Here is a 251733-nt window from a genome sequence, read left to right as displayed (position 1 = left end):
TCATATGGCTTCAGCATCTGTTAAGACATAACAACATCCTTTTGTCAGAACATGTGATTTTGGTATGCATCAGTTCATCAGTTTGACATATATGAATATTAGGACAAAAAGTGGTCTTTGCATTTCATAAACTAAGGTTGTGATTAGAGATTGCTTTTATTGTCATAGCTAATGTGTTGATAACTGTTGTGTTGATATGCATTGGTGTAGACTGGCCAGGCTTTGGATCTGTCTGTCGATATTGGACACATCTATTGAAGATGGCTGCTTTCTTGTGTGTTGTTGTGCACAGCTCATAGAAACAAACAGCATGTCATCACAGGTAGGGGGCACAGGTGTCCCAGTCGTCTAAGGCGCTGTGCAGAGTTGCGTCCCTTGGGCACACCAGAAACCTATGATTGTGGGTTCGAATCCCGGTTCACCCGATTGTTTCTAGGTTTGTAAGCTCCATACCCGTGCTCGTGGGTTTCTCCGAAGTGGTAAACGTCCAAGACCTGCATTACTTCGGGCTTTCCTCCCACATTAAGCTGACACGCCGTGATATAACTGGAATACTAGCTCCATACCCGTGCTCGTGGGTTTCTCCGAAGTGGTAAATGTCCGAGACCTGCATTACTTCGGGCTTTCCTCCCACATTAAGCTGACACGCCGTGATATAACTGGAATACTGTTAAAAGTGGCGTTTAACCCAACTCACTCATTCATCACAGGTAGAGTAGAGAGCCAGGAGATCTGCTTGGTAATTCTGATTGATAGGATACTCGATACATCGATGTGTGGTTAAACAGGGTGTCAGATACGAGATACGTTATATTGTAACATATTGTCATGTCACCGTAGGTATTGTGATGCATGGGGAGGTTACAATACTTATTGGGATACAGTTGTCATGATGTGGTACATCATCTTCCCGAGGCAAGGGAGGTAACTGACTATAAGAGTCCAGTTTCCACCCTTTGCCGAACTAGGCTGGATTTATGGAGTTATATTTTGGCTGGACTAACTAGTCTCTGCATAGTACAATCAAAATTGCGTCACGAAATCAACATCCGGTTTATAAACTGCCATGCTGAAATCGTCTGTGCACGATTTGCAAAGCATGTGTACCGTCAGCAGAATTTTTTCCAAATCTTTTCATGACTTTAATCTAGGTGCTCACATGATTTGATGCAATTCACAGCGTAAGACCTGTTTTATTACAATATAGATCTTGATTATCGATCAGATCATCTTCACTGGACTTTGCCATTTTGTTTGAAGCAAATGCATGTCATATGTGAGGTGGAATCTGATTGGTCCATAGGAAGGTCATAGAAGGGACAATACTCGCAATAGCCACTGGTGGTGCTGCGATTGAGCCCAGTAATTCTACTTTTACAGTCAGTTAACTCCCTTGCCTCGGGAAGATGATGGTACATGTGGTCGTACGGTTGTTATGGTATGGTACATATTGTGATACAATTTTCATGATTGATTCATATAGTGAAACAGTTGTCATGATGTAGTGCATGTTATATGATATGGTACATGTGATACAATTATCATGATACTGTGCATACACATTTGTCATGACATGGTACATGTACAATTGTCATGACATGGTACATGTACAATTGTTATGATACGGTACATGTACAATTGTCATGATACGGTACATGTACAATTGTCATGAAATAGTACATATTATACAATTGTCATGAAATAGTACATGTTATACAATTGTCATGAAACAGTACATATTATACAATTGTCATGAAATAGTACATATTATACAATTGTCATGAAATAGTACATATTATACAACTGTCATGAAATAGTACATATTATACAATTGTCATGAAATAGTACATATTATACAATTGTCATGAAATAGTACATATTATACAATTGTCATGAAATATTACATACATACAATTGTCATGAAATAGTACATATTATACAATTGTCATGAAATAGTACATACATACAATTGTCATGAAATAGTACATACATACAATTGTCAGGAAATAGTACATACATACAATTGTCATGATCTAGTACATGCTATACAATTGTCACAATACATGTGATACAATCTGAGACAGTCGTCCTGAACCAAGTCAACAGCCACACTACACTAGACATCATGACACAGCGGACTAGCATGACAAGTGAAGTGTTTCAGCAGCTGCTGCTGGTTGGGAGGACTCTTGTCCCCATCGTCAGTGTCTGTGATGCTTCAGTGATTATCCTCACGCTCACATGTAACTAAACTCATACAACACGGAACGGTAAGACAAACTGCTTCCAAAAACATGAATTGATAAATTGTTTCCATAGGTTTATAAGCACTGAAAACACCAATGACAGGAAATAAAATATACCGATTTGAAAAACGTTATTCTTTCATTATGTTTGACACAGAAACTGATTTCAGTGTAGATTAAGTGAAGTTCCCAAAGCCGAGATTCATAGTCTGTAGATGGCTTGTGAACTTTATTCTGATGATAAAGAATAAAAACGTGCAACTTTTTGGAAAACAACTGGTTTATTTCACGTAGTGATGTGCATTCTTACACTGTTATCAAGCAACTGATGCGTTATGAAACAGAACAGAAATTTTGCAGATGAAAGAGATTTACATCTAAGATTGGTTTAAATACATCGTCAGGTCCAGATCTCATTTCTTTTTGGCCCCAAATAAGGACATATGTATGTAGAATGAACAATGTAACTGTTATGTTTGGGTATGTGTTGATGGCAACTACTGATGTATGCACCTGGAAAAAAGTTAAGCACCACTTTTTTATTTTCATATATTCCCGACTTCCATGTATCTTTTCGAAATATCTGCTTATGATGTGGACCTCATTTTTACCTGCTGAAAGTTGGTATAAGCACACTGTATGTTTCTCTAGATTGTTTTGGGGACACAGGTGGCCTGTCGTCTAAGGTGCCTTAGTTTGCTGTCCAGAGTTGTGTCCCTTGGGAGTACCAGATATCTATGATCGTGGGTTTGAATCCCGGTTCGTCCTGATTATGTTTAAGGTTTGTCAGCACCATACCTGTACTTGTGGTTTCATCAAAGTGGTAAACGTCTGAGACCTGCATCATTTTAGGATTTCCTCCCACATTAAGTTGGCACGCCTTGATATTACTGGAATATGGTTAGGAGAATTGTTAAACGTAGCTCACTCACTCACATATGATATTGACCTTATTGTTATGAAGGTCCAGGATACCATTGTTACCTGATGAAAATTTGGCATGAGATGGTCATACAGACCGAGTCATATCAAACGCAAAGAAAGGATCGGAAGCAAATAAAATGGCTGTCAAATCGGAAATACTAAAGAAAATGTCATCAGATAATCAAATTTAATTTCTGTATTTCAATATGTCACAAAAACTAATATTATTCATAAGTATGTTTTTAAAAATTGTAATTTTATATAAGAAATTAATGACGAGTGGTAGTTCATTATCGTACAAAACACTGCAGTGTTTTCTTTTAACAATAAACAATGACCATGAGTCATTTTTACATCTGAAAGGAGATACCAACATTATGTACAGCCTCTTTGAAGATTTTAATAAAATGTACAAGTTTTAAAAATATTTAGGCGTATTTAAATGATGATGACTCCCTGAATACACTCCAACCTCAGCAATGTTGGACAAGTCCTTTTTATGAACAGGGGGGTTAGGTTTGGTATTTCCTGGATATTCTGACAATTTTCCCATTAAATATCTGTACCTTTCCTCCAAATACCAATTGTCACATTTCTTCTACTTCGGACACGATCATTCAGCCATCACGTTTATCTGTGTAGCCAAGGTACATCTATGGGGAACAACTCTCTAGACACTTCCTTCTCAAAATTAAAGTCAAATTTACATGATGGAATCTCCAGAAATGACGTAATAAATGACAGAGCGATGTTTTATTGTGAAATAAACCACGCTCATTCTTCATTGTTCTTTGTGATTTATCGCATAACTATCTTATATATGGAAATATATATGTGGTGCTTAAGTTTATTCTAGACCTATATATTCGATAGGTTTGGTTAAATGTTTATGTTAGGGCTGATCTGTGTTGATTTATTGTATTAAATTCAAATCACTAGTCTGTTCAGGATAACCAATAGTTTGATCCAGACTGAATGTTGTATTTGTGATAAACTGTGACCTTCCCAGGTCGACTTACCAGATTTCCAGACCCATGGCAAGAAGGTTGACAGTTTCAATAAATTTAATAAAGGATTCTGTAAGGATTGAGCACTGGTGGCCCAGGGGACTGAGGTCCCACAATTCAACCTCAACACAACACACGTGATCTGGTGGTGTGCAGAGTTGCATCCCTTGGTATTGTCAGGATCTGCTGGTCATGGTTCAAAACCAGATTTACCCTCTGAATGATCCTTAATTTTTAGCTCCATACCCATGCTCATGGATTACACCCAAATAATGACCTCAACGACCTGTTTAATTTACATTTCTCCCCCTTTTTAGGATCACACGGTGTGATATTACCAAAATACTGTTCAAAGTGCACAAAACCAATAAGTTTGCATTGACACTATGCAAAATAGGTTCAGATAGGTCTGTACGAAACACCATGATATTTGTCATTCAGTCAAATGTGTTGCTATTTCTCTGATACGTAATGTGCGTTGTCAGTATTCACTGGTTTGTATTCTCTGCATTCCTCCATCACCCGTGAATACTTTCGTCCGTTAGTTGTGACGTGTCAATCTTTAGTAAGCAAATGAAATGAGCCTGGACCTCATATGAGCTCTACTCCTTTCATGAATTTGAGGCAGAGTAGATTTAAATCTATGATGTGTGTTCCACAAATTATCACGTTAGAAACATTTGTGTTTGTGCGATGCAAGTTGATATCTAATTGATCAGAGCAATTGGTGGTTTCCCTCTGTGGAACTGCAAATCGTGTAGAGTTGTGTCCCTTGGGCACGCCACAAACCTCACCAGATTCGCCCTGATTATGTTTCTAGGTTTGTCAGCACCATACCCTGTCCTTTAGGTATGCCTCTGATACCTGTATCATTCTATTCGCTGTGCAGAGCTGTGCAGAGTTGCGTCCCTTGGGCACGCCAGAAACCTATGATTGTAGGTTCGAATCCCAGTTCACCCCAGTTGTTTCTAGGTTTGTCAGCACCATACCCGTGCTCGTGCGTTTCACCCAAATGACTGAGACCTGCATCACTCCAAGCTTTCCTCCCACATTAAACTGACATGCCGTGATATAACAGGAATACTGTTCAAAGCTGCGTTAAATCCACCTACCTCACTCACTCACTTAGAAATAGCGACTATACACAAAACAAACGTATGTATAAATGGGTGATAGAGAAACGTAGTGTATACAAGACAGTGAAGCACTAATGATGTACACTACCTGCACCAGTGTCCCCAGTCTGTGTACAAACAGTAGGAAAGCATTGTCTCTGCAAGTGTTATTTTTGGATAATTCTTAGAATTATCGGTGCAGTTATATGGAAACCAATACCTGATGATGCTGCAGTTGTCTCCATTAAAGCTATTTGATATCTATGCCTTGTCATGCAAATTTATGCTTCTTCAACTGTATAATAGAATTGTATATTGTACATATTTATTGGAGCTGTCTAGATAACAATGACCATCATCTTGTTTTTGTGTCTCATAGTGTTAAAAGAGACTTCATACATACAAATATATTTTACCCCTATGTATATTTAGGAAAATCTGATGTATAAACTGTATCCTTTTGGTGCTTCTTAGATGGTGAGTAATTATCAATACACTACTGAATCAAATGTAAATTTGCCTTTTTATGTGAAGAAAATGTCATGATTTTGAATATATAGTAAAGAGATATAATGAGAAATCGAAGTATAGAATTATCTCAATGTTAATAATGAGCACTGGCCTGCTTCTGTGGAGAGAGAAATATTTCCCGTCGTCTGCGGTTCGTTCTCCCTCCCAAAACTCTCTGTAATGTTGCTGCGTGTCCTTCGTTTATTCCGGGGAGGGGGGGCGGGACCAGTGAGGGGTGGCCTAGAGGTTAAAGTGTTGGGTCATCATGATAAAAGTCTGCGTTTGATTCCCATTAAGCATACATGTAGGAAGCATTTGTAGTTGGGTTTTTTTGTTTAAAGCCGAACTCAGCAATATTCCAGCTCTATGACGTCAGTCTGTAAGTAATCGAGTCTGGACCAGCCAATCCAGTGATTGACATCATGAGCATCGATCCACCCAATTGGGACACGATGACATGCATCAAACAAGTCAGCAAACCTGACCACCCAGTCCCGTAAGTCACCTCTTACGGCAAGCATAGTCGCCTTTTACAGCAAGCATGGGTTGCTGGGGAAGCAATTGCGAAGCTCCTCCCATGATATTACTTGTATGGGGGCACGGGTGGCCCAGTCGTCTAAGGCGCCGCGATTCGCTGTGCAGAGTTGCATCCCTTGGGCACGCCAGAAACCTATGATTGTGGGTTCGAATCCTGGTTCGCCCCGATTATGTTTCTAGGTTTGTCAGCACCATACCCGTGCTCGTGGGTTTCACCGAAGTGGTAAACGTCTGAGACCTGCATCACATCAGGCTTTCCTCCCACATTAAGCTGACACGCCGCGATATAACTGGAATACTGTTAAAAGCAGCGTTAAACCAAACTCACTCACTGTTACTTGTATATTCTTATCAGCGGAGTAAAACGCAACTATCTCCTTTCACCACTGAAAACATCTCATATTGTCCTATCCTATCCAAGAACCTATCCTGGCAATTGTTTGATGTGATATTCTGATTTTAAATAAGAAATATGATGAGTACTTTGATGGTGGTTTGAAGTGTTTGGCAGCAATATTACAGAGAATATACTGGGAGGGGGGTTTGTGTGTAACACTTGTGTTTCTATTGGTTGTTCATGTCCTATGGAGAGCTTGCATACTAAGCTCACCAAATTTATTTTAACCTGATCCATATTTTAATGACCAGAATTACTGTATAGATATGATATGCGAGTGTTTGTGTCACTGTTAAGTTTGTGTGTTGATGCTGATAAGAATGTCCAGCTGTGTTTAATCGTTTGATTGGTTTAGAGTGTGTCACCTTCCAATGCCATTTCTTAAAAAATTGTATTTTTGTATTTTTTTATAATTTATCCTATCTCACACTTTGCATTTCTCATTCTACTTTCACTGGCGATTTGAAAGAGAATGAGTGGCTGGGGAGGTCACATGCTCAGAGCATGTAGGTCAATCGACCCAAATTGAGGGGAGGTGACCATGGTGATGATAGGTGTGTTTGGGTGAATTGTTTTTTAGAAGCTGGAAACCTATGTTTAGGAATGTTTCCACTAAGGATCGAAAGAAGAATGGAAAATGCATAGTGTGAGATAGGATAAGTATTATTAATATACAATTTATAGTAAAATGTTCATTTTTAATTCTTTCTGTTTCTTTATTCCAATTACCAAGTATAAATTATCATTTGGTCTAGACGAAATAAGTTCCACATTATCAATGTTAAATGTCAATCATCCAAACCCAAGTCTAACTCAGCATTGATGTAAGTATAAATATGAATTTATGATGACATGTGTGTAAATATCTTGAATAAAGTCAAAATTATCAGCTTTTGTAACTGTACTTTAGGTAATCAATTGGTAAAAAACTTCTGTCTTCAATGCCGTGCATCACCACCACATGTCTTTTTGAATCCCCTGATCTTTGTCAGGGGCGGGAACTAAACTACCGTATTCGACGTAATAAGCGCCCCGCTCTAATAAGTGCCCACAGCGATATTTGCCAATATATTGGCTTGTGGAACAATCCCAATTAGCACCCTTCCGACTGATCAATGTACACAATTCGTGTACATTTATTCGTGTATAATACGCACTCGTGTGTTATATGCAACCTTAATTACGGGCAATTAAATTCTGTAAAATATATCTGTCGTGTATAATACACACATACTTTTCTTTTGTACCATTTCAGGCTGTCAGCAGAAACCATAAAATTTACGATCTTTCGACTCTTTCACCAAAATTTTATTCTAATAAGAGCTCCTTATTTCTAATTTTGAGAGCGCCCTGGGCGCTTATTTCGTCGAATATGGTAATATATTTTAGCTATAAACTAATGTATTCTTGTTTCGTCACATTTGTTAACTGTATTGAGAAGACAGAGTTAGTTTTATTGTGTTGGGTATATTTAGTAGAATGTAAAACCATTGTTTGGTTAACGTTCTGAGAAAATAACTATTCTAACAGTCCCCAGCTGCAAGCATGTTTCCAATCACATTCTCTCAGGTATATCACATGATTAAATTGTTTGTATTCTGTGTATTAGTGTTTGTGACATAGTTTGGAAACACGATATCGTATACAGGAATGTGTAATAGTGATCCAAATTTTTGTGTCGACCGATTTCATTTTGTAAAGTAATTTTTTTTATTTTGCATTTTTCAAACACATGTACTTGAAGTTGGACTCATGAAAAGTTATTCAATTTTCAATTAAATTGTGTTTATATTGTTTTTGAGGATTGTCTTCTGTTAATTTTGTTGGAGAATTGTATATTTTGGTCTAATCTGTCCAATGAAAGATTGAAATGACTTGCTCCTTCATTAGCGAAGTTTTTGTCCCTGATCGATTTTGAAGTTTGAAATAACTGGATTATTGTTTGCGTGCATTCTTTAGTTGATTAAATTGATGCAAGGATTGTATGTGCAATAACTGTATCTGTTTAATAGTCTTCAATAGATAGACATTGACATCCATATGCTTTCTGGAACTTCTCTGATAGAAATTTGTCACATCAATGACCATACAAACCCCAAATCTGTTAATACAGAAACAGATGGTATTTAATTGACATTTATCATTGTTTCAAGTCAGTTTATGGGTCAACTGTTAATATATGCTCTGATTTGAAAACAAGACAATTAGAAATAGAAATTAGAGTTTGTGGTCTCGTTAAGGTTTGCACCTGTATGGGATTGCAATATCCATGTCTGCTCTTTTAAAACTTTCCTCAAAAGAGCGAAAGTCTATTATATTTTTTGCAAATTGAATTCCTTGTGGAATCTCTTAGATACAGGCTCTGCTGGTCTGGTACCAGTGGGTTTACCAAAGTCGGAAATGTCTGTCATCTGTATCACGTCAGCTATCCTTTCGCTTGATTTGTTTGTTTGTTGTTGAATGCTGCACTCAGCAGTGTTCCAGCTATATGATGGCGGTCTGTAAATAATCCAGTGATTGACATCATGAGCATCGATCTACACAACTGGGATCGAGGACATGCATCTAGCAAGTCAGCGAGCCTGACCACCCGATCCCGTTAGTCGCCTCTTACGACAAGCATAGTCGCCTTTTAGGGCAAGCATGGGTTGCTGAAGACCTATTCTACCCCGGAATCTTCACGGGGTTCTTTTGCTTGAACTCAGAGGTAGTGATGGAGCCATGGAATCGGACGTTCTCTCTGTACATAAACTACTGTGGTTTATGGGAGAGGGTGTTTGATGGTTGAAAAGCAGAGTTTCATTTTCATATTAGAATTTCGAAAAGCTGGATCTTGATGCAATATAGTGAGGCTTGGGGAAAGACTTATTTTAAGAGAGCAGACATGTTAGATTTACTGCATTGATATCCATCATCATTTTATTGAACTGTGGTTGTATGATAAGTCATTTGTTTTACTCGTCTTATCGCCAGCCATTATACTAGTTACACTGATGAACTGTGTTCTGTTTTTCTTGTCAAGATATACATGGTTCAACTGCTGAAACGGACACATTTTCTTTGGTGAATAATAAATAAATATCAGTGCTGTCAGCCACTTTTGTTAAGTGGCTGTGCAATCTAATTAAAATCAGATCTTAGTTCTTGCTATCACTAAATATAGATCTGAGGACATCCCATTAAGGGTCACGTCAGAACGACCTTTCATCCAGCCAATCAGATTGTCTCAGATCATGAAAGTGACAGTCGGAATGTGTTTTCTAATCATGCATCCTCGAAAACGTTAACACTGGGTATTCCGAAGAACAGTTACAGCTCGTATGACTAATTCCGTCAAAATCATAGCCTATCTCTCACTTCCATGGGAGAAACATTTGAACGAAAGAGGTGTTGCATAGTACGTGGGAACCATATATTAGACATTCTGGAATGTTCGTTTGTTCAGTTTTCAAAATTGAAATCGAGTACTGTGTCAACATATTTTTCAAGCTTAGTCTGAAATGGAAACGAGTGACGTAAAGCTCAAGAAAGCTGCTTTCTAATTTGCTGATGTCGACTTCTTGTCAGGCATTTCAGTGGTCGGTCAAATTCTGTGAAAGGTCATACTGACATGACCCGTAATGGGATGTCCTCAGATCTTTGTTTAGCGATAGCGAGAACTAAGATCTGATTTTAATGAGATTAAGTGGCTGTGTCTGTTTACATGTTAAACTGTGGGGGGGGGCACGGGTGGCCCAGTCGTCTAAGGCGCCGCGATTCGCTGTGCAGAGTTGCATCCCTTAGGCACGCCAGAAACCTATGATTGTGGGTTTGAATTCCGGTTCGCCCCAATTATGTTTCTAGGTTTGTCAGCACCATACCCGTGCTCGTGGGTTTCACCGAATTGGTTAACGTCTGAGACCTGCATCACTTAGGGCTTTCCTCCTATATAAGGCTGACACACCGTGATATAACTGGAATACTGTTAAAAGCGGCGTTAAACTCAACTCACTCCAGGTGAGCTACAGTCCAGGGCACTACTTTTTTGCCTATTTATTTATCCATTGACAGAGGAACTTACCTGTTGTATGATAATATTCTACTCCACTTTTGATTCGGATATTTTGTATCTTTCCATCAAACCTGATTCTCAATATGTCAAGAGTAATGTCTTAATCAAAAGTTGAGTAGTATTGTCCACTTGAAAGCTTGTTTGTTTATTTGTTGTTAAACGCTCCATCAGCAATATTCCAGCTGTAAGATGTCATCGTACCCTGTGGTGTGGGATATTGCTCATAATATCAATCACTGGTCTTTCTGGTCGATTATTTATAGGCTGCCATCATTTAGCTGGAGTATTGTTTGTTTGTTGTTTAACACTGCACTCAGCCATATACCAGCTACATGACAGCAGTCTGCAAATAATCAAGTCTGGACCAGACAATCCAGTGATTGACATCATGAACATCGATCCATGCAATTGGGATACGATGACATGCATCAACCAAGGCAGCAAGTCTGACCACCTGATCCTGTTAGTCGCCAGTTGAAGGCAATACAACCCATGCAAAATAACTTTAAATTATAAGAGATTATATTGCAAGAGAGATTAGTTTCTGGTAATAGTTGTATAAAAATAATGAAAAAAATGGAAACACATTACAACTGGTTGTGTTATGGCGATAGGGGTAAGATGGGAAATTTCTAATTTGCTGTTTTTGGATCAACAGGCATGATTTGTCAAATAATTACTCTCACTCAAACGAGTCTCCTAATGAGGGAATCTGTGCTGCTCCTCTTGCCTACATGGTTGGTGGCTTCGACGTTGATGCACACGTTTCCCTGTCGGGTCTCATTAGTGTTTAATGGGCTCATCCCTGGCCATGTCATTCTAAGGATGTTGTGCTGCTCCTCTTACCTACATGGCCTTTGACATTACACGGGTCTCATAAGTGTTTAATGGGGGAAAGGTTTGGGCTCATCCCTGGCCATGTCATTCTATGGATGTTGTGCTGCTGGAGGTGATCATTGACAATTTGTGCAAGACGAGCATGGGCCTTGCAAGCGGGACAATAAAGGGTGTCGTTAGGTTGTCCCGATAGTCCCTTCCTTACACAATATTCACAATGTTCATTTCAACATCGCCAGACAACCTCCCCTGTGTAAGGGACCTGAGAAGATCAGGGGTGTGAAACAGTGAACAGGTCGGACGACTTCAGCCAGTTTTCCAGCATGCCAAGTCTGTAGATGCTCTGTGTTTTGCATTGGTGGTTCAAGGCTCCACAGAGATTGGGGGCACGGGTGGCCCAGTCGTGCAGGGTTGCGTCCCTTGGGCACGCCAGAAACCCTTGATTGTGAGTTCGAATCCCGGTTATGTTTCTAGGTTTGTCAGCAGTGGTAAACGTCGGAGATCTGCAACACTTTCCTCCCACATTAAGCTGACACGCCGTGATATGACTGGAATACTGTTAAAAGCGGCATTAAAACCAACTCTCTCACTCATTCCACAGAGATTAACTGACCTTCCTTGAAAGGGTCAAAACCCAATCCATTAAGTCGCCTCCAATGACAAGCACTGGTTGGTGGGTGTGTGCCAATTCAATTGTACGAGGGGTACTCGTTTGTTGGGTTTGCTTGCTTATCTGTTGCAATAGAAGTGAAACTGTCAATGTCAGATTATATTCTCAAGTTTTCACCAGTACAATGAACAAAAAACAAATGTTTGTTTTGGGTTGTTTATTTGGCTCTGAACATGTTTTGTCACATTTCCACTGGTTATATTGACTTCAAATATCAATAGTGCAATCACTTCTCTATTTATGTTGAAGCTGAGGCCAGACCAATAATAATTTTCTTTTTTAAAAGAGTCGGATTTCAATTTCTAAATAGAAAAGAATATAACAAAATGCCCTGATTTGACATTAGCTGGGAAGAATCATTAGCCACTTGCTTGCAAACTCCATGAACAGGCCACGCTACTATTAATGATTCTGCTACACTCACTGAATTGTGTGGTTGACTATTGTTCAACACTGCACAGCAGTTGACTTTGTTGCTTAACGCCACACCCCAGTGATTGACACCATGTGCATCGATCTACACAAATGGGATACAATGCCACGCATGAATCAAGTCCGCGAGCCTGACCACCCGGTCCCATTAGTTGCCTCTTGCAAGCATAGTCACCTGCTACGGCAAACATGGGTTGTTGAAGACCTATTCTACCCAGATCTTCACAGGTCCACAGCAGTCTGCAGATAATCGAGTCTGGATCAGACAATCCAGTGATTGACATAATGAGGATCGATCTACACAAATGGGATACAATGACACGCATGAATCAAGTCGGCGAGCCTGACCACCCGATCCCATTAGTTGCCTCTTGCAAGCATAGTCACTTGTTACGGCAAACATGGGTTGTTGAAGACCTATTCTACCCAGACCTTCACAGGTCCACAGCAGTCTGCAGATAATCAAGTCTGGACCAAACAATCCAGTGATTGACATCATGAGCATGGATCCATGCAATTGGGACACCATGACATGCATCAACCGGTCAGCAAGCCTGACCACCCGCTCCTAACTAATCTCCCCTAACGACAAGCACAGTCGCCTGTTACAGCAAACATGAACTAATGCAGACCTATTCTAACCTGGATCAGTCCAAAACTTCTTGTCAATGAGATAAAATCACGCAAGTCTCACGGACATCGGAAGTATTTCAGTACTGTGACCTATTACATACATGTAACTCTTTGATATAATTTTTTTCAAAATTTGAAAGATATCTTGGAGACATTGTTAGCAAGACAATCAATTAATGTCGATGAAGATGAACTGAAGGAAAACTGATCTGGCCATATCGTCTTCAATGAAGAATACATGTTTATCTGTTATAACACAACCACCACATGAACTGCATTTGTACCCAAAGTAGACACTCTCTCGGGGTAACAACGTCTTTACGATACTATTGCGACATTTCAGTATAGATCCTTAGACGTTTTCTTGCTATACCAAAACATTGTTATTAGAGTACACTAAAGAACTAAAGAAGTTGTTATCCCCAAATTGTGTCTACTTTGTCATCCATCGACTTCTAAGAAATGCCTATCAAACAATGCACTAAGTATCAGTGAGGCAGACTGACGCCGGCATGGACAACATTCAGTAGACGCATCTCAATTAACAACATCCCCAACTGTTAACATATGGTATAGAGTATAACAACTACCCTTGGTTAATTCGCACCTTTAACACTACCAGCTCAACAGCTGGACGTATTACATTACTGATATTGCATAGCTAGCACTGTCTGAAGTGATGCAGGGCTTAGACATCACCATGGGTATGATGCTGACAAACCTAGAAACATAATCAGGATTCAAAACTATGATAGATCTCTGGCACGACTACGGATGCAACTCTGCACAGCAAATTGTGGCGTCTAAGTCGATGAAAAATATAACTGGAAAGACTTGCTTTCAAGAATATAAATTAAGCTGAAAATTTATCTTGGCTCCTCAAGAAGAAATTTCCACATAAATTGAAAAGAAAAGAGAAAAAAAAAGCTGTTCCAAGCCTAAAATAAAATTTCCATCCATGCACATCGTGATTTTACTTCACACAACTCAAACATTGATCACAGATAGAAAAGGGGTCACAACACACTGATTATCTGATTAATGTATGGATGTCTACCACCTTACGAAACCTCTGTAACAAATATAGTTTATCATGGATTCAAATGTTCAAACTGATTTATGCTGCCATTGCATTGAAGAAGTGGAAGAAGTCATAAACAACTGATCATCAACATCAACTATGGACAGAAGAATTGATGTTTCAAGTTTGTCATTGCACGGAGAAAGGGACGGTAACAACCACTAGTCCCAAGCCCAGTGAAATCTGGAGGACTTGGCCTTGTCTATCACTGATGAGGCTAGACTCGCCCTCTCGTCTTGTCGGTCATACATCCACACATGCACCTGCAACAGAAGAAAACATGTAACTATTTCCCTTGAGGCAGTTGAGTAGGCTGGTGTTGCATGCTGCAGGAGCTTCATCCATCGATCTGTAACCTGAGCCATGCCATACACACCAGAAGCCAGGTCACAGTGTAACGCCAATTCAGATACACAAAATGGTAGGACATCTGCACACAATCTAGCTCATGTCTCAATTCAGATACACACAATGGTATGACATCTGCACACAATCTAGCTCATGTCTCGCCAACTCAGGTACACACAATGGTATGACATCTGCACACAATCTAGCTCATGTCTCGCCAATTCAGATACACACAATGGTATGACATCTGCACACAATCTAGCTCATGTCTCAACAACTCAGATACACACAATGGTATGACATCTGCACACAATCTAGCTCATGTCTCGCCAATTCAGATACACACAATGGTATGACATCTGCACACAATCTAGCTCATGTCTCAACAACTCAGATATACACAATGGTATGACATCTGCACACAATCTAGCTCATGTCTCGCCAATTCAGATACACACAATGGTATGACATCTGCACACAATCTAGCTCATGTCTCGCCAACTCGGGTACACACAATGGTATGACATCTGCACACAATCTAGCTCATGTCTCAACAACTCAGATATACACAATGGTATGACATCTGCACACAATCTAGCTCATGTCTCGCCAATTCAGATACACACAATGGTATGACATCTGCACACAATCTAGCTCATGTCTCAACAACTCAGATATACACAATGGTATGACATCTGCACACAATCTAGCTCATGTCTCGCCAATTCAGATACACACAATGGTATGACATCTGCACACAATCTAGCTCATGTCCCGCCAATTCAGATACACACAATGGTAGGACATCTGCACACAATCTAGCTCATGTCTCGCCAACTCGGGTACATACAATGGTGTGACATCTGCACACAATCTAGCTCATGTCCCGCCAATTCAGATACACACAATGGTAGGACATCTGCACACAATCTAGCTCATGTCTCGCCAATTCAGATACACACAATGGTAGGACATCTGCACACAATCTAGCTCATGTCTCGCCAATTCAGATACACACAATGGTAGGACATTTGCACACAATCTAGCTCATGTCTCGCCAATTCAGATACACACAATGGTAGGACATCTGCACACAATCTAACTCATGTCCCGCCAATTCAGATACACACAATGGTAGGACATCTGCACACAATCTAGCTCATGTCTTGCCAACTCGGGTACACACAATGGTATGATATCTACAAACAATCTAGCTCATGTCTCGCCAATTCAGATACACCCAAATGGTAAAATGCCACCTACACACAATCTAGCTCATGTCTCGCCACTCTGGGCTTCAGTCGGCTGTGAGGACGTCTCATCCACCTCCTTTGTGTAATATCCATCATCAGTCTCCAACACTTTGAATGTCTTGCTTTCCATCACAGGATCTTTAGCTTTGGACTTCCTTTTCTTCTGATCAGCTGTCTTGCCTGGAAACAATCCGTCAATATACAGAGTCCTGACCATGACAACTGTTGTTTTTAGGTTTCTAGACTGCACTGACTAATGATGGGAGATAATAAATTCTGAGTTTTATCACACACCTGCACTATTGTGAAAAAATAACAAATAAATAAGGTGAGGTGAAATGGGGTTTAACGTCGCGAAATGGGTTTTAATGTCGCGTCCAAGATTATTTCACTTATATAGCGACGTGCATGCACGTGTGTGCGTGCGTGCGTGCGTGCGTGCGTTTTAGCCCCTTAATGCCGAGCGCCAGACATGGTAACAACAAGTACTATCTTTTAACGTCTTTTGGTATGACGTGGCCGGGGATCGAACTCCAGACCTTCTGCTCTCCTGGCGGATGCTCTACCACTAGACCACGGAGGCAGTCGCAAATAAATAAGGATCAATTAATAATCAAATAATAGTAATATTAATAATGCACAATAATACTGCACAATATTTCAAAGGGTCCAGAATGCCGAAAGCGCTATATTATTATTACCACAATCAATGGATCAGCGTGCACTCGATTTCATTCTCAGCTTCCTGGGGAGTGTACAACCCAAGCTCCCTTTAAGCACTAGAAGGTTAACAGTCACATTACCATCTCATCCTACTGGGTACCCATTCACTGCTTGGTGAACAGAAAAATATTTCGAAGGTGACACATGCTACACTTACTATAATATTAATTGATCAACAGGACAGTGTGTAGCTAACATGAGCAACGACCTATGCAATCAGGGTACAATGTTTAGTCCAGACAATCCTCATTTGGTTTGCTCAGGTGAGGTGAGGTGAAATGGGGTTTAATGTCGCGTCCAAGATTATTGCACTTATATAGCGATGTGCATGTACGTGTGTGTGCTTGTACTAGTCCGGACTGATGCCGATTTAGAGTGCTAGCTCACTGAGATGCCATGCCGCAGTTTAACATGAATACCCTACTCAGACACAGCATACTGACTCCGAGCCGACCAGTCCTTGTTTTAGCCCCTAAATGTCGAGTGCCAGACAGGGTGACAACAAGTACCATCTTTTAACGTCTTTTGGTATGACGCGGCCGGGGATCAAACCCCCGGACCTTCCGCTCTACTACTAGACCACGGAGACGGTCTGGTTTGCTCAGGACAGGGTCCACTGTGTCATCTTTATCACTGGATTGTCAGGTCCAGACTCGATTATTTACAGACCGCCATCATATTGCTGAGTGCGGGTTTAAACAACAAACAAGTGTAAACAATCGAACTCTGGACCAGACCAGACAATCCAGTGATAGATGTGAGCAACTATTATCCTTCAAGCCTGATACCGATCCATTTCGTTGCCGCTTACGACCAGCATAGATTTCTGGGGGCTAATTAAAACATGGAATAACAATGCTTAAAAAAGAATGGGAACCGACGTGAGTATATAATGCCACAGAATTCCTACAGAGGGCTTAAAGACATTAAGTATAGGGTGCTAGAGTACAAATCTAACCCAGGATAGTCTCTTACAGCTAGGATGAGGAAATAACGCACACGCTGCCCAAGACTTCCTATAGAGCCAAGAGACAAAACTGAAGCAAAAACAAAGAGAAAGCCACGCCCTCTGACGGACGGACGTACACTGTCAGCAGCTCACCTTTCATCACATCAAACTTTCTGACGAGATCCGATCTGTCCAGCAGATTCTCCAGATCTTTATTAGAAATGACATTCTTCTCACTACCCTGCACAATGGCTTCGTGATCTCGCGACCTCAACAACTCCAGAAGCTCTGGAGCACTGATCGGCTTCAGGCTTGTGCTGAACTCGTTCATACCCGTCTTGAACTTCCCTGTATAAAAAGACCAGATACTAGAGCATTGTCAGCATGGACATAATAAACAAGACACAGTATGTGTTGATGATTAGTGTTGGGTATTGGTCTGTCGTTCACAGTAGTCCTCAATATTCCTGCTATAATCTGGCATGCTATAAACAAGCAACTATATACCAAGCTATCAATGTATTGCAACTGTTTGCCCTCCGACTGTACTATATCTATAGGAATTATTCATAGCCAATGGTATTGTCGGTAGTAGGGGGGACAATACACTGATGCATCGCAATTTTTTTACATCTCAATACAAGTATCCTTCACAGTCGCAGACTAAGTAAAGAGAATCGATTCTTACCTTAAATGTATTCTTTATTAAAATGTTACACTAAACACTTATTACTAGTGAAAATGAATAGTTAAACCGTAAATATTTTCATCTATTGCGCCATACTTGAAACTGCCAACAGTAAATAGTCAGTGTGCCAGGTATTTGGCCATCCTCTCTATGAAAAAGATGGCTTACGCACCACAGATAAGAGTGAGTGAGTATGATTTTACGCCGCTTTTAGCAATATTCCAGCAATATCACAGCGGGGGAAACCAGAAATGGGCTTCACATATTGTACCCATGTCGGGAATCAAACAAGGGTCTTCGGCATGACGAGCGAACGCTTTAACCACTAGGCTACCGACCGCCCACTACAGATAAGAGCACATGCGAGTATTGTGATTTGTTTCTGATCGTGAGCAAGGTATTGTGATATGTATCTGATCGCACAGTTGGTGTATCGTCCCAGCCCTAATTGTCAGTTGTATGTATAACAATCAATAGTTTCAATAGTCTCAAGTAGTTTTTTTATTAATATAACACCAGGAAACTGTTTTTACAGTCACATTTCAAATGTGCCTGTGTGGTTGGTTAGCAAGGATTATGACAAACTCAGATACTCTACAGTAAACTTGTCGTGGCATCACGATTAAATAAAGTAATATGAAAGAATCGGGTGGTCCTTGCTTGTTCTTAGTCGTATGTGTTCATGTGCAGATGTGGTTGCCATTATTTCTCCGTCAGTCTATCATACACCTGACTGACCACTCGTCGAACATGCTGAACTACTCCCGGACATTGGGCAAGTGACATCTTCTCAAGGCGAGGGACTGAACTGACTGTAAAAGTCCAGTTTCCACCCTTACCAAACTAGGCAGGAATTTCCAATGCTCAACTTGTGTCCATTCTAGGTCCCTCCTATTCATCAATCAGATTCCACCTTTCATATCACTTGCATTTGCTTCAAACACCTTGGCGGCACCCAGTCACGACGAACTGATCGATGATCAAGCTTTATACTGTGCTTACCTCGTTAAATGTATCAAATCACATGAGCACTTTGATTAAAAACATGAAAAGATTTGGAAAATATCTATCTACCAGTTGACGGTACACATCCTTTGCAAATCCTGTAGTCGACTGACATCTGGACGTTGAAATCCATCTTGTTTTCGAACTGGGCGTTGATTTCGTTACACAACTGTGATTGGACTATGCATAGACTTGTTAGTCCAGCCAAAATATAACTCCATAATACCAGACTAGTTTGGCAAGGGTGGAAATTGGACTTTTGTAGTCAGTTAGGTCCCTAGCCTTGGGAAGATGGGCAAGTGCAAACAGACTTAGAGTCGCTAAATACTTAATGATTCCCTCTTAATTTGTCAGTTGAGTTCCTACCTTTGTGAATGATGAGGTCCTACCTTTGTGTATGATGAGTTCCTACATTTGTGTATGATGAGGTCCTACCTATGTGTATTATGAGGTCCTACCTTTGTGTATGAGGTCCTACCTATGTGAATGATGAAGTCCTACCTATGTGTATGATGAGGTCCTACCTTTGTGTATGATGAGGTCCTACCTATGTGTATGATGAAGTCCTACCTATGTGTATGATGAGGTCCTACCTATGTGTATGATGAAGTCCTACCTATGTGTATGATGAGGTCCTACCTATGTGTATGATGAAGTCCTACCTATGTGTATGATGAGGTCCTACCTATGTGTATGATGAGGTCCTACCTTTGTGTATGAGGTCCTACCTATGTGAATGATGAGGTCCTACCTATGTGTATGATGAGGTCCTACCTTTGTGTATGAGGTCCTACCTATGTGAATGATGAAGTCCTACCTATGTGAATGATGAGGTCCTACCTATGTGTATGATGAGGTCCTACCTTTGTGTATGAGGTCCTACCTATGTGAATGATGAAGTCCTACCTATGTGAATGATGAGGTCCTACCTATGTGTATGATGAGGTCCTACCTATGTGTATGATGAAGTCCTACCTATGTGTATGATGAAGTCCTACCTATGTGAATGATGAAGTCCTACCTATGTGAATGATGAGGTCCTACCTATGTGTATGATGAGGTCCTACCTATGTGAATGATGAAGTCCTACCTATGTGAATGATGAGGTCCTACCTATGTGTATGATGAGGTCCTACCTATGTGTATGATGAGGTCCTACCTTTGTGTATGAGGTCCTACCTATGTGAATGATGAAGTCCTACCTATGTGAATGATGAGGTCCTACCTATGTGTATGATGAGGTCCTACCTATGTGTATGATGAGGTCCTACCTATGTGTATGATGAAGTCCTACCTATGTCTATGATGAGGTCCTACCTATGTGTATGATGAGGTCCTACCTTTGTGTATGATGAGGTCCTACCTATGTGTATGATGAGGTCCTACCTATGTGTATGATGAAGTCCTACCTATGTCTATGATGAGGTCCTACCTATGTGTATGATGAGGTCCTACCTTTGTGTATGATGAGGTCCTACCTTTGTGTATGATGAGGTCCTACCTATGTGTATGATGAGGTCCTACCTATGTCTATGATGAGGTCCTACCTATGTGTATGATGAGGTCCTACCTATGTGTATGATGAGGTCCTACCTTTGTGTATGATGAGGTCCTACATTTGAGAATGATGAGGTCCTACCTTTGTGTATGATGAGGTCTTACATTTATGTATGATGAGGTCCTACATTTGAGAATGATGATGTCCTACCTTTGTGTATGATGAGGTCCTACATTTATGTATGATGAGGTCCTACCTTTGTGTATGATGAGGTCCTACCTTTGTGTATGATGAGTTTTTCAAGCTTCCTCTTGGCCGCTGCTCGTTCTACAATCCTCTGGTCGATGGTGTTGGCAGTCACGAACCTGTACACCAGCACCGGCCGGGTCTGACCAATGCGATGGCATCTGTCCTGGGCTTGCAGGTCACACTGGGGGTTCTGAGGAACAGCACAGAGTGGACAATCAGGAATCTGTGATAGTGGAACTACTAATACATGGAAATGAGATACCCTTTCTTTCCAGAGAACAGCTAGTTTTGAACGGAAAGGAAAGCACTTCTTTGTTGTAAGATTAGGAGTAAAGCAGGATAAGTAAAAAATATCATTTCGGGTGATGCTTCATCGCAAATTTCACATTTTCATTTAAGTTTGTAATAGCGTTGTCCATTGATACGCTGTAGTTTTTTTTACGAACAGAAAAAGAGGTTGATGAAAGCATAACCTTTACATAAGCCGACCCCTTTCTACAGAATCTTTTTTCTGGTCCTCAAAATTCAGCTTATCTACGGTCATATATGGTAGTTACTTTTGACTACACACTTCAGATAATATGAGTGGAGTGTCTCAATTGGACTAATGCAAAAACAAAAAGAGACTTCATTCCAGTCAATAAACAAAACATGCTCAGATTCATAGCAGATGGTGCAAGGCTAAATAATAACTATCTCTCAACTGATGTCTTTAAAAAACAAGAGTCATCAGGAGATGACATATCCCCCCGAACAATCTGGGACAGTGGGCAGCTATCACCCCGTAAATGATAAAGTGTGGACCAGGCAACCCACTGATTCACAGCTTAAACAACGATCAGGGTTGACATACAGTCACACTGTCAGACCACCCAATGCCAGATCTTACAACAAGAGTGACATACTGGGAGCCTATTTTTAGTCAAAGAACTGTTCATTCAACAATACATTTCTCTTTGTCTGTCTCTCTCTCTCTGTCTCTTATTTTATGTCTCCTCTACAAGCATCAACCCAAGTATTTCTACATTTTGCTTTTCCCTTGCATCATGCCTTGTCATAATAAATTATGAAAACCCAACAAGGAAACTGTCCTGCCCTCAAAGCAGAATAGCTCTCTCTTGCTCTCTCTCTCCTGCTGTATGCATACATATTGAATTTGAAATTGTGAAATTTTGTAAATACCAGGGAGAGGGCATTCTAAGTTGGAAGAACTTGTCCCTCAATCCCGTTCACTCCTTGTGAATAAATATGTTTAAATCAAACCTATTCTGACTGAGGTGCAAAGTAAAAAGTCGATATCAGAACTTACCCAGTCACTGTCGTAGATGATGACTGTGTCGGCTGCTGTCAGGTTGATGCCAAGGCCGCCGGCCCTCGTGCTCACCAGGAACAAGAAGACATTGGGGTCCTCGATGAAGGTCTTGATCTGAAATCAGACGTCATGAAATAAATAAATCTTGCATTCCAATTTGGTTAATAATGCACCACTCAGCAATATTCCAGCTGTATCCCAATTGCGTGGATCGATGCTCATGACGTCAATCACTGCATTGTCTGGTCCAGACTTGATTATTTACAGACTGCGGTCATGAAGCTGGAATATGGCTGAGCACGGCGTTAAACAACAAACTAACAATACTCAGCTTTATGATGGCAGCCTATAAATAATTGACCAGAAAGACCAGTGACTGATATTATAAACAATATCCCACACCACAGAGTCTGATGACATGCAATCAACCAAGTCACCGAATCGGATCACCGGACCTATGAAGTTGCCTTGTACACAGGCCAGTGTAACAGGCCCCTGGATTAATGTTTACAGGTGGACAAGTTCATTTGCTGAACTCAAAGATGTCAACCCTAATTGATGCTTTGGAGTAATCAGTGGGAAAAAGAAGAATAATTTCATGTGAAAAAGAGTAATAATAACAGCAACGTAATAGAGGTTTCCGCTTTGGCTCTTTCGTTAGACCTAGACGTCCAAAACTCCACACAGTAATGAAATTTGGTAGCCAGTAATTTTGATAAGACAAACAGTTAGAAAAACATTTTCATGACATCATGAACCTTTATAGACATTCTTCTATACATTAGCAAATTTAAAGAAAAGACAAGGAACCAATCTGAAACATGCTGGCAGATCATTTTTGCAGACAGGTTTGATTTCTAATCCTGGTTGCAGAAGCTTAGACTCTAGGCCAGCCATGTGCATGGAGGCAACCATTACCTGTTCTCCTCGATCTTCTACAGATCGCGACCCATCTAGTCGGCAGTACTCATAGTTCCGTATCTCACAGTAGCTCTCCAGGATGTTCAACATCCTCGTCATCTGACTGAATATCAACACCTGTAGCAACACAATAAAATCTTTTGTGTAAATGATTCAAAGCGATGTGTCTACTAAAGGTTGCTAGGGACCCATTTTAACACGGAATCCCAACAGTGCTCGCCTTGTTCTATCAGCAAAGGTTGCTGGGGACCCATTTTAACACGGAATCCCAACAGTGCTCGCCTTGTACAATCAGCAAAGGTTGCTGGGGACCCATTTTAACACGGAATCCCAACAGTGCTCGTCTTGTACAATCACCAAAGGTTGCTGGGGACCCATTTTAACGTGGAATCCCAACAGTACTCGTCTTGTACAATCACCAAAGGTTGCTGGGGACCCATTTTAACACAGAATCCCAACAGTGCTCGCCTTGTACAATCACCAATGGTTGCTGGGGACCCATTTTAACACGGAATCCCAACAGTGCTCGTCTTGTACAATCAGCAAAGGTTGCTGGGGACCCATTTTAACACAGAATCCCAACAGTACTCGTCTTGTACAATCACCAAAGGTTGCAGGGGGACTATTCTTACCCTGTGCCCCCACGGGGCCCACCTCATAACACCAGGGGGCATGTTCTAACCCAGTCACATCCTACCTTGGGGGCCCACCTCATAGCACCAGGGGCATGTTCTAACCCAGTCACATCTTACCTTGGGGGCCCACCCCGTAGCATGTTCTAACCCAGTCACATCCTACCTTGGGGGCCCACCTCGTAGCACCAGGGGCATGTTCTAACCCAATAACATCCTACCTTGGGGGCCCACCCCGTAGCACCAGGGGGCATGTTCTAACCCAGTAACATCCTACCTTGGGGGCCCACCTCGTAGCACCAGGGGCATGTTCTAACCCAGTCACATCCTACCTTGGGGACCCACCCCGTAGCACCAGGGGGCATGTTCTAACCCAGTCACATCCTACCTTGGGGGCCCACCTCATAGCACCAGGGGGCATGTTCTAACCCAGTCACATCTTACCTTGGGGGCCCACCCCGTAGCACCAGGGGGCATGTTCTAACCCAGTCACATCCTACCTTGGGGGCCCACCTCGTAGCACCAGGGGGCATGTTCTAACAGGGGGCATGTTCTAACCCAGTAACATCCTACCTTGGGGGCCCACCGCGTAGCACCAGGGGGCATGTTCTAACCCAGTAACATCCTACCTTGGGGGCCCACCCCGTAGCACCAGGGGGCATGTTCTAACCCAGTCACATCCTACCTTATGTCCTCTCCTCTTCAACTCCGGCAGCAGCCTGTCGAGCATCAGCATCTTCCCCGAGTTTTTGACCAAGGTTTCGTCTGCTATCAGGTGACCGGAGGCTGCATCTATAGGATGCTCCAGGAGATAGGGGTGGCTGCAGCACTTGCGGAGCTGCATCATCGAGTTCTGCATCTTGATGTTGATCTCCGCCTTCTTCTCCTTGACTTTCTTCTTGTTTGCAGCGCTGGAACACACAATATCAATCTCATTCAAATCCGATCTTAGTTCTAACTACTGCTGCAATAAGATCTGAGGACATCCCATTACAGGTCACGTCAAAATGATCTCTCATACGACTAATCAGAACTTCACTTACAAGATCGTGAAACTTATGTGTTTTCAAAACAAGCAACATCCAAAGGTTGACACTGGGTAGCGAACACTAAGATCTGATTTTTATCAGATTTGGAAAATATATTAGGTATGCGCGCATTTTACACTATCCAATACCTACATAATACCTTGGACAAAGTGTAGAGGCAAGTATTATACAAGTTAAAAAAAATACAGAATATTCTGTGAATGTCGTATGTTTCATATTGATCAGGGTATTAGGAACCAATGTGTGAAATCTTTGTATTTTCCAGGCAACAAAAAATTACATGAATTCTGACATTTTTTACAGATGGGTATTGGAGGTGCATTACAATATTTGACGATGCACAAGGCTGTATTGTGATACTTATCATGATAGATTGTATAATTCTAAACATTTTAAATTCAGAAGCAATTTAAAACAACTGTGAAGTTCCTAAATGGAACAAAACAAGATGCTAATACAACATAAGGTTTACTAATTAAAACAATATGCAGGTTCCGGATTCACGCTCTGAGTATTTGGCAAGTGCATAACATTAAACACATGATAAAAATCGCAATTTGAAATCACCCGAAATGCCAAACATAAGAAAATGATATTGTGATACACATCGTGGAAAGAGTGAACCTCAATTGACCAATATACCAGTAATACCCCACATTCCCAGACAAATGTTTCATGCAGTCATATACATGAATGTTATAATCTCTGTATTGTCCACACTTGCTAATCTAACAGTGTCTAAAATATTTAAAATATTTTCCTGAATCTAACGGGGTCACAATCATTCTTTGAGCCAATGAGTATGGTTTTACAGCACTTTTAGCAATATTCCAGCAATATCACGGCTGGGGGACACCAGAAATTGGCTTCACACATTGTACCCATGCGGGAATCAAACACATGTCTTCGGGGTGACGAGTGATCACTTTCACCACTAGGCTTCCACACCGCCCCTCATTCTCTGTGACATTATGTGCTTTGTATGGATTTGTATTTTGACCCAAATGGTATTGGTTTTTTTGTTTGTTGTTTAATGCCGCACTCAGCAATATTCCAGCAGTCTGTAAATAGTCAAGTCTGGACCACACAATCCAGTGATTCACATCATGAGCATCGATCCACACAATTGGGATCGATGACATGAAGCAACCAAGTCAGCGAGCCTGACCACCCGATCCCGTTAGTCGCCTTTTACAGCAAGCATAGTCACCTTTTACAGCAAGCATGGGTTACTGAAGACCAATTCCTCCCCGGATCTTCACAGGTCCAAATGGACACTGAACAATGATGAACACATACCTCCTCTCCTCCTGGGCATCAATCACAGTATGTACCCAGGATTCCAGATCCTCCTCGTACGCAGCCTTCTTGTTCTTCTTGGGACCCTCGTCCTTTGGGTCCTCCACCATCATGTTATAGTTGATCTTATTCTTCGTCGACCGTCTCTTTGGCCGACCTTTAGCATCTGTCTCCACTGGTGCTGCATCTTCCTGTTGGGAATTTGAAAAAGTTTGTCACTTCCTCCAAACCTATAGCATAACGTTCCCTAAATGATCAAATAGCATTTTCCCAAAGTGCAAGACACCCGTGAAGAACCAGGGTATAATAGGTCTTCAGCAACCCATGCTTGCCGTAAAAGGTGACTATACTTGCCGTAAAAGGCGACTAACGGGATCGGGTGGTCAGACTCGCTGACTTGGTTGATGGTTGATTGCGTGGTTCGATGCTCATGATATTAATCACTCGATTGTCTGGTCCAGACTCGATTATTTACAGAACGCTGTCATATAGCCGGAATATTGCTGTGTGCGGCGTTAAACAACAAACCTACCAACCAACCAATGTGCAAGTCCTTGTGCAAACAGCCGTGGCTGCAAAACATTTGGTACTAATCATGAATGGGTTTTACTCAGGTTTTGTAATGTCTGTTTTATAGTGCTACCCCACTAAGATACTATGTCGCAGTTTAACATGAATACCCTACACAGACACAGTATACTGACTGTGCCAACAAGTCCTTGTTTTATCCTCATAAAGCACTAGGCAGGGTAACAACAAGTGCTATCTTATAACATCTTTTCGTATGATGCGGAAGGGGGTTGAACCACCGACCTTCCTCCCTCTGGGTAAACGCTCTATTCACTCGACCGGAGGCGGTCTACAAGTTAAGTATGCAAGTCTACTCATGAAGTATTTTCAGATAAACCTGCATAATTTAGAAGAAAGCATGAATTGTAGTTTTCTGTCAGTTACAATGTAACCACCCAATCCTCAGGTTACTCTGCTCTGATGACAAGCCATAGCTGCCAACCTTCCCAATTTACAATTGTGAGACATCAATGCATGCTTTTGACTTTAATTCAACAAAATAAGTGACTGAGTGAGTGAGTGAGTATGGGTTTACGCCGCTTTCAGCAATATTCCAGCAATATCACGGCAGGGGACACCAGAAATGGGCTTCACACATTGTACCCATGTCGCGAATCAAACCCGGGTCTTCGGCGTGACGAGCGAACGCTTTAACCACTAGACTACCCGACCACCACTCAACAAAATACACATACATTCTTATGTAGTGTTTACCCATATTGAGGATTACATCTGAAGGTATGCCCACCGCCGAACCGTCTGATACAGATACATTAAGGAATAATGCAGGATAACTAATTTTTTTTAGTATTATCAAAATATTTTTTACATTTGGATACTTATCCTGCATTACTACGTCTAAGGGCCCACTCGTGGCAGACCTGTCTCCCCATTGTAGCTTCAGAAACTAAATTTATTACGCATGGAGACAGTAATGTGGTGAGACGTGACGTCACTCTGGACCATCATGTCACAGCTGTGTGAGTGGTCCTCAGACAGCAATAGACAACCTTTTGGAAACAATCTTTTCTCTTCAGTTTACCATCGTAAGGCGCTGTCTCTCTCAAAAGGTAAGCAGTAGATACATAAAGGAGTTAAGCAGGATAAGTTAAAATTTGGGACAGTAGGCGATGCGATGCGATGCAAGGAATCTTTTCTGAACTGGAAAGTGAGAGTGAGAATGGTTTTACGCCGCTTTTAACAATATTCCAGCAATATCACGGCGGGGGACACCAGAAATGGGCTTCACACATCATACTCATGTCGTGAATGGAACCCGGGTCTTTGGCGTGAAACCCTACAGGGTTACTGTGCAAAATCACATTAAACACCTACATATTTCATCTGTATCTTGTCCATGATGGTCTTGTCCACAATGCTGGAGTAGTAGTCCTTCTGCAAGTTTGTGAGCGGTGCTATCACCATCACTTCCCTCTTCGGAGGAATAAGCAGCTCAACGTCGGACTTGAGACGACGCAACATGAATGGAGTCAGAATCTGACAATAAAAAAAGGTCACTAATGACAAGGACTTTTTTCTGTTCCAGTATATTGGGTGTAAGATATATAACAAGTTGTGTTTTTATTTGTATCTTTTGACCTAAAATCTGCACAGAAATTCATTCACAAATGATGTTTACCCTCGCAATACAATTTTGTTGCCAATACACGGCCCTACTAATGACACACAAAATATATATATATATATACTGTGATCGCTCGCTATAACGCTACCAATGGGGTCCAAATAATTGGTGGGCGTTATAGACGATGAGCCGTTTAACCGAGGCCGAGGCGCGCGCTCGGAAAATCTCAAATCATCAATATGTGTTTATCTCACGTGTCTGAAATACGTATTCCATTTCAATTTATCATTTTTAATCGATAAATTAAAAAAATATTCACTATTTCCCGCGATGTTATTGAAAATAAATTTCTCGGACACACATTTCGACAACGGGTCCACATCAAAGAGCAAAATAGAGACGTTTTAAACAAATCTTTAAATATATTATACAAAGTGATAAATAAAATCAACAAAAATATATCTAAAAGTAATCAAACTTACATCTAAGTTATTATTTCCATCGTTTCGTGCGATCGCGTGTAATGTAAGTCAAATGACATCTCGGCTTTCGTCGCCTTGAATTCTCGGCTCGGACACAATGTTTAATGCAAAAATAGATGCATGAAAAATCTTTGTCACAGCTCGTAAGCTAGCACGATACATTCGCGAAGTTCCATATTTTTAATATATATCATGATTTCCTGCTTAAAACGTTCAGATTAACACGATTTAACAAAAAATCTTTCGCCAACTTCACAGCTATAATTTGATTGGCTGCCTGAGGTCACGTGCTCAAAATTGGCCAATCACGAAACTTGTAGTAGATTTCGGCAAGAAAGCGTCATTAGAAACAAATTTTAATCCAATGAAATCGCTTGTTATAACTACGGAAAAAAACAGGCGATGTTACGAAAGCGCGATTACGAAATGAATGACCGCCGTGTTGTGACAGCAACTACAGGTGTGTGACAGTGTCGCCTCAAATTGGATTGCCCACTAATTAAGAATATAAACTTCGCTTGTGGTTCTCTTTTATTGCATGCATGCGCTTCTAAGATCAAAGGTCGATAGTGTGAAAAGTTAACTAGTTGAACAATCGTATTTCCGGGACTTGCCGCGGATGTTTTCAAACAGATTATTAGAACTCCATTCAGCATTGATTATGCAATGAGAAGCGTTATGTGCAAATGAACAACGAACAACAATACAATTATGTCTGTGTAAAACTATCAGTAATAAAAGTGTACATAAATTTTAGGTTACCGCGCGTAGTAACCGAAGTAGCGCTTTATCGAAGAGCGCAATAGCGAGTGATCACTGTATACTAGAAAGGTGTTTGAAAGGTATTACACTGCCATTTTATGCCTTTTCACACAATAGACGTGTGTATGAATACACACAGCCTACATATTGATCTACGAAAAATGGCTGCTGTGATAACCAATCAGAACTGCAATTGCTCAATGTTCTTGACCAAAAAACATAAAGGTGAGGTGATTAAAATGTTTATCAAATCTTACTGTACTGAATGCCACCTATTATACGACCCCCCTGTAGAAATCATCATAACTGATGTTATACCCTGTCTAAATTGAATATACCCTGTCTATACTGTGATCTAGACTGAAGCCTGTATAATATGACGATTCGTCTTATGAAAATCTCTAGCACATGGCGCCATTTTGTTGACAAGGTGCACACTCAGACAGCGGCCGATAAATTTCATTTAGGCAATGGGTTTGGTTTTTAGTGAGACAATGGGTGGTTGACAGTTGAGTGAAGCTTTTTGCTTTAGCTCACCTGATGCAGCATGGAGATGATGTTGCCTTTTTGTTCTTCGGCTACGATTCTCTCGTCAGCAGCATCTCCTTCAATACCCGCAACATCAAACCAGGCTTCAAAACTGTCAACGAGAAACATTATTTCTAAACGGACCATTCTATCAACTTTATCTAAGTTTTAAGTTGAACTAAAAAACAAAATGAATTCACTGGGTCAAAACAACTTCAAACAATTAGGTCCTTGTATTATTCTTTAACACCGCACTCAGCAATATTACAGCCATGTGGTGACAGCCTATAAATTAGTCAAATCTGAACCAGATAATCCAGTGATCGATAAGCAACCATCCACGCTGAAATCTAATCCACACCCAGAGTGAGTGAGTTAGTGGTTTTACACGGCTTTATGCACAATTCCAGCAACACATTCAAGACATTGGTATTCCTACAAATGAACACTGAATTACAGTCAACTCAGTAAAGTGATTTCCTCACCTTCCTAAATCGTCGAATATTTCCGGTAACAGAAAGTTGAGCAGAGACCAGAGTTCTGCCAGGTTGTTCTGCAATGGTGTTCCAGTGAGCAGCAGTCGATGTGTTGTTTTGTACAAACGCAGTTCCCTGAAACAGTGCAAAACAACACATTTAGTGAATGAAAAAGTCGGGTTTAACCCCGCTTTTAACAGTATTCCAGTTCTATTGCGGCGTGTCAGCTTACCCATGAGCAAGGTATGGTGCTCACAAACCTAGAAACATAATTGGGGCGAACTGGGATTCAAACCTACAATCATAGGTTTCTGGCATGCCCAAGGGACGCAACTCTGCCCAAGGGATGCAACTCTGCACAGCGGATCACCAGCCTTAGACAACTGACCCACCCATACCCCCACACCACAACAAACTGAGAAAAGTATAGGCATATTATAGGCACTCAGCAATATTTCATCTATATGATATCAGCCACCGATCTTCCTCTCCCCGGGAAAATGCTCTTCCAATGAAACACATGCCAACACCCAGAAGGTAAGATTTGAAAACATGCAAACAAAACGTCTCATGCCTGCGGAGGAAACCATGCCTCAGGAACTGCCTATGTTTGAATCTTATCTAACACCGCATTCTGCAATATTCCAGCAATATGATGGAGGCCTGGAAGATTTTTTGTTTGATGTCACTGCGCTCACAGCAATATTCCAGCTATATGACGGCGGTCTGTAAATAATCGAATCTGGACCAGACAAACCAGTGATTGATTTCATGAGCATCGATCCACGCAATTGGGATATGACATGCATCAACCAAGTCAACGAGCCTGACCATCCAAGTCGCCTCTTACGACATGCATGGGCTCCTGAAAACCTATTCTAACCCAGATCTTCACAGGTTCGGCCTGGTAGGTCCAGACAACCCAGTGATTAACACTGTGAGCAACAATCGACAGTCGAAATAAGATGACACAGTATCAACTTAGTCACCTCTTACAACCAACATAGGTTCTCACAATATCCACAACACAACCTATTTCCAAAACATAGCTTCGTACCTAATAAGTCGACAATGTGAGTTCTTTAAGCGATGACCTTCATCCACAATGAGGTACTTCCAGTCAAAGTGCTGCATGAAAGTCCTATCATTCATGGCTATCTCATAGGAAGTGATAATAACAGGCTGGACTTCCACATTCGTCTTGATCTTATGCTTCACCCTCATCTTATTCCGTAGAGTTCGCCTTTCATCTTTGGTGCCATGATACAATATGACCGGTACCTGAAAGACAAAGTGGATTTTTGGACAGTCCAGAAAACAAATCTCAAAGTTTGAGCGAGCGAGTAAGTTTTACGCCACTTTTAGCAATATTCCAGCAATATCACTGCGGGGAACACCAGAAATGGGCTCTACCAGTAATAGGCTCCACACATTGTACCCATGTGGGGAATCGAACATGGGTCTTCAGTGTGACGAGTGAAAGCTTTAACCACTAGGCTACCCCACCGCCCCCTCAAAGTTTCAACTGCGGTGACGAGTGTAGTCTGTGTCAAAATGTTAACTAATAGCCTGAAATGGCCCCTCCTTACTTAGGAGCTGTCAGTGGCTAAACTTACCAGGACACTGTTCCACAAGGCAATCGTAGTGCTACGACAGTCATAAACTTAGGTTAAAGTTACGAAAACCTTAGTGTTACGATCTATCTGTAACAGACCCCTGACCACAGAAGTGATACTGAACTCCAGCTTTGAGAATAGTTGTAGACGGGGAGTGAGTAGTCTTTTTACAATGAATTTCAAACCTAAAATAATTTGCTCATTAATTCACCTCAACAAGACAAGTCAGTCAGTCATTATGTGACTTAACCATGCCATCTTGGCACAACTAACAGTTGATAAGTTCACAGGCCACAGTTTGGTCCTTCATGGTGCCAACCAATCAAAATTTACTACCAAGCAGCCATTGTGAGCATGTGATATAAAGACCATTTCTACACCCTAATCCCTTTCAAGACAAATGTTGTGCTGTCTACCCAATTGTTGCTTGTTTGTTGCTGAACGCCAAACTCAGCAATATTCCAGTGGTCTGTAACTACTTGACCAGACAATCCAGTGATTAAAATTTTGAGCAATTATCCATGCCATCGGGTACGATGACATGCAATGAACCAAGTCACCGAGCATGAGCACCTGATCCAATTGGTCGCCTCTTTCGACCCGCATAGGTTGCCGAGGACATATATCTTTACCCAGAATCCCTACAAGTTTGCCATCTACTTGTAAGTATTTTGTAAATAATTATAGTAAATAAGTATTTTGTTGGCCCGTGTCCCGTAACTTTCTCCTACAGGTCTTACCTTTGGTGTGAATCTCTTGAACTCGCTATACCAATTGGGTACAGTGGATAGAGGGCCGACAACAAGGAAGGGGCCGGACACGCCCATGGCAACCAGGTGAGCTAAGAGAGCAATGCACTGCACCGTCTTGCCCAGCCCCATCTCGTCAGCCAGGATACCGTTGACACCGTTCTCAAATAAAACCTGCAAGGATCATATTAGGAAATCTTTAGGGATGGGTTTTGGAGGTTTAAAGTGTTTCACCATATTTTGCAATTGCACAAGGGCGTATTGTAATACGTATCACAATATATTGTATGATTCTATTTTTTTTAATTCAGAAGCAATCTGATACATTGAGGTATGAACTGAAGTTCCCAAATGGAACAATCAGGATGCTGGTACAACATAATGTTTACTCAGTCAATAAATATACAGCCATCTTGGGGCCCTGGATGCTTGCTCCTGGGCAGCGAAGACATTTGGCAAGTATATAACATTAAGAACTTACTAAAAATCCCAATTTGAAATCACCCGATATATCGAACATAAAAAAATTATACTGCTACATATCGTGGAAATAATACACGTCAATTTACCGATATACCAGTAATACCAGTAATACCTCCCATATATATATACATAATAAACAAGAGGACTAAGTCATCACTATCACCCTAGTGAACATGTCAACTAATTATAAATATACTTTGTTGCCATGATAAATAATAAAATAAAAAATTCAAAAGTACAAAACTATCAAAAGGCACCAGTTCACTGTGGGACCTATTTGTGTGACAAGTTTGATAAGAAATATTGTACAGATTTCCAAATTTGCTCCGGAAACAAGCAATACCACCATTCCAGCCTTAGCAAAACTCGTTGCCATGGAAACTCGAAAATAAAATAAAATGAAAAACTTGAAATCGTAAACTATCAAAATGCACCAGTTCACCACTAGACCTATCTATATCTCAAGTTTGGTGAAGAAATTGTATGGGTTTTTTCAGATCCACCTTTTCCAGCCTTGTCTAACTTGCTGGCATGGAAACCCAAAAAATATATTTTCCGAAAATCCAAATCTATCAAAAGTCACCTGTTCACCACTAGTCCCATCTATGTGACAATTTTGGTGAAGAAATATTGTATGGTTTTCCAGATAATCTCTGGAAACAAGCACTACCGCCATTTCCATTTTAAGTCAAACTTGTTGCCATGGAAACTTGAAAAACAAAATTCTCAAAAATACCAAACTATCAAAAGTCCCCAGTTCACCACTAGACCTTTCAATGTGCAGAAATATTGTAAGGTTTTCAAGTTATGCTCTGGAAATAAGCAGTACCGCCAGCGCCAGCCTAAGTCAAACTTGTTGCCATGGAAACTCTAAAAATATTTTTTTCTCTAAAATCCCAAACCATCAAAAGGCAACAGTTCACCACTAGACCTATCTATGTGCCGAGTGAAGAAATATTGTACGGTTTCAAGATCTGCTTTGAAAACGACATCTTGCACAGACCATGGACTGAGAGTGTCCATTTTATTACCCCTCATAAAATGCTAAAAATCAAGTACTTTTCAAGCCCTGTCTGCCACCTGTCTGCACAAGAAAGAGAGAGTGATTATTGGTTTACACTGAGGCAGCAAGTATGCAGCTATTGATGCTGTGTTGGTCACCTTGAGCCAGTTGTATCCATTCATCTGATACTGCCGAAGTACTCCGCCACTGAACATCAACGGCTGACCAGCCAGGGCTTCTTGTCCGCCTATCATTCTCCGCGGAATCGGCAGCTGCACAAAATAACACACACAAAATACATTTCTATTGAATATTGGTTACTTTGTTTTCTGTTGCTATAAGCACAGGGAGTATTGAGACCTGACAAGAGCATATATTCGGCCCCAAATCTGCAGTAAATGTCAATAGAAATCCCAACATTGGAATCAAAATTTCCCAAGTCATGCTGTTACATTTACAACTAAATAAAAGGGACAAAACCATAGCCACAAGAAATCTCTGCTAAACCCAGAGTCCATTGAACGATTCCGAATATATCATAAGCATGTGGTTATGAATCATATCTTATTTACAAGTTTATAACTAATGTTATGGCTTTGAAAAATGACTTGTATTTCACTGATAAAGGGACCTATATGGAGAAAGAGGCTTTAATGCTTAGGCTAAAATCTTTTAAAAAAAAATCTTGGTTCTCAGGCACCGCCCGCTTCATCACAAAGTCCGCTGCAAGTTTCGTTTTTATTTCCATTTTTAAAACAAAAATATAAATCCTTAAGTATTCCAAATCCCAGAGTAGTCAAATACTGTATTTCACTATTTTACTCATCAAGGAATACATTTATGTAGGAAGGCACTTTCCCTGGTTGATTGTACAAAACTTTTATTTGGTTACAAAACTGCTTATTAGGTTACATACTGGTTTGAACACACCCCCCTTCCCCCCCAAAAAAGACACCGCCCGACTGCACTATATTTTCAAAAAACATTGCCTAAGAACCAATTCTTAATTCTTTAATATCATTGTATTTAATGTTGAAATACCTTTGAATTCAAGAAAAGAACCTATTAAAAAATACCCTAATTTTAAACAAAATAATGATATTTCCCAAGTTGCCTGCCAAGGGCACTTAGATTGGAATCTGTGATGCAATAGTCCTGCTATGTTCTTTGATGAACATGACACAAATTATACATGATCATACAGAAAAGTGTTCCAAATTCCCTGCAATTGGGAGGTTAAAATCATTATGGTTAAAATAATGTCTCAAGCCTCAAGGGTACGTACACGTGATCAAACATTTTATTTGAAATATCCTATCATAATAAAATACGACTCAGCCCTTGAGTCACTCATTAAATGAATTGCTGAATCTCTGCCCCTACTCCCATATGCGTATTGTCTCTAGACATTAGACAAATCTTCTTACACCCTCCTCTCTGTCGTTGAAGGAATGAGAATGTTGTTTTATTTAAAAAGTGCACTGAAAGTCTGACTAGGAACTATAATGCATAGATTGTAATGGCATGTACAGTAAACTACGTTTATAACAAACACACTTATAACGAACTTACAAACAAAAAAATTTAGTCCCGGACATTTGTTGTATACTACACAAAAGAAGTTAAGGATCACCTGATTCTTTCATATTACAATAGTTAATCTCTCATGCCATGACAGATTAACTTTACCAATATGAAAGAATCGGGTGATCCTTAACTTCTTGTGAGTAGTATATATATGCTGGATACATGCTTATAACGAACTACAGTTATTACAAACTAAAATTAGTGGTCACTTTGAGTTCGTTATAACCGTAGTTTACTGTATCTCAAAAATGACCTTGATGTAACAAGATCCATGAAAAGTTCTTATTCCTAATTCTCTACACCTTCAGAGTGAGTGAGTGAGTTGGGTTTAACGCCGCTTTTAACAGTGTTCCAGTCATAACACGGCGTGTCAGCTTAATGTGGGAGGAAAGCCCGAAGTGATGCGGGTCTCGGACGTTTACTACTTCGGTGAAACCCACGAGCACGGGTATGGTGCTGACAAACCTAGAAACATAATCGGGGCGAACCGGGATTCTAACCCACAATCATAGGTTTCTGGCGTGCCCAAGGGACGCAACTCTGCACAGCGAATCGCGGCGCCTTAGACGACTGGGCCACACCTTCGGATGAATGGCCATTTGTCTTCAGACACAAGACAAATATTCCTACCTCCTCTTCATTGTCTTCACCCACTTCCTCCGTTGTTGCACTTCCCAGTTCCGCCTTCTCTGTGGTATCCCCTGTTGTTGCAATCGCGGTCCGATCACTCGTCTCTGTTGTTTTCTGTCCTGCTTTAACTGAGGGTTCTTCTTGAGTGTTATCACTTGTGGTGGAGTTTTCCTTGTCCTCACTTGGTGTTGCAGTAGTTTGCTCCGTCTTCGTGTTTCTCTTCGATTTTTTCCCAGGGGTCTAAGAAAGATACAAAACAAGTTATCACCTTTGTCGTATCACTGAAAGTCAGTCATCAAGTTTACATTAAATTTTACAAAATATTTGTTAATATTGTTTTTTTCCTGATCATTCTGATTGATTGAATAAAAACAGAGAAATTGCTATGACAACTGATTATTTATCTAAGTACATAATCCTACTTTTGTTGTGCTGACAGGTTCTGGAGCCATCAGGTCTGATTTTCTTTTTCTCGACCTCCTGGTAGATGTCTCTGAAACTGGAAATGGAAGTGATTTCACTATAAGCTGGTTTGTTGTTTTACCCCGCACTCAGCAATATTCCAGCTATATGACAGTAGTCTGTAAATAATTGATTATGGACCAGACGATCCAGTGATTGATATCATGAACATCGATCCATGCAATTGGGATCGATGACATGCATCGACCAAGTCACCCCTGACCAACCGATCCTGATAGTCGCCTTTTACGACAAGCATAGTCGTCTTTTAAGGCAAGCATGGGTTGTTGAAGACCTATTCTACCCCGGATCTTCACGGGTCTCACTGGAAGTGCAGCAATTCATTTGGTATATGTGTGCCAACATCACTATAGTTGGTCAGGGTACGATGACATGCAGTCATCCAGATCACCAACCCTGACCTTGCTTCTTACAACAGCATAGTTAGCCTCGACTCCCATGATGGGACAGTGGCTGAGTAACCAAAAGTCAAACTCACCATCACTGGACTGACTGCTGGATTCTACAGCCTCCTGTTCCTGTAATGTAAGCGTAAAGAGGAGACTTAGATCAACAAAACATTCACTGGAATAAACAAATAGATATACTATATTCCTCATGTTTTCTTAGCCCTGCATATGGTTTCAAAATACGCAAAAATATTACACTAGTGTAAACATACAGGCATGCATTTCCGTTAAGTAATAATACAAAGGTTAACTTCATTTTCAAACGAAATCAGGACAGCGATTTCATTTAACCATTTATTTCGCCCCGCATGTTAAATTTCTGTAGTGTATATGACAAATTCTGCAGCAGAAAACTGGAACATTCTGCGCGAGTTCTTCACGAAAAGTGATTTTCTCAGTCTGTGCCAATATATTTGAGTCTAGTAGTCTGAATTTCTATTTTGGTATTATATTCAATAGATATTGGGCAAGGTATATGAACTAGTACAAACACATCTTACTGGACCAGAAGTAATTTTAGTAGACAGGGGCTTTGGACTAGTGGATAAAGTCGCAGACTGTTTTTTGAGACCGCAGAATACAGCAGGGACTGACCATGGCAGACAGCGTGGTTTCTACTGTGTCGGACTTCACAGCGTTCACCAGAACATTGATGTAAGTAGTACAGAGCAACTTGTTCATGATCAGAGCTCAGTTCACATAACAGAGCATGGTATGTAAAGAAAGCACAGGGCCCAATTGAAGGAACTTGCACCCGGTGCATGTTGACATGAATATCTAGTTGCTCCGGACATAGCCAGGTTGTACCCTGGTCCCATATATTTCTTCAAAACTTCAGAGAAACCATAGGAGTGAACAGGTCTGACAAGGTACCAGGAACACAAGCTAAACTTGTTTGTTTATTTGTTGTTTAACGGTCATCGTAATCATGTGTTCGTTTGTGTTTGTATTTGAATACAACAACGGGTACTGTGTATCATACCACTGAACTTAATAAATTATTTGGTCAATGTACGAAGATGTTGATGTTTGTAAATCACACGAAGAAAGTTCTTCTGCTTCCTGGGAGTGTGGTTATGTGCAGTATGTGGGTACCCCCATTCTACAAATAACAACAATTATTGTTTGTTTGTTGTTTAACGCTGCACTCAGCAATATTCCAGCTATATGACAGCGGTTTGTAAATAATCGAGTCTGGACCAGACAATCCAGTGATTGATGTCATGAGCAACCATACGATGACATGCATCAACCAAGTTAGCCAGCCTGGCCACCTGATCCGTTAGTCGCCTCTTACAACAAGCAAAGTTGCCTTTTACAGGAAGCAAGAGTTGCTGAAGACCTATTCTACCCCAGATTTTCACGGGTCCGCAAACTAAGCACCAACCTTTGTCTGTTGTTCTTTAAGTTTGTCCTCCTTTTTCTTCAGCCTCTTCAACTGTCTTTCCTTTTTCTTCTTCTCTTCCTCTGTCTGTCTGTCCATACGATCTATCAGGTACTGTGTGTACATGTTGCTTTTGCTCAACAAGAACTTCAGACGTTGGTAGCGCTGGTTACGATCTTCATCCGTCATTTGTTTCCAAAGCTGATGACCAAACATAACACACAATCACAAATTACAGAAAGAGACATTGTACATTAGGATTTGGTTGGTTGGTTTGTTGTTTTACGCCACACTCAGCAATATTCCAGCTATATGACGGCGGTCTGTAAATAATCGAGTCTGGACCAGGCAATCCAGTGATTGATATCATGAGCATCATTTCACGCAATTGGGATACGATGACATGCATCAACCAAGTCAGCGAGTGTTTGAAATAATTTTAAAACCCAACAAGACAGTCGCGCAGGTGACCCATAAACGTTGCCTGCCCACATTCAGACATCATAAATATTGAAAAATCACGAATAATGAGACAAAATGTATCGTGACTCAGTTGAAATAATGCAAACAATTACTTGAGAATATACAAGGAGTTATAAGACGTAAGTTGTCTTAAAAATAAAATACAGACAGAAGAGTTACCAGCTATATATAGATTCCGTCATGCTCCTAAGGTGTGGACTGTTGCTCACAATATCAATTTATTTATTTATTTATTTATATGTAATCGAATCTGGACCGGAAAAAACAGTGATTGATATTGTGAACAACGATCCATACCTTCGGGGCATGACGGAATCTGACCACATGATCCATTTGGTGTGTTACAACCAGCAGGACCAAAACTAACCTGGAATCCCAATGGGAGACATAATCACATCTGCCCTACCTTTTCCTGATCCTCTGCCAGTTTCTTCTCTTTCTCTATCGCCTGACTCTGGAGCTCTTGTTCCTCCTTGACCATCTCCTCCGTCACAACGCCTTCCCTGATTTCAGGCTTTAGCGACAGTGCCTCCGTCACATCTTCCGGCTTTATCGACAGCTCTTCGGTTTTCTAGAAACAGATTTGAACGGAGGGGTATTAGTCAGTCAAAGAAGACTACAAGGCAGGAATTTTATCTGGCATTCTAAACTGAGTGCTCTTGGAAGACAATATGGGGAAAAACATCCCTTTGTTCAAAATTTGGACCTTCTTATTGTAATATTTCATTCGACACAATAGGCCAAACTTGACATTAAGCTTCTTGTTTATTGGTTGTCTGATCATCAAAATGCAAATCACCTCTGGAAAAACCATAACATTACGATATCAACATAACTTGACATAAGTGTAAATAATGGAGTTTGGACCAGACAATCCAGTGATTGACAGCATGAGCGTAGATCCACACAATTGGGATACGATGACATGCATCAAACAAGTCAGCGAGGAAGACCACCCGATCCCGTTAGTCGTCTCTTACGACAAGCACAGTCACCATTTACATTAAGTATGGGATACTCATGACCTATTCTACCCCGGATCTTCACGGATCACTCGTGTTGCGAAATGTTTGGGATCTTATTATAGACCATTGGTCATAATCATTTTGTCACAAAATATTCCATGATATTCAGTAACATGCACTTGGGCTGAGCTTGCGAAGACTGCTTCAAAATAAACATCAGATTAGGACTGGCTATCTATATAGATTACAGAGATCGATGATCGCTTACTAAATATTGATGAAGGTCGGAGGAGTAACTTTAAACAAATAAGCCCCCCACCAAAAAAATCAACATATTTCATGCCACTGGTCATTATACATTGATTATTTTGTAAAGATTTGAGATATAACAGAAACAGTTGCTTGAGTCTTCGACAATTGACATTATTGACAATACCAAGTCTGTTTCAGTAAATCTAAAGTTTATTTCATCACAATATTTTATATAAGTTATTATCAATGACAACAATTTCATATCTAAAATAGTTAATAGTTATCGATCTCTTTAGCCAGCCCACATCGGACTACATTATATAGATACAGTGGAGGAAATCGTTGCTTTGTATTGGTAAACAGTAGGGCTGGGACGAGTCCAAATCTACTACCCGGGTATCAGACCCCCCATTACCCGACCCTACCCGGGTATCCGACCTCGTTATTACCCGACCCTACCCGGGTATCCGACCCCTTATTACCTGACCCTACCCGGGTACCCGCTGCAGGTCACAAGAGTTGGGAACAAGATGTCTGAATGGGAATTGTTTCACTGCAGTCAAGGCAGTAACTATTAATACATGTATTAAACGATCTGATCATGCGTACACGGAAGTTGACTGAAGTGTTATCTTTACTCAAACATATGCAAGTCAAAAGGAATGGATGGATCGTCAGAAAGAAGTGTAACCAGGGTTAGAAAAAACCGTTTTACTCCACTAGTCCTTATAATGATAACATATAGCAAAACCTTTAAAAATGGCAAATTTCTACTAGTCCTTAGGATACCTTTACTATTGGGCAGTTTGGTAAGGACTACAGGACTAGTGCCAATTTATAACGCTGGTAAACACTAAGTTATAGTGAGTTTTTGTCATTAAACAATAATTTACATGACTAACCACGGGTCCATGTAGTCCTGTCGGTACCCGGGTCCTACCCACCCACCCACCCAACCTGAGTACCCAAGTTACCCGTCCCAGCCCTAGTAAACAGTAAATGTCTTATAGCAAAAGGACATCGACACCATTGCACAGCTAACCAGGGATCAGTTCAATCTCAATAAAATCAGATCTTAGTTTTCGCTACCACTAACCGTGAACTTTGACTGACCAATGAAATGACTGACAAGAAATCGACATTAGAACACAACTTTCTCGAGCTTTACAACACTAGTTTCAAACTGGCGACTACGCTTCGAAACATATTTTGACGTATTGTCGATTAAAAATTTCAAAACTGACCCAAACAACATATTGGAATGGCTTATAGATGGCCTAGATTGTATGGATGTAATCAAAAAACTCATATCTGTTGTTCGAAATACCCTCTGTTAAATATTTTGAGGTTGCATGATGAGAAAACACATTCCAACTGTCACTTTCATGATCTGGTAAGCGAAGCTCTGATTGGATGGATGAAAGGTCGTCCAGACGTGACCCGTAATGGGATGTCCTCAGATATTTGTTTAGCGGTAGCGAGAACTAAGATCTGATTTTAATGAGATTGGCATCAGTTCAACCCAGAATCCCTCAGGGCACAGAACCCTTTCACGTACCACAGCTGAGTCTTCTCCACTGTCGGCCATCTCTGTCCTGGGCTCCATCTTTACAAGAATCTTCGTCACATCCTCTGGCAAACAAACACAGAAGACATGTTTTGTTTGTTTGTTTGTTTGTAATTTAACGCCGCACTCAGCAATATTCCAGCTATATGACGGCGGTCTGTAAATAATCAAGTCTGGACCAGACAATCCAGTGATTGCTATCATGAGCATTGATCCACGCATTTGGGATCGATGACATGTATCAACAAAGTCAGCAAGCCTGACCACCCGATCCCGGTAGTCGCCTTATACGAAAAGCATAGTCGCCTTTTACAGCAAGCATGGGTTGCTGAAGACCTATTCTACCCCGGATCTTCAGAAGACATGTAACCACGATCATAGCTTCATGTGGCTAACCTCAGGGTTGGATCTTGGCTGTGTTTCTGTATCATTGCCGAATTATTGTAATAATTTACACATCAAAACTGGATATTGTGGGCCCTTTGGCGCACTACATAAGCGTGATGGCAAATCTATTTTACACAATCACATGTGTGACATACCCCAGTGTTTCCCCTTTACCGGTAATTACCAGTTTTTTACCGGTAAAATTTGGCTAGGACCGGTGATTCATGTGACTGCCAGTCCCTGTGGACCAGCAAATAGAGTACCTTATAAATAGTTGTTGTTGAACAAAATAATCGGCGATATTCATATAAGCATATTTTTCAAATGAATGTATGTTACCTTCAGGGTTTCCACTTGTATATTTTCAGTGCAAGGAAATAACATTTTGCTTTGGTTCGAGGTTACATATAGATTTGTAGCGACTTAGTCTTGAAATATGAGGGGAAAATAGTGACTGAACTTTGTGTGAATGACGTGTAGAGCTAACTAAATTACTTCAGAGATGTCATGTTGAATGAATTAAAACTAGGTAATTTTTATATGTTTTTGTTTAATTGTTGAAAGTTGGGACTGACACAAATTAGGAGGGGACTGGTAATTTTTAGTGTTGCCAGTCCAACAGGACAGGCATTTTCAAAAGCCAGTGGGAACACTGCATACCCTCTACGTTAGGCAGTGGGTCTTCAGTCTCCATGGGATCCCGGCTTTCATTAGCCTCTTCCACTGGTACATCTGCCGAGTCTTTGGGTTTAGCTGGAGAGTCGCTGCGCCCGGCAGCCTGAAGAACCTCAACAGCTGACCTAAGTGAGAAAGGATAAATGACCATATGAATTCAGAACTAAAAGTAGAAGTACCGTATTCGACATAATAAGCGCCCACAGCGTTATCTGCTGATATATTGGCTAGTGAACAAGCCCAATTTGCATCCCTTCCGATTGATCATTGTACACAAGACTTATTTGTTCGGTATAATACGCACACGTGTGTTATATGCACCCTTATTTATGGGCAATTAAATTCTGGAAAAATATATCTGTCGTACATAAACATTTCAGGCTGTCAGCATAAACAACGCAATTTATCTTTCAACTTTGTTTTTTTGCACCAAAATAATATACTAATAAGAACCCCCCTCTTTCTAATTTTGAGAGCGCCCCGGGCGCTTATTACGTCGAATACGGTAGTAGTAGGTCTTCTGCAACTCATGCTTGCCATAAAAGGCGACTATGCTTGTCGCAAGAGGCGACCAACAGGATCAGGCGGTCAGGCTGGCTGACTTGGTTGATGCATGTCATCCTATCCCAATTTGCGTCGACTGATGCTCATGAAGTCATTTTATCATATGGACCACTAGGGATGTCAACATACAGGTGTCACATGGTATGATTCATATCTTGATACAGAAATCACGATATGATATGTATCTGAATACTGCATGTACCAAATTTTTTGTGGAAAACATAGTCATTAGACTGAGAATAGAGTCCATAGACACACTCATCATGGTGAAGAAGGACAAGTGACAACTGACTAATACCCATCAACATGACACTTTTCTGTGTGAGAAATTTACAAGAAACAAAGTTTATGTACAGTATTATCACAGGCAGCAAGGAAAGGTTAGTCAGTCTTGTTATCCAAAAGACAACCAATTGGCAAGAAAGTTATCAATGGTTATGAGGAATTACAAAAATAGTTTCTACTTTCTTACTGATGTTGATGCGAGATCAATGAGTACAATTGATGTGGTGTTAAATGTGAAATGTCAAATTAAGTGTATCGGCATCTGACAAGCATGTGGGTAATCTGACCCTACTTGGCTTAAAGACCCGTGAAGATGCGGGTTAGCATGAGTAGAATAGGTCTTCTGCAACCCATGCTTGCCATAAAAGGAGACTGTTTTTTGAAAGAGGCAACTAACAGGGTCGGGTGGTCAGTCTTGCTGACATGGTTGATGTAACGTCATCATATCCCATTTGGGTGGATTGATGTTCTTGATCATGTTGATGTCAATCACTGGATTGTCAGGTCCAGACTTGATTATTTACAGATCGCTGTCATAAAGTTGGAATATATTGCTGAGTGCGGTGTTAGACAACAAGCAATTAAACAAACTTGCCTTAAATGCAGTCATTATGTAGGCATTATATAACATTATACAGTTTTATCTTTCATTTATTAGACACAATAAAGGTGTCCAAATAAAACAACATTTAGAATTTGTTTATTTTTGTTGAAGTTGATTGCAACAACTAATTAAAACCGTACTCAATAGATACAGCATCGTTGAATCTATTATACACTATACCTTCAGTTTGAGTATGTATTTGTTATCAATGCTCCGACCGAAATGAAAGTCACTCTAAAGGAAATACTTGTATTTCAAACCTATCTTTCCCATCACAGACGCCACAGGTGTATTGCAGACGAACAAGATATTTCATAACACCATACTTACATGTTTCAAAAGAAAAATCTCCACCGCGTCTTGGAACTCACAATTTGGAACGATTGTTGTTGTTTTTATACCGCTAACACAATCATGCAACACGCATTTAGTGCACTATCAGCAGAAACAGTTAGGATGTACAGCACTGTAAGACAATCATTCCCGCCAAATAGATGGCGCTGTTGGAGGTGAAGGTGGTCGTATGTCAAAAGTTCAAACGTATGTTCCGTTTAAGCGATTTGTTTCAGTGCTTTGTTCCCTGTCATTTGAGGGTGAGCGGTGAACCCTTATAATGTTATTTATTTATATTTCTTTACGCCGCATAAGTAATTTTGCAGCTTTTCGCTGTTTTATCTAAATAGGTTTCTAAATATGGATTCAGACGCATGGCAAGTCAACAGGGAACGTCTGGTGTGCGTCTAAATTGGGATTTATTACAGTCGAAGTGAACTTTGCCTGGGTTTTAATTTAAGACATTTGCATGATTCATTAATATTTGCTTGTGTTAAAAAGTGTCAACTATAACTGGACTCCAATGCTAGCGTTACAAAACTGTTAATTTTGACTGGGCAAACGTCTACATAAGGGGCTAAAAGCGCATAGGGCTGCGTCGAGACCTGCAATTGCATTTGCGCTAAACATCATCTCTAAAACCTCACTTGATACCGGTTTGTAATTAATTGAATCGTCACCAGTGTTTTAATTGGGGCTAAAGACAGCTTAACACATCGGTCCATCTCCATCCCATGGGATATCTCGGTATGCAAGGCAATGAATCAATATTTGACCTGTACATTCAATACAACTCTCACTATGAACACACGAAACACAAATACATGGTCAAATGCAACAAATGTTAAATTTGGGATAACACATTCTTAGTAAAGTACAAATACTATGAATCTGAATATACTAGAATCTGTACTTTACTAAGAAAGTGTTATCCCAAATATTTCACTTATTAACACTCTCACAAGGTTCGCTGACTTGGTTGATGCATGTCATTGTATCCCAATTGTGTGGATCGCTACTCATGATATCAACCACTAGATTGTCTGGTCCAGACTCGATTATTTACAGACCGCCGTCATATAGCTGGAATATTGCTGAGTGCGGCGTTAAACTACAAACCAACCAACCATCTCAAAGGTTCAAATTGCACTCCACAATATGGTGGCAGTTGTGATCCTTATGTAAATGTTGCTTGATATCAAATGTATAGCTAATGCCTGGTCATGTCCATGGTAAGTAATGAATAAGTTGCAAGTGAATCCGTGGCGTTTGATTGGCTAATCAAGCAATACATGCCAAAAATATTGAAATCAGTTCAGAAAAAACACTTTCTTAAAATCGGCTATCATGTTGTATGACCGGTGAAAACATACACTAAAATCATACAATAATCTCTGCTCAGTTGTAGCCACAGGTATTCAGAACAATCCGAGAAATGTGCAAATCAGATCACCTCATATTTAGAATTAACCCTTGTGGTTAAAGCGTTCACTCCTCACATCGAAGACCCAGGTTCTATTCCCTACATGGGTACAATGTGTGAAGCCGATTTCGGGTGTCCCCTGTCATGATATTGCCGGAATATTGCTAAAAGCGGCATAAACCCATATTCACTTAGTAAGAATGACACATGACAAAGAGTGTGTTACCATCACCAGAGGCTAGCATAATGCAATTTTTATATTTTATATAATTAATACATTTACAATGCAGAGGCATACTCATCTAATAATAATCTATGCATGCTATACATATGAAAATTCCCATATGCCCAAAGATATACAGTGAACACACCATTTGATAACAATACAGTCACCCATTTTGTTGACATTTAACATTTTCCGAATCACAACAGCCAACAGTCATTGCGCCTATGTGAGCGTTCCCATCGCCCACTAAGGTAGACCAGAGAAGACCCGGATGAGAATATGCTTAAGCTTGCGTGGAACCAGTTTAGACTTTAATTCTGTCATCTCATCACAATGACACGAGGCACGTTAACACAGTTCGGCTTCAAACATTACATTTATGTGGATTTAAATCCGTTGAATAACAGAAAAGTTGAGCCGTTTTTTTTCTTGTTTATAACAGTTCGGAGATAGAATGATCACATCGCCCAAACGCAACCACGTGTAAATAGTCCCACATGAATGAAATCTTTCCCAACGCGCGAAACGATGACATTCCGGCGACTTCCTGTGTCGTTGTTTGTAAAGAAAAGCTGATACGAATATCTAAACGAATAGCTTTTTTCATAATACATTTTGTTATATTTTTTTTCAAACGCCGGATATTTGTTTATCATTGAGTAATGGTGAAGCAGGCATAGCTGTTATTTGACGGTCTCGACAATACAGTTTTTCACATCACGTGTGCTTTTGAGTGGCCATGCATCTTCACATTTATAAGAGTCTATCCATACTTATAATGAACTCAAAAACATAACCTTTTTACAGATTTCCATAATTATTCTTTAGACGGAATCGGTTAGTTATTTTTTTTGTAGGGATTAGGGTTTAGAATCAGAGTAACAATATAGTTATTGGTCAGTAAATAAAAAAATATATACCCCCTTTTCTCTACTCATATAACAGAGGTATACATTTTTATTTACTGACCAATAACGAGTTCCCGTGCCACAACCTATTCTGGCCGTAAGATGCGACTTGACGGATCGGGTTATCGTGCAGGCTCGGTGACTTGATCGTTTGTTTGTTTGTTTAACGCGGTCTGTAAATAATCGAGTCTGGACCAGAAAATCCAATGGCTGACATCATGAGCATCGATTGGGATAAGATAACATGCATCAACCAAGTCAGCGAGCCTGACCACCCGATCCCGTTAGTCGCCTCTTCCCAGCAAGCATGGATTGCTGAATGTTTGTTTGTTTGTTGTTTAACGCCGCGCTCAGCAATATTCCAGCTACGTTGTATTTGACGGCGGTATGTAAATAATCGAGTCTCGACCAGACAATCCAGTGATTGACATCATGAATATCGATCCACGCAATTGGGATCGATGACATGCATCAACCAAGTCAGCGAGCCTGACAACTCGATCGCGTTAGTCGCCTCTTACGACAAACATGGTCGCCTTTCTACGGCAAGCATTGGTTGCTGAAGACCTATTCTATCCCGGATCTTCACAGGTCTTTTCTAACCATCTTCACGGGTACGGTGACTTGGTTGATTGCGGACTGCGTGGATCGTTCCGCATAATGTCAATCACTGGATGCCTTGGTATAGATTTGATTGTTAACATTGACAGGCCGGATCCATTTAATTTGAATATTGCTGTGCTGCTTTAAAGGACAAACAAACACACGTGTTAATATTTACATTGTTACTTGAGTGTAGGGAATACATGTAATAGTGATAGCATGCGCCCTGGGGACATTTTGGTGTAATCTAGACAGGATCGTTGACGTATAATATTTAGTGTTTGTCTGTTTGTTTGTTGTTTAACGCCGCACTCAGCAATATTCCTGCTATATTTACGGTCTGTAAATATGACATATATTGACCTCACAGGATATCGACGTCACCTGCTAACACATCTTTAAAAAATAAAATGTTTTAGTCAAGGTATATTAAATCGTTTCGACCCGACACTCTTCTCTATTAAACACACTTCTTCTATTTAATTAAGCAAGGATCATAAAAAAAGATTTTTACGTGTGTGTGTGTGTGTGTGTGTGTGTGTGTGTGTGTGAGAGAGAGAGAGGGGGGGGGGGGGGGGGAGGGTTGATACTGATTTTACGAAATTCGTCAGAATTTTGCATTTCACTTGCTTTCATTCGGGAAATAAATTCCGCGAAAATCAGTGTGACACACACTCGTAATAACCAGAGTGAGTGAGTATGGTTTTACGCCGCTTTTAGCAATATTTCAACAATATCACGGCGGGGGGGCACCAGAAATTGGCTTCACACATTGTACGAAGCCCATTTCTGGTGTTCCCCGTCGTGATATTGCTGGAATATAATAATAACCAGAGTGGCGATTCCAGGTTAGAGTAGGTCCCCAGCAGCCAATGCTTTTCGTAAGAGGCGACCAAATGTATTGGGCTGTTAGGCTCTGTGACTTGGTGGATGCAAGTCATCGTATCCCAATTATGTAGATTGAAGCCCATGATGGTATCACTGGATTGTCTGGTCCCGACTTGATTATTTGCAGACAGACATATAACGTAGTCGGAAAATTGTTGAGCGCGGCGTTAAACAACAGTCAAACAAAAAAATCATGCACTAATCTGTATTTATTAACTCGCATATTTTGTACCACCTGGACAAAAAGGTTTTATTCAAAACACTTCACATTAAGAGAATAACCAATGTCCTGAACGAATAAATGGTGTAATTCCCCCGAGCCTTTAGCCAGGAACATACAACATTCAATAACGAGGGACAAGCGACGTGCATGCGTGCGTGTGACTGCTTGTACTAGTCTGGACTGAGGCCGATTTATAGTGCTAGATACCATGGCGCAGGTTAACATGAATATCCCACTCAGACGCAGTAGCTGACTCCGAGTCCCAGTCCTTGTTTAAGCCCCATAATGCCGAGCGCCAGACAACAGGGTAACAACAAGTACCATTTTTTAACGTGTTTTGGTATGACCCCTGACCTTCCGTCCTCCGGGCGGACGCTCTATCATTCGACCACGGAGGCGGCCCGAGGGACAAGTAATCCACAATTCCGAGTATCGAGGGGGTTATTCTATATACTATTCATAAAATGTAAAGAGAGAACATAAAAAAACAATATGAAATGTCAGCGCTTTAGAGACACTTCACTGAAGACAGCCTGTTGTTCATATTATGCGATGTAGCCAATAGGTGTAAAGCTTAACGTCATGAACAGTGGGTGACGTCATATCGTATTTTTGGTTTGAACATATTTATTTTCTCAAAAGTGTGAAAATGGAGTGGTAAACAAGCGAAGCGCTTATGTTAATACCGCTCCATTACACATCGGACATATTACAATGAATACATAAATGAAGGTTAGATGTAACAAATAAATTGTACATGCCAAGCTAGATGTGTATATATTGTAATGGAACGGCCAAAGACTGGTCGATAAATACTTGTGGACAAATTACTAAAATAAATGGATGCTGCCACCAGTCACAAAATATGACAAAATAAATACCAGAGCTTGGAGACAAGGTTTAGCGAAAATATATCACAACGATCTACAAAGTTACGAATGTCGAAACTAGTGAAATGCAGAAGGATCACACAACGAGTAAGTAAAGTTCAATAAAGGGTTTATTAATTATTCAATGAACTGAAAAATCTTGTACATGGTCTCGAGATCGCGATACCGGCTTTGAATTGTACTGGAAACATCAGTCGCTCGGCATTGTCTGTCACATCGTGGCTCTAGAATCCGGTACTTGTCTGTATCCCTCTCACGATTGATATATATGAACTGTTAAAACAATTAAACTGTACAATAAACTTTGAAACTTGAAAATGTACGAACTTGGCTGCAACCGAAACTGGATCCATGTAATGTAAACAATACATTCCGGAAGTCATGTGACCCAGAATGAATGACAATGAGGCCACACCTCCGAGAGCACTCTGAGTCACCACTGCGCCGGTGTGTGACGTCATCCGGACGTCAACAAGACTTCATCCGGATGTCCACAAAGGTAAAAAATCACTAATCCACGATCAAATACTTAGAGAGCAGACCAAGTATAAATATAAGTCATTTATATTAAAAACTTAGAATGCGAAAAATATAATTTAGCTGTGACATAACCCTGGAACCCTACCTTGCTTGTCAAAGTCAAAATTGCCGCCCCGAAGTTCACCTTGACAGGTCTATTTATAGGTGACGTAAGGTCACATTTTACGCAAACGTGACTCGAGTTGGAATTTACTGTTATACTTGATTCTGTAACTTGGAAAAACACTGCTTAAAGGTATGTCAACCTTATAACATACAACATGAAGCTGGTATCATAGTTCAAATTAGTGTGAAGGCTGGGAGTTGTTCCACTGTCATAAAAGGCTTTAAATGTGATCTTTGCAGTACCTGTTAACCTTGCTAGAACAGGAATTTTTGTTACAATATAATAAATCTATTTGCAGTTTATTTTAAACAATCATTTGACTGAAAATCTGCCAGTTTTAATATAAAGTGTTGAATAGAACCTAATATCAGCATTTGCTCTTCCTTACTCAAATCCGAATTTCCGCATAACACTGTTTGTAAAGAATAACCATGTTGGTAAAAACACATTTAATTCCGAAGAGCATAGTAATTTGTACACACAAAAAAGAAGTGTAGAGCATCTTCGGTATGATATCCACAGTAACAAGTTTTTGTATCAAAGATATATCTATTATACTGATCAGCGTTAAGATCGCTGCAGCCAAGCCTGAGGCGACTGTGAATGATTTGGCATAATCTGCTTCCATAATTTAAATCCCAGTGTATACCATTATCTCCCTTTACGTGAAGCAAAATATCTTATTTTTCGCAACATTTAAACACTGTGACGCATTGTGGCTTCAACTGACCAATCAGCATTGAGAATCGTGAAATGCACATGTACAAATATCGGAAAGTTATTCCATAAAATAAAAATGGGTAATATATATAGAATATTATATGAGTGTTTATGTCATACTATTTTTACGACACGGGTGTCTAAATTCCGGTATTTCCCGAGGGGGTGCGAGGGGTGTCGTAAACATAGTATGGCATAAACGAATATAATGTTCTATTTATTACCGAAGAAGATGTCTTCATACAGAAACGAATTTTAGTGTTTACTTATAAGGACAGCAAGTCGCAACAGCAGTGGAACCACAATTTGTCACAATCTTCAGCTGTTACGTCGTTTCTATAGTGTGCCGTCATTCGGAAACAATACACTGTTGCCTCGTTACCTGATATTACCCTTGGGCATATATGTTTATTTTATGAACCCCGATATGTTTGTCTTCGTATGTTAAAATATGTGCTATTTCAGTGGAGGGCTTTATTACCATTTCCATTGTGTGGGTTATCGTTATCATGTGTTCGTTTGTGTTTGAATACAGCAACGGGTAATGTGTATCATACCACAGAACTTAATTAATTATTTGGTCAGTGTACGAAGATGTTGATGTTTGGAAATCACACGAAGAAAGTTCTTCTGCTTCCTAGGAGAGCAGTTATGTGCAGTATGTTGGTACCCCAAGTATACAAATAACAACAAGTATTGTTTGTTTGTTGTTTAACGCCGCACTCAGCAATATTCCAGCTATATGACAGTCTGTAAATAATCGAGTCTAGACCAGACAATCCAGTGTTTGACATGAAGAGCAACGATCCACACAATTGGGAAACGATGACGTGCTTCAACAAAGTCAGCGAACCTGACCACTCGATCCCGTTAGTCGCCTCTTACGACAAGCATAGTCGCCTTTTACAGCAAGCATAGGTTGCTGAAGACCTACTCCAACCCGGATCTTCAGGTGTCAACAAGAAGATATATATATATATAGTGTATTCATTGAATAATGAGGATTTATTTTTACTAGACTAAAATATAAAATATGATCACCCTGGTACCACCTTTTTCGCTAATGTATGTCAGGATCACAAATATATATATATAAACAGAGTAGAAAAGAAAACAAATCTCATCTTTGAAAATAAAACAAATTCCCGTCACTCATTTCAAAACACCGCACTGCTACAACTGGGCAGGAAGTCCAGCCACTCTGGACCCGACAATCCAGTGACTGACATCATGAACTTGGGATATGATTGGGATACGATGACATGCATCAAGCAATATCCATCTATATATATACTCCAGCGATATATATACATACTCACCATCAAAGGGACCGCGAATACAATACATGTTGGGTAATATATGAAGACTTACTCCTTTTCAATAGATATTACAATGGTTCGATGTACAAACGAACATACTGGAATGTTGAGTGAACCGATACCCATGAACGCATCACATAGATCCATGACTCGAGATGCACCATTTAAACATGTAAAGTCTGGAAATCACGTGCAGCATATCGTGATAAGAATAAAGACACTCTGTGGTAACACTTGGCCGATTGTTAGTTTTGTCATTAATTGGTACACATTTGAAACCTCAACGTACATACTTCTCTATAAGTTTCGTCTTAAACAGACAAAGAAACAAACAAACAAACAAACAAATATATAGAGAGAGTGGCGGAATTCTTGTCACCTTATAGTAGTGCGGCGTTATATATAGTGTTTGACGGGACTTCCTGCTCCACCACCAGTGGCAGCGTTAAATAGGGATGATTGTCACAGCCAACCTAAATTGTCAAAGCTAATCTCGTGTCACCTGCAACACACCTCTCTTCTGACGAGCTTTCAGTGTGAGTAATTAGAAACGATGTGTGACTGCGAGCAGAATGACTACCCAGGGTACCACAGCACGCCTCTGCACCCCACCCCCCGCGCTACAAATGTTCCCCTGTCATTAAGACCCAACGTTGCCGGCTCTAACTACAGACGAGGGTGGCGGTCTCATTGTCCCATATATAAAGAGACAGATGAACGCCGGGCCAATTTAGGGTATTTGAGGAAGAAAGGTCAGGAGAGCAAAATTCACATAAAGAAAATATGCGTACCTGCAGCAATGTGAGTTAATTTACATACATGTATATGTTTTCTATGCATGGTCGACAAAAATAATTAAAAAACGACGAAATATATTTCCTTTCATTTTCTACTTATCATATATATTCCATTACGATGTTATGATCATTGTCGGTTTTGCCGTACTTGATCAATAAATGTTCAACAAACTATTAAATAATCTCTAATTTGGTTTATTTCGTTGTGTTATACTAAAAGAAAATCGTTGTTGTTGAAAAGGTTATTACTAACATCTGTATACAATTAGACGTGAAACACTTTAACACAATAATGCGCATCCCCTATTAGAGTGGATATAGTAACGTATAGCAAAATTCTATGCTTAAAGATACAAATTTCAAAATAAAAAAACCAACTTATTTTCATGTTTATTAAAAAGAACGCTTTTTCACGATACATTAAACAGATGTTGCTCTCAAGACAGGTATTCGGGAGAAATTGTATTGAGCGTAGATGCTGTATCATTTACTTTTCGAAAATGAGGAAGAGCTTGCGCTGTGGTTCAAGTTTTACACTTAAAGATTTTAATATTTGAGACCATGTAATTAACGCCGCTTTAAACACTATTTATGTTGCATGACAGCGTGTCAGATTGATGTGGGGGAAAAGTCCAAAGTGGTGCAGGTCTCACTTTGGTGACACCCACGAGGACAGGTATGGTGCTGACAAACCTAGATTTATACTGAAGGCACACCGTGTGTCGAACCCACGTTCATGGGTTTCTGGCACCCCTAAGGGACGCAACTCTGCACAGCAACTTGTGGCGCCTTAGGCGCCTGGGCAATCCGTGCAGGGTGTAAGGATGTTAATCTATTCATATAAACATTCAGGAATACATTTACCTTTACTCCCAATAAAACCCAGCTATCTGATTGGCCAGTCGCCGTCATGTAAAAACCCATACAAACAGGCCGGCATGTGCGGACTCCATGACATAAAATGACGCCATCTGCTTGCCACGTTATTTTGACCAGGTGGAACCTACTGGGAGACCTGATATTCTAACACAAACTGAGAAAAAAATTTCTGAAAATATTGAACTCGTGAACTCGACCGATTGACAGACTCTCAACATTGTAACTAGTCGGAAAACGAGACGTTATCGCTGTTGATTTAGCATAACCGCGCTAGCGGCATTGGTATAAAAACAAAAATGTACTGTTTGAATTGCTGATTAAACCATGCAGTTTGTACACTAATTTTAGACGGGAACGGTAAACAACACATTCATATGCACATATCAACACTGAAAAGGTACTCAACGCAGAGACACGCAAACCAACATGTTAATGTTCAGTTGATTTACACAAACTTGTTGACAACATCGCGTGTACCGCAGCGTGTGAATGAAAACAGTTGAAGAGCCCATAAAATATCAGTGTATCATCACCACTCGACCTGTGCCGGCTCGAGAACATGTTTGATTGTGTTTATAAGTTTATATTGACAACATATTCCACGACAAGGTGATACATATTTCACGACATTGGACGGTCTTCCGTTAGGAAAGTACTTGCAGATTTGCGGCCAGTCAGAGCACAAATGCACATATCAAATATTATCTTAAACAATATTTTTGCTATCAATAAACAAAATAAAACAATATGTTCAGATATAACTTTATGTTCGGAAACAAGAACTCATTTTTGTTGTATTTGACAGGGTAAACTACAATAGCCTTCACTTAATGAAATTCCACCTATCATTAGCGACAGTTATTGTTGACAGTCGCCTGCCTAGCCGGAACCCCCTCGCGGTTACCGCCTTGTCATTGACCCAGGGGTGACAAACGCGAGATGTCATTGGACGGTGTAATTGTGCGTCTCTTTGTTTGAAGTAATAGTACTTGCCGACAAAGTATTAATGCAAAGTAGCCTATTCATTCAATATTGGAACGTTTACTGAAATTGGTTCATTCGTGTTTAAAGTAATTAATTACACAAGAAACGTTTAATACAATAACATTTCGTTAAAAGAATATTTTATTCTACACGAATATTAAAGTTATAAATATATTGATACAAAATTATTTCTTTTAAAGTCTTTTTCAAAATATAACCTGAATATTGCTGAGTGGGGCGTTAAACAACAAACATCACAAAATAACCTATCTGGCTTTCTAATTTTAATCAACTATGCTTACTAAAGAAATTCGATTTTTAAAAAAGCAAACATTCCAAACTCATGGCGGAGGACTGCGTGTGAAGAGCAGCTTAAACCTACAAAGTGCTTAGTGAGAGAGAAAAAACATACGCGGTGTATTTTAATCAATATATTTCAGGCACATGTTCGACTGTTCTCTGAGAACGACACAAACAAAGATGACGTCATCTTTACTTGTGATGTCATACACCGCTCACAAAAACACGCTCTTATCACCGATGCTCGTAATATCCATGAGCAGACAAGAGTCGTTAAATATCTGCCAGAACTGAAATAGATCGTGTGTTCTGTACCATGCTAGTTCAGACGTATGAATGTTATTTATATGTAACATTAAAATAAACTAAACACTAAGTATATAAATAAAATACAAAGAAATGGTTGTGCAAATCGAGCTCTGCGATTTATTTGACGTCAATACATACAGGATTTTTATAAAAGGATTGTTTGACGTCGATTAACGTGTGCAATAAAAAGAAAACATATAAATATATATAAATAGTTTAGAAAACAACTCATGATATTTTTAACACAATAAAAAATATATATAAATGTTAACGCATTCATGCTAGATCGTTGTTTTAGTTCAAAATTGACATTTGTTATATATCTACACTATCATTAACTTAAACTAAATTCAGTTTGTTACATTATGTTTGTTGAAAGCCTCCAAGATGTATAGGTGGAACGTATTGTCGGTAGTAATATAGATTGCCGGATTAGATTATGACAATTTATGCTAATGCAAACGAGGGGGACAGGTCGTAACAACTCGTCAAATATCAGTTTAGTCTTAACAGAAGTGAATTATTAATATCACTGGGTAAACGAAACTTGCTTGGTTTAGGCTTCCGTTAAGGATGTAACGCACGAATGATTTCACTTTTCTCAACAAAGGAAAAACGAATTAACAATAAACAACCCGACCCCCCTCCAATTTCAACTTAGACCAGCCCCGCACTATGAACTGCAAGCTTGTACGACATGCGGCCTAATTTTCCGTGGAGTCCCTAGTATCTGATACTTGTATGTGTGATCTCGCTTACTCGGTGGAAAATACACTGTAGTCTTTGTCGGAATGGCTAGCCCGGCCTAGCTTGCCACCGCAAGTGTAGGGTGGCACTAGAAAGCTGAAATATCGTAGAAATAGCAGTGAAAACCGCAAATCAAATAATCGTCAAATAAACTAGCAATAAGGTGAGAATCATATCATGTCCCCCAATCACTGCAGAAAGAAATACATTCACTGAACAAAGAAATGTCAAACGCTTGTCCATAATTTCAAAATCCTGACAGTAGATCCTTACATTAATGACAACAAATGTTCAGGAATGATGTCAGATACCAATGAAGCAACAGTGATATTTTTGAGAATGTCCGAATGATCATCTATATCTTCTAGTCTCACAGTAACATTGTTTGCTATGGCTGATGACGTCACGAACTCTGCCTGCCACATGCGCTCAACCTGAAAACCTGTCTCAATCTACTCCATTTTCCTCGGAAAAGAAGAAGCGGATCTCTAATCAGGTTTTTTGGCTTATTTTCTCAGATTTTCTTCTTATATGCCAGTGTGAATGTCACTATAGTCTCCAGAAGCCTCTAGGGGCAGTGAGTGTTCAGTTCCCGGTGTTTTGATGCGTTGTTCAATCATATAAATAGCGTTATCCTCCGCGATTTACTTTGTTCCTCAACCTATGGATTTGCAAGATTCGCTTCGACAGCTTTTGGACGCAAAAAACGGTATCATATTTAACTCGCACTTTGGAAATATTGTCATAGAAGGGTTCCTTAGTTTCCAAGCTTTCATTTGGTGTGTATATTATGGTATTTGAAGGCTATTTCCATCGTATTTTTGAAGAAAACTTCCATCGGCGCTTGTCATCTTTCTTGTGTGAATGTTCGTAGTTATTGACCATTATATTTTCTTCTCGACAACAGCCATTTTATCTCACTCGACATATTCATTTCGCGTTGAGTTAGCTGACAGTGACTTTTACTCGCATTTTCTCTCTTATTTCGTACGTTTGCCGGTTGTAAACAATCATACCACGTGGTAATGTTTTCATTCTGTTGTTTGGTGTTGTGTATTTTGAAATTTCTCAAACGTTTTTAAAACATTTAGTGGGTTTTTTCGCTATCCTCACTGGGGGGTGTCCGAGCTGGATGGGTTATAATGGTGGTTTGTGTAAGTCACAATTTCGCCGGTATGGATATATTTGCATGTTTTCGGTCATATTTTTTTCGTGTATTTTGTGCATACCATTTCATCTCCTGTCATTTCTTACACTTTGCTGCATTGTCAACGCAGGATTTGATAAGGTCTAAAAGCAACATTTGTTAATTTGTGTTAGAGTGTTTTTATCATATAAAAGTATGTGTAAGAGTATGTAGCCCACATCGGTTGGTTAAATGGGAGTGAATTAGAAGAGGGGGTGATTGATTTGATTGTGAAGTATTATATTATTCAATGTAACATGACTTGGATGATGGTGTTCAACTGATTCAAATAAAGTACACCATCTATTAAGAAAATGATTTAACCAAATCAAGGCATAAATATATATCTCTCTCTCTCTATATATATATAAAGAATGAAATGTTGTTTTCTTTTATTGCTGATAATTATTTGTCACCCTGGGTTATGTTGCTGTGTAATCAGCCAAATGGCTCTTAGGATACTTATTATAAATAACAGTGTGTGTACATATGTATATTTATATATATGATAGACAATAAAATATGTTTTAGTAATGAAATGGATGTAAGCATTACTTCATACACTGTAAAAGTATGTTTTCTCTTAATTATTTATCTGCTTCTTGTCATACCATCACTGACTGTTAATCTTTTATTAGGCAAATGGCAGATAGTACATGAATAAATATAAAAAAATATATAAACTAGAGTATAAGGTCTTTCAGGATCATTTATTTTCAAACCATGAAATGAAGTGATTGAAAACTACACTGCAGATTGAGAGTCTGTAGCTATATTCAACAAGTTCTGTTTGGGAAGTGTCATTTTGCACCCTTTTAATGTTATGTCCTTGCTAACCTATCAAACTGTATGTAATGCCATGAGTTAATATTGGGCTTGATATGCCATGACAATTTTCATGAATATATTCCTCCAACTTCCTCTTGTGTTGTTTTGGATAAATAAGTTACTTTTGAGGAATGATAGTCTATATTACTCAAAAGAAGTTAAAAGAACAGCTGATTCTTTCATATTACTGTGGTATCTGTCATGCTTCTTTAAAATAGTATGAATCTGTCAGTAGTGATTATCAAAAGGTCTTTTCTAGAAGAAAGATGGGGAGTTGTGTAGCATCGTGGTTAAAGCATTGGTTATCACATTTCAGACCTGGGTTTGATTCTCCAATGGGTTATGAGGAAGAAACCTTTCTTGATGACCCCTTTCATGACGAGGCTATAATAAACCTAACAGTAAAAATACCCTCACTCACTCATTAGAAAAGTTTGTTTGTTGTTTAACGTCGCACTCGGCAATATTCCAGCTATATGACAGCGGTCTGTAAATAATCAAGTCTGGACCAGACAATCCAGTGATTGACATCATGAGCATCGATCCACGCAATTGGGATACGATGACATGCATGAACTAAGTCAGCAAGCCTGACCACCCGATCCCGTTAGTCGCCTCTCACGACAAACATTGTCGCCTTTTACAGCAAGCATGGGTTGCTGAAGACCTATTCTACCCAGATCTTTATGGGTCCATTAGAAAAGAGGCTTGTTGAGACTTTATGAAGACAGATTCTTCATCAGCGAATGTGATATCGCTGTAATGCAGCTGTAGTATTGATGTAGTATTGTGACAATGACATACAACAACCTTTCCTTGCTAGCTCCTTGAAATATTTAGCTGTATACATTACTTTATATGGATATATTAAAGATTTTTGCAATGCAAATGATTGTTTAATTGGTTATGAGCAGTCCTAATTTTGTATTTTACCTTGGCAAAATAACTTATGTAAACATGTGATCTCCAATGTTATTGATTGTCTATAGAATGTGGGGATGCTTGTGTCATGATAGGTATTGATTACGACCCTATAACAAATTGTTGCATAAAAGCTTTGTGTAGTTGCTTCTTCTAATGGAAGCATCAGACAATTTCGAAGCTTGTCAAGAATATTCAACTATTTTGGTAGACATTTTTAGCAGCCAGCTCCTATGAGCACCACTGTGTTTGAAAATACAATTAAAGTATCTTATGTAAATATCGAGGTATCTCCTTTAAATATATAATTCATGTCACCTTGTATCACAATAAAGCATCTTTATGCATCATGGACATTTAATATGTCAAAAACAGTGGCAGTTCTTGTTCAGGGCCTATTTTATGACCCCAAATATCCTCATTAAGATCCTTTGTATGTCGGCCACACTCATGTTTGTGGGTTTTGTGAAATTGGCATATATCTAAAACTTGGATAACCTCAGACTTTCCTCCCACATTAGGGGAGGTCGGGTAGCCTTGTGGTTAAAGCGTTCGCTCGTCACGCCGACGACCCGTGTTTGATTCCTGACATGGGTTCAATGTGTGAAGCCCATTTCCGGTGTCTCCCGCTGTGATATTGCTGGAATATTGCTAAAAGCAGCGTAAAACCATACTCACTCCTCCCACATTAAAGCTGACCCGCTGTGGTATGACTGAATATTGTTCAAAACAGCGATTAACCACTATATCAGTCTGTGCCCCGAAGAGACTTATACTCTGTGCCAAAAACATTTGAGTCTGGTAGTCCGAATTGGCTCTTTGCGTCATGATGTACAATTAAGTGTAATCATATCGACTGTTGTTTGCTGACCTGACTTGACCAAATAGAATTTTACTTGACTCTAGCTTTAGACTAGCAGCTAAAGTCACTGAATGCTATATATAATGCTTTTAAACAATTACATCAGTATTCAGGCACTGCATCAAGATACACCCTGTGTGGTTGCATTGTTCTATGTTAATAATAACAATGATAGCAATAATAATAGTTATTTCTTATAATAATTTTCTTAAATGTCTTTAAAAATTCATTCATTACCATTATTTACAAAATACTGAATTCATTTTGAAAGCTAGTGAAAGCTACACATTTTTTCAAGAAGATAATTGTGCTTGTATCAATATTCTCATCAGAACGCACAGGTTATCAATAAGTTGATATTTTGTTAATCAGTGACAGCCCTACTAACACTTTTCACGTACTCAATTACTCAGTGCACAATGTTCGAAATTAAACATTACAATTAGAGCGACCTTGTCATAATCACAATGTTAAATGTTAAAGATAACAGAAATAGAAGTGGAGCTAGATATATTATTCAGCATCAGAATTATTAACAAGGTTTTGTGAGAAGAGAAATATTTTGAGTTAATAAAACATTTCATAGGCTATTTGTTAATATTGCAGTGTACAGGAACTAATATATATTGCTCCACTTTGATAAGGATATCTTTATGTTTCCATGACACACAAAACTGATTCTATGTCAAGTGCAGCGATAGAAACTAACAGTTTTACTCCACTAGTCCTTATAATGATAACATGTATCAAAACCTGTAAAAATGGCAAATTTCTACTGGTCCTTATGATACCTTAGCTGTTGGGCAGTTTGGCAAGGACTATAGGACTAGTGCCAGTTTTTAACACTGCAAGTGTAATTGTAATATTTAGAAAGGACATATCTGATTATCCCTATGAAAAGTTGAGTAGTATATTTAGTGTTAAGTGCGAAATTGCCTGATGTTTTATATGATGAATACCCTTGATACGGTGATAGAAACTAACATTTTTAGTTCGCTAGTTCTCATAATGATAACATATGTAGCAAAATCCATAAAAATTGAGGCTTACTTTGTGGAAATGATGCTAATTGCCATGAGTATTGTACTAATGCTTCAGGATATGGGAATGGTAGTTTCTATACGGGTGAATCATATTGTTGGACCTGTTCAGTGCAGAGTGTAATAAGCGGACAACATGCACATATTTATGTCTGTAACTTGTGACACAGATTTCAAATGAGTATCATTTAATTATCTTGGTCACATCCTGACATGAATGTGATGTTGTGTATAGTCATCTTAGTGTAGCATAAATATGGGATGTAGGTACAGGACATTAAGTGATGACTTTCCGAAATTTATACTACTCAAAAGACGTTAAGGACTACCCATTTCTTTCATAATACTAGTTAATTTGCTGTCATATTTTTTATCAGATGAAAGTCATTGCTTAATATCTTGCCATGAAAAATTAAGTATAGTAATATGAGCAGTATACAGGTGAAATGTGAATGTTCAATAAGGAATGATGGGTTATATATATTAGTGTATATTACGTTTCTGTTTGAATAGCTGGAATAAATACTTATCAATATGAAATCTGATATAAAGTTTCTATAGTTTGAGACATTTTAGATACAATATTCAGATATTTTAGGAAAATGGTGGACAATCATTACTCCCATCATTCTGAATAAGGATGTGATCGGCTCCGTGGTCTAGTGGTAGAGCGTCCGCCCAGAGAGGTTTGGGGATCGATCCCTGGACGTGTCATACCAAAAGATGTTAAAAGATGGTACTTGTTGTTACCCTGTCTGGCACTCGGTATTAAACAAGGCCTGGTCTGCTTGGAGTCAGTTTTCATGGGGATTCATGTAAACTGTGGTATGGTATTTCTGTGGGCTAGCACTTAAAATCGGCATTAGTCCAGATTAGTACATGCAAGACAAACACAGATAGACAGACACATATGCATGTAACTATATATGTGCCAAAATCTTGGATGCAACATTAAAACCTCATTTCGCACAACCTCGCCTGAATAAGGAGGTAGTGTTAGAAAATATCGACACAAAAAGTATTTCCCATTGCCAGCTTAATTAATGCATGGACCACCGTGGACTAGCGGGTTGATCTAACTTATCAACAGTCTGTGACAAATTTTTGCATTTGCTAGCCCCACCATTACTCTTTACATCATTTTCAGTAGATTTTAGTGTTGTTATATGGACTTTCATTAGCTCAGCTTACTAGACCAAACAGACTTCGACTAGACACTAGCTTCTGACTAGTAGCTATGTCACAGACTACCATACTGTTTTTTCTGTAATGATTTTTCAGTAATGATCAAGTAATTTTAATTCACAAAATAAATATTTTAATTAAGATACTAAACTGCCAGTGTCATTCTTAAATTATTTTTTGAAAGAACTAAGTTATGAATGTTGCCTTGTGTGTGAGAAATGCTGTGCATCCAATCTCATTGTTCCCACAAGCTAACAAGCCAGTGTGTTCAATTGATTTAAAGACCTGTTATTGATCAGTGGCAGGCTCCCTTGAAACGAGTTGATGAAATTTTAATTACATTCATAGCATAAACTAATTGACTTTAAATAAAAGGAATATGGATGTCAGTGAAATTTTGTTAATTCTTGTAACACTTCCCTTTACTGTCATGTTTGATAATATTGGGAATATCATTCATGATTGAAATGCGTGTTAATGGGGTTAGTTATTGAATGTTCATAGTTGCTAAAGCTTGTTGCACAATGTTACTGCAGTACATATTGACAACTACCGGTATTGTTTTTTTTAAGTGATTTTTTTTTTTAAATGAATATTTCATCTATAATGCTTCACTTTTAATTGGGAAATTATTTAATTTTTCCATGAGATACAAAAATTATTCTTGTATGCCAACGATATTTCAATAGAATGACATATCTGATTATCCCTACCAAAAATTGAGTGGTATATATTGGTCTAGTCGCATAACAATTATTCTTGTATGCCAATGATATTTCAATAGAATGACATTCCTGATTATCCCTACCAAACATTGAGGGGTACATATTGGTGTAGTCACGTAAGACATAACATTTGTTAGGGAACCATTTTAGAATATTTTTACAGATGTTAAAAAAACAAGATTCTAAACAGAGTTGTAAGAGTTGTAAATGAATAAAATAGATAGTGGATAGAGTGAAGTAGTATTTTGTTCAATTCATGATGTTTTTGGAATGAAAGGGAATTGAAGATCACCCAAACTGTTAACGTTCAGAAAATACAAGTACAAAGTTCAAGACAACACCAGTGTTTTTTCATGCGTACAGTTGTCCTATTGTTAGGCAGGGACCAGGGACGGGACAGATGTCCAGTTAGAAATAGGACAGTCCCAGAAGAAAGGCTAAACTCCCAGAAAGAGGATAAGTACCTACTGTCGCTGTTGCAGATGTGGTTTAGAATGCCTTGCAAGGGACAATTGTTATCACTGAGCGAGGGACACCCGCCTTGAGCTGTTTTGTTTAAACTCGGGGTCGTGACCTCACCATTCGCAACTGCCAATTTGCTCAGGTCTCCTTTTAGAATAAAAAAGTAGGTTTATCATGGGAGGTTAAATCCAATTTCACTGCTGTAAGTCAGCCCTTGTAGTGTCATGATCACTGTTTCCTCTTCTCTATTAGTGCTAATAAAAAATTAGGGATGTTAAAAATATTCGAACCATCCAGCCACAGGAGGCTGTACCAGAGATTGGTCTGAGTAAGACTTGGAAAATTCCCTGGCTCCATACTTGTTTTTCTAATTCAGGTGAAGGGGAAGGGGCTAGACACAGTGTGTTGTTAAATATTGATTGTTTTGCATATTTTAGTTAACTATGCACTGTGTTTTCGGCTTAATTGTGTTTGGTTAGTGGGAGCATTGTTTGTGAAGAGTACATTCAAGATCTTGAAATGTGTTATCAAAGTATACAATCTAAATCAAGGTGTTCCTCTTGGAAGTATGATTTGAAGGGTTTTGGAAGTATGAGTTATCTTTTAAAGATTATACACATTTTATTGTCAAATAACCAACAGCTATCTTTCGTCAATCCGCATGCTTCTGTACACCTGATCGAGGGAAGTCATGTGACACTGCGCATTGAAGGTCATGTGACATTTGTTGACATGCAACGTTTGACTTGACACCGAAACTTGAGTATAGATGAGTTATGAAACGGGTGGGCTGGGATGTTGCTATGATATTGAACAAGATAGGATATGACAAATTCTGACTTTCAACAGTTAAATGTTCTGTTTTATTCTTAGGATAGACTGGGAGTGGCTAAACTAACTACACATTAATCAAACTTTCTGTCCCCTTTGGCAATGTTTTTGTATCCTGGATAAATCGGATCGATATTCATTCTCCATGTTAGTCGACCACAAATGTCTGAAACTCTCAGGCCAAATAGGTATTGCAATTGTTGCAGTAGATTTTAATGTCAATGTGTGAGCACTCTTAGCTTATTGGGGTGGCCTAGTGGTTAAGGTGTTCATCACACTGAAGACCCTGGGTTCGATTCCCCACATGGGCACAGTGTGTGGAGCCCATTTCTGGTGTCCCCCGCTGTGATATTAGCTTATCTTACAAGACTGCATTAAAGTTATACCAGATCCTGGCTTCAGACTGTCTAAAGTCGCAGACCCATATGTTTGAGTATTGATGATAACCCTCTACATGTTTGTTTGTTTGTTTGTTTGTTTGCTCAATGCAGCATGCAGCCCTCAATCTGTCATTGAAATCAGAGGAAGTTTTTCCCTGTTTAGGATATGAAAGCTTTCTGGAGCAAGTGTTAATCGGTTCATATGAATCAATTGTGTATGATTTGACCCTTTATCTGCTGATCTTTGTAAGTAATATTGTTTACTTAGGATGAATTAACCCTTGGTGTATAGGAAGTCAGGTTAGGTCACAACATGTCAAAGGTCGGTGCTCCCTCACTTTTCACATACAGGAAAGGGACACAGGAGCCCAGTCAGTGTTTGAAATAAACACCTGCCTGTTCTGTTGTCCGTGTCAGCTAGATCTCCTGTCGGGGCTTAAAATTGTATGGGACCTTATGTCCTGCAGTAAATATATACTACTCAAAAGAAGTTAAGGATCACCTGATTCTTTCACATTATAATAGTTAATCTTGCATGCCATGACAGATTAACATTACCAATCGGGTGATCCTTAACTTCTTTTGAGTTGTATACATGTTATTTATTTGTCACAATAAGCTGCTTTTTTAAAAGGGCCTGAAGAGCTTAGTCAGGGCCTGCAACTTCTAAAGTCTGTGGGTCCTGGTGGCAGCATAGCACATTTATTAAATTTCAAACACTAAGGCTACACATTTCATTGTGCAAAGTTGTGTTCCAATGATCATGGGTTTGAACCCCAGATTCTGTTTCTAGGTTTGTCAGCACCATCCATGTGCTCATGGGTTTCACCGAAGTAGTATACTTCTAAAACCTGCATCACTTCAGGCATTCCTCTCACATGAAACTGACACTCCGTGATATTACTGGAATATTGTTCGAAGCAGAGTTAAACCAGGTAGAAGCCAATGCATGCAATTAAAAGGTTAATATCACTTGACTACAGCTAAGTACAAATGGGACATGGAGCAGAATTTTTAATGTTGTAGAAGTTTATTCCGTCAGACTTTCTGTCAAAATTAGTTAGGTGGGAGTTTACTCGTTGGTACTGAAAACCCGGGTTGGATTGAAAACTACGAATGTGGGTTCAATTCCAGATTCTAGTGTGTCAGCACCATGTTCACTCTGTTCATGCTGGAACAGACCCGTGAAGATCTCAGGTAGAATAGACTGCAGCAACCCATGCTTACTGTAGTGGATTTTTAGAAGAAAGTTTTAGTTCAATAACCTTAGATTGTAGGATACCATTTTGGAAGAACCTGTTTATCTCTCAACTATTGACAGCTATCATTCAGATCAACAACTGAAAAATTAGTTACTTTTCAAATTTTTCAAAATGAAGTTAATCATAAAAACAACAACCAACAATTGGTTTGATCTATTATGATTGAGAAGATAATGTTTGTTTTCAAATGTTGTGTCTTACTGTGTTTTATCCTGACTTACAAAACTAGGGATCCAGATGACCCCAAATAATTAATTTCAAGGGCTCCTACAGGAAATGTAAGGGTCCTGTAAAGTAATGAATTGGTGTAGTTGGGTGTACTATAGGTTTGATAATTACAGGATCTTAATATTTGTTATATTATTGCGCATCCCTCGGGATGAAACATTGTTTTTTTTCTTGGTCCATTCTATACATTTGTGCTTACTGGTCACATATTTGCGTCCCGTAAAACCCTAGTCTTACGAAACAGATACCTCTACTACAGGTGGCTCATGACACAGCTCGACAAGAGCAGGCTTAAAACAAACGTCACTGCATGAACTAGATGTCATATTGGGTGGTTATTTGTGGACCTGTGCTATATGTGGTGGTATAAAGTGGTGATGATTCACTGATGTATATAGTTTCCTAGTGGCAGCCATAGTTAGAGTGTCATACAGTGAAAGCTGCAGCAGCCTTTTGTATGGAACTATAATCACAGCAAATACAGCCGTGATGTAGTGGGATCGTCACCTCACCCATCCAGGTCACATCTTCTGTAAACAAGGCAATATTTGGTATCAGTGATGTAATTCTGGGAAGTTGGTTGGGTGGTTTGGTGTTTTACGCCGCACTCTGCAATATTCCAGCTGAGAACGGTGACGGCGGTCTGTAAATAATCAAGTCTGGACCAGACAATACAGTGATTGATATCATGAGCATCGATCCAAGCAATTGGGATCGATGACATGCTTCAGCCAAGTCAGCGAGTCTGACCACCCTATCCTGTTAGTCGCCTTTTACGACAAGAATTGGTTGCTGAAGACCTATTCTACCCAAGACCTTCACGGGTCAATTTGGGAAGTATATGAGTTTGATATGTCAAGATATAGTAATAAAGTTTAGGAATTGTTGTGAATATAAAACCACAGCATTGATGCGTAAAGGGTAGTTTTTCATAGAGACCCTGATACAAATATATCCAGTACAGCCCATGCAAGTCTATAATATTTGGCGAGTCTAGATTACTGCAATATCATCTGAAAATGAAATCTCTAGGCTCCTTTTAATTTTATTATATTTTCATTGAGATAATTGAAAACCTTTTTTATCTGTAAGATATGTTCAATTCGGAGACTACATATTAGTCAACATGCAGGGTTCCAGAATTTTCTGAACCATTAAGTATTTTTATTTCTCTGTTTGTATTCAATGTGTTTTATTCCCTTGGGTTGAGTGAACTTGAGTCTAGTGGGCGTTTATAAACACACAACCAATTTTGAAAATAGTTTTGTTTTAAATGCTGTTTCACCATGTTTAGATGACAATTTGTGCATTATTCACTTCAGCAGAATTCATGTAGATGGGATGCCTGCATATCTGTATAAGCATGCACACTGAAGGCTATGTAGAGTGCTTATGCACAGTGTTCTAAACCATTGAGTTGGTTACGTTTTTCATGCGTATTGTATGCAAGCAACTCAAAGTTAATTGGGTAAGGATGATATATTTTGAATATTTTACCAGGGATAAGCATTTCCTGTGGAATTCTGAGGATTTTGTTATGTTAAAGGTCACTTTTGTGATACATGCCTTGAGAATATACACATAAGTCATATAGACCCCCAAACCCCTGGATAATTTTCACTGTTTTTAAAAAAAGAAGCCATTTCATCAGCCAGTTTTATGCAAATACACAGCTTAAATGGGATTCTGGCATGCCCTTAACTTGAATTGGATTCGAAGTGGAAGGACAAACAAATGATATCTCTCCATCAAATTCTTAGCAACAAGTTCTAAAATAATGTTCATTCATCATTTTGTGCCCAGATAAACATCAAAGTGTGCTCTTTCTACGTAAAAATGAAATGAAACACTTAAATTTAGAATTATGATTTTAAAATAAGGAAAACTAAAAGTAGATGACGATTACATAAATATTAGTTAAGAGAAAGCGTGGAACATTAATTTCACAAGTTACAGGGTCATCTGTGATTTATGTTAACAGATGCAGCTCGCTACCAAGGATTTGCTCATGAAAATTTCTGTGGTTTTTAATTTTGGAAATTCTTTATTGAACCCTGCATAATTAAGGGGTTTTAGATGATATTACGTGTATGTTAATTGAATAAAAAAGACATTTTAGTCTTAATTTAATGAGTGAGCGGCAATTCATGGACTGAGACTTGAATGGGTTTCTCTTGGGGAAATAAAGTTTGTACTTTCAGCAATACCAGTATTACTTACTGTGTGTAATATTTTTAGATGCAAGATTTGTTTGAAAGTTGAGTTGTATGAAAACCTCAGTACATGTCTGACACAAGAGAAAGCACGCTCCAGGATGTCAAGTATATGTTGAAGAAACATTTGCAGATTTGTGCCCTTGGTAGGAGAAATAGGCTTAGCTGGTGGCCATCGCTGATCCCTTTCCTTGTCCGACATGATTTCATGTAGTGCACCTCGACTTTGCCTTCAGATTGACTGCAGAGTTGTGTTGAACTTCATGCTAAGTACAGATCTGAAAATGTGATTATGGCCCTCAGGAGTTTCTGTCTTGTGTTCAAGGTACGCACATGGCCGTCTCGGTTTGGCGCTTGTTCAAACTTACTCATCATCCCTGCACTTGGAAAAATTAAAAAATGCATTTTCATTTCTCTTGTCGACTTCCTTGATGCACTGTTTCATTTTTTATAAGAGGTTTCGGTAACAGCAATGCAGGTACAATTGTAATGTGTATGTATAGGTTGGTTTTGGATGTTTAAACTCTGTGCATGGTATGATTTTTATGCTCACCTTTTTGTGTTAGTTGTATGATTGTCTTATTTCATGTCGCCATAGAGATATATGTTTGATATGCTCAATAACTTCTCAAAGTAAGTCAATCAATGACAGTTTCCTTCCTTTGATGTTTTGATTGAGTCATGTGTCTTTATTGTTTGTGAAATTCAATATTTGCAGTAAAATTATTTCATATTGCTGAGGTTTGCTTTTTATGGATATATTTATCAGTGTCAGAAGTTACATAGTCCCCTGTTGTCCTTGAGAGAGTCACTGCCATAGATATTTGAGTGTAGGTAACCCTGAAACTTTCATTTTAAACATTATGGTTGTGACAAGGATCCATTGACTTTTATTCCATGACCGCCTCAGGGACCTACTGGTAGAGCGTCCATCCGGAGAGCGGAAGGTCTGGGGTTTGAAACCCGGCCGCGTCATACCAAAAGACGTTCAAAGATGGTACTTGTTGTGGTACTTGTTGTTACCCTGCCTGATGCTCAGCATTAAAGGTCTGAAACAAGGGCTGGTAGGGTCAGGGTCAAATACTGTGTCTGAGTGGGGTATTCATGTTAAACTGCGGCATGGTATCTCAGTAGGGTAGCACTATGAAATCGGCTTGTGTTTGTGATGTGTGTCACTGGTGGGGTAGGACAGGCTCACCTATTCGTGAACACTTGGTATCATCACTATTTGATAGAGATTCATACACACATGCTTAGGACATAGTCAGAATTGTACAATAGACCCTGTTTTAGCAGAATATGATTATGGAAAGGCTTTTATGGCTTTTATGTATCAAAACTATCTAGGGGTGAGGTAGTCTAATGGTTAAAGTATTCATGCGTCTTATTGAAGGCCTGGATGTGATATTGCTACAATGTGTAAAGCAATTTTCTGGTATTCCTTGCTGTGATATTGTTGGAATATTGCTTAAAGTGGTGTAAACTGTCATTCATAATTATTATGACCAGCCGTGAAATGGTTGATGGAGCATGGCGGTTGGGTAGCCAAGTGGTTAAAGCATTAGCTCATTACAATGAAAACCGGGTTTGATTCACGGCATCGGTACAATGTGTTGAGCCCTTTTGCCATATTGCCTGAACAATGCTGAAAGCGGCATAAAACCGTACTCTCACATTCATGGTAATAATTATCAAGACCAGTCATGAAATGTTGGATGCCTTTTACAGCAAGCATGGGTTGATGAAGACCTATTCTACCCCGGATCTTCACGGGTCGAAATGTTGGATGGAGTCTATGTGGATATGAAACCAGTTGTACAGAATGTATAACCTTGCATTGGCTCTTTACACCAAAGGTCTGAGTTTGATTCCCCACATGCAGTAAAATACGGTTATAACGAACTCAAAAAGACCACCAATTTTAGTTTGTTATAACCACAGTTCATTATGAGCAAATGGACTGGACAAGAAAACAGTTTGTTATATCTGACAGTTTGTTATATGCGTGTTCGTTCTAAACAGTTTGCTGTAATACAATGTGTCAAGCCAGTTTCTGGTGTCTCCGTACTGCTTGAATATTACTAGTTGGTTGGTTGGTTTTTTGTTTAACGCCACACTCAGCAATATTCCAGCTATATGACGGTGGTCTGTAAATAATCGAGTCTGGACCAGACAATCCAGTGATTGACATCATGAACATCGATCCACGCAATTGGAATCAATGACATGCATCAACCAAGTCAGCGAGTCTGACCACCTGATCCCGTTAGTAGCCTTTTACGACAAGCATAGTCGCCTTTTACGGCAAGCATGGGTTGCGGAAGACCTATTCTACCCCAGATCTTCACGGGTCTTGAATATTACTAAAAGCAGGGTAAAACCTTACTCATTGACTCATTGATGGGGCAAGGGACAATCCCTGTGTGTGAGGCTATGCATCATGTTTTAAACTCAGACAGTGTTGGCAGTACAAGGTGTCTGCAGGACAGTGCCTGGGTGTGTTCCGGCTATCAGGTGATGCAACATAGAATGGCTGAGTAAGAGAAGAGAGAGGGTGGAGTGTTTGGGTAAAACTCATTTCTCGCCAGTTAAACTAGACCATGTCTTTCTGTGTGCCAGACCCTCACAACGCCGAGATGATTATCATGTTGCTGTACATTTCTATCACGAAAAAAAAGATTTTGAATTTGCTCTGAAATAATCGTGGAATAGGCACTGGGAGAAGCATTCTTGGAGCACCAGTGGCAAATGTGGTGCATCTGTTTGCAGGTCTTTCCAGCACTGCGGCACTTAACTGCCAGTTAGTCAGATGTATCAGTCTTATTGAATCAATGTGCCTGTCCAGGGGCCACTGCTTAAAATAATCTTGGCTGAGCATACTTAAAATAATGTGATGCTGAGGCTACAGTAAGGCATCAGCTCACTCCCTCTGCAATGAAGGCACTGGAATTTGTACCCAGGGACTCTTAAAATTCTCATCATGGGAGTTGTATCATTGAGATGCAGTAGATGTCGAAGCTGTGCTATGTTGAATTTTAAAAGAGAAATGATTTCTGCAAATGTTTGTTCTTAACAATCCCTAACCCTAAACACTTTATTACTTTAATTGAATTATGATACAGTTGCAGTCAGATAGTGAAATGCTCACTATTGTTTTTTGTCTTTGATTGAAAGCTGTTTATTTATGAGGAATATTTTGATTAGTAATAATTAATTTTGAATACAGTAAAATATGTTTATGACAAATACGCTTATAAGGAACTGACGGATATAACAAACTTATTGTTTTGACCTGACATTTGCTGTGCATATATGCGGTATCAATTCTTATAATGAACTACGGTTATAACAAACTATAATTAGTGGTCCCTTTGAGTTCATTAGTTTACTGTATACAGTGTAAACAAATAGATGATGGTTGATAGTTAATAATTGTTGTTTAACTTCAATATTTTAAAATGTTTTGGTTTCAGTATCTGCAAGATGTAACACAGACAATGATTGCTTTTAGTGAAGTGTTGATAATTCATTAGGTTTGAGCGAGTTTCTCTCAAGTATTAATTATTCATGTAATTTCTTCACATGTTATTGTATTGGAGGTAGTTGCAGCTTTGTTTTTTGGCACAAGTCGCATCAATCTTAAAAATAGGGACTCTAACCAAAGACTTCCTAAACCCTATGAGGATTAGTTCTAAAGGATTTCCTTATGTGATATATAAAGAGATAGTACTAACGTCAGACAATGATCATTATCAAGGGTCCAAATAAAAATACTTGTGATTATCTGAATATTTTTAGTTTTCTCATACATGTATGTTAATTTAGTGGTTCAGTGCATGTAGAGCCTGTGTCAGTACAGGATATTGACTATCTTTACAGTAAACAGGTAAATATTTATGTCAAGAATTTATCTTCAGTAGGTGTGATGAGATGGTAGAGACTTATACTCACACTGTGCCAAACACTTTTGAATCTACTTTTTTGCATACTTTATTTTACAGTTTGGTGTCATCATGTTGTCTGTTGTTAGCTAAGCTTACTAGACTGATCTTAATTTTACTAGAGTCTGACTTTGGACTGGTGGCTCAAGTTGTAGGCTGTATACCATTTATAGATCTGATTTTATTTTGAAATATATTAACAGATGCGTTTAGTTAAATTTTGTTGTTCTCTCATGTCAGTTGTCTAGTCCAACCTTATTGGCTGGATGTGTTTTTCATGTTAGTAAAAATGAATAAGGACAAATTTGAAAGTGTGCATGCATATTCTATTCTAGTCTATCAATACAGTTTCAACACTAAGTGTACGCTGCCAGTCACCTCATGATACACATAAATGTTTATATACTGTAAATGAAATTAATATGTAATACCTGTATATATGATGTGCATCATGTATATCTGCCTCTCATGTCTATAGGTATATTTATTCCTATAAGTAGATAGTTTGTACTCTGCCCTAGGAGGGTGTTCTGTGCGATAAAAGTTCTTGATTCTAATTGTTGGAAATACCTCTTTTTCCACCATTTAGCGATATAGTGACATATTTAAAGTCCCAGTTAAACAAATATGATAATTTCCATCGATAAGCCTATGGTGTTGCGCAAAGATAATTCCTACTGAGAAATGGCTCATTTCCAATTGTATACCCCCTTCCCCTCCTCCCCCGATTTACTTTTTTATAGTTTGACAATAAAACATATAGTCCTTTGTTCTGTTTAATACCCCCGTGAAGATTCCGGGGTAGAATAGGTCTTCAGCAACCCATGCTTGCCGTAAAAGGCGACTATGCTTATGGTAAGAGGCGACTAACAGGATCGGGTGGTCAGGCTCGCTGACTTGGTTGATGCATGTCATCGATCCCAATTGCATGGATCGATTCTCATGATATTAATCACTGGATTGTCTGGTCCAGACTCGATTATTTACAGACTGCCATCATATAGCTGGAATATTGCTGAGTGCGGCCTTAAAACCCCCCAAACCAAATCTGTTTGAAATGAGAGAAAAAAACAATATGAACAGTGTATTTACCATATTATCATCAATGTATATTATCCCCTATTTAGTTTGATAGTAAAGCATATATAGTCCTATTTAATTTGACAGTAAAACAATGTATAAGTACCTCACACAATCTCAAACAAGGTTCTGGGACAATCCTGTTTATAAGTCATGCACTAATCCTACTCGGTGATGATCAACACGATGTCTGCTCGGGAGGTAGGGAGGTATGTATCAGGTGAATGTAGCTGTAAGGCTGCGAGAGTACATGTTGCAGAGTGGAGAGATTCACCCAGGCCATTATGACTCAGGCAGCAGTAGATGAACTCTGTCTAACACCGCTTGTCCTGTAGCCAACAAACATTCGTCTGTCTCGATTTTTCTGCCACAAGCTCAGTGTTGGCTGATAGCAGTATTATAAACTGTGCCTGACCTCAATCTTATGACTTGGGCATCATCCATTGCTAGCTGTACTTGCCGAGCTAGCACAGCTACTCCACAAATGAATTATCTTTCAGTTTCCTCTCAGAAGGTGAAGGTGTAGTTGATATGTTCAGGATTGATTGAGTTGGTTATTACTGGTATTTGTAATTTATGAGATCTTCGCTGGTTACTTGATGGTGGAATCTCAGGAATCAGTTTGGTGCTTGGGAGGGTTTTAATTTCTTTTGTCCATATTTGCATGAATATGTGACATATCCGATTTTAACCTTTCAGACTTTGTGTGCATTTTGCTTTGGTGGCAAGAATACTTTCATTTGGACAAGATGTCTGATTTCCAGGTATTGCACTTTTGGTATTCTTAAAATAAATATTTGAAGGAAAAATGATTATATATGCTTTGTGTGTTTATATTAGTGGAGACGTAAGGGCGCTGATATTGTGATTCGGCATGGAGGGAAGTGTTCGTCTGATTGTACAAGTCCAGTTGTAGGAACTGCATGTTTGTCAACACGGGCTGACAATCATATTTGCACTTGCATCAACGTTAAATTTTGTGGACAAACATTATCACAAACAAAGGTGATCCTTGAGATAAATGCACCTTGATCTTGAAATTAGATGAACTGTGTAGATGATTGTAAGTTTACTTCTTGTATGGACAGTGACAGTCCTGTGCAATTAGTGATACAACTTTCAAGTCTGCTGACTCTTAGGCTGGCTATTGATATAGATTATTGAGATTGATAATCGCTAACTAAATATAGATAAATATCGGAGAAGTAACTTTAAGCAAATATGCAAGAAAGTCCCAAAAGAAATCAATATATTTCACGCTACTGGTGAGCAGTGACACATTTATACATAGATTACTTTGTGGATGTTTGAGATATAACAAAAACAGTTGCTTTCCGTATTCGACAGTTGTCATTATTGACAATAACAAGTCTGTTTAGTAAATTTAAATTTTATATCATCATACCGGGTAATAGTTTATGTAAGTTATTATTTATGGCAACAATTTCATGTCAGTGTTTCTGTAACAACTGTATACATGGTTTGAAAAATGTAATTACTTATTTAAACACCATTTGAAAAACGTAATTACTTATTAAGGTAAAATTTGTGTATACACATTCATATTTAAGAAGGACAAGTTGATTTCTCCATAAATCAAATTATTTTATAAAACTCTCCAGTCCTGAATGAGTCGTAAATAAGTGGGATATGAGAAATTGTGTCTATCCCTATATACTATTTTGTAGTGCGTTAATATCATAAGGAATTAATCAAAAGTTTAAACATAATTAAATAGTTAGTCTTCATTGAAAGTCCTCCCACAGAAATATTTAATGCTCACAAGGAGCAATCTATGCCAAACAAAGAAAGTTAGGGATCATGTGAATATTTTTGGGGATACTTTTAGGTAAGAGGGTGCTCAGTCTTTACTACAAGAAATATTCCCCCAAATATTCATGATCCAATATAAGCTGAATAATGAAAAACAATTATGGAAGTTTATCATATGATCAGTTTCTGTTTTGGAAGTATGCCATCACTGTGTTCATGTGTGAAATTAGGTTATATTTAATTATGTGAAAAATAAAGTCACGATCTGTGAAAGGGATATTTGTGCTTCATGTTCATGTCTTATTCCCATCTCGTGTGTAGGGCCGGTGGAGTGGCCTAGCGGTTAAAGCGTTCGCTTGTCACGCCAAAGATGTGGGTATAGACTAACATCTAGATTCTGAAATGAACATATCCTACAGAAAAAAACAGTTGTTCAGTTATCTTAATAAAAATATAATAAAAGGGAGCCCAGTGACTCTCTTCATTTACAGATACTGCAGTAATCTAGACTTGCCAAACATTATAGACTTGCATGGGCTGTATTTGATATGTATTTGTATCAGGGTCTGTAAGACAGACTAACGTGGGTATCGAATCCCACATGGGAACAATGTGTGAAGTCCATTTCTGGTGTCCCCTGTTGTGATATTGCTGGAATATTATTGCTAAAGTGGCACAAAGCACTCACTCACTCACTCACTCACTCACTCACTCACTCACTCACTCCATCTCGTGTGGTGGTTTTATTAACGTTAAAAAAAATCATGTCACGTCGACGTGGATATGAAAGTATTATGTCTTCTTGACTTGGGTCTAATTTCCTTAAAAAGTATCAAATATCTTTGTTATGACGGTTGACAATGCATAATGTTCTGTATCGTATGACCTCTTGCTGCAAGTTCTTCCTCTCAAGTCCATCAATATTTACTACTCAAAAGAAGTTAGGGATCACCTGATTCTTGATATTGGTCTAGATAAGCAGGCAGTTGGGTAGCCTAGTGGTTAAAGCGTTCACTCAACTTAAAACAATCCGCGTTTGATTTCCCACATGGGGTCCTGTGAAGATCCGGGTAGAGAATTGGTCTTTAGCAACCCGTGCTTGCTGTAAAATGTGACTATGCTTGTTGTAAGAGGCAACTAACAGGATCGAGTGGTCAGACTTGCTGACTTTGTTGATGCATGTCATCGTATCCCAATTGCGTAGGTCGATGCTCATGATCTCAATCACTGGATTTTCAGGTTCAGATGTGATTGGGTACCATGTGTGAAGCTCAACATGACATTGCTGGAATATTGCTAAAAGCGGTGTAAAACCCATATTCATAGTGAGGCAGGGCGGTAGTGGTAAAAGCGTTCGCACCAAAGACCCGGGTTCGAATCCCGACATGGGTACAATGTGTGAAGCCCATTTCTGGTGTCCCCCACTGTGATATTGCTGGAATATTGCTAAAAGCGGTGTGAACCCATATTCAAAGTGAGGCTGTCATTTACTACTTGAAAGAAGACCACCCTATTCTTTCATATGCCATGACAGATTAACTATTGTGAGAAGAAAGAATCGAGTGGTGCATAACTTATTTGAGTGGTATAATTGAGGTCCTGTCCGATTTCCTTATGTTGAATGGTTGCGGATATATGTGTGTTGTGCTGTTTGTGTTTGTGTAACATGTGTTTTAATCAAAGTATTGAATGTGGGCAGGGAGTGTTTAAGAGTGGGAGGGGAGTTATATACTGAGTGATTGATTGTTCAACTTTGTTAACAATCCAAATTGTTCGGTTAAACAACTGTGCTAACACTTTACAGTTGTCCAATTGGTGTTGTATGGTAAATAATTTTCCTTGTTTGCAATGAGTCAGTACATGGAAACAATTGAATGATGATTCAACACTTCCCTGTTTTCAAGCGCTGCTGTCCGTCCTATCTAATGTCTTCTAAGCTTGGATACATTTGAAACTGTTAGGTCATATATTGCCATTGTGTGAAATCATGTTTGTTGTTTAACGCTGCAGTCAACAATATGACAGCTATATGACGGTGGTCTTGCGATAATCAGTCTGGACCAGACAATTCAGTGATTGACATGAGCATCAATCCACGCTATTGGGATACGCTGACATGCATCAACCAAATCAGCGAGCCTGACCACCCGATTCCATTAGTCGGCTGTTACAGCAAGCACGAGTAGACCAAATATTTTTTTTTAAAAAGCCTTTTTTTTTTACATTTCAGACTTTTGTTTTTGATGTTCGGACTCTTAATCCAACTAAAAAAACAAATAAGGCTAAGTATTGATATCCTTTTGAATCTGTGCAATACACACTTATCACACTTACTGTACACTGAGATACAGATGATCCATAATAATTGATCCGTTAACTTGGACTGCTGCAGTGATAGTTGGCCAAATGCTTTTTTTATACAAAGTAGTGTTATATATATATGCAACGCACAAATGAGCATCCAGTACGCACAAATGTAGAGAATGGACGCAGAAAAAAAATATACTGCATCCTGAAGAACACTCAATAATAGTACCTACAGTGCATCAAGAGCAGTTATGGTGTCTGTTATTTCATCCATCAGCGATTCATTCCAGGCTCTAAGGATGGGTAGTATAGTGGTTAAAGTGTTCACTCGTCACGCCGAAGATCCGGGTCCCATTTCTGGTGTTCCCCTGCCGTGATATTGCTGGAATATTGCAATAAAAAAAAGGGGCGTAAAACCATGCTCACTCACTCACTCATTCCAGGCTCTAAGGTTATAATCTCAACCTACAGTACACTACACGGTAACACGGTTTTTACAGGACCCTCATATTGCCTACAAGGACCCTTAAAATTAATAATAATAAGGGGTCCTTTGGACCCCGCTTTTGTAGGTTAGGGTAAACTCTGCGAAAAATGTATTAGATCTGTGGATACATGTGTTTAAACAAGCAACATTATATGCAAACGATGTGGATGTTTCATGTAAAATGTGATTTTTAAATCGAGTTGGGAGTTCATCATCGATCATTGGATGTCCTTGGTGTGTTCAAATTGATCCATCATCTATCATTCCTGTTTGTAAACTTTAATATTTCCCAAATCTAAAATATTCATGTCAAAGAGGCAGTTTTTATAAATATTTGAAATGATCAAATGTTAAATGTAAATGCCTAAGTTGAAATTCAATAAGTTTGACATAAATTGATACTGACATACTGAAACAAACAGAGCTGTTCACTGTAGTGAATAGTGGACGCTTGTGTCTTACAATGAAGACTTGCAAGCAGCTGTCGTAGGCACATTAACTGTCAGTCATCGGAATATCTCTAATTATGCTGCAGAGATTCAAGAAAGAATTAGGGCACTGTCATTTAGCAATAGCACATCCCTGTGGATATTCTGGGTAAGAACCGTCCCCAGCAACCGATGCTGGTCGTAAGAGGTGACCAAATGAATTAAATGGTCAGACTTGGTGACTTTGTTGATAGTGTGTTATCGTACCCTGACGCTGGGGATTGCTGCTAATAATATCAATCACTGGTATGTCCCGTCCAGATTTGATTGTTTACTGACTGCTATCATAGAGCTGGAGTATTGCTGAGTGTGGTGTTAAACAGCAATCAAATATTACTAGGACAATTTCTAACGATAAGTAGGGGTGGTGGGGTAGCTTAGTGGTCAAAGTGTTTGCTCGTCAGGCGAAGACCCGGACTTGAATCCCCACATGGGTACAGTATGTGAGGGGCGGTCGGGTAGCCTAGTGGTTAAAGCGTTGGCTCGTCATGCCGAAGACCCGGGTTCGATTCCCGACATAGGTACAATGTGTGAAGCCCATTTCCGGTGTCCCCCGCCGTGATATTGCTGGAATATTGCTAAAAGCGGCGTAATACCATACTCACTCACTCACTCACTCAAATATGTGAAGCCTATTTCTGCTCTCCCCCGTCTTGATATTAATTGAATATTGCTAAAGGTGGCATAAAACCATACTCATTCACTCTAAAAATAAGTTTCTTATTTTTATCTTTTTTTTCTTTTTTGTTGTTCAGTTGTTTAATGTTGCACTAAACAGTATTCCAGCTAGATGACAACAGGCTGTATAAAAATCGAATCTGGACCAGACAATCCAATGATTGATATGAGCATCAATCTATGCAAATGGGATACGATGACATGCATCAACCAAGTCAGTAAGTCTGACCACCGGATACTTTGGTGAGCTGAGGTGAGGTGAGGTTAGGTGAGGTTAGGTGATGTTAGGTGATGTAGGGTGATGTAGGGTGAGGTGAGGTGAGGTGAGGTGAGGTGATGTGATGAAGGGTGAGGTAGGGTGAGGTAGGGTGAATTGAGGTAAGATGAGGCGAAGCTGCCGTGAGGGAGCGAACCACAATCACTCCAGTGAGTGAAATAGTTTTATCGTTAATTTGAACAGTATTTCAGTTTCGATAAACATCGGTGGCTGAAGACCAATTCCAAACCGGATCTTCACGGGCAGTAAGCAAATTGATCAATGCTTCAGGAAAATATCAACTCATAAGGACAATGAGTTTTGTTATGGACTTTAGAAAAAAAGCATTGATTCTTTTATAGAAAAATCAATCAATGCTTGAGTGACATTTTAGGATATTTCTTGTCACAGATGAGAGAACTAGTTGTCTTCTGGTAGTACATATTGACATATTTCATTAAAGTCAGATTTGTATCTTCTATCACAACAGCATGCTTTAGGACCAGTCAGGGTGAGTGGATCAGAGCTATTTGATGTACTAATGTTCTGAAGATAAATGACCCTCCCCATATTTTTTGACGACTTTGTTACCTTTTTTCATGATGGATCCTCCCCCCTCCAAAAAAAGAAGAAGACAAAATGCAAAAATATCAGAAAATGTCCACTTTTCACCCTTGAAATGACACCCCCCTAATCCCTTGTGCCCCCCTCCTCCTTCCCCTAAGGACCAGTCCCTTAGAAATGCTGTTATGTGTGTAAACGCATCTCTGCTGGTGATGTAGGGCATTTCTTTGTGACCAGATGATCACATTAAATGTAGGTATATTAAATTCTGTCGTTAGTTATTATCCATTGTTGCAAGGCATGTTCAACTTACACCTTTTTCTTAGAATAAAGCATATTTTACTGATGCAGAAACTCGTCTTCATTATTTCATTCACTGTTCTTACAGATTAAAAATATAATTGATAATCATTTTTCTTTCCCGATTTACTTTAAAAAGGGCTTTTATTTGTCTTAGTTCCTTTTCTTTGAATTGTTTTATTACTGGAATGCAATTACCTCGCCAATCATATTGATCAACCGGAGTCTTGTAATAACCCCGATTTTCCCCTCAAATATGACATTAAACATTGATGAGAGCTGTCGTCAAATCTCCCTTTTCATAACTCCCAATCTCTCTTTGCATATGTTGCGACTAACTCAGCCCAAATGATGCATGTACTTGTTCGCATCGTGCAGCGTTTGCCAGCCATGACACTGCAGCAATGATGATGACTCCTACAAAGCATCATTTTCCTTTGATGCCATGTTGCCAGTGCTGTGTTTTCTCCGATATTGAACGGAATGAAAATGTGGCTGTTTAGCTACAGATTTACGTACGTCCATTTGCAGAGCTGGTACGAAACGCGTGTCATGTTATTGGCAAATCAATATAGTGGAAGTCCTTTTCATTGTGATCTTCTACCTCTAGTTATCATTGCAGGCTAAGTACCAAGTCACTTCTCCCTGTTCTCCACGTCTCCTGGGTCGTTGGTTTTCCTTTTTCTTGCAAGGGTTACATTAAATATGCAGTAAGATGGACAGACCGATTCTTTGTTTGCTATGTGTACTGCTTTCAGCTGTGCTTTTGTATGTAGCATTACCTAACTGCTTGCTACAACTGCCGAGAATTGAGTGTGTATCTTGGTGTAGTGTCATGGTTGAATGTTCATATTTTTGACACCGGTTTTGTTTGTGACGATATAGAGGTTTAAATTACCCTGGTGCAAGAAGGCATAGACTAAACTATGCCACAACTGCAGAGAATTGTCTGTGTGTATTGTAGGAACGGATTTTCGTATTTTAAACCATTTTCATTTGTGACGATTAAGAGGTTTAAATTCACCTGAAGGTATTATAAGGTGTAGATCCAATGCAGGAAGGTAACGGAAAAATTATCTTTCATTCGTCTTGGGTGTCAACATTGTAAAGCCACTTGACCTTGTTGATTAAACATTTTATATAGGCCCAAGTTCACTCTTATTTTCGTTCTATACTAACCCCTTTGATACTGCCACCAATAGCCGAAGAAACCACACTTTCAGATTGTCATCTGCCTGGTCTGCCTTGGTTAAAATAAATAAGGCAAGTGACAAGTAAAAACAATTTAGAGTATTTTATTCAATGTTTTAGATTTGGAAAAATGGTATTACCAATACTGTATTAATAAATATTTGCAATACATTTTCCCACCCACTGTTTGATTTTTATGTGTGAATATTCATCATAATGACATGTTATATATTATTGTTTCACCCTATACTCTCTGCTTATACATTTCTTGGCACAATTGACAGTTCACAATTGCATCCTTCGTCGGTGATGTGAGTTTGAATCCCAGTTTCACCCTGATTTTGATTATGATTTTGCCAAAACCATCACCAAGGTGTTGGAACTAGTGAAGATAGTTCGTTATAAGCACATATACAGCACATATACAGCATGTATTGTAATTAATGTAGTTTACCGTACCTTGCTTCTGCCTGAAACTCACATGCTGTGTGTCACTCACTCATACTTCTGAGAAAATTTACACTGAGTCTGAATCTGATGATGAAAATGGTCCTTCAACAATTGTTCAAACAATGACATTATAATATTTTATTGGCATGTTTCTTTCAATGTCAGTCACGACAGTGATGTGGGAATGTTCCTAAAACGTTAATTTTACACTGTAATTATGTACGATGGAGGACATAGTTAATGAAATTTGACATCAGACAAACTAAAGATCACATTTCTGTTGTCAGGAAAATGCTGGATAGGAGGAAATAACAGACTTCAAAGTTATTCATCCCAACTTTTCAAATAGATATAATTAAAAAGGCTGTTTTATGGAGAAATATTTATCAAAGAAGGTTATTCACACACAACAGAAGATAAGATGTTTTTAAGAAGCAGTAAAGCGGGATGACATCTTGAAAGGGGCTGAAATCAAAGCCTTTATACTGACGTGATTTATTAATGATAAAGAGAATATTTCTATTGGGTCTTCAGCCTTTTATATGACACTGGATAATGGTTATGTTAAGTGGAATATTTCCAATGGATTAACACTTCTCACTTGATCTTGGAGATGTGTGCTGCTAGACGTGGCTATTTGCTGTGCAGAGTTATGTCCTTCAACTGTGTCAGGATCTAATTATCATGGGTTCGAATCCCAGATTTATTAAATTTACCAATGTAGAACGCCTCCATGGTCTTGTGGATGGAGCCTCTGCCGAGGGTGGCCCATAGGGTCATGCGTGGTGCAGTCATCTAAGGTGCAGAGTTGCGTCCCTTAGGCACGCGAGAAAACTAGGAATGTGGGTTGGGATCCTGGTTCACCCCGATTATGTTTCTAAGTTTGTCACACCATACTGGACTCGTAGGTTTCACCAATGGGGTAAACATGATACACGTCTGAGATCTATATCTCTTCGGGCTTTCCTCCCACATCAAGCTGACATGCAGTGATTTAACTGAAATACCTGTTCAAAGCGGTGTTGAATTAACTCGCTCTCACACTCACTGGAGAGATTTGTGGTTCGCTCCCTCACGGTAGCTTCGCCTAATCTCACCTCAACTCACCCTACCTCACCCTACATCACCTAACCTCACCAAAGTATCAGGTTGTCAGGCTCGCTGACTTTGTTCATGCAAGTCATTGTATCCAAATTGCGTAGATTGATGCTCATGATCTCAATCACTGGATTGCCTTGTCCAGATTCGATTATTTACAGACCGCTGTCATATAGCAGGAATATTGCTGAGTGGCGTTGAAAAGAGAAACAAACAAACAAAACCTTGGGTTTGCCTCCACTATCAAGCTGACATGACATGATATGATGCAACTGTAACTGTGTTTATTTTAATGTTAGCAACCGGACTCACTCAACTGATATGACTTCACTGAGACTGCTGAAAGGGAGTCATACCACATTACAGAGAATGTAATGTTTCATTATCAATCATGAGACTTTGAGATGTGAAAGGGTTTTATCTTATGAAATATTTTCAATATCATGTATTGCTAAAAACATAGCAATGACTCTCAAATATTGCTGCAGGTGGATGGTAGATATGTTTTATTGATGGATGAACGGCCTGATACCCAACACTGTAGCTTACCTGTAGAGTTGGGAGGAGTCCAAATTTACTACCCGGGTACCCACTCCTCTATTACCTGACCCTACCCGGGTACCCACCCCTCTGTTGCCCGACCTTACCAGGGTACCCACCCCTCTGGTCCCCGACCCTACCCGGGTACCCACCCCTCTGGTCCCCGACCCTACCCGGGTACCCACCCCTCTGATCCCCGACCCTACCCGGGTACCCACCCCTCTGGTCCCCAACCCTACCCGGGTACCCACCCCTCTGGTCCCCGACCCTACCCGGGTACCCACCCCTCTGTTGCCCGACCTTACCAGGGTACCCACCCCTCTGGTCCCCGACCCTACCCGGGTACCCACCCCTCTGGTCCCCGACCCTACCCGGGTACCCACCCCTCTGGTCCCCGACCCTACCCGGGTACCCACCACTCTGTTACCCAACCCTATCCGGATACCCACCCCTCTATTACCCGACCCTATCTGGGTACCTGCTGTAGGTCTCAAGAGGTACAAACTGTCCGATTGGGAATAGTTTGACTGTAGCCCTGGCAAAATGCATGTAGATATACATATAAAATGATCGGGTCATGCATACACTGAAGTTGACGGAATTTTTGTTTCTATTCAAGCATATAAAAGTCAGAAGGAATGGGCGGATAGTTAGAAAGAACGGCGAACATTCGTGACTTGTAGTTTAAACATAGAGTTGTCAATAATTTTTGTCATTAAAACAATGTATCACGCGACTAACCACGGGTCCGGGTAGTCTTGTGGGTACCCGGCTCCTACTCAGTACCCACCCGACCCGAGTACCCAGGTTACTTGTCCCAGCCCAACTCATCTGCATCAATGTTCATGTTAACTTGTGCGGTCAATGTTCTTTGTTAATCTGTTTCTGTCGTAAACTTTCAAACTTTTTATAAAACAAAAGGAAGGCGAAACTGAATAATGTATGGATGTATGATAACACGCTTGAAGAATCTGATAGGTTTTACGAGCCAAAATGGCATCCATAATGGCATCCATATTTAAAATAATACTTTAGCTCCTTAATCGCCATAGCTGAATATTTGTGTTTATATGGTTAATTCATATCTGAACAGCCCTCAGGTGAGCTATATGCATGATATAGCCTTGAGGCTAATTTTTTGAATATGATTATGAAATCAGAGTTTAAAAAGTGCCTCTTTTTGGCTGTATTTTTATGCCTGAAATATGTTTCAACTATGAATGATATGTACTACATTCGGAAACATTAGGAATTGTGTTGAATCAATAACATGTCACAGGATTGTTGGTAGCTGTCATGGTGACAGTCAGGCCCCGTAGGATGAAGTGATGTATATCGTGAAGTAATTCATCAAGTGTCATGTGAGCAATTTGCAGTAAAATTTGAATGGAGCTCTAAAACATTACAAGGCCTCGGCTGCCTAGTGGCCTTACTTTGTGGATCAAGGATGACGACTTAGCCATCATATGTGTATTACATTACATTCTCATTTGGGGAATTGGGAATTGCATTGTGGGAATAATGAAATGTTTGCCTGTGAGGGGCGACATTTCATGGCATTTCATTAAAACTTGCTCGCATCTTGGTATAATACAAGCAACAAAATCATGAAACCATTTGGTTTGTAGAGAAATCTTTTTGGGTTTTTTTGTGGATGTCTGACTAATGCATTTGCACTTGATCATTAAAGCACCAGCAGTCATTCTGTGATGTTTGTTTTGTATGATCATGATTTGACATGACATGACATGACATGACATGACAGTATTTTGAGAGTGTTGTAACTTATGAATGGTCTCTCTTTAAGGGCTGAGTAACTGGTAGCTCCGAATAGGTCAGTCAGGTCATTTTGAAGGGCAAGAAATCTTGACAAAATAACTTCAGTGGAACGAGTTTGAACATTTCCACACAGAAGATGTATACAAGTCTGGCAATTGTGAAATTGATGTGACAGGAATTCTTTAAGTTTACATCTTTTCAGACAAATTGAACACTACTACATGACTACAAGTGTATTTACAATGTAAACAATAAAGACAATACATTTCCTAATAGGTAAATAAGACATTGTTTACCTAAGATATCTACTCATGTCAGAGCGTATATGAGATCTGAATGTAACTTAAAATTGAAAGGTAGTGATGTTGAAATCTTATGTCCTGTTTGTTTTGTTTGCAGATGAATGTTCAAATCAATTACGGAAAGTAAGGTTCCCCTGTCGACATCATCTGTAGGAGCTGTTGTGCCCACCAGGTAAGTGACATCAATAATCTGAAAAGCACTTGTTTTTTATGCATCTGAATGCACATGTCACATGTCAGGTCACATGTGTAAGTCTTCCCAGGATGCATCATTCATCGGTGCAGGACTAGAACTTAACATTGGCCTTCTACCCTGGGGGGGGGGGGGGGGGGGAGGGAGGTAAGGGAGGTAATTTCCTAGTTTCCCCATTGTTTTATGCTTACAAGGGCATTTTATCTTTAGCCTGGTGTGTAAAGTTTTTGAGTTTAGTTCTAACACTGCTGAGCATGATCCCCTAGCTATTGTCACTCCTTTTACCAGGTATTGATGGGGTTTGAATCCCAAAATCACTAAATCCTTTTGGCCTGATATTCTGTATGTCTTGATTTTTTTGTGAATATCCTACCTCTATTACATCATAGCCATAAATTCCTATTTTGGCAATAATCACACTATAAAATCTTTAGATTTTTCAACAGACGTCCTCTTCGCTGCCATGTTGGTAGGTCAGTCAAACAAAACTATTTGTCGGTAGGTAAATTTATCAGTGTTGACTGTTGCAATCTTATTGTCATTTTTAAAAGGCAAATACATAAGACTTTAACCCTCTATTTCTCTTTAATTTCACTTCAATTTAATATTTTACGAAATAACTTCACATACTGTATTTGTGTTAGACTAACTAACAGTAAGAGGCCTTGCATTTAACCCTAAACTATTAGAAAACCATGTTGATTGGATCTCCAGTGTTCGAGAAAACTTTATTTCCTTACTTTAAGAATTTATTTTAGAAATGAGGCAGTGGGTAGCCATGTGATATATTCATTGGCCCACCATGACAAAGACCAGGGTTCGATTCCTGATGTTCGTACAGTGTGTGAAACTCATTCCTGGTGTCCCCAGGGTGAAATATTGTGAAAAGTAGAAGGTCTGTCTTCATGGAGAGTGTCTGCCTGGAGAGCAGAAGGTTGGTGGTTCGATCCCTGCCCACGCATGCCAAAGAATTTGAAAGATGGTACTTGTTGTTACCCTGCCTGGCACTCTCCATTTAAGGGATAAAACAATGACTGGTTGGCTTGGAGTCTGTAAACTATGTCTGAGTGGGGTATCCATGTAAAACAGCAGCATGGTGTCTCAGTAGGCAAGGACTATAAAATTGCGGCAAGTATGGACAAGTACAAGCAGCCACACACACATACACGTGCATATATGTCGCAATATATGTGCAATAGTTTTGAACATTATGTTAAACCCAATTTCTCCTCACCCATTAAAAGGAAGCATTCAGCCAAAAAACTCAGTGATAGTGAAATCCACAAGCGCAGCATCATTAGACAAAGAGTACCTGAGGATGTGTTTCTGGGTCTCTCCCTTGTTATTCTGTTTACTGGCAATATGTTGTATCTTTGTATTGGAGGTCATCTAGCCTGATGAGCAGGTATTGGATGGGGCTGTGATTTTGTTTCTAGCTGACAAACATCGGATGACGCCAGTGTAACACATCTCAGTGATCTATGCATTGATTCTTTAAAAGCTTTATGGCAATAGAGTGCAATGGTGATGATAGCTTTTTTCAGCCTCTCTTTGGATGTGGATAGCTTTCATGTTGCATTTACTGTACACTGCTTCTCATATTCCCGTTTGTCTTCATAGGGAAATGTTGGTATTTCTCTGTCAATACTTTCAAGACGGAGTTCATCCTGAGATATATATAGCATCTTTTGTTGGTCTGAAGCTTTGTGTTTTCTACTTTGGGAGTGAATTGTGTTGTTTATTTGATAAAGTGGGGACGGGGATGTTGGTGTTGAAAGCTGAAGAAGGTTTTGGATTTATTGGGTTTGTTGATCTTCTGTTAGTAACGTTAATATTGATGTAGTGTTAATTGATGTCAAATTAATTAAAGTTAAATTAATTATGAGCATTTTGGAAATTAGTTCAGGAAATCTACCGTAACAGTCACGTGGAAACAAAGTCTCAGGAATAAGAGACTTCTGTTTTAATTTTATTCAAATAGTTTATTTCTCTTCAATTAATTGTGGCCAAATTAGTAAAAACATTTGTACATCAGGGTATTACTGGATCACAATAGAGCACCCAGCTGGACAGCGGAAGGTCCGTGGTTTGATCCCTAACCACATCATTCCGAAGGCGTTAAAAGATGGTACTTGTTGTTACACTGTCTGGTGCTCGGCATTAAGGGGCTAAAACAAGGACTGGTCGGCTCGGAGTCAGTATACTGTGTCTGAGTGGGGTATTCATGTTAAACTGTGGCATGGTACCTCAGTGGGCTAGCAGTATCATCGGCTTTAGTCGGTACTAGTACAAGCAGCCACACACACATGCATGCATGTCCCTATATAAGTGCAATGATCTTGGACCTGACGTTTATACCCCATTTCACCTCACCTCAAAGTATTGTGTCCCATATGCATAAAAGTTTAGAATGTCCACAAATAATTTACATTGTGAGTTCTGTCAAGTGTAGGTGACATTTCTATTCTGGTATGAAATACACCCGAGTTTAGAGTGTCAATGGTTGACTTTCTTGACCCTAACACCGAAATCCCCATCTATTATAGACTTCAGAACATGTGCATTGTTGTGACATCAGCAATATCTTGGACATAAACTGAAGCGTACCACATGCCCCCCCCACCCACCCACCCCCACCCCCACCCACCCCCGACCCCATGTTCATGACTTTGACCCCCCAAAAGATGTCTGAGAGGCATCTGAATTGGCCTAACAACCCAGTTAAGTCCAGCATGTGAAAGTAATCAGGCTTGTATATGTTCTTGTACTTCTGTAATCCTGTCCTTGGAGACACAGCCTGGCCTGTGTGGAGATGGTATCCTCTATGGCGGGATAGTGACTGCACCACGACACAGGTCATGTGATCCAGTACAGGCAGTCTTCTGTATACTTACACAGAGGCCTGGGAGGCACACAAGCTGTCAGAATGGGAGGAATTGTTGTGGTGTGTGATTAAGTTCGCTGCACAAGTTACCACTTGTTGTTTTCAGTGTTAGGTCCTATCATGGTGACATTTTGCATTTGAGGATATGTATTTCAAGTTGTGTTGGACTCGGAGATATGCATTGTTGGTGTGTGGCTTGTATATATAAATATCTGTTCACTCAGGTCACGATAATTTTAATAATTGAATGTATGTAGTACTTGGAGTTCGAGTGTACAGTCCAATATATTTGAAACTTTCAACAGTAAGCTGCATGTTTTATTTTTATCATCAGGAAGATCACCTGTCTGATAGGCATTACTTAGAAGTTGACGGGTGACAGGACTGCTTGACAACGGTATAAGGATCTATGCTGAAACGTCGCTTTTTACAGTATTAAAGAAGTTGTTATCCATAAAATTGTGTCTACCTTGTCATCAGGAAGATGTTTTCTTTTAAATATACCACTCAACCTTTGTTAGGGATTTAGATATGGCCATCCTATTTAAATATACACTTGGCATATGGGAATCAGTTTTGTATATCATGGAAAGATAGAAATGTCCTCATCAAAATCAGTATATATGTGATGTGGTGTGTGCATATGTATGTGCATGTGTGCGTGCATGTGTGTGTGCATGAAAAGGATAAAAGCAGACTCAGGTCTTTGTAATGATGTTTTTAAGAGATTTTGTGACAGACCTGGTCGGTCACTAACTCTCCTAGCTGAACCTGGTCTGTCACTAACTCTCCTAACTGAACCTGGACGGTCACTAACTCTCCTAGCTGAACCTGGTCTGTCACTAACTCTCCTAACTGAACCTGGTCGGTCACCAACTCTCCTGATGGTCACTAACTCTCCTGATCGGTCACTAACTCTCCTGGTCGGTCACTAACTCTCATAGCTGAACCTGGTCGGTCACTAACTCTCCCAGCTGATCACTCACTCACACATAAGCCAGTTGATCTCACTCATTCATCCAGGGTTTCAGTTTGGCTTATTTTCTCAGACATTTACTGATTGTCATCCGAAAGACCCTAACATATTTTTCAAAGGTGAAGAATGTCCAGTCATAAATTCATAAACTAAAATCACAGTTCCCTGCTTGTCACTCCCCTCAGTGACAGGGCAGACTCTCTGTAAGTAAACCTTTACTTCTGGCAGTTAACCTGACACCTCTCCCAGAACTACATGCACTATGGAGACGTTATGGAAATGATGGAAGAGCAAAATGATTCCTGGCGATATTACCCAAAGTGGTTGACATCTGAGACCTGCGCCACTTGTACTTTCCTCGAAGGAACACACCATTATGTAACTGGAATACTGTTCAAAGCGGCGTTAAACCCAACTTACTCGCTCGCTTGTCGATATTGCCACTAGAAATGGCTAAGCAGTTTCTCACTGCACTCTTGTTTCAAGAAATGTTGCAAATAACAGAAATTTTCCTAATGTAGTCAGCTTCGATAACTCCACCTTCACAGGGTTGACACACACATTTGACGGGATAAGTTTATGATATATTATTGATTAAGTTACGAAGGGTGTTGTTGCCGACGATCACCTCGATCGGAAATAATGACAGCCAGTGAGGCCTGAACATATTTATCTGTGCTGTGCATATGGCCATTGATTACCGGGTCATTACGGATTCATAAACTGGTAGACATGACTTACCACTCACTATCAGCTCAGGAATGTAACAAGGTGTGTGAAATAGCGGTGTCGGGGTAGGGCATACTGCAGTGGGTTCAGTGTACTGAACGTAATACCAGTATCGAGAGAATGAGGATCGAGAGAATGAAGATCGAGAGAATGAAGATTTTCTGTATTCGTTAATGTCACAAGAGAGAATTGTTCTTATCAAGAGAGAATGAGAATCGACAGAATGAAGATTTTCTGTATTTGTTAATGTGACAAGAGAGAATTGTTATTATCAAGAGAGAATGAAGATTTTCTGTATTTGTTAATGACACAAGAAAAAATTGTTATTATCAAAAGAGAATGAGAATCGAGAGAATGAAGATTTTCTGTATTTGTTAATGTGACAAGAGAGAATTGTTATTATCAAGAGAGAATGAGAATCGACAGAATGAAGATTTTCTGTATTTGTTAATGACACAAGAGAGAATTGTTATTATCAAAAGAGAATGAGAATCGACAGAATGAAGATTTTCTGTATTTGTTAATGACACAAGAGAGAATTGTTCTTATCAAGAGAGAATGAGAATCGACAGAATGAAGATTTTCTGTATTTGTTAATGTGACAAGAGAATTGTTCTTATCAAGAGAGAATGAAGATTTTCTGTATTTGTTAATGTGACAAGAGAGAATTGTTATTATCAAGAGAGAATGAGAATCGACAGAATGAAGATTTTCTGTATTTGTTAATGTGACAAGAGAGAATTGTTATTATCAAGAGAGAATGAGAATCGACAGAATGAAGATTTTCTGTATTTGTTAATGTGACAAGAGAGAATTGTTCTTATCAAGAGAGAATGAGAATCGACAGAATGAAGATTTTCTGTATTTGTTAATGTGACAAGAGAGAATTGTTCTTATCAAGAGAGAATGAGAATCGACAGAATGAAGATTTTCTGTATTTGTTAATGTGACAAGAGAGAATTGTTATTATCAAGAAAGAATGAGAATCGACAGAATGAAGATTTTCTGTATTTGTTAATGACACAAGAGAGAATTGTTCTTATCAAGAGAGAATGAGAATCGACAGAATGAAGATTTTCTGTATTTGTTAATGTGACAAGAGAGAATTGTTATTATCAAGAGAGAATGAAGATTTTCTGTATTTGTTAATGACACAAGAAAAAATTGTTATTATCAAAAGAGAATGAGAATCGAGAGAATGAAGATTTTCTGTATTTGTTAATGTGACAAGAGAGAATTGTTATTATCAAGAGAGAATGAGAATCGACAGAATGAAGATTTTCTGTATTTGTTAATGACACAAGAGAGAATTGTTATTATCAAAAGAGAATGAGAATCGACAGAATGAAGATTTTCTGTATTTGTTAATGACACAAGAGAGAATTGTTCTTATCAAGAGAGAATGAGAATCGACAGAATGAAGATTTTCTGTATTTGTTAATGTGACAAGAGAATTGTTCTTATCAAGAGAGAATGAAGATTTTCTGTATTTGTTAATGTGACAAGAGAGAATTGTTATTATCAAGAGAGAATGAGAATCGACAGAATGAAGATTTTCTGTATTTGTTAATGTGACAAGAGAGAATTGTTATTATCAAGAGAGAATGAGAATCGAGAGAATAAGGATTTTCTGTATTTGTTAATGTGACAAGAGAGAATTGTTATTATCAAGAGAGAATGAAGATTTTCTGTATTTGTTAATGACACCTGAAAAAATTGTTATTATCAAGAGAGAGAATGAGGATCGAGAATGAAAATTTTTTGTGCTTGTTAATGTGACAAGAGGGAATTACTATTATCAAGAGAGAATGAGGATTGAGAGAATGAAGATTTGCTTTGTCTGTTACAAGAGAGAATTACTAGTATCAAGAGAATGAGAATCGAGAATGAAGATTTTCTGTGTCTGTTGTTGTTTTGAGGCCTTCAAAAGAACACGTTTCAGTCATGGTTGATATTGATTATTTTGAAGAGTTATATTCTGGATTTTCTTATTAGGATATCTGGATGAAGTATGTGTTTTTTTGAAGCGTTTGTGGTTTGAAATATGCAATACCATATTAGAGAGACGGCGGATATTGAGTTACAGATTGTTGCGTTCAGGTATGAGGATGTTCTTGTGGAAGGACAGGATGAAGATAGTGTTAATTAAAGACAATATCAGGGTTCACGCCAGTGGCTATATCTAATTAGGCTCTTTTCAGGTCAGTGGTTATGTAAAATAACTAGATTTTGGGAAAAAATGAAAAGTCCAATTATTTTTTCACTAGACTTGGACTAACAGACTAGTGGCTGTGTCATTCTGTCATAATACCTGCTTGTTTGTTTACTACATAGCTGAGAGGGAATAGGTGATATTTCTGATAAGTCATCATTTCAAATTTACATTGACTGTTCTGTTCGTTACTTAACGTAAACATCTGAGACCTGCATTACTTCAGGCTTTCTCCCCATATTAAGCTCACATATCCCACACCGTGATGTAACTGGAATACTGTTCAAAGGGGCGTTAAACCCAGCTCACTCACTCACTCACTCACTCACTCACTCACTCACTCACTCACTCACTAGTAACTTAACAAACGCTTAAAGTCAACAGTTACAGCTTTATATTGTGTCATGCATCTTAGCATAATTGACTTGAAAATTGGCCGAGTAAAACAATTTCTTTCCTTTGAAGTTATTGGTAGCTGACATGTAAATTACTAATTACTTAAAAGTGGATTTGAATGTACAAGAAGAATTTGGGCTTTGTGGTAGGTTTGTGGTGTCCATGTTTGCTCATCACATCAGATATCAGATTCAATTCTCCACACTGCTACAGTGTGTGAAGACTATTTATAGTGCCCCCTCCGTGATGCTGCAGGATTTGTTAAAAGACGTGTAAAAACATACATATTCCCTTGAACAAAATGTGGAAGTTTAGCGTGAATACAAAATGAGGAATATACTTAAATGTCAGGTAAAAAAGTCTTTACTTTACTGTTATGGTTGTCATCTGCGTCTACGTTGGGCATGGGTGGCTTGGTTGTTGTAAGGCGCCACAATTAGTTGGACAGAGTTGTGTCCCTTAACCATGTCGGGATTCGTGGGATCGTTTGTTTGTTGTTTTACCCCGCGCTCAGCAATATTCCAGCCATATGATGGCGGTCTCTAATTAATTGAGTCTGGACCAGACAGTCCAGTGATTGACCACATGAGCATCGATCCACTCAATTGGGATCGATGACATGCATCAACCATGTCAGGGAGCCTGACCACCCGATCCTGTTAGTCACCTCTTACGACAAGCATAGTCGCCTTTTACGGCAAGCATGGGTTGCGGGAGACCTATTCTACCCCGGATCTTAACGGGTATCATGGGATCGAATCCCAAGCTGCCTGATCTAGGATTCTTGGTTTCTTCAATAAAATACCAGCACTTACAGGTTTCATGAAAGTGGTGAATGTCAGCTGCCATGGAAGATATACTTCTCAAAAAAAAGTTATGGGACCACCTGATTTTTTTATATTACTGTAATTACTCTGTTATGCCATGACAGATTAACTAAAGTAATCTGAAATAGTTGGGTGGTCCTTAACTTCTTTGGAGATGTAAATACAAGTGACGAGAATCTGAACTCAGATTTCTGAAACAGACGTTTTTGGTAAGATGTTGCTAATATTTATTATTATTGTCTTATAAAGTTTAATAAGCAGTTTTTCTTAGATGTCATTCGTGTAAATTTCTGTTGGACTCGAGATAAGATATTTCTGATGACACCAACTGCTGAATTTCTTCGCTTATCGTTGAATATATATGACTGCCTATTTGTGTAAAAGGTAATTTTGGAATGTAAATTGTTTCAGTATGTAGATTTATTTTATAACATTTGTTTCCATCCTGTATAGGAGCTTTGTCTGAGTGTAAAGGCACATTTGTTAGAGTGGACAATAATGAATATCTAATGTTATGAGTTCATGAAAACCCACAGTAATGCATTTCACATTAAGTGGTGTTGGTTGTAGAAAGCGATTTTTCTTTTAGGGAATTGTGTGGTTCGCCATGCCCACTGACTTTGTTTGAATAATCGTGTGTTTAAATGACAATTGCGATGGCAAAGGTTGTCAAGGTGCCCTGGCTGCTTGCGTTGCTGGATTAACTGAGGCATTATGGGAAATGTTGGTGAGCTTGAAAATGAGTGTATAGAAATATGATTCATGCTGTGAAATTGTCAGAATAAACTGACTTTGTGATAATAGAGCAATATGTAAGTCGTGCTTTGTGGGTATCTCATATTTCATAGAAAATATTTCATGTATAAAACAGTAAAACTGAAAAAAAATATTTTATGTAAATATTGAATTGTTTAGGTCCCATGTGCTGGTGGAATTTCTAGTATGGAATGGTAAATATCCCCATATGATGTTCAGATTGTTAATTATCCTATGAGTCAATGATTGCAGTGTACAGTTGGGGAGAAGAGGGAGATAAGAGCATGGGGGATGGGGGGGGTGGGGGGTTAGGAGAGATGGGGTTGGGTGGGTGGGTGGGGGGGGGGGAATAAAAGAGCATGGGAGACAGAGGTAAAAGAGGTGAATGGGGTGATGGGGGTTAGGAGTGATAGTGGATGGGGGGGGGGGGGGGATAAAAGAGCATGGGAGACAGAGGTAGAGGAGGTGCATGGGTGATGGGGGTTAGTAGTGGATGGGGGGGGGGGATAAAAGAACATGGGAGACAGAGGTAGAAGGGAGGAGCATGGGTGACGGGGTTATGACTGCAGGGGGGGGGGGGGAGAGAGAGAGAGAGAACATCAGGGACAGGGGTATACAAGAGCATGGAGGACATTGAGATAAGTGATAGATCCTGGCTACAAGGGATTGTGGAGCATTGTGTCTAGTTGAGCAACAAGAGATAGCATCCCTGATGAGCTGGAGTCCGTGACAGACGACCTGACCTACCATCCTGTAGGGAGGACTGACTTGCCTCTGCATAGTTAATCAGTATATATGACCCACATTGAGATACAACTCTGTAGTGTCTATGATCAATGTTCAGTAATGTGTTGCTTTAGCTACAAAACTAGTGGAGCAAACAGCCCCAAGTATCGATGCTTTCCGTCTCGCTATTTTTATACCCTCGCTTTTCTTTGTAAGGCTAATTGTCATAGAGCAGTCTCACTCAGTCCATGTTAAACAGGAAATGAATTTAGCTGCACATTGCAGAGATCGACATTTTTGCTTTGAATGGAGTGGGATGGAATTGTCTGGCTAGCATCTCTTTCGGACAAGAAACTGTGTATCAAATTTGTATCGGGGAGAGAGGATAGGCCTGTATACACTGTTGTCAGCTTCAAATCAATTCGGCCATTTGAGCCTTATGTAACTTGTCATCATTCATTAGAATGCATGTTAACTCCTCAGTAGACTGAAAAAAAGCTGTGCAGTTATTGAAATAATGTTTGTTTGTCTGAATATCTGATGATAGAATAAGAGCCTTGTAATCACTCCGAGGGCCAAACTTTACAGCTTAAGTGTGTTAAAGATAGCTTCTTTTGGGAATGAGTTTAAGTCCTTCCCAATAGGATCCATTCTTTTTCGGAGGTGAATAAAAAATATTTTTGCTGAACAGGAAGCATTTTACTGCAGAAAGTCAACATTAATAGGATTTTGTTTGGAGAACTAGAGGGGGGAACAATAAGATATAGAAACATGTCCTCATAATGTGTGTTTTCGTGGATGGTTTATCTTTCTTTGTGTATAAATACAATGAACATTTCAGCTAGTTCCACACCATGACTACCAAATATCTGCATATTAATGAATAACAACGGCCTATATGATAATAATAAGTAAATCCAGTTATCTACTTTGCACTAGTATGAAATGAGCACTAAATAAAATTTATAAGAAGGAAATTTATTGTTATCAAAGAGCAAGACCAAGGAATATCTGCATTTAAGTTTATTTAAAGCGGTCTGGAGATCAAATCTAGCTAGATATATTCCACAAAATGTCAATTAAGCAGTTGACACCATAGTACAAGGAGAAAAATGTATTGCGTGAAAAAACATTTCTTTGACTAAATGATTGCCTAATATTGAGCTATTAGTGAAAACTATTGATTAATACACAATGAAACACTTTTCATTATACCCAGCGTTGAAACAAGTTCATTTAGCAGCAGTAGAAACTAGCATTTTATGCCCACTAGTTCTTATAAGAACATTTAGCAAAACCCTTAAAAATGGCCAAGTTCTACTAGTCCTTATGATACCTTAACTATTGGGCAGTTTGGCAAGGACTACAGGACTAGTGCTAATTTTTAACGCTGTTTAGTGCTTTTTGGGTCTTATAAATATATTGATGAAATCAGGTACTTTGACATGTTTGAAAAAACATACCAAAGATGTTAATAACTGATTATTCTCCATGCAGATTGTTTGGAATAATCTATTACAAATGATTCATAATGATTTCTTAATAATGAAATTTCAACCCAAGGAACTCAATGGGGATTCCGTGTTAGAATTGGTCCCTAGCCGACCAAATGGATTGAGTGGTCATGCTGGTTGACTGGGTTGATTATGTGTCATTGTACATCCACGTCGTGGATCGTTGCTTGCAATATCAATCACTGGATCGTCTGGACCAGATCTCAGTTATTTACAGGCCTCCATTTAGCTGGAATATTTCCGAGGACGGCGTCATCATTTTCAGGACGGTACAATGAGCAGTAATGTTTAGTTAGATATTGTCAAGTTTGCCAATAAGGTAACAGAAAATCAATACGATTATCGTTACTGACTTCCACGAAACAATATCAGGGAACTTATGGTAAAAGAATTAAATCGAAGACTGTATAAGCATTTGTCCCATATTTGGTGATGAGTCTCTCGGCCGGAACCCTGCGCCTACAACATGAAAGACTTGAACTTCAAATAATAATGCTAGCATGTTGTCTTGGATCAATAGTGAAATGAATTCACTTACATAGACGAAAATAACTTTGTAGCATTTCATCTAATGATAGACACAAACATGCATTGATAGGGTTCGCTAGCTTATGACAGTCATATGAAGCAAATATAGAAATATTGGCATTAGCATGATTACATTTATGAGCTTTTAGTATTGAACAGCAAGAAGTCTGTAGAAGAATAAATATTCCCCGAATTGTCCTAACACTGCTAAATCACCAACATAGATAACAGCCGATCCATGCATGCTGGGAAGCAACCGGGACGAGCTGCTGCCATTGAGACAGAGAAAGAAATCTATAAGCTCGGAGCAGATCCTTTCATTAATTTATACATGCTAGCCGTCTTCGGATACACTGCTGGCCATGACTAGCTAGTCGAGGGCTTCCTCGTCTCAAAAGCCATCCGATATGTTGCGATCAGCTGCACGCTAGGTCACATGATCACTTCTCTTCCCATGACAGTCCAGACCTCAATATGGCTGGTGTATTTTCAACAGTCGACATTCAAAAACAGTCCTGGTAAATTGGTAATCCACATGAAGTGCATAAGGTGGAGTCTCTGTCCACTTTATTCAGCCTATTTGGGAAAGAAAGGCTGTTGTTTGCACATTGCATGAAGTATCTTGCTGATTAGTATGGCAGAGACAATGGCTGTTGTTTTTTTGTTGTAGTTTAATTTAGCTGGGAGATACAGGTTGTATCCCACACTTTGCTGTTTAGACATGTTGCACAGTGTGGCAAAGCTGGACTGTTGATAGTGATGTCATGCTATTGTAATATGTGGTAGTAGTAGTGGATTCTTGTCACACTGCCGAGCACTAGCTTTGTTTAAATCCATGTATTAATATCCACCGACCATATTCTAGTGATATTCCACAGTGATTTCATTGCTGAGCACAAACTTGTTTAAATCCACATTTAAATAACCACCAGTCATATTCCTCAGTGATCATATTCCTCTGTGGTCATATTCCACAGTGCTCATATTCCACAGTGCTCATATTCAACAATGATCATATTCCTCAGTAGTCATATTCCACAGTGCTCATATTCCTCAATGATCATATTCCACAGTGCTCATATCCCTCAGTTGTCATATTCTTCAGTGATCATATTCCACAGTGATTATATTCCACAACAATCATATTCTGCAGTAGTTATATTCCAGTGCTCATATTCCACAGTGCTCATATTCCACAATGATCATATTCCTCAGTAGTCATATTCCACAGTGCTCATATTCCTCAATGATCATATTCCACAGTGCTCATATCCCTCAGTTGTCATATTCTTCAGTGATCATATTCCACAGTGATCATATTCCACAGTTCTCATATTCCACAGTGCTCATATTCCACAGTGCTCATATTCCAGCAGTCATATTCCAAGAAGGTATATTCACAGCCACACTGGATTGGAAACCTAAATAATGCTGATAGGTTAAAAAGTTTCAAAGTTGGATGTCAGAATTTATGAGCTGGTAGATTATTAACATGCACGCCGTGCTTTGAAACTATGACAGTAGTGGAAGTTGAGCTAGTTTAATGGCCCATCTTCGGGGCAGGAGTTGAACAGGTTTCTGCAGGGATTGAGTTCCATGGAGAATATCCCTCCAGATACTCCAGGGGATGGTACAAGTTATGGGTGGCTGCCAGTTTGGCACCGGACTGCTTCCAGGATAGGTTATAGCAACATACAGGCCTGTCATTTCCTCCGAGTGATGTACACACTGCTAGGTGGCAGGAGTCAGTAATATGACATGCTGTTCTAACCATTCTTTCTAACATGCTTTTATATGACGTTAAGTGGAATATATTAGAATGTTTTTTTCTTGTGGGTGACTGAACTCATTCAGGTGTGAACTGTCCTTTATTAGGTGCAGATGGAAATTGTAAGTGGAGGACTGGTTTGTGACCCTGATGTTGCCAGCATGATTTTGCTGGAATATTGTTAAATGCTTAAATGCGTTGTAAAACCTCACCACCTGTGCCACCAATATATCATCTATACTACTCAAAAGAAGTTACAGAACACCTGATTTCTTTATATGGCTATAGTTAATCTGTCATGGCCAGCTTAACTTTACTGAAGTCATATGAAAAAGTCCAGTGTTCTTGAACACTTTTGTTTAATCTATACAAAACAGCGTGGTTGTGCAAGGAAGGAGGGTGGTAAAAGCATAAGCAGAGACACCCAATCCACCAGGTCATTCATTTTGACCACAGAATACTCATTTTGGAAGGCTTTTATTGACAAGCATGGAGCACTGGGGACTTTCTACCATGGAGTTAGTGTGGGGCTGGGACGATACGCCAACTTGCGATCCAATACTTGTCACGATACTTGCATGTGCTCTTATCTGTGGTGCGTAAGCCATTTGTTTCATAAACAGGATAGTCAAATACCTGGCACACTGACAATTTACAGTTGGCAGTGTCAAGCATGGCGCAATGGATGAAAATATTTACTTTTTCATTACTAATTTTCACTAATTAGTGTTTGGTGTAACAGCCATGAAAGAACACATTTAAGGTATGAATCAGTATTTTTCAGTTCAGGTGTGACTGTGATCGATACTTGTATCGGGAAGTAAAATATCGCGATCCACCAATGCATCGGTGTAGCGTCCCACCACTAAGCTAGTGTGATTAGTCTTTGATGATTTAGACTGCCTGCAGGGCCTAATGCATAGTGTGTGTCCTGGAGAGCTGAATGTCGGTGCTTAGATCCTGGCTTCATGCTTGTTGTTACCCTGCCTGGTGCTCGGCATTAATGATAAATCGAGGACTGGTCAGCTCTGAGTCAGAATACTGTGTCTGAGTGGGGTATCCATGTTAAACTGTGAGTGAGTGAGTGAGTTTGGTTTTACGACACTTTTAGCAATATTCCAGCAATATCACGACGGGGGACACCAGAAATAGGCTTCACACATTGTACCCATGTTGGGATTCGAACCTGGGCCTTCGGCGTGACAAGCGAAAGCTTTAACCACTAGGCTACCCGACCGCCCCTGTGGCATGGTGTGTCAGTGGGTTAACACTATGAACCGACATTAGTCCAAACTAGTACAAGGAAAACACACACACGTTGCTATATAAGTGAAATAATCTTGAATGCGACATTAAACTCAATTTCACCACCCCTCACTTCAGATGAATTGGAAGTTTCAAAGTAATAAATAAATTGACGACAAGCTGTATATAAGGAACACATGATGAGTCTTCAATGTGATGAATCATTCCAACGAATCTGGTTGGTAGTTACACATGTAAGAAGAACAATGGTGAGGTTCTCTGAATTGAGGTCATGTATTGATCGACTGTGGGAGAAACAGTATGGACTTCATAGTTGGAATGGTTATCAAATATTTACACATATAATGTGTAAGAAAGTCACCACTATATAAGGACACATGAAGACTGGTTAGAAGAAGATTTGCTCTTGTTGAAGTTAAGAATGATTCTTAACCTGTGAAGATCCACGTTAGAATTGGTCCTCAGCAACCCATGCTTGTCACAAGCGGTGTCTATTGGGATCGGGTGGTCATACTCTCTGACTTGGTTGATGCATGTCATAGTATCTCAGCGATGATTGATGCTCTTGATGTCAATCACTGGATTATCTGGTCCAGACTCGATTATTAACAGACCCCTGTCATAGAGCTGGAATATTGCTGAGTGTGGCGTTTAACTACAAAAAAAACAAAGAAGAGAAAGTCTTCTTTTAGGCATGTTTTTGTGTGCTCACTGTTTTTGCTGAGTGCGGCTTTTAACTACAAAATAAACAAAGAAGAGGAAGTCTTCTTTTAGGCATGTTTTTGTGTGCTCACTGTTTTGTTTTGGTTTAATGGACATCTCTAAAAGTTTTGACAAGAAATCAGATCACAGTGGACATTGACCCATCTTCAGTTATCCAGGGTATTACGTCCTGATTCTATAAACATAATTATCTTGGACCTTTTCACTACTGTGGTATGGTATCTCTCTGTGGGCTAGCACCATACAAGGCTCTGACTAACATATAGCCTATGAAATCTTTAATGAGGCATTTCTCTCCTCTAACATTAAAACAAATAATTTTCCTCAAATAATTTTCCTGATGCTGTTTTGTGGAATAGAGCTTGCTTAGAGCTATGGAAGCCTCTTATGGCAGAGCTGGCTAAACTTGCTTTTATATATATATCTAGACTGGTTTTCTTTTCATAAAATACATATATATTCCACAGTCATGGTGCAGGACCAGACTCTGAGCTTTGGTTTGTCAGCATCATACCTGTGCTTGTAGGCTTCACCCAAATGGTAAACACCCAAGACCTGCGCCACTTCTGGTTTCCAGCTCTATGCTGACAGTGAGTGATGAAATACGGTTGAAAGCAACTTTAATCTCAACTCACTCGCCATAATTTGTATTTAATTAACAAGTTTTGATTGACATGATTAACTGAGAAAGTTTAGTAAAAAATGGATTTTATCAAGTGCATGAAATACATACATGTTCCGCTATTGCACATCACCAGGCTTTAAATTAGTGAAAACATGTTGAAAAAATGAAACCTTCAAAGTTACCACAAATAAATATGGCAGCATATTTTTGGTTCTTTTTCAAGCTGAGATATTTAAAGACTAAGTATTAACAAAAGAAATTAAAACAATATCTTCCAGTTAATATCAACAGTAAATCATGCATGATAAGGTGACATAGCTACCTATACTGTGTGTTAATATGAAATTGATAATCTGTTATTCGATAGTTTTATCTCCAGCAAATGTTGAGTTTGTTCCCACACAAATTCAAACGCTGCCTGAAATATATTTTGGGCAAGATATATTGCTACTTTTGTACTTGTTATCAGTGCTGTCGTTGTTTGATGTAGCCCTGCCTACCATGTGCCAAGAGTGGATGTAGATGTATGGGCAATGTATCATCCTAGACTGCTGCACTAATGGCTATGATTTCAGCTAAATGCTGCACTTGAGGCTGTAGGTTCCTCTTTGCAGCCTGGTAACACGAACCAGACAGGAAAACCTCCCTGCTTGTCAAGCCTCAGTCAGTAGCAGATCCAGTCATGCATGAACTGGACGTTGTCAGTAGGAAAATAAATCCTGTATACTTCAGTAAACAGTAGGTGTGTAACATAGTCGGCCAGGACTGAAACAAGGGTGCATAGTGTGCACAGATAAGGCTTACTGTTCGTGTGTCCGCTTTGTGGACTGGGTAGTCAGTTGACAGATATTAGTTGAGCTAACCTTGGCCTAAAAAGTTAAAAATTGCTTTCAAATTCCGCCGAGATATGCTCTTATGCAGTCACATGTTAGTCATGGAGTATTTGCTTGATCAGTCTGGGTTCAGGTCTATTTTAGACGATAGATACAACAAATATGCTTCAAATTCATTTTGAGGTTTTCCATTTAAAAAATATGGCAGACATGATAGTGTTGAGATAATGTCGTATTAAACATATATAGGTATCCTGTCTTCAAATGTTTTTATACAGTTATACATCATAGTGTAAATATACACATTATTAATAACATATACTAGTACTAATATTCCATCACAATTCACAGCATGGTACTTGAATATACCATATATGTTATGGATCCAGTTGTATTATCATACGTTGATATTGTTTAACATATTGTTATAACACACTGATGTAGTATACCATTTTCATAATTTTAAGACATTATTATGTCATTATGATTACTGTGTTTCAATTTTAGCATAATTTATGATGAAAGAAATTATCAGTTCAAAATTGTCAAATCTCACTTTTGTATCTGTATTCCATTATAAAACATGATCATGATATATGGAAGATGTAACGATTAATTCTGGTCACATGAACCAGGCTTCAATGCGTGACCAATTCAGCATTAGGAATGATAAACATAAATACTGAAATGTGCCATTGTTATAATTTGTGATAGAAATTAAAATACAAAATAAATGATTATTCATTCTGAAAATTCTATAAAAATGAATTTTAAAAATTAATAATTATTTTGACCTTTCTGAGAAGTTATAAAAATGCTTCTTCTAAAATATTGTTTACAAAATTCATGTCTTGAAATGAAAGTCCTGGTCTCTTCAATTCTGTGACATTGCAGAGTTTTTTAATAACAGAACAGTTCCATCAAAAACACCTATGTTGGATCTCTTTAGTCCTATAGGATCACTGATGACACTGTTTCTGCATCAATGTATCACTGTATATGACGACAGCAGTGGCGTGATACAGCATGGAAGCAAGTTTTCCACAGTGGATTGTATTTCCAATGATGTATCTGTGGACGGATTGATGATTCATTTCACATGTCGCACAAGATAGGTTCGCCGGTATCCCCACGTACATGCATATTTCATGTAAATTATGCATACATGTGTTGTGAAGGGCTTGCCAGGAGGCTTTGAGGTCAGGATTCTGGAAATGAGAAACATATTAAGTGTCAGTGTTCATGGTTTTTGAAGACTTAAGTATTGTTTTTTGTTGTATTCATTTGTGAAATGAAACACCTGGAAAGATGTTGATTTGTAACGTTGTACACTTGCACAAAAGGTCAAGTATGTCACATCCTGTAATTTGCAGCTGTTGTGGCCTAGGTCATAGTTGCGCAAATAAGAAACCTGGAGTATTGTATGTGCTTGGAATATTTCTTGTCCAGTCAATGCAAAACTTACCAGGTATTACGAATACTTGTTCTGTTAAATGAGCATGTTTTTAGACATACTACTGCTTGCAGTGGAATGAGTTGGGTTTAACGCTGCTGTGAACAGTATTCCAGTTATATCATGGCGTGTCAGCTTAATCTGAGAGGAAATCCCAAAGTGATGTGAGTCTCAGACGTGAAACACTTTGGTGAAACCAACAAGCATGGGTATGGTGCTGACAAACCTAGAAACATAATCGGGGTGAATCAGGATTTGAACCATGATGGGTTTCTGGCGTGCCCAAGGGACGTATTGGTATCAGAGCTTGGCCCATGGAGCTAACATGCCAGGATCTGCTGAGTTCGAATCCAAGATTCACCACAGTGATGATTGTGGTGGGTGTGTCTGCACCATATCGCTGCTTGTGGACTTCACTGAGGGGGTGAACGTCAATGACGTCCATCACGTCATCTCCTTCCATTCACACAAACACATTAAACTCTTCAAATTAGATTTATGATTAATAAACTCTTTAATTACTGTAAAGGAGACGTGTTGCTGGACAATTGTATAAGGATCTACGCCGAAACGTCGCCTTTACAGTAATTGAAGAAGTTGTTAACCATAAGTTGTGTCTACTTTTTATTTTTATTTTTTTATAAACGTTTTTATTGTTCCCAGAGTTGTAGATTAATACAGTATTCCGTCAAAGACATATTTCGGATTGTATAGAATGGCACAATACACTCTTTAGAAAATTAAAGGGTTGGAAACAAACATTGTCCTATTTCAAACCAACACGGTTGCAACACACAATCAGACTCAAACATATCATGTATCAACAGAGAGCTATGAATCAAATGCTGAGAATAAAGGTAACCATTTTCTATTAAAGTTACTTTTGTCATCCTTTTTTATAGCAATAAATTTTTCGATTGAATTTATGTTTTTAAACAATTTTAAAAGTATATCCAATTTCGGTTAAGTTGTGTCTACTTTGTCATCTGTCAACTTCTAAGTAATTAATGCCTATCAAACAATACATTAAACTCTTATATAACTCACCATATTTTCTGCATTTAGACTGACATCGACAACCATTAGCCACTGTTGTGAAAAATAAATGCCGAAATTTCAGAATACCTGGTAAGCTGGAACAGTGCTACCGTTAGCATCGCTCTTGAACCATGTGGATGGTCCTCACATACCAAATCCCTCTGTGAAGATGCAGGGTAGAATAGGTCTTCAGCAACCCATGCTTGCCGTAACAGGTCGCTATGCTTGTCGTAAGAGGCGACTAACGGGATCGGGTGGTCAGGTTCACTGATTTGGTTGATGCATGTCATCATATCCCAATTGCGTATATTGATGCTCATGATATCAATCACTGGATTGTCTGGTTCAGACTTGATTATTTACAGACCGCCGTCGTATAGCTGGAATATTGCTGAGTGCAGAGCTAAACAACAAACCAACAAAAAAACAAAACATACACAAACAGTTGCTGTTCTAACAGAAACATGCCAACACGAAGTACCCCCTGCTCAGAGCCTATGGTCTCCAAGTACCAGAAAGCTCTATGATGTAATCTATGAATCAGTTGACACTAAATACCCACTCACATGTTAGTCACCTCTCAACTAATGCACTAAACATTTTTTGGTGGAAGTAGTCTACCGGTTATCTGATTATGAGTACAAATAGTGTAGTTTGTATGATTATTATAATTTTTTTATGGTAATTATTTTATTATGTTTCTTATCTACATGACATCTACATATACTTATGGAAATAAATAGGGGAACAATGCAAAATAGAAGGAAATAAGCTTTACTGATAGTACATTTGAAATAGCGCACCTACAAATTCAACATGTCAGAATCAAATGTTGAGATGTGTTTGTGTGCCTTGTTTCCAATGTGTATATGGCAGACATGGCTGGGAACGCATGATAGCGTATCATTTTATTGTCCAAAACTATGTGCTCCCTTATTCATTTCCATTGGTATACATACATCATTCTCCATTGAGATTTTGGATTACCATGTTCGAAGAATTATTTCTGAGATGGTTTTGCATTTCGATGGTGGTTGAACAGTTGAATCAAATATATAACAGGAATTCATGCTGATGTCAGGGATTTTTATAGACCTCCTCAAAGGCTGACTTTCAGCTCTAAGTCTGCAGCAAAAGTCAGTTAAACTTCCCAAATTAGATTCACAAATTTTCCAGTTCATGTTAATATAGTCATAACTAATGTTATGGCTTTGTAGAGGTATCTTGTATAATACTGACAACAGAGCCAATAAGATGGAAGAGGCATTAATGCTTAGTTTTGCATTATTGCACTGAATCCAATGTTTAAATCCTTCTAAATTTAGGAACAAATGACTTTTTAAAAAGATATCCCAATTTTAAATAAAATAATTATTTTTTCCCAATTTGCTTGCCATGGGCACCTTGTTTAGAATCCTGGACAGGTCCCTGCATCTATTGGTGCAGTATTTTGCATATCTTCCATATTTGCTTATTGTGTATTTTTCTAATTTTATAAACAAAGCATTTTAGTGTGACTGAAATTTTGCTGATGTTACATTGAAATTGGGTATTAAGGCCATTATTTGGCTGAAATTTGTAATCACGTTTGAAATGAATATACAAGTCATTGAGACTAGTGTTTGTCACGATCCTCTTATAGGAGTGTCCTTTGTATACTACTCAAAAGAAGTTAAGGACCACCTGATTTTATCATATCGCTATACTTAATCTGCCATAGCATGGCAGATTAACTAAATCATGTGTACAGACTGGGTGTTCTGTAACTTCTTTTGAGTAGTATATATCGTTGTAAAAGCACAAACATTTTAACGAAAGAAAAAACCTAGTTATTCCCAGAAATTATAAAAATATGGTTATTTTAAGCCTGGCTCTTTGAAAGCTTTAGGTCGTCTGCACTCTGTGCTACTTGAAATTACTACATTCATGTTACCAGTAATGGCTTGTGTCAACATTACCTGGTAGTCAGGAGTTGCTCGGCCTATAAATTCTTGGGTATTATGTGTAGGTATCTCTAGGTGTGTTCCTGTACGTGCTGTAATACTTCCTATGAAACTATGTGGATTTTTTGTTACTTATCGTAAGGGGTGACATTGGGGGCTCTTTTTCCACTATTGCGACTGTCTTGCTATAGAAGCCCACACTATTGCTATAGTATTGACTGTAGTACACAAACTTTAAAGCTTGATATTTATGTTAATCAATGTAATTGAAATGAATTAAGTATTGCGAAATTCCAATATTGTATGTACATGTATTATTTATGACAAGTTGCAAATAATCAAACTATCGATTGTTATACATACTATTGACGATACTTTTGGCATTTTTACATTCCTAGTGGTAAGAGGCAACTAATGGGATCGTGACTTATAAATCTTGCCATCCCATCTTCAAAGTCACTTGCCTGCATTAAGACATTTTAAATTTTGAAATATCGCGAACAATAGGAGACAGATCACTTCTTGATTCAGTTCAAATAATGCAAACAATTACTTGAGAATTTACGAGGAGTTGTAATGAAACATGGTATGTAAGTAGTCTTAAAGTTATCTGCCCTACAGTTGGGCAGGTGGAGGAAAATTTCATGAAGCCCGACAGAAAACTTACCACCCACGGGCAGGCAGGCAGGCAGTTTTTTTTATATTGATCCCACCTCACACTCCCATGTGAGCCATCTGGTAAAATGATGAAATGATACAAATTGGAAGTTTTTATGTTTTGCTCGCTTAAGTCAATTCTTTTTAACCAAAGGTCAAGTATGTCACATCCTGTAATTTGCAGCTGTTGTGGCTCGGTCATAGTTGCACAAACAAAAAACCTGGAGTATTGTATGTGTTTGGAATATTTCTTGTCCAGTCAATGCAAAATGTACCAGGTGATTTATTCACTGCTGTACTGATGCATTCCAGTTTGTTTGTCCTCCCCGCTGTCCCAGGTCCCATATCCAAGACATGAAATAGTGTTGGCCATGTCATGAAAATTTTAAAAGAGAATTTTGTTCACTTGTGTTTTTCTAAAAAGAATTAGAATCCATATCAGGTTGTTTTGTTTTGCTCAGTGATTAATCACATCAAGAATAGTTTTATCATACATGAAACAGTGACAGTAATAACACAAGGATATACAGCAGGCTAAGTAGCTTTTGAAGAAAATGTATAGGATCAGTTGACAATGTCGACCCTACAAGGAAATATTTACTCTGAAAAACAAGTGAAATTTGATATGAGCCACTTGGTGTTGCGGTGCGAGTATGAGCTAGAGACATTCTACCATGCCCGCAATACCTGCTCGATATATAGGACTCCCTCGCCATGACATGTAAATATATATTTATCTAAATATAGGTCATTGTCTCACAAACATTGTGACAAGGCCTGTGTGCATACACATCTGTCAAATCAGGGAGTATATTTTATAGGACTGGCGACTCCGATATCATTGTTTTTGAAGAGCAGCCTTTGCCATGATTGTGGACTCGGGGCTCTTTGTCCTTGTGGGTTTTAGCAGCAAAGCTAACAGATGTTTTTGCTGAGCTCAATTTCTCACAAAAGGGGAAGGCTTTTATATTGTAGGGTGATTACCTGTGGGTGACATGTGATAGGTGAGGGAGAGTGCACTGTTTGGAAGGACGTTACTTTCTTCACCTTAGCAACGGGAAAAGTCTTTTGTTGGACAGCTCTTTACTGAGTGCAAAACTTGATAAGAAATCCTTGGACATGTAAGGTGGACCGTTTGAGATGGACTTCATGTATGTGACCTGACACAAGGATTAGGAGCTGCGTAGTTTAAGAAATAAACAATTAATAACAGTTCTCAGAAATATTGTATTTGGATCCAGAGGCTGGTTGCAGAGGTGAGCTTCAGCCATTTTGGAGACACCCTCCATGTTAAACTGTCGTGTGTTGTGGACACCCTCCATGTTAAACTATCGTGTTGTGGACACCCTCCATGTTAAACTATGGTGTGTTTTGGACACCCTACATGCTAAACTATCGTGTGTTTTGTACGCCTTCCATATTAAACTCTGGTGTGTTTTTGACACCCTCTATGTTAAACTATCGTGTGTTTTTGACACCTTCCATATCAAACTCTGGTGTGTTTTGGACCCCCTCTATGTTAAACTATCGTGTGTTTTGGACCTGTGTTTTGGACACCCTCTATGTTAAACTATCGTGGTTTTTGGACACCTTCCATATTAAACTCTGGTGTGTTTTGGACACCCTCTATGTTAAACTATCGTGGTTTTTGGACACCTTCCATATTAAACTCTGGTGTGTTTTGGACACCCTCCATGTTAAACTCTGGTGTGTTTTGGACACCCTCCATATTAAACTCTGGTGTGTTTTGGACACCCTCTATGTTAAACTATTATGTTTTTGGACCCCCTCTATGTTAAACATCGTGTGTTGTAGACTCCCTCTATGTTAAACTATCGTGTGTTCTGGATCTGTGTTTTGGACACCCTCTATGTTAAACTATCTTGTGTTTTGGACACCCTTATGTTAAACTATCTTGTGTTTTGGACACCCTCTATCTTAAACTATGGTGTGTTCTGGATCTGTGTTTTGGACACCCTCTATGTTAAACTATCGTGTGTTCTGGATCTGTGTTTTGGACACCCTCTATGTTAAACTATCTTGTGTTTTGGACACCCTTATGTTAAACTATCGTGTGTTTTGGACACCCTCTATGTTAAACTATCGTGTGTTTTGGACACCCTCTATGTTAAACTATGGTGTGTTTGGGACACCTTTTTGTTCACTTGGAAACTTAGGTAAAGTGTGTACCCCCATCTTTTCATAATCCTTGTTATATCTCTGTACTGTAGAATAAAATATTCTGACAATTTTTCAAAAGAATAAGATTTTGAGAACTTTCATATGAGTCCAAATGTCATGGTTCCTGGAATAAGTAAATGAAATAATTCTCAGATTGACTGGGTCTTCTAGTTTTGCAATAGATGTATGCAATTAAATATTTTGATGGAATTGAAATTATTAGTATTGAGAAGGCTAAATGGCATAGGTGTCTGTTTCTCCTAATGGGACATATGTGATTTATGGGTGGACTGAAGTTACAGCTGCCTTAGGGCAAGACCACCACTGGTACATACAGTATCATATAGCTTCATTATGGGCGGCATGCTTGGGAAGAAGGCCGTTATGGCAGCCTTCATCATAGTTACTGCACAAATTGAGGTATTGGCTATGTTCAGAGAACAAGGACAATTTCATATGTAAATGTATTGATATTACCATTTTCACCTAAAATATAGCTTTTCACCCCACTGACAAATTGATAACAGTGTTAGATTTTAAGGCTTTTTGAGTCCGCCACAGTAATGAATCAGAAAAATATATATGGCTTTTCACCCCTCTGACAAATTAATAACAATGTTAGATTTTAAGGCTTTTTGTGTCCACCACAGTAATGACTCAGTGGACCTCTCAACAGTATTTTGTTATGAGAACCTTTGAATTTCATGCTTTTTCTTGAACACTGTCTTACGGCCTGTTACAATCCTTGACTGTCTCCCCAGGGAAGATCTGGGTTAGATGTGATCTTCAGCCACACACACTTGTTGTAAGAGGTGACGAACAGGTGGTCAAGCTTGCTGACTTGGTTGATGCATGTCATTGTATCCCAAATGTGTAGATCGATGCTCATATGGACAATCACTGGATTGTCTGATCCAGATTTGATTATTTACAGTCCGCTCTCACTTAGCAGGAATATTGCTGAGTGCATCGTTAAGCAATAAACAACAAAACCTTGGCAATCTTTTCAATTTGATAATAGAAGACCATTTATGGATCGTTTTCGTTCATCTTGAAAATTCCATTGATTTTGGTAAAGAGCATGAAAATACATTTTTTCACCTATATTTTGTTGATAGAAGAACAAAAAACACTAAGTACCTATGGCAATCTATATGCCTTCCTGAAACACACGCAACTGGAACAATGTAATTTGTCTTATTTCAAAATTTGTTTAGATTGGATGACTGATATGTAATATGCTCCACTGTCAGCAGCGATAGAAACTAACTGTTTTTGTCTACTAGTCCTTATAATAGTAACATGTAACAAAACCCTCAAAAATAGCAAATGTCTACTAGTCCTTCTGATACCTTACCCTTTGGCAGTTTAGCAAGAACTATAGGACTAGTCCCAATTTCTAACTCTGTTCAGATGTAGTGTTTGATAAGAACAATGCTTACAAGGTATCAGGTTGAGATTAAGATGAATATTCAGTCTATTTCCTGACTTTGAAACAAATATCAAATATGGTTTGACAACAGATACTGTTATGATGTGATTCCCAGGTTGAAACATGAAGGTGTACACAGAAATTGGTACCTACAAACCTAAAATTTTGAAATCCCTAAATAACCAGATAAAACAGCGTTAGAAATTGGCACTAGTCCTGTAGTCCTTACCAAACTGTCCAATAGTAAAGGTATCCTAAGGACTAGTAGAAATTGGCCCATTTTAAGGGTTTGGCTATATGTTATCATTTTAAGGACTAGTGGACAAAAACTGTTAGTTTCTAACCCTGTAAAATCAATAAACAATCAACAGATAATATAGAAATGCACAGGATTAGGTTACCACTCATAAAAGGCTGCACAATGGCTCCAATACAAGGCAGCATCAATAAATATAAGGCCCTATTACATAAGTCAGTGTGCTCATAAATGTCCAGAATTATTCACAGTTGAATGACTTGAATGAGGCATGTGCTCCATTCTTGAATCAAGGAAACAGTGTTGGAAGAAGGCAGAAAGATAGGAGTCCTATCTGTATTTGGTCGTTAAGGTCTCGAATAGCCCTCGTTTCACTCTCACAAAGGTTAAGTCAGCCTTACAGAAACTTGTCACACAGTGTAGTCAGTCTAAGAGTTGATACGCAAAGGTCTAAGTGTTGATACGCAAAGGTGGCTAACTCTCAAGTACTCTGGTTGTCACATAGCATTAATAAAAAGACCCAGAAACAATGGTACTTGACATTTTACGAGAGCTTCAATTAGCTGCCACTAACAATCAGCAGATATAAAGTCGACTACCATATAACAATACAGACTGTCTGACAGTCATTCTATAAACTATTAATTAAAATCGTGCTATCACTGCAGATGTACTTGGGGATGAGAGTGTGATTTTAATTTTGTTTCATCTGTGATATTGCTTCAAGGACAAATTAGTAAAAAAAATGTACACAGATACATTAGAGAGAATCATGACACTGTTTTGATTAGTATGAATAAGAATTTACCTTTCTAAACTTGGAACTGTTAGATTAATATGAATGAGGATTTATCCCTAAGTTAGAAACCGTTCACATTAGTATGAGTAAGAATTTATGCTTCTGAAATAGTGACTCTTTAGATTGATATGAACGAGAATTTATCCCTAAATTAGAAACCGTTCACATTAGTATGAGTAAGAATTTATGCTTCTGAAGTAGTGACTCTTTAGATTGATATGAACGAGAATTTATCCCTCTAAAGTAGCAGTAGTATGGATTAATATGAATGAGGATTTTTCCCTAAATTACGAACTGTTTAGATTTATGTAAGTGAGTAATTATTCCCCTAAACTAGCAATTGTAAGATCTTGTTCACCCTTCTTTTTGGTGTGAATGAGGATTTCCGTTGACAAACTGGAGATGGATTGTCGACTTCCTGGAAGCCAGGGCATTGATGACTTTAAGCAGTAATTTAGGTCCATGCTACGTTCAGCTATTGATCATTTCTAGAAACATCATACACCTGACATGATGATAGATGACAAGTCCCTTACAATAGATATGGTAGGAAATATTCTTTTAACAGAGTGTCGTAAATCTACTTTAATCTGGCTCTTGCCAAACTTGAAAAAATTGTGTTTGGATGAAATTTAGGGGCTTGAAAAAAGATGTAGGATAGACACCACATCGATTTTCTGCTAGTTCTGACAGTTCTTGTTTTGGTTTCATGTGAAGACCTTAGTACACCCTTATCTCCTTCTCCACAAACGAGTTAAAAGCAGCGTTAAACTCAATACCCACTCACTCACTCACTCACTTTGGGCTTTCCTCCCATATTAAGCTCACACATCCCACATTGTGATATAACTGGAATACTGTTCAAAGAGGCGTTAAACCCAACTCACTCACTCACTCACTCACTCACTCACTCACTCACTCATTAATTACGATGATCACAAGAAGTCACAGTGTGAAATAGCAAATCAAACGTGATCACATGTGATCAAAACATTTCTACTATTAAATCCGGACACACAGCAAACAAGTGATGTTTTCCCGCCTTGCACATGCACAGTTGCATTTCCTTTGGAGGATAGGGATTTCCTCACAACTATTAGTTACTCTGGCAGTGAAGAGGATGTCTTTTGAAAATCTCAAGATTTTATAGTGTGATTGCCATCCAAAACAGGATTTTACAGCTGTGATGTAATATAGGTAGTATTGTTAGAATTATTGTTTGAGCACCTGTCTTGTCTTCATAGTGTTTGTATGTGTGACTTATTCCTGTTGTTTTTGTTTCAGAGGTAAATCTCCACAGATGCTATGAGCAAGGAGGACAAACCTGCGCCAAGTCCGGTCCATGGACTGTTTGATGCAGCCAGCCACTTGCTGGGTATGTACTCTGCCCCATCCTGAGTTATCCAGGGTATTATAATCTTCTTTCATTTATCATAAATACCCTGGACCGATTTTCTGCTATTTCTTTGTTTTGAGCCTGATTTGAAATGGTGCTATGCTACAGGTTACCATTCATTCAAATTACTCACAAGTGAGAGTTTGTATTAAGAGAGATGGTGATTTTGTGGCTAATGTGTTTTGGGTAATTATCATAATAGAAAGTAGATATTATTCATACAACCCCGCCCCAAATGAAAACCCTTCCGTGGTTTAGTGGATAAGGTGTCTACCTGGAGAGCTGAAGGTCAGTGGTTAGATTCGCTCTTAAGTCATACCAACAGGTGTCATAAGGTTGTACTTGTTGTTACCCTGCCTGGCTCGACACTGAGGGGATGAAACAAGGACTGTTCAGCTCTAGTCAGTATACCATGTCTGAGTACGGTGTCCATGTTAAACACGACACACACGTGTGAATGCATGTCGCTATGTGAATGTGGTAATCTTAAACGCGGTGTTAAACCCCGTTTGACCTCAACATTTTATATGTAATAGTGTAGACAGAGTTCCTTTGCCAGATCGGTTCCGTGTGTGGAATTCCAGCACATAATAATTCCCCATGAGCGATTCCTGCTCCAAGCCGACACCCCATATTACAGATGAAATTCTGTTCAAACCAGTGTTAAACCCAAATCACTCACTCATGAATACTCACGATGTCCTTCCATCTTCCAGGTCCCCCGCCACTGGGATCTGCCGTATCTCCGGGTGGCCTCCCCTTCCCAGCACTCGCACACCTCCCTGCTTTCTCATTCCTAGGTCGACCCCCGGGTTTTCCCCCCTCGGCGCTCTTCGGGTCCCTCGGAGCCTTGCCAAACCCCCTGTTTGCTCATGGCCCAAACCCAGTCACAGGTATGTTGTGTGTGTTCGTATCGTCTACTCTCTGGCGGGCCACTTTGGGCTTCCCATCAACATTAAACTGACGCGCTGTCATTAGTTGAATATGGCTCAAAGGTGGTTTTTATCCCAACTCACTCACTGACTTTGGTGAGTGATGATCTCTGAGTGTTGGGTTTTTGAAATTTTCCATGCATGATTGTATGCAAGCAACTTCTAATTAGAGGGGTAATGGTGATTTATTTTGCCTATTTTACGCAAATATGCAACCTAACTGGAGCTCTGCATGTTGGACTTGGTTCATGGTCCTTGACTCGTGTTATGGTAATGTCAGATATAAATATATATGTATATGTAGGATATACATATACCTGACGTCCGGTTGCCATGGTTTTGTCAGTGATATATGTGTTTTATTTTATGCATTTAGGCAATGATAAGAATATTACCCTTGCAAACGATATATTACCAGGTTTTAAAATATTTATCTTTGGAATGGTGCGGCATGTTTTCATGTCAGTCATACAGTGTTACAACAAGGCTCCAGTGACAAATGTGGTGCCACATGTCTTGAACAATTCCTGACAAATGCCAAACTCTCATATAGAGCCATAGCATATTCCCTTCCAACCCACTGGTTGATTCAGTAACTGTGCCATCAAAATAAAAGGTCACATGGATAATGAAAGTTGCTAAAGTACCAGTATCATGGTTGTTTTGGATATCAGCCTCGTGGGGATTCTGGGTTAGAATATGTCCCCAGCAACCTATACTGGTCGTACCATGGGGATTCCGGGTTAGAATGTGCCCCCAGCAACCTATGCTGGTCGTACCATGGGGATTCCGGGTTAGACTGTGCCCCCAGCAACCTATGCTGGTGGTACCATGGGGATTCCGGGTAAGACTGTGCCCCCAGCAACCTATGCTGGTCGTACCATGGGGATTCTTGGTTAGAATAAGTCCCCAGTAACCTATGCTGGTTGTACCATGGGGATTCCGGGTTAGAATATGTCCCCAGCAACCTGTGCTGGTCGTACCATGGGGATTCCGGGTTAGAATGTGCCCCCAGCAACCTATGCTGGTTGTACCATGGGGATTCTGGGTTAGAATTAGTCCCCAGCAACCTATGCTGGTCGTACCATGGGAATTCTGGGTGAGAATTAGTCCCGAGCAACCTATGCTGGTCGTACCATGGGGATTCCGGGTTAGAATAAGTCCCCAGTAACCTATGCTGGTCGTACCATGGGGATTCCGGGTTAGAATGTGCCCCCAGCAACCTATGCTGGTTGTACCATGGGGATTCTGGGTTAGAATTAGTCCCCAGCAACCTATGCTGGTCGTACCATGGGAATTCTGGGTGAGAATGTGCCCCCAGCAACCTATGCTGATCGTACCATGGGGATTCCACTGCCAATAGTAAATTGTTAGTGTGCCAGGTATTTGGCCATCTTGTCTATGAAAAAGATGACTTACAAAGCACTTATAAGAGCATATGCAAGTATCGTGATACCTATCGGATCGTGAGCAAGGTATCGGATCGCACAGTTGTTGTATCGTCCCAGCCCTACTGTCTCTACTGGATAGACCAACTAGTGAAGGAATAGATAGTCATGACAGATGAACTATAGTGATATGAAAGAATGGTCCTTAACTTTTTTGGAGTAGTATATGATGATTGCATGGACCTTATCCATGCTTTCACGGGTTTGTCCCGACGAGACCTGATGATATACAGACTGACATTGAACGGTTATAACAGTGCTCCATGCACTGTAACAATAATCCATTCACCAACCATACACTGAAAAAGTGGACTCAGTGGCCAGAGGACTTCTACTTTGGTAATAGTTCTGATCCCAAATCTAATGTGGATGAGACCTGTGAAGATTCCGGGGTAGAATAGGTCTTCAGCAACCCATGAGGGTCGTAAGAAGTGACTATGCTTGTCGTAAGAGGCGACTGACGGGATCGGGTGGTCCGGCTCGCAGACTTGATTGATGCATGTCATCGATCCCAATTGTGTAGATCGATGCTCATGATGTCAATCTCTGGAATGTCTGGTCCAGACTTGATTAATTACAGACCGCTGTCATATAGCTGGATTATTGCTAAGTGTGGCGTTAAACAAAAAAACAAACAAACAAACAAACTAATGTGGATGGACAGACTTTTAAGGAAGAGGCTGTTTAGGATGTTCTGTACTGGTATGTTTTTTCTATTGATGACTTGTAAGAACATGTGGCTGAGATGGGTCTTCACTACCTTGCACATAATGTCTTCAGGGAAAAAAAAAAGATCTTACAAGACACTCATGAAATTAATTTCAAGAGGTTTGAGTCGAGGTACATGTCATTTCAAGCCCTTTGGCACCTGCCCAACATAACATAGCCAGTCACTTCACATTTACCTCTTGTATTAGCACCAGCCAGTGAGTGATTTTCAGATGGGGTGCTGATTGGTTTCGTTCCATTTGTGAGGCTATCACCAACTTGCCAGTATACAGAATTTGTCAGGGAACTGAATCTCAGTGGGGAAAATTTCATTGTGCTGGAAAATAATATTTTTTCTGCCTTTGTCTTGTAATTTACATGGAAGTACAGATTACCATGTTATTATATATTAACCTGTTCCATTTATAAACTGAAACTATGTTATTCTCAGTACCAAGTTGATATTCTTCTCATTACTATGAGGGAAGGTGGGCTAGCCTTGTGGTTAAAGTGTTAGCTTGTCATGCCGAAGACCTGGGTTTGTTTCCCCCCATGGGTAAAATGTGTGAAGGTCATCATGGTGTTTTCAGAGGGGAATGTCCGAGTAACTCTCGATTCCTTAAAAATAATGGATCAGAGGCCCTGCAATGTTCGAGGCCCATTATTTTAAAGGAATGGAATTACGAGTATATTCCCCTACTTAAAACACATCTCTACCTTTACACTTTGACAAAACATTCTAAAGAGTCATAAAACATTCATAGTAAAGATCGGCTTGCAACGGAGCACGTGCAACAGTGGCAGAGAACAAGGTCAACTCTCCATTCCCTAAAAATAATGGAGCGCTCAAGCAATAGAATGACATCACAGGTGTGTTTTAATGTCAGGATATGCAAAAAAAAAAAGGTGCCTTACGGAACGATTTACTCACCTTCAGTGACACCTTAGTCATAAGTATTGGGTGATTTCTAAATAAATGAGCATGGCATTTTCCACAGATTCCGGTTTAGAAGAGGTCTTCAGCAACCCATGCTTGCCTTAAAAGGTGACTATGCTTGTCGTAAAAGGCAACTAACGGGATTGTGTGGTCAGGCTGGCTGACTTGGTTGATGCATGTCATTGATCCCAATTGTGTGGATTGATGCTCATGATATTAATCACTGGATTGTCTGGTCCAGATTCGATTATTTACAGACCGCCGTCATATAGCTAGAATATTGCTGAGTGCGGTGTTAAACAACAAACCAACCAACCACAGTATGACACTGTTGCAAGTTTAGTTCACCTGTTTCTGTATTGAACCAATTTTGATTATATGTTTCGTTTCTGTTTTGGCATCACTCTGGACAATGGGTAGCCTTGTGGTTAAAGTGTTAGCTTATCACGCCAAAGGCTCAGGTTTCTATTCTATTATTTCTGATGTCCACTGTTGTGATATTCAAAAACTAAAATCTGCATATCACTCACTACATGAATCGAAGCATGCTGACATGGTCTTTGGGTAGAAAGGTGGACTGATACAATGTCACGACAAGAATCGAAGCATGCTGACATGGTCTTTGGGTAGAAAGGTGGACTGATACAATGTCACGACAAGAATCGAAGCATGCTGACATGGTCTTTGGGTAGAAAGGTGGACTGATACAATGTCACGACAAGAATCGATGCATGCTGACATGGTCTTAGGGTAGAAAGGTGGACTGGTACGGTGTCACTGGGTGTGATGTGTATTGCAATATTTGGAAAAGAATAAGATCAATTCAATATGCTTACAGACCTGTGAAGATCCGGGGTAGAATAGGTTTTTAGCAACCCTTGCTTCCCGTAAAATGCTTGTCGTAAGAGGCGACTAATGGGATTGGGTGGTCAGACTTGCTGACTTGGTTGATGCATGTCATCGTATCCCAATTGCCTGGATCGATGCTCATGATGTTAATCACTGGATTTTCTGGTCTAGACAGACCGCCGTCATATTGCTGGAATATTGCTGAGTGTGGCGTCAAACAACAAACAAACAAACAATATGCTTGTACTGTGTAGAACTTGAAGACAGCCATTCTTGTACACACCATATTTGGTTAGCAAGGACATTATTGGCAAATATATTCTTTTACAGCATGTGTAAATATTTCGAGTGATACAGGTTATTTGAATAGAAGGTGAGCCTGCTCAAAGGATTATCAGGTTGATGAAAAGATGTACCTTTAAATACACGACCAAAAATTGTAAATGGTTGAAATTGTTTGTTTTGTGTGTAATTGTGTATGTTAATGTGAGGCAAATATTAGGATGCTTTGGTGCATGATTGGTTCGCTACATGTATCGATGGGCTCAGTTACTCTTTAGTACATGCTCATTCAGAAGGACAGACTACAATGCGCCAGCAGCTTAGAAACATTTACCATATAGGAATAGTGTTGTCTACCGCATCCATGGCTGTCCCAGTTGTCTCCCTTTGGTGCCAGGATCTGCAATCATGGGTTTTATCCACGATTAGACCTGATAATCATGTTTGGTTGTCAGCACGACACCTGTGCTTGTTGGTTCTTGAATGTGGTCAACAACCAAGACCTGAAGTTTTCATTTTTATATTTTTTGTTTATACAAACTCTTCCAGGCATCTGTATACATTAAATGTCCTCGGATATGATTCACTTAAAGCATCAATGCTAGGTAGGATTGTATATCCTCCCAAACTGGCTAATCACTTTGATCTGATTGAGCGGAATCTCCATTGAGATACAAAGAATTGTATCACAAAGCTTTATAGACCATTGTGACATCATCGGTTACCATGACATCACAATTAAATGGCATCACTAATCTTTTTGGTTAGTTTTACATTCAAGACACTGGTTATCAAAGTTTGCAAATGGAAAAAGTTGGAGAATGATTTTTGATGATAAATAGAAATTCAGTCTTTTGTCAGATATATCAACTCAACTCGATCAAGGCTTAAAACCCCTCGGCAAGCCTTGGAGGTTAAAAGACTAATGTTGATATATCTTATGTCAAAAGACACTGGGCTGAGATTCTCTATGAATGCAGTGTATTTTCATCAAGTAAAGACACAAAGCAAATATTGTCTGTTGGTGGCACAAGCAGAGTGTATAATAGTGAGGCAGGCAGGCATGAAAATCTAGAATTTATTATGGTTAGGCGTCTCTCATCATATATTTGATTAAAGTTGGTTGGTTGGTTTGTTGTTTAACGCCGCACTCAGCAATATTCCAGCTATATGACGGCGGTCTGTAAATAATTGAGTCTGGACCAGACAATCCAGTGATTGACATCATGAGCATCGATCCACGCAATTGGGATCGATGACATACAACAACCAAGTCATAGAGTCTGACCACCTGATCCCGTTAGTCGCCTTTTACGACAAGTATAGTCACCTTTTATAGCAAGCATTGGCTGCTGAAGACCTATTCTACTGTCATGGTGACTGATTTACGACACCCATTGTCTGAAGAACATTTGATTGTTCTCCAGACAATGGGTGTCGTAAATCAGTCACCATGACACTACTTTGGATCTTCACAAGTTAACGGGAGATATTGTTCCTTATATCAACCACTGGTTTGCTTGTAGCAACTTGATTAAATCCTGGCTGGTGTGATATAGCTGGAATATTGCTGGCTGTGATGTAAGACAACCAGAACCTGATGACACGGATCATTGCTCACAATGAGTTTGATCCAGGATCAAGTGCTTCCATGCAGGATTAATTAATCCACAAAACACCAGCCACTCAATGAAGGCCAGACCCATGAAGATCATGGGTAGAATAGGTCTTCAAAAGGCAACTATGCTTGTCGTAAGAGGCGACTAACGGGATCGGGTGGTCAGGCTCGGTGTTTTGGTTGATACATATCATCATATCCCAGCTACGTGGATTGATACTCATGATATCAATCACTTGAATGTCCAATCCAGATTTGATTATTTACAGCTGGAATATTGCTGAGTGCGGCGTTAAACAACAAAAAGTCAATGGAGGCCAGATATGCTCTGAATAGGAATATTTAACCATAGTTCCTGGATGTCAGCTGTGATATCTTGCCTGATTGCCTGTCACTAGCGTTATGAATGCTTTCATGTGACAGCAGTATGTGCAACCTGACCCTATACCCTGTTTCCTGATGAAACTGGTACCCATGCAGGAAAGTCCTACTAGTTTACGCAAACACTTGGCCTTACACTGCTGATGTCAGTATCACATGAAATGTCACAGCTGCAAGTCAGCGAGGAAATCTGGAAATTTATTGCTTGTGTCTGACAAGGACAGTCAACAAATATGGCCGAATCTTGGAAAGCTCCAGTGTTGGAGTTACCTGATCAATGAATAGCAGCTGAAACTAAAATTAAGATGATATTTTGAGATACAATCTTATAGCTATGGAGGGTTGACTTGGGACTTGAATTATTGAATGTTGATCTGCTAGTCGATCTGTTTTTACTGTCAAGAATAAAACATCAAGGTTTTATATGCTTGAAAGTGCCTCCTGTGTGTCGGAGCACTGGTTCCCCAATCGTCTAAAGCGCCACAATTTGCTGCGCAGAGTTATGTCCCTTTGGCACGCCAGAAACGTGCGATCACAGGTTTGAATCCCGGTTCGCCCTGATTATATATCTAGGTTTGTCAGCACCATACACTTGCGTGGGATTAGCGAAAGTGGTAAACATCGAAGACTTGCATCACTTAAAGCTTTCCTCCCACATTAAGCTGACATGCTGTGATATAACTGGAATACTGTTCAAAGCAGCCTTAAACCCAACTCACAGTCGTGTTCAGAATAAAACATCAAAGCTTCAAAGGACCTCCAAAATGTAAATTTGTCAAGATAAGAATTTGAAAGTAGGAAAATAGGGCATATATATATATGTATATTCGTCATGAGGGGCTTCCCGGAAAGGACAGTTCCTTATTATCCCATGCTTGTCCTTAAACCCAGCTGAAGTAAGATTGCATGTCTTTGTACTCTGATGGATTGATGCTCATGTTATCAACCACTTGTTGATCAAGATCCAGTTGATATCTGTCTGCTGTGATATAGCTTGAAAATTGCTGACACCAGCATAAAATAACATTCACTCACTTCCAAGACACTTTCAAAGAATAAGCAGCCTCCTACCTTAATGACAGTATATCCTGATCAGTGAGTGTAACAAGTGTAATCGACCTGCAGTTGTTAGCACGCATTACCTAAAATTATCATAACCTAACAGTATATTAATTTATACAAAAAAATGGGGGGGATGTTTTGACGCATGAAACAAAAAGAAAAAAAGCATCTTAAGTTGAGCCATGCCTAGCCTATGGGTACTGACGCTTTATCTGCTCAATAGGTGGCGCCGACTGGTGGCGATCTGCGTCTGAGCAGGCTCGTAGACTTGCGGAGGGTACAGGGCTGGAGGTATATGCTGGCAGTTTGGGCAGTGTGCTGCCTCCATCTTTCTCACCACTCGCCACAGGGCTGGAGTTCCCCCACCGCGTGGGGCTCGAGCACCTGCTGCGAGCTCCTGTCGACATGGATCACAGTAAGCACGGGCAAACACTCGAGTCAATCGCTTCGTAGGACGCTCGCTCACAATCTCGCTCGCAACCTCGCTCAGTCGCTCTTGGTGTTGTTGTTTGTCCACGTGAAGTAGATTGCACTCTTCCAGTCATGAGAAACAAACAAGAACGAAATTATACCTGATATTTATTGATTCCATTTGAATAAAGAAACGTCACAAAAATCGAGAGTTGGATTTGGAGCTGTTTCAAAGTTTTTGGGCTATTTGTTTGTTTAACTTTGTAGCTGCCTGCAAATGTAACAACAAAGTCTAATTAAGATCGCAATATTCGTGAATTTCAAACAACTAATTCTTGAAGTATGACATGTCTGTATTAGTAATGTTTTTAATAAATCTCCGTGATATGAATTAGCATATGAGTATCTGTTTGAGAAAATGAACCTAAAAAGGTAATAAGATTTATATTTTAAGTTTACCAAGATAATATTTGCTATCTCATGGCTGGTTTTGAAAGTGGTCTTGTGACGGACTTACGTGTTGTCTTGTGTAGTTCTATATACATAATCAATCGTGCACCTAGACTCTCCTCTCTCATCACCATCTTTTCTGTCATGGAGTGTGTTGGCTCTCTATTTTGAAATTGTCACCTCATTACTCAGTGCTTTTTTCCCATCCTCTTCAAACACTAGAAAATCTACACGACTATTGGTTTCATTAAAGATTGAATTCAAAAGAAATTAATATGCGATTATTGTATTTACGTATACAAAATTATTTATTTTAAGTGAAAGTTTATTAACTTGGTGTCATACGATACAGGTTTTAATTACTGTTACTCTATTGAATATGAATAAATTTCGGTTACAGTCTTCTTGAATGGCAATGTTGTCTTTAAAAATTAAGTTGTAAAATTTGATTTTGCATGGCTAAAATTGATGAACTGCTTGTTTTATTTTGTTTTTGCAAATGGTTCACTTAGCATTCACATTGATCCAAACATTGAGAAGGAAAGCAATGAAACAGTGATATAGAGCAACAAACATTTATTTCTGGTGTACATGCCCCTCTGCCTGCATATATTCTTCAGCCCTGAGTTTGTGTAGTGGTACTTCAACTAGAAGTACAGCGTAGTTATCTCCCTTTAGCAATTCTACGTGCTGCACACCTATCAAATAGACAATGCTGCACAGGGGTTGTAATTTTGTAGAATGTATTATTTGAAGCATTTTGTTACATGCATAGGTTTTTTTCCCTTGAATTGTCAATAAATGTTATAAATTGATAATAATTTATTTGGTACAAATATCATTGAGTTAGTGCAATCATTTTTCCCAAGGATGAAAATTCATATTTGATGAAATTTATGTTTGTCATGAGAATTTTTGCTATGAATCACTCATGGATATGATTAACCCTTGGGATTAGACTGCCAGTGTACTTGACGGATGACAAGTGAATTAGGTCATCTCAAGTTTTTTACCTTTCAGGGCCATGATCTACAGTTGTGATACTTGTGTAACTGGCTCAATATGTAGACTTATGACATGTGTAGCAGTAAGATCTCTTTGTAGAACGGGACCAGGTTTTGTAGTAACACGTTTAAGACTGTATATTGCCTTAAGAAGTGAGCAGTTATTGGGCATGTTAGTTTTTGAGTAAATTAATTGACATGCCTACAGGGGTTTAGATAGGAATTCTCAAATATTTAGGAACTGAAGACATTTTATGTGATTGAAAAAAAGGGAAATTGTTGTAGCATTTATGTTTGGACTCAGTATTTGAAATTAAGCATGGGGTCCTTGTTTCAAAGGTGACCATTGATTCTAATGCCAGGGTTTCAGATCGGTTCCATGGCATTGACTGAATGGCATCCAAAATGACCTTGGAAAATGGTATGGAATAACCTCTGAGACCCCCCGGACCCTTAATTTCAAACGCTGGCTGGACAAAACATTTTTTTCCTCTTTCCTATTAAACATTGTGGGGTATTTTATTTTGTCATTGATCATTTTTCTATTAATAATTGAAATTTTAACTTTGTGATATAGATCGAGCGCTCTCTGACTATCTTGACTTTGGGCTATCTCCAGGCTCTCTGTTGTCGGGGATGAAACATCTTGCCGAAGCTTCCGCAGGAAGTCCAGTATCGTCAAAACAGTCGTCATCGTCATCACGCTCACGAGGAACCAAGTCATCTACATCAACGTCATCGTCCTCCACTGCCAGGAGCCTCCTCAATGGCACAGGGCCTAGTTCACATAGTGATGGACGTAAACGCAAACAAAAATCATCCTCTTCTCACTCATCAGGGACGCCCTCGCCCGCAATACCATCATCAACGTCATCATCGTCAACGTACAAGCCATCCTTACCTAAAAGTGAATCACCATTGGCTTTAACCACTACTGTTCAACCATTACAAGAAGTAAGTTCAGCTTGGTTTGGAGAGCCTTAATAAAGTTTGTGGGATATAGAAACAGGCTCCATTCTTCTGTTGTTTACAGTATGTTATCATATCCCAGCGTAAATGTAGTAGTTTGTTTCCATCAAGATTAGACCCGTGAAGATCCGGGGTAGAATAGGCCTTCAGCAACCCATGGTTGCTGTAACAGGTGTCTATGCTTGTCACAAGAGGCGACTTACGGGATCGGGTGGTAAGGCTCACAGACTTGGTTGATGCAGGTCATCATATCCCAATTGCATGGATCGATGCACATGATGTCGATCACAGGATTGTGTGGTCCAGACTTGATTATTTACATTTGCCGCCGTCATATAGCTGTAATATTGCTGAGTGCGGCGTTAAGCAACAAACAAGGTCTTAGTATGTTGACAATGTTGTTTATGGCTATATCACACTGATGTGTCACAGAAATCGTCGCCTGTCCACAAAAAGAAGAGCAAGAAATTAAACATGGCTGAAAACGGCAGCCATTCGGATCTAAGCTCTTCAAGCTCTAGTCTCAGTGATGACAGCTCAGGAGAAAATCTGTCCAGTGATGAGTTCGATAAGAAGGCAGGTGCCCTAGCTCACCAGATAGACGGGCTGAAGAAGAAGCTGCTGGCCGACCAGATCCGCCAACGTGTGCAGAGTAAACCAGAGTCGCCCCAGTCCTCCTCAAAGTCACACGAACACAGTCGCTCATCCAAGTCCTCACATCATGATCGGGTAGGGAAAATTTACACAGTTTATAAAGACACAATATAGACCAGTTAAAAAATTATTCTTGTTTCTCGAGTGTAATAGTCTGGCCCAGACTTGATTTATTACTGAGCACAGTCTCATAGCTAGAATATTGCTGAATGGGGGGTTAAACAACAATAAATCAAACTCTTTTGGCAAGTCCCCTGTGGTTCGCAGTATGATGACAGTATGGCCATGTCCTTTTAGAGGTGTATTATTTCCTCCTTCTACCATTAAATGGCAGTACAAAATAAAATAAATTTTGAACAGTTGCTCAATTTTATTGACAAAGAAGGGAAAATTTACAAATGTATATTCATTTGGTCTCAAGAAAGTTTGTTGGGGCCTTATTGACTAATGGTGTACCTTGACCCCTAGTGGTGTGCAATAATCTGTACTTGTCCTAAGAGGCGACTAACGGGATCGGGTGGTCAGGCTCGCTGACTTGGTTGATACATGTCATCGATCCCAATTGTGTGGATCGATGCTCATGATATTAATCACTGGATTGTCTGGTCCAGACTCGATTATTTACAGACTGCCGTCATATAGCTGGAATATTGCTGAGTGTGGCGTTAAACAACAAACCAACCAACTGATGTACTTGTCAGGAGCGGAAGTTGCGGGAGGAGGAGTTGCGGCAGCTGGAGGCGGAGCTGCAGCACCAGCAGAAGCAGCTCAAGCAGCTCCAGAAGCAGGAGAAGGAGGCAACTCAGCACTTGCCGGAACAGGCGTCATCAGGAGCATCCTCCCCATGTCACAGCAGCACCACGGGACTCAAGCTCCACATCAGTAAAGCTGCAATAGCTGTAAGTAGGATGGGTCCCATTATGGTCAGAGTAGGTGCTCAGTAACCAACCCACTGCTTGTCTTGGTCAGTACTCCATGAGAAGTCCAGGTCCTCTGCAACCCCATGCTTGTCCCCTTGTGGGAAGTCCAGGTCAGAATAGGTCCCGAGATCCCATGCTTGTCTCCCTGTGGGAAGTCCAGGTCAAAATAGGTCCCGAGATTCCGTTCTTGTCTCCCTGTGAGAAGTCCAGGTCAGAATAGGTCCCAAGATCCCATGCTTGTCTCCCTGTGAGAAGTCCAGGTCAGAATAGGTCCCGAGATCCCATGCTCGTCTCCCTGTCTGATGTCAAGGTCAGAATAGGTCCCGAGATCCTGTGCTTGTTTGCTTGTTGGAATAGGTCTCCATTAATCCCATGTTTCTAAGAGGTGACAAATGAGAATCAGATGGTGTGACCTCACTGTCATTGTGCTCTCATGACTTTAATGATTAATGCTTACAGTTTGCTTGTAGTGTGTGTGTGAGGGATATTTATACAGTCTCAAAACATGAACTTGTTTCGAATAGTATATATATGATGTATGAGAATATCATACTTTGAAAGTCAACAATGTGTGTAGCCTTTAATTTGTATATCTATTCCAGAAACACCTAAACCACAGACTAGGAGAGGATGGCCCTGGAACTTCAAAGTCCAGTCTGAACACCTCGGGTAGTGAGTCAGGGGGAGACAACTCTAATAATTCTGATTCAGGTCAGTAACCATAGCAACATGACTCTCTTGTCTTTTTATATCTCAGGTAAACAAGTCTTTGCCATGATCCTGATGTAGTCATAATGAAATGTTTCCATAAGCAAATACAGGTTGATGGTGTATTTTGGAACATTATTTCAACAATTTAATGTTGTAATCTAAACATACAGTAATGGTTGACTTGCCCGTGATGAAGTAAGTGCCTTCCCTTTTTTCAACGTAATAAGTGCCCTGGGCGCTCTCAAAATTAGAAATAGGGACCTCTTATTAGAATATTATTTTGGTGAAAAAAACAGAGTTGAAAGATAAATTTCATGGTTTATGCTGACTGCCTGAAAGGTTTATGTACGACAAATATATTTTTCCAGATTTTAATTCCCCATAATTAACGGTGCATATAACACACGAGTGCGTATTACACAGGAATAAATAAGTCTTGTGTACATTGATCAATCGGAAGGGGTGCTAATTGGGATTGTTCACTACCCAATATATTAGCAAATATCGCCATGGGCGCTTATTAGAGCGGGGCGCTTATTACGTAAAATACAGTATTTATTGTCTAAGTCAGATATTGTAACTTGTGACTTGTTGTTGGACATTGTCCATGTGTTATTATGGTACAGGTTACCTGCTACTCCACAGTGTTTGAACACTCACAAAAGTTTTGAATTACCTAAATTTAACTCGCTGGGTCCTCTAATTAGAGCAAGTCGAGTTTCCTTTTAAATAATCTACCACCTCCGTGGTCTAGTGGAGAGAGCATCTGCTTAGAGAGTGGATGGTCAGTGGTTTAATCCCCTTGCTGCGTCACACTAAAAGATGGTACTTTTTGTTACCCTGCCTGGTGCTCGGCATTATGGGGATAAAACCAGCTCGGCTGAGAGAGAGTATACTGTGTCAGAGTGTGGTATTCATGTTAAATTGAGTCATGGTATCTCAGTGGGCTAGTGCTATAAAACTGGCATAAGTTAGGAGCAGTGCAAAGAGCCACACACACACACATGCATGCACCTCTTCTTTATATCAAGTTCCCTATATTCATGGACTGCTTGCTCTCTGTACGTGACAGAGAGTGACAGTGACAACTCCGAGGATGACAGCGGGGACAGTGACTCGGAGAGTGACCCAGATGCCTCTCGTAACGAGGATGGGACGAAAAAGACAAAAACTGAGGATGGGGAGGAAGGTGAGTGTCCTGGTTCCATTTTATTTCCATGACAACAGTAACAAAGTCTTTTTTATGATTATTCTCGAGCGTGTTTTTTAAAAAGATGCTTCAGGTTGTTCATTAATTGTTTTTGTGTTTGTGTGCTCATTTTGACAATTGAACCATAGAATCTGTAAATTCATACAATATTCCAATAGATGTTTTGAGATATTGAAAAGGAATACATGACATATATAAGCTAGAACTTCTTGGTTTTAGTTTTTTCAAGTGTCATTTCAGGGGAATGAGGTTTTTAAATTGTTCTTTCTTTGAATGTTGTGAAGTTGGATGGGTAAAGGGAGATAACTCACCTCCTTATTGTACTGAACAGAGAATGTACCATTTGCAATGATGAATTTAAGATCGTATTCCATTTATTCGATAACAGCCTCACCAGCAAAGCGTCGTCGCATCATTACAAATGAAAATGACCTTCGCATTCCCCTTGAGCATGGCTGGCGACGGCAGACGACAATTCACACAATGGGTCGCAGAGGCATTGTGGGAGAAGTGCTGTATTTTGCTCCATGTGGGAAGAAGATGAAGACAATTCCTGATGTGATGAGGGTGAGAGGATCTTTTTGTGATTGGTTCAATGTTTGGTGGCCCAGTGTTTAAATTGTTGCAATCTACTGTGCAGAGTTGCATCCCTTAACTGTGCCAGGATCTGCTAGTCAAGGGTTCAGATTCCGTTTTGCCCCAGTTATTGTCTTTTGTCAGGTGTGTCACTCAGTGGCGGTCATCAGTAACCTTTACCTGTTGCAACAATAAGCTAATAAACGTCTATGATATAACTGAAATTTGGTTGAAAGCTGTTTGAGTCAATGTGCAGTCAATGTTCGCTGATAATGTATGCCTAGTTTAGACCTTTGTGTCTTATTGAATGGCTTCTTTCTCTGCCTCTTACATGTTGGTGTTTGTGCCAGGAAAACAAGTCATTCATGTGGCTTCATGTGGCTTTGTGATGAAAGGGTTTATAATCATGGTGAATACCCGAGACAATCCTTGTACCCTTGGCCATGATAGTGCTACAATATTGCTACTATTAATACCAGCTTGTACACTATTGCAATGTGGAAGGAATGCATCTTCCTGAGGCAAGGGAGTTAACTGACTATAAAAGTCCAGTTTCCACCCTTGGAATTATGGACTTATATTTTGACTGGAGTTACGAGTCCATGCATAGTTCAATCAAAATTGTGTTGCGAAATCGACATCCGGTTTGTAAACTGTCGTGCAGATTTCGATTGATTGCAGAATTTGCAAAGCATGTGTACTGTCAACTTAGCGTCAACAGATATTTTCCAAATCTTTTCATTTTTTTAATCAAGGTGCTCATGTGATGTGATGCACATCGTGAAGTAAGACCCGTTTTATTACAAATAGATCTTGATTATCAATCAGATCGTCTTCACTTGGCGCCGCCATTATGTTTGAAACAAATGCAAGTGATATAGAGGTGGAATCTGAATGGGCAATAGGAGGGACATAGAGGGGACATAACTCGTCATAACCACTTGTGGCGAAACGATCGAGCCCAGAAATTCCAGAGTAGTTCTTTAAGGGTGGAAACTTGACTTTTACAGTCAGTTAACTCCCTTGCCTTGGGAAGATGGAAGGAATAATGATTTCCCAAAACTAGGAAAAATGAATCATTGACGATATTAACAGTCGGATATTTATACTTGGCTTATGTTAACTGTTTAAACATGATGCATATTGCTTTGGGTGAAAACCTACTGTTGACACTGATTGACTGTTTTCTGTTCCAGTACTTGGATAGAAATAGCATCACAGACCTCTCCAGAGACAATTTCACATTCAACACCAAGGTTAATGTCGGCGAGTTCTCCGAGATGAGACATGGGCATGTGGTGAGTGGGGCTGGTCATTGTCACATACTTGCCGAATTTTGTTTTAATTCGTTGATTAACAAAAGTTTGGCTGAAAATTGAAGCTTTTGGAAATATAAAAATCAACTTCAAAGTTATGTATCATTAATGAATGAAGAACCAATATATGTCACTCAGTTTTTGATTGGGATATATCTTCCATGATACACCTCATAATATGTCAAGTGTATATTAGATATATCTGTAACCATGAAGATCTGGGTTAGAATAGGTCTTCAGCAACCCATGTTTGCCGTAAGAGGTGACTATGCTTGTAGGAAGAGGCAACTAATGGGATTGGTGGTCAGGCTCGCTGACTTGGTTGATGTATGTCATCGTATCCCAATTGTGTAGATCGATGCTCATAATGTCAATCACTGGATTGTCTGGTCCAGATTCAATTATTTACAGACCGCCGTTGTATAGCTGGAATATTGCTGAGTGCGGCGTTTAACAACAAACACACTAATGTGTGACATTACTAATTAAGCATATCAAAAGTTGAGTTGTATATTTAACTTGGCAAGACATTGAGTTTAGTGTTGCCAGTCCATAGTTTGACACTAGGTTCATCAGGTTCTGTCATCTTTGTGTGCAGGCACAGACATGGATCTACATATAAGTGAAGTAGCATTCAATTTCAATAGAGTTTGGATTCTTTATGTACCGTACAGTGATGCAGGCTGATAATAAAATTTTGCCCAAACAACATTGATGGAGAGGTCCATGCTGTCACATCACTCACTCACTCACTCACTCACTCACTCACTCACTCACTCTCTCTGTAGATGCCTGTACCACTGGTGGAGGCGGAGATTCTAGAGCGTATCGCCATGTCGAAGGGCAAGCGAGCCAGGATGAAGGAGCTGGCCCAGAAGAGGAAGGAAAAGGCCCTGAAACAGCAGGAGCTGGCCAAGCACTTCATGGAGGTGAAGCTGAAGCGGAAGCTGGAACAGCAAGGTCAGTACTGGGAAGGGATGTGTCAATACTGGCAGTACTGTAATGGGAAGGGGATGTGTCAATACTGGCAGTACTGTACTGGGAAGGGGATGTGTCAATACTAGCAGTACTGTACTGGGAAGGGGATGTGTCAATACTGGCAGTACTGTACTGGGAAGGGATGTGTCAATACTGGCAGTACTGTACTGGGAAGGGGATGTGTCAATACTAGCAGTACTGTACTGGGAAGGGGATGTGTCAATACTGGAAGTACTGTACTGGGAAGGGATATGTCAATACTGGCAGTACTGTACTGTGAAGGGATGTGTCAATACTTGCAGTACTGTACTGGGAAGGGGATGTGTCAATACTGGCAGTACAGTACTGGGAAGGGATGTGTCAATACTGGCAGTACTGTACTGGGAAGGGATGTGTCAATACTGGCAGTTCTGTACTAGGAAGGGGATGTGTCAATACTTGCAGTACTGTACTGGGAAGGGATGTGTCAATACTTGCAGTACTGTACTGGGAAGGGATGTGTCAATACTGGCAGTACTGTACTGGGAAGGGGGTGTGTCAATACTTGCAGTACTGTACTTGCTTTGGGGGATGTGTCAATACTGGCAGTAGTGTACTTGCTTTGGGGGATGAGTCAATACTGGCTGTACTTGCTTTGGGATTATGTCTATAGCTTAATACTTCAGTACAATACTTCAGTACAATACTTCAGTACAATACTGTCAGGTGATACATCAATACTGGAAGATCCTAGTTGGCCGATGTGTCAATAGGGGTAGTACTTTGAGAGCAAATGCATCAATACTGCCAGTACTTTGTAAGGGGATGTGTCAATACTGCCAGTACTTTGTGAGGGGATATGTCAATACTGTCTGTACTCTGTTTGGTGAAGTCAATACTGGCGGTACCATACTTGGGAAGGAATACAGTGGTTGTTGGCTGATGTGTTGATACTGCAGTGCCACTTTGGGTTCGAGGATGCATCTGAAAAGGGCAGTTCTTGGTTAGGTATTATGTCAATGCTTTGTGCTGCGAAACAAAATATAATTTAATGAACTTTGCAAAGTTGAATCATCTTTAGATAATATGTTATGTGAAACTTCATGACCTTTTTTCTTTATACGTTTTGCATCTTTTTCTGGTTTCTCTGTTTTGCTATGGTTGTCGAATTCATGCATGCAGTTGAAGAGCGTTTTTGTGGTTGCTATGGTTACCTGTCAGTCAATTCCAGGAATTAGATTTTCTTCTGAAAATAAGGTTTATTTTCTGCATTGTGATTTAGTTTGTGTTTGTTTGCTGATAATGCTTTTGTGAGGTTTGTGGTTTAAACTGAAAGTTATTTTTTCAGAGGCTCACTCTATTGGTAAGACATTTGCTGCTTATTTTTCAACTTTGACACTGTCAGCCCCTCCACAATGACATTAGTCTCAGATTGCTTTGTCAGTGACTGTGTGGTGACCTCACTTGGTGGAGAAACAAAACTAAAATACCTCAAATAACGCCTGTGAACCAGGGAGAGAGAAGGAAATGAGCTGAAATGTGAAATGTTTGTGTCGTGGGAGGGGATCAAGGTTGTTCGGTGAAACCACCGCTTGGAATAATTAGTATGTGTTGTAATTTAGCAGGAACTTTCTTATCCACTAACCCCATCCATACCTCGGTCTGTTCAATACTCTCTCTCTCTCTCTCTCTCTCTCTCTCTCTTTCTCTCTTTCCTCTTTCCTTTCCTTTCCTCACTCCTCTTCTCCCCTCCCTCCCTCCCAAAGCAACATTCTCTCTTCTGATCAGGCCAGTCAATTTCTGCATTTTCATTTTAAAACATGACACTTATCAATACACTGAGCTTCTGAGAGTAACTGGTAATAATATTTTGATGGGCAATTTCTTGAATGTAAACTTATAAAAAATATATAGTTAAAGTTTAGACCAATACCGACAAATATAGAAAGCAGCCGTCTACTCTTTTTGAACCGATAAATGAAATAATAGCCAATTTCCATGTACACGTCACCCTTGTGCGCCATTCTTGATCCTGTCTGTATCGTTTTGTTCGTAAAACTCGATGGGTTTCTAGCAGTTAGTGTGTGGTGTTCTCTGTCACAAATACTAATGCCAGGTTCTTTAATTCCTGCGAATACCATACTTTTGTTCCATCATTGCCATAAGCCTGTATTTGGGCTGTTAGCACACCATAAAAATCTTTTACATTTTCAACAGAAGTCCACTTCATTGTCAGCTGACCCTAATAAGTCGTGAGGATAATAGTTTTCTTCCTCTCAATGTTCTGCATATTCGCAGAGCGGGAAAACCTCACTTCTTCCCTGTGTGTGACAGTAGTGAGTTAAGATTTGACCTCGCATTGGCATTATTTCAGACATATTGCGAATTGTGTGCCAGAAGCAACATCTGAAACAATTTTCTGAGTATTTTAGGAGAGGGTACGTGGTGATTTCCGTCACAAACGCTAATGCTAAGTTCTTTTTCTGCTATAATGATATCATATTTACAACATTTTAGTGCTAACTTTGCTTAAAATAACATTCTGTCGCCACAAAGTTGTTATATGAAAACTATTAACTATGACATCGCTGGGGATTTATTTTCTGCCGTTTGAAATATATCATCATGGGTATCTTGATTATGTGTTGAAAAACAGGAAAGTGTTCTTGTTTTTACAGAGATTTAGTTGATGCAGATGTTTTCACGCTGACAACTGAGTTATACTTGTATACGGGAGTCATTTAAAGACTTGATGCAGACCAAGGAACTTGCCATGTTAAAGATAATCATGTTCTATTGTGCAGACTTAGTAGTTTGCACAGCTGTTGTCGTTTTTGCATGATTCAAAATTATTTCTTGAACGAAATGGGTAGTATTATAGTGTTTTCATTATCGAAACTAGTTCATGAATGCTTTGTTGTATAGTTTGTGAAAAGTGACATTTAGATTTGGATTGAATCTAAATCTTATGTAATGATATTTTTGTGAATATGGTTTTTACCTGTCCACAAAATGTTATGAAAGAAGTTTTTTTTTTCCGGAATAAGATCTAAAAGAAAAATGACATTTGAGAAAAGGACAAGGAACCATTAATTGTGTTCAGTAAACAGTGATGCTTTTTCATAATTATCTTTTTTGAAAAACAAAAAATTGACATTGGTTTGTAAGTCCCTCATAAGCAAATGGAAGGCTTCAGTCCCCAAAATAACTAAGGAAAACTTTGGAGTAAAGTTGACTCTGTGTATTTGTAGAGCTTGCGAAAAAAGCTGCAGAGAACAAATTTCAGAAGAGACTTGACTTACAAAGGCAGAAAGAGCTATCGAAGAAGTCAAAACAGCTCAAAGGTAGGCAACTGAAGTGTTGCTCAAAGTGCTTTATTTTTGTTCATAACCCCCACCCAGATCCCGATACCTGTATATCCTTTTGTTCATATATCTTCTTATTGTCACATATCTCACAATTTACACACTTTACAAAATTATGATTTTTTTTTCAATGATAATGGTTGGCATTGGTTATATTGGAATGAACTGATAATTTGACAATGAGTTTTTGTGACTAACACACACATTTTTGAGCATCAGCCTATTTTGATCTAACATATTTGTGTTTGATCTTCCCTGTGTTGCAAACCACGCTATAATCCCCTCTTTCCCATGCCTACGTTAATCCCTCAGTAGTAATAGTTCTGCACTATTGTATCAGCTGATTACACTCTGACTAACAACCAGGTTCTTGTCCGGGGCAGGGAGATGTTTTCTTCACTTAGAAACCTGTAAGTTCAAACCATTGGAAACAATACAGGAGCATATTTGTTTTGTTTTCTTGAGCAAAGGATGTAAATGAATAAATTTAAAATCTTAGCTTTTGATTGGCTGATGAAAGTTGACATTTTTCATCTATATTCTCAAACTGAAAATTTATTTTTTGGAAAATCCATGGCTTGATATGATTAGTGGACCAGTCAACAGTATGGTAGGTACTGGAATGAATGTGTACATACTGTATTGAGTCGATTCTTTGCATGGATGTTGTGGTGTGAGTTTAATATGCAAGTATTGTCCAAGTATAGTGTTTGTTTCTACTGCTTTACAGGGTGTTGGTGCCATTTTCGGTAATTTACTTTTGGAATCATTTTTGCCAGTGGGTGAAATTTCTTTTTCAGGTTCTAAGTTTCGATACTTTATCTTCATGTTTTACGGTGTAATGGTCTTTTTTTTATTATTCTGTATTAGATAAGGAGGTATTGTGTTCTAGTTGTGCCGCGAAGAGCTGATCATGATTCAATGGTTGAATTGCCCTACCAAGCTTTGCTTTGAGTGTCCCGATGCTGTGTTTTAGCGGCTGAGCGTCGGAAACAGAAGGAACAGAGTAAGGTAATGAAGCAGCAGGAGAAGGTTAGAAGACAGGAACAGATGAGGCAGGAGAGAGAGATGAGAGCCCAGCACATCCTGGAGGTAGGCGGCCATTTTGAATTTTCAAAGTGTCATGAAAATCCCTGGAAACATTTTCTCAAGGTTACTACTTGTGAAATGTATTTTAGGCTAGTGAAACTATTGACAGCCAGTTCTAGTCATCCATATTGCTGTATTTTGTTTATGACAAAATATCAGAATTGAAAATTGATTCAGTATTAGCATATTTCAGCCTAGTTTCAACAGTACATGGTGTAGTTACATAGTATTGTAAAGCAGTTGGGATCATCTGATTCTTTCATATTATTCAAGTTGATCTGTGATGGCATGAGATTATCTAGTGTAATATGAAAGACTTGTGTGGTCCTTACTTCTTTGAGTAGTATAGAATTATGATTTGTTACATTACTGTGACCAATTAAGTTTCTTGTTTTACAAACAAGCTTACCCTCATGTTTTGCAAAGTTTTAAAAGAAATAAGATAGAGTGCTATGTTTGATTTTACATGTTATCATTTCCTTTGGATTTGAACTGTTTTGCAATCTTATTAAAATCAGATCTTCGTTCTGGCTGCTGCTAAACAAAGATCTGAGGACATCTTACCGAATTGGGAAAATGACAGTATGAATCCCGAAATGGTTAATACGGAGTATTCTAATCAGGCTGTACGCCCGATTCCATCAGAATCCTCTGTTTCTCTCATCAATGGGATAAATGTTTGAAATGAAAGAGACTTTCCAGGGACCGTTGAAAGTACTGCCAATCAATCTCGGCCAGCTATTTGACATTTCAGAATTTTCGTTTGTTCAGTTTTCACATTTTGCATCAGTGCTTTTCGTAATCTGGAATGGATATTAAAACTAGTGCCGTAAAGCTCAAGAAAGCTGCAATCTGATTGGCTAATGTTGACTTCTTGGAAGTCATTTCATTGGTCAATCAAAGTTTGTGGCAGGTCTTACACCCGTAATGGGATGTCCTCTGATCTTTGTTTAGTGGTAGCAAGAACTACGATCTGATTTTAGTGTGATGGAACTGTATCGCAAGATTTGTATTTTGGAAACACCCTCTGTCAAAATTGTTTTACATTATTTTCTCACTGCCTCCTGGCATGGTGGCCAAGCTATACTGTAAAAGAAGATGACGAATTGGTTTGGCCTTTGTTAAGAATTGTACAAGTTTGGATTAGAGACAGTTCTGTGGAATATGAATTGCCATGATGCTATATTACGGCTTGAAGGTTTCTTTATAATGTTGGATTGTGTGTTTCTGTGTCTGCCTTTAACTGCAAATGAGAGCAGCTTTTCAAGGATTTGTATCACTGTTAGGACAATATTACAGACCTTTGGTATTGATTTTAACAGCTTTTTGTCAGATTTTATGCAGCAAAACTTCCAAGGCATGAACTTTAGTTCAGTCTTTGAACACTGGAAAGTCACTATATCTAAAAGAGGAAATACTGGCGAGAAGTAAATGGCCAATTGTATGAAATACATTCAAAAGTTTGTCTTTTTTTGGCTGAAGCAAAAAATATGATGATTTTGCTATAAAAATAGTATTGTTCATTGCAGTCCAACATACTCTGGTTTCATATGGAGAGAGTAAGTTGATTGACAGTGATTGACAGCTTGTCTTGTCAGGCCAGCCAATGAAATTTTACGTTTGTCAGGCATCTGTGAATAGTCTATAAAATGTTTATCAAACTTCATTGCAAACTATCATAGGTATTTATTATGAAACTTTGCTATCTTTTCAAATTTATGACATCAATATTGGCAAAAGTAATGTAGAAACATATTCTTTACATTATTGACAATGTTTAGCTTTTCTTTGTTATCCTACTTTCGAAATACAGCTTTTACTTAAATTTGTTTGATTAAGGAAATAACATACTTTCTGGGCTTGATCAAATTTCGAAGAGAATTTCTTTTTGGATATGACAACTAGAAGCATCATACCAATTAAAAATTAGTAGATATTAAAAAAAATAGGAAGACACTCACTATTTCATTTGCTGGCTTCTGATTGGTTGTTGTCCCTTGACTGACAGCTGTCAATCTATTGTACAGCTATATCACCTATTGTAGGCTTGCCGTATTCCTCAGCTATGTGTATCTGCTTTGTACTTAAACTATTTTATCATTAACTTTGTTTACAAACATATTAGATAATAATATTCATAGCCTCATCTATTGACATAAACACTTGGTTCGATTAGCATCCTGGAATAGGATTAACATATTTGATTAATATCATTCAGAATATAGGAGTTCGTAAGAAATTGGATATAACTTTCGTATGCAAAGCATGTGAACTGCATGTTCATATTGACAATGTTTAGGGAAGGGTTAAAATAAGGATGTACGGTCATGCATGATTATAGTGTTAAAGTTGGGTTAACTTGATGCTCACACGTAGCATAGAATGGTAATATCGGACCATTGCATGTGCATGGTAGGATAGTCTGACTAAAATATTTATATCACATGAAATTAACCTGTTTGTTATCAACAATTTAAGAAAGTTGACATATTGGTTGATAAGTTGCTAACGTGTCAAACAAGTATAATATATACTATCCAGAAGAGGTTTTGGTCCTTTCAATTCTTTCATATTACTACAGTTAACATATTAACTATAACATATTAACTATAGTAATATGAGAATCGTGTGTGCTTAATTGATTTTGAGTACTTACATGGGTACCACTTGTTATATGGTGGGTACTATTCAGATTAAACATATTCGGATATTGAATAATCAACTAAACATATGAAGTAGATAGAAAAACTGAAGAAATATGTTCCTGTTCTGAAGTCTGAAAGGAATAACCTTCACATTTTGTGACCTCAGTGAGCAACTTTACTTCGATACAAATAAACTATTATTCTTGTATTGTTAACATGTATATCAAATGCTAATGTCATTACTAAAATGTTTTTAATAAAGTATTGACTTCATGGCATGGTGACAAATTGCTGCCATAAGAATGCATTTGTTGCCAGAGACTTTGTGTATTTCTGTATGTATCTTTTGTTGATATTTTTTTTCTTTCCCAAGAAACAACGTAAACATTAGGATTTAGGAGTTAAATGTTGATTCACATTATGACCTCAATGACAAACTAATATGTCTCAGTAGTGGTATGGATTATCGCAAACTCGTTAATATCTTATGTCGCCAGAAAGAGTTATCTCCCTTTGTTAAAGGTAATTTCCATGTTAAGGGGTAAATGTTGATCCACAGTATCAATAATGACAAGCTAAGTATATCTTAATAGTATAGATTAAGGGCAAACTTGAAAATATGTCCAAGAATAATCTCCCTTTGTTCAAGAGTTATCTCCCTTCGTTAAAGGTAATTTCCATGTTAAGGGGTAAATGTTGATCCACAGTATCAATAATGACAAGCTAAGTATATCTTAATAGTATAGATTAAGGGCAAACTTGAAAATATGTCCAAGAATAATCTCCCTTTGTTCAAGAGTTATCTCCCTTTGTAAAAGGTAAATGCCAGCTTTCCCTTATGTATATTAGCAAGGTATATTTTGACTGAACAGTTATGCTTGTAGGTATTTAGTTGTAATTCTGCTTTGACCAGTGATTTCTGAAGTGTGTCTTGGGCTCTAAGCTTTGTGACTTACCCTGCTTATCTGTCTTGTGTTCTTGTCAAGCTGCTCTCATTGGTCAGTATCTGCTGCATGTGACATTTGATTGGTTAGTTTAAGTTGAGATCTTGGTAAGGCCACTATCAATTGATAAGAATAACTGTCTAAATTCTAATTTTGTTTTTTGGCATGGTCATTGTTGTGTATTAGTTACATGAAACTGCCAAAGAATAATTAATAAAAAATGTGTTTATTTTGAACCAATCTTCAACAAAGTTCAAATGTTCATTTTTAAAGATCACTGCAACAGTAGCTAGGGACTAAACTATTACGTTGCCTTAATCTGTGTTGATTTTTGGAAGCATGGATGCTGATGGTGATGTAAAGAGAAATATGCCATCAGCATGTTCAACATATATATGTCTAGTAGAAGTGGTATACTTGATGTTGATGTTGATGATGATGATGATGATGATGGTTCAAGGAGAGAGAGATGAAAAGACAACAAGCCGTCATGATGAGGGAGCAGGTAATGAAGAATCTCAGCATCGTACGTTCACCTCCTCACGTCACACGCAATCTCGGTCTTTCTGCGCTTATCAACCCTTCATTCATTCATCGTTTATGATCAGCTGTCTTGTATGCCATACTGATATGTGTGGAGTCATCTGTTAGCAATGTTGTGTGAAAAAGGATTTAAAATGCACTTCTACGATGATAAATATCTTCTTCTTTTTTCAAAACTTTATGCCTATCTTGACGTTAATCAACTTCCAAATACTTATCTTTAGCTCATTGAACGTAAACTTAATGAATCCATGAGAAAATATCCATGAATGAATTTATTGAAGATTGAGGAAGGCCCAGATGAAACCACTTCCTATTTTAAACAAGTAGTTTATGATTTTTGGCTCCAGTATAAGGGGATTGTAACTCCCATACTTTAACATAGACTTGCGACTGTCATGGCACTAAGACACTTTGTGGAGCTGGGCCTAGTGGTATTTTAACATGTTAGACAGCTGACTTGAATGATGAACGAAGGCGGGGATGTGTTAACTGCAGTTAATATTGACCCTTTATCAGTACATGATTCCAAGTAGCAGGTCACTTGGTGCACCCAGCACCTTGTGACCATTTGTTGAAATGAGCGCCATCCTTTCGAATCCTCAAGAAATTATTCCTTTTGAAAATCGTGAAGGGCGCAAAAATCTATTACTGGAATCATCTGCTGAAATGTTTTTCTTGTGCACTTTTGTTTTGATAATTTGAATTTATGCACTATTTAAAAAAGGATGTTCAAATAACTGTTATTTAGTAGATATTGTATTTTTCACTAACACTCTCTAATGTGTATGCTTTTGTTTGTATCATAGGTAAGGTATTATATGCTATATATATTGAACAAGAACAAGTTATGGATCATGAATATTTTTTGGTTATTTTTATGGACTTGTGTGCTCAGTCTTCACTACAAAGAAATATCCCCAAAAATATTCATGATCACTCACTTATTTTGTCCGATATGTAACTAGGGGGAACATGGGTGGCCCAGTCATCTAAGGTGCCGTGATTCGCTGTACAGAGTTGGGCACGCCAGAAACCTATGATTTTGGGTTTGAATCCCGGTTCGCCCCGATTATGTTTCAAGGTTTGTCAGCGCCATACACGTGCTCGTGGGTTTCACCGAAGTGGTAAACGTCTGAGACCTGCATCACTTCAGGCTTTCCTCCCACATTAAGCTGACATGCCGTGATATAACTGGAATAATGTTAAAAGCGGCGTTAAACCCAACTCACTCACTCACCCACTCACTTATGTAACTAGAGCAGAGGTAGTCCAGTGGTCTAGAGCATATCCATTAGACATGACAGATACTTTGATGGGGTTGAGTCCAAGATGTCTCCTGATTATGACCACTGATTTGCCAGCACCCTACCCCCACTTTTACCAAAAGCGGTAAATGTCTAAGAATTGCGGCGCACTGGGGTAGCCGAGTGGTTAAAGCATTCACATATCATGCTGAAGGCCTGTGTCTGATTTCCCACCTGGGTACAATGTGTGAATCCCAGTTATGGTGTCCCCTGCCGTGATATTGCTGGAATATTGCTAACTGCTGCGGAAAAGACATACTCACTCTCTCTAAAAAATGATCCAGTCAGTCTTTCCAAATACAGCATGCTGACAGGCTGTGTGATATAACTGAAATAGTGTTCCTAACAGCACTTAACACAACTCATTCACTCACTCACTCACTCACTCAGTCACCCTATCCATTGAGTATATTTTTCTTCAGTTTATCAATTTGCAAAATAACTGTTCTTCATCATCCTCAGATATTTGTTCCTTTAAATGCCTTTTCATTGTATGTGTATTATATGATGACTTGCAGGAGCGTGAAAGACGGCGCCAGCACTTACTGCTTGTGAAGGCTCTTGAGGCTCGAAAGAAACAAGAGGTAAGATTATGAACAAGAGTACATACAGGATAACAACAAATATGTTTTGAGAAAAAAAAATTCAAATTAATTTTACAAATGAGTAGCTCAAAAAAAAAGGAAATTGTAATAAACATAAAATATATCATCATTATCACAGAAAAATATAGGTAAGTGTTATGATTTTTTTAATGCTTATGCATCAGTGGATTTACCGTATTTGACGTAATAAGCGCCCAAGGCACTCTCAAAATTAGAAATAGGGGGCTCTTATTAGAATATTATTTTGGTGAAAAAAACAGAGTTGAAAGATAAATATCGTGGTTTATGCTGACAGCATGAAATGTCTATTTTTCCAGAATTTAATTGCCAATAATAAAGGGTGCATATAACACATGAGTGCATATTATACACGAATAGGGGAAGGATGCGATGCGTATTATATGCGAATAGGGGTCGGAAGGGGTGCTAATTGGGATTGATCACCAGCCAATATATTAGCAAATCTCGACGTGGGCGCTTATTAGAGTGGGGCGCTTAGTACGTTGAATACAGTAACTACCGATAATTTCCGTTCCGTTGTTACATTGGTCGTCTTCTGTTGTCTGGCCACACACTAGGCTGGGGGAAAGGGGGTAACATCCTAATCTTTAGGACGTAAATAATCTCTGTTTGATATGTATGCCAAGTCTTGATGATGCATTTTGTTTTTCTAGGAAAAGGAGCGAGTGAAAGTAGAACGCTTACAAGAGAAACGGATATTCAGAGAAAGAAAACTGGTGAGGTTAATCAAGATTGTTATTATGAAGCTTTAATGAACACATCAAATATTGTATATTCAGAGAAAGAAAACTGATGAGGTTAATCAAGAATATTATTATTATGAAGCTTTAATGAACACATCAAATATTGTATATTCAGAGAAAGAAATCTGGTGAGGTTAATCAAGATAATTATTATTATGAAGCTTTTATGAACACATCAAAGTTAATGTGTGTATGACGATTTCAGCCAAAGTGAATCTGTCGAAGCTAATGTGTGTATTACAATTTCAAAGGAAGTCAAGATATCGAAGCAAATGTGTGTATATTAAAATTTCAGCGGTAGGGAGTATATCTCGGATCTAGTTTGTGTATTAAGATTTCAGTGATAGTGAATACATGTATATCGGAGCTAATGTGTTTATTGCGATTTCAGCAATAAGGAATATATCGGAGCCAGTGTGTGTATTATGATTTCAGCAATAAAGAATATATCTGAGCTAGTGTGTGTATTACGTTATCAGCAATAGGGAATATATCGGAGCTGGTGTGTGTATTACGATTTCAGTGATGGTGAATATTTCAGAGCTAATGTGTGTATTACGATTTCAGCAATAAGGAATATAGTGTGTCTATTACGATTTCGGCAATAAAGAATATATCGGAGCTAGTGTGTGTATTACGTTATCAGCAATAGTGAAAATATCAGAGCTAGTGTGTGTATTACGATTTCAGCAATAGTGAATATTTCGAAGCAGATGTGTGTATTACGTTATCACCAATACGGAATATATCGGAGCCAATGTGTGTATCACGTTATCACCAATAAGGAATATATCGGAGCCAATGTGCGTATCACGTAATCACCAATAAGGAATATTTCGGAGCCAATGTGTGTATCACGTTATCACCAATAGGGAATATGTCGGAGCCAATGTGTGTATCACATTATCACCAATAGGGAATATATCGGAGCCAATGTGTGTATCACGTTATCACCAATAGGGAATATGTCGGAGCCAATGTGTGTATCTCGTTATCACCAATACGGAATATATCGGAGCCAATGTGTGTATCATGTTATCACCAATAGGGAATATATCAGAGCCAATGTGTGTATCACGTTATCACCAATACGGAATATATCGGAGCCAATGTGTGTATCACGTTATCACCAATACGGAATATGTCAGAGCCAATGTGTGTATCACGTAATCACCAATAGGGAATATGTCGGAGCCAATGTGTGTATCACGTTATCACCAATAGGGAATATGTCGGAGCCAATGTGTGTATCACATTATCACCAATAGGGAATATATCAGAGCCAATGTGTGTATCACGTTATCACCAATACGGAATATATCGGGGCCAATGTGTGTATCACGTTATCACCAATAAGGAATATATCGGAGCCAATGTGTGTATCACGTAATCACCAATACGGAATATATCGGAGCCAATGTGTGTATCACGTAATCACCAATAGGGAATATATCAGAGCCAATGTGCGTATCACGTTATCACCAATAGGGAATATATCGGAGCCAATGTGTGTATCACGTTATCACCAATACGGAATATATCGGAGCCAATGTGTGTATCACGTTATCACCAATAGAGAATATGTCGGAGCCAATGTGTGTATCACGTTATCCCCGAAAGGGAATATATCGGAGCCAATGTGTGTATCACGTAATCACCAATAGGGAATATATCGGAGCCAATGTGTGTTTTTCGTGTTGCAGGAGCAGCGTCGGATGGAGCTAGAGATGGCGAGAGAGATGAAGCGACCTTGCGAGGACATGGAGCTTCGTGACAACCGGGTCAGACATCATTCTTGTTGATTTCACGGGTTCATTAAGTGATGATTCGGTGGTCACTATGTGGCTGTTTTTGAGACTCCCATTGGGGATTTTTACTCATGCTATCAAACATTGGTTTGCCTGACCCAGACTTGATTATTCACAGCCCCTCATGATTTTGTTTGAATATTGCTGACTGCCATATGTTATATTAACTCAGTCACTCCTATCGGTCTGTAAGATCAGAACTTGTGAACCAGCGATTGAAAATGGATTTCTGGATAAAATAATTATTCTTTTCGTTTATTAAAATCAATGAAAAACTGAAAGATTTTACGTTGATATCTGTTGACGTTGAGCCAAATGTTTGATCGTTGATTTTGTGTTGATTATGATGTACAGTTTTTAGAGTATCTTCTAATTTCATGATCAATTTATTTTCAAAGGAGTTCCAGGAATTTCCCAGAATCCCCGGTGTGCGTCTGGCAGGAGCTCCCTTTGCTGATTGTCTGATGGCGATAGAGTTTATGCATAACTTCGGGGACGCTCTTGGACTTGGTGAGTGTGAGACCTTAGATAGAGCATGGGATAAAATACACTCTTGACAGACTTGTTTGCAAATTCGGGGCAGCTTCCACACTGATAGAATGGTTCCTTTCAAACCGACATTCCAGGTCTATCTGACTCTGATTTGAGATTTATATCTGTCATGACATGTTAGAAAGTATGCTTTCTTGATTGTCATTAGACATCGTTTTATTGAAGGCTCGATCATATGTCTGCTCTTGGGGATTATTGCACTGCAGGAGACTGATGGGTCATGCTCGGTGACTTGGTTGATGCATGTCATTGTACCCCAAGGGCATGGATTGTTGATCACAATATCGATCACTAGATTGTCTGGCCCAGACTTCTTTACAGGCTGCTGGAATATTGCTGAGTCCTTAGGCCTTCAAATTAAGATTTTAAAGTGTTTCTGTTTTCACCATGTTTCAGACAAGGACTCCATCCCCACGATGAAGATCCTCCAGAATGCACTGTTGAATGATAACGATGAAGACATGGAGGAGTTTCTGTGCCTCATGTCGCATCTCGTTCGATTTGGACTGGATGACCCTGGTGTTCCGAACCCTAAAGAGGTCAGTGACCTGGTGTCAGATTATTTACAATGTTTGTATATGTGTTCCAGTTTTCTTTAGTAGCAGCAGTTCACTTTGCAGAGTAGCTCCCCTTAGCCCTGCCAGGATCTGCTGGTCATGGGTTTGAATATGCCTGGATGAAATAGAAATACTGTTCAAAGTGGTGCTAAGCCTAGGTCTATAACTCACTCATGGAAAGATGCGTAGTGAAAATCTAGTGGTTACAGGGATTTATCCTTACCTGCTCAGATGCCGATATGCGGCCTCAAATCTACAGCAAATGACAGTATAAATTCTCAATTTGAATTAGAATTTTTCCAATTCCTCGGAATTTACAACAGTAAAATCATAACAATGATGCAATTCTAAAAAAATGATTAAAAAATTCCAATTTGAAAACAACATTACAATTTTTATCTCAATTTGCATGCCAAAGACACTTGGTTTGGAGTCCCATATAAATCTCTGGTTAAAGCATTTGCTCAACAGGCAGAAGGCACGGGTTCGATTCCCCTCGAGGATGCAATGTTTGAAGCCCATTTATGGTGTCCCCTGTCATGATGTACGATGCAAGAAATGATGTAAAACCCTTTTCACTCCTTCACTTAGGGAGATTAAGGCAGATGTAAGTCCAACAGGATAATAGATGGAATTACCTGAACATGGTTATTTGGTTATTGGATATTTGTGTCGGAAAGGATTTATTGATGCCTTCAAGTGACACTGTTACTTTTCATAATCCCAGGCTGTGACGAAGCTTAACCAGAAGATTACTGACATCGAGCTCACAGACTCCACCCTCTCCGAGATCCTCCGAATATTCATCATTGCCCGCAATGGCAAGAAGACTGAGGTAGGTACAAACTCCCTGGAGAGCGTCCGCCCAGAGAGCGGAAGGTCCGGGTTCGATCCCCGACCGTGTCATACCAAAAGACGTTAAAAGATGGTACTTGTTGTTACCCTGACTGGTGCTCGGCATTAAGGGGCTAAAACAAGGACTGGTCGGCTCGGAGTCAGTATACTTTGTCTGAGTGGGGTATTCATGTTGAACTGTGGCATGGTATCTCAGTGAGCTAGCACTATAAATCAGCATCAGTCCGGACAAGTGCAAGCAGACACACACACGTACATGCACGTCGCTATGTAAGTGCAATAATCTTGGACGCGATGTTAAACCCCATTTCACCTCACCTCACCTCACCTCACCTCACCTCACCTCACCTCACCTGTCATGCCACCTACATGACTACCCAGACCCGTGGTTAGTCACATGATATATTGTATCATGACAATAGCGAAACAACTCCATGGTTACACTACAAGTTGCTTATGTTTACACTTCTTTCTTACTATAAACGCATTCCTTCCAACTCATATGTTTGCATAAAGATAGTGCTTCAGTTAACTTCATTGTAGTCATGGTCAATTCGGTTTTTACCTGTTTCTAAATAGTTTTTGCCAGGGCTCTGTAAAACAATTCCCAAATGGACATTTTTTACCCAACTTGAGACCTACAGCGGATGCCTGTGTAGGGTTGGGCACCTGGGTACCTGGGTAGTAAATTTGGCCTCGACCCAGCCCTAGTATGCAGCCTCCTATATAGGCAATGTTTGTGAAGGGTAATTTGTTTCTTCAGATGAGCGACTGGCTAGAATTACATCCCCTGGAAGCCCTCAATCCCACCAAGAAGGCAGCCATCTTGGCCTTTATATGCAATGAGTTGCTAGGCAGCCGAGTCATCTCCGGCGAGGTGGACAAGAACATAGAGACAATCAACACACTCCGCAGGGACAAGTGGCTGGTGGAGGGAAAACTCAGGCAGTAGGTGTTCATGGACTTCTTCCCTAACTTCGCATTTGTTTTATGGATGTGTACAAATAGTGGAGCAATATTTCACCTTTTTTTTCTTCAGTCCTTGTCAAGTGCAAGTCCTTTAAGTTACTTTAGGAGAGTAAATCATCTGCAAATTATTTCCCTTTTATTTACTATCTCCCTTTGTGGACATTTAATCTTCACAAGGTGCTGTAATAATATTTACTTTCTTTTTATTTTTACCCCTGGGAAATTTTGCAGATATGTATTGATGCCTATTACATAAAATATTACTATTGATCAAGGGATTTTTTTTCTGCTTTTGTTAGGAATTGTATCCAAGGGATTTTGTAGGTAATGTTTTAAAAAGAAAGAAGTAAGCAATGTAATGAAGCACAAAGATTTATAGATAGATAGATTTTGTCATTTTGTCTGCATGTCAAGTGGGAGGGAAACAACTGATATTTAGAGATGTTTCTTGATATTTCTTGATATTAATTGATATTAATTGATATTAATTGCTTCAGATTAAGGATGATTCAAGCCAAGAAGTGTCGGAAGGCAGGGAAGCCCCTGGACACGTCCGCCAACCAGCCTAATGTGGAGGAGGACAGCACAAACATGTCTGCCAGTAAACAAGGGAGCGATGACGAGGACGACAAGGATGAGGATGACGATAAGGACGATGAGGACAAGGATGACGACAGTGGTAATGACAGTGATGCCACCAATACTACCAACGCCACAGGTGCTGTGTCTGAGGAGGTGAGAATACACTTGTACACTTAAGTACAACTGAGGCTTTCACTCTTTGTTAGACCTGTGAAGATCTGGGATAGAATAGGTCTTAAGCAACCCATGCTTGTCATAAGAGGCGACTAACTGGATTGGGTGGTCAGACTTGCTGACTTGGTTGATGCATGTCATTTTATCCCAGTTGCATGGATTGAGGCTCATGATGTCATGATGTCAGTCACTGGATTGTCTGGTCCAATATAGCTAGAATATTGCTGAGAGCAGCATTAAAAAACAAAAAATTACACAGGGTGTGTATCAAGTTTTTCTGTTGTAGATAGGGAACATAATTGCCTGATTTTGTTGAGCTACAAAACCCTGCAGCCTGTACTTCCCTCTTGTGATTGCTGACTGAAGCATTATGTACTTTCAGAAGTTTAGCATGACCAATTAACTGTGAAAAAAATCAGGTTTTCTTTACCAACTTTTGAGTGGTATTCAATGGAAGAGTCCTACTTGTGTTACTGTACTGAATTTTCAATTTCAGGAAGAAGATGGGATCACAATTGAAGAATGTGAAAAGAAGATTGAAAAGTTGACCAAGGTAACTATGGATGAGATATAACATACAGAAATAAATGACGGTAATTGTCATGATTCTCAATGCTGATTGGTCAGTTGAGGTGATATGATGAACATTGCTATATGATGTCATCTATTGTTAGGGTTGTCGTACGTTGATGACATTATTTCATCTGAATGTTCACTAACCCGACAGACCCGTGAAGATCTGGGGTGGAATAGGTCTTCAGCAACCCATGCTCGCCGTAAAAGGTGACCATGCTTGTCGTAAGAGACTACGAATGGGATCGCGTGGTCGGGCTCGCTGACTTGGTTGATGCATGTCATCGTATCCCAGTTGCGTGGATCGATGCTCATGATGTCAGTCACTGGATTGTGTGGTCCAGACTGGATTATGTACAGACCGCCGTCATATGGCTGTAATATTGCTGAGTGCAGCGTTAAACAACCAACCAACCTACCAACACCTTTTCCTACTTATGGAAACTAACATATGCAAAAGTTGCTTTGATCTTTGGTAATCTTATCAGGGTGGCACTAAACTTTTCAGATTTACAGTATACATTTTCTACTCAATCATTTAATTACACATCTGTCCCTTATGAATGAACTGCCTCCCTGATCTAGTGGTCTGCCCGGAGAGCGGAAGGTCAGGGGTTTGATCCCCGCCCTCATCATACCAAAAGACGTTAAAAGATGGTATTTGTTGTTACCCTGTCGGCATTAAGGGGCTTTAACATGGACTGGTCAGCTCAGAGTCCGTATGCTGTATCTGAGTTGGTATCATTGTTAGACTGCAGCAAGGTATCTCAGTTGGCTAGCACTATAAAATGGGAATTAGTCCGGACTAGTACAAGCAGCCACACACTACACAAGTGTACAATTATTTTGGACGCGTCGTTAAACCCCATGTCACCTCACCCCATGAATGAATGGTTATTCTCTAAATATGTCTGATTTTCAGCAACATGGACTGTACAGGAACAAGGTTTTTGATGCCTCTCACAAACTGCGTGGCTTGACGCTCGGCCAGGACAGATACAAGCGCCGATTCTGGATATTGCCTTATGCCGGTGGCCTGTATCTTGAAGGTCTGGAGTCTTCGAAGGAGATTTATGACGATAACCCGGAGTTAGTCGGACCAAAGAAGAAGACAGTGAAATTAGAAGCAGATGTTAAAAAGGAAGCAGACGTTAAAAAAGAGGCAGATGTGAAAGAGGAAAAGATGGAGACAGATGAAGTAAAGGAAAAACAAGTGAAGGATGAAAAGGAGGAAGTGGTGAATGAGAAAGATGGGGGCCTTGTGATTGAGAAGGATGAAAAAGTTGTTAATGGTGAATGTGATTCAATGAAATTAGATTCGGAGAAGGACTCGGTGAAATCTGAAAGTGTTATAATGGAGGAGTTGTCAAAGGTTGTGAAGGAAAATGGAGAAAATGAAGAAAAAAAAGAAAAGAGTAATTGTAAAATTGATACCAATTTATTCCTCCAAAAGGCGGACATTACAAAACTTAGTGACATCTTGAAAATACCAAAAAGAGACTCTCTGAAAAACTCTCCAAAGGAGGTTGTGAATAATGTTCACACAGCTCTGACGATACCGTCGCCAATATCTTCGCATTCCACATCACTGGTCAGTAGTACACCAATTACCTCCCCTTGTCCATCGTCCCCCTCTCATAAAACCGAGACCAAGCATAATTTCACAAGCATCGATTCGTTGCTCAAGAAAGAGACAGACAGTACTACAAATAATACATCTAATAATCATTTTCTCCCTCCAAATATTTTTCCCCCATCACCTCTAATCAAGGATCATCACATGAACAGTTATACAGACATCCTTGAACAAAAGCCATGGTTCAGTATATTACCCAGAATGCCTTGCGATGAGCAGTCATTAACGCGCACACCCCACTCCAACAATTCACCATCAATTGTGTCAAACACATCCTTATCATTTTTCCCTCTTCTGCCATTCCCGCCATCAAGCCCAGGGTTTGGTTCATTCCAAATGGGTCAGTTACAGAATAGTACATTGGACTCCAGTTTATTGTCAAATTCAGACACATCTTTGGCAAATTTGTCGTCAAGTTTGTCGTCCTTCAAAGTGCCGCCCCCACCTTGTGATACTCCAACCAGCTCCAGCTGTACTGGAAGTGTTACCATGGAGATGCTCAAACCTGTCAAGATCGAGCCGCTACCTATTCCTGATGGTAAGTTAGGCTAGAGATGTTATTGGTTCATGTTTGCTTATTTTTTGGTGCTGGGGGCATGGGTGGGCCAGTCGTTTAAGGAGCCGCAATTTGCTGTGCAGATTTGCATCCCTTGGACACACCAGAATCCTATTATCACTGGTTTGATTCCCGGTTCACCCTGATTATGTTCCTTGGGTTGTCAGCACCATATCCATGGTGTTGTACAAAGTGGTAAATGTCTGAGACCTGCATCACTTTGGGATTTCCCTGCACTTCAAGCTGACATGCCATGATATAACTGGAATACTATTCAAAGCGGCGTTAAACCGCTCACTCACCATTTTTTGGTTTGATCAAGGTCTGTGAGTTGGCCAAGTAGTCAAAATGTTCGATAGTCATGCCAAATGCCATGCACGTAGATCTGAGGACATCCCATTACAGGTCACGTCAGAGCGATCTTTGGCGAACTATAACTGACCAATGAAATAACTAATAAGAAGTCAACATTAGCCAATCAGAAAGCAGCTTTCTCTAGCTTTACAGCACTAGTTAAGACGTCGTTTCTAGTGTGACGTGACCCATGAAGATTCCATGGTAGAATAGGTCTTCAGCAACCCATGCTTGCCGTAAAAGGCAACTATGCTTGTCGTAAAAGGCGATTAATGGGATCGGGTGGTCAGGCTCGCTGACTTGGTTGATACATGTCATCGGTCCCAATTGCATGGATCAATGCTCATGATATTAATCACTGGATCGTCTGGTCCAGACTCGATTATTTACAGACAGCCGTCATATAGCTTGAATATTGTTGAGTGCGGCGTAAACAACAAATCAACCAACCAATCTAGTGTGACGTCATTCCGACCTCACGTCACAGTAAGATTCAAATGACTTCAACAATGCCATCCGGATGACGGAAACAATACACTGTTGTCTCCTGACGTGATATGACCCTAGGACACATATGATTTTAATTATCCCCAATATGTTTGCCCTCGTTGGTAATAAGATAAGTTTCTCACACATTCACTCCAGCCCTGTGGTGATTATGGGCTGGAATAAGTCCCATCATCTTATGGGATGGATTGGTTGGTTGCGTGTCATCATACATGGATGGCATGGATCGTTTCTCTCACAGTTACTGGACGGGATTATTTACAGCCTGCTGTCATATAGCTGGAATATTGCTGAGAGAGGCGTAAAACAACAAACAGTCTTTACTTCCCCCCAAAATATCCATGATCCTTAACATTGCTTAGTGCTGTGTTGAACAAACTAACTGATGAAATTCAGGGATAATTAAACGTTCAGTTTTGCTCTAGCTGAGTGAGTGAGTGAGTTGGGTTAAACACCGCTTTTAACAGTATTCCAGTTATATCGTGGCATGTCAGCTTAATGTGGGAGGAAAGCCCGAAGTAATGCAGGTCTCAGACCTTTACCACTTCAGGGAAACCCACGAGCACGGGTATGGTGCTGACAAACATAGAAACATAGAACCGGGATTCGATCCCACAATCATAGGTTTCTGGCGTGTCCAAGGGATGCAACTCTGCACAGAGAATCGCAGCGCCTTAGATGACTTGGCGACCCGTGCCCCCTTGAGGAGTTAACAAGTTTCAAAGTCATGTTGTGTTTGTAACATGTAGATCATGTAAGACAGATCTGATATTGTCACACAAACATTGTAAATAGATCTCTGCAACGTATGAACACCCAGTGCCCAAAGGACACAACTCTGCACAGCGAATTGCGGCGCCTTAGACTACTGGGCCACCTGTGCCCTCCTCAGCTTAGTGATAAATGTGAAGGAATCAGTTCTTGTTTCAGTAGAGAGGTGGATGTGGTGGTTCATATTATCACTATAGGTACACACATCATTCATGTTTAAGTCAAAACATATGGTCCCTTTTCCATGATATTGCCTGGGCGGTGGGGTAGTCTAGTGGTTAAAGCATTAGCTCGTCACACCGAAAACCCAGGTTCAATTCCCGACATGGGTACAATGTGTGAAGCTCATTTCTGGTGTACCCCGCCGTGATATTGCTGGAATATTGCTAAAAGTGGCATAAGACTAAACTCCATGATATTGCTGTAAGACTTCTTGGTGAAGATTAGGTCCTCAGTACCTTGAGAGATTTGATCATTTCTAACACCATTGTTTTTCTGGTCCAGTCTATTTTATAGGCAGCAGTGATATTGCTTTAAGAAAGCTCAATGTGCTATCCAACCTGAAACAGTCCTCCTTTGTTCTAATCCTATGACTGTTTCTTCCTGTCAAGACTTCATTCCATGGAGAATGTGACAAAAATAAGCCCCCCTTTCTGGTGGTTGTACAGAAAATGATGTTGTGGTTGATGAGGTTGGTGGTGTTGCAGACAAGCAGCTAAACTGGTGGCGCCTCCTGGACGAGGAGCATGTGAAGGACATCCTCAAGTGCCTCCATTCACGCGGCATCCGGGAGAAGAATCTCATGAAGAACATACAGAAGTACCTGGAGTACGCCTGTTCTTGTTGTGGCAAGGGAAATGACAAAGGTATGGCACTAATGAAACAGACTACTACAGACATTACATTCACCTCAGTACACCCACAGACACAGACACAGACACACACACACACAGACACACACACAGATAGGCACACACAGAGACAGACACACACACAGAGACAAACACACACACACACACACACACAGACAAACACACACACACAAACACATATACCACACACAGAGACAGAGACACACACACATATACACACATATACAAACACACAGACACACACACCACACAGACACACAGACACACACATAGGCACACACACAGACACACTCAGACAGACACACAGACACACACACAGACAGACGCACACACACACACAGGCACACACACACATAGGCACACACACAGACAGACACACACACACACACACAGACACACACACCACACAGAGACACACGCACAGGCACACAGACAGACACTGACTGACAGACACACACACACACACACACACACACACACACACACACACACACACACACACACACACACACACACACACACAGAGAGACACACCTATTTACTTTGTTTGCTTTGTTGTGCAGTGATGAAGTTTGAAGTAAAGAAGGAGTGCAATAGTCCGGGCAAGAGCAAAGCCCACAAAGAAGCAGAGGCAGCTCGGCTAAAGAAAATCGAGGTGCCACGGCCTGATGACCCTGACCACTGGCACCCAGACGCCAACCTGGAGGTGGAGATGGGCGCCCTGGAGGAGGTGGAAGCTCTGGAAGAGCGCATCTTCCAGGCCAGTCTGCAGGTCAAGGTCAGTGTCAGGAATGTGCGTACACCCACTAACTCAATATCTTTTGTTTACTCGTTGTTTGCTTTGAATTTGCTTGTCATGTGTAACCCGTGCTTGTCATAAGTGGCGGCTCAAAATGTATCAGGTGTTTGGGCTTTGTGCTTACTGCATGTGAACTGTGAAGATCCGGGTTAGAATAGGTCTTCTGCAACCAATGCTTGCCTAAGAAGTGACTTTGCTCGTCGTTAGAGGCCACTAACACGATCGAGTGGTCAGGCTCGCTGACTTAGTTGATGCATGTCATCATGTCCCAATTTTGTTGATCGATGCTCATGATGTCAGCCACTGGATTGTCTGGTCCAGACTCGATTACTTACAGACCGCCGTCATATAGCTGGAATATTGCTGAGTGTGGCGTTAAACAACGAACAAACAAACCAGCAAAGCTGAGTGCATGTTGTCGTGTCCCGATGGCATGTATAGTTGCTCATGCTTTCACTCACTTGTTTGCTTTGTTCTGACTTGATAATTTACAGGTCGGTGTGATGTGGCTAGAATATTGCTGACTGCGGTGTTAAACAACACTCAATGGGGTGGTCAGACTCTGTGACTTGGTTGGTTGTATGTCATTGTTCCTAGTTAGGCTGGTTCAGACTTCACTGTTTACTGGCCGCCCGGGGGCACAGGTGGTCCAGTCGTCTAAGGCGCCGCGATTCGCTGTGCAGAGTTGCGTCCCTTGGGCACGCCAGAAACCTATGATTGTGGGTTCCAATCCTGGTTCGCCCCGATTATGTTTCTAGGTTTGTCAGCACCATACCTGTGCTCGTGGGTTTCATAGAAATTGTAAACGTCTGAGACCTGCATCACTTCGGGCTTTCCTCCCACATTAAGCTTACACGCCGCGATATAACTGGAATACTGTTTAAAGTGGCGTTAAACCCAACTCACTCACTTCTAGCTGCCCTCATATACCTCGACTGTTGTTTATTAATCGTTCATTTCTTTGAGTGACATGTGACCACCTCTGTGGTGTTGTGGACAAAGTGTCTGCCCAGAGAGAGGAATGGAGGTTGTTCAGTCATTTGGACTGAACCAAAATGACCAAACGACGTTAGTTGTTGTTACCCTGCCTGGTAGTGGTCGGCTCGGAGACAGTATACTGTGTCTGAGTTGGGTATTCATGTTAAACTGCGGCATGGTATCTCAGTGTGCTAGCACTATAAATCGGCATCAGTCCGGACGAGTTCAATCAGCCACACACACATACAGGTGCATGCACGTCGCTATATAAGCTCAATAATCTTGGACGCGACGTTAAACCCCATTCACCTCACTCACTCACACTCACCCACCCACCCACCCACCCACCCATCCTCACCCTATTCTCTCCAACAATGTTCTATGAGAAGACTGCCCTGTGTGTTTCAGGGCTGGAAGCTCCCAGCGAAGGCAACCGAGGACCCTAACTTGGAGCTGGTGTGTCGCACTGTTACCGAGTTGAAGGAACACCAGCGCTACCCGCTCGATGTGGCCAGGGACAGGCTTCTGAAGCTGGAGACGAACGTGGAGAGACGCTACCTCAAACCCCCGCTCATCAAGAGGAACGTGAGGTGGGTCGGAACCACCAATAAGTACAGGTAGTTTTGACCGTTTATATCTGTGTGTCCAGTGTTGTCGTCGTAAGGTAGGGAGCTTTCTTCTAGACGTATCACACTCCTACATACAGATATACTAACCATATCAGCTTACCAGGGATTTATCAAGGAACTCTCCAACCAATATCATTATTAATTTCCAAATTGAAAATGAAAACAATCCTAATGTTTTTGCTTTTTAAAGATGGCATTTTGCATTATTACTAGTTGAATTTCTCTAAATTACAGAAAATAAGGCCTATGAATAAGGCCCAGGTTTGGAAATTGTGATTTTTCCCTGATTTGCGTGTCAGGGGCACTTAGTTTGAAATCCTAGATAAATCCCTGACCAGATATTGGACTTAACATTTGGCTTAAGAGGATGCAAGTTTAGGGTACTATCAGAACCTGTATTGATACAATGGTTAACATTTCCATTCCATTTGTGATGAACTGTGGGAAACTTTCTGTGTAATTTTCAAATGTCCCCTCGACTTTCAGTTACTGAATTCAGACTTTGTCAAAACTAGTAATTGTGAAATAATAAAACTGACAAATTACTTCTGTGTATTTACCCTTATAGACGTCCATTTCAGTGTTGTGTTGGTGTTGTTTTCTGTTAATGTGTAGACGTCGTGCGATGTGAAATATCAATGTTCTAAGAAGAAAATTCGCAGTCTCCACTCTGTTTCTCTTTGTTTCCTCCCCTTTTCTTGTCTAGACCACAGAGAAATTAATCAAATTGAGGAATATCATGAAACCTGGTGATGTTTCCCTAAGGCCTGAGATTCCTATCAAACATCAGAACATCTCCTATAGATAAACAATCTGTAACCTCTGGCTGAAAAAATAAAAATATTTTTCTGGTTAACTTCATCATTTAAACATATCTGCGCAAAAGATTTGATCTGTACCTTTCGATTATTGTTTTTGTTAAACTAACCCCAGGTGAGCAATGTTTCAAAAGTGAATATGCTGCCGGTTGAATTGAGAGCATATTTTGTTTTGGGGCCTTATAAACCTAGCAGTTCTGTGTGCATGTAGACATTGAGTTTCTCTATCAAGCTCCTTCCAGTGCTAGCCCGTTCTCGGAGCTCTCAGTACTATTGCTGCCACCAGTCAAAGCTCCCCACAGTGATAGGTGACTACCACAATGCTTGGAGTTGAATTACCAACCGACTGACCGTTATGTTTACAAACAAGTGATGATCGACTGCCGTGACGCTGTATACTCTTACCCCAGCTTAATTATGTTCCTTGTTTGTCAATTTGAATTTCTATTTCATTCCAACTATCATGTAATTGTTATAGAAAGAATGTAACGGGGAAGTTAAGTGATTTTTCTTCAGTCTGCAATCTCTGGTAAATATGGTCTGTCGTAAACCTTTTAAAAAATCACAATGATGGCATTCCCGAAAACTATACAAAAATATAAACGTTACTACATTTGGGGTTAGAGGGCAATGAGTGTAATTAAGGCGTCACACGCTGGGAAGGAGCTTGTCTGTCTATCTCTGAATATGCTATTTTCTTTTCAGCAGCCTGCCACCTAATCTAGCCAACATGTCGAGTTCGAGTGAAGGACATGCTGGGGACCAGGAAGACGACGACCAGGAACCCACCAATGTGGAGGAGAACATTCCGCCAGGCCTGGTCTTGTGGCGGAAGGCGGTGGCTGCAACCACGTCGTGTGCACAGCTCATGTTGTGTCTACTACAGCTAAACAACTCCATATCTTGGGAGAAGTCCATTATGAAAGTGGTGGGTGGCCTTAATTGTCAGTTCAACTCACAGGCACCTGATGTCCTTAATAAAATAATTCTTGTGAATACCCTACCTCTATTACATCATAGCCATGAATTCCTGTTTATTCAGAGAACCAAGCTAGAAATCTTTAATAAATTTTCAACAGACGTCCTCTTCACTGCAAACATATCTAATAGTTGTGAGGGAAACACTACCCCTTGAAAGACGCAACTTCGCCTGCCCTAAATAAAATAATGATAGAAAGTGTAGGATCATTGCAATTAACATTGTGGAAAAAAAGACAGATAGGTGTGGTGTCTTTTAACTAGCAGTTACAAAGACGAATTCTTACTGAGACTTTTACCACATTCTTGCTGACTGATGTGATTTTTTTTACTAGAATACGACAAAACATGAGAGTGATGCACAACTTTTTGAGAGATGGCATTTCACGCCTGTTGTCTTTGAGAGAGGGGTCTCTGATAGTAAAAAGCTCATAAAATTTTGTACTGTTGAAATCATGAGAATCTGTTCATTTTGATGTAGAATCACCAGATTGGAGTGATTTCTCCGACTTAAACCATGTTATGGTCGATGTATAGTTTCTCTATTAATTTGCAAAATGATATAGAATTGCATCAGTTCAGGGTGGATGTTCAGAATGGCCAGTGAATTCACAATCAACAGTAGTGTGATGTGATCATAATGGTTTAAAGTAGGATACATCGACTGTTAAAAGCAATAATGAATTGCTTAGAATAGGTCTTCAGCAACCCATGCTTGGAAAGGGAGACTGCTTGACTTAAGAGGCGACTTACGGGATTGAGTGGTCAGACTCGCTGACTTGGTTGATGCATGTCATGGTATCCCAATTGTGTGGATCAATGCTCCTGATATCAATCACTGGATTGTGTGGTCCAGACTTGATTATTTACAGACCGTTGTCATATAGCTGTCATATTACTGAGTGCGGCATTAAACTTCAAACAAACAAACAAACAAACAGCTATGAATCAATGGCAGTTTGATACCTGATGTCAGGTGTGAATTGTGTTTGGAGAACTGAGTTAGGTATAAAATCTCTGTTTGGTTTCAGTTTAAAGATTTTCTTCTCAATATCTTAAGTTGTTTTTGGTGTGTGATGTTTCAGAAAAGTTTGAAAAATAAATTTGTACTTGGAAACAGGTGGTGAAAATGTTTGATATTGTTTCAGATCTGCCAGATTTGCCGGAAGGATGACAATGAAGCCGAACTCCTACTGTGTGACGGGTGTGATAAGGGCTACCATACCTACTGCTTCAAGGTAATGGTGGGCCACTCTTTCGGGAATCGGGGCCAGTGGGTAAAGTGTTTGCTTGTTGCGCTGAAGACCTGGGTTTGATTCTGCACATGGGTTCAATGAAGCTCACTAGTTGCTGCAATATTGCTAACATTGGTGTCCAAACGAACTCATTGACATCCCCATTTGGCTTGCAGTAATCACACAAAAGAAGTGAAAAGTTCTTGAAGCTATGTACATGTTTAAGCTATGCACCCTGTGGGGGTTCTGGGTTAGAATAGGTCCCCTACCTATGATTGTTGGAAGATGCGACCAAATAGATTGGGTGGTCAGACTCAGCGAGTTGGTTGATTGTGTCCTCGTACCCAGATGGGGGCGGTTCGTTGCTCACAATATCAGTCACTGGATTGTCATACAGCTCAGTACGGCATTAAACAAAAAAACAAAGAAAAAAAAACACAGGGTAAAGCTGTGAGTTTTACACGAGATATGTTAGGAGTCTCGAACTCCCACCACTACATAGTGGGCCTGTTAGCATGGTTAGGAATACATTCCAACTGGACCCGTGAAGATCTGGGGTAGATAGGTCTTCAGCAACCCTTGGTTGCCGTAAAAGGTGACTAATGGGATCGGGTGGCCAGGCTTGCTGACTTGGTTGAAGCATTTCATCGCATCCCAATTGGGTGGATCGATGCTCATGATATCAATCACTGGATTGTGTGGTCCAGACTTGATTATTTACAGACTGCTGTCATATAGCTGTATTATTGCTGAGTGCGGCGTTAAACAGTAAACAAACAAACAACAATACGACTGGAATAGAACCGGATGAAGCAGTCGTTAAGTGTTCATGTATAAGTCTAGATTCATTAGTCACATGGAAAGTGGGATACACATTCAGAATATCATTAGTATTGCTTACATTACAGTTTTCAGTTGAAACTAGTCTCTTGATGTATTTCTGATGTCAAGAAAAACTAAAACATTACCCGTCTGTATATTGTTTAAAAAAAAAAAAAAGGATTCGAGGACTAGTGTCAGATCCCAAACCTGGTGTTGTGCTTGGAGGTATTCATCGCATAATTTCTATCTGTGTTCCAGCCGAAGATGGAGAATATACCAGACGGAGACTGGTACTGTTATGAGTGTATTTCAAAGGTGAGTTACCATAGTAACCTCAGTGGTGGAACGTTAGTTGAGTAGCCTCGTGGTTAAAGCGTTTGCTTGTCATATCGAAGGCCTGGCTTTGATCTCTTATATGACACAGTGTGAAGCCCGTTTCTGGTGTCCCCGGCTGTGATATTGCTGGAATATTGCTAAAAGTGGCGTAAAACCATACTTGCTCACTCACTCACTCACTCAATCTGTGGTGAACGTGGCTGAATGTTGTACTCTACGTCAAGTAAGACAAGGACCAACCAACTTTTTGTAAACATTTTTTTAATGTATTTTTCTTGCACATTAATTTTGACCTTTTTCCTTTTTTTGATTATTATTGTGTGTTTTGCCTCATGCCTCAAGTCAGATTGACAGAAATTGTTTGAATAAGAAATTAAATTGATGTGCCTGATAGTATAGAAATGAACGACGTAAGTAACCATGGTGATCTGTCTGCAGGCTAGCGGCGCCCCTCACTGTATAGTGTGCGGCAAGAAGTTGGGGAAGATAGTGGAGTGTGATCACTGTCCCCGTGCCATACACATCGACTGCCTCGACCCACCTCTACCTCGGTACGTTGCCCTCATACTCTACATAGACAGTCTTCTTCTGTTGTCCACAGTTGCCAAACCTGAAGATTTCGGCATAAATCATAAATCAAAGTGATTTGAAAATACAAATAATACTTTTTGTCATTGTTCAAACATTAAGGGATGTGAGATAGTCTGATAGCAGACTGATGTGACATTATTTAAGGGAGATGTTATTCTAAATTATTCCAGTACTGCTTGTCATTATGGGTGGCTACTAATTTTGGAGTGAATTTCTAATTTAATGTCATTTAAGGATTTAACTAATTGCAACAATCTAGTGTTGGCATCACTGATTATCTATTGCAGGTGTTACTGAATTCATGAATGTTTAGTCAGCCAGTTGCTGTTCTTTGTGCTTCTTTCTATCAAGAAGAAAACATTTAGATTATGGAAGTAAATTGTTTCTCTAGAAGGAACTTTATTCTCACAATAATTGCTTGTGGTGTCACTGGATTGTCTGGTCCAGACTCGATCATTTACAGACCGCGGTCATATAGCTGGAATATTGCTGAGTGTGGTGTTAAACAACAAACAAACAAACAAAACTTATTAGATACATTTTGTAAGGGTGAGTTCGACATCATTAGACTTAAGTCTTTATCATTATCATCACGTGACAATGTGGACATTTTGTTTCAGTATTCCCAAGAAATGGGCCTGTCCTGCTTGTATGGTTGGAAAGGTGGGTATTAATGAAGCTTCTTCAGATATATTATCGTCAATACTTCACACGTTTGCATACGTTCCTCCATCACTAGTGAATACATGGGACACTTGCTCTGTAGTTGCTATTTTTAGCCAGGGCCTGGTTCCTGAGAGAGAGGAAAAGGAGACTGCTTGTTCCAGTGAGTGGTCAGATTACATCGGCAGTGTTTGTGCCATAGCCTTGAGTCCTCCTCCACTCACGCTGGGGAAAGAAACAGTTCTTTTCACCCATTTAGTGTGCAATTAAGTGTATAATTTAAGAAACCAATTTTGGGGTGGTGTGGTAACCTAGCGGTTAAAGCGTTCGCTCGTCATGCCGACGAGGTTTGATCCCTAACATGGTTACAATGTGTGAAGCCCATTTCTGGTGTCCCCGCCGTGATATTGTTGGAATATTGCTAAAAGCGGTGTAAAACCAAACTCACTCACTCACTCTACACATTGCTTCATATCAATTTTCTAGACCTGCTCAGACATATGTCAGTAAAATTCCCAAATTGGAATTAAAAAATTCCCAATTTGTGTAATATCTAATAAATACTTTTATGGCTTTGTAGGGGTAACCTAACAGACCAATAAAGAGGAAGAGGTTTTAATACTTAGTTTTATTACATTAAATGCAATCTGGAAATACCACCAAATTTACGAAAATAAGAATTTTTACAAAATCAATATTTTCAACAAGATAACCAATTCTCTCCCCCCTCTCCCTAATTTGCCTGAAAGGGGCTGGTTCGCAGTGGAAGACTAAACTAAACTAAACTAAACTTACCTTGCAATCAACTAAACGTGAAATCCCCTTGTAATCAACTAAACGTGAACTTCCCTTGTAATCAACTGAACGTGAAATTCCCTTGTAATGTAATGAACAATGAAAATGTGATCATATCAAATTTTATGGATTTAAACTAAAAGTGAAGCTGCCGTATGGTAACAATGTAAATGGGTAACTCTCTCAACTATTTCTATTCTATTTCTGTAATATTCTAATTCACTATTTGCTAACTTAGAGAGAGATATCCATTTACTCCTTACCCATATGAATGCCAGAAGCCAACTGAAATAAACTGTGTCTAGAGCATGCGCATTTTGCGCTCATCCAGCAAGAAGCACGTGCTGCATACCAACTTTAACGCTTTCCGCGAAGCTGTTGTGTACCCATGAGTCAACCACTGTGTCCAGGAACATGACTCTTGTTCCCGGACCCTTGTTCCCGGACAATTGTTCCCGGATGCTTCAGAAGAGGGGCACTTAGTTCAGAGTCCTGATAAGTCCCTGTCTGTTGTTCTTGACAAGTTTGAAGGCAAGGTAAATTCAGTGCATTGTTTCAGGTGGTGATATGTTACTATGGTTACTATTATTTGTTGTGACTAGGGTAACTGAATATTTCTATATATGTGGTGTTGCCAACGGTATGTGTTTCATTTAAGAAACCCAAGCGAGTGAGAAAGAAGCGTCCAAGTGAAGGACGAGAGCGAAAGGATTCGGAAAGTAGCAAGACGGAACCTACAGAGAAGAAGAAAAAAGAGTCCAGCTCACCGACCAAGGATAAGGATCTAGTCATCTGCGGGTGAGGACTCCGCCATGTTCAGTTTTCTAGATTCTTCACATGTGGTGTAACAGCATATACAGTGTGGTATGAGCTGGAGAAGAGGGGCTTTAAGACAATCTTTACAGCCAAAAAACTAGAAGTAAATCAAATCTGTATCCAGCCATGTCATCAACTCATCAACTTGTGTCATTGTAGATATCTTGAACTGTTGACCACTCATGCAGGTGTGCGACAGGTGGGGTAGACTATTGTTTAAAGCACAGTAGACCTGGGTTTGATTCCCGACATGGGTACAAAGTGTGAAGCCCATTTCTGGTGACACTGCCCTGATATTGCTGAAATATTGCTAAAAAGCGGCGTAAAACCTCACTCGCTCGCTCACTCACTCACTCACTCACTCACTCACTCACTCACTCACTCACTCACCCACCCAAAACCCACCCACTCACTCACTCACTCACTCTCACACTCACTCACACTCACTCACTCACTCACTCACTCACTCACTCACTCACTTTTGTTTAGTACTGGCTGGCAATTCAAAGATTAAAAATGAGCACAGTTCATACATGATGTCATGTAATTACCCCTATGTTTAGCTAGTACATCCTGATGGTGTCATGTTGTTCCCCTATGTTTAGCTAGTACATCCTGATGGTGTCATGTTGTTCCCCTATGTTTAGCTAGTACATCCTGATGGTGTCATGTTGTTCCCCGATGTTTAGCTAGTACATCCTGATGGTGTCATGTTGTTCCCCTATGTTTAGCTTGTACATCCTGATGGTGTCATGTTGTTCCCCTATGTTTAGCTAGTACATCCTGATGGTGTCATGTAATTACCCCTATGTTTAGCTAGTACATCCTGATGGTGTCATGTTGTTCCCCTATGTTTAGCTAGTACATCCTGATGGTGTCATGTTGTTCCCCGATGTTTAGCTAGTACATCCTGATGGTGTCATGTTGTTCCCCTATGTTTAGCTTGTACATCCTGATGGTGTCATGTTGTTCCCTGTGTTTTCCAGGAAGCTCCTGGCAGAGATGGAGAAGCACAACTGTGGATGGCCTTTCCTCCAGCCTGTCAACGTCAAGAAGTTCCCATCCTATAAAAAATACATCAAACACCCCATGGACTTTGCCACCATGAGGACCAAACTCAGGGACAACCTGTAAGTCTGTGCATTGAACCATCTACTTTGTACCACAGTCAACGGTAGTTTCGTATTTTTCTATCATATGGGGAGGTGAATTTTATGTGAGAGGACTGTTTAATGTGGTGCAAGCACCAGGCAAATCAACAAGCAATGGTTGGTGCTCACCATCCAGCAAAGGGAGGCAACTACTGGTTGCATCCCATCTGTTGTGCCAGGATCTGGTGATCAAGGGTTCAAATCTCAGATTCAAACTGCTTGTTATCCTTTGTTTGTTAGAGCATACCTGGGCTTGTGGTTTTCACTAATGAGATAAGTAGCTATTCAAGTTATGTCCCTTCTATTGACCAATCAGATTCCACCTCTCATATCACTTGCATTTGCTTCAAATAAAATGGTGTTGCCCTGTGAAGACGATCTGATTGATAATCAATATCTATATAGTAATAGAACCGGTCTTACTTTGCTAAGTGCATCAAATCATTTGAGCACCTTGGTTAAAAAGATGAAAAGATCGGGGAAATCCTGCAATCGACTGAAAGCTGCACAGCAGTTTACGAACCAGATGTTGATTTTGTGTTATGCGATTTTGATTGGACTATGCATAGACTTGTTATTCCAGCCAAAATAAAACCCCTTAATTCCAGCCTAGTTCAGCAAGGGTTGAAACTGGACTTTTATAGTCAGTTAACTCCCTTACCTCAGGAAGATGAGTATTGCATGTCATTTATTTTCCTATTCTAATAATGCTCATAATTTATCTTCCGGTTCCTCTAATGCCTTTCATTTATTTTCCAGTTACAAGTCACGTCACGAGTTCGCAGCTGATGGGCGAACTGTGTTTGACAATTGTGAAACTTATAATGAGGATGACTCAGAAGTTGGCCAAGCAGGACACACGATGAAGAAATTTTTAGAAAAACGCTTCAAGGAACTCTTCGGAGAAGACAGCTAGTCGTCATGGCAACTGTGGATTGACAGTTGCTGACACCTACCCAGTGTATTTCATTGGACCAACCACAAAAACAGCAGCCAGCCAATCAGATCCCAGTGTTCAGCAATAGGGAATACTCACTGGACCTTGTTGCCATGGTGACTGTTGTCGGGGAGATTCATTGCCATGGATACCCTCGTCACCATGCCATGATGTGTTCTTTGTTTTCAGGGATATGTTTACATGACTATATGTGCTCATTGTTTCGACACCAAGAACCCCAGGTGTCATTTGTTTCATTCACTATGTGACATGAGCAAAATGTTGAAACTCCACAAAGCAATGGTACCATAATCAATTTGAATTTCTATGTGTTTCATTGTTTCAAATATGGTGATTATTTATTTCAATAAAAATGCAATATTGTGCATAGTATTGATCGAATTGTGACACAACTTCACAGTTTTAGATGGGATTACGAGTACGGGGCTTGTACAAGTGCTTTACTTGTGGGGCAAGTTTAATGTTGGAATAAAGTATTCACCAAGAGTAGTTGTCCAATAACACTTATGTGCTCAATTAGAAATCCTTTTTGTGCTATTTATGAAATTGGTATTGATGAGTTGTTCTAAGAAGGGAGTGCGAGCTTCAGATGGAAGTGGCGAAACAGTACCTACGTAATCAAACATGCCTATTGGCTAGTCATCATCACCATATGGTCTTTTACAAATGCATTTATATAAAGAACTGCTGTATAGAACTCTCCTCTCTGCTGAAAGTGGAAAGGTAAGTTAGCTTCAGTTTCACATTTGTCTTGAGATGCTTGGCTCCGATCCTGTTGTAGCATACATATACTACATGGAGGAAACAAGTTTTCTTTAAAATCACATGTATTATTCATTAAACAATGTTAAGCTTCAAGTTATAAATAAATTGTTTCAAGGTGGATGACTGGTGCCATTGGGCCCGTTGCCACGGCATTATTGTTATGGTTTCCATGGCAACAATCTTTTTTGGAGCAATAGAGCTTTATACTAATATGTGCAGCTATTTTCCTGTGTAGATGAGAAATTACCACAAATTATTTGAGCTAAGATGAAAATACCAGGTGTAAGAGTGGTACAAATGCATGTTCAGTGATCAGTGAAATACAGTGATTGTGTCCAAACATGGTTTGGGGGTTCATCGAGGTAGGCAATGTCTTCATTTGGCCTTTTATAAAAAGTGCTTTTGGTGAACCTTAATGTTTGGGTAGTATTAAGTATGAATAATGTCATAATAAGTTGTATGTATATGAGAGGGTCAATAAAGCAATATTGATTGATAGCGCCACCAACTTGGCTCAAATATTGGCTAGTTGGATCAAAAGGAGACCAATACAGTTATCAAATAAATATTAAAGTGGACTCACAAATTACTGTTAATAAACCAATAATACTGAGTTTATCGCCAGCAGACAGGGCCTGCAGTTGTTAATAATATGCCACCAAATAACCAATCTGTCAGCTTAATTGCCTTTACACACTGTCGGTCAGTAATTTCATCTAGTGTGTCATTGCTATCATATGATGTAAATACTGTTGTAATTATCAATACTTACAAAAGACTTTTTATATTGTTTATCTTTAAATCTTCATAGTATTTTTGTCTGCAATTACAAAAAAAATGTTACAATATTTTACAAGAATGTTTAGTGGTTTTTATAAGCTCGTAGCTCCACTTGTGTCATTGAAATGTTATTTCTTGTCAAAATGTTATTTATGTTTTGTTTGATATAAAATATTCATCACAGAACAGTCTTTAGTCTGGGCATTATTGTTTCCTAGCTGTAACGTAGAACATTTCAGTTGCTTCCGTAGATCCTTAATTCACTGTAGGAATGATTCAGCGTGTTTGTCGAGGACAAAGTAAGTGTATAGATGTCTTTCAAACACTATTATCGTTGTGATTTATGAAAGTATTTTTAAATTTAGGCTGAAGTGAAAGTTTCATGCATTGTACAAGACATTTAAGTATTATATATTTATCTGAGTATTCAGGATGTATGTTTGTAACAATTTGATTTACGGAGCATACCTCAAAGTTTTCACACATATCAACCTAGTGTTGAAGCTGTGCCTTTTGCTAGATAGAGATTATTGTCATAATTTCTGTCATTTCCATGGACGTATGATGGTTCAGCAGACAGTGGGATTTGTTATTCAAGAGCTCTTGAATTTACCTCCACAAATCTTTGCAAACATATCAACCTGATGATGAAACGGTATCTGTAACTGATGAGGTAGTTTTGTAGTTTTTATGGAAACATGGACATAATTGAAGGTGAGCCTGTTTTGGGAATTTCTTCTGACAACTTTAGCGTTGCGCTTGGGCTTGTATGATCTTTTTATGACCATTGTTTTTGTTTGTCAGCTTAAAAGATGTCATGCAGGGGCACTAAAAAACGTAGCAAAGTGCTTTGGAGGCATTTTCGGAAGTTTTATCAACTTGTCTTTTCATTTCAGCCTAAATTTTGAAATATGTTTAGTTGCAGCAAATCTATGTAAGGGAGGCAACTCCTGAGCAGGTTCCGATTTGTCAATCAGTCAGGGATCCACTATGATTCAAAGGAAATAGCCAAGATATATATTTATTACCATAAATATTCTGATTACAACTGCAATATCTAAGGGCTTATGACCCTTAATGCACATATGTATGTTAATATTATTTAATTATCTAAATTAATTGTTGGTTAACTATGAATGGAAAGTTTAACTTTAAAGGGTTAAGTGATGGTATTGGTGATGATTAAGGTAATTAGGTAATTATAAAATATAGACAATGAAGTAAGCCAAGCAGGTCCTTTCTTTGAAAGAACAGTATTTTTGTGTTGGTTAAGTCTAACACTATTTATGAATTATTAACAGGATTCTCAGAAACTACAGATGCCCCACATGCATCATCATCATCATCATCATCATCATCATCAGTCGATTTCTAAACACGACGTTCCTCCTTCACCTGTAATTACACACAACAGATATGTTGTGTAGCAGTATGTGTCTATTTTAGTAAGGCCACACACTTTGTACTTTTCGTTTCATTGTCCCGCCACCCTACTGAAAAACATCTGGAAAAAAATTAAATTAAAGTTAAAACAATTTATTTTATTATGTTTCCCGCTAGTAATATATACCCTCTTATACAATATAAAACGTTATGTTTAAATTTTGTCTACATCACTATCAGTGATTCTAGAAGCCAGCTGCAATTTTAACTCCAAGGCAGAATGACTTTTATATAAATAAATAAATGATTGACATCGCTATTTATTTTTACTTTTATTTCGACTGACCTTGTGTGAAAAAGCTGGAATAAATCTGTAAAACATAAAATTTAAAAAGTGTGCTTAAGCTTATGAAATGAGGTCTTTTATAACTACTTTATAACTTTGCGCGAACTCTACCATTGGCTGAAGCAGTATAGGGAACAGATACTGCTGTGCTAGGGCACACGGTGCCCCTGTTGTGAAGTAAGAAAAGTTTGTGTGATGTCAGCCAAGGGGTAATTGGTTGGTGCACTCGTAGCCTCCATCACTGGAATCAGGCAATGGTTGATTTGGTGGTTATAAATAGCGACTCCACTGCAAATCGGACCAGTGTATTCAAGGATGATTGATGAAGGACTGATGCATGTGAGGTAATGAACCCTAATCATCCGACTACTTGTGGAAGGACCAATATGTATAGCTGTTTCCTGGGGTCACAGGTCGTACAGAATCAAGCGTTGAGTTCAGTTGTTGATAACCTTCAGTCCTTTAAGGATAACATTTTTCATAATGTTCCAACCTTTGACACATTTCGATGCTGTTTAATCATTCCCTTCATCTATCACACATTCTGAACTTCTCCAAAGAACTGAAGCTGTTTTAAAAATGCTAAATGTTAATTTGATTTAAAATTATTATATGATCTATCAATTATCTGTTATAAGAAAATTCAGTTACATAAATTATTATATACTACTAAATATGCTTAATACCATCCGATTCTATAACACTATAATTAATCTGTCCTGCTATGCTAACTAAAGTACAGTAATGTGAAATTGGGCGGGCCTTAACGTGTTTTTGACTAGTATGATGTACTCTGGGTAATTTAGATGTGATATTTTCAAAGAAAAAGGTTCATGCTGTCAAATAATTAGCTCATCTCCGCTATCAAACACTGAATGTGTTGAATGTTGCATTTTCCATTTCATTAAGCGGTGTTAGAACCATGTATGATGGTAGCTATTTATTGTTTTGTACGTACCATGTATATTTATTGTTATCACTCTTTGGTAGACGGCTATGTACATTGCATCTTCAAAAAACATCCATATCATGATCGCGCAACTAATTTCCCAACGGGCATGTCCATGTAGATGAACCCACAGATCTGACAAGAATGTGAAAGGTTTAGGGTCTCAATAATGTGAATAGATTCTAATTGGAGCCGTGAATGTTACAGCGTTCAATCCAGAGATGTTTGTTTCAATACTTTTAATTTTGAATTTCCAAATTATGATTTTTGTGTTGAATTACGTGGAATACTAATCCGAAGACTAGAGGTGTTTGTCTCAATGATAAGTGAGTTGCATGTTGGAGCATATTGTGACATTTGTTATAGCTTGTGAGTCTTCTGCCATTACACCTTCATCGGAGGTCAGCATACACAGATATCATGCACAGGTGATCAACGTCATCATGAGAATGTATCCAATAAAACAATTTGTGAAAGAGCACAGATTTTTGGTTTTGTGTGGACAGGAAGTAAAGTTGGGACCAGATGAACCAGGGATTGATATTATGAACATTGATTCTTGCCATTGTTTGTTTGTTTGTTTTTTGTTTTACGCCTCACTCACGATCGTAAAAGGTGACTATGCTTGTGGTAAGAGGCGACTAACGGGATCGGGTGGTCAGTCTTGCTGACTTGGTTGATGCATGTCATCGATCCCAGTTGTGTGGATCAATGCTCATGATATCAATCACTGGATTGTCTGGTCCAGACTCAATTATTTACAGACCGCCATCATATATCTGGAATATTGCTGAATATAAACAACAAACAAACCTAAAAAGCTCTTATTAAAAGAACTGAGCACTGTGGATCATTCTTGTCAGGGGTGTAACCATTGAATTGAAATGAATTAAACACAAATTGGTTTCAATGATTTATTTCAAATGTCTAAAGACCAGAATACATCAGTAACATGCCAAAGGGCGTGCTATAACAATAACATCTCCTTCCTGTGTTCATCTTGTACAGAACACAAGCCTCCAAAACAGACAATTTGAAATTACGAATATATACATGTTAATCTCACTATGTACCAACCCAGCAGTCATTGTTCATAATCTTGAACTACTACTTTGTGTATTTATTATATATGATTTGCACCTTTAATATTGCACATAAAAAACACCATTCAATTCATAACTGATATTCACATCTTAAAAACCGCATCATTACATGGTTACATGGCAACTCAAACATTCATCAATTTAAAAAAAATGAACTGGAGGTGTTTTTAAGTATTTTCAAAAAGAGAAGCACCATTTCCTCAAAGCTTAAGTCATAAAATTGCAGCATATGTTTCCAGTGCAAAAGCATTACCGGGTACTTCAGATCTTGGCATTAATCAAGACGGCTTCCTCAGATCCTTCAAGTACCAAGTCCAAGATTGTGTTAAAGTGCAACAGTAACTGGCAATGACGATACAACCAAGTTTCACAATAACCTCAAAGATGGCCTTGACCTTTAATACCATGGCATGAATATTTCATGAGGTAGGATTTATAACGGTACATGCAAGTATAAAGTTACATCCCTGTGCATGCCTCTGAAAGTGACAATGGTATAATTGTGATTTACACAAACCCTAATGCTGACCTTGACCTTTGACTTATCTGGACCGATATCTTTTCAAAGCTTGGCTCCTCATAGAAATGGAATATACCATGTACAAGGATTATTAAAATTGTATTATATTGATTTTGAGAAAGTGTAATCATGGTATTTATTTTATCTCACAATCTTGACCTTTTCATGGTATGTGCCAAAAGAATTCCCAGTGCTATTCGGAAGAAGTCCATGGAAGAATAACCTTTGTGTAGTGGACATTAGAGTGAGTGAGTGAATTGGGTTTAATGCCGCTTTTAACAGTATTCCAGTTATATCACGATGTGTCAGCTTAATGTGGGAGGAAAGCCTGAAGTGATGCAGGTCTTAGACGTTTACCACTTTAGTAAAACCCCCAAGCACGAAATGGTGCTGACAAACCTAGAAACATAATAGGGGTGAACCATATTCGAACCCACAATCATAGGTTTCTGGTGTGTCCAAGGGACGCAACTCTGAACAGTGAATTTGTGCCTTAGACGACTGGGCCTCCCATGCCCCCAGTAGACTTTAGAAAAATAACCAGCAGTGGCAGTCAAAATCCAACAAAACCTTAAAGCATTCCTGTTTCAAGGAGCTGCTAATCGTCACCAGATGGACTGTTACACAAGAACAAAGTTCAACAAACATGAAAACAATGAATGATTGTTCACAAAAATAAAAAAAACCTGTGGACCCAGAAATCAAATCTGACATCACTGGTGCCATCAAAAGAAGAACGATGACCAGTGAGACGAACCTACAGCTGTTGATGTTGATCTAAGATTACAAATCTGGACAAGTACATGCCTCTAGTCAGCTCATTTTCTTCTCATCTTGTTTGGAATTGTTAGAAAACAAATTAATTCTTGGGACAATGTTCACAATGAATACAAAGAGTAGAACAAACTTGCAAAAGGCCAATAGATAGAAGAGGGTGATTGGCGAGTGAGGCAGTTTGTACGAGTCAATGACCCGAGACGCTATCAGTGAGATAGAGATGTGGACTAGACGGTTTGCCATGGCATGACCGGCTTGGTTGACCTGTGGCAGGACGAACAGGGCGATGCCAAGACCTGAAACAAACATGACACGAGTGTGTGAGTGAGTGAGTTGGGTTCGCTGCTTTGAACAATATTTCGGTTATATCAAGGAGTGAGAGCTTCTTATGGAATATAAGTCTAAAGTGATGCAGGTTTTAGACAGCTACCATTTTGGAGAACCCATGGGTATGATGCTGACAAACCTAGAAACATAATCAGGAGAAACAGGATTCCAATGCCAAAGATGATGGTGCCACCCTTAACCCAAAACCATATGTGGATTCCGGGTAGGAATATAGGTCCAAGCAACCTATGCTCGTCGCAAAAGGCGATTAAATTGATCAGGTGTCATGCTCAGTGCATGGCAATTGTGTGGATTGATGCTCAATCACTGTATTGTCTGGTCTGGAATATTGCTGAGTGCGCCATTAAACAACAAACAATCGATATGCCAGATTCAATAACTGCAACTACACCAATAATAATGGTGTTGTCATAAGCCTACTTGAGACAAGGGCCAAAGCACAGCCTACCATCTTTGTGTGCTTGTTTTGCAATTTGCGAATTTGGTCAATATAAACATGAAATTTACGATAAAACATCACTAGACATGATGATTTCCAAATTCAAGGGTATTTGTGTGTTGTATGCCGGACAATGTTTTACACGCAGAGACTAAGATTACATGTGTACTTGTCTCATAAATTAAGCCGGAAATAGCAAGCAGCTGTTTACACAGTTTCTCCCCGATCTATGGGTGATTTTGTTTATTAATACAACAATATCAAGGCCAATATCATAACTAAAAAGAAATATCATAGGAATATTGCCCGCCCTATATTTTCAAAAGCCATGGCCTGAGAACCAATTCTTATATTTTTTTATGCCTTAGGAACATTCAATAACGTCAATGCCGTTCAAATAACCCATGGTGTACATAGTTCTTTGGGGGGCTGCCATCATCTAATAGTCAACAATGACGCCTAGTCATAGTCAATTCTTTTGAGTAGTATTCACCAAAATTCATCTGAACATACACAAAAGAAACAAAGATTCCTCAGTCCTACCAAAGAGACTTGATGCATCTCTTGTGACGCTGTAGAAGAGCGTGGTATCCAAATAGACCCACTCGGCTCGTGCACACCATTGCTGGACCTTGCTGACTGACCACATGGCGTCGAGGCCTACAGCCTGGATCACTCCAAAGGTCATCAGGGTCGTTGTTATGAAGATCCCGGCAGCAGCTAGATAGTGCTTGAAGGTCAAGGTCTCTGTAGAGAAGCTGTTGAAGATCTGACCAATCGAAACACCTGGAAAATGTGATGAAGTATTCAGTTTTTTTTGTACTTTGAAATGGCTGCATAGTCTTGTTTACCCTTTTAATGTGGCATAAATAATGCAAAGTTACAAATTTTCCAAAGTCAAGTCGGTTACTACAATCTATGTTTATGGCATTTACCAGAGAGTAAAATGGTCTACTGTTAATTCTGTACTTTGAGAAATACAAACTACAGTAAACTGCGGTGATAACAATTAAAGGGATCACTAATTTTAGTTTGTTAAACCAGAGTTAGTTATAAGCATATTTATCATTTAACTAACTACAGACTAACTAAGACTCGGTTGATATGTCCCACATTCTCCATATACAGCAAATGGATGAGATAAATAAATTCAATATATCCATCAGTTTCTTATAAGCGTGTTCATGGTTCAAGATGATGCACACAGTGCTGTTACCATTGATGCCTGCTACTACATGGTGACCTCCTGACCTCCAATGACCCCCCCCCCCCCCAGCCACCAGTCACCAACTGAGCTACAGGAACCTCTAGATACTAGTTATATACATGAACTCTGCTACAACCTGGTAACCATGACATACAATGAACCCTTCCAACCCCATGATGACCTGCAATGATCCAGATTATTATCGCGACAACTAATGACCAACCATGACTCCTTCCTGTCCCATGGTGACCTACTACTACCCCTACTATCAACTGGTGACTTATGACCTCTACCACCCCCTGGTGACCTATAATGACCTCTACCACCCCCTGGTGACCTACAATGACCTCTACCACCACCTGCTGACCTACAATGACCTCTACCACCCCCTGGAGACCTATAATGACCTCTACCACCACCTGCTGACCTACAATGACCTCTACCAACACCTGGTGACCTACAATGACCTCTACCAACACCTGGTGACCTATAATGACTTAATACCAATTGTTTGCCAATTATTGCCCCTATTACAACCTGTGAACCTGGTGACCTAAACCTTCCCCAAAAAGCTACCAATTGATAATCAACTGACCTACAATGACCCCTGCTACCACCTGGTGAGGGAAGTGTGTTGCAATATAACATCGGGATAGGTTGACAGCCAGCATCACAACACAAAACAGTGTCCATGACAATATGCGCATCAATACACTGAAAAACAATCAGATTCTTATTTAGGATAAAAAAATAAAAAAATAAATATTTATTGCCCTTTTACAAAACAATTTGCGTTACTGAAAACAGTTTTTACAAATGATTCACATATGTTCTTTAAAAGGAATCAGCCAAGTCATGATAGCTCATCTTTTGTGGCCAAGAAAAATCTAAAAACGATAATTAGTAAAATCTAAATATTTTTTACATTTGTATACTTATCCTGCATTACTCCGTATTGCATTTACTGCTGTCTTTGACAGAGTGACGAACTGTGTGAGATCCAGCTGCTGAAGAAAGTTGTCCCAACCAGCTCAGGAGGCAGCGCCCTCTCACAGTCGGCACGTGACCCGGAAGTCATGACGTCACACAAAAACACATAACTGCTTTAAACATAACATCTGAAACTTCGTGGGGAGGTAGCGTAGCGAAAGGGAGGGCACTTAGACTTCGTAATGCAGGATAAGTATACAAATGTAAAAAATATTTAGATTTTACTAAATTTTTTAACTTATCCTGCATTACTCCGTATTGCATCTTTATCAGACGGCATGGCCGGTGGGCATACCTGCAGATGTGAACCATATTAAACCCTCGTCTAGGTCCGATGAATCCGCACCGCATACAAGTGATGACCGGAACATCTACGACCATTCCTGTCTTCAGAAAACAAGAGTCGATGCAAAAACGAAACGCCCGAATAGGTAACCGAAATACAATGAGGCGTGTTGCCAAAATATATAACTTACCGAAGAGCGAAAGCGAAACGCAGTAGAGCCCTCTAATCTGAGGCGATAAACACCAGAGAGTTCGACGGGCCCCGCTCGGGGAATCGAAGAATCAGCGGCGTCGGCGGCAAAATTTACGACCAATCCCAAGAGCGAATGCGAAACGCAGGAGAGCCCTCTAGGCTGGAGGCAAGGAACACCGGTGAGGTCGACGGGCACCGCTCAGGTATCAGAGAAGCGTTGGCGTCGGCGCCGGTGTCCACATCTACTACCATTCCTGTCGTCAGGAAACGAGAGTTGATGCAAAAAGTAAAACCCGGATAGGTGACAGCAATAGAATGAGTCGGGTAACCCAAAACTAAAACTGACCTAAGAGCGAATGCGGAACGCAAGAGATCCGTCTCGTCTGGGGTGATAAACACCAGAGAGGTCGACGGGCCCCGCTCAGGGTATCGGAGAATCAGTGGCGTCGGAGATAGATGACCTGTTGGGCTACAACCAGGGACCAAAACTGTGAACGCCGGCGACAACTTTCAAGGCTACATCACGGAAGTAGTGGTTGGTGAAGGCGGTGTCCGATCGCCACGAACAGGCTTCCCTGAACGACTGGATGGAACAGTATACCGTGAAGAACCAGTGTAAATACGATCGCCCTGATCTCATTTTATTTCAGGTGATAGCCTTTGGGGGGAGGGTCCAATCCGGCGGCTCATAAGCTTTAAGGATGACCGTCCGGAGCCACAGGGAAAAGTATTCCGGCTGACCAACGACTGCGACGAAGGGGAGACCGGCAGAAAAAGGTGTTTCCTAGACTTGCGGCAGTCTTTAGATCGTAGAATAACCTTCAGTGCCCTTACTGGGCATAATGACGCTCATCCTCATCCTCGGCACCCACACTGGACGAGGGGGGAGGGGACAAGGAATGATCTATCAGGCTGTCCTGGGAGTTGAGTCTTTACGCTGACGTCCCAGTACGGTCCATGATGAACGGCGCCCTGGGTACCGCATTCGAACCGGGCACGGGAGACGTCGAGGGCGTGCTGTACATGGACTCGAGCGGCAGTAGTCAAAACCAGTAGAAATACCTGTCTTCTACTTAAGGTCGTAGAAGGAAGACGAGGGGAGTGGTTCGAAGGGCGTTGAAGACCACATTCAGATCCAACGCAGGCGGTCCGAACTTGGCCTTCAGGTCTTCAAGACTGAACGAGCGCAGCCAGGCCCGTAGGTCGGGAATTTTCGTCTTTCTCCGATCGTCCGAGATGGCCAGAACGGAGTAGATGGCGACCAGGTGTGTGGGGGTGGTAAGCCCTTCAACCGACGGGTGCTACGCAAGTACAGAAGGAACTGATCCAGGATCTGCGGTGACGCTGTCATCGGATCCTGGTGTTTGTCAGAACAAAATGCCTGGAACAAGCATCATTTATCAGCATACAGTCCCCCTGTAGATGGACGGTGGGCTGAAGCAATAGCCTTGGTCGCTATAGCCGAATAGCCCTTGGCTTTCTGCAGGTGTGTCAGGCGTGCAGACGATAACATGCGGGTATGAGGGTGTGGCAACAGACCGTGTGGATGGAGCAGAAGGTTGGACCACACCGGAAGTTCCAGGGGTTGTCTCTGGGTATGTTTCGGAGGTCGATAACCCAACTTCTGGCTGACCAATAAGGCGAGACCAAAGTCAATGGCAGGGGTCGAGTGGCCTGGATCTCTGAAGAACCATGGGAGGGAGAACCGGAGTCGGAAAAGCGTACACGCGTAATCCTTCTCAGGAACGATGGAAGGCTTCGACTGCCACAGCGGTCGTATCCGGCACAGGTGGAATGGAAGACGACAGCTGGCCACATTCAGATATGAGGCAAACAGATCTAGGGTTGGGGTGTCGACCGTTTGACATATTCTGGCCCGAGGCGCCGGAGAGCGTGAGGCGTCGGAGAGCTTGAGGCGCCTGGAACGCCGAAGATGGTGATTCTCGGGGGCGCCGGTCGAGTTTGTAGCGCCGGGAGAGGGGCGAGTACTCTGGGTCCGCAAACACCACACTACGGTGACGTCGTCAGTGGACACGATCAACAGGGCGTGACCGAGAAAGCACTGTCAGCAAGCGACGTCCTGGATAAGCCTTTATCTCGAGGCTGTTGCTGTGCCAATGGTGTTGATCTCTGGATCACAGGTGGTCACAATGTGGGCTGGTGTGGGCCACTAGCCACTGACAAGGTGGCAGGGGAGGTAGTCAGCAACAGGGGTCTGCGATTGCGTACCGTCGGTACGATTCGGAAAAAGGTGTGATAGCCTGCGAGCCAACCTCAAGTAGACGAAGTAAACCAGCTTCACAATCGACCGCCGGGGCATCGACGTAACCGGGTAGTAGGAAGTCGAGGCAATATGGCCATTGCACGAAGTAATGAGATCGTTTTCATCCCTGAAGCGGCGTATAAGTACTCCTGTTCTTATATCGAGGTGACGATGGAGGACGACAACACGATACGAGGCAGGTATGCAACAGGGGTCAGTGGGACGGCCGAGGGACTTTAAGTATCAAATCGACACTGTGTCCGGTAGTCAAGGCGGAAGATAGGAAGGTGTCGTAGTCGAAAAGATCAAACCGGACGAAGGAAGGCGATCTTTTCCATCCCTTGAACGCCTATAGGCGCTATCGTTCTTACAGCGAAGGGTTGATGAAACAAGGTTCCTCGTGACAGCCGTGTTGGTAGAGGAGGTCTATTGTTTCCAACATCCGTACATGGATGGACTGCGACAGGCGCCTGGTTGAGTGGTAGCACCAAGCGTACAGTTAGACATGGAAACCAATCTGTAGAAATACATGGCACCCCTTGCCATGGTAAGTTGACCTAATTCCGGTCGGAGTTGTTGACAGTCCGAGTACTTGACACGTGACATGTAAATCACACTGCGCAGTAGCCGAGAAAACCGCCTTGGAGTCGGAACTGAGGTGCAAACTCCACACACAGACAATCCTCAATGAACTGCGTGAGAGGCGATCAAGTGGTGTACCCGAGTTTTGCGATAAAACACGGAACCCCATGGGCGTCGTGGAAAACCCGGTGAGCGCCGAGGAAGAGTCTCTTTCAGGAGCGCTGGCGCTAGGGTAGGGTAGAACAGCGTTGGTGTCGGCGATGTCGACGAAGTAAACTCTTTGTAAGTGGATGTCGTCGTCGAATCTGATACAGACGCTGTTCACATGACGCTCTGTTTCGATGGAAACCCGCAGGTCATCTCTCCGGAATCATAGCGCTTTAAACGACGGGATTATGGATAACGTCTCAGTGGGCAAGTTGAATCAGACCAACTGTCTATTGGTTGAAAAGATTCCACCCAGGAAGTAGAACGATAGTCACGATCCCGAAGACCGACGGGAGAGTAGCGACAGGAGCGGCGACAGTTGTTTCACCATGCTTCTCGTGTGACGAGTTATGAGACGGCAGCAAGAGAAGAGGGCAGCAAGAGAAGAGGGCAGTGGCGCCGGGGAGGCGATTGCCGATGGTGCCCCTTAAGCCGCAGTAGAAGATCGGATAGTCGGCTCGTTGATCTGAGCTTGATAAAGCTTGTTGATCTGGGCGCCGGAGGTCATCTTAGGCGCCGGATATATCATAGGCGCTTCTTCCGTAACTCTTGAGGCGCCGGAGTAGTCAGAGGCGCCAGAGACATTAGAGGCGTCGAAGATCATGAGATCAAAGACCTTAGAGGCGCCGGGAGCGCCGAAGACATCAGAGGATGCGGAGGCGCCGGAGCGCGGAGACATCAGAGGCGCCGGGAATTCACGAGGCGCCGAGACATCAGAGGCGCCGGGAGCGCACGAGGCGCCGAGACATCAGAGGCGCCGGGAGCGCACGAGGCGCCGAGACATCTGAGGCGCCGGAGGCGCCGGGAGCGCCGGGACATCAGAGGCGCCGGAGGCGCCGAGACATCGGAGGCGCCGGAGGCGCCGGGAGCGCACGAGGCGCCGAGACATCAGAGGCGCCGGGAGCGCACGAGGCGCCGAGACATCTGAGGCGCCGGGAGCGCCGAGACATCAGAGGCGCCGGAGGCGCCGGGAGCGCCGAGACATCGGAGGCGCCGGGAGCGCCGGGAGCGCCGGAGGCGCCGGGAGCGCACGAGGCGCCGAGACATCAGAGGCGCCGGGAGCGCCGGGAGCGCCGAGACATCGGAGGCGCCGGGAGCGCACGAGGCGCCGAGACATCGGAGGCGCCGGGAGCGCCGGGAGCGCCGGGAGCGCCGGGACATCAGAGGCGCCGGAGGCGCCGGGGGCGCCGGAGACATCAGCGTTGATGTGGTGGTGTTGGAGACCGTGAACGGTCGTATGTCGTGCCAGGGGAGGCAGACTCTACGTTGGGAGCGCTGGAGCCGCCGGTGGAGTAGGAGACCGTGAACGGTCGTATGTCGTGCCATGGGAGGCAGACTCTACGTTGGGAGCCGCCGTTGGTGCTGGGAGCACTGCGAAGCTCCGCTGAGCGCTGCTGCCGTCAACGTAGGTGGGGGTCGACGAGCACGTTGAGCGAGGTGTGTCCTGGATACTCGCATGAGCTGAAGGATCACAGCGACGAATGACTGCAACATCGGCACTGCCTTGTGAAAGTACAGGGCGTCGTACAATCACGGCAGAAAGGGGCGGCCCCGACCAGATTTGTTCCCGCGGCAACAAGTGCAGCGAGGAAGAAAATCTGGAATTTAAGCAAAACATAACTATGTGGCAAAGCCACAAAGTGCGGGAAGCATAATGTGATTCAGAAACTTTGTATTTCAATGAAGTTTATGAGATCAAACAATGACGCTAAAAGGTAGCGAAAAAGCATAGCTTTAAGCAAACACATAACCATGTGGCCAATCACAAAGTATGGGAAGCATAATGTGATTCAGAAACTTTGTATTTCAATGAAGTTTATGAGATCAAACAATGACGCTAAAAGGTAGCGAAAAAGCATAGCTTTAAGCAAACACATAACCATGTGCAAACACGTAACCATGTGGCAAAACCACAGAGTACGGGAGACATAATGTAACTCAAAAACTTCGTATTATATTGAAGTTTATGAGAAGAAACAATTACGCTGAGAGGTAGCGAAAAGGCAAGGCTTTAAGCACACCAAAACAACATACATAAATGTAATGTATTACCCAAGCCAAAGAGAGAATTCAAAACGCAGAACACGACATTACGTGGCCACGTGGTGAATGGCCAAAATGGCGGGAAAGAAAACAAAATGGCGGGAACAACATTGCGCCCGTAAATTACTGTGACGTGAGCCCCAGACGAGCGATAAACGTTACAATTTACGAATGGGAAGACCCTAAGGTCACGGCCCATAACAGGTAACAATGTAGCAGCATATAATGAATGTAGAAACACGCAAAATATAAAAAACAAATAATAAGCTTTAATTTCCACAAGGGATACACAGTACGTCCGTCCGTGGAGGTGACAAAGCAGTTATGTGTTTTTGTGTGACGTCATGACTTCCGGGTCACGTGCCGACTGTGAGAGGGCGCTGCCTCCTGAGCTGGTTGGGACAACTTTCTTCAGCAGCTGGATCTCACACAGTTCGTCACTCTGTCAAAGACAGCAGTAAATGCAATACGGAGTAATGCAGGATAAGTTAAAAAATTCATGTTACAGGCAAATACCAATCTTGCAGGTATATTTTATTCTATCTATGTGAACTGTAAAGCAAACTTTTCTGCAGCAACAGTTTTATAAACATAAAGGTATACTAGAGTTACCATGGTTACCTTTTGACTTTGCTGTGAAACAGGTAGTCAGACACAAGAATGTAGAGAACCGCTGATGTCACCATGGCATGACCGGATGGGCTGCCTGGAATTGAAGATGTTATAGAATAGAAGAATAGTACTGATGTTTCATATATCAGCCTACCAGTAACCTACCTGGTTTCGTTTCACATGTCAACCTAATGAGTTAACCTACCTGCTCATGTTTCACATGTCAAGATAATCAGCTTTTTGTTGTCCTATTTGTTTTTTTACCACCTTTACTGACAATTGAGAAGCCATGATTCACATATTCCCTTACATACCCACGTGGTTAGGGGTTACTGGGATAGTAAGAATTTTCTTTCTATAGTGAATGACACAATAATGAGTGAGTGAGTGAGTGAGTTGTGTTTAACGCCGCTTTTAACAGTATTACAGTTATATCGCGGCGTGTCAGCTTAATGTGGGAGGAAAGCCCGAAGTGATGCAGGTCTCAGACGTCAATACCATTCACTCACGCACTCATATTCATATTCATATTTGATCATCAAGTTTCACAGTTCAGAATAGCCAACGAGCTATGAGACATTACGGATAATGAATGAAGGGTGTTAGCCCCGATATTTTGCTCATTGTCATCAAGGAAAGAAAATTAACAAAAACATATAAATGTCAACCATACTTTAAGTTGCATGTGTCACTAGCGGGATGTACTGGGTATTATGAGTTGATGGATTTCTACAAGTGGTACAATAACGAATAATTTCATGAATAATGAAATCTTGTACTTTTCACTATTGACAACAAATGTACAGTGAGTGAGTGAGTGAGTTTAACGTCGCTTTCAACAGTATTACAGTCATATCGTGGCATGTCAGCTTAATGTTGGAGGAAATCCTGAAGTGATGCAGGTCTCAGACGTTTATCACTTCGGTGAAACCCACGAGCACGGGTATGGAGCTGACAAACCTAGAAACATAATCAGGGCGAACCGGGTTTCAAACCCACAATCATAGGTTTCTGGCGTGCCCAAGGGATGCAACTCTGCACAGCGAATCACGGCATCTTAGACAACTGGGCCACCCGTGCCCCCGACACAATAATGAGGTGGATGGGATAGGGGCTGTGCACCAGAAAAGAAGAAGGGTGCGGAGGAGGAGATAGGATAGCAATATCTAATCTAAGTTAAGAATTGACGCGGATTCATACAGTTTGCACATCGGTTTTTCGATTCATACCTCAATGAACCGAAAAAAATACACAGTCAATCCTTAAAAGGTATGGTAGATATGTTCCTTTCAATTTAAAGTCTCTTTTTAGATTTGCAAATGTTTTCAAGTGCCCAGTATATGTAAAAATATCTTTCATATATCTAACACCACTTCTAAACCACATAAGAACGTGTTCAACGTCTCTGAGTGGTATAAAAGAATATAGGAAGGGGCAAGAAATCTTTAATACTTTGTATTTCTGATAATTTAAGACTGTTATAATTTGAAAGCACAACTTTAAATAATGTCTAATTCCCTTTACTATTTTTTGGAGGTATCCTTATTGAAAACTAATGCCATATTACCAGATTGTGGAATGTGCTAAATGCTGCCATGAACCATTTTTGGTATACAATTTTTAATGTCATGTCAACCGACCTGGTCCTGTTTCACAGGTCAACCTAGTTAGTTACCTACCTGGTCCTGTTTCACATGTCAACCTAGTTAGTTACCTACCTGGTCCTGTTTCACATGTCAACCTAGTTAGTTACCAACCTGGTCCTGTTTCACATGTCAACCTAGTTAGTTACCTACCTGGTCCTGTTTCACATGTCAACCTAGTTAGTTACCAACCTGGTCCTGTTTCACATGTCAACCTAGTTAGTTACCTACCTGGTCCTGTTTCACATGTCAACCTAGTTAGTTACCTACCTGGTCCTGTTTCACATGTCAACCTAGTTAGTTACCTACCTGGTCCTGTTTCACATGTCAACCTAGTTAGTTACCCACCTGGTCCTGTTTCACATGTCAACCTAGTTAGTTACCCACCTGGTCCTGTTTCACATGTCAACCTAGTTAGTTACCAACCTGGTCCTGTTTCACATGTCAACCTAGTTAGTTACCTACCTGGTCCTGTTTCACATGTCAACCTAGTTAGTTACCCACCTGGTCCTGTTTCACATGTCAACCTAGTTAGTTACCAACCTGGTCCTGTTTCACATGTCAACCTAGTTAGTTACCTACCTGGTCCTGTTTCACATGTCAACCTAGTTAGTTACCCACCTGGTCCTGTTTCACATGTCAACCTAGTTAGTTACCCACCTGGTCCTGTTTCACATGTCAACCTAGTTAGTTACCTACCTGGTCCTGTTTCACATGTCAACCTAGTTAGTTACCCACCTGGTCCTGTTTCACATGTCAACCTAGTTAGTTACCGACCTGGTCCTGTTTCACATGTCAACCTAGTTAGTTACCCACCTGGTCCTGTTTCACAAGTCAACCTAGTTAGTTACCCACCTGGTCCTGTTTCACATGTCAACCTAGTTAGTTACCCACCTGGTCCTGTTTCACATGTCAACCTAGTTAGTTACCTACCTGGTCCTGTTTCACATGTCAACCTAGTTAGTTACCCACCTGGTCCTGTTTCACATGTCAACCTAGTTAGTTACCTACCTGGTCCTGTTTCACATGTCAACCTAGTTAGTTACCAACCTGGTCCTGTCTCACATGTCAGCCTAGTTAGTTACCTACCTGGTCCTGTTTCACATGTCAACCTAGTTAGTTACCTACCTGGTCCTGTTTCACATGTCAACCTAGTTAGTTACCCACCTGGTCCTGTTTCACATGTCAACCTAGTTAGTTACCTACCTGGTCCTGTTTCACATGTCAACCTAGTTAGTTACCCACCTGGTCCTGTTTCACATGTCAACCTAGTTAGTTACCTACCTGGTCCTGTTTCACATGTCAGCCTAGTTAGTTACCCACCTGGTCCTGTTTCACATGTCAACCTAGTTAGTTACCCACCTGGTCCTGTTTCACATGTCAACCTAGTTAGTTACCCACCTGGTCCTGTTTCACATGTCAACCTAGTTAGTTACCCACCTGGTCCTGTTTCACATGTCAACCTAGTTAGTTACCTACCTGGTCCTGTTTCACATGTCAACCTAGTTAGTTACCCACCTGGTCCTGTTTCACATGTCAACCTAGTTAGTTACCTACCTGGTCCTGTTTCACATGTCAACCTAGTTAGTTACCAACCTGGTCCTGTCTCACATGTCAGCCTAGTTAGTTACCTACCTGGTCCTGTTTCACATGTCAACCTAGTTAGTTACCTACCTGGTCCTGTTTCACATGTCAGCCTAGTTAGTTACCCACCTGGTCCTGTTTCACATGTCAACCTAGTTAGTTACCTACCTGGTCCTGTTTCACATGTCAACCTAGTTAGTTACCCACCTGGTCCTGTTTCACATGTCAACCTAGTTAGTTACCGACCTGGTCCTGTTTCACATGTCAGCCTAGTTAGTTACCCACCTGGTCCTGTTTCACATGTCAACCTAGTTAGTTACCTACCTGGTCCTGTTTCACATGTCAACCTAGTTAGTTACCCACCTGGTCCTGTTTCACATGTCAACCTAGTTAGTTACCTACCTGGTCCTGTCTCACATGTCAGCCTAGTTAGTTACCCACCTGGTCCTGTTTCACATGTCAACCTAGTTAGTTACCTACCTGGTCCTGTTTCACATGTCAACCTAGTTAGTTACCTACCTGGTCCTGTCTCACATGTCAGCCTAGTTAGTTACCCACCTGGTCCTGTCTCACATGTCAGCCTAGTTAGTTACCTACCTGGTCCTGTTTCACATGTCAACCTAGTTAGTTACCTACCTGGTCCTGTCTCACAGGTCAGCCTAGTTAGTTACCCACCTGGTCCTGTCTCACAGGTCAGCCTAGTTAGTTACCCACCTGGTCCTGTTTCACATGTCAACCTAGTTAGTTACCCACCTGGTCCTGTTTCACATGTCAACCTAGTTAGTTACCTACCTGGTCCTGTCTCACATGTCAGCCTAGTTAGTTACCCACCTGGTCCTGTTTCACATGTCAACCTAGTTAGTTACCCACCTGGTCCTGTTTCACATGTCAACCTAGTTAGTTACCCACCTGGTCCTGTTTCACATGTCAACCTAGTTAGTTACCTACCTGGTCCTGTTTCACATGTCAACCTAGTTAGTTACCCACCTGGTCCTGTTTCACATGTCAACCTAGTTAGTTACCCACCTGGTCCTGTTTCACATGTCAGCCTAGTTAGTTACCGACCTGGTCCTGTTTCACATGTCAACCTAGTTAGTTACCCACCTGGTCCTGTTTCACATGTCAGCCTAGTTAGTTACCAACCTGGTGCTGTCTCACATGTCAACCTAGTTAGTTACCCACCTGGTCCTGTCTCACATGTCAACCTAGTTAGTTACCGACCTGCTCCTGTCTCACATGTCAACCTAGTTAGTTACCTGGTGCTGTTTCACAGGTCAGCCTAGTTAGTTACCCACCTGGTCCTGTCTCACAGGTCAGCCTAGTTAGTTACCAACCTGGTGCTGTTTCACAGGTCAGCCTAGTTAGTTACCCACCTGGTCCTATCTCACAGGTCAGCCTAGTTAGTTACCCACCTGGTCCTGTTTCACAGGTCAGCCTAGTTAGTTACCTACCTGGTCCTGTTTCACATGTCAGCCTAGTTAGTTACCCACCTGGTCCTATCTCACAGGTCAGCCTAGTTAGTTACCCACCTGGTCCTGTCTCACAGGTCAGTCTAAACTGCTGCAGTTGGGGCCTGGTGGCGTTGGTATAGGCTGTGGACTCCTGGGCCCACCAATATGGACGCTCGCCATGAAGTATTCTACAGGTGATACAAACAGCAGCTTACAGAGGATGCAAAGCAACAAAGCACCTGTTGTATCCAACAGATACATCAGTCAAACTAACAATGACGATGGCAAACAAGATGATGTTCCGTATGAGACTCGTGGTATTCAATCATGATAATTGTTCTTATATTGTGTTTGCTGTGCAGAGTTGCGTCCCTTGGGCACGCCAGATACCTATGATTGTGGGTTCAAATCCCGGTTCGCCCCGATTATGTTTCTAGGTTTTTCAGCACCATACCTGCCGTGGGTTTCACCGAAGTGGTAAACATCTGAGACCTGCATCACTTGGGGCTTTCCTCCCACATTAAGCTGACACGCCGTGATATAACTGTAATACTGTTAAAAGCAGGGTTAAACCCAACTCACTCACTCACTCTTAAATTGTGGTGTATGAAGTCAAAATACATCTGTGGATCATAACGTGGTCTACTCAAAGCCTTCGCATGACCCATATATTTTTCTTGATGGCCCGGACGGCAGGTTAGCCAAGTGGTTAAAGGATTTCCTTGTCCCGCCAAAGGCCCAGGTTCGATTCCCCGCATGGTTGTCGATTGCTGTGATATTGATGGAATATTGCTGAAAGCGGTGTCAAACCACACACCCTAGATGGCCAACACTTTTGGAGACAGGTTGATCAGTGGGCCTGTAATTACACTAGGAGTGAGCGAGTATGGTTTTACGCCGCTTTTAGCAATATTCCAGCAATATCACGGCAGGGGACACCAGAAATGGGCTTCACACATTGTACCCATGTCAGGATTCGAAACTGGGTTTTCGGCGTGTCCAGCGAACGCTTTAACCACTAGGCTACCCGACCGCCCCGTAATTACACTAGGACCTGAATGGACACTGAATTACCCCAATTCCTTTCCACCAGGCGATATTCGGGGAACCTCCCCGTGCAGCCATGCCAACAGGAACCAAGGTCTTTTTAATGGCTGAATAAAGCGTTTTATATGTATATTCAAAATGTTTTGGAGTGAGTTTGGTTTAACGCCGCAGTTTTCAAGTTATATCACGGCGTGTCAGCTTAATGTGGGAGGAAAGCCCCACGTGATGCAGGTCTCAGACGTTTACCACTTAGGTGAAACCCACGAGCACGGGTATGATGCTGACAAACCTAGAAACATAATCGGGGTGAACCGGGATTCGAACCCACAATCATAGCTTTCCGGCTTGCCCAAGGGACGCAACTCTGCACAGCGAATCGTGGCGCCTTAGACAACTTGGCCACCCGTGCCCCCCAAATGTTTTGGAAATATTAAGGCATCCAAACTCTAGTGGTGCTATGATTCATGGATGTATGGATGTATCATTCCATTGCTTTTGTACACCTCGATACACGATACGCCTATCCATGTTTATATATTAGTTCTGGTCCTTCTAGAACTAGACAAGCAAAAGTCCTACAGTCAAACAATCTGTTCTGTTGTTGGACATGGTGACAGTGTCCGTATCCATGCAGGACTACTTGTCATTTAACAGGGTGGTCGGGTATCCTTGTGATTAACATAATTAAGGTGTCCACTCATTAGGGGTAAAAAACGATACAACAGTGCATCGTGAGTTTTCATGTGACGAAATGATACACGATACATTTTTTTTTGTATCGATACAAGAGGTGCACTTGCTGAAAGAAATTACGTACTACTCATTTAATGACCCTCGGTGTTTTTGTCAGCAAGATATAGCAAAATGTGTTGTACCGGTAACTGGCATTTCAAGTTCACAACTAAAAATAGCCGCTACAAACAACTACAGCCAGCTTTTCCTTTTGAACCTGCTCTGAAATATTCATTGTGAAGACGTTTCCATTCGGTTTGACGTAAATATGCATATCGCACTATGTATCGTATCGTGACCTATGTATCGTGACACGAATTGTATCACTTATCACGATGAAAACCCGGGTTCAATTCCCCACATGGTTACAATGTGTGAGTCTTCAGCAACCCATGCTTGCCGTAAAAGGCCACTATGCTTTTCGTAAAAGGCGAATAACTGGATCGGTTGGTCAGGCTCGCTGACTTGGTTGATGCATGTCGTTGGTCCAAATTGTGTGAATCGATGTGCATGATGTCAATCACTGGATTGTCTGGTCCAGACTCGATTATTTACAGACCGCCATCATATAGCCGGAATATTGCTGAGTTCGGCATTTAACAACAAACCAACCAAACAACAATGTGTAAGGATCATTTCCGGTGTCCCACGCGTGGAAATGGCTGGAATAATGAAAGGAGCAGTGTAAAACCATACTCACTCACTCACTCACAACAGTATTGTGACACCCTGAATGAACTCACAGTTTGAAGACTGCATTCAGCCACTCGGCGATGGCGGCCACCCACACGACTCTCCTGCCCACAGACTGACGCAGGAAGTAAGCCAGGGGGAAGTAGATGAGGAACGCATTGTGAGGATCGCCGACGTGAGAGAGGAACAGCATAAACTCACTCTGGTTCTGAAGGAAACAATGACACATTCTTTGAACAACCACCAGAGACGAGACACGGTGTGGGGCTAACACCCAAGAGTAATCTCTCTTATCAGTGACAAGTTTCGATCTGGCTTGCTCTCATCCCGCAAGGCATGAACGACTAGGTCTAATCCTCGAGTTCCCTCACCCTTTCACTGCCCCAGTATCCAGAGAAGAACAAATACCGTATTCAGCGTAATAAGCGCCCCTTTCTAATAAGCGCGCACAGCGATATTTGCTAATATATTGGCAAGTGAACAATCCCAATTAGCAACCCTTCCGATTGATCAATGTACACAAGACTTATCTATTGGGTATAATACGCACACGTGTGTCATATGCACCTGTATTTATGGGCAATTAAATTCTGGAAAAATATATCTGTCGTACATAAACATTTCAGGCTGTCAGCGGTACAGTAATTGTTTTCGGGCAAACCTTTCTTATCAAGGTCTTATTAAAGTCATTTAAACCTTATCTATATTATATCAAAATATTTTGCATTACATCACAACCTATTTACTAGACAGGGTTGTCTTTTACAGATGTGGATTTTCAGTTCCTACCACAGAACCTGTCTTTTGCATGCTTGGGCAAAGTCACTGAAGTGCACGTAAAAGTTTATGTAGGAAATATTTATCCTGGGTCCAAAGTTTACACTACAATAACAATGTGATGAATAAGGATAATCTGTCTTAGCTTTAAAAAAAATGATTTAAACTGGAATTATTTTCCCGAAATTCCTGATTTTTAGGATGAATCTGTAAAATACTAATACAACCCGCCGGGATGTAGTCTGCACGTGTGGTGAGTCAATGTCCTACCTGGAACCAGTGTTGTAGCTGTGTGATGATTGTAACACCCATAACATGTGCATCCTCCATTACTGCCATTCTGAAACATCACAGGGTATATAATATATATTATGGAGGTCACCATATGGCATATATATACTATTGTAGCATTGCTTGTTCGTCATTCTCACCAGTCAGACTCATACTGGTTGTGTAGGTTACCATAACAATGTTTTGACAGTGACAATAACAGTTTTGTTTACTGTATTCGACATAATAAGCGCCCACGGCAATATTTGCTAATATATTGGCTAGTCAACAATCCTAATTAGCACCCCTTCTGATTGATCAATGTACACAAGACTTATTTGTTTGTGTATAATACGCACCAGTGTGTTATATGCACCCTTAATTATGGGCAATTAAATTCTGGAAAAATATACCTGTCGTACATAAACATTTGAGGCTGTCAGCATAAACCCTGAAATTTATCGTTCAACTCTTCTTTTTTCACCAAAATAATATTCTAATAAGAGTCCCCTATTTCTAATTTTGAGAGTGCCCTGAGCCCTTATTATGTCAAATACGGCATATAGACATAGAATAACTCTAGTGGACTGGTAATAAGGAATGTAGGCATAGTCAGAAAGAAATGTAAATATTTGTCACATATAGTTTAACCATAGAGTTCTAGATATTTTCTGACATTTAACAATATATCACGTGACTACCCATGGGCCCTGGTAGTCCTGTGGGTACCCAGGTCCTACTCACCCGACCCGACTACCCGAGCTACCCATACCAGCCGTCATCCACAAACGCCACCATATCATGATTATGAAACATGTTTCAATAGCCACTAAAAATAAATGTAGGTTGAATGAAAAAAGGTAGCACAGGATTTGGTGACAATTTTATCAACCAATAAAATGCCATTCCTCTTACATTATAGACCTATATCAAGTAGTCTCATTTCATCATGATACAGATTATTGCTGCTAAACAATACTAGGCACCGTATGACATATGGTCTAAACGCATTACTCATTAATGTGTTGAACAGGTAGCTGCTGGTCTAAAACATGTAGAAATGTCATCAACCTCAGTATTTGCACCGTTTTCTGTAGGGACTGTAGGGATAACAGCAAGGCCTAAATGTGAAGAATGAAGCAGTGATATCTGTAGGCCTATATATATATGTCACACCTGCGGCTGGGGTAAACACGTTTGCAAGATCCGTCAACGACGTTAGATTAGAGTTACTGGCCTTGGAAGATATCCGGTGAGATTCGGCTCATATCGTTTAATTCCGGAGGGTGAGTTTGAACTATGAATTAATCGACTGTTTTCGGACATAATATCAACATGACACTGGGATGAATCGTATTATAATATTATGTGCTATAACCACGCAACAAGAATGACAAAAAATATATTGAATAACTTTATTTGTCACAGACGATAAAATATTCATACAATCAGAAGAAGCAGTCGTAAAAGAACACGTGACGCCCCTTCGTGTGTAATGCCATCTAACGCGATGACATTCATTATACATGCACAAAATCAGCCACTTTACAGAGCGAGAATGCCTTCATTTCATTCCTAATTAGATTAGCTCGGGCTGGGAGGAAAGAAAGCTATTAGGAAGTGTGCGAAGTGAGTCGTTCGATACGTGATTAAAACTATACTGGCATTATTGCCCACTGAAAGGGACGTTGGACATTGAAACTATGTTGAACACACAAAGTAAGGGAACGCTGAACATTGAAACAATACTGAACACACAAAGTAAGGGGACGTTGAACATTGAAACTATATTGAACACACAAAATAACGGGACGTTGAACATTGAAACTATGTTGAACACACAAAGTAAGGGAACGCTGAACATTGAAACAATACTGAACACACAAAGTAAGGGGACATTGAACATTGAAACTATATTGAACACACAAAGTAAGGGGACGCTGAACATTGAAACTATAATGAACACACAAAGTAAGGGGACGTTGAACATTGAAACAATACTGAACACTCAAAGCAAGGGAACGTTGAACATTGAAACTATATTGAACACACAAAGTAACGGGACGTTGAACATTGAAACTATATTGAACACACAAAGTAAGGGGACGTTGAACATTGAAACTATATTGAACACACAAAGTAAGAGGACGTTGAACATTGAAACTATATTGAACACACAAAGTAAGGGAACGTTGAACATTGAAACTATTTTGAACACACAAAGTAAGGGGACGTTGAACATTGAAACTATATTGAACACACACTGTGAGGGGACGTTGAACATTGATGCAGTTCCGCAATGTATAGGGGAATGGGGAGAGAACTCTGTATACTTAAAGTAACGGTTTGGAAAGTCGCAAACGTGTGAGTCAGTGACTGAGGATTTAACGCCGCATTAACCATCTTCCAGCTTTTCGCGGCGACACAAACATGTCACTTGGATGAAATTAATTATAAGCGGCCTGCGATACTAAATCAGGGACATCGCTCAGCCCAATAATGCAACACAAGGCCCGCCCACTCTACCATTAGCCAATCAAGAACAGTAGTCCGCTTAATGGACACGGCCTAAAGGAAACATAAACTTGATTTGTTAGCCAATCAAAATGCCAGGAATCACATGAATTTATTTAGTATCGACTGACAGAGGTACTCAGAGAACAGCCAAGGAGGCACGATGAAATACGTGTTATCTGTCCCGGGGAGTGAATGTTAAAGCGTATGGCCAACGAGGGTTGAAAGGTTGAGTGTAATAACTTTCTGATATATTTTCGTATGTGCATTTTAGCTAGTGCTAATTGGTCAGTTCTCGCGATTCATGGCGTCACATTCATCCATTGTTCATGACGTCTCAGATTGATAACAATATGAGTTACATGTGTCAACTAAGTTGTGTACTGTGTTTTAGGAGCTGAATGGGCTGGTACACCACAAAACCGAAAGGTGTACAAAAATGTTCAGCTCATACAATATCATACACCCGACTATTGAACGAATAGAACGAATTGATCACTGGGTGTTCACAAGTTGCAGAGATCTATTTACGATGGAATATGTTTGTGTGACAATATCAGATCTGTCTTACATGATCTACATGTTACAAACACAACATGACTTAAAGTTTGTAACTTGTTAACATCTCAAGGGGACACGGGTGGCCCAGTCGTCTAAGGCGCTGCAATTCTCTGTGCAGAGTTGAGTCCCTTGGGCACGCCAGAAACCTATGATTGCGGGTTCGAATCCCGGTTCGCCCCGATTATGTTTCTAGGTTTAACAGCACTATGCCCGTGCTCGTGGGTTTCATCGAAGTGGTAAACGTCTGAGACCTGCATCGGGCTTTCCTCCAAGATTAATCTGACACGCCGTGATATAACTGGAATACTGTTAAAAGCAGCGTTAACTCCTTATGGTACATTTTGTTGTCAATAGTGCGGGATTTTATTAGCTGAACGTTCATGATGTAGAAATTATCTCGTTGGCTATTCTGAAACTGTGAAACTTGATGATCGAATATGAATGAGTGCGTGAGTGAATGGTATTGCGCCACTTTCAACCATATATCAGCCATATTACGGCGGGGATACCCCCCCCCCCCAAAAAAAAAAAAAAGAAAAAAAAAAGAAAAAAAAAAGGTTCGCACATTGTCTCATGTAGGAGTGAGTGAGTTAGGTTTCATCATGGGAGGAATGCCCGAAGTGATGCAGGTCTCAGACAGTCTCCTACATTAAGCTGACACGCCGCGATATAACTGGAATACTGTTAAAAGCGGCGTAAAACCTAACGAGTTATGAGACATTACGGATAATGAAGGAAGGGTGTTAGCCACGATATTTTACTCATTGTCATCAAGGAAAGAAAATTAACGAAAACGTATAAATGTCAACCATACTTTAAGTTGCATGAGTCGCTAGCGGGATGTACGGATATTATGAGTTGAATGGATTTCTAAATCATGAACGTTCAGCTAATAAAATCCAGTACTTTTCACTATTGACAACAAATGTACCATAAGGAGTGCTTACAAACGTAGAAACATAATCGGGGCGAACCGGGATTGAAACCCACAATCATAAGTTTCTGGCGTGCCCAAGGGACGCAACTCTGCACAGCGAATTGACCGCAAGCTACCAGCAAGAGCTGAAGCAGTACGGTGAAATATATCGTTTCCTTTTTTCTATGGGTATTGGAGCACCAAACGTCCACGTTCCCTACTAATAACAGTAACCTAACGGGGATAAAGGCCAATAGTTTAAGCTTTAAAACTGTTAAAATTAACATTCATAGTTTTAAATTTACATAACAATCCGATGTATGTAAGACAATCGTAGACTTGTGAGTGAATAAGTGTATTTGATGGGATGGGATGTAGCTCTAAGTCGATTACCACTTTGGCGAAACCCATGATCACGGGTATGGTGCTGACAAACCTAGAAATACTAAGCAAACCTGGATTCGAACTTACAATCACAGATTACTGGCGTGCCTAAGGGACACAACCCTGCACAGCGAACACGGCGCCTTAGACGACTGGGACCCCCGTGCCCCATGTGAACGTAGAAAATCGTTAGTTCAAAATAAATTTCTCGGGCACAAAGTACGATTGTCTGGACCAAACTCATTTATTTAGAGACCGCCACCATGTAGCTGGAATATTGCTGAGTGCGGCGTTGAACAACAAACAAAAGAAACGCAGTTACATCCTCAAAACTGTAATGAATACTTTTGAGAGCGCTTTTTAAACACTCGGTTTTAGGATAGGGGAAATCTTAACACCCATTTCTGTGTTGTTACGTACAGTATATAGACTGTTATTGAGTTTTCCAACAGTGAAACACACTAAATTGTTGGCCGTGTAATGGAGAAATAATTAAACGAAAACACCAGACTTGTGATCGCCAAACCCGATGTCAGTTCATGTCTACAATAGTGAATGAAAAACTCAGACAGAAGGTTTTCATCCGACGGTTATATATAAATCAGTTCCCAGACTCAGACAGTAGATGTTGATGAGACGTTTATATATAAATCAGTTCCCTCATGGATGTCTCATCACCAACTAATGTGACGCCAACCGAGCTGGCGATGAGCCGAAGACTTACTTTCAATGTCAGAAGACTTGCCATGAAAGCAGACTGTTTATCTCCTTTGTAAAATCTCAATAAAATCAACAACATTTTCTATCGAACCGTTTAAGTACCTTCCATGAAGCCCCGAGATGAGATCCGACACTAGAAACATTACTATTTGGCTGAAAGGGGTAGGGGTCATGATTCTAGCGTCTGACAAGTACCTTCCTTGCAGCCCCGAGGAAAGATCCGATACCAGGAACACCGGCTAGTTGGTTGCAGGGGTAAGGGAAAAGGGTTGAAAGAGTCTGACAAGTACTTTTCTTGAAGCCAATGGGCCAAGATCCATGCCAACACCAGGGACACTGGCTATTTGGTTGACGGGGGTTGGAGTCGTGCTGGAAGCATCTGACAGCCCCGAGTCAAGATCCGACACCAGGGACACTGGCTATTTGGATGACGGGGGTTGGAGTCGTGCTGGAAGCGTCTGACAGCCCCGAATCAAGATCCGACACCAGGGACACTGGCTATTTGGATGACGGGGGTTGGAGTCGTGCTGGAAGCGTCTGACAGCCCCGAGTCAAGATCCGACACCAGGGACACTGGCTTGTTGGTTGAAAGGGGTAGAGATCATGCTTCCAGAGTTTGACAAGTACCTTCCTTGTAGCACCGAGCCAAGACCGACACCAGGAACGAATCATATTTGGCTTAAAGGGGTCATATTGAAAGCGTCTGCCAAGTACCTTTCTTGCATCCCCTAGCCAAGACCCGAAACCAGAAACACCGGCTAGTTGGTTGACGGGGGTAGGAGTTTTGCTGGAAGAGTCTGACAGACCCGAGTCAGTGTCCGGCACCATCAAAACCGGCTAGCTGATTGGGATAAGGAAAAAGGGTAAAAAGTGTCTGACAAGTGCCTTCCGTGCAGCCCCGAGCCAAGTCCCGACATCATGGCTACTTGGCTGCAGGGGTTAGGAGTCATGCTCGAAGCGTCTGACAGCCCGAGCCAAGACCCGACACCAGGAACACCAGCTAGTTGGTTGCAGGGGTAGGAGTCATACAAGTTTGACAAGTTTGGTAAGTAGCTTCCTTTCAGGAAACACATTTCAACACCCAATGAAACCAGTTATGACTCGTTGAGGGTCATATTTACAATGGTGGATCCTCATGTCGAAATATGCTTTGAGTATGACTTGACAATGCAAGGCTTATGCCTGGAGTATGATTGGCCTAAGATTGTTGTACATGTATGTATATACTGTAGCTGTACTGTTGTCGGATTATGCCTGCAATGTTTATGTGTGGACTATGCCAGCACTGTTGTTGGAATATGCCTGCAATATTTATGTGTGGACTATGCCTGCACTGTTGTTGGAATATGCCTGCAATATTTATGTTTGGACTATGCCTGCACTGTTGTTGGAACATGCCTGCAATATTTATGTGTGGACTTTGCCTGCACTGTTGTTGGAGTATGCCTGCAATATTAATGTGTGGACTATGCCTGCACTGTTGTTGGAATATGCCTGCAATATTTATGCATCCAATTTACGCGTACTGATCATGTACGTATTATGCCTGGACTAGGTGGAATGATACATACTTTTGTCTTGATTTTGTCTTGATTTTTAACTTAATATGAAAGCTGCATGGATCCAACACGTGTTATGCATAGACAGCTACATCGACATGGATGGCCGGTATGTTACTTCTAAGTAACAAGGGCGGTGGTTAAAGCGATCGCTCGTCACGCCGAAGGCCCGGGTTCGATTCCCCACATGAGTACAATGTGTGAAGCCCCTCTCTGGTGTTTCCCGCCGTGATGTTGCAGGAATATTGCTAAAAGCGGCGTTAAACCGCACTCACTTACTCGCTCAAAGTGTGGCTTCGTTATTCAGAAAAAAGGAAATTAAAATTTTACAAAGTTATGTTTGTTCAAGACGCGCTTTTATCTGACAACCCTGTTTGAACATGAGGAAACCAATAGCCTGTTCTGTGAAAGGATCCTGTAAATATTTAATGTTCAACAAATCCAATGAAAAGCAATGATCCATGCATCTATAATCTTAAAGACGTTCCAGAATATCTTAACAGTTTGTTCAGAATAAATATGTAGGCATCAAGCACCGCATAATACAGTAACTATAGCAACGTTCATTAGTATCTATCGTATATAGGTCAACACCCTGGGCCTACATTTGCAATATTTACCTGAGGAAGTTATAGAACACGAGTTTACTGCCGATCAATCTGAACCAGACACAGGTTCCACCTGGTGTGATGGAGAAAGCGGAATGCAGTAGCTTATGTGAGACAATGCTCAACCGTTTCCTCCACTTTTTATCTCCGTAAGAACGCAAACATATATCTAACGGTATCTGATTATGTGGACGTGTGTCGTAATAGTTTGTTTTTTTACTCACTTAAACTTTGCACATTATCTCAATATAAATTTGAGGAAAGACGTCGCTGATATGAGGCGAATAAAAGGATCGGGTTGTCAGGTTCGCTGACTTGGTTGATGCATGTCATCGTATCCCAATTGCGTGGATCGATGCTCATGATATCAATCACTGGATTGTCTGGTCCAGACTCGATTATTTACAGACTGTCGTCATATTGCTGGAACATTGCTGAGTGTGGCGTTAAACAAATAAACAAACGAACAAACAAACAAAAACCAAAACAGCATGTCGTAGACGTCTACCTTTGGTGAAACCCACGATCACGAGTATGGTGCTGATAGGCCTAGAAACATAATTGGGGCGAACCAGGATTCGAACCCACGATCAAAGGTTTCTGCACAGCGAATTATATATGTGTAAGTGAGTGAGTTTGGTTTAACGCCGATTTGAACAGTATTTCAGTTTCAGCACGGTGTGGCAGTTCGATGACATTCACGTAAAGCCAACGAGCATGGTATGGTGCTGGATAACCAAGCAATATAATCAGGGCGTATCTGGGATTCGAACCCACGAACATAGGTTACTGGCACAGCTAAGGGACGTAACACTCCACAGCGAACTGTGATCCATTCGAAAGTAAACCATCCTATATAGCGCATGTTATTGCATACCGATTGCACGTATAGCACGTGCGAGGTGTGGGCGGAGATGCAAGAATGTTGTTTAGGAATGAGGAGAGAAAACCCAGAGGGGAACCCAGGAGATGGGGGCCAGATTGAGTGAACGCGACACACAGACAGACATTGGTCCATACTGACGATAATATTACAGGAACATAAGCACAAGACATGAATTAAAATTGATATAACACCTACAGTTGTGATTTCGTTTTACCCACGGGACATGGAACTACAGCGCCGAGAGAACAGATGAATCACTGTTTAATCAAAAGGAGATGTATGAAGAAGAAGTATTATTATCTTATGTGCATGCCTGGCCCCTATAAATAGTTACACACATAGTGTCGGTATTTACCACATATTGATGATCGATAGTTCATTTCTCTTTTCATTCACTGAGTGGACAGTGTGAGATGCGACACAGATACTGCTGCAATTCCGCGCCTGCAGATGAGCCGCATCCTCCATAATCCACTTTATTCTATCTCCATTCTATAATTATGACATAAACAAGTAGGAGTTGTTTATCGAACAATAAAACACATGATCAAATGTTTATTCTCCCTGCAGCGTTTTATTGTACGATAAACAACGAACACGAGTACTGTTTATACTGTTTATCGTACAATAAAACACTGCAGGGAGAATAAATCACTTGTGTTCGTAAAACATGGTTTATTCTCCCTGCAGTGTTTTATTGTACGATAAACAGTATAAACAGTACTCGTGTTCGTTGTTTATCGTACAATAAAATACTGCAGGGAGAAAAAATCACTCGTGTTCGTAAAGCATGGTTTATTCTCCCTGCAGTGTTTTATTGTTCGATAAACAACGAACACGAGTTGTTTATTTCTAATATGATGTATCAACATTATGTACAGGGCGATAATGAAATATACAAGCTTCAACATATATACCCGTATTTTAATAACGATAAATCCCTCAATAGAATCCGACATAGTCAATGTCGGACAAGTCTATCTTTTGCAAAGGTGGGTATATCCCGCATTTTCTCACAGTCCTCACTTCGATTACCTGTACCCGTTCTGCCAATGCCTATTATCATATCGCCCCCAGTGTTGGAAGCGATCGTTCGACCATTGCGTTTTTCTACGTTGCCCAGCTACATCTGTGAGGAACAACTCATTCAACGCTTCACTCTAAAAAATAACGTCGTCCTATTTACGACGTCATCAGGTTTCGAGCGCATGTTCGAATCTCCAGAAATGACGTTATGATAGAACAATGTTTTATCGAGAAATAAACCACGCTTCTTTCTTCATTGTTCTTTGTGATTTATCGCGTAGCTATCGTATATCGATAAATACCCTAGACCCTCGTTTCGGAAGTGACGTCGCATGCATCTCTCTTATCACTCTATACAAGTATCTCTCGCTCTTGGGTGTAATCTGGTTGAACGTCTATCTTTAACGACGTGTGTGAACTACGGTTCTAATCTAATGGATGTCGAATGGGCAATAGATTGCACAAATAATACCCCGGATTATCGAGGATGATGTCAAGATGTAGGTATGCATCCTCGTTAGGAAAACTTGAAGGTGTGACGTTTACAGTGTAACTTATGTCTACATAATTGAATTATAATTTTATTTATTTATGGATTGATATTGATTGATTTAACAAACTGGTTTTAAAACGATGAATAATTTTAAACTTACAAAGCATGCCAACTGAAATTGCGCAGCGCCCCTTTAACTGCGGGAAGAAATATAGACCAGGAAGCCTTGGTTAGGATGACTTGTCAGATTTTTTTCACAGCCAAACTCTTAATTAAGTTTCTATCCGACAATAAGTGCTTACCTAATAAATAAGGGACAGCCCCCAGTTTCACACGGGCAACTGATTACACAACCTAACCAAAGACTGGAGCCGGCATCAGACGAGTCAATCTTTGAGAAAAACACTGGAGAGATCGAAATCCCAATGGCTTTGAATCTTTTGACAAAAACACATTGAACAGTTGGGGGCTTCTAGGGAATGTATGGCGCGTTTGGGTAGTCTGGTGTAAAAAAACGTTATCATCACACTGAACAAAAGGGTTCGATTGGTACTATGTGTGATGCCTAATTCTGGTGCCCCCTTCTGGTGCGGCCGTGAAATTCCGGAATAATTGTATATATCGGCGTATAATTCCACGCACTTATGAGTGAGTGGGTATAGTTTTACGCCGCTTTCAGCAATATTTCAGCAATATCACGACGGGGGACACCAGAAATGGGCTTCACATATTCTACCTATGTGGGAAATTGAACCCAGGTCTTCGGTGTGACGAGCGAACGCTTTAACCACTAGGCTACACCGATGGATCCCATGGATCGATGCTCGTGACACCAATCACTGGGTTATGGCTATGAGCATTCACTTGGTGAATGGAATCTGCGCCTTATGGATGGACCCCGACGGCGCGGACCGTTGTTCACAATATCAATCACTGGATTGTCTTGACCAGAATCCAATATTTACAGACCGTCGTCATATAGCTGGCATATTGCTGAGTGCGGCTTTAAAAACAAACAAACACTATTGAAATGTAATGCTAAATAGAGGACGGAAGGAATTTGGACTGAGATATCAGGAATTGCTGGTATCGTAGGTGCGAGTGTCCAAAGCGATATCAACGCTACGATTGTCTCAGCTCCTAGGATCTCGTTGTAAAAGAAGCCTGACGTTTCCTTTAATAATGTCACGTGATCACGTACTACGACGTGATTGGTTGAAATATAATTCATATGTCACTAAAGTGATGGCACCTCTTCCCGACATCCCTTGGCTGTCAACCAAAATGTTTGATTCCCGTTTGATTGTCTCACACCCCTGCCTCCAATTACACACAGACAGATCAGACCTATCCTCTGGGTGTGAAAGCAGCGACCTCTAGCGGAACGCCAGACGGTGTGCTCGGTCACACCATTATTCAGGTAATGGGTTAGGGATGGTTTACTTACAGGCGAGCTTTTCTAAGTGGATAAAATTATACATGAAAACAATGAATTCGATATTTGTTTAAAGACCAGAAGGTTCACCATCTTTACAATAACAAGTTTTACTTCTGTCAGATATTAATTAAGAGTGAGTGAGTATAGTTTTACACCGCTTTTAGCAATATTCCAGCAATATCACGGCGTGGGACACCAGACATGGGCTTCACACATTGTACCCATGTCGGGAATCGAACCCGGGTCTTCGGCGTGACGAGCGAACGCTTTTAACAACTAGGCTACCCGACCGCTCCCAGATATTAAGATGTCCCCTGTGAAGATCTCCGTTAGAATGGGTCTTCAGCAACCCATGCGTGTCACAAGAGGCGTCTGTCTGGATCTAGTGATCAGACTCACTGACTTGGTTGATGCACGTCATCTTATTCCAAGTGCGAAGATCGATCAGGATGTCAATCACTGGATTACCTGGTTCAGACTCGCTACCGACCGCTGTCATATTACTTGAATATTACTGAGTGCGGGGTTAAAAATCTGAACAAACAAACAGGATGTTAGTACAGGGTTTATATAGGAGTTTCGGGTGAACACATTCTCTTTTGTTGCATTGTGTGACAATAGCGTCATTCCTTAATGATATAATGAGCGAGAAGGGTTTTAAGCCTCCTTTAGCAATATTCCAGCTGTATCATGACTGGACACACCAGAAACGAGTTTGATATTTAAAACTTCAACACCGGAGAAGTATGCTTGTTGCCTGGCAGGTAAGTTTAATCTCAAGGAAGAGAATTTATGGATGTCAACTTTTTTTTGAGGAACACAACATTTCGGAGTAAATGCTTACTCCTTCATCAGGTGAATGAATGCTTACTTACTTACTTACTTTTGGAGATTTAACGTGCGCTTTCCGACTGATGCGTATTTCGCACACGGGCCCGGTCAGGCCATTTAATGTGTTTCCGAAAGGGGCGAAAGTGGTCTGTGCAACCCAAGAGGGGGCTTTAGGGGTTGCTTATATAGAATTTTGGAATTTTCAGATTTGGAATAGATGCCGATGGGGTTGGGGAGGAGAACTAAGGGAGCTGGGTATGGTGGATGTTTGTTTGTTTATGTAATTTTGATTTGGTAGATTATAGTGTTTTTAGATGCGTTTTATTAGTTCCGTTTTGATTAAGAATACGCCTAAGGCCTTGAAGTTTTCTAGTTTATTTTGTGGATTTAGTATTGCTTCTAGAGTGAGAGCCTTGTTTAGATTGAGGGTGGTTTGTAATGCGGTTCGATGTGTTTGGTAGTGTGTGCAGTGGATGAGTGCTATGAGGCAGAGAGCATATGTATGTACATGTAAGAACAAAAAAGTAATAAGATAACAAAAGGTTAAAACTTAACAAGGGAAGCCAACAAATAATTGGCGCTGATAGGTGATAAGCAATAGCAGTAGAAGCCAAAAGTTCAGAGTAATTAGCGCCGACAGTTATGGACAACTGGAAGCCAGGACTCAAATTATTCCTGATTGGTAATTGGCAATGGACAATGGGCAAACGGGAGGCCGGGGGTAATTAGCACCGACGGGTAAAAGAATGGAAATAGCAATGGGCAAATGGAAGCCATCTGGATAAGAAGCACCGACAAAGATCAAAGCAATAAGTCCCAAGCACTGGGCAGACAGGTTCCCTGGTTACGGGTCATGGCTGGCTGGTGTCTCCTGATGTCAATGGCTTCTTGTAGTTTCTCTGTCACTAGTTGTTGTTGTTGTTGGTAGACAGGACTTTGATGACTTCCCACATGGTGTTACGGTTTTGGTTCTTGAGAATGTGTTCGGAAATAGTTCTAGTTTGTTGACAGAGGTCTGATGTTCTTTGAGTCTGGTGTTGAGGGGTCTGAGAGTATCTCCAATGTACTGGTGGCCACAGTTGCAGGGGATCCACCAGCACATCTGTTGGCTTCCCTTGTTAATTTCCACCTTTTGGTTATCTTATTACTTTTGCTGTTCTCACATGTACATACATGTATATATTCTCTCTGCCTCATAGCATTCATTCACATGAGTGAGTGAGTATGGTTTTACGCCGCTTTTAGCATTATTCCAGCAATATCACGGCGGGGGACACCAGAAATGGGCTTCACACATTGTACTCATGTCGGGAATCGAACCGGGTCTTCGGCGTTAAGAACGAACGCTTTAACCACTAGGCTACCCAACCGCCCTCGTTCACACGATGAAGGAGTAAGCATATACTCCGAAGCGTTGTGTTCCTCATAATAAAGAGGTTGACAATCCAATAATTCTCTTTCTTATGTGTATCACTTCTAAGTGCCTTTCAAAGACATGAGTTTAATATCACTCTGTTCGTTAGCACCTTCATGTTTTTGAAATAAACGCTCAGATGCAGGGTATCACAAACTGGCTGTAAAACCGGCTGCGACCTTCTGTTGGACGTTTATCGGCATCCAATGTAACATGGATTAAATAACGATTTGTAATGAAAGACTTTGGTGGCTACGGTGTATGGGACACAATGGCTTCAGAATGATGTCTTCATGTCGCTAATGGCCGAATGGTGTACTTTTCGTGTTGACTTCCTCATTTTCGCAGTGAAATCCCAACCTTGTTTACGTCGTCTTGATTTGCAGCAGGGGGAGAAGGGCTGTGTTCCCAAACAGTGAGTCCTCCTCACCCCCCCCCCCCCCCCCAGCACCCCCCCCCCCCCCCCCCCCCCCCCCCCACACACACACACACACGCACACACACTCACCAATTTGCATAAGTGTTTGTTTGCTGCCTGGCACTGCACAGCAGTACTCATTCTATGTAGAAAGAAATGAATGACGGAAACAGCGATAATCTGAGTGCTTCAAGAGAAGGGGGTAGTGTCAGTAAAGTCGGAATCGTGGGTGACTTCAAAGCCAACACCGATTCCCCATAACGACTCACGTGATCAAATCGTCTTAAAATGGCGGATACTCTTGGAAGATATTTAAAAACATAATATCGCATGGCTGATGTTTATATTGAAAATCAATAGTAAGACATTTTTCATCTACTTCTGATCCCAAGCACACTAACACGAATAGTTCCCGCAAATGTTATACAGCCATTTGGAAGCAAAGTGGACCATCAATATTATTGTTTTTTACCCTAGAGCCACAACAGACCTGTCAATTCAATGCTTTACAATTAGTGAATTCTACCAATAGCCTCATTCGGCTCGTTCCAGTATAAGTCTTCTTGGAGGTTACGGAAAGGAGCGAATGGCTCTGAATGAATAGTTCAGACGAACACCCTGTACTCCCAGTTAGCACGTAATGCTTTCTTACTCTCGTTTTAGATTTGTTTATGTGACAAATCGATTAGTATATATTCTGTCTCAAACAAAAATCCATCCCTACACTGGGTATTAAATGGGCGATTCCCAAGTACACATCAAACCCGCCATGAAGTACAAATCTAGTGGCGTCTTCCTGTTACAAGAAGGCGGAGATGAATGTTGTTAAAATTCCAGTTTGCGTAGAGAAAGTCCACATCTTTTTCCAAACGTATAACTTCAGTTCAAGACAACCCCCTTTGACCTTTTAAGATAGTCCTGAATTTCAATTAAGAGAAAATATGACATGACGTATCGCTTTGTGTCTATGTTTGTCAGAATAACCAGACTGTCTTCTGTCATTCAATGGATAACCCTACAACAATTGGTATTTGAACACTGGAACATAAACTCGGTTTCTACAGACAGTAGATTCATTTCTTCTTTTTGCTATTGACCTCAAAAGTGATATATCTTCTGGCTTAGAAGAGATATTGATTTGGAAGGAACGCTTCACTTTTTAAGTAAATTTTGGAAGATTCGATTTGAAGTGTCACTCAAACTTAAAAAGTCAATAGACAAGAGTGGTCTGTTGGAATAGCCGAGGAAAACTCTATAAACCATTGGTTCGACAGGCATACACTTCAATCTTTTAAGAGACTCTCACAGAGAACATTAGATACAATATTGATTGAGCATTGTGCTTGGGGCTAATATGTATTTTTGCTGCTGTTAAAGCTGCACATAGGTCGTGTGTGTCGTCCCCCATGTGAAACACGGATGTGTATGTCACGCCAGATCTGCTAGACAGGGACCCTCTACCGCCTCAACCGCACCTTACCCTTCCCCGTCTTGACACCCCCCCCCCCCACACACACACACACAAAAAAGTGAATTGACCCAGATTACGCGCGCCTCCCACCCCGCAAAAAGGCAAGAACACCAAACAAACACACACACACAACACACCTAAAATAACTACTACTACTACTACTTCTACTACTACTACTACTACTACTACTACTACTACTACTACTACTACACAACTACTACTACTACTACTAATAAATACTCACTCACTCACACTGATACTAATAATAATTCTGGTCGCGGGAGGCGGAGTTGCTTCCCTTAGGATGAGCCAGAAACCTATAGTCGTGGGTTTGATTCCCAGGTTCGCTATATTTGTTATATCTGAAGGTTTGTTGGCACCAAGCATGTGTTTGTGGATTTCACAAGTGACAAGCGTCTAGGATCTGCATCCTACCAGGCTGTCCTCCCACATGAAGGTGACACGCCGTGTTGTAACTGATATTCTGCTCAAACTCACCCACTGAAACATTGTCAATTATTATATATACGAAGATCAAAGTCAAAATTGTGCTGTACAAATCTTAAATAACTTAAATAACCATAATCAGTTCTTACATTTATGAGGCCAGAGATGAGATGTAAGGGATAAAAATTTTAATCACTCGCGCCACAGTTAATCCCATTTACTTGGCGTGAGAAGGACTCATATGTTGAAAGTGCCCACGCAGTACTAGTCATTCCACTGCTCTTTGTATAGCAGAGTGAATCACTGGCATAATTATTCCCACTAAGACATCAGAATGCGAATAGGTATAATAAATATTCTGTTGTTTTCTGTACACGCTGGTTTTCTGTCATGAATTATGTAAGGACGGTAAATTCGTGACATAGCGAAGGATTTTCATGAAATCACTAATTTTTTCAATACGGAAGAGAATATATGGATGTCAACTTCTTTATTGTGAGGAACACGGCGTTTCGGGGTGTATACCTACTCCTTCATCAGGGGAATGAAACTGATGAAGGAGTATTCGATGAAGGAGTAAGCATATACTCCGAAACGCTGTGTTCCTCATAATAAAGAGGTTGACATCCATATATTCTCTTCCGTATGTGTATCACTTCGAAATGCCTTTCAAAGACCTAAGTCTTTCAATGTCTGGCATTTACTCTAACGCACCATATAACATTATATTATGAATTCTTGTACCGAATGCAGGCCTACATACACCCAAGGCAGTGACTTGCAGTCATATCGCGATGAGAACAAGTTGATTTTAATAAATCTCACGCAGGAAGTTGACAATGAAGGTAAGTTTGATTACTACGATCGACCGTTTTCTTTAGTTTAGTCCCCCGCCTCAAATAAATCCATTAATCAATTTACACTGCTAAAAAAGCTTATATCCACACCCACTACTAACATATAAAATCATAGAAAGCGACCTTTGAAAAAAAAACTTTAAGGAGGAGTGTACGTACACATATTAAGAACAAAAAATGCGTTTAGTTGTTAAACACAATCCTAACCATATTAAGACATAAACATGTCAAAATTATGGGACAAGGAATACATAATATTCACTGACATTTACTCGTTCCAGTAAATGAACTCCAATGAATATCCAATGGTAGTCTGGAGTTCCAGTCCCTGAGCTATATACAGAATGTTCACTGACATTTAGCAGTTCCACCCATCAACTATATACAGAATGTTCACTGACATTTAGCAGTTCCACCCATCAACTGTATACACGATGTTCACTGACATTTAGCAGTTCCACACATCAACTATATACAGAATGTTCACTGACATTTAGAAGTTCCACCCATCAACTATATACAGAATGTTCTCTGACATTTAGAAGTTCCACTCATCAACTATATACATAATGTTCACTGACATTTAGCAATTGCACCCATCAACTATATACAGAATGTTCACTGACATTTAGCAGTTCCACCCATCAACTATATACAGAATGTTCACTGACATTCAGCAGTTCCACCCATCAACTATATACAGAATGTTCACTGACAATTAGCAGTTCCACCCATCAACTATATACAGAATGTTCACTGACGTTTGGCAGTTCCACCCATCAACTATATACAGAATGTTCACTGACATTCAGCAGTTCCACCCATCAACTATATACAGAATGTTCACTGACATTCAGCAGTTCCACCCATCAACTATATACAGAATGTTCACTGACATTTAGCAATTGCACCCATCAACTATATACAGAATGGTCACTGACATTTAGCAGTTCTACCCATCAACTATATACAGAATGTTCACTGACATTTAGCAGTTCCACCCATCAACTATATACAGAATGTTCTCTGACATTTAGTGCAAATGGGAACCACTGCTCCATCAGAACCTTTGTATACAGTTATGAAGCTTTGGTATGCTCACTATATGTGTGATTCATGCACACATGCTTATGATCGGAATTGTAAAATCGACTCTGCTTTCAGTGGAGATTTCTTAAGAATATGAAAAGGGTTTTGTCGCTTCTATTTACAACACGTGACGTCCATTTCAGGAGACCAACCGTGATCTTGCTGGAGTATTGCTAAAAGCGGCGTCAAACCATACTCATTTAGCAGCTCCATTGACACTGACACATTCAGTACTTCTTGAGAATTGCAAAACAGGGAAAGGTGGATGGAGTCAGAATATGCATACATGTATTGCCGGTAACCTCATGCCTCAGTGGCAATCCCCGACATGTCCAGACATGTTTGTTTTAAGTATTTCTGGTGTATGTTTGTGAAACTTTCTAAATTTCGATTTACTGAAGTGATCGGATTTCATAAATATACTAAACATTTATCGGGTATCAACACTTTGGCATGAGGCACGGGGTAACGAGAGCGTGCACCAGTGCCGGATACTCGCAAATCTAAGGGGCATTTAAGAGTTCCGTTTAACGCAATTTTCTATTAACATACACAATAGCGGTTATGGCCCGTGTTGGGTGATTCCATTTACACTTCATATGATATTGTATAGACGTCCTCCTTATCCTACATCGCAAAAACGGATTCCGAAAACCGTCAAAGCTCCATACAGTAATTCAAGGCTCAGTATATCACACAACTATAACCCCCTAACACCACTGAATATTCATTTCTTTCAAACACAGTGACTGCTCTTCATTCATTTCAGAGCAGTACACTCAAACACACCTTTCAGCTATTTCTACAGATCAGACACTAATCTGTTGGTCTAAATATGGACATAAATGAGAGGGAACAGCCCAACTCGTCAGCCTGAACATCTACATCTACTGCGGCAGACGTCATTTTAATCGATCCGGGAGAAGATCGATCTGTCGGCGTGCGCTCGTGGCGGCCAGCTAGAATGCCCCGAGCAGCATCTTGCGGTGGGATGCACGGCGAGGCAGTTTAAGTTGTGATTGATGAGAGGAAGCATAGCAAGAGTACCACGTTAACACAAGTAAACATGAAGCACGGCCCCACGGGCTAGTCTCCCGACTTTCATGTGCTCCAGCGTCTCCTCTACTGGCCGAGACACACCTGTACCCATTGATGAAGATCAACTGTCCCCCGAGATGACTACAAAAATTACCCTGAATTGGATATGCTATTCTCTGTGTACCGTGAGGCATGTGGTTCCTTGACAATAGACACCCACTGCATTGACAACGCTGGTTAGATAGACACTTGTGGAAAGTACTGTCCCGGATTACAGCTTCAGAGTTTGATGTAATAATTTGGTGTTCGGAAGCACGGTCAGCTGGGATTCCTATTGGTCCAACGTTAACATAGGCGGTGCTTAGTTTTCAAACGACAGGAAAGTATTGATGTGGATAATATAGAACGGTTGAGGGGTATTTCGCATTTTTTATGTTTTCATTTATAACCAATTCTAGGATTCTTGTCAGATATCTATAAAAGCATACCTTTTAGTTCTTTCAATGAAAAGTCTATAATTGTAAAACTGATGAATGATATTGTATGTATGTAAATGCACCAGGTCAATTTCAATTTTCCCATATTTGAATGCCACAAAGCTTCATAACGCATGATGTATGACTTTATGTTTTTGGATGAGACTGTAAGGCAAGTTATAGTTAAACTTGCCATTAATTTCATGATAAACAGTCAATAAACAGTTAAGGTAACTGAAACAAAAATTCACAATTTCCAATAACGATCAAGATCAAAAAGCTTTTACTATGTGTACATTACGAGGGAATTACTGATGCTTCTGAAAACAAGAAATTATTGAATTTTCAATTAGAGATACTTAACCGTTCTAGATAATATTTTTTTTCTGCTTGAAAAGTCCAGGAAAACACCGACGTTAGCAAACTGTTTACATTGACACTAGCATTTCGTCGATTCCAAAAAGGTAAATATTTGACATCGCTGTCCGCGTCCTCGTAGCTCCTGATCCAAAAAAGGCTTCTCAAACAAATATAACTTTTCCTTCACACTAGTAGATTCTATATATTCCTGTGAATGAATGTTATGAATAATGTAATATAGAATCTTCCAATCAATTAATGCTGTGTTCCTGTGTGTTTGGATAACTCCGCCGTTTCCACACATCTCCGCTCTACCCTGAACTGTGTTGGTGACTTGCGTGTAGTACGATTGGCCCTGATCGAGTTGCTACCTGCCAGGTATTCTCGTGGTAAAAGCAATGCCTGATAGCTTCTCCTTCGGCACAGAGGTCCAAGATAAGAACTCTAAAATCCTAACTTAGAAGAGAAGCAACCCTGGGCGTCTCCCCTTTCCAAAATACCACTCTCCGTCAAAGAAGTTAATTTTATCAAAGAAGGGTCGTATTACTGGACGAAGAGAAAGCAGTTGGCATGGACTGAACGTCTGGGACTTTCCATTGGGAAGCATTTATCAAGGGCTGTAGCGATAGAAGTAACACCACCGTCTGGCTTAAGTGTGTTTGGAATTTCGATCTGTACATAGTGCAAACATCTTAATGACGTGAAGACTTTCACTTGTTTGTTTCGCGGCTTGCGGCAGAGTCTCTTGAAAACGACGTACGATATACTCATGCACTTGAAGTGTTTAGAGCTGTGCTTTCTGTTGTTTCCTCTTCTTGCCTATAACTGAATAATACCGTTCCGTGGCGGAAGCGATAGACTCAAGGAAGAGAAACACCAGCTAACGGTTTTTTTTATGTAAAAACTCCCATTGGTTGTAAAACGCATTGGGATATACGTGTTTGATTCAAGTGTGTAAAGTACTTACAAATCGGAACCTTCACCTTTAGCTCCATACAGAGTTTGCATTGCTTGAGGATAAAAAGAGTTGAGATCGAGTATTTGGGAATCTGTAGCAAGGGGCGTCAATAGAGAACACCTGGTAAACGTGGCCACGTGGAGCTAGATTGGCTCAGAGAGGAACGGTTCTGGGAGTGGTGTGGTTCATTGACCAGAGTTTTTTACAGGTGTGAAAGCCCTGGGAAGAACGTGTATAGAATTCCGTGATCGAATTGAAACTGCTGGTATGTGTTAAGAGTATGTGCTGCTATCAGCGATTACAGTCAGTGGATGCTTAACGTGGATACTGTTTTGTGTTGGCATTTATAATGGGTGGCTCTTAGCGTTCCAAAATTTGTGTACCCCGTGACATCGCCATCCCTCTGGCCCACTCGTCCGAGGAGCATCGCGAGCGGCTCCAGCTCACACCTCGGGGCGCTCGTGACGCTATGACAACAACCGAAGATGACGGAATTGAGATTTTGTCATGTCATATCGAAAACGAGGATGACGTCATCGAGCAGACGACAACTGTCAATGTGTCAGTCACGAACGCTAAGCTGGAAGATGATCCGGCTACGATTCAGAGGAAGCGTGTCGCACGTGCCGTGGCCATAGTCTCCTTTGTCCTGCTTCTGTTCAGCGTCGTTTTGATAGGAGTATCTCTCAACATGTCGAAAAATATCGACGACTTAGGTGAGTATATTCGAATATTTAAGCACGTGCCTGAAAATCATGAATAAACCACATCTCCTGTTTTGACCTTCCGCGCGACAGAAGCGTATTTATTATTAGATTATATGAACAATACAAACTCATGGCCGCCAATCGATAATATAGCCCACAATTTTCTCACTCCAGCAGGCTAGGTGATGTTCCTTTTGAACAAATTACCTTCGCAACTGAAAATTGTACTTCGTTGAAACTGAGCCCGTAATTTGAGTAATTGTTGCGAGCAAATAAGCGTCGTGCTTCACTTTGCCGTGATGAAAGACTGAAATAATATCCCAGAGGATTATTGCATAACACCCAACACGATCCTTTGACCACGTAAATTCTACAGCTCAATCACCGCTAGCACGAAGCCATAAAGATATATTTTTGTATGCATAACTGCAAGATATCGTTTCCAAACGAGATAACGATATATGTATTAAATACAGGAAATGTATCATCAAAGGAACTCTGCCATCTTTTCCTTTTGCTATATTGGCTTCTTGTGTTGGTATGCATGCCCTGGTCTTAAGGCGCCGTTCGCTCTCACAGATGTATTATGACATTTCCAAGAGATTCGGTATGTAAAAAGTCAAGTAGAATTGAATTATCATTCTGTAACTGGCACGTGGTTGATCTCAATGTTTTATCCTCCGCATTCCGATGTTACGACCGTTGCATTGCTTCACAGCCGATGACGTTAGCGTTACGCTATATAATTTTTATCACTAAGAAAACATGTTTCCCTTATTGAGAAAAGGATATATCAGCATTAAAAGAAGAGGATTTATCCTAAGTTAAAGGTTGTAAAATGTAATCCATATCAATGATGTTTATTATTTTTTCAATAGATCAGCATTGTTTGTTCCATCATTCCATTATAAAAATAGATTCACCTCGATTACGTGTTCTTATTGACCAGATTATAATTTAGTATGCTCTAATTTAGTCAGTTATGATATAATAATCTCTACGTGACCACAGTGTTTCGTGTCATGTCCTTTCATAAAGTTATAAACTGCATTATGCCTTGTTGGGTGTGAGATAAATCGCGCCTCTAACAAGCTTCGTTCTAAATATCACGTGAATCAATTTTAACCTTTAAACTTCGGATCAAATGGATTTCTTTCTACTGTGTCGAAGAAGGCCAATTTATGATAAGACAACCCTATTATGATAAGACGTATGTAGATAGACCATAAACTTTATGACTAGCGAGATGATGTGCCGAAGTGAGTCCTTTATCTCTATCACCACAGCCGTGAGGTGCACTGGGTATCAGTGTGGCGTTAGAAGTCAGAGTTTGAAAGTACTCTTGGAAATGATTCTGTAAAGATATGTAAAGCATATTTCCTTATCAGACAGATGTGATACACATGTACGTATATATGTGCAGGGCTATCAACGCTGGAGCGGAAGAGATGTATTATTAAGTTGATTTTGGAACACTGCAGTAAAAAGTGTTATCTTGGGTGGAATTTTGCTGCTTACCACATGTTAAAGAGGTGGTCTAAAAATGGATCCTTTTTTCTGTAATTTTCAAAAAATATTGTTATCAATGCCTACACACAAGGAAAAACAGTACCAGTGGGGCGGGGCCTGCTTACCTTTCTCGCGAACACCTGTCATCACTGATTTTTAGTGATCCATTCATACAATTTTCATCACCATGTTGCCTTTAACGCCCCTTGGAATTTCTGTTTCCGCAGATAATCGAAGCGGATTATTCTCTGGTGTCAACGTTTTATATTACAGTTTGTGTAAACCCACAGAGTTACATATTTGTGATAATATGAATTATTATAGCAAACTACGCGTCATTTAATTTTTGGTTGCGCCATTTACATCAATGTGAGGTTTACTGTCTATGAGGTACAGTATTTTCTTTGCAATTCTCCTTTAAGTTTCAGGGGGCGGTCAGGTAGCCTAGTGGTTAAAGCGCGCGCTCGTTACCCCGAAGACCCGGGTTTGATTCCGACATGGGTACAATGTGTGAAGCCCATTTCTGGTGTTCCCCGCCGTGATATTGCTGGAATATTGCTAAAAGCGGTTAACCATACCCACTCACTTTAAGTTTCTGACCTATCGTCCAACCCTTTGTTGTAAGATATAGATCGTCTTCGCAAGAAAAAACATTCTCGATTATGTAACCCTTATAAACAGCTCTTCACCAGGTCTGTTCACTTTAGTCCCATCAACAAGTATGGTCTAATATCAGCACCACGGACTAAGTTTAGCATTGTGGCCTAATATCATCACTATGGTCTAATATCAACACCATGGTCAACTATCATCACTATGTTCTAATATCTGAGGTATGATCTTATATCAGCACCCGTCTAACATCAGTTCTATGGTCTAATATCCACACCGAGGTCTAACATCAGCCCTAGATGGTCCCATACCACCACTATGGTCTAATGTCAACACTGTGGTCTAATATCATCACTATATTAGCATTATGGTCCAAGATCAGCACATAGATGAGCACAGTGTGTACTTAGATTCGCACTATGGTCTTATATCAGCACTATGGTCTAATATATGTTATATGATCTAGTATCAGACCAAATGGTCTAATATCAGCACAGTGGTTCTAATATTAGAACTATGGTCTAATATCAGCACTATGGTCTAATATATGCTGTATGATCTAGTATCAACCCTAATGGTCTAATATCAGCACAGTGGTTCTAATATTAGAACTATGGTCTAAGATCAACGTTTCGTCTTAACAATGTTTTACTGTACGTCACACCATATAGATATCCCTGGTACATGTTCTGCCGCAAGCGACAATACATTTTCCCCAAACCCAGAATTAAAACCTCCAGCATAATGGGGACATAACTTTACTATGATGCAGAGATCACTTGCAATTAAAATCGAATTATAATCAAATTAAAATCAAATTAGACATAATCTCTTAAGCACCACCATTACACATGAGTCCACCATTCTGTACCAAGCGTAGCCTTGCTCCAAGTCTGTACTGAAAGAAACGTCCATGGATGTGTAGTAATTCTGTCCTCCCTATAGGCAAGTCTAGATTTGTAGACAGGACTCCAGTCTCTTACAGGGACAACTTGATCTTATTATTTATATAATCTAAAAATTATGATTTAAACTACAGTAAACTACGGATATAACGAACTCAAAGAGACCACTAATTTTAGTTCGTTATAACCGTAGTTCGATAGAAGCATATATACAGCATAACTACAGTAAATAGTCGGGACAAAAAAGTAAGTTCGCTCTATCCGTCAGTTCGCTATAAGCGTGTTCGTTATAAACGTAGTTTACTTAACAATTATTGCCTTAGAGATTTGTGTAAGTCTATGCCCAGCGGTCCGCCTGTCAGTACTTGGAAGCGGCAGTGGAATCGGACAGTTTCAGCGAAGAAATGATTTCGACTATTACTGAAGATGTATGTGAGCAGCCGTCAGCACCTGGCAGAGGCACTAAATACATCACACTTGCTTCCACGTTAACATTGGGGTCTTTGCTCCACTGACACGTATCTCACCAGGCCATCAGATTAGGTTGAGAAATGGGTGACGTTCATAGTCGTCAGCATCAGCTTCGCTGTAAATAAAGATCTGGCATCCCTTTGACAGGCGTTTAGCTGTGGTTAAGTACAAGCAATCGGAATATATACACTCCTCATTCACTAGACCCTCTGTCATTATTGAGACATTACAGGTTATTTATAACACACACGTGATAAAACAAGTATATACTACTCATTATATACATATTCAGTTATAGTCTGTCTTACAGACCCTGATACAAATATATATCAAATACAGCCCATGCAAGTCTATAATGTTTGTCAAGTCTAGATTACTGCAGTATCTGAAAATGAAGAGAGTCACTGGGCTCCTTTTTATTATATTTTTATTAAGATAACTGAACAATTGTTTTTTTCTGTACGATATGTTCATTTCAGAGACTAGATGTTAATCTAACTCAGTTAAAGAACAACCGATTTGTTTTCACATGACCATAGTTAATCTGTCATGGCATGACATATTAATCATAGTTATTAGTCATATGAAAATATCGCATGTTCTGTTCGCAGACATATGGTACATGGGCGGATACAGCTTTGGGGGTGGGGGTGGGGTGGGGGTGGGGGGGGGGGGAGGGGTAGCGGGGGTGCGCACCCCCCTTTTTATTTCGAAACAAATCTTTATTTCTGTATAAATTACTACCAAAGACAATAATTAGATCTTAATTGTGCACCCCCCCCCCCTTTTAAAAAAAGCTGTATCCGCCAATGTGGTATCATCACTATTTGATAGTGATTCATAAATACGTGTTCATAATGTAGTCAGAATCGTACAATCGACTCTACTATTTAGCAAAGACTTCTTATAAATATGGAAAGAGCTCTGTCCCTTTTATTTAACTCCTTTTGAGTAGTATATGTTTAAGCTGTAACACTATCGTCTATCTTTATAGTAAACATTGTGAAATCATGGTAACACGAACATCATTAATTCGATATATGCTTAAAGGCGGTGAAATATTGTGATACGGGCAAAATACTTATTGGGAAAGTGTCTATCGGCACTTCTTTTGTCTCCAATTCCGGATAACTCGAAACGTTTATCAACTGCATATTGTACAGGATAAGAATACGTGTTTTCGTACGAAGACCTTTCCTCTTATAAATGGTGACACGGATGACCAAGACGGCAAAGCTATGCAATTCCTGGGTTCGATTCCCATATTGGCCCTGATAATGATTCTCGGCATGTCAGCATCATACCGGTGCTCACACTTCACCAAAGTGGTAAAAAAACGAAGACCTGAATCACTCCCACATCAAATTGACAAGCCGTTAAGACTGAAATACTCTTGGCTAACCCTACAGACCCACTCACTGAATAGTATTGGAAATATTCCAGTTCCGAACTATGGTAACAATGTGATCTTTAGACAGCCAAACTTGATTACTTAATGAAATAATACCACAGTGCATGGCTCCTTGATATAGGCAGTACGTTCATTATAGCTAAAAAAACCCGTAAATGTCAGCGAACAACCAATCTAGATTATCCGCCGAAATAGATTCCACTCGGCAAGAAATGGCAAATGAAAATTACTTGAATGTATCACAGAAAATCAGCGAAGACACCAGGTGTTCGCGAAAAGGGTAAGCATGACCTGCTCTGTGGGTACCATTCGCTGTTGTACTTGTGACATAATTTGCATAAAACCTTAAGTGTTTGTTACCAAAGGCTCTCAAGAAGCCTCTCGACCATGTAGGCCCCATCCAACACTTAACCAATGGTCTTCATCCTTTAAATCAGCTCCTTCTTAACGTATCTACTTCCCCTACCGAGGCCCCCGATGTCTAGACCCTGTCTCGGCTACAGGTGGCCCTCCTCTGCTCTGTAATACAGTCTATGCATGTCATGCCGGTATGCAAGGCGCACCTGCCGATTGCAGCCCCACATGCACGTTTCACAATGTGTTGTATATGCTGCCGTGGAGAGGGGGCGCAGGTTAGCCACTAATTTCAGAGATGGGTTACGTGTGTTTGCCGTGAAGTCAGATGAAGTGTACGGTTTCTTTTTTAGGAGGGACGGGTATTTTATCGACATTTAGAAAGTGTTAACTCGCATACCAGAAATGTTTCAGAGTAAGGTATTTAAGACAATATATACACTGGAGTATCTTGGTACGTGTATTATAAATTAAACAACGTATGTAAGATTAAAACACATATATAAAAAGTCAAAAAGAGGGTAATAGACTTCAAATAGTATGCAGTAACATACCTTAGTGTAAGACACACCAACTTTATGCAATCGCGTACTTTACTGTAACCCAGTTAAACTAAACGATAGTCTTGAAGAACGATGTCTTAAGATTTAAACACGCCAACATTATACAGTGAAAGATAGTTCCAACGGTGACACTTCAAACAAGATACAGTCAAATATCTCAGAGATAGACATTTTAAAACAGAACAAGTAATATAGAGTTTGACATTTCAGAAAGGATACAGTAAATGGGAAATGGTTTTCTCCTCAGAACCAGACCATCACAGAGCAGTCAATGTCAATGGTCAATGCTGTAGAGTGAGACAATGAAAGCAAGATATCGTTATATATCTCAGAGTAAGACATTTCAGAAAGGATGCAGTAAATAGGAAATGGTTGTCTCCTCAGAACCAGACCATCACAGGGCAGTCAATGTCAATGGTCAATGCTGTAGAGTGAGACAATGAAAGCAAGATATCGTTATATATCCCAGAGTAAGACATTTCAGAAAGGATGCAGTAAATAGGAAATGGTTGTCTCCTCAGAACCAGACCATCACAGAGCAGTCAATGTCAATGGTCAATGCTGTAGAGTGAGACAATGAAAGCAAGATATCGTCATATATCTCAGAGTAAGACATTTCAGAAAGGATGCAGTAAATAGGAAATGGTTGTCTCCTCAGAACCAGACCATCACAGAGCAGTCAATGTCAATGGTCAATGCTGTAGAGTGAGACAATGAAAGCAAGATATCGTCATATATCTCAGAGTAAGACATTTCAGAAAGGATGCAGTAAATAGGAAATGGTTGTCTCCTCAGAACCAGACCATCACAGAGCAGTCAATGTCAATGGTCAATGCTGTAGAGTGAGACAATGAAAGCAAGATATCGTTATATATCTCAGAGTAAGACATTTCAGAAAGGATGCAGTAAATAGGAAATGGTTGTCTCCTCAGAACCAGACCATCACAGAGCAGTCAATGTCAATGGTCAATGCTGTAGAGTGAGACAATGAAAGCAAGATATCGTCATATATCTCAGAGTAAGACATTTCAGAAAGGATGCAGTAAATAGGAAATGGTTGTCTCCTCAGAACCAGACCATCACAGAGCAGTCAATGTCAATGGTCAATGCTGTAGAGTGAGACAATGAAAGCAAGATATCGTCATATATCTCAGAGTAAGACATTTCAGAAAGGATGCAGTAAATAGGAAATGGTTGTCTCCTCAGAACCAGATCATCACAGTTTTGTTCATGAGTTGCCTCACAAACCGAATTGATAGCATGTGTCGAGAAGAAAGATTTTTTTTCAGAAGAAGAAAATAATATAATATACCAAGAAACTATTAATATTGATGTATGACATGGGAAATTAAATTCAGCAAGAGATGATGTTAAAATTATTCAGTTTCCCCTAAAAAACGAAATCACGTTGTAATTTCAGAGAATAAAATGTTCCTTGCTCCTTAATATAAGTTTTGAAAATACAAACTGATTTATTGCTTGTCGCTAATAGTTGGCAAAATAATCTCACAGTGGTAGATATTCCCTGCTACTTGAAAGCATTGCCATCGATATCACTACAGATACCGAAGTTTGTATTCAAGATTTAATCGTGAACGCATATTTGTACATCAATGCTGGATAGGACGTCTATTCAAAACATGACAATGATATTTATGGTAATACTATCTATTTAAACGACTTCTAGTCTGCCAATCCGAGAATAATGCAAAACTTAATGATATATTCTAATACATGTATATATAACGTAATATAAAACACTGGTCGCGGCTGCTGTCCTATGAGATATTGACATGGTGTCTACCTCAGCTCATGTTGCGCTGCGTATACAGATACATGCGAAAGTGCACTTGTTGGATGGACGGGCGAGCGAGATAAACATGTTATACTCTATCAAGAACACTTAACACATTCTCCGCCTAATGTTAATCCAACACGACTTCATTAGGCCTCCTGATAATTTATCCGTCATCATCGATAAATGTGATTATTGAGATTCTGGTTTCGGTGACTGGCCCCCACGACAACCTGTTTGCAATGAATGGTCTGAGAACGCAGGATCTCGGACAACGAAAGGTCAGCGGCCTGACGTACATCTTGGAGTGGTTCTGATCCCCCTCGCCTTCTGATTACCGAGGCATGTTGTGCATATGCGGGACTTGAATTTATCGGAATTACCTTTCAGTGATTTAGGGTAAATATAGTTCTACTTCTGGCTACTTAGGAGCAACCTCACATCAACCCGCCTCCTCATTCCCGTAAACAAGAGATGTTCAAACCACCGGAAATTTACGGACACAAAAGCAGTGTGTAAGAGTTTGTCAAGTGGTTAATAAACATTGCCTTTGATCAGTATTTCTAAGTTAACATGCTGAACACTCTGTACCTCGTACACAAAGTCTGGTCTAAGAACCGCGGCTTGGTGTAGCGGTATCGAGCGCTAAGATCTGATTTAAATGAAATTGACACAAACTCGTTATATCTTTTAAGAATTTATAACTTTACCGTTCCGACAAATTCTTTAACGTGTATACTGTTTAAAGTGTATTACCCACATGTTTTGACCTATCATGCTGCAGGGGGCACGGGTGGCCCAGTCGTCTAAGGCGCCGCGATTCGCTGTGCAGAGTTGTGTCCCTTGGGCACGCCAGAAACCTATGATTGTGGGTTCGAATCCCGGTTCGCCCCGATTATGTTTCTAGGTTTGTCAGCACCATACCCGTGCTCGTGGGTTTCACCGAAGTGATAAACGTCTGAGACCTGCATCACTTCGGGCTTTCCTCCCACATTAAGCTGACACGCCGCGATATAACTGGAATACTGTGTGGCGTTAAACCCAACTCACTCACTCACTATCATGCTGCACGTGTTTTAATCCTCCGCACTTTACTGGATTTGAGTTGTAATGATAAAAAATATTTCCTAGTGGATAACTGTTCATAGCTGTTGTAGTACTGTTGTACATTTGAAAAGGTAATTGTGCCAAAAAATTATGAACACAAACTGTTGGCCATTTTTATTATAAAAAAGCTTTGCCAGACAGTTAATGCCGAAACTCTCCAACATAACATTTAGATTTATAAAAATACGAAATTTATCAATTCGTATAAAAAGTGTTAAGCAATAAAATGTTGAATCATGAAAACCTCCTTAATGAACATTATTAACATATTCGACATTTCATTAAACCAAACAAAAGAATGTAGTAAAATGTCAAGCAAAACCGAGATCAGAGACCTTTTACAAAACCCCCTAAAAGTATTTGATACTCTAGACGTGTTGGCGTATATGATGTTGCATTCCATTCTAGTTCGGCTGTTCCCTCATTAAGCCTGATCCACAGAGAGCGTGCCCCTTGCCCTGCTTCTTCCACGCTAATTGGGCACAAGCAGAACATTTAGAGAGAAAATAACTCTTGTTATTTATGCGTATCTTCCGGAAATCCGTAATTTATTTGAATGGCTGTTACCCGCGCGGCGTTATCTAACGCCTTTAGCGCCCTTTGCAGTTGATGGGTATTACCACAATGATCTACTTGCTCTTTGAACATGATTTGTTAACTCGTCAAGAAATGGTTTCTGTTACTACTGTTTGAATTGAAAACAACAGTTGGAATATTTCTCAGATCATGATGATTTCTGCCTTAGCAATCAATCAGTTTTACTTTCAATTGTTAAGTATAAACGTCAACGACAGAGAATAACCAGTGTCCACATCTTCAGAAACAGATTTCATTTGGCGTGAAAGGTTAAATAGTGAAGAAAACTATATGATTGGTCACTGATGAAATCAGTGATGACACCAGGTGTTCGCGAAATGGAAAAGAAAATACTGCCACATTTCACTGCTGTTGTTGTGTTTCCACAGTTTTATGAATGACTTAAGACGCTATTCGCCGCTGGTCCGGACAAACAAACCGTTTCCAAATCTATTTATAACCCAGATTGAGCATAACATTGAAAAAAGATACCAAGGGAAGACTGTAGTTGGAGGCAAAGAAACCTCGTGGTGATATAATTTTCAACATTCCCGTGCGTATGGCTAGGAATTCCTTATTTGTTCCAACCTTTTTTTTCAGTTATGGTTAATAACACAACATGTATATTATATCAGTATTAATAAAGTGAATGTTTATTCTGGCTCAGCGTGTAGGTGGAGTTCACGAATATATAGCCCTAACCGTTTGATGTCAGGTTTCCAGTGAAGTACCAGTGACCTATTTTTTATAAGTAATGAAGGTTAGCATTGCCTGGTGGTTGTTCCATCGCTCCTGGCAATTTGAGCATACCACATTGTTTATACAGACCCCCATATGCTATGTCAAAATAGTACCAGGCGTGTAGACTATCTGATCGGGTCGCGAGGTAACAAGGGCCACATTCTGACATTTATCCACGCCTGACTCTGCCCAGAAGAGGATCAGGTTGTGATGTTTTTCACGTTTGAACAGCTAGTTTTGTTGCTCACATTTATTATTTATAAAAGGTAATTACACAAGGCTATATGCTTACATGACATTACATTGAAAATATTGTGAATATTCTAGACGCGGATGTATTTATGGTTGGAGGCAAGATGGGGGTAGAGAGTTGGTGGCAATGGTCTTACGTGTCACATGCTGTGCACGATTAGCCAATCACATCCAATCTAAGATTCGCCGTTGTAGTCATCCTTGGTCAGCTCTCGATGGCGCCAAACCGCTCTCTATTGTATTGTGGCGTTGACATTTTTAGTTTACAAACGAGTGAAGTTTGATTTAACTACTGCCCATTAAGAACAAAGCTATTTGTATCAAGCCTCCTTGTGGAATACGACCCGTGAAGATCCGGGGTAGAATGGTCGTCGGGAACCCATATTTGGCGTAAAAGGCGACTATGCTTGTCGTAGTAGACGACGAATTATAAATGGGATCGGGTGGTCAGGCTCGCCGACTTGGATGAAGCATGTCATCGATCCTAATTGCGTGGATCGATGCTCATGATGTCAATCACTGGATTGTCTGGTCCAGACTCGATTATTTACAAACCGCCGTCATATAGCTGGAATTTTGCTGAGTGAGGCGTTAAACAGCAAACCAACCAACCTTGCAGAATCCAGGTTAGAATAAATCCCCAGCAACGTATACCTGTCGTCTTAATGGATCTTATGGTCAGACTCGGTGTCTTGGTTGATTGCGTGTCGACCGCCTCCGTGGTCTAGTGGTAGAGCGTCCGCCCGGAAAGTGGAAGGTCCGGGTTTCGATCCCCGGCCGCCTCATACCAAAAGACGTTAAACGATGGTACTTGTTGTCACCCTGTCTGGCGCTCGACATTTAGGGGCTAAAACAAGGACTGGTCGGCTCGGAGTCGGTATACTGTGTCTGTGTGGGGTATTCATGTTAAACTGCGGCATGGTATCTCAGTGTGCTAGCACTATAAATCGGCATCAGTCAGGACTAGTACGGACTCATAACGATTAACCGGGTGTGTCTCGTCCAGAGTCAGTTATTTACATGTCACTGTAAGCCTTCGCTCTGGGTATATTCACCCTTCTACATGTAATTACCTACAGCCAATATACAATTCTAATAATACATTTTATTGTGCTCTCTAAATACCGAGATGCGTTTCAAAGTAGTTATCTAGCTTACTTGTTGAACCCTGACAAAATACGATCTGATCTGTCACAGTGGAATTAGTACCCAAGAATCCGTAAACCCATTGACCATCTCACGCTGTTTTCCTTCGGTGATACTAAAAGGTAGAGCTGGCGAAAAAGATCGACAATGGGAATAATAGTCGAGGAGAAGAAATATGAACGATTATCGACATGGAATAGTTGTAATCTATAATAACTTATGTAAACTATTGTGATGAAATAAAGTTTAGATTTGCCGAAACAGACTTGTTATTGACAATAATGTAAATTGTCGGTTTCTTATATCTCAAATGTCCACAATGTAATCTATGGATAAATCTGTCACTGTTCACCAGTAGCGTGAAATATATTGATTTCTTTCGGGATTTTCTTGCATATTTGCATAAAGTTACTTCTCCGATATTTATCGATAATTGATCGATATTTAGTCAGCAATTATCGATATCTATAATCTATATCGACAGCAAGTCCTTCTAAAATGTTCTTTTGATTCCTTTAACACATGTCTAAATTGTGGTGTTGAGGTAAGTTTCATATTTTGCTCAACAAGTTCGTCAATTAGTTAAATACCTGTCGGGGCATACATCCGAACACGTGATCTGAACAAAAACCAGTCGGCGTCTCTCGTCCAATATTTCGAGATAACCAAGTTTCAGACAACAAGAGGCGATTACAGTGACTTCGCGTACTGTGTATGAACATATATAGCTCTATTTGCGCAAGCGATGTGGCTATTTCAGTGTGGCAATTATGGTAGAAAGGTTACAGTTCATGTGGGCGTAGGCGCTGTAGCAGATATGAACGTCTTCCATTTAGTCGTCGACGAAGTCGTCACAAGGTGACGTTGATGAATCCCACTGCACAAAGCGATGGTAGCGCTTCGAATGCCCTAAGCCAATGATAAAGTTTGTAAGTTGTGGCAGTCAGCGCCACCATAGCTTTGTCAAACGGCCCTGTATCTTGACTGAAACCTTAAACGTTGATACAAGTTTTTATCACAGAAAAACATAAAACTAAATTCATGTAAAAACCAACATACAACATTTACACCTAATAAAATTCTCTCGCGAGTCGTCGTGACCAAAAACCCATAAAATCGATTGTTTTTACAGTACACGGCGTGTCTTACTAATCAAATCGACTTTAATTACGTCTCTCAATCAATGCAAATCTGACGCGTATCAAAGAGTCTACAATCACCGTTACTCATTGTCGAACTATGCCATTGGCAGTTACGCTAAACTTGTAATAGAAAACCGTGCGGCGGAGGAAAGGTCTCATTCAGTATAGTCCAATTCAAATTGGATTGAAGAGACACTGGAGACGAGATGCCAAGTTGACAACACTGGGAATATATCAATAAAGTAATTCTCGTGCCAGGAAGGCCACTCTTTAAAGAAGCTTCCCGAGGCTTCATAATTGAAATACGTCGCCAGCAGGAAAATCAAAACCAGCCTTCATCAATTTTTTATTTCTGTTATTTCGATGTTGTGTTTTAGTCTATATCGGTAAAGGTAGCCTGGAGGAGAGCTCGGGGGACAGCGTTCTATTGGCGCAGGTCGTAGTTGATGTCGTCGCAATCATTAGATTACTGATTGAGAAATATCACACATGATGCTGACCACAGCATAACAACTCAGACTAAGGCTTTGTTGCCTCCTAGGTATCAATCACCTGTTTGTAATAATAAGTTCTTACATAATGCGCCTGACCCGTGAAGATCCGGGGTAGAATAGGTCTTCAGCAACCCATGCTTGCTGTAACAGGCGTCTATGCTTGTCGTAAGAGGCGACTTACGGGATCGGGTGGTCAGGCTCGCTGATTTGGTTGATGCATGTCGATCCCAATTGCGTGGATTGATGCTCATGATGTCAATCACTGGAATGTCTGGTCCAGACTCGATTATTTACAGACCGCCGTCATTTAGCTGGAATGTTGCTGAGTGCGGCGTTAAACAACAAACAAACAAATAAATAATCATAACGCGCCACATTCCATTCCATGAATGCCCTTGGCGCTTCATTATTAAGGTGTAAAGTAGGTTAATGACTATAAGTGCTTTTTGAGCGTCCATTGGTTAGAAAAACAACTTAAAAGAAGCTCCGTAGGGCATTCATAGATTTCAGTGTCTTGTCAGCACACAATGTTTTTAGTCAATTGAAATTTAAAGTCTTTCAAGGCTAGGTGTAAGTGGTTAACCTGATTTTGGAATGAGCTTGGAGGCGATTATGAAAGGCGATCATTGTTACAGAGGCCGTTGCAGATGGTCTGTGTTTCAGTGTGAGTTAAGCTGCAGCCAATATTGCGTCGACAATGTACAGCCATCCCTGCTTATAATGCCCGCTGTCGTCCAACGGAAACTATGGCATTATAACCAGGGAGGTGAAAAACAGACCTTCCTGAAATGATAAAAAGACATTATATAGAATAGGGAAATGCCAATATATTCAAGCTTATAGAAAAGGATATTATTGTTATCATCAAACAAATTTCTTTGTTGTTTTAAGAAAGTGAATGATTCTCTGCGTGAGGATTAGCTGTGGAAACAACTGAGATCAATGCAATTAGTTTGTTGAGGGCACCATCCCAAAAAGATTAACTATATTGACAATGTGTCAGAATTGAAAAAAACTGTGGCATTTTAACCAGGGAAAAAACCACGAACCCACTGGCATTATTACCAGGATAGGATTATTATCAGGGAGGACTGTACATAATAAAAGACCGAATGTCTGTTTACGATCTTGAACAGAGATAATAGTTTCCCAGATATCTCGCATTTAGAGTTTTTACCTTTTGACTATTTCTTACCAAAATTCAACTGTCAAACTGAAATCCAAACCACAGCCTCTTCTGTTGTTGAACGCCGCCGCATTCAGCAATATTCCTCGTATATGACTTCAGTATGTAAATAATCGTGTCTAGTGATTGATATTGTGTCCATCGATCCACGCGGTCGGGGTACGATGAGACATCTTGACCGAAGTCCCCGAGTCAGACCAGCCGTTTCATTTGGTCTCCAGCATCTGCAGCAATCGCCACAGTGTACATAGACCTTATAACATACAACGCCAACGCCAAAGAATAATCAGTCTTGGTCATCAACGAAACAGATTCCATTGGGCAAAAAGGCAAAATAGCGGTGGAAATTATAAGAATGGATCAAAGAAAATCAGTGATGACACCAGGTGTTCGCGAAAAGGGTAATCATGCCCTGCTCTACTGGCAGAACCCACTCTGACTCTGATTTTAAAGTCCGATAGGTCTGTCTATGAGTTTTATACTTAACTCAGCCCGATCCCACAGTAAGCTTCAAATATAAACGCTCAGATGCATGGCATCACAAACTGGTTGTAAAACCGGCTGCGGTCTTCTGTTGGGCGTTTATCGGCTTTAAATGTAACATGGATTAAATAACGATTTGTAATGAAAGACCTTGGTGGCTACGGTGTATGGGACACAATGGCTTCAGATTGATGTCTTCATGTCGCTAATGGCCGAATGGTGTACTTTTCGTGTTGACTTCCTCATTTTCGCAATGAAATCCCAACCTTGTTTACGCAGTCTTCCTTTGCAGCAGGGGGTAAAAGGGCTGTGTTCCCAAACTCCCCACACCGTGACTGTGAATTATCAAAATCAATATGTCGGCCATTGGTCAGGAGAATGTCACGGGGTTAATTCTCCGTGCAGCGACTTGACCTCAAGAGTTGTGTGAAGAGCTTAGAGTGATGTTTGTCCTTCATGCAGAATTGGTAGAGAGGAAGCGATTTCTATCGGAGGTATTAAGAGTTTTCGATATCGGTTCCTGTAATTAGAACAGGCATTCATTACACGCAAATCCGTCTGAAGAAAACAGAGCACTAGGCGCAGACAGCTGACCACTGATTTGAATGTGGTTGTTAGCGCTAGGTAAAGCTATTAGATTACAACGTGTGTAGGTCATAGGGTCATCTGAAGGCACCCAGAGACACCAAGAAGGCTTAGATACATCCTTAACTAAATATTCAGTATAAAATGTAGACTAATACAGTCTCTGAAAGGAACATATTTTACAGAAAGAACAGTAACTGTTGTTAAATTATAGTTATGAAATAAAATTAAAAGGAGCCGAGAGACTCTTTTCATTTTCAGATACTGCAGGAATCTAGACTTGCTTAACATTATCGACTGTATTGGATATTCCGTATTCGACATAAGAAGCACCCAGGGCGCTCTCAAAATTAGAATTAGGGGGCTCTTATTAGAACATTATTTTGGTGAAAAACAACAGAGTTCAAAGAGCGTAAATTTCGTGGTTTATGCTGAAATGTTTATAAACGACAGATATATTTTTCCAGAAATGTATTGCCCATAATTAAGGGTGCATATAACAAACATATTATGCACGAATAAATAGCCTTGTGTACATTTATCAATCAGAAGGGGGATAATTGGGATTGTTCACTAGCCAGTATATCAGTATATCTAGCCAAATATCGCCGTGGGCGCTTCTTATAGCGGGGCGCATATTACGTCAAATACGGTACTTGTTTCAGGGTCTGTGTGGCAGACTATAAATAGTGTAAAACGTATGCATGTAACGCTATCCGACGGTTTATAGGGATTTAAAGTCCGGAGAAATCTTGTATTTTTTACAGTTTAGGAATATTTTATTAGCATAATGTTTCGGAATCCCAAATTTGAAGAAGGTTTCATTCGAATGGAGATATGACCTTTTATTCAATATAGTTTGCTCTTGCTTTTTATTTGTCAGCTTAGTTGTGTCTGTGTGTCGTAGGTATAGGGCGGAATATTTTATGACGGCGTCATAGCTTTCAAGGGTGAGGTGACGAGGTTAAAATGGAGTTTAACGTCGGGTTCAAAGTTATCGTACTTTTATAACGACGCGCATGCATGTGGTTAGTGTTAGTGTTAGTGTGTGTGTGAGTGTGTGTTAGTGTGTGTGTGTGTGTGTTAGTGTCTGTGTGGTAGTGTGTGTGTGTGTGTGTGTGTGTGTGTGTGTGCTTGGACTAGTCTTGAGTACTTCGGGTTTTGTAAAGCTAGACCGCTGTAATACCATGCCACAGACGCAGTATACTAACACCGAGCCGACCAGTCTTTTAAAATCAGCATTCTAGGGTGACGACACTCTGTTTCTAAGCTATTTGGATACACTTAGTACATTTGTCTTACTCCATCTGTTCCAAATACATTTCCGAGGATCGAGTAATCAATAACTTCCAAGCTGAATAAAAGGCATAATTTTTCCCCAAAAGTCCGCAACAAATTCATTATTTTTCTGCAACCCATAGTTTCTGAACAGGTACAGACAGCTATAATTACGTACTTAATGACCTACCTTATGAACAATGCGCAGAGTCAAATTATACCAGCCTAAGCTCAGTTGAATGAAAATATCTAAAATCAATAATTTCTAATCACTGATATTCCCAGTTGATGAGACATTAGCATCTGCCAAGAAAATGTATCAAGAAAACAAATTATTCATGTTTTCATTTAAAGAAGCCCATTCCTTCCCTCGTATCCTTGCTTTTGGGGAGAATTCGAAGACCAAATAATCCATTTCCTGTGACCTAATGACATCGAAAAGTTTGTTAATCTGCAAATTTGTATAGTTTAATCTTGTCGAACATTCAATACAAAATGAATTTAGCCCTAATGTCATGGAACGGTTTATTTGTAGGCTGATTAGGAGGAGAGGTGATAGCTACTTCAGTACATTCCTTTGATATGATGGCGGACGATCCCATTACCTCAAGGCTATCATCAGGGGGAATAATAATTTATCTAAATATAAACTTAGGGTAATTCAGTTCTGACTGGGGCCTCATAGTGTTGGCAAGTGTATGGAACGAAGTAGCGTTTAGGTTTAGCAAACAGTTTGGTCCAGTCTGGGCGATTATGCGATTATTTCATTCCGAAACTCAAAAAGTACCATTAAGCCTCTGTTGCAACATGGAAACATCCGATCAGAAAAACATATAATGATTATCTTATAAAACCTTGGAATTTTTGTGTGAAAAGTAAATTAAAAGCAATTTGAAAGGAGATTTGAGTTCGTAATTACATAGTGGCAATGGACGTTCTCTAGCACTAGTGTCATTGGAGTGCACAGATCCCCGTGCTTCCGTGGCCGCGGCTTTATTGGGTATCGGGTGGCCACCATGTGTGATTGTATGTCATAGTACTCTGCCGCCATCCTCCATTATCCAGGGTATTATTCATTATTTCTGTTATAATAAATACCCTGGACCCATTCGCCATCATTCCTTAAGCCCCGTTTACACGACCACGTTTATTTATATAAGTAAAAATACGTACGTAAGTATATATACTCACATAAGTAAAAGTGGTCGTGTAAACGCATTTGCTTACGTAAGCAAATATACTCCAGGAGTAATTTACTTCACCTCAAGAGGTCGTGCAAAAGTATATTTACTTATAAGCAAATATACTCCTGGAGTAAATATGCTTATGTGAGTAACATTTGGCCGTATAAACAGGGCTTTAGTCTTGGTTCGAATGACAAGACGTTAAAAAGAGAGTGAGTGGGTTGGGTTTAACACGGCTTTGGACAGTATTTCAGTTATGTCACGTGTCAGCCTAATATCGGAGGAAAAACCAAAGTGATGTAGGTCTCAGACGTTTACCACTTTGGTGAGACCCACGAACACGGGCAAGGTGCTGACAAACCTAGAAACATGATCGGGGCGAACCGGGAGTTGAACCGACGATCACAGGTTTCTGGCATGTCAAAGGGACATAACTCTGCACAGCCTGACAAAGCCACCAGAGACATCCAATCAAAGTACCCCGTTCTGTCATGACAGAAACAAGCAGTGTTATCCCCAGTATGCAACTAAACTTTTGCGTACTTTCACAAGTACAACCAGCATGTTATGTGGCATGAGGTCTCCCCCCACGTCTTCCCGCTCTTGTCCGAACTCGCCTTCAGAAAGGGTATTTTGATTACCAGTTGATAATATCAAGATCCTAAGCAGAGAAATTCCGTGCCAAATGAATTGGAGCTGGAGACGTCACTTTCGAAACGTCGAATGGGTCGAGGGTATATATGTCATTACATAAATAGAGATTATTAGCCGAGTGTGTTTCTCTTAGATAAATATAATATATTAGGAATAAAACTTTATGCGAGCCAAATTATTTTTCCTGATATTGATATTTCCGATACATAACAGACGAAGGTAATGATCATTTATTTTATGATGTCGTTCCTAAGATTATCGATATCTAAGACGTCATTCGCTCGAGGAAGTAGCTTTATGAACCGCGTATGAATACTATCAGTCATTTTAAGTGAACCGTCCTATCTATCATAAAGTGAATAATCATAATCACCCACACCTACATAATCAAACCCTATCTAAACGTATTGGGGACGTTAGTCAATATTCTATGGAACAAGTAGACATTGAATCGATGTTTGGAGATTAAAAGTAGTTCCTGCCAGGACTTCATTTGCATATTTACCGGATCGTGATACCAAGTTTATCCGTTTCCTTTATCGTGTCGATAACACTATCCATTATATGGTAATCATCGATAATACAGTGTATACTCCAGGATATTTCCGATAGTTCGTCGTGTCCCCATTAACCATTCTTCTGGCTCGACTAGGGGCGGTCGGGTAGCCTAGTGGTTAAAGCGTTCGCTCGTCACGCCGAAGACCCGGGTTCGAATCCCGACATGGGTACAATGTGTGAAGCCCATTTCTGGTGTCCCCCGCCGTGATATTGCTGGAATATTGCTAAAAGCGGCGTAAAACCAAACTCACGCACTCACTCTGGCTCGACTGCAGTGCTACAGCTTAATTACGATGAGCCATAAGGGAAACGTTTTATACATATTTGAGTTTTTCGAGTATCACACATAATCATTCGAACTATTACACATCTTTTAGTAACTGAAACTGGAAAGGCAATCTGGAACACTAAATATTGCCTCAACCGAAAAAAAATACAAAAACGAAACGACGAAATTATATGTGCAGAGTTGCGTCCCTTTGACGCGCCACAAACCTAGATCTTCGGTTCGAATCCCATATTCGCCCTGATTAGGTTTCTAGGTTTGTCAGAACCCGTGCACGTGGGTTTCGCCAAAGTGATAAGCCTTTACGGCCTGCATGCCAACCCTCCCACATCAACGCCGTTATATGACTGAAATACGGTTCACGCGTCGTTAAACTAAATTCACTCACTTGTGTGAGTGAGTGAGTTGGGTTTAACGCCGCTTTGAACAGTATTCCAGTTATATCACGGCGTGTCAGCTTAATGTGGGAGGAAAGCCCGAAGTGATGCAGGTCTCAGACGTTTACCACTTCGGTGAAACCCACGAGCACGGGTATGGTGCTGACAAACCTAGAAACATAATCGGGGCACTCACTTGAGTCAGGAGTATTCAATTCACAGAGGGTGGATTGTTAGCAAGAACACTGAATATCTCAGATCACTCCCTGTAATCTACATCTAGACTGAAAGAGCTTAATTGGAAGAAGCTACAAACATCAAACCCCGTTATCAGGATAGCTATTTATCCACAGTTTCTGTTAGAGTAGAGCTATCTCATCAACCCATCACTCAAATTATGTGGCGTTTCTTCCATGAAGGGGTGAGCGAAAATCTCGGATTTCTTGATATGTTTGCTTTTGGGTGTCGTAGAATTCCCCATGCCCTGTATCCATCCACGCTGTGGACAACATACGCCGGGCCAGGTTGTCCCAGATGAGGGAAGCTGGAGCACGCGGCATGATTCGCACGTATCCCCGGGAATCAATGCAGGCAAAGAAGTGTGGCAAATGAAGTTGTTCCACTATAGGAACTTTCTCAGAATATCAGTGGTTAACCTAGATTATAACATTAATAATTAACCCCAATTGGGTTGTCCTATATACTCGCTCGCTGCTTGAGTGAGTGAGTCTCAGAGTATCAGTGGTTAACGTAGATTATTTCATTAATAATTAACCCCATTTGGGTTGTCCTATATACTCGCTCGCTGCGTGAGTGAGTGAGTGAGTGAGTCTCAGAATATGAGTCGTTAACCTAGATTATTTCATTAATAATTAACCCCATTTGGGTTGTCCTATATACTCGCTCGCAAAATATAACAGCAATCCAACTTTCAGATTCCTTTCAACAGCTCTCATATATACTGAAGATAAAAATTAGGGATCATGAATATTTTTCGGGTTTTTAACCTGAAATTGTATGCCCCGCCACACCTTACCACACACCCCAATAATATTCATGATCCTAACTTTTGTGTTCAGTACGTGGTCGATGGTCGTCGTACCCGCTGCCGTACACGTTGACGTAGTATATGTCGTAACACTATTTAATTTTCACATCCGATTGGAATGGCGATCATATCTATAAGTTTCTGAAATGTCCCCGTAACACAGTTTAAGGCCAGCGCTTACATATAATATAGCTATTCTTAAAAGGCCTAGGTGTCCCCTTCTGTGCAAGTAAATTTAATGCCCGTTACATTGACTAAGCATCTGATGCTGTCTGAAACATCAACTGAAGCCGTTAATAGTAATGGATCGACCATTTAATGTTCTAGTTGGATGGACGGGGGTTATTGTTAGAGACAGGTTTTCTTTCGGCCAGTATTGCAAGACATACGATAATTTCCTCTGAAAAGGGGAGCGGAACAATTTGTACACCACGCACTTTCAAATGTCCAGGACCCACTTGCACAAAGCGATCTTAGCACTAAGATGATCGTAATTCCCATACTTTGACATAAGCTTACAATAGTCGTAGCACTAAGATCGCGCTCGCTTTATGCAAGTGGGCCCAGGACGAATCATTAAAGACCTAACCGACACCACCATCCATCACCCACCCGAATGCCCAATGATCACTCCCTAACGCCTTATTCTTACGTTCTCTCCTCGGTCTTACATTGCCGTTACCCGGTTGCCGAGGTCTTACTTCCTCCACGATAACCGAGGAGGAGGGCTTTATCTCACTTATAAACCATCAATAATACAAGACATAACTGAAAATATGAGATATAATAAATAAATAATGAAATAAGAAAACATCGAGATATCTTACAGTGAAACAGTACAGTGTGTCGTGGAATAAAAGGAATACGATCAAAGCGTGCGAGAGAAAGAAACACGTGCAGCATAGACACAACTAAGTCATGGCATCTAAAATTGAACATTCTCTTATCACCTACACCGATGGCTCAGTGGGAAGACTGTGGGTTACAAAACTTAACACGATATGTGAGTGTGCAGGTTCGATTCTTGTCTTGCTCGCTTCTTGTCCATTTTAGAACATTGGACGTTTGAAACACATCCAATCTGCACCTCAAATCATCAGGTCTAACTAGGAAAAAGTAAAATCTGAAAACCCGGGATGAGGTCTTACAAGGAAAAAAGTAAAACTTCCCCGGATGTTATTACAAGAGAAAGATATCTACAATTCAATAGGGAAAAGTGGCAGCATGGTTATTGTGTGTGTATGAAGAATCGACGACGAGCGCCGAAGAACGAGTCTCTTTGACGTCCCACTTAGACACGAGTGACCTGGGCCCACTTGCTCAAAACGGTCTTAGCGCTAAGGTGATGATCGTAACTCCAATACCTTAACATAGGCTTACGATAGTAGAAATGCTTAGATAGCTTTGTGCAAGTAGACTCTGGGCCCCGTTCCACAAAGCGATCTTAGTGCTAAGTTGGTCGTAACTCACATACTTTATAATAGGCTTACGACCAACGTAGCACTAAGCTCGGTCTTTGGAACGGGGCCCTGGTCGCCACTGAATTAAAACTTCTTTAATGTCCATATCGCGCCAGGAAGAACTGCACAAGGTGTTGTCAGGGATGAGCTTCGCACAGTGTGCCCATGATGAGATCGTAACGAGTGTGGCGAGCTTAGTGTCGTATAAAATACCTACCATATCTCTTCCAGATTGTTTAGAAATATGTTACTGGTTGAGATTAACATTTTGAAGGTATAAAATGATTTAAGGAATGTTTGGGTCGTTCGTTCCAAATGTGCGTCACTTCCAACGATTCCTAGCCAAAACGTGGGGTTGCATGAAAGAGATCATGCGCCCAACATATTAACATGCTATAAGAACCAGAGCTGGATTCGCTTCCCAATTTGGAAACTCCAGATATATTCATAGCACTAGGTATCGCTTGAATGAGGTTAATCACTTCAGTGCAAACAGACTGAAACAGGAACAATTCCCTGTCTGAGGCCTTGATGATAGAGGGTTGCACAACCGCCAGCAAAGGGTAGACTGTTATAGTGACACACCCCACCTTGCAGCCAGTACCGACGCTGCTGGGAGTCTCCCTGAAATGAACTGAGGAGGACTGGAATCTATAGATCTTATGTAAGGATGGCACATAAGGGCATTGATCACTGTCGAATCTTGGACATGTATCGATGGACCTAGTTTTACGACAACCAGAAGTGAGAATAGTATGTGTGAAATACATATACCTTGCAACGAATACAAATATGGACCACTTTCTGAATCACATGTCTTTAAATACGTCGATAGCGAACTTTGAATAAGGATTCCAGATCGAAAACGAATCGGTACGGGTTTTGGAAAGCAAGATGGCGGCCCCATGAATACACCACCGGCTTTTGCTTTGATCTGGAAACCTGGTTCAAGTTTCGACGAAAAGAAGTATACGTATTTAGAGGTAATGAATTCAGGAAGAGATATGTTATGTAGATTTAAAAAATAAAATCTATGTGTTGTAGCCAATCGGCGATGATGAATTGCGCTGTTAATTGCGCACACTGGCAGATTTTAAACAACAGAAAGTGGTGACATATTGAAAAACTGATATTTAACAATGAGAGGATAAAGGAACCGCAACTTCCAGTGGTTATGTTTGCAGAAGCCGATTAATTAGGATGGGTTTTTTGCAATGTGTGATCTGGCTGATTGAGTGTCATCTTGTCCCGATGGGGGGAGGGGTGGGGGTGGGGTGATTCGGTGGGTGGGTTGTTCAAGCTGTCAACCACTAGTTTGCCTTATGCAACCGCAAGTCACAATAAGCTGAGATGTGTGGCATCGATCCGATTTTCACAAGAAGTTTGGCCTTACTGTTTTCCTCTAGATAATTGACTTTGGGATGACACATGCGTTGATTTAATTCCCAAAGCTTTTGTGCACCACAATTCTCGACACATTCCGACAGAGTACGTGACCCCCCCTAGTTGTCATAGATGCATGACTAAATTCAACTAAAACAGAGAATCAATCAATCATTATTTATTTCTCAAAATCACAAGACACCATAATACAATGTACATATTTACTTAATCTAGATCATATGACAAGACTGGTTACGATTTACGACAAAATCATAGAACTCTCAAATGCGCTTAACACGCACATTCATAGAAACAACGGGATACATTGTGATACATGTTTAAGTTCATTTATGATTTGAGATAATAAAAGTTTGAAGTTTTATAAATTACAAGAAACCACCCAGTGTTTGTAATCCAGGTCATTTTTATATCCACATGTCAAAGTTGTTGTTTAACGCCGGGGCTATATGACAGCGGTCTGGAAATAATCGAGTCTGAACCAGACATCATGACATCATGATCATCAATCCGAGCAATTTGGATACGATGACATGCATCAACCAAGTCAGCGAGCCCGTTGGTCGCCTGTTACGACAGGCATAGTCGCCTTTTAGGGCAAGCGTGGGTTGCTGAAGACCTATTCTACCCAGGATCCTCACGGGTTCAAGGTAATAGTGTTGGTATACTATCGATTACTGGGTTTATGCTTTGCTATAACTCATTTGTATTCGTCAGATCGTGCTACTCAAACATTTGTATACTCTAGTAGAACTATGCCCTTGCTATACCGTTAAGGTAATGCCCCAAAACATAAGTCAGCTACCACGTTGCGAAGGTCACTCTGTCATTCACATCTATATATACCTTGCGTTTGAAAGGCTAAACCAAACCCTCTTTCAGTTGCCCCTAATACTATTTCCCTAAAGTGCCATCGAACCGCACCGGTATGAAAGCTATTTCGCATCTGCTGAAGTCCGTTTTGCTTGAAAGAGTCAGCACTTTCAAAGCATCAAAGTTGCATACTGGTATATCGAATTGCAAATGTCAGTTCTCTTAAATTCGTTTAACGCGCCTCCGTCATCTTTGTGCACACGACAGAGAACGTCATGAAGTTATATAAGGTTATTATTACATTAGGTAGCTTGACATTAAACTGTTCACTCTAGATCGCTGTATGATATTAAATACCCCAGCGCTATTTGTGAACCCAGTGGGCGCGGTAATCAAATTTCAGGAACCAATATATTCCGATCAAACTCAGATACCGAAAAGAAGGCTTCTAAAAAGTCTATTACATGTAACAAGTATCGAGCAATAGAGAACTCTTTTGGCGGATATACCAACAGTATCCCGACGAAGGCTAGAGAACTTTTTTCACAAGTGTATCGATCCGCGGTAGACTGACACGGGAGAAAACCCAAGTGGTCTTTTAGCTTTTAAGTCTGAACAATTTAATCAAAGTGGGTCTAAAAACATTCTTTGGACGGAATCGATGAACGCTTCATTCATCTCTTTCACGGAAAGTGCTCGAAAACCGAAAGATTGAAAGGGAAATAACACGACAGAGTCTTCAAAAACGAACGGGTGCAATTCTCTAAATTGGCGCTTACCAAAGGATATCTGGTGGAAATGCCGGGCACTTTATCAACGCGTCGTTGACTCTGTTAAAAATCTGATACGTTGGATCTTTCTGCCAAGAATATCAGGTGTCTGACGTCTTCATAGATACATCCATCACAAGTGTTATCGGGGGCACGGGTGGCCCAGTCGTCTAAGGCGCCGCGATTCGCTTTGCAGAGTTGCGTCCCTTGGGCACTCCAGCAACCTATGACTGTGGGTTCGAATCCCGGTTCGCCCCGATTATGTTTCTAGGTTTGTAAGCACCATACCCGTGCTCGTGGGTTTCACCGAAGTGGTAAACGTCTGAGACCTGCATCACTTGGGGCTTTCCTCCCACATTAAGCTGACCCTCCGTGATATAACTGGAATACTGTTAAAAGCGGCGTTAAACCAAGTTCACTCACTCACTCGTGATGTACCAGAATGATTGTAAGAAGCAGCTTAAAGCGGTGATAAACCAAACTCACTCACTCACTCTTGCTTTTTTTACTGTAATACTGTTAAAAGCGGCGTTAAACCCAACTCACTCACTCACTCACTCACAGGCGTTATCGGCTCGTCTGTCACCCTCGTGGCACGGGCTGTCCAATTGTCTGAGACGCCCGAATTCGCCATGCAGAGTTGCGTCACTTAGTTTAAACAAGGATCCTATGATCGGAGGTTTGAATAAAGGTTCGCTCCGATTATAAACCTAGGCTTACCGGTACCATACTCCTGCTTGGGTTTCACCAAAGTGGTAAACGCCAACGGCCCGCGTCACGTATAACTGAATACTGTTTACTCACTCACTCACTGAACACTATCTCATATGACCACAGTGGTTGCGGTTACAAATGTAAACCCCTGAACCTATGCTTGTCGAAAAGGCGACTAAATGAATCGGGTGGTCAGGCTCGGTGGATGACATGTCATCCTATCGTCATGGATCGATGCTCATGATGTCAATCACTTGATTGTCTGGTCTATATTTACAGACTGTTGTCATAAAGCTCGCATATTGCTGAGTTTGGCGTTAAACACCAAACAAACAAACAAATAAATCGTATTACCATAATGTCTTCAACAGGACGATAATTTATTGTTTATTGGCTTAACTGTATTGGTGGCACGGCTGCCAGACCAACTGATGGTAGATCTCCCTGGGAAATGTGTGGCTTTTAGCTTTCATGAGACATGAAACTGACACTCCCAAACTCTTCCACTCGGATTAATCATATGATCGCACTCTGGTCCACTAAGATTAATCATATGATCCCACTCGGAGTGATCATATGATTCCAAACGGGTCCCCTTTTACATGTAAGATCTCCACTCGGATTAAGCATATGATCCCAATGGAGTCTACTCGAATCATTTATATTATCCCACTCGGGTCCACTCGGATTTATCAAATGATCCCAACGTAGTCTACTCGAATTATTCATATAATCCAGCTGAGGTCCACTCGGATTTATCAAATGATCCCAACGTAGTCTACTCGAATTATTCATATAATCCAGCTGAGGTCCACTCGGATTTATCATATGATCCCAATGGAGTCTACTCGAATTATTCATATAATCCAGCTGAGGTCCACTCGGATTTATCAAATGATCCCAACGTAGTCTACTCGAATTATTCATATAATCCAGCTGAGGTCCACTCGGATTTATCATATGATCCCAATGGAGTCTACTCGAATTATTCATATAATCCAGCTGAGGTCCACTCGGATTTATCAAATGATCCCAACGTAGTCTACTCGAATTATTCATATAATCCAGCTGAGGTCCACTCGGATTTATCATATGATCCCAATGGAGTCTACTCGAATTATTCATATAATCCAGCTGAGGTCCACTCGGATTTATCATATGATCCCAATGGAGTCTACTCGAATTATTCATATAATCCAGCTGAGGTCCACTCGGATTTATCATATGATCCCAATGGAGTCTACTCGAATTATTCATATAATCCAGCTGAGGTCCACTCTGATTTATCAAATGATCCCAACGTAGTCTACTCGAATTATTCATATAATCCAGCTGAGGTCCACTCGGATTTATCATATGATCCCAATGGAGTCTACTCGAATTATTCATATAATCCAGCTGAGGTCCACTCTGATTTATCAAATGATCCCAACGTAGTCTACTCGAATTATTCATATAATCCAGCTGAGGTCCACTCGGATTTATCATATGATCCCAATGGAGTCTACTCGAATTATTCATATAATCCAGCTGAGGTCCACTCGGATTTATCAAATGATCCCAACGTAGTCTACTCGAATTATTCATATAATCCAGGTGAGGTCCACTCGGATTTATCATATGATCCCAATGGAGTCTACTCGAATTATTCATATAATCCAGCTGAGGTCCACTCGGATTTATCATATGATCCCAACGTAGTCTACTCGAATTATTCATATAATCCAGCTGAGGTCCACTCGGATTTATCATATGATCCCAATGGAGTCTACTCGAATTATTCATATAATCCAGCTGAGGTCCACTCGGATTTATCATATGATCCCAATGGAGTCTACTCGAATTATTCATATAATCCAGCTGAGGTCCACTCGGATTTATCATATGATCCCAATGGAGTCTACTCGAATTATTCATATAATCCAGCTGAGGTCCACTCGGATTTATCATATGATCCCAATGGAGTCTACTCGAATTTTTCATATTATCCCACTCGGGTCCACACATTGGATCATTACAATGAGCTTCTCTGATAAGTTAAATTAATAATTTCACTGCAGTGGCACGTTATTGTAAAGGCAAAAATCGTTAACGTTCCTCTGCCGTCATATATTCTATTATACAGTTTTGTAACTGGTCTAGGTTTTAGTTTGAGAAATCGATACTGAAACTAATATCCCAACCACATTGAATAAAAAATATAATAATAAAAAGTAAATAAAACTATCACAGTTATACAACATACATCTGAAATTTCCATTTCAATCTCAAGCGAGGTTAAATTGCTGTAATTTCTAAAAATACTACTATAATCGACTGAAAGCATTCAATCAACCCAAACTATCGTTTTCAGTTGCCATCATCAAAAGGAAGACGATACCAAGTTCAATCTAAAGGGGTGTCAGGTTACAATTGGATGACGTGGTTTTGACATCTGTTCCTCTGTGATCTGGCAAGAACCTTCAGATCTGATGAATTCCCAGCATTCAGTCTAAGAATCAATAAACTTCATTTACCTCTCCCAGCTAAGATAGTCCATACGTCGTTTGAACTAAAATAGCCCGAATAGTTACAATGACGCCAGGGCTTGAGACGTGTGATGGGTATTTATGGCGTTATATTTTGGAAGCTGTTGACGTAAATGTTACGTTTGAAACTACTAACTGATGTGCCCTTTATCTAGAAAGCTCATTAAATAGTATGCCAGTTTGCTGTTAATAAATGTAAGTAGCCTCTTCATAGCCGATAGTCCCAGAAAGAACAATAGTCAAAGGGTTTGTATCAAGAAGGAAAAGAGTAGCTGACACAGATATCCCCCAGAAGGCTAAAGGTCTTTGTAGTCGGCGTTTGACGCTGGCGATGATGTCTGCGTGAACGTAATGACCTCATAGCATTGTCCTTCATGCGCGTTATGTAACTAGAATGTTTCATTTTATGACGACTTTGTATTTTTTTAATTCACTGAAAAAATCAAAGCCAGATGACGTGGGGACATCATCCTGTGTCACCAGACCTGGTCGATTGGCATGATGAGCAGCTAGGCATTGGCTATTGATTATTTATGTATTTTTAAATCAATTTATGGTGCATATGAGTATAATGAGATCAATTCTTTTGATAACAGATTTTCCCCCATATGTTACACAAGTACATTCAGCCCAGGAAATAATTAAGTCGGATGAAACATAACGTAAGAGAAAGCCGAACATAATCCCCTATAAAAGGATTAGAAAGTTCCATTGCCCGCGCCCAAGTACTGGAGCCGTTACACGCCAAGCTTGGGCGTGTGATGCGTGCAATGAATATATTATGATTATTATGCATCAATGAAAATAATTTAATGGTTAAGAATCGAGACAGTGTTTAATGTGTCCACGGACAATTCAGTACATTTCTTTTGAATATGAGTAATACATTACCTAAGTCAGTTTAGAAACACATATGGGAGAAGCAACACATGTTACGTATCCACTGTTAAATGATGGTTTGGAGTTGCGGATTGTATATCTCAGGTAGTAGAAGATGATGAACTGTTTATCAACCTTTTTAAGAAAAGGGTTCAAGATTGTTCCTGGTAATCATCAGTTACCTATTTAATATAAAACGTCAACGCTAGAATAATCAGCTGAAACAGATTCCAGTGGCTGCTAAATGGTGGTGAAAGCCATAGGGATCATGGATCACTGGAAATCAGAGATGACACCAGGTGTTTGTGAAATGGATAACCATATCCTGCTCTTCCGGTAACACTTACTACTCAGATCATTTCCATGAAATAGCAAGTCTTTGAAGTTGTATGCATCAGTCCAATCTTTATTAGAGTGTGAACGTTACTTTTGTAACATTGTTATTTCAAACTATATTTTTTATATTAAATTTGAAGTGTTTTGTTTTCGTTTGGTATTTAGAAAATCCGTAGGGCTTTTTGTACTATAGCTACTGATGGTATGGAAGCTTATGCAACGTTTAACCAAGGTGTACTCACTGATGAGCCAGTCATATACTTTTCACCGCTATTTACATTTTGCGCCCTATTGAATCTGTTTCTTCGACTGATTGTTCTCTGACGTTGACGTAATGTAAACTGAGTGGCAGGTGCTTCAGTTAGGGCAGGATTTTCTTGTCCTTTTCGCGAACAGCTGGTGTCATAACAGATTTTCAGTGCTACATTCATATAATTTCCCCCGTTATTTTGCCTTCACGCCCAGTGGAATTTGTTCCGTGGGATAATCGAGAATGTTCTCTGGCATTGAAGTTCATATTTAACGGTCTGCGTGTTCCGTAATATCCCGAAACATAGACACCGAGTGACACTGACTTCCATCACCTTGAACTGAGCACTTGGTACAGTGGCTTATTGTCCCTCTAGGACGAGTTGCCAAGTCTGTTGCTAGAGCTTGTATCTTGAATTGTTACCTGATCTAGCGACCTCTGTACACGCCTGTGGGTTTAATTTAATTATAATTTATCCGTCCTATCTGTCCTATCCGGTCCTCCATTCTCAATGCTCTATGTCTCATTTGGGAAATCTGTTCTCAATGTTACATATGCCATTTTGGGAAACTCATTCTCAGTGCTATATATGTCATTTCGGGAAATCCATTCTCAATGCTATATATCTCATTTCGGGAAACCTATTCTCCATGCTATATACAGTAAACTACGTTTATAACGAACATGCTTATTACGAACTGACGGATATAACGAACTGTTTTTGGTCCAGTCATTTTGCTGTATATATACTGGACATATGCTTATAACAAGCTACGGGGCGGTCGGGTAACCTAGTGGTTAAAGCGTTCGCTCGTCACGCCGAAGACCCGGGTTCGATTCCCGACATGGGTACAATGTGTTAAGCCCATTTCTGGTGTCCCCCGCCGTGATATTGCTGGAATATTCCTAAAAGTGGCGTAAAATCATACTCACTCACTCACTATAACAAGCTACGGTTAATGGGGCAACCCATCCTCGCTGATGACAAGGAGTATCATATATGACAACTTCTTTATCATACATTCTTTATCAGGCCTGCTTCTGTGTGTGTATGTTAAAGAAGTTGTTATTCAATATACTCCTTGTCCTGATTCAATACATCCGACTTCTAAAAGCCCAGAAAGATTCTCATCCTCGGTGCAATACTTGCCACTTAGGGAAATCCCAAGCGTAACAATGACATGAAACGCATTGCAGAGAACCCGATGGAATTCTGCATCCTAACCCTGTATAATGGACAGCCTTTCATTGACTCCATCATCTTTTTTCTCAGACTTCGAATGTTTAATGAACGGATTCTTAAACCGGAATGCATGAAGTGACTACTTTACGGATTGCACGGGTGGCCCAGTCGTCTAAGGCTCCGCAGTTAGCTGTGCAGAGTTGCGTCCTTTCGGCATGCCAGAAACCTATGATCGTTGGTTCGAGTTCCGGTTCGCCCCACCCGATTATGTTTCTAGGTTTGTCATTCTCGTGCTCGTGTGTTTCGCTGAAGTGCAGAGAGCTGCATCACTTCGGGCTTTCCCCACACATTAAGCTGGCACGCCGTGATATAACTGAAATACTGTTCAACGCGACGTTAAACTCAAACCAACCCAACCCAACCCAACCCAACCTCACTCACTCACTCACTCACTCACTCACTCACATTAAATGTAATTGTACATCTTTCAGATGTGATCCTGTTAACACACATTGCTTGCTTTTTCCACACAGAACTACTGTTAGTTTTGAAATTCAATCCAGTAACACGGCTCTCTAATCTGTCACTCGTCGACGTTTTACCGTCTCTCTTCGTGTCACTAGGTAGTTTAGACAGGAAATTTAAAGCTACAGACGTTTTATTTGGTAACATCGTGAAGCGAAATGATGAGCTTGATAGCATTTCTTACAGCCCCAGCAGCAACGCCTGTCTTCAGGGGCTAAGGCAACGGGTGATCGCCACTGCTAAATGTCTTGGATCGGGATATTTATAACTGTAATGAACAAGTAGTGTGATTGATTGCTAGCCTACTGAAACCACAATCATTTTCGGGTCCCATCAGAACCGTGGTTCTTAAATCAATATGTTCTCTCATACCTCAAAGTATATAAAACGGTAGCACATAACTGTTAGTTGATAATCAAAACGATCACAAGGCTAGAATCGGTAATTTCGATTTTGTGTAAAATTGTTCATTGATTTCGAGTGTTTGTATTGATTTCGAGTGCATGTATACAGTGGTGTTGTTATAACCATTTTCCGTTCCAGTGAAGTATTGATTATTACAGTTATATATAAAACTGTAGGTTTTAGTGCAAAACGGTTGAGCGGAAAGGATGGTGACAGAGACATGATAATAAATATTATGAAGCGCCTGACGGGCAGCTTGGGTTGTATATTTCTCAGGGAGCTGAGAATGAAAATCGAGTGCACACCGGTCCGGGGTAATAATGTAGCGCTTTGACCATGCCTTATATGGGTGTGGATTTGGCGCAAAATGAATACGCACATTATTATTATTATTATTATTATTATTATTATTATTATTTGGAAAAAAGGATACCTTTGTGTCCACCGTTGGCTCAAATATAACTAAAAGCGACATATGGAATGAGTGAGTGAGTAAGATCTTACGCCGCTTTCAGCAACTTTCCAGCAATATATAGGCACGGGATACAAGAAATGGGCTTCACACATTGTACCCATGTAGGAACGAACGAGGACCTACGACGTGACGAGCGAACTTTTTAACCACTGGGCTACCCAACCTCTCTTTGATTATAGATAGGTACTTTAATTGTGTATATACGTACCTACCTACATGACATATAATGTATTTTTACTCCATGCAATTAACCAGACCCTTGACATTGACTAGTGCAAGTTTGGTGTCATTTATTAAGAAAATGAGGCTCAATGAGGATTCCGGGTTAGAATTGATCCTCGACAGCCTATGCCGGTTGTAAGAGGCGACCGCGTGGATCGGCTTGCCAGAACTCTTAACGACCAATTTATTCAACAGATAATGTAGCGAGAATGTAGCCTGCAACCTCGGGGTATCGCGGTACTTGTCATGTACGCTAAACGGAACAAAATGCACTCACTAACCTTTATGATTATTCGTGTTCTCTATATCAGATATCATTTTAAAACCCGGGCCTCGCGCTCAGTTTGAGAAGGGAGAGATCTCCGTCGTATCGCGGCACAGAGAAAAGTTGTGCATGGAGGTCCGAATTGGACAAAAAGAGGACATAATTCTACCAACCACTTGGTATGATCATGCAAGACATCAGTGATTTGTCCAGACAAGTGCAAAGACAGCACAAGTAAAACTCTAAATGTGTTATCAGTAATAGGTATTCAATGCATATTTACTTAAAGTAAGAACAAAATATTTTTATAAGTCTACAACAAAATATCAGAAATAAAATTTCAGATTGTTTATAAAAAATGTTGGATGACAATAATTTGTCACAAAAAGGAAAAATGTTGAAAGTCAACAATAAATATATAAAAAACACTCTTAGTATGCCCAAAGTAGGTATTTATCTTTTGGCTACAAGTGAAGAAAGTATTTCTAACTTTGGCATTATGGCCCTTATGATCTCCCAATAGACTCTGGGCACAGAGCGGGGAAAAATGTGCGGACTACGTAACTTCCGTTACCTTATTAGTCCCCATGAATATGCAGATGATCTAGTTCAGGTCGATAGAGAAAGTTTATTTGGGGAACTGCGGGTTATATCGTTGGCCATTGATATATGGGGGTAAGGCAATATTAAAAATGATGCCAGAAGTAAATATCAACGCATTAATAACTCCTTACTTACAGCAGACGGAACATTCCGAGGAAATTGAAATTGTTTACGAAGTGAGCACTTCCTGGTTTCTGATTTGCATTAATAGACAGCGGCTAAGAGGCATGTCCCGCGTGAACTATCGGAAAACAAAAATGCCGCGATACGATGAATGCCGCGGTACCACGGGGCCCGAGTATATATTATCAAGTTCAAAAGGTTTACACTACCAACATTTAAAAGAATTACCAAAATTCGAAAAATTTCTTTTACTTCCCCAAACCATCTACTTGCCAATTTTACAATTTCGCACATCCAATCATCATTTGCCCATTGAAACCGGCCGATGGAGAGGGTTACTGAGAGAAGACCGTGTCTGCACACGATGCAATTCATCTGATGTTGGAGACGAATTTCACTATCTTTTTAGGTGTGAAGCACTTCTCCAACATCGCCTTCTTTACATCCCACAGAATTGTTATATCTGGCCAAATATGTGTAAATTGCGTAAAACGTTATCACCTAAAAATATATCCACTTTGAAACATCTGTCCAGATTCATCGTACATTTGAACACATTATTACGTTAAAGTGTCTAATTTTCTTTTTTTCTTTTTATAATTTTTAATTTTTTTAATTTTTTTAATTTTTTAATATAGAGAAATAAAACTGGAACTGAAACCAGACTTGGTGACTTGTTGATAACGTACCATTGTAACCTGACGGCATGGATTGTTGCTCATAACATCGACAATTAGATTGTATGATCCAGACGCGATTATTTACAGGCCGCAGTAATATTGCTAGAATATTGTTGAGTGCGACGTTTAACAACAATAAATCAAACAAACAAACAGAAAAGATAAAAGAGTATGTCTGCCTCAGCGTATAACCCTCTGCCCTCGATCGAAACATAACCTACAATTCTCTGCTATCTGTTCCTTAATTCAACAACCCAAATATACACCGGACGTTGGAGAAATGCACTGAAAAGCTGAAGACTATTTCTGACTGGAGTCGGCCTCTGCGTCAAAGGGCTGCCTGCACGTATCCATCATCACATCTGGAGCTCCCCGTGCAAGATGGTCCATGAGCACGTGTGCACAGAGACTTTGGAAATTCAGCGTTTTCTTTCCTATTATTGAACACGCTGTAGATCGCACGATTCTCTGTCACTTCGTGTTGATAACCATGAAATGCCCCATACCTATGTTAAAATATAGTACTTGTTGTTACCCTGCCAGGCAATCGGCATTAAGGGGATAAACCCAGAGGTTGGCTCGGAGTCTATTTCGTATGTCTGAGTGGCGATAGAATGCGTGCATGCACGTCGCAATAAAAGTGCAATAATCTTTGCCGCGAAACACCTTTTCACTTCACCTCACCTAACACCTGACTGAAGGCATGGTGTCTGCATGTCTATCTGTCCATCTGTTATCGAGATGTCTGTGTGCCCACCACGCCACACACTGAACATATGTTATCAATGCAGTTATTATTAGTGACGTCATCACGTTAGATAACATCCATGAATTATGTATATTTCAGTTTTCCTTTTGCGTCACGTGAGGCATCACTGGCTGATATAGTAAGCTGTCAGAAGTAGTATTAAACCTCACTCACTCACTCACTCACTCACTCACTCACTCACTCACTCGGCCCTCCTGCTTCATTGCTTTGGTTTTGGAGAAACAGCCCAGAGGAGAGACAAAATATCTCTTTCCTTTCCATCAATAGTGAGTGAGTGAGGTTTTACGCCGCATTTAGCAATATTCCAGCAATATCACCGCGGGGGACACCAGAAATGGGCTTCACACATTGTACCCATGTCGGGAATCGAACCCGGGTCTTCGGCGTGACGAGCTAACGCTTTAACCACTCGGCTACCCGACCGCCCCCTTTCCATCAATAACCTAAATGTTAGTGCCTTAATAATTCCTGGAAATGACATTTAAAAGCATTTTGACGAGATGAGGAAATGCACACATTGTTATAACTTGTGTCAGAAGATTGAAAAAAAACAAAACCAAACAAACAAACAGCATTACTGAGGAAGATGCACATCTACATACTGGGAAATGGCTTGTGAATTATTCAGATTTTTCGATTTAACCTCAAAGATTCAAATTGTGCTCCCTTCTCCCTTATGGATGCGGGCGCCAATAATGATAGATTTTACAAAATCGTTCTTATACATGTATCCCCAAGGGAGACAGTTCAGGTCACGAATATGTTCCAAATCGCGTTGCTCGATAATTTGAGTGCTGTGTGTCAATGAAGTTTATTTTGGAAGTGATATCTGGGGAAATCAGTTCTCTTGTCAATCAACTTTCTGTGTTAGAGTCAATCGACACGTTTGAATTTCAATTCTCCTTCTAAATCTATTTTTGAAGACCGCAGACAAAACATCGGCACTTTTCTATCTTGAGTAAACACGCCGCTTGCTCAGTGCCGAAATTTTCGAGTCAAGAAAACTTCAAGTAGAAAATAGCAATTCACCGAAGGCTTGAAACGAGGAACGGATTAGTTTTCGTGGTGTGAGTCGGTCATCTAATGAGAACTATTTCTTCTCGCGTAACAATCTCACCGGAAACTGCTCTCAGGCCTTAATGAAAATAAACAACACGGCCAGAGAAGGGTAGGCAGTGTCTACAACGTAGGCAGTAATCACGATTCGGTTCTGAAACTCTACCTTATCACACGAGAATCTGTAAATATTCCCTAACAAGCACCATGTGGCGTTAAAAACAGCGAATACGAAAGTGTGGAATGTAGCTTCTGTTTTATTCAACCCACGCCCCCTGGTGAGGGAATATGTCAAATGTTAAAGAAACATTACTCTCCTCAGAGGCAGTACCAAGGTTGGTTTCCCTTGGAAATAGAATATGAAATCTATATTTAATAGGAAAGAATTACACTGATTTCATATATACCGTCTTAGTTTATATATACTGTCTTAGTTCATAGGGGCGGTCGGGTAGCCTAGTGGTTAAAGCGTTAGCTCGTCACGCTGAAGACCCGGGTTCGATTCCGACATGGGTACAATGTACCCTCACTCACTTACTTAGTTTATATATATTTTGAATCGTATTTGATGCTCATATTATACTTTTAAGTTGTGTACTTGCACACAACGCACATTTTGTTTTTGGGTTATCAAAGCCAGGATCATATCTTTCTGCTTCCGTCGTTATTAAGTTCACGGGTGTACATAATACTCCTGCAGTGTACGGGGGAAGTTTAATGCACCCTATTTGCGTTATCTTCCTATTGACTCATCCCACCAGGTAATGCTTTGCACCTCGTAACCCTATACCTCATTGTAGCGTGGGCTTATATCCAATTCCGTATAGCTGGGGTTATCCAAACATCGACCCACACATCCAGTTATCTCATTGCTTCAGTATAGACACCATAATCTCCCTTTCATACGTTAGACTTGATCTTGCTACTCTGGGGTCTTCAACCTTATAATGATATTTTGATAAGGGTATTGTCTAGTTCGGGTGACCGTGTAACGATAGTCGTTCGCTATACGGTTTGGGTTCAAACAGATCGTACGTACGGCTCATGTGATACGACGTAGGATGGAGATTTGTGTGCAGTGTTTGGACTGTGGAGCCGATGTTCTAACCTTTACCGGGCGTTGTAAGCCGCCCACAGTGCTTTCTTCTATGTCGGCATACATAGCTAACATTTACTTGATGTGATTATAGGCCGGGTTTGAACCCTGGTATGACACAGAGGGAATGAAGGCGTGGTATTTGAATCCTGTTGTGTCACAGGGGGAATGAAGGCGTGGTATTTTAATCCTGTTGTGTCACAGGGAGAATGAAGGCGTGGTATTTGGAACCTGTTGTGTCACAGGGGGAATGGAGGCGTGGTATTTGAATACTTGTGTGACACAGGGATGATATAGGCTTGGTATTTGAATCCTGGTGTGACACAGGGATGATGGAGGCGTGGTATTTGAATCCTGGTGTGACACAGGGGTGATACAGGCTTGGTATTTAAACCCTAGTGTGACACAGAGGGAATGAAGGCAAGGGGAAATCCTGGTGTGACACAGGGGTAAGGAAGGCGTGGTATTTGAATCCTGGTGTGTCACAGGGAGAATGAAGTGGTATTTGAATCCTGGTGTGACACCTGGAGGATAATGACGTATTTGAATCCTGGTGTGACACAGGGAGGATAAAGGCGTGGTATTTGAATCCTGGTGTGTCACAGGGAGGATAAAGGCGTGGTATTTGAATCCTGGTGTGTCACAGGTAGGATGAAGGCGTGGTATTTGAATCCTGATATGACACATGGAATAAAGGTGTGGTATTTGAATCCTGGTGTGACACCTGGGCGTGGTATTTGAATCCTGATGTGACACCTGGAGGATGAAGGCGTGGTATTTGAATCCTGGTGTGTCACAGGGAGGATAAAGGCGTGGTATTTGAATCCTGGTGTGACACCTGGAGGATAAAAGGCGTGGTATTTGAATCCTGGTGTGACACCTGGGCGTGGTATTTGAATCCTGATGTGACACCTGGAGGATAAAGGCGTGGTATTTGAATCCTGGTGTGTCACAGGGAGGATAAAGGCGTGGTATTTGAATCCTGGTGTGACACCTGGAGGATAAAAGGCGTGGTATTTGAATCCTGGTGTGACACCTGGAGGATAAAGGCGTGGTATTTGAATCCTGGTGTGTCACAGGGAGGATAAAGGCGTGGTATTTGAATCCTGGTGTGACACCTGGAGGATAAAGGCGTGGTATTTGAATCCTGGTGTGACGCCTGGAGGATAAAAGGTGTGGTATTTGAATCCTGGTGTGTCACAGGGAGGATGAAGGCGTGGTATTTAAATCCTGGTGTGTCACAGGGAGGATAAAGGCGTGGTATTTAAATCCTGGTGTGTCACAGGGAGGATAAAGGCGTGGTATTTGAATCCTGGTGTGTCACAGGGAGGATAAAGGCGTGGCATTTGAATCCTGGTGTGTCACAGGGAGGATAAAGGCGTGGTATTTGAATCCTGGTGTGTCACAGGGAGGATAAAGGCGTGGTATTTGAATCCTGGTGTGTCACAGGGAGGATAAAGGCGTGGCATGTGAATCCTGGTGTGACACAGGGAGGATGAAGGCGTGGTATTTGAATCCTGGTGTGTCACAGGGAGGATAAATGCGTGGCATGTGAATCCTGGTGTGACACAGGGAGGATGAAGGCGTGGTATTTGAATCCTGGTGTGACACAGAAGGACTATAAGCGTGGTATCTTAACGCCTGCCCCGATAACTCACGTGGGTTGTGTCTAGCTGTGAGTGATTCCGCTCTCATGCATATTTTCAATAACCCATTAGGAGTCTGTGTTATTTTGGATCGAAACATTTCAATTGTAGTCAAGAAACAATGTGTGGGTGTATGGAAGGTGAATGTGAAGAGCATGGAGCTGAATAACCATCAAGTAAGATGTCCACTCTTTGGCATTCCACGTTGCTGTCTGGAACACTGTCATCGGGACAAGCACAGGCCAGCGAAATAATCTGTTTGAACATCATATATTTGGACAACAAATCCTCAAAATAAAGAACTTGAAATTGATCTTAGTGACATACATTTTATTGTATATGGATAAAACAAGACCATATTCTGTATAATTGTTATGTTGAAGATGCAGAAGCAAACGTTTACTTTGCTAGTTTAATTGAAGATGAAAAGAATGTTATTTGGGTGTCCACAAAATGATTGGCTTTCACACCCTGGTTAGAATTGGTGGTGTCCAACAACTTTGCTTGTTGTAAAGACAAGTTAATGGATCAGGTGTTTTAGCTCGGTGACATGCATGAGAGCTATTTGACATATTTTACTCTCTGGTCATGTTCTTCTGACTTCGACCAGTAAGGAGACTTTAAGGCAACCTTTACCGTTCTACTGACGCTGTACACTACAAGGTAAATGATTTACCAAGTGACATACGTGAGCAATATTGCACCTATAGACCTAAGCCTGTAAATCATTGTCGAGTTTGGGCCGGACTAGCCAAAGCTTGATATCATGAAGGACGAATAGAGCTATGGAGATACAATGAGAAATACTTATTGATAAAAGCGGCGTAAAACTATACACTCTCCCTCACTCACCCGGGGCCTTCATATACTTCGCCATTCTTGTGGTTTTCACACAGAGGTCCATCCATGATATGACCCAGAATATGTTGAGGGCGTCATGGAAAATGACAAATACAAAATTCTTTGGAATAGGCCCGTATACAGCCTCAGACCTATCTAGGCCAATAAACCTGATCTTGTCCTAAATCCAGTGAAATCATTTATAGCATTGAATTTTCTACCCCTTTTGTCACTAATGTGATTGACAAGATTCAGTCTTGCTTGACAACGGTATACCGAAACGTCGCTTTTCACAGTATTAAAGAAGTTGTTATCCATAAAATTGTGTCGATCTTGACAAGATTCAGGAAAAACATGGCAAATATGCGGACCTTTCTTACGAAATGTCACGCTTGCATCCCAAGTACCAATTCGTCCGACTCGGTGTTCTCGGTGCCTTAGGTTTGGTACGTCCCAATCTGTTGACTGACATTGAGAGAGTACCCGGTGCCAGGTATACAGCCCTTCTGACAGTCTGGGTAATACAGAAGGCTGCATTATTGAGTTTACACATTCCACGAAAAGTTCTTGGTGGGTTCTGAGTCAAGCTGCCGACCACAGTCACCCATCCAACTACCCTCCGCCACAAACGTTGCCTAACTTCATCTGATTTGTGACCTAAGCGCTGTACGGACGGAGCGTAACTGTGCTACCCATGCATCACAAATGCATCACAACGAATGATGAGAACGAAGGTTGTGGATGCCCCGTTTATATTCACGTAGCTGTCCCCTGCAAATCATGTCTAAATAATTAAAAGCGACTCTTTCCATAATAATAAAAGGTCTATTGTACGATTCCGACTGTATCATAAGCATGTATGTATGACCCGTGAAGATTCCGGGGTAGAATAGGTCTTCAGCAACCCATGCTTGCCGTAAAAGGTGACTATGCTTGTCGTAAAAGGCGACTAACAGGATCGGGTGGTCAGGCTCGCTGACTTGGTTGATGCATGTCATCGATCTCAATTGCGTGGATCGATGCTTATGATATTAATCACTGGACTGTCTGGTCCAGACTCGATTATTTACAGACCGCCGTCATATAGCTGGAATATTGCTGAGTGCTGCGTTAAACAACAATCCAATCAAATCCAATCCACTATCAAATAGTGATGACACCAAAACGTTGTATAGGGTGAGCTACGAACTGGAAACTGGAACTCCATCGAGAACTCATTTAGCCAAG

At 40.3% G+C, this 251733-nt stretch overlaps 3 protein-coding genes across 21 annotated transcripts; 1 reads left to right on the top strand and 2 right to left on the bottom strand.

The window, feature by feature from the left end:
• Positions 1-12460: 12460 nt before the first annotated feature.
• LOC139465763 (lymphocyte-specific helicase-like) lies at positions 12461-45408 on the bottom strand. The gene is made up of 22 exons (XM_071247651.1): positions 45266-45408; positions 43468-43607; positions 42412-42485; positions 40043-40207; positions 39157-39354; positions 37799-37838; positions 37260-37336; positions 36838-37077; positions 34779-34892; positions 33126-33308; positions 31827-32050; positions 30779-30904; positions 30303-30405; positions 28272-28433; positions 26367-26557; positions 24704-24929; positions 23384-23503; positions 22463-22579; positions 21184-21343; positions 17867-18061; positions 16052-16221; positions 12461-14703 (listed from the first exon to the last, which is right to left on the bottom strand). Coding segments are annotated over exons 1-21 (3015 nt in total). The 5' UTR covers positions 45268-45408; the 3' UTR covers positions 12461-14703; positions 16052-16063.
• Positions 45409-57541: 12133 nt separating this feature from the next.
• On the top strand, positions 57542-168331 carry LOC139465761 (bromodomain adjacent to zinc finger domain protein 2B-like). Of its 19 annotated transcripts, none has more exons than XM_071247642.1 (39): positions 57542-57626; positions 86585-86659; positions 114487-114577; positions 115399-115491; positions 123039-123230; positions 125258-125634; positions 126082-126378; positions 127005-127202; positions 127826-127934; positions 129007-129123; positions 129533-129711; positions 130917-131018; positions 131825-131996; positions 133342-133356; positions 135245-135337; positions 136335-136450; positions 137977-138006; positions 140497-140562; positions 142405-142470; positions 143166-143228; positions 144959-145036; positions 145462-145573; positions 146012-146154; positions 146900-147007; positions 147791-147975; positions 148494-148731; positions 149249-149305; positions 150248-151499; positions 153857-154015; positions 154585-154814; positions 156207-156415; positions 157951-158173; positions 159372-159461; positions 160539-160595; positions 161055-161167; positions 161828-161870; positions 163324-163463; positions 164468-164611; positions 165392-168331. In XM_071247642.1, the coding sequence occupies exons 3-39, from the start codon at positions 114508-114510 to the stop codon at positions 165546-165548; spliced, it is 6093 nt and encodes a 2030-aa protein (XP_071103743.1). In that variant the 5' UTR covers positions 57542-57626; positions 86585-86659; positions 114487-114507; the 3' UTR covers positions 165549-168331. The 19 variants fall into 19 exon arrangements, with proteins under 19 accessions (XP_071103743.1, XP_071103740.1, XP_071103736.1 ...); XM_071247639.1 differs by having other exon boundaries at positions 115315-115491; positions 125300-125634; XM_071247635.1 differs by having other exon boundaries at positions 115315-115491; positions 140497-140541.
• Positions 168332-171948: 3617 nt separating this feature from the next.
• On the bottom strand, positions 171949-190777 carry LOC139465759 (glucose-6-phosphatase catalytic subunit 1-like). Its single transcript, XM_071247629.1, has 8 exons — positions 190651-190777; positions 189580-189649; positions 188583-188740; positions 186139-186248; positions 181392-181476; positions 174803-174921; positions 173544-173786; positions 171949-172509 (listed from the first exon to the last, which is right to left on the bottom strand). Exons 2-8 carry the CDS (start codon positions 189646-189648, stop codon positions 172250-172252), a joined length of 1044 nt encoding a protein of 347 aa, XP_071103730.1. The 5' UTR covers position 189649; positions 190651-190777; the 3' UTR covers positions 171949-172249.
• Positions 190778-251733: the final 60956 nt, after the last annotated feature.

This window comes from Haliotis cracherodii, unplaced genomic scaffold (assembly GCF_022045235.1).
Source record: "Haliotis cracherodii isolate W230 unplaced genomic scaffold, xgHalCrac1.p SCAF_18, whole genome shotgun sequence".
In the NCBI taxonomy this organism is placed as follows: domain Eukaryota; kingdom Metazoa; phylum Mollusca; class Gastropoda; order Lepetellida; family Haliotidae; genus Haliotis; species Haliotis cracherodii.
This window is presented reverse-complemented; position numbering and strand designations above follow the sequence as displayed.

Bases quoted from the DNA above. Each gene is read 5' to 3' on its own strand.
- LOC139465761 (XM_071247631.1), top strand. From the start codon at position 114,508: ATGAGCAAGGAGGACAAACCTGCGCCAAGTCCGGTCCATGGACTGTTT. The intron at 126,379-127,004 runs GTAGGGAAAATT...TGTACTTGTCAG, and splicing joins AGTCCTCACATCATGATCGG to GAGCGGAAGTTGCGGGAGGA. The intron at 140,563-142,404 runs GTACGTTCACCT...GATGACTTGCAG, and splicing joins TAATGAAGAATCTCAGCATC to GAGCGTGAAAGACGGCGCCA.
- LOC139465759 (XM_071247629.1), bottom strand. From the start codon at position 189,648: ATGGCAGTAATGGAGGATGCACATGTTATGGGTGTTACAATCATCACA. The intron at 186,249-188,582 runs GTGAGTTCATTC...TATCACCTGTAG, and splicing joins CTGAATGCAGTCTTCAAACT to AATACTTCATGGCGAGCGTC. The intron at 174,922-181,391 runs GTAACCATGGTA...ATTGTTTTTCAG, and splicing joins TTTCACAGCAAAGTCAAAAG to TGTATTGATGCGCATATTGT.
- LOC139465763 (XM_071247651.1), bottom strand. The intron at 39,355-40,042 runs GTAGGGCAGATG...TTTGGTCATCAG, and splicing joins TGGCAGAGGATCAGGAAAAG to CTTTGGAAACAAATGACGGA. The intron at 16,222-17,866 runs GTGAGCTGCTGA...GATTGTTTCCAG, and splicing joins AAAGTTTGATGTGATGAAAG to GCAAGACAGCTGATCAGAAG.